A 277,500-nucleotide genomic window follows, 5' to 3' on the forward strand; every position below is an offset into this window, starting at 1 on the left:
AACACCAGCGTGTGTGCGTGTCCACTCCGAGTTCCGGCGCCAAAGTGCACTTTGAGAAAGTACTGCTGCTGCGCCGAGTGTGCCTCGCCTCCCTTCTTAAACTCCCGCTTCCCGAAGCGGCACCAAGCGGCGAAGCTCTCTGAGTTGGTCCAGCAGATCTCCCCGCTGTTCAGGCCGAGGTGCTCGGCGGCGTTCTGCACAACCAGGTCGGAGGGCAGCGGTCGGAAGCGGTAGCGGCTGTTCACTATCCGTCCGTGCCGGCCCTGTCCTATCTCAGTCAGGCTGTCCTTCCGTATCTCCCCCTCATGCAGGTGTATCACCTGGTCGTTGAGCTCGTACACAGCCCAGTGAGGTGCCTGGGAGGTGGATACTAGCTCCACAAGGTCCCCTGGAGAGCACATGGAGAGCAACGTTTTGGCGGAGTACACATTCAAGTCCTGGTTTTCGCGGAGCTTGGAGAAGATGCATTCCTGGGAGCAGAAGGCGGAGTACTCCAGCTCGCTGACCGCCCCGGGGCCCTCCTGGCTGGGGCAAGGGTCCTTGATGTAACCGCCTCCTCCTCCTCCTCCGTCGTCCACCTAGAATCAAATCATCAATCAATCAAATGTATTTTCAATCAAATGTATTTTCAATCAAATGTATTTTCAATCAAATCAATCAATCAAATGTATTTTAGAGAGCCCTTTTTTTACATCAGCAGTCACAAAGAGCAGGCAAATCAAATCAAAGTTTATTTGTCATTTGTGATGGGTCGTTCGCGAATGAACGGCTCTTTTTGAACTGATCTTTTTGGTGAACGTCGGGAACCGAATCACATCGGTGAAAGAGCCGTTCATTTGGCTCCCCCTGATTGGCAGATTGCTATACTGTTTTTTTTGTTGTTGCTCAAAAAAACGTGTTTCTGCAGATACGTTACAAATGATTCTCCTAAGAGGGTGAATCCTCATTGCAGAAAAAATACATAGTGGGGAGAGCTCGTCAATCTGGTCCACGATGATTTTTTCAGTGCGTAAAAAAAAAAGAGTATTTTTTTGCAGGCCATCTAATAATTTGGCCAGGTAAAAATGAATTTAAACATGCATTTCACGATCTGACATAATGGTAGCCTGAGTAGCCCAGGGATACAAAACCCCTCAAGCTACCAACCGGGGTCATTTTGACCCCAGAGGCATTTGTTTTATCATAGGCTAAAGGTAGTTTGTTCAATTCTTCAAATAAATCATTATTTAGACTTTGTATTTCAATATGGACCTTTTACAAATGTAAGTAATTTGGGGTCATTTTGACCCCAACCAAAAACACCTAATTCTCGCCTTTAGTAATTTGATAAATAGGAGCTTTATTTGAACCTAGGTTTCTCTGGAGATGTAATAACAAGTTATCCATATCATCAGAGGGTGGAGGGGAACATGTATCAGTGATTTAGACCAGATAGACTGATTATCTGTAGAGATATCGCTCCCCATGGACTCACCCGAGATTGGACTTTCCCATACCACGTATCGTATGACTGTGTACAAAACCAAAATTACCTTATGTGCATATAAAAATCTGCCAATGGTAAAGATAGTCTGCCACTGGTATAAATACTTGATAGAACTGCAACACAGAACTCAGATACACAGATTGGTGTAGAGGAGAAATATACACGGCCGTGACGATGACAGAAGAGAATTCTCTTGGGAGGTAATGCAGTTGGCATTTGATAGTGAGGTATTCCAGATCGTGAGAACAAAAGGACTTGAGTTGCTGTACGTTACCACAATCACACCATGAGTAGTTAATCATGAAACATACACCACCGCCTTTCTTCTTCCCGGAGAGTTCTTTATTCCTGTCTGCGCGATGTACTGAGAACCCAGCTGGCTGTATGGACGGGGACAGTATATCCGGAGAGAGCCATGATTCCGTGAAACAGAGTATGTTACGGTCCCTGATGTCTCTCTGGAAAGAGATCCTTATAATATAATATATAATATAATATAATATAATAATAATCCTTGCCCTGAGCTCGTCTACTTTATTGTCCATGGACTGAACATTAGTGAGTAAAATACCCAGAAGCGGTGGATGGTATGCAGTGGATGGTATGCAGTGGATGGTATGCAGTGGATGGTATGCAGTGGATGGTATGCAGTGGATGGTATGCACGTCTCCTGAGTCGGACTAGAAGCCCACTCCGTATTCGTCTGCTCTGTCGGAGACGTCTTGGAGCAGCCAATTATTATGGTGAGAGATTATATAATATGGTTTTAAGTACCTCAATGGACCGTAAAGGAAATCACACTACAAACTATCACCCTCATGCACTTAAGGAATTTACTAATATTATAGATAAAGTGCATTCAGAAAGTATTCAGATCCCTTGACTTTTTCCACATTTTGTTACGTTATAACCTTATTCTAAAATGGATAAAATAGTTTTGTTCTACACACAATACCCCATAATGACAAAGAAAACAGTTTTTTCAAAAATATTCAGACCCTTTACTCAGTACTTTGTTGAAGCACCTTTGGCAGCGATTACAGCCTCGAGTCTTCTTGTGTATAACGCTACAAGCTTGGCACACCTGTATTTGGGGAGTTTCTCCCATTCTTCTCTGCAGATCCTCTCAAGCTCTGTCAGGTTGGATGGGGAGCGTTGATGCACAGCTATTTTCAGGTCTCTCCAGAGATGTTCGATCGGGTTCAAATCCGTGCTTTGGCTGTGCCACTCAAGGATATTCAGAGACTTGTCCCTAAGCCACTCTTGCGTTGTCTTGGCTGTGTGCTTAGGGTCGTTGTCCTGTTGGAAGGTAAACCTTCGCCCCAGTCTGAGGTCCTGAGCGCTCTGGAGCAGGTTTTCATCAAGGATCTCTCTGTACTTTGCTCCGTTCATCTTTCCCTCGATCCTGACTAGTCTCCCAGTCCCTGACGCTGAAAAACATCCCCACAGCATGATGCTGTCACCACCATGCTTCACCGTAGGGATGGTACCAGGTTTCCTCCAGACGTGACGCTTGGTATTCAGGCCAAAGAGTTCAATCTTGGTTTCATCAGACCAGAGAATCTTGTTTCTCATGGTCTGAGAGTCATTTAGGTGCCTTTTGGCAAACTCCAAGTGGGCTGTCATGTGCCTTTTACTGAGGAGTGGCTTCCGTCTGGCCACTCTACCATAAAGGCCTGATTGGTGGAGTGCTGCAGAGATGGTTGTTCTTCTGGAAGGTTTTCCCATCTCCACAGAGGAACTCTGGAGCTCTGTCAGAGTGACCATCGGGTTCTTGGTCACCTCCCTGACCAAGGCCCTTCTCCCCCAATTGCTCAGTTTGGCCGGCCGACCAGCTCTAGGAAGAGTCTTGGTGGTTCCAAACTTCTTCCATTTAAGAATGATGGAGGCCACTTTGGTCTTGGGGACCTTCAATGCTGCAGACATTTTGTGGTACCCTTCCCCAGATCTGTGCCTCGACACAATCCTGTCTTGGAGCTCTACGGACAATTCCTTCGACCTCATGGCTTGGTTTTTGCTCTGACATGCACTGTCAACTCAGGGACCTTATATAGACAGGTGTGTGCCTTTCCAAATCATGTCCAATCAATTGAATTTACCACAGGTGAACTCCAATCGAGTTGTAGAAACATCTCAAGGATGATCAATGATAACAGGATGCACCTGAGCTCAATTAGCAAAGGGTCTGAATACTTATGTAAATAAGCTGTAATAAGGTATTTCTGTTTTTTATTTTTAATACATTGATGACAAAATCCATTTTAGAATAAGGCTGTAACGTAACAAAATGTGGAAAAGAGGAAGGTGTCTGAATACTTTCTGAATGCACTGTATATACTGTTATTCCTCCAAGTAAACTACAAGTAACCACCGGTAACTGTGTCTTGCCATCATCTGACTGACGCCTGGAGGCGAACACACCCAAACCGAACCAGCAACCTCAGAATAACACAGTCCTTTAGCCCTCCACTACAGGGTTAATGTTAGAATTGTATATCACTGTATATGGAGGCTTAAATATCCTGACTTAGTGAGATATACATGGCGGAGGCTCAATCAAGCTAGTCGTCTTGTCTACTTTCTTATGTCATTTTAGCTGGCACCAAAAGTAAAAAGAATATTGATAGGGGACAGAATGCGGTCAGACCATCAAATAATTGGTATACACATTACTCTTACAGAATTTCCGCAAGGGCGAGGATATTGGAAATGTAATCAAAGCCTACTGGATGACAAATTGTATTTAACCAAGACAGAATAATTCATAACTGACTTTTCCCTACATAACAGTAGATCCCCTTATTGTATGGGACACTTTTAAATGTGCCTTTAGAGGCCATGCAATTCAATACTCATCTTAAAAACCAAAACAATTTAGGTAAAAAGAGTTCATATTAAAAAAGGAAATAGAAGGTCTAACAGAACAGATAGATAGCAATAAAAACTGTAACACAGTGATTGAGTTCATCAGGAAGTGCATAGAGGATGTTGTTCCCACTGTGATGAATAGGACTTATGCAAAACAAAAACCGTGGATAGATGGCAGCATTCGCGCAAAACTGAATGTGCGAACCAGCGCATTTAACCACGGCAAGGTGACTGGGAACATGGACTAGTAAAAAACTGTCCTACTATACCCTCCGTAAGGCAATCAATCAGGCAAAACGTCAGTACAGAGACAAAGTGGAGTCGCAATTCAACGGCTCAGACACGAGACGTATGTGGCATAGTCTACAGACAATCACAGACTACAAAAGGAAAACCAGCCACATCGCGGACACCGACGCCATGCTCCCGGACAAGCTATACTGTACATCTTCTTTGCACGCTTTGGAGGATAACACGAGTACTGTGAGCTCTCATTCTCCATTGCCGACATGAGTAAGAAATGTTAGCGTGTTAACCCAGCCGGCATCTCTAGCCAAGTCCTCAGAGCATGTGCAGACCAGCTGGCTGGAGTGTTTACGGACATATTCAATCTCTCCCTATCCCAGTCTGTTGTCCCCACTTGCTTCAAGATGTCCACCATTGTTCCTGTACCCAAGAAAGCGAAGGTAACTGAACTAAATGACTATCGCCCCGTAGCACTCACTTCTGTCATCATGAAGGGCTTTGAGAGGCTAGTTAAGGATCATATCACCTCTACCTTACCTGACACCCTAGACCCACTACAATTTGCATACCGCCCCAACAGATCCACAGATTATGCAATCGCCATCGCACTGCACACTGCCCTATCCCATCTGGACAAAAGGAATACCTATGTGAGGATGCTGTTCATCGACTACAGCTCAGACTTCAACACCATAATGCCCTCCAAGCTCATCACTAAGCTCGGGGCCCTGGGTCTGAAACCTGCCCTTTGCAACTGGGTCCTGGACTTCCTGACCAGCCGGCCCCAGGTGGTGAAGGCATGCAACAACACCTCAATGCTGATCCTCAGAACGGGGGCTCCACAAGGGTGTGTGCTCAACCCCCTCCTGTACTCCCTGTTCACCCATGACTACGTGGCCACACACGTCTCAAACTAAATCATCAAATTTTGCAGACGACACAACAGTGGTAAGCCTGATTACCAACCACGACGTGACAGCCTACAGGGAGGAGGTGAGAGCCCTGGCGGAGTGGCGCCAGGAAAATAACCTCTCCCCTCAACGTCAACAAAGCGAAGGAGTTGATCGTGGACAACAGGAGACAGCAGAGAGAGCACGCCCCCATCCATATTGACGGGGCCACAGTGGAGACGGTGGAAAGCTTCAAGTTCCTCGCCGTGCACATCACTGACAACCTGAAATGGTCCATCCACACAGACAGTGTGGTGAAGAGGCTGAAGAAATGTGTCTTGGCCCCTAAGACCCTCATAAACCTTTACAGATGTACCATTGAGAGCATCCTGTCGGGCTGTATCACCGCCTGGTATGGAAACTGCACCGTCCGCAACCGTAGGGCTCTCCAGAGGGTGGTGGTCTGCCCAACGCATCACCAGGGGCAAACTACCCGCCCTCCAGGACACCTACAGCACCCGGTGTCACAGGAAGGCCAAGAAGATCATCAAGGACCTCAGCCACCCGAGCCAAGGCCTGTTCACCCCGCTACCATCTAGAAGGCGGAGACAGTACAGGTGCATCAAAGCTGGGACCGAGAGACTGAAAAACAGCTTCTTTCTCCAGGCCATCGGAAAGTTAAATAGTCACCACTAGCTGGCCTCTGCCCAGTACCCTGCCCTGAACTTTAGTCACTGTTACTAGCCGGCTACCACCCGGTTACTCAACCCTGCACCTTAGAGACTGCTGCCCTATGTACATAGTGATTGAACACTGGCCACTTGAATAAAGTTTAGATACTGTTTTACCCACTTCACATGTATATACTGTATTCTAGTCATGATTCATCCTATATAACTACTTCTGTACACACCTTTTCTATTCATATACTGTCCATACTGTCTATACACACCATTATATACACTGAGTGTACAAAACATTAGGAACACCTTCCTAATATTGAGTTGCACCCCCATTTGCCCTCAGAACAGCCTCAATTCGTTGGGGTATTTACTCTACAAGGTGTCGAAAGTGTTCCACAGGGATGCTGGCCCATGTTGACTCCAATGCGTCCCACAGTTGTATCAAGTTGGCTGGATGTCCTTTGGGTGGTGGACCATTCTTGATACACACAGGAAACTGTTGAGCGTGAAAAACCCAGCAGCGTTGCAGTTCTTGACACAAACCGGTGCGCCTGGCACCTACCACCATACCCCGTTCAAAGGCTCTTAAATATTTTGTCTTGCCCATTCACCCTCTGAATGACACACACACACAACCCATGTCTCAATTGTCTCAAGGTTTAAAAATCCTTCTTTAGGGCCTCCCGAGTGGTGCAACGGTCTAAGGCACTGCATCGCAGGGAGACCCATGAGGCGTCACTACAGACCTGGGTTCGATCCCAGGCTGTGTCACAGCCGGCCGTGACCGGGAGACGACACACAATTGGCCCAGCGTCCTCCGGGTTAGGGAGAGGGTTTGGCCGGCCAGGATTTCCTTGTCCAATCGCATTCTAGCAACTCCTTGTGGCGGGCCGGGTGCCTGCAAGCTGACTTTGGTCGCCAGCTGGACGGTGTTTCCTCCGGCACATTGGTGCGGCTGGCTTCCAGGTTAAGTGAGCAGTGTGTCAAGAAGCAGTGCGGCTTGGCAGGGTCGTGTTTCGGACAATGCATGGCTCTCGACCTTCACCTCTCCCGAGTCCATAGGGGAGTTGCAGCGATGGGACAAGAATGGAGGATGCATGGCTCTCACCAATTGGTGAGAAAAAAATATAAAATAAAAAATACAACCAAATCCTTCTTTAACCTGTCTCCTCCCCTTCATCTACACTGATTGAAGTGGATTTAACAGGTGACGTCAATAAATGATCATAGCTTTCACCAGGTCAGTCTATGTCATGGAAAGAGCAGGTGTTCCTAATGATTTGTCCACTCAGTGTATTCTCTGAAATGGCTCATTCTCATATTTCTACATTTTCTTTTCTTTTCTTTTTATTATTAGCGTGTATTGTTTTGTATCGTTAGATACTACTACACTGTTGGACATTGCAACACAAGCATTTCTCTCCACCCGCAATAACATCTGGAAAATATGTGTACGCAACCAATAACATTTAATTTAATTTGATTTATTGGTGTGTATTCTCTGAAAAGTAGTTATTCTTAAAACATTTTAAAAAAGTATTTGAATCCAGGTTTGTCTGGAGACGTAATATCAAGCTATACATATCCTCAGAGGGTGGTATTACGTCTCCAGACAAACCTGGATTCAAACACTTTTTAAAAATGTTTTAGAATAACTACTTTTCAGAGAATACACACCAATAAATCAAATGAAATAAAATGTTATTTGTTTTGCGTACACATTTTTTGCAGATGTTATTGCGGGTGGAGAGAAATGCTTGTGTTCCTATCTCCAACAGTGTAGTAGTATCTAACGATACAAAACAATACACGCTAATAATAATAAATGATACGGGTCAGGGATTTTGACCAGCTAGACAAATCATCTGGAGATATGGAGCACCTTCTGGTTATAACTGGTTATAACTGGTTATAACTGGTTATAACTAGGTATGACTGTGTGCAAATCTAATTCATCTTAGATATATGCTTAGTTGCAGTCAAAACAGCTCATAAAAGGCTGTCAGTGGTATGAATTATTAGTAGAACTGTAGTACAGAAAGCAGCTACTCTCTGAATGGACACATACTGCTGTTTTGGGGTGTATTCTCAGAAAAATAGTTATTCCAAGGAAAATGTGATATAAATACCAGAATTCCTATGATATCCGCCAATATTATATATGTGCAACTTGTTATGATATTTTGGGTGACATATAATTGGGTTTGAAGTGATTTACAAGATGTGGACATGCTTTTGAAGAATGCCGCCATAGCCCCTACCACCTCTATTGTTTCACTAACAGCGATGCAAATGCTGGCTGTTGGGTAAATAAAGAAAACAAAGCCATATTTTTTGGTCAATGTCTCTCAGGATCCCTTTTTGAAGTGAATTGAGCCTTTTTTTGTCAGTAAAAGTAAGTATATTTCAAATGTTGGTGTACATGCCCCTTTAAATTGGAGTTGTTTTTACCACATGAAAATGACAAAATTATTATTTACTGAAAAATTCTGAAAACTTAATGATACTAATGATGGTCAATTAGCTTATTAGTACTAATGTGGCTTGTACATTGAGAAAAAGCTGCATAAAAAGGAAAAATGCATATTTTCATTTGACAAAATATGCAAATGACCTGTAATTTTGCTAAAATAACAGTCTGTTTTGGTCATTTCAGATAACATGAATCATATGTCTAAGGATGTTTTGATAAGACATACATTGATATTTTACTATGATTGTAGCTTTTTTTCCCAATAGTTTCTTCTCGTGGTAAAATTGACCCCAGTAAGGTAATCAATGTGTTAAAATATGTTGGTAGCTTGAGGGTTAAAGCGATGCCACTTGTTTCCAACGTGGTCCTCGATGGAATACACACAAGACAGACAAAACAAAATATATACAAATAAGTAACATCCACCTCTTCCTCTTCGTCGGAGAAGAAGTAGGCTACGCCGACCCTGAGTTCCTCTTTCTCCACTCCGGACGGATCGCCGGTTGGCAGCTCGCTGTAGCTGAGATGGGTGATACGGTCCAAGTGGTTGCCCATCAATGACGAGGCCCCGGCAGAGGAGAGGCATGGAACACGGTGTCTGGGGTAGGGAGGGGAGGAGAGGAAAGAGAGTAGGGGAGAGAGAGAGAGTGGGGGAGACAGGAGGGAGAGTGGGGAGAGAGAGGAGAAGGGGGAGAGAGAGGGGAGAGTGGAAGGAGAGGGAGAGAGAAGAGGAGAGAGAGGGGAGAGAAGGGGACAGAGATGTGAGTGTGGGGAAAGAACAGACAAAACCCAACACACAATAGGCTCCAGTACACACCTCTGGTCGGCTATTAGCGACACAGAAACACCACAGCAGCATCCAGTAAAATAACTTAACAGTCAACAGCCACGTAGTGAGGTAAATGATCAACACTCTCCAGTTATTGAGCCCAGTTCGCTTGAAAGACGAGAACACAATCAATTATTTAGTCCGTCGCTCTCATCACATGCCTTTAGCTAATAATTTCCTCTGGTGGACTGAATGAGAAAATAGCAGCGCTGGATAGAGGAAGCGAGAGAGAGAGCAGCCAGGAAAAGAGGCAGATAAAAATAAAAGAAAGAGAGAGAGAGAGCAGCCAGGAAAAGAGGCAGATAAAAATAAAAGAAAGAGAGAGAGAGCAGCCAGGAAAAGAGGCAGATAAAAATAAAAGAAAGATAGAGAGAGGGAGGGAGGTGCAATCTCCAGTCTTCCACGGAGAAGAGAAGTGCGCGCCGACAGATTGCTTCAGATGTATCTCTGACCGGTTGGACGCACCGTGGGAAAATAAAGGATCGTTCAGAGCCCATTATGCACCAGGGGAAAAACACCGGAGTAATAGAAGCGGTTACCTGCGCGCGACACAGGGAACGGTTATATATCCTGTCGTTCCATCAGTGCCGCGAGCTGCACGGTCTTCTCTACTCCCTCCCGCTCCCTCTCTTTTCTATTTCTCCGTGCGTTCTCTCTCTCTTCCTCCCCTCTATCCTCCCGCAGCCCTGTGTGCGTTACCTGTGTGTTTTCCGTACCTCGCGTCTTAAAGTAACTCGGAGAGCTCCGCCTTCAGCCGCAACGTCTGCCCTAAGCGCAGCCCATTGGTCTAGGGGCCCTTTACCATCCCCGCTCCGACAATCAGAAAAGGCCAATCCCCACGTCAATCAAGCCAGCCTCCAATAGCTTGGGCGCAGAGCAGCGCGTGGTGATAGGAATTTGTTTAGGGCCCTACACACTTCAGGGAAACTACACAAACACAGCGAGGAGCCCTTCGTTCTATATGCTTTTGTCTGGCAACGTCTCTGGAACGGGCCATATGCGACGCTCCATCGCTCTGTTTGCGTAAAGAGTGTAGCGGCATCTACCGTGGCATGGTGGTGTTGTTGGCGGAATGGAGAACACTAGACAGACAGAGGTGTGATTGTTGTTGTTGTTGTTGTTGTTGTTGTTGTTGTTAGAGGGAGGAGGAAGCCAGACAGAGAGGTAATATATTATACTACTGGCACATCTGCTCCTGCAACGCCCTCTACTGCTCATCCTGTCTCCTTGACCTGCCACCACTCCCCCAGTACTCACTCTCTCTCTCTCTCTCTCTCTCTCTCTCTCTCTCTCTCTCTCTCTCTCTCTCTCTCTCTCTCTCTCTCTCTCTCTCTCTCTCTCTCTCTCTCTCTCTCTCTCTGTGTGTGATTGTGTGGGCGGAGACAGGTGTGCTGGAGTCAGAGCAGATCCCCACCAGCTGCAACCTGTTCCATAATCAAGACCTCTACAAATACTCAGTCCTGCCACTTCCGCACGGCCAGATCGTAATCTCTGCTCAGTCAGTCTCCGGTTCTAGCCGTTTGTTACTATTCAGATCCTGTTATCCTGTTGTGCCTGTTTTCCTCTCCGCTACAGTTCTGCCCGCTCCGACTCTGGTCCCTGTCTCCAGTCCCACGTCTCGTCATCCTGCTACTCTGTCCTGGATTCCCCACTCTACTACTCCCTTGGCTTCCCCTCCGGACCTGCTCACCCTGTCTCAACCCCCCCTCGCTCCAGCCTCAGCCTCCGCACCTGGTTTCCAGCAGTTTCCCCTGACCTGCACTCCATCTTCCCCCTGTGTCTCAATAAATACCTTGGTTACTTCATCCCAGTCTCCTCGTCTGAGTCTGCTCTTGGGTTCCCCTGTTCCACTCCGCGTAACAGTACGATCTGGCCTAAGAGATGAACCCAGCAGACTCTGCTACTCTCCACCAAACCCTCGTCGGCCAAGGCGCCCTGCTCGAGCAACATGACCAAGCCCTGAAGACCCTTCTGGAGCACATCAAGGAGTTTTCACAGAGCCTGTCTGACCTACAGGACAGACCCTCCGACCAGAGCTCACAACCAGTTCCAAGTCCTTCTCCTTCGCTCCGGGAGCCGTTTGTTCCGACTCCCGAGCGTTACGATGGCAACCTCGGAGCTTGCAGAGCCTTTTTGGTACAATGTTCACTATTATTTGAGCAACAGCCCTACTCTTCTGCTAGCGAATAGGCCAAGATTTCCTTTCTGATTGGCAGTCCCCCATCTGCTTCTCCTACTCCAGATTCACGGATGAGATGAAGAATGTCTTCGACCACCTAGCCTGCGGTGAGGATGCCGCTAAACGACTCCTGTCCCTCCGTCAAGGCCCCCATAGTGTTGCTGAGATGGCATGTGAGTTCCGCACCCTCGCCGCTGAGAGCGGCTGGAATGAGGAGACCCTTCAGGGAGCATTCCGGAACGCGCTCACTGAGACCCTCAAGGACGAGTTGGTGTCCAGGGATGAGCCTGATGGACTTGATGAACTCATCTCTCTCGCTATCCGCATTGACAACCGTCTCCGTGAGCGTCGAAGCCAGGCTTTTCCTCTGTCTGCTCTCATCTATTCGGGCGCCGACGAGAGCTTCCTGGACCAAGGTGTCGTTACCCAGTTGGGCATGGACACTGTCCCACTCGATTCACCCCTCGATGTCAACGCTCTCAATGGACAGCTTCTCACCCGTGTCTGTGAGAGAACCGTCCCTGTCATCATGCGTCTCTCTGGAAATCACCAGGGAAAGATCAGTTTCCACATAATCGTCTGTCCTTACTCTCCCCTGATTCTTGGCCATCCATGGTTAAAGCTACACAACCCACATATTGAATGGAAAAGCAACCACTTGGAGTTCATTTTGTCACTCTAATTGTTTACATTCTGCCCTTCCCCCTGCCTTGTCTGTGCCCCAGTTCATTCCAGAACCTCCGGACCTGTCATCAGTTCCTCCCCGAGTATATTGCCCTAGGCTGCCTGTCCATCTGTGAAACAACACATTGAAATACTATTATGGATTCTGGCTGTGTGTAGTGTGTGTGTAGTGTGTGTAGGTGTGTGTGTGTGTTTCCCAAGAATACGGAAAAACACACACACACACTTGATATTTGATGGTGTGTGACATCGACCCTTATCCAGGGCTATAGAAAAAGGGAGGATGGATGGAGGGAGAGAGCAGAGAGAGAGAGAGAGAGAGGAAAGAGAGAGGTGGAGAAAGACAGGTGAAGAGAGAGAACAGAAAGGTTTTGTGGTTCCAGGTGGGGTGGTCAGCTCTCTCTCTCTCTCTCTCTCTCTCTCTCCCCTCTCTCTCTCTCTCTCTCCCTCTCTCTCTCTCTCTCTCTCTCTCTCCCCCTCTCTCTCTCATCTCTCTCCCCCCTCTCTCTCTCTCTCTCTCTGTCTCTCTCTGCCTCCCTCTCTCTCCCCCTCTCTCTCCCCCTCTCTCTCCCCCTCTCTCTCCCCCTCTGCCTCTCTCTCCCCCTCTGCCTCTCTCTCTCTCTCTCCCCCTCTCTCTCCCCCTCTCTCGCTCCCCCTCTCTCGCTCCCCCTCTCTCTCTCTCTCTCTCCCCCTCTCTCTCTCTCTCTCTCTGTCTCTCTCTGCCTCCCTCTCTCTCCCCCTCTCTCTCCCCCTCTCTCTCCCCCTCTGCCTCTCTCTCCCCCTCTGCCTCTCTCTCTCTTCCCCTCTCTCGCTCCCCCTCTCTCGCTCCCCCTCTCTCTCGCTCTCTCTCTCTCTCTCTCTCTCTCTCCATGGTGGTAAATCTATTATATGACGCTGCCTTTTTACTGGTCAAGGTCCCGATGGTGTATGTTTTATACATGCAGGCTTAGCTCTGACAGGTACAGTGAGGGGAAAAAGTATTTGATCCCCTGCTGATTTTGTACGTTTGGGTGAGAACCTCCTTCCCTCAGCCAGGGCATTGAAAATGGGTCGTGGATGGGTATTCCAGCATTACAATGACCCAAAACACACGGCCAAGGCAACATAGGAGTGGCTTAAGAAGAGGCACATTAAGGTCCTGGAGTGGCCTAGCCAGTCTCCAGACCTTAATCCCATAGAAAATCTGTGGAGGGAGCTGAAGGTTCGAGTTGCCAAACATCAGCCTCGAAACCTTAATGACTTGGAGAAGATCTGCAAAGAGGAGTGGGACAAAATCCCTCCTGAGATGTGTGCAAACCTGTTGGCCAACTACAAGAAACGTCTGACCTCTGTGATTGCCAACAAGGGTTTTGCCACCAAGTACTAAGTCATGTTTTGCAGAGGGGTCAAATACTTATATCCCTCATTAAAATGCAAATCAATTTATAACATTTTTGACATCCGTTTTTCTGGATTTTTGTTGTTGTTATTCCGTCTCTCACTGTTAAAATAAACCTACCATTAAAATTATAGACTGACGTCTAGACTGACGTACCAAACCAGATAAACGTACCAAATCAGCAGGGGATCAAATACTTTTTTCCCTCAACGTATAATCTGACACACACACACACAACACATAACAGTGACCCCAGGGTTGAGCTGAGCGCAACTGTAGATCCGAGTCAGTGTTTTTGTGTGTATGTGTGTGTAAAGGACGTCACGCTGCTTGCTTAGCGAGTACCACTTCCTCCTGATTCGGCCCATACCTGGCGTGAACTTGGGACCTCTGCCTCACAAACACACGTGACCGCCCTCCTCAGGCGTCTTAGCCAATCGCGCCACCTCAAAAGGAGTACATTTCATACATCCCCATGTGCTACATTCACCGCTCAAACGTACTCCTAAGAAGTGTCACATCCGTCGACGTTCTGTCCACTTCCTTGGCCATGTTATTGACAGCAGTGGTGTGTCCACGGTTCCTGCTAAGGTTGTGGCCATTACTAATGTAAAGAAAGCAGACCTAATGTTTCCTGATGGCCAGTCTCCGAACCCCAAGAAGATACTGTCGTTCCTGGGGTTAGTGATGTGGTGTCAACTCTTCATCCCAAACTGTTCCACTACTGCTAGGCCTCTCTTCCAGCCGACAACTGGGCCAAAAGGGAACAAGAAGAAGAAAAGAGCGAATGGGAAGAGGCGCGGAAGCTCATACAGGAAGTAGACTGGAACCCTGACTGTGATAGGGCTCTGCGGAGCCTCAAGGACGCTCTATGTTGGCTAATGTTGTCCAGGCCCACAATGACTTCTCAAGACCCTTTGTCCTATCCACTGATGGCTTGGGTGCAGGGCAGGGCCAGTAGCTCCAGGTGAAGACAGAGCCCTATAGCGTTAGTCAGCAAGTCATTGAACAGAGCCCAGAGCAAACTGTCCTGCACGCTGTCTCGAATTCCTAGCTCTAAAGGGGCATTCCTTCACGGCATGGACCGATAACAATCCCCTTACTCACATTCTGACCAAGCCGAAGCTGGATGTCTGTGAACAGCGCTGGGTTGGTTAAGCTGGCTGCTTAGGACTTCGATCTCAAATACGTCCCTGGGTCAAAGAATGTTGTGGCTGACGCACTCAGCAGAGAGCCTTTCGCAGGCATTGGAGGGCGCCTACTCAGTGAGCCATACGAGAATCTGCTCCGTGAGTCAGAAGCTGTTAGGTGGTGAAGTCCAGGATGTGTTTAGGTGTTGGGGCGGCAGATGGCTTAGTGGTTAAGAGCGTTGTGCCAGTAACCGAAAGGTCGCTGGTTCTAATCCCCGAGCCGACTAGGTGAAAAACCTGTCGATGTGCCCTTGAGCAAGGCACTTAACCCTACTTGCTCCTGTAAGTCGCTCTGGATAAGAGCGTCTGCTAAATGACTTAAATGTAAAATGTGTTCACCAGTGCACTCAGGGAGAGAGAGCCTTCACAGCTGCACCTTCAGTGTCCAGCGATGAAGTCTCTGCCGTCCCAACTGGGACGCCGCTGCCAGAGTCCGAGCTATAGCCTTGGCAAGCCATGTCCCAAAGTGTCAATGACATATGCCAGGATGCGTTGCCGTCTATCCCGAAAAGTGACCTCGGAGCCAATCAGCGAGACGACACAGAGTTAGCCGTGTGATCTCCTATGTGGAACGCCGCCGCTGACCATCCAGACGGGAGAGACGCAATGAGCTGCTGAAGCTCTTGAAACAGTGGGATAAGCTAGTGCTGAAGGATGGAATCCTATACAGAGTAAGGACCCAGTCACTAGGAAAAAGAAACACCAGTACATAGTACACCAATCACTGCAAGAGGAAGACCAGCGTGGATGCAGGTCACCAAGGCCAGATGCGTCATGAGTAAAAAACCAGAGCCAGAGGGCCGAGAGTATCAAGACACCGGTGTTGCGTCAGTATCGCTTGGTCTGTATAGACTTCTGGACAGCTGAAGACTCCAAGAACAGACCTGTGGATGTTTTGGTGGTTACAGATCACTTTACCAAGCCCACTCACGCCTTCCAATGTCCAGACCGCAAAGCAGGTAGCCAGGAAGTTGTGGGACAAGTATTTCTGCTCCCTGAGAGAATCCATTATGATCAAGATGCCAACTTTGAAAGTGAGTTGATAGCCGCCGTGCTCAACATCTCGGGCATGAAGAGGTCTTGTACCACCCCATACCACCCTATGGAAAAAAGGCACCGCTAAGCGCTTCAATCGTACTCTGGGGAACATGATCAGAGCACTCCTGCCACAAACGAAGCAGGCATGGCGTCAGATGCTGCACACCTTGACTTTCACGTATAACAGCCCATGAGACCACTGACTTCCCCCCCATTCTAACTGATGTTTGGTAAGAGTCCCTCGTCTGCCTGTTGACGTACTGTTCAAGTCCGCTCTGCGAGAAGATGGCAATGTCTAGTACCTGAAGTATGTGGCGGGCCTGAAGAAAGATCTCCAGGATGCCATGGCCTTTGTTGAAGATGTACAATAGGAGAGTGAAATTCATCGATCCAGGTGACAGAGAGTGAGAGGACGGAGGAAGTTGGCAGACAGATGGGAGGACGTTGTCTACACTGTGGTGGAAAGCAATCCCAAGACCCACACCTTCCAGATCAACGACCCTATCACGGACCATTCCAAAGTAGTTCATCACAACCTGCTGCTGTGTGTGAAACATTCTGCCAATCTTGCGTGGAAGTGAAGATGACAGAGATCATTTCTCCAGTGAGCAGCCTCTGACCTATGAGAGACTAGTGAACAGAACCAGCCGAACACAACACTGGGTTTCTCAAATTCCAGTTACTGAGGGAAGTCTTCTGGTCATGTCAAGACTTGACAGTTCATGCAGCTTTAGTATTCTGATCACAGAGTTCTGATCATGGAATTACGAACACGTCATGCGTCCACACCTACATTTAAATGTCTACCGTGTCCACAGTGTGTCCAGATTCCCTTTTCCACTATATTCCCCTTTGCGCTATATTCAAATGCCAGAATGCATTCTACAAACGGTGGAATAGGCCAACATATGATAATAGCACAACAACAACTGATTAGAGTAGCTAACTACTGTAGCTAACTAGCCAGCGAACCTCTGTAGCAAGCTAGCAAGCAACGGCTAACAACAACTGATTAGAGTAGCTAACTACTGGAGCTAACTAGCCAGCGAACCTCTGTAGCAAGCTAGCAAGCAACGGCTAACAACAACTGATTAGAGTAGCTAACTACTGGAGCTAACTAGCCAGCGAACCTCTGTAGCAAGCTAGCAAGCAACGGCTAACAACAACTGATTAGAGTAGCTAACTACTGGAGCTAACTAGCCAGCGAACCTCTGTAGCAAGCTAGCAAGCAACGGCTAACAACAACTGATTAGAGTAGCTAACTACTGGAGCTAACTAGCCAGCGAACCTCTGTAGCAAGCTAGCAAGCAACGGCTAACAACAACTGATTAGAGTAGCTAACTACTGGAGCTAACTAGCCAGCGAACCTCTGTAGCAAGCTAGCAAGCAACGGCTAAAGGGATTGCAAATGCATAACTCTAGCGAAACAAAAAATCATTTTCCTAAACATTAGCTAGCTGGCTAGCATTTATGAGGCCAGCAAACACGTTCCTCACACGCTCAGAACGTATTTCCTCCAACGTTAATAATGAAAAGGTGCCTCTCGGTCCCAAAACACAAGTTTACTGGAAACTAGTGGGAGGAGTGCTGATGACGCCTGTTTGCGCTTTCGGTAGCCTGACTGCGTCCAGACTGAGGAGAAATCTGCACAGAATGCACGCCCTGACCACCTCCTGAAGTGGTCAGACAGATCTGAACACAAAGCGACTTTTGTGCGTCTAGACCCGTTTTATCAATGCGATCTTCGTATTCTGATCGCAGAAGTCGCGTTAAGTGTCAAGTGTAGACACGACCTCCAGAAGACAGCAAAACCACCCACCTTGGTCCCATGGTAGAAATCTTGACCTCCAGAAGACAGCAAAACCACCCACCTTGGTCCCATGGTAGAAATCTTGACCTCCAGAAGACAGCAAAACCACCCACCTTGGTCCCATGGTAGAAATCTTGACCTCCAGAAGACAGCCAAAACCACCCACCTTGGTCCCATGGTAGAAATCTTGATCACGAACAGGATGGACGTGGAGTGACTGAAGATGACGACAATCCTGAAGAGGGCGTGGCTTGTCCTACAGAAGTCACCAGTGTTGCTTATAGTGGAACGGACTCTGAACATAGCATGTGTAACCGGTGTGAAATGGCTAGCTAGTTAGCGGTGCGCGCTAGTAGCATTTCAATCGGTGACGTCACTCGCTCTGAGACATTGAAGTAGTTGTTTCCCTTTGCTCTGCAAGAGCCGCGGCTTTTGTGGAGCGACGGGTAACGGTGCTTCGAGGGTGACGGTTGTCGATGTGTGCAGAGGGTCCCTGGTTCAAGCCCAGGTAGGGACGGAAGCAACACTGTTACACCAGGATGGGCAACACACAAAGCCTAGATTACACTGAATCCAGATCCTCACATGTAGCTGAATCCTGTCACTTCCATGACAACGCAAACACTGTCAGGTCCAGAGCAGGCCTTCTCATTAAACCTGTGAATAGGCTTATTTACACGATGAGAAATCAGAAGCTTTTGCACGAGAAGACAAAATAACCTTAGAACATAAGTTCACTATTCAGCTTAAGCAACGCTAATTGAGTCAGGTCCTAAGGAACAGAGATAAAATGTGTATGAATTGAATATGAGATGTGTAGACAGACACATTTAATGTCATCATTTACATTTTAGCAGACGCTCTTATCCAGAGCGACTTACAGTTAGTGCATACATTATTATATATTACTTTTGCACCAACACTGTTTTGAGTGATGTTTTTTCTTCATGTGTATTGAATATATTTTGATATTTTTGCAGAATTCAAGAGGGGAGAATGTAGCAGGAGGAGTTTTCACCCGCATGTATTTGTATGAAGTTCGTCAAAATATTATATTCTCAATCTGAAGGGGATGAGTTCCAAGATGTTCTGTCTCTATTCAAGGCTCTTATGCATTGTTGTTATGCCCTCCCCTGGTATTAGCTGGTATTACGCCCTCCCCTGGTATTAGCTGGTATTACGCCCTCCCCTGGTATTAGCTGGTATGTCGTAGCCGGCCGTGACCGGGAGACCCATGGGGCGGCGCACAATTGGCCCAGCGTCGTCCAGGGTAGGGGAGGGAATGGCCGGCAGGGATGTAGCTCAGTTGGTAGAGCATGGCGTTTGCAACGCCAGGGTTGTGGGTTCGATTCCCACCGGGGTATGAAAAATTGTATGAAAAAAAAATAAAAAAAATATATAAAAATAAAAAATAAAATCATGTATGCACACACTAACTGTAAGTCGCTCTGGATAAGAGCGTCTGCTAAATGACTAAAATGTAAATGTAAATGTATTACGCCCTCCCCTGGTATTACGCCCTCCCCTGGTATTAGCTGGTATTACGCCCTCCCCTGGTATTAGCTGGTATTATGCCCTCCCCTGGTATTAGCTGGTATTACGCCCTCTCCTGGTATTAACTGGTATTAGTCTGGTGTCAAATTCACCGTTGCCGCCATATTTGAGTTCCCTTTAATTTATGATCATGAAGATGGTAAGTAGAAAGTTGAGGTCCTTTTTGTGATATCGCATGTCATAATCCTCATACAGTCTAGTCTAACTGTATAAAGTGGATATAGGATATCACATGTCATTATCCTCATACAGTCTAGTCTAACTGTATAAAGTGGATATACAGTTGAAGCCGGAAGTTTACATTCACCTAAGCCAAATACATTTAAACTCAGTTTTTCACAATTCCTGACATTTTAATCCTAGTAAAAATTCCCTGTTTTAGGTCAGTTAGGATCACCACTTTATTTTAAGAATGTGAAATGTCAGAATAATAGTAGAGAGAATGATTTATTTCAGCTTTTATTTCTTTCATCACATTCCCAGTGGGTCAGAAGTTTACATACACTCAATTAGTATTTGGTAGCATTGCCTTTAAATTGTTTAACTTGGGTCAAATGTTTCGGGTAGCCTTCCACAAGCTTCCCACAATAAGTTGGGTGAATTTTGGCCCATTCCTCCTGACAGAGCTGGTGTAACTGAGTCAGGTTTGTAGTCCTCCTTGCTCGCACACGCTTTTTCAGTTCTGCCCACAAATGTTCTATAGGATTGAGGTCATGGCTTTGTGATGGCCACTCCAATACCTTGACTTTGTTGTCCTTAAGCCATTTTGCCACAACTTTGGAAGTATGCTTGGGGTCATTGTCCATTTGGAAGACCCATTTGCGACCAAGCTTTAACTTCCTGACTGATGTCTTGAGATGTTGCTTCAATATAACCATATGATTTTCCTTCCTCAAAATGCCATCTATTTTGTGAAGTGCACCAGTCCCTCCTTCAGCAAAGCACCCCCACAGCATGATGCTGCCACCCCCGTGCTTCACGGTTGGGATGGTGTTCTTCGGCTTGCAAGGTACCCCCTTTTTCCTCCAAACATAATAATGGTCATTATGGCCAAACAGTTCTATTTTTGTTTCATCAGACCAGAGGACATTTCTCAAAAAAGTAAGATCTTTGTCCCCATGTGCAGTTGCAAACCGTAGTCTGGCTTTTTTATGGCGGTTTTGGTTTTACTGTTGATATAGATACTTTTGTACCTGTTTCCTCCAGGATCTTCACAAGGTCCTTTGCTGTTGTTCTGGGATTGATTTGCACTGAGTTTGAAAGTAGGCCTTGAAATACATCCACAGGTACACCTCCAATTGACTCAAATGATGTAAATTAGCCTGTCATAAGCTTCTAAAGCCATGACATCATTTTCTGGAATTTTCCAAGCTGTTTAAAGGCACAGTCAACTTCTGACCCACTGGAATTGTGATACAGTGAATTATAAGTGAAATAATCTGTCTGTAAACAATTGTTGGAATAATTACTTGTGTCATGCACAAAGTAGATGTCCTAACCAACTTGCCAAAACTATAGTTTGTTAACAAGACATTTGTGGAGTGGTTGAAAAATGAGTTTTAATGACTCCAACTTAAGTGTATGTAAACTACCAACTTCAACTGTACATATGAGATGAGTAATGCAAGATATGTAAACATTATTAAAATAATTGGGCCCTACGCCGGCCTGTTATGACTGAATTGGGCCCTACGCCGGCCTGTTATGACTGAATTGGGCCCTACGCCGGCCTGTTATGACTGAATTGGGCCCTACGCTGGGCTATTATGACTGAATTGGGCCCTACGCTGGGCTATTATGACTGAATTGGGCCTTACGCTGGGCTATTATGACTGAATTGGGCCCTACGCCGGCCTGTTATGACTGAATTGGGCCCTACGCTGGGCTATTATGACTGAATTGGGCCCTACGCCGGCCTGTTATGACTGAATTGGGCCCTACGCCTTGTCTGTTATGACTGAATTGGGCCCTACGCTGGGCTATTATGACTGAATTGGGCCCTACGCCAGCCTGTTATGACTGAATTGGGCCCTACGCCGGCCTGTTATGACTGAATTGGGCCCTTGTCTGTGTATTAGATAGTGTGTGACACAACCCTATTTACTTTCATCAACATCACACATGACAATACCAGAAACTCCAGTGTTGTCTTGTCATAACAGATGTGTGTATTCCCCAGCAAACTCATAGTGATAGACAGAAAGAAAATAGCTCTGCATTAATTTTGCTGTTGTTAAAACATCCTTCTCTCTCTCCCTTTCTGTGCTGTAAGGGGTAAATTATCTTACGCTCTCCAACACACACACAGAGAGAGAGAGAGAGAGGGGGGGTGGAAGAGGGGGAATTGAATGATTTATTGGTGGGGAGGTTAGGGGGAATAACATTCATAGCAACGTAACGGATAATGAGTCTCACATGCAGGAAATAGAAATAAACTTGTTTTCTCCAGAATACAAATGATGGTAGAAGAGAAGAGAAGAGAAGAGAAGAGAAGAGAAGAGAAGAGAAGAGAAGAGAAGAGAAGAGGGGAGGAGGGGTGAGGAGGGGTGAGGAGAGGAGAGGAGAGGTGAGGAGGGGTGAGGAGGGGGTGAGGAGGGGTGAGAAGAGAAGAGAAGAGGTGAGGAGAGGTGAGGAGAGGTGAGGGGAGGAGAGGTGAGGGGGAGAGGAGGGGGTGAGGGGGAGAGGAGAGGAGGGGTGAGGAGAGGAGAGGAGGGGTGAGGAGAGGAGGGGTGAGGAGAGGAGAGGAGAGGAGAGGAGAGGAGGGGTGAGGAGAGGAGAGGAGAGGAGAGGGGGGGTGAGGAGAGGCGAGGACAGGAGAGGGGGGTGAGGAGAGGAGAGGACAAGACAGGAGGGGTGAGGAAAGGAAAGGAGAGGAGGGGAGGGAAGAAGAGGGGTGAGAAGGGGGTGAGTGTGTGTGTGTGTGTGTGAGGGAGGGATATCATCTCCTAACCAACAGATTTCTATTTACATTAGGAAATAGGAAGATCGGCTACCTCTCGTGCTTTGCTTATTGTGAGTGAAACACACACTGCCTACAGAAAGGAGACTAAATTAACAGAGATAGAGAGAGAGGTAGAGAGGTAGAGAGAGCGGGGGGCGAGAGAGAGCGAGAGAGAGAGAGAGAGAGAGAGGTAGAAAGAGAGAGAGAGTGGTAGAGAGAGCGGGAGAGAGAGAGGTAGAGAGAGAGAGAGGTAGAGAGAGAGGTAGAGAGAGAGAGAGAGAGAGAGAGAGGGAGAGAGAGAGAGGTAGAGAGAGAGAGAGAGAGAGAGAGAGGTAGAGAGAGAGAGAGCGGGAGAGAGAGGTAGAGAGGTGAGAGAGAGAGAGAGAGAGAGAGAGAGAGGTAGAGAGAGAGGTAGAGAGAGAGGTAGAGAGAGAGAGAGAGAGGTAGAGAGAGAGAGAGAGGTAGAGAGAGAGAGAGAGAGAGGTAGAGAAAGAGGTAGAGAGAGCGGAGAGAGAGAGAGGTGAGGAGAGGTAGAGAGAGGTAGAGAGAGAGGTAGAGAGAGAGAGAGAGAGGGAGAGAGAGAGAGAGAGAGAGAGAGAGAGTAGAGAGAGAGAGAGAGGAGAGAGGGAGAGAGAGGTAGAGAGAGAGGTGGAGAGAGGGAGAGAGAGAGAGAGAGAGAGAGAGGTAGAGAGAGAGGTAGAGAGAGGTAGAGAGAGAGAGTAGAGAGAGAGGTAGAGAGAGAGGTAGAGAGAGAGAGAGGTAGAGAGAGAGGGAGAGAGGTAGAGGGAGAGAGAGAGAGGGAGAGAGAGAGGTAGAGAGAGAGAGAGAGAGGTAGAGAGAGAGTAGAGAGAAGGTAGAGAGAGAGAGAGAGAGAGAGAGAGAGAGAGGTAGAGAGAGAGAGAGGTAGAGAGAGAGAGAGAGGGTAGAGAGAGAGGGTAGAAAGAGAGAGAGAGAGGTGAGAGAGGGAGAGGTAGAGAGAGAGAGAGGTAGAGAGAGAGAGGTGAGAGAGAGGTAGAGAGAGAGGTAGAGAGGTAGAGGTAGAGAGAGAGAGAGAGGTAGAGAGAGAGAGGAGAGAGAGAGAGAGAGAGGTAGAGAGAGACCATCCTCTTATGGCGCAGTGCTATATTAACACACTACCCCTCTGTTAAGAGTGGGGGTGTTAGCGATGGGTGGAAACATGGGTACAGGGCAACCCCAAATGTTTCAGCTGGACTTTCACCTAATCAAAGAAATAGCTCAGCAGGAGAAGCTCTCCCTTGAGAAAGATACCCCCACCCCGAGCGGGTCAGACCAGACCTCTTCATTATATAACCCCACAGACGAGCAACCCCAAGCGGAAAGTCAACCTCCCAGCATAGAGCACTACTCCCTCATTGAAATGAAGGATAAATTCACCCAGCTGGAGGTAAGGCAGGTGGAGCTGGAACAGCAGGTGAACACACTCCAGTCAGAACAGACCCAGACAACAGTCCAGCACAAAAACACCCCCTCAACCAGACCCAGAGAGCTGGAGGTGGAGAGAGACATGTCTGCACTCTGGACTGTGGTGAGAAAACATCAACAGGAGAAAGAGCAGGAGCAGGAGAAGGAGAAGAACAGAGCACTAGAGGAGAGGATCAGAGTGCTGGAGGAGAAGGTGAGAGTGCTGGAGGAGAAGGTGAGAGTGCTGGAGGAGAAGGTGAGAGTGCTGGAAGAGAAGGTGAGAGTGCTGGAGGAAAAGATGAGAGTGCTGGAGGAAAAGATGAGAGTGCTGGAGGAGAAGGTGAGAATGATGACGGGTGACAGAGTGTCTAAACTCTGGTGTCCAAACACCCAGACCTTCTGTCTGAGGACCAACTAGGGTCACCCAGCCACATAATAACACACACAGATACAAACGACCTGAGAACACAGCAGGAAAGGGTGGCCACAGCACTCAAGAGAGTGATTGAAAATACTTATTCTACTTTCCCCAACGCACAAGTGGTTATCTCAACGCTGCTACCATGAAAATACTTCCACCCTGCTACAATACAGCGGGTAAACGCAAGTATTTCCCGTGACTGTGCCTCAAAACCAAATGTCTACCTGGCCCAGCACTCCACCCTGGACTTGAACAGCATTTACGACCAGGTCCACCTATACAAGGCAGCAGTGCCCACCTTCGCCAGGACCCTAAAGGACATCGCCCTCAACCGCAGCCCCAAAACCTCACACAGGAGCAACAGACACCCCGCCCAGACCAGCGAGACACCCCCCCTGACACCCTCAGCACACAGGGGGACAAACACCTACCTGGAGGTGACAGCATTCCCTCCCCCATATGCCCCCTTAGACACAACTACGACAACATAACTAACAAAAACGGGTCACAACTCCTGCAGCTCTGTCGCACGCTGGGTATGTACATAGTCAATGGTAGGCTTCGAGGGGACTCTTATGGTAGGTACGCCTATAGCTCATCTCTAGGCAGTAGTACTGTAGACTACTTTATCACTGACCTCAACCCAGAAACCCAGAGTCTGACACCCCTATCAGACCACAGCAAAATCACACTCTACTTGAACAGAGCAATACTCAATCATGAGGCATCATAGCCAAAGGAACTGAATAATATTAAGATATGCAATAGATGGAAGGAAAGTAGTGTGCAAACATACCAAAAAAATATTAGGCAACAACAAATTCAATCCCTTTTAGACAACTTCCTGGACAGAACCTTTCAATGTAATAGTGAAGGTGTAAACTTGGCAGTAGAAAACCTAAACAGTATATTTGACCTCTAAGCTTCCCTATCAAATAAAAAAATATCAATCAGAAAACCAAAGAAAATTAACAACAATGACAAATGGTTAGATGAAGAATGCAAAAACCTAAGAAAGAAATTGAGAAACCTATCCAACCAAAAACATAGAGACCCAGAAAACCTGAGCCTACGCCTTCACTATGGTGACTCACTAAAACAATACAGAAATACACTATGGAAAAATAAGGAACAGCACGTCAGAAATCAGCTCAATGTAATTGAAGAATCCATTGACTCTAACCACTTCTGGGAAAATTGGAAAACACTAAACAAACAGCAGCACGAAGAGCTATCTATCCAAAACGGAGATGTATGGGTAAACCACTTCTCCAATCTTTTTGGCCCTATAACAAAGAACAAACAGCAAAAATATATACATGATCAAATACATATCTTAGAATCAACTATTAAAGACTACCAGAACCCACTGGATTCTCCAATTACATTGAATGAACTACAGGACAAAATACAAACCCTCCAACCCAAAAAGGCATGTTGTGTTGACGGTATCCTCAATGACATGATAAAATATACAGACCACAAATTCCAATTGGCTATATTTAAACTCTTTAACATCATCCTCATCTCTGGCATCTTCCCCAATGTTTGGAACCAAGGACTGATCACCCCAATCCACAAAAGTGGAGACAAATTTGACCCAATAACTACCGTGGGATATGCGTCAACAGCAACCTTGGGAAAATCCTCTGCATTATCATTAACAGCAGACTCGTACATTTCCTCAGTGAAAACAATGTCCTGAGCAAATGTCAAATTGGCTTTTTACCAAATTACCGTAAAACAGACCACGTATTCACCCTGAACACCCTAATTGACAAACAAACAAAACAAAGGCAAAGTCTTCTCATGCTTTATTGATTTCAAAAAAGCTTTTGAATCAATTTGGCATGAGGGTCTGCTATACAAATTGATGGAAAGTGGTTTTGGAGGAAAAACATACGACATTATAAAATCCAAGTACCATGTACACAAACAACACAAACAATTGGCAAAAAAACACACACATTTCTTTCCACAGGGCCGTGGAGTGAGACAGGGATGCAGTTTAAGCCCCACCCTCTTCAACATATATATCAACGAATTGGCGAGGGCACTAGAACAGTCTGCAGCACCCGGCCTCACCCTACTAGAATCTGAAGTCAAATGTCTTCTGTTTGCTGATGATCTGGTGCTTCTGTCCCCAACCAAGGAGGGCCTACAGCAGCACCTAGATCTTCTGCACAGATTCTGTCAGACCTGGGCCCTGACGGTAAATCTCAGTAAGACAAAAATAATGGTATTCCAAAAAAGGTCCAGTTGCCAGGACCACAAATACAAATTCCATCTAGACACAGTTGCCCTAGAGCACACAAAAAACGATACATACCTCGGCCTAAACATCAGCGTACCAGGTAACTTCCACAAAGCTGTGAATGATCTGAGAGACAAGGCAAGCAGGGCCTTCTATGCCATCAAAAGGAACATCAAATTCAACATACCAATTAGGATCTGGCTAAAAATACTTCAATCAGTTATAGATTTTTAAAAACATTTTAGTCATTTAGCAGACGCTCTTATCCAGAGCAACTTACAGTTAGTGAGTGCATACATTATTTTTTTCATACTGGCCCCCGTGGGAATCGAACCTACAACCCTGGCGTTGCAAACCATGCTCTACCAACTGAGCTACATTGAGAGAGTTTATGGTTGTGAGGTCTGGAGTCCGCTCACCAACCAAGAATGAACTAAATGGGACAAACACCAAATTGAGACTCTGTATGCAGAATTCTGTAAAAATATCCTCTGTGTACAATATAAAACACCAAATAATGCATGCAGAGCAGAATTAGACCGATACCCGCTAATTATCAAAATCCAGAAAAGAGCCGTTAAATTCCACAACCACCTAAAAATAAGTGATTCCCAAACATTCCATAACAAAGCCTGTCTTCTCTTGCCTTCTCTTGAGAGCCAGGTCTGCCTACGGCGGCCTTTCTCAATAGCAAGGCTATATTCACTGAGTCAGTACATAGTCAAAGATTTCCTTAATTTTGGGTCAGTCACAGTTGTCAGGTATTCTGCCACAGTGTACTCTCTGTTTAGGGCCAAATAGCATTCTAGTTTGCTCTGTTTTTTTTGTAAATTCATTCCAATGTGTCAAGTAATCATCTTTTTGTTTTCTCATGATTTGGTTGTGTAGACCTTACAGTGAAATGCTTACTTACAAGCCCAACAATGCAGTTTTAAGAAAAATAAGTGTTGAGTAAAAAATAGATAAGTAAAAAAAATAATATATATATAATAATTATAATTAAAGAGGAGCAGTAATAGTAGCGAATATATTATATATTTCTCTCTCTCCTTTGGCATTTTTCCTATTTTGTTGCCTTACAGCAAACAAGTGCAAGCCCACACCAACAGAACAGCTGCCTACGGTGATGACTATTCAAACCTTGTGAAGACTTACAAAAAACGTTTGACCTGTGTCATTGCCAACAAAGGGTATATAACAAAGTATTGATAAACTTTTGTTATTGACCAAATACTTATGTTCCACCATAATTTGCAAAAAAATTCATTAAAAATCCTACAATGTGATTTTCTGGATTATTTTTTCTCATTTTGTCTGTCATAGTTGACGTGTACCTATGATGAAAATTACAGGCCTCTCTCATCTTTTTAAGTGGGAGAACTTGCACAATGGGTGGCTGACTAAATACATTTTTCCCCCACTGTACGTCCTCACCGTTCTCATGATCATTGCACTGTGAGACTATGGTCTCAGCTGCCTTGAGATCATTGACAAGATCCTCCCGTGTAGTTCTGAGCTGATTCCTCACCGTTCTCAACTCCATGAGGTGAGATCTTGCATGGAGCCCCAGGCCGAGGGAGATTGACAGTTCTTTTGTGTTTCATCCATTTGCGAATAATCACACCAACTGTTTGGCGATGGTCTTGTAGCCCATTCCAGCCTTGTGTAGGTCTACAATCTTGTCCCTGACATCCTTGGAGAGCTCTTTGGTATTGGCCATGGTGGAGAGTTTGGAATCTGAATGATTGATTGCTTCTGTGGACAGGTGTTTTTTATACAGTTAACAAACTGAGATTAGGAGCACTCCCTTTAAGAGTGTGCTCCTAATCTCAGCTCGTTACCTGTATAAAAGACACCTGGGAGCCAGAAATCTTTTTGATTGAGAGGAGGTCAAATACTTATTTCCCTCATTAAAATGCAAATCAATTTATAAAAATTTTGAAATGCGTTTTTTTTCTGGATTTTTGTTGTTGTTATTTTGTCTCTCACTGTTCAAATAAACCTACCATTAAAATTATAGACAGATCATTTCTTTGTCAGTGGGCAAAAGTACAAAATCAGCAGTGGATCAAATACTTTTTTCCCCTCACTGTACATAATATGACATTTGAAATGTCTTTATTGTATATACTGTACACGCGCCCTGGAGTGGCCGGGTCCTCCTGAGCCGCCAGGTGGATGTCTTCGTCCACATCCCAAACGACAGGAGCAACGATGAGAGACGAGGGCAGGATAGGACCCCCCAGATCCTTCCTTTCTCTGGTATGGTGCATCCTGGAGAGTGCGTCAGCTTTCACATCCTGGGATCCTGGACGGTAGGACAGAATGAATTGAAATTGAGTAAGAAATTGGCTTGACGAGAGTTCATCTGTTTCGCTGCCTGTGTGTGCTCCACATTCCGGTGGTCAGTAAGAATCCGGAATGGATGGACTGCACCCTCCAGCCAGGACCACCACCAACTGCTCCCTGTCTCCAACTCCATAGTTCCTCTCTGCAGGGGTAAGCTTTTTTGAGAAAAAGGCACAGGGATACATTTTCTCTGGCTTACCGTGCCGCTGGAAGAGGACCGCACCCACACTCTTCTCCGATGCGTCCACCTCCAGGATGAAAGGGACGAGAGGGATCTGGGTGTTTTAGGATGGGCACTGTGGTGAACCTCTCCTTCAGCCTCTTGAAGGCATCGTCAGCCTCAGGGTTCCAGGTCAGCTTCTGAGGCCCAACCTTAAGGAGAGAGGTGAGCGGGGCGGCTATGGAGCTGAGGGACCAGTTGAAATTGGCGAAGCCCAGGAAGCTCTGTAGGCCCTTCATGATGGTGGGAACTGGCCATGACCTGACAGTGTCCGTCTTCACTCCTTCCATGAACACCCCCTGAGGACTGATCCTGTATCCTAGGAAGGAGGGCCTGTTGGTGGAATTCGCATTTCTCCCCCTTTACCAACAGGCTGTGTTCCCGGAGACAGAGTAGGACAGCTCGGATGTCCCTGACGTGCTCCTCGAACGTAGCCGAGTAGATCAGGATATCTTCAATGTACACCACCACCTGTCTACTCAGCATGTCTCGGAACACTTAATTGACGAAGGACTGGAACGCGAGGGCATGACGCAGTATTCATAGTGGCCTGAGGTAGTGCTGAATGCAGTCTTCTACTCGTCTCCTTCCCGGATTCGGATCAGGTTGTAGGTACTCCTCAGGTCCAACTTGGTAAAGTACCGGGCCCCTCATAGCTGCTCGATGGCCGATGGAACCAGAGGGAGGGGGTACCGGTACTTGGCGGTGACTGCGTTCAGACCCCTGCAGTCAATGCATGGTCTCAGTCCTCCGTCTTTTTTGGCCACGAAGAAGAAGCTGGCGGAGGCAGGAGAGGTGGAACGTCTGATGAACCCCTGTGTCAGGGTCTCCGCCACATACTTCTCAGTCTCCGCCATGGAAAGGGGGTAAATGCGACTCTTCGGGGGGTGTTGTCCCTCCAGCAGGTCAATGGCGCAGTCCCAGGGCCTGTGAGGAGGGAGACACATAGCCTTAAATGAAGAGAAGACATCGGAGAGATCTGCGTACTCACGTGGAATGTTGGGCTTGAGGGCAGACTCCGGACTCTCCACTGACGTGGAACAACAAACCACCAGCAGGCAGGTCTTCCGGCATGAGGTGGACCATGCTGTGATCCTCTTGGTGATCCAATTGATGGTGGGGTTGTGTAGTCTGAGCCAGGGCAATCCCAAGACGATCCGGTGAAGGGGTGACGTGACGATGTGGAATGACGGCTCCTCGTGGTGCTCCGGTAGTGTGGGAATGGTGATGGTGATGGGGAGAGTGACGTCCGTAATGGTGCCTGATCCAAGGGGTTTATTGTCCAGCGAGGTGACGTGTAGCGGAGATGGCAGTGGCACGGTGGGCAACCCCCATTCAGAAACCAGCTCCCTATCTATAAGGTTCCCCGCTGATCCAGAATGTATCATTGCAGTAGAAATGGAAGATAAGGAATAACCAGTCACCGTTATGGGAAATAAAAACAATGGTTTTGTGATAGGAGATGACGTCGCACTCACAGAGCGGCGACGGGAGTCATACCGCCTAGATAGGGAGCCGCCAGGAGATCTGTGGTCCATGGTGGTGTAGGGGGTGCTTTCCACCTCCATGGGTGAGGACTCGGAATCAGGGCGGCTTCCATAGCTTAGATGGGGTGAGCGTCGAAGCTCCGGGAGGTGTTGGGAACGCTGTCTCTCTCGCAACATTTCGTCAAGATCGTCCCGACATGCGAGTTCCATCTTAATGTCCTCCCATAAGCCTCTCCTGAAGGCCGTGCGCAGAGCACGCTCATTCCAGCCGGAAGACGGCGCCACCGTGCGAAAGCTCAGAGCGTACTCGGACGCGGGCCCCTCTCGCTGTTGTAGATGGAGGAGACGCTCACCCCCGTCCTTTCCCTCTGTGGGATGATCAAACACCACCCTGAACCGAGCGAGGAAGGTGGGGTAGGGAAGCGCCGCGGCCTCACCTCCTTCCCAGACTGCCGTGGCCCAATCCAGCGCCTTCTCCTTAAGTAGCGAAATCATTTAGTAGTTTTACCGTCAAAGCGCTCCGGTAGGGCGAGGGTTCCCGCAGAAGTGGGTGATAGCCCGGGGACAGGTGAATTGGAAGCACTCGCCGCTCCCTGAGGTAGAACCGGAGCGCTGGGCAGATTATGCATTTCCTGCATGGCGGCGTTCAACTGGGCAAGCTGCTGCTGGTGGTGGTCGAGGCACTGGGAAACTCCTGCTGCATCCATTTTCGTTTGGTGTGTGATTCTGTGATGAGTACTGAGTATACGAAGAGGCGGGACACAGACGCAGGAATTAACAAGGTCAAGGTTTACTCAAACAATGACAAAGATAATTAACAAAGATAGAGTACATGACACAAAGCCAAACAATCACACACAACATCCTACAGAACAGTCCAGGGCTATATAGGGGTAGTGATGAGATGATGATGAGATGATGAGGTGCAGGTGGGCTGGAGGTGATTAGGGTGCGTTGGGTTTCCATTCCGGTGTTGCCGAGGTGGTGCGCTCAGACCGGTGGCTCAGTAGATCGGCGAATCATTCTAAGGCTGCATGATACGACTCAAATTATGATTTGAAAAAAGTTGGATGAAAGGCATGAGCTCTGCTTAGTTTCTTGCGCAGGCTGTATACACTTCTTCAGTCTCTCATTCACAATTTCACAAGCACTTGATAATGCCTTGAATTTCCCGGCTGCATCCCCTTTGTGTGGCCATAATCCCCATAAAAATCCATGCCTTTTTTGCGGTCAGTGGCCGTTGTGCCCTTGGGCTGAATGTAATAATTATAATTCCCTTCTCCCCCCTGTGTTTACGGACATATTCAATCTCTCCCTTTCCCAGTCTGCTGTCACCACATGCTTCAAGATGGCCACCATTGTTCCTGTACCCATGAAAGCAAAGGTAACTGAACTAAATGACTATCGCCCCGTAGCACTCACTTCTGTCATCATGAAGGGCTTTGAGAGACTAGTCAAGGATCATATCACCTCTACCTTACCTTTCACTCTAGACCCAATTCAATTTGCTTACCGCCCCAATAGATCCACAGACGATGTAATCGCCATCACACTGCACACTGCCCTATTCCATCTGGACAAGAGGAATACCTATGTAAGAATGCTGTTCATTGACCATAGCTCAGCATTCAACACCATAGTACCCTCCAAGCTCATCATTAAGCTTGAGGCCCTGGGTCTGAACCACGCCCTGTGCAACTGGGTCCTGGACTTCCTGACGGGCCGCCCCCAGGTGGTGAAGGTAGGAAACAACATCTCCACTTGGCTGATCCTCAACACTTGGGCCCCACAAGGGTGCGTGCTCAGCTCTCTCCTGTACTTCCTGTTCATCCATGACTGCGTGGCCAAGCACGCCTCCAACTCAATCATCAAGTTTGCAGGCGACACAACAGTAGTAGGCTTGATTACCAACAATGACGAGACAGCCTACAGGGAGGAGGTGAGGGCTCTGGGAGTGTGGTGCCAGGAAAATAACCTCTCACTCAATGTCAACAAAACAAAGGAGATGATCGTGGACTTCAGGAAACAGCAGAGGGTGCACCCCCCCTATCCACATCGACGGGACTGCAGTGGAGAAGGTGGAAAGCTTCAAGTTCCTTGGAGTACACATCACTGAAAAACTGAAATGGTCCACCCACGCAGACAGTGTGGTGAAGAAGGCGCAACAGAGCCTCTTCAACCTCAGGAGGCTGAAGAAATTTGGCTTGGCACCTAAAACCCTCACAAACTTTTACAGATGCACAATTGAGAGCATTCTGTCGGGCTGTATTACCGCTTGGTACAGCAACTGCACCGCCCACAACCGCAGGGCTCTCCAGAGGGTGGTGCAGTCTGCCGAACGCATTACCGGGGGCAAACCACCCGCCCTCCAGGACACCTACAGCACCCGATGTCACAGGAAGGCCAAAAAGATCATCAACCACCCGAGCCACTGCCTGTTCATCCCGCTATCATCCAGAAGGCGAGGTCAGTACAGCTGCATCAAAGCTGGGACCGAGAGAATGAACAACAGCTTCTATTTCAAGACCATCAGACTGTTAAATAGCCATCACTAGCACATTAGAGGCTGCTGCTACCTATTGAAATCACGGGAAATTGAACACTAGTCACTTTAATCATGTTTACATATCTTGCACTACTCATCTCATATGTATATACTGTATTCTATAATATTCTACTGTATCTTAGTCCATGCCGCTCTGTCATTGCTTGTCCATATATGTATATATTCTTAATTCCATTCCTTACTAGTTTTGTGTGTATTGGGTATATGTTGTGAAATTGTTAGATATTACTTGTTAGATATTACTACACTGTCGGAGCTAGAAGCACAAGCATTTCGCTACACCCGCAATAACATCTGCTAAACACGTGTATGTGACAAATAAAATGTGATTTGATTTGATGTAATGCTTTTATTATAAAGGTGCATTTTTATGGTGGAAATTATCTTCTCCAAACTTGAAACTCACGCGCTGCGTATGTATGCCAGTTAGACTCTACACCGGTTGTAAAGTGGATTAATGTGCTTCATTTTAAGAAGTTATTTGGCCACTTTAGTTTTGATACAAACCTTATCAAAACATATAGGCATATGGGCTAGGCTACATGAGGTGTGCGACTATGATTAGAAAAAGTAAAAAAACAAAGGCATTGTTTCTTGCCTTAAGCATCATTCACAAGTGATAATATATAATTCACAAGTGATAGGCTAATATTGTCACCCATCAGACTATTCTTGATTTAATCTTGTCTTTACATATACTAAAAAATATGTGTGTGAAATTTGTTCTGATTTAGAATGGACCATTACATGCACCTGTCTCGAAAAAGGGGCAGCGGGAAAAAACCATGTCATCTACGCACTGAAATAGCGAATGGAGGACGCTTTTCCCGTGGTTTATTTTCATGCCAGCCAGGTAGGCTATACTCCTGTTTCAAAGATAAGCAATGTGCTTAATATTAGGAAAGATGAGAAATAAATATAGTAGGCCTAGCCTATAGAAAGCTGATGAGATCCTCCTCTTTTTAATAGAGGCCATCACTCTGTTTTCTCACGCAATTCCATAGCCTATAGAAATGTTGCACAACATGAGCTCATGGGCTCTCATGAAGTGTTTGATTTTCGAATACATTTGCATTGATGTCAGAGTGATTAGAGGGACAATAGAGTGCTGAGTACCAGGCAGTTAGCAAGTTTGGTAGGCTACTAATGACCATCAGCAGCATCAGAGCTTGGAGTAGCCTAACTACCGTGACTAAATGGTCATGTGGAATTTGACTGCCTTCATGACTCGTGACCGCCGGTGTGGCGGTAATACGGTCACCGCAACAGCCCTAATCATGTCCAGGGGATGTACTTGTACCTAGCCTCCCAGTCCCTGCAACTGAAAAACATCCCCACAGCATGATGCTGCCACCACCATGCTTCACCATAGGGATGGTGCCAGGTTTCTTCCAGACGTGACGCTTGGCATTCTTTTATTTTATTTATTTTTATTTCACCTTTATTTAACCAGGTAAACCAGTTGAGAACAAGTTCTCATTTACAACTGCGACCTGGCCAAGATAAAGCAAAGCAGTGCGATAAAAACAACAACACAGAGTTACATATGGGGTAAAACAAAACAAAGTCAAAAATACAACAGAAATACATATAATATACAGTGTGCAAATTTAGCAAGTTATGGAGGTAAGGCAATAAAATAGGCTATAGTGCAAAATAATTACAATTAGTATTAACACTGGAATGATAGATGTGCAAGAGATGATGTGCAAATAGAGATACTGGGGTACAAATGAGCAAAATAAATAACAATATAGGGAAGAGGTAGTTGGGCGGGCTAATTTCAGATGGGCTGTGTACAGGTGCAGTGATCGGTAAGGTGCTCTGACAACTGATGCTTAAAGTTAGTGAGGGAGATAAGTGTCTCCAGCTTCAGAGATTTTTGCAATTTGTTCCAGTCATTGGCAGCAGAGAACTGGAAGGAATTGCGGCCAAAGGAGGTGTTGGCTTTGGGGATGACCAGTGAGATATACCCGCTGGAGCGCAGACTACGGGTGGGTGTTGCTATGGTGACCAATGAGCTAAGATAAGGCGGGGATTTGCCTAGCAGTGATTTATAGATGGCCTGGAGCCAGTGGGTTTGGCGACGAATATGTAGTGAGGACCAGCCAACAAGAGCGTACAGGTCACAGTGGTGGGTATTATATGGGGCTTTGGAGACAAAACGGATGGCACTGTGATAGACAACATCCAATTTGCTGAGTAGAGTGTTGGAGGCTATTTTGTAAATGACATCGCCGAAGTCAAGGATCGGTAGGATAGTCAGTTTTACGAGGGCATGTTTGGCAGCATGAGTGAAGGAGGCTTTGTTGCGAAATAGGAAACCGATTCTAGATTTAACTTTGGATTGGAGATTCTTAATGTGAGTCTGGAAGGAGAGTTTACAGTCTAACCAGACACCTAGATATTTGTAGTTGTCCACATACTCTAGGTCAGACCCGTCTAGAGTAGTGATTCTAGTCGGGTGGGCGGGTGCAAGCAGCGTTCAGTTGAAGAGCATGCATTTAGTTTTACTAGTGTTTAAGAGCAGTTGGAGGCTACTGAAGGAGTGTTGTATGGAATTGAAGCTCGTTTGGAGGTTTGTTAACACAGTGTCCAATGAACAGGCCACAGGGTTCAATCTTGGTTTCATCAAACCAGAGAATCTTGTTTCTCATGGTCTGAGATTCCTTTAGGTGCCTTTTGGCAAACTCCAAGCGGGCTGTCATGTGCCTTTTACTGAGGAGTGGCTTCCGTCTGGCCACTCTACCATAAAGGCCTGATTGGTGGAGTGCTGCAGAGTTGGTTGTCCTTCTGGAAGGTTCTCCCATCTCCACAGAAGAACTCTGGAGCTCTGTCAGAGTGACCATCAGGTTCTTGGTCACCTCCCTGACCAAGGACCTTCTCCCTCGATTGCTCAGTTTGGCCAGGCGGCCAGCTCCAGGAAGAGTCTTGGTCGTTCCAAATTCTTCCATTTAAGAATGATGGAGGCCACTGTGTTCTTGGGGATCTTCAATGCTGCATAAATGTTTTGGTACCCTTCCCCAGATCTGTGCCTCGACACAATCCTGTCTCGGAGCTCTACGGACAATTCCTTCAACCACGGCTTGGTTTTTGCTCTGACATGCACCAGAGCATATGAGCGGAGTGGAGCGGGAGCGAGCGTGGAGCGTGAGCGGACGGATTTTGAACAGAGCGCAGAGCGGCATTTTTAAAAGGACGGAGCGTCGCCCTATGTCCCGCTCCAATTTCGCTCGCTCACACCACGAGTCTGAAGCATGCTCAAGCCTGACCCAGAATCCATCTGTTTAATTTAATTTGTGTCGTCCATGAATTTGTATTTTATAGAGCGAGAGGAGCAGCAGCAGCAACAAGAGAAAAGGGTTGAGGAATTCAAAAGTTTATTCACTGCACGCAAAGGCCCAACCATAACAAGGGAGAGAAAAAGAGAGCTGGATGTAGCATTTTTTGAAATGATTTTCATGGACTATGAACCGCTGAGTAAAGGAGAACGCGAAGGGATGCAACACTTCGCCAGCGCAGCTCAACCGGGCTACACTCCCCCAAGAAACTATGATAAATCAGTACTTTACTTTGTCAAATTTACATCTGAGATGCCCCATTCACATGCTTCAGCTGGCGATCAAAAACGCCGTTAACAAGCACGACAACATTAATAGGCTGTTAGTGAAAGTCGGGCACCTGGTGAAAAGTGTACGCAAGAGCACAGAGGAAACCGACCAATTAGGTGTCCGCCCCACAAATGCCTGCGCCATTCGATGGAGCAGCCAGCTGCGGATGATTCAGTCGTTCATCCGGTTGTTCCAAAAAGACCCGTTATGTTAAAACAAACTCAAGTCTAATGTTGCTAACATCACCCAGAATCAAGTACGGCAGCTGACGCACCTTGTCAGTGTGCTGACACCACTAGCAGACCTCACAGACAAAATGCAGAAGGAGCTGGGGAACCTGGGGATGATCCTCCCTGCTGTCACAGAAATCAAATCCCTGCTCACCGATTACACTCACGCTGCACTTCCAATGGGCATCGCTGCTTTTGCAGAAACATTGGCAAACAACGTGTCAATTCGTTATGGAATATACTATACTGATTAACATCTCATTTTAGTGTCAGTGTTAGATCCCCGTTTCAAGACAGAATGGATAATCCGAGATGAGTCTGTATGCAACAAATTCGGGGAGATAAAGTAAGGCTGTGAATACATGCAGATTTTGTTCCTTTTTTGGAGTGAGCGGGGGGCGATTTGAGTGGAGCGCGATGCAAACTGCGTTGAGCGCTGAGCGATAATGAGCGGACTGGCCTGATGTGGCTTTGAGCGGGGGGAGCGGAGGGGTGAACAGCTCCGTGAGCGAGGAGCTGAGATTCTCACCGCTCCACTCCGCTCATATGCTCTGACATGCACTGTCAACTGTGGGACCTTGTATAGACAGGTGTGTGCCTTTCCAAATCATGTCCAATCAATTGAATTTACCACAGGTGGACTCCAATCAAGTTGTAGAAACATCTCAAGGATGATCAATGGAAACAGGATGCACCTGAGCTCAATTTCGAGTCTCATAGCAAAGGGTCTGAATACTTATGTAAATAAGGTATTTCTGTTTATTATTTTTAATACATTTGCAAACAATTCTAAAAACCTGTTGTCGCTTTGTCATTATGGGGTATTGCGTGTAGATTGATGAGGAAAAACATTTATTTAATCTATTTTAGAATATGGCTGTAACGTAACAAAATGTGGAAAATGTGAAGGGGTCTGAATACTTTCTAAATGCACTGTAACTAGTATGTTACAACACTTCCTAAAATAAACTTGAAACCCCTTAAACTTCCTTTTCACTTTACTTTTAAATAGATCAAAATACATCTTGTAAAGCAGAGAGAGAGAGAGAGAGAGAGATACAGAGAGAGAGAGAGAGACAGAGAGAGAGACAGAGAGAGAGAGACAGAGAGAGAGAGACAGAGAGAGAGAGAGAGAGAGAGAGAGAGAGAGAGAGAGAGAGAGAGAGAGAGAGAGAGAGAGAGAGAGAGAGAGAGAGAGAGAGAGAGAGAGAGAGAGAGAGAGAATATGAAAAAGAAAGAGAAAAAGAGAGAGAGTTCTGCTTGACTGGGTCATCAGTATTGAAATGACAGACCCTAATCCTCACGCATCAGCGGAGCCGGAATTAACAGAAAGGAGAAAGAAATCTGCTTGTAATTGCATCCTAATGCAATTACAAGCATAATTACATCCTCTTTGTCTTGATGGTCCTCTGTAGCTCAGCTGGTAGAGCACGGCGCTTGTAACGCCAAGGTAGTGGGTTCGATCCCCGGGACCACCCATACACAAAAAAATGTATGCACGCATGACTGTAAGTCGCTTTGGATAAAAGCGTCTGCTAAATGGCATATTATTATTATTATTATTGATAAGCAGCCCTCCTTTCAGACTCGGGTCAAACACATTTAAATGGGCACTGTAGCTACCACAGGAAGAAACTTTACTTTAAATAAAATCAAGCTTTATTTTATTCATCATGAGATGCAATGGGCTTTACAGGAAAACACAAATAAAGAACAATTTACTAACCAGCTCTGCTAGGGCGAGTAAAATGGTCAGAGTGAGGTGTTCTCTCATTTGTGTCTGGAAGTAGCTAGCAAGCTAGCCAACTTTAGCCAATTAGCTTATGTGCTTGACTGCCATTGTGAGGTCAGAACGCTCGGATCAACCCTACTCCTCGGCCAGAGCGTCCAGTGTGCGCTCTGAATGCTCCGAGAACGAAACGCTCTGAATTTAATCAAATCAAGCTTTATTTATACAGCACATTTCAGACATGGAATGCAACCCAATGTGCTTTACAGGAAAACACAAATAAAAAACAATGAAAATTAAAGCTGAAATATTTACAACAAACATAAGATAAATAACAGAATAATGACAAACTGAACAACTAAAAAGCACCCTGAGGAAAAGCAAAGCTAAAAAGGTTTATTTTAAGATCTCTTTTAAATATGTCAACAGTTTCGTCCCCCCTCAGGTTCTCTGGCAGGCTGGGGGCATAGTTACTAACGGCTGCCTCTCCATGCCTCTTGGTCCTGGGCTTTGGGATAGTTAAAAGGCCAGTGCCAGAGGACCTGAGGGACCTACTGGGTTCATAACTTAAAAGCATTTCTGACATGTATTGGGGTGCACAAAACCAATATAAAAAACGTTACATTAATTCTAAAACTCTCGGGCAGCCCAGTGCAGAGACCTTATAACCGGTGTAATGTGTGCTCTCCGTCTGGTCTTGGTCAGTACCCGTGCTGCAGCATTCTGTATGTTTTGCAGTTGACCAATGGCTTTCTTGGGTAGACCAGACAGGAGAGCATTACAGTAGTCAAGCCTGCTTGTAATAAAAGCATGGATGAGTCTTTTAATCGGGGGGCCAAATGTATGACTTAATTTGCCCTTTATTTTAAAAAATTGTCTAACCACCCTATAGGCTGTATATACTGTAGAGTAGATTAGTAGTTTCTTACTTTCTTTAGCACTCCTCCCCCCTCCGTCTACCCCTCTCCTCTCTCCCCTCCCCTCCCCCCTCCTTCTCTCTCTTCCCCCCTGTTACATTTAGCCCCGGTCTTCCTTAAATTCATTCAACGCCATAAACCGTGCGCTAACGCCATAAACCGTGCTGCTGCTAAAAACTCTGGTTCTAAAACGGTGTTTTTACTAAGTGGAGTAACACCAGAATGCTCCTCCTCTTTTAACAGCGGCCATTTTGTGTTTTCCTGTCGCTCTGTGCTCCTCCTCTTTTAACAGCGGCCATTTTGTGTTTTCCTGTCGCTCTGTGCTCCTCCTCTTTTAACAGCGGCCATTTTGTGTTTTCCTGTCGCTCTGTGCTCCTCCTCTTTTAACAGCGGCCATTTTGTGTTTTCCTGTCGCTCTGTGCTCCTCCTCTTTTAACAGCGGCCATTTTGTGTTTTCCTGTCGCTCTGTGCTCCTCCTCTTTTAACAGCGGCCATTGAGTGTTTTCCTGTCGTCCTGTGCACCTCCTCTTTTAACAGCGGCCATTTTGTGTTTTCCTGTCGCCCTGTGCACCTCCTCTTTTAACAGTGGCCATTGAGTGTTTTCTTGCGACTGCATTAAGAATGTTGTACAATGACTGGGCATACATACAGTGCATTCAGGAAGTAATCAGAACCCTTCACTTTTTCCACATTTTGTTACAGCCTTATTCTAAAATTGATATATTTTTTTAAACCTCATAAATCTACACAGAATACCCCATAATGTCAAAGCAAAAACAGGTTTTTAGAAATCTCTGCACAAAAAATTGTTTTATAATAATATTCAGACCCTTTGCTATGAGACTCGAAATTGAGCTCAGGTGCATCCTGTTTCCATTGATCATCCTTGAGATGTATCTACAACTTGATTGGAGTCCACCTGTGATACATTCAATTGATTGGGCATGATTTGGAAAGGCACACACCTGTCTATGTACTGTTAGGTCCCACAGTTGACAGTGCATGTCAGAGCAAAAACCAAGCCATAAGGTCGAAGGAATTGTCCGTAGAGCTCAGAGACAGAATTGTGTCGAGGTACAGATCTGGGGAAGGGTACCAAAAAATGTCTGTAGCATTGAAGGTCCCCAAGAACACAGTGGCCTCCATCATTCTTAAATGGAAGAAGTTTGGAACCACCAAGACTTGGCCAAACTGAGCAATCGGGGGAGAAGGTCCTTGGTCAGGGAGGTGACCAAGAACTCAATGGTCACTCTGACAGAGCTCCAGAGTTCCTCTGTGGAGATGGGAGAACCTTCCAGAAGGACAACCATCTCTGCAGCACTCCACCCATCAGGCCTTTATGATAGAGTGGCCAGACGGAAGCCACTCCTCACTAAAAGGCACATGACAGTCTGCTTGGAGTTTGCCAAAAGGCAGTTAAAGGACACTCAGACTCTGGTCTGATGAAACCACGATTGAACTCTTTGCCCTGAATGCCAAGCGTAACGTCTTGAGGAAACCAGGCACCACTCATCACCTGGCCAATACCATCCCTGTGGTGAAGCATGGTGGTGGCAGCATCATGCTGTGAGGATGTTTTTCTGCAGCAGGGAGACTAGTCAGGATTGAGGGAAAGATGAACAGAGCAAAGTACAGAGATATCCTTGATGAAAACCTGCTCCAGAGCGCTCAGGATCTCAGACTGGGGCGAAGGTTCTCCTTCCAACAGGACAACGACCCTAAGCACACAGCGAAGAAAACGCAGGAGTGGCTTCGGTACAAGTCTCTGAATGTCCTTGAGTGGCCCACCTAGAGGCTGGACTTGAACCCGACCGAACATATCTGGAGAGACCTGAAAATAGCTGTGTAGCAATTCTTTTTTTTTTACTGTTTTTGCTTTGTCGTTATGAGATTATTATTTTTTTAATCAATTTTATAATAAGGCTGTAACGTAACAAAATGTGGAGGAACTGAAGGGGTCTGAATACTTTCCGAATGCACTGTATTTCTCTCCCTCAATTCAAAGGGCTTTATTGGCATGGGAAACGTGTTTACTTTGCTAACGCAATTGAAATAGACAATAAACAAAAGGGAAATAAACAATCAGAAATTGACACTCACACAATTTTTAAAAGAATAAAGACATTTCAAATGTTATATTATTGGCTATGTACAGTGTTGTAACAATGTGCAAATAGTTTGTATTTGTATTTATTAAGGATCCCCATTAGTTCCTGTCAAGGCAGCAGCTACTCTTCCTGGGGTTTATTATGGATCCCCATTAGTTCCTGCCAAGGCAGCAGCTATTCTTCCTGGGGTTTATTATGGATCCCCATTACTTCCTGCCAAGGCAGCAGCTACTCTTCCTGGGGTTTATTATGGATCCCCATTAGTTCCTGCCAAGGCAGCAGCTACTCTTCCTGGGGTTTATTATGGATCCCCATTAGTTCCTGCCAAGGCAGCAGCTACTCTTCCTGGGGTTTATTATGGATCCCCATTAGTTCCTGTCAAGGCAGCAGCTACTCTTCCTGGGGTTTATTATAGATCCCCATTAGTTCCTGTCAAGGCAGCAGCTACTCTTCCTGGGGTTTATTATGGATCCCCATTAGTTCCTGCCAAGGCAGCAGCTACTCTTCCTGGGGTTTATTATGGATCCCCATTAGTTCCTGCCAAGGCAGCAGCTACTCTTCCTGGGGTTTATTAAGGATCCCCATTAGTTCCTGCCAAGGCAGCAGCTACTCTTCCTGGGGTTTATTATGGATCCCCATTAGTTCCTGCCAAGGCAGCAGCTACTCTTCCTGGGGTTTATTATGGATCCCCATTAGTTCCTGCCAAGGCAGCAGCTACTCTTCCTGGGGTTTATTATGGATCCCCATTAGTTCCTGCCAAGGCAGCAGCTACTCTTCCTGGGGTTTATTATGGATCCCCATTAGTTCCTGCCAAGGCAGCAGCTACTCTTCCTGGGGTTTATTAAGGATCCCCATTAGTTCCTGCCAAGGCAGCAGCTACTCTTCCTGGGGTTTATTATGGATCCCCATTAGTTCCTGTCAAGGCAGCAGCTACTCTTCCTGGGGTTTATTATAGATCCCCATTAGTTCCTGTCAAGGCAGCAGCTACTCTTCCTGGGGTTTATTATGGATCCCCATTAGTTCCTGCCAAGGCAGCAGCTACTCTTCCTGGGGTTTATTATGGATCCACATTAGTTCCTGTCAAGGCAGCAGCTACTCTTCCTGGGGTTTATTATGGATCCACATTAGTTCCTGCCAAGGCAGAGGCTACTCTTCCTGGGGTTTATTATGGATCCTCATTAGTTCCTGCCAAGGCAGCGGCTACTCTTCCTGGGGTTTATTATGGATCCTCATTAGACAGCTAGGTGCTTTCAACATGTCAATACCTCTTACACAGACAAGTAGTGATGAAGTCAATCTCTCCTCCACTTTGAGCCAGGAGAGATTGACATGCACATTATTAATGTTAGCTCTCTGTGTACATCCAAGGGCCAGCCGTACTGCCCTGTTTGAGCCAGTTGCAATTTTCTCAAGTCCCTCTTTGTGGCACCTGACCACATGACTGAACAGTAGTCCAGGTGCGACAAAACTAGAGCCTGTAGGGGAGAGAGGCAGGGGGAAGGGGGGGAGAGAGGCAGGGGGAAGGAGAGAGGCAGATGGAGGGGGGAGGAGAGAGGCAGGGGGAAGGGGGGGGAGAGAGGCAGGGGGGAGGAGAGAGGCAGGGGGAAGGGGGGAGAGAGGCAGTGGGAAGGGGGGGGAGAGGCAGGGGGAAGGGGGGGAGAGGCAGGGGGAAGGGGGAGGAGAGAGGCAGAGGGAGGGGGGAGGAGAGAGGCAGGGGGAGGAGGAAGGAGAGAGGCAGGGAGAGGGGGAGGGGGGAGGCAGTCTCTACATGACATCATCAGTCTCTGGGAAAAAACAACATGCAAATAAAGAGGAGGGAGGGAGAGGGAAGGAGAGAGGTCCTGTCAGAAAAGCGCTTAGTCGTGGAGCTCCCTTTCTCCCTCTCCATTCCTCCTTTCACACCCCATTACCCCCCACGGATACACCTGGGCTTCGATGGAGGGGTGGAAGGTGGGGGGGGCAAGGTGTAACCTGCTGTAACCGTTGTGGTGATGGAATGTTGAGATGTGGTTTGGCTCCAATAGACAGCAGACACCGAGGTAGGGAGGGAAGGATGGAGAGAGAGAGAGAGAGAGAGAGAGAGAGAGAGAGAGAGAGAGAGAGAGAGAGAGAGAGAGAGAGAGAGAGAGAGAGAGAGAGAGAGAGAGAGAGAGAGAGAGAGAGAGAGAGAGAGAGAGAGAGAGAGAGAGAGAGAGAGAGAGAGAGAGAGAGAGAGATGGAATACAAAACTCAAGTGATAAACACATCCATCCTCATTACTGTAATAAATCCCTTTCTCTCCCTCCCTATCTCTCTCTCCATCCCGCTCTCTCTGTTCCCTGTTTCTTTCTCCCTCTCCATCCATTCATCCATCCATCCATCCGTCCGTCTCTCTCCCCCTCTCTCTCTCTCTCTCTCTCTCTCTCTCTCTCTCGCAGTGTTCCAGGTTGACATCAGAGCAGTGTTCCAGGTTGACACCAGAGCAGTGTTCCAGGTTGACACCAGAGCAGTGTTCCAGGTTGACACCAGAGCAGTGTTCCAGGTTGACACCAGAGCAGTGTTCCAGGTTGACACCAGAGTGATGATCAGTGCTGAGTGTCAGCTGTCCAGACAGTGTTCCAGGTTGACACCAGAGTGATGATCAGTGCTGAGTGTCAGCTGTCCAGACAGTGTTCCAGGTTGACACCAGAGCAGTGTTCCAGGTTGACACCAGAGCAGTGTTCCAGGTTGACACCAGAGCAGTGGTCCAGGTTGACACCAGAGCAGTGTTCCAGGTTGACACCAGAGCAGTGTTCCAGGTTGACACCAGAGCAGTGTTCCAGGTTGACACCAGAGCAGTGTTCCAGGTTGACACCAGAGTGATGATCAGTGCTGAGTGTCAGCTGTCCAGACAGTGTTCCAGGTTGACACCAGAGCAGTGTTCCAGATTGACACCGGAGCAGTGTTCCAGGTTGACACCGGAGCAGTGTTCCAGGTTGACACCAGAGCAGTGTTCCAGGTTGACGCCAGAGCAGTGTTCCAGGCTGACACCAGAGCAATGTTCCAGGTTGACACCAGAGCAGTGTTCCAGTTTGACACCAGAGCAGTGTTCCAGGCTGACACCAGAGCAGTGTTCCAGGTTGACACCAGAGCAGTGTTCCAGATTGACACCAGAGCAGTGTTCCAGGTTGACACCGGAGCAGTGTTCCAGGTTGACACCGGAGCAGTGTTCCAGGTTGACACCGGAGCAGTGTTCCAGGTTGACACCGGAGCAGTTCCAGGTTGACACCGGAGCAGTGTTCCAGGATGACACCGGAGCAGTGTTCCAGGTTGACACCGGAGCAGTGTTCCAGGTTGACACCGGAGCAGTGTTCCAGGTTGACACCGGAGCAGTTCCAGGTTGACACCGGAGCAGTGTTCCAGGATGACACCGGAGCAGTGTTCCAGGTTGACACCGGAGCAGTGTTCCAGGTTGACACCGGAGCAGTGTTCCAGGTTGACACCGGAGCAGTGTTCCAGGTTGACACCGGAGCAGTTCCAGGTTGACACCGGAGCAGTGTTCCAGTTTGACACCAGAGCAGTGTTCCAGGTTGACACCAGAGCAGTGTTCCAGGTTGACACCAGAGCAGTGTTCCAGGTTGACACCAGAGCAGTGTTCCAGATTGACACCAGAGCAGTGTTCCAGGTTGACACCAGAGCAGTGTTCCAGGTTGACACCAGATCAGTGTTCCAGATTGACACCAGAGCAGTGTTCCAGATTGACACCAGAGCAGTGTTCCAGATTGACACCGGAGCAGTGTTCCAGGTTGACACCGGAGCAGTGTTCCAGATTGACACCGGAGCAGTGTTCCAGGTTGACACCTGAGCAGTGTTCCAGGTTGACACCGGAGCAGGGTTCCAGATTGACACCGGAGCAGTGTTCCAGATTGACACCGGAGCAGTGTTCCAGGTTGACACCGGAGCAGTGTTCCAGGTTGACACCGGAGCAGTGTTCCAGGTTGACACCGGAGCAGTTCCAGGTTGACACCGGAGCAGTGTTCCAGGTTGACACCGGAGCAGTGTTCCAGGTTGACACCGGAGCAGTGTTCCAGGTTGACACCGGAGCAGTGTTCCAGGTTGACACCGGAGCAGTTCCAGGTTGACACCGGAGCAGTGTTCCAGGATGACACCGGAGCAGTGTTCCAGGTTGACACCGGAGCAGTGTTCCAGGTTGACACCGGAGTAGTGTTCCAGGTTGACACCGGAGCAGTGTTCCAGTTTGTTATGGTTTATATATATGTGTATGTACTGTACTGTATATATTTATTATTATCATTTTGTTTCTTTTCTGGATGTTCTTATCATTTCATTTCTAGGGTTGAAGGTTTAAATTAGCGCAAGTTAACGTGTTATGGTACAATACATTTTAATGCTGTAAATGTCTATGTGTCAATGTTATTGCATCTGTCTCTACTCCAATAAACGTTAAAAAAACAACAGAGAAACACTGAAGAATTGGAGCAGTTAGCTGCAGAACGGTGAAAAGCCAAACTGCCAGTAGAAAGGAGCAGCTTGTTGATGGCTACAATAAGCATTTGTCTGCAGTAATCTTGGCCAAAGGCAGTGTAACTAAGAACTAGCTCCAGGGTGCCAATAATGTTGGCAATGCCATTTGTCTTTATTGTCTAAAATACAAATCTAAACTCAAGTTTCCCAAAATAAAATTGGTTATGCAATGTTGAAAATCAAATAATAAGAGTTGGAGAGCAAAAGTTTTTTATTTATTTCAATGTTTCTTTTTAAGAAATAGGTAATTTTTTAAGAAAAGTGCAAGGGTGCCAATATATTTGGCCGGAACTATAATTGACGTGTAAAAAAGTGTTATTTGACGTGTATCCTCTTGATACGCAAAGACCCAAACTGCCTTTGCATAGAATATTGTTAGCTGAGCGAGCAGCAGAGTTGTTATTGAAAGGACATTATCACCAACTCAGTCTGCTCTGAGTCAGTCCGACAGTCAGTCACACACTAACGGTCACTGTAGATGTCTCTGCTATTTGGGCGCCAAACCAAAGCAAATTAATTAGATGAACAAAATGCAGACAGGAGCAAAACTGGACGGACGGACAGACAGAGTGAACACATCAGGCTATCTGCCAGCGACAGGGCTGACTGAGTTAATAAAAACATTGAAATGTAAATGTGATGAGATACAGTCAAAATGACCCTCCACAACAACGTTAACATTACTACCTACAGCGCATTCGGAAAGTATTCAGACCCCTTGACTTTTTCCACATTTTGTTACATTACAGCCTTATTCTAAAATGGATTAAATTAATTTGTTTCCTCAATCTACACACAATACCCCATAATGACAAAGCAAAAACAGGTTTTTAGAAATTTTAGCATATTTATAAAAATTAAAAACAGATACCTTATTTACATAAGTATTCAGACCCTTTACTATGAGACAAAATTGAGCTCAGGTGCATCTTGTTTCGATTGATTATCCTTGAGATGTTTCTACAACTTGATTGGAGTCCACCTGTGGTAAATTCAATTGATTGGACATGATTTGGAAAGGCACACACCTGTCTATATAAGGTCCCACAGTTGACAGTGCATGTCAGAGCAAAAACCAAGCCATGAGGTCGAAGGAATTGTCCGTAGAGCTTTGTGACAGGATTGTGTCGAGGCACAGATCTGGGGAAGGGTAGCAAAACATTTCTGCAGCATTGAAGGTCCCCAAGAACACACACACACATACACACACACACACACACACACACACACGATGCGTGGGCCAATAAGGAAGCATATGGGTCCATCAGTAATGCTTACACTCAGTCATATTTAATTTAATACAATCGCAGATTCAATTTAGATACGTGGGTGATGGCTGTAGGCAGCCCTCAGCCTCTCTAACATAGAGAGACATGACACGTTGGTTAGTTATTCTGAGATCTGATTGACTTCTCGCACGCAAACAAACTGGAGCTTTGTGACACTCCGCAGATGTTGAGCAAACAACCGTTTGATAACACAAAACAGAACGGAACAGAACGGAACAGAACGGAACAGAACGAAACAGAACGAAACAGAACGAAACAGAACGGAACAGAACGAAACAGAACGAAACAGAACGGAACAGAACGGAACAGAACGAAACAGAACGGAACAGAACGAAACAGAACGAAACAGAACGGAACAGAACGGAACAGAACGAAACAGAACGGAACAGAACGAAACAGAACGAAACAGAACGGAACAGAACGGAACAGAACGGAACAGAATGGTCCACTCCAGTACAACACAATACCACTCCAGTTCAGTCCAACACCACTCCACTACAACACCACTCCAGTACTGAACAACACAAAACCAGTACAGTCCAGTCCAGTACAGTACAACACACCACTCCAGTACAACACAACACCACTCCAGTAACGTACAACACTACTCCACTACAGTCAAGTCAAGTACAACACCACTCCACTGCCACACCACACTACTCCACTACAGCACAACACAACACCACTACAGTCAAGTCAAGTACAACACCACTCCACTACCACACCACACAACAACACTCCACTCCAGTACAGTCCAACACCACTTCAGTACAGTACAACACCACTCCAGTACAACACCACTCCAGCATGACACAGTACAACACCACTCCAGTACAACACCACTCCAGCATGACACAGTACAACACCACTACAGTACAACAAAACCATTCCACTGCAGCACAACACCAATCCATTAAAGTACAACAAAACACCACTACAGTACAGTACAACACCACTCCAGTACAACACCACTCCAGCATGACACAGTACAACACCACTCCAGTACAACACCACTCCAGTACAGCACATCACCACTCCACTACAGTGCAACACCACTCCAGTACAACACCACTCCAGCACAGTACAACACCACACCACTCCACTCTACTCCACTCCAGTGCAACACCACTCCAGTTCAGTGCAACACCACTCAAGTACAACACCACTCCAGCACGACACAGTACAACACCAATTCAGTACCGTACAACACCACTCCAGCACGACACAGTACAACCCCACTCCAGTACAGTACAACACCACTCCAGTACAGCTCAACACCACTCCAGTACAGTGCAACACAACACCACTCCAGAGCAGTACAACACCACTCCAGTGCAACAACACCACTCCAGTGCAACAACACCACTCCAGCCTGGTCTGCTTCCCAAATTTCCCTACATAGTGCAGTTCCACAGAGTAGTGTACTATATGGGGAATAGAGTGCTGTACCACACAGTGAAGAGAGGTCATTTACAGCTAGTGAAGAGAGGTCATTTACAGCTCAACAGCTTTTGGAGTTCGCTCTCTGTAAGAGGAACACAGACCTCACTTGCCACTGTGGTTACCATAGGAGACATACATGATTACTGCATTAAATTATGAAATGATTAGAGAGAGAGAGAGAGAGAGAGAGAGAGAGAGAGAGAGAGAGAGAGAGAGAGAGAGAGAGAGAGAGAGAGAGAGAGAGAGAGAGAGAGAGAGAGGAGACAGAGAGAGAGAGAGAGAGAGAGAGAGAGAGAGAGAGAGAGAGAGAGAGAGAGAGAGAGAGAGAGAGAGAGAGAGAGAGAGAGGGAGAGAGAGAGAGAGAGAGAGAGAGAGAGAGAGAGAGAGAGAGAGTGTGTGAGAGAGAGAGGAGAGAGAGAGAGAGAGAGAGAGAGAGAGACACTTTGGGCCAGATGGTTCATTCTCTTCTCCAGTGTTCTATGCCCCACTGACTCAGATGAAAGAAAGAGAGGACGGGAAAAACCTGACGTAAAATCAACATCCATTTTTGGTTGATATTTAATTCAGTTGTCAACAAACGTGAATATTTCTTTCATAAACCATCCCTTGAAATGCTGTAGTCGATTTGTTGTTGAAATCTGTTTAAAATGAGCTTACGTTGACCAGGTTTTACGTTTTCAACCCAAAATTCCCACACAGCCTAAACTGACCTGTATCAAAGTGTGTCTGACCGTGTCATTTCAAATCAAATCAAATCAAATTTTATTGGTCACATGCGCCGAATACAACAAGTGCAGACATTACAGTGAAATGCTTACTTACAGCCCTTAACCAACAGTGCGTTTATTTTAAACAAAAAAGTAAGAATAAAACAAAAAAAAAAAAAAAAAAGTGTTGAGAAAAACAAAGAGCAGAAGTAAAATAAAGTGACAGTAGGGAGGCTATATATACAGGGGGGTAACGGTGCAGAGTCAATGTGCGGGGGCACCGGCTAGTTGAGGTAGTTGAGGTAATATGTACATGTGGGTAGAGTTAAAGTGACTATGCATAAATACTTAACAGAGTAGCAGCAGCGTAAAAAGGATGGGGTGGGGGGGGCAGTGCAAATAGTCCGGGTAGCCATGATTAGCTGTTCAGGAGTCTTATGGCTTGTGGGTAGAAGCTGTTGAGAAGTCTTTTGGACCTAGACTTGGCACTCCGGTACCGCTTGCCGTGCGGTAGCAGAGAGAACAGTCTATGACTAGGGTGGCTGGAGTCTTTGACAATTTTGAGGGCCTTCCTCTGACACCGCCTGGTATAGAGGTCTTGGATGGCAGGGAGCTTTGCCCCAGTGATGTACTGGGCCGTACGCACTACCCTCTGTAGTGCCTTGCGGTCAGAGGCCAAGCAGTTGCCATACCAGGCGGTGATGCAACCAGTCAGGATGCTCTCGATGGTGCAGCTGTAGAATTTTTTGAGGATCTGAGGACCCATGCCAAATCTTTTTAGTCTCCTGAGGGGGAATAGGCTTTGTCGTGCCCTCTTCACGACTGTCTTGGTGTGTTTGGACCATGATAGTTCGTTGGTGATGTGGACACCAAGGAACTTGAAGCTCTCAACCTGTTCCACTACAGCCCCGTCGATGAGAATGGGGGCGTGCTCAGTCCTCTTTTTTTTCCTGTAGTCCACAATCATCTCCTTTGTCTTGGTCACGTTGAGGGAGAGGTTGTTGTCCTGGCACCACACGGCCAGATCTCTGACCTCCTCCCTATAGGCTGTCTCATCGTTGTCGGTGATCAGGCCTACCACTGTTGTGTCGTCGGCAAACTTAATGATGGTGTTGGAGTCGTGCCTGGCCATGCAGTCATGGGTGAACAGAGAGTACAGGAGGGGACTGAGCACGCACCCCTGAGGGGCCCCCGTGTTGAGGATCAGTGTGGCAGATGTGTTGTTACCTACCCTTACCACCTGGGGGCGGCCCGTCAGGAAGTCCAGGATCCAGTTGCAGAGGGAGGTGTTTAGTCCCAGGATCCTTAGCTTAGTGATGAGCTTAGAGGGCACTATGGTGTTGAATGCTGAGCTGTAGTCAATGAATAGCATTCTCACGTAGGTGTTCCTCTTGTCCAGGTGGGAAAGGGCAGTGTGGAGTGCGATAGAGATTGCATCATCTGTGGATCTGTTGGGGCGGTATGCAAATTGGAGTGGGTCTAGGGTTTCTGGGATTATGCTGTTGATGTGAGCCATGACCAGTCTTTCAAAGCACTTCATGGCTACAGACGTCAGTGCCACGGGTCGGTAGTCATTTAGGCAGGTTATCTTAGAGTTCTTGGGCACGGGGACTATGGTGGTCTGCTTGAAACATGTTGGTATTACAGACTCGGTCAGGGACATGTTGAAAATGTCAGTGAAGACACTTGCCAGTTGGTCAGCACATGCTCGGAGTACACGCCCTGGTAATCCGTCTGGCCCAGCGGCCTTGTGAATGTTGACTTGCTTAAAAGTCTTACTCACATCGGCTACGGAGAGCGTGATCACATAGTCGTCCGGAACAGCTGGTGCTCTCATGCATGCTTCAGTGTTGCTTGCCTCGAAGCGAGCATAGAAGTGGTTTAGCTCGTCTGGTAGGCTTGTGTCACTGGGCAGCTCGCGGCTGTGCTTCCCTTTGTAGTCTGTAATAGTTTTCAAGCCCTGCCACATCCGACGAGCGTCAGAGCCAGTGTAGTATGATTCAATCTTAGACCTGTATTGACTCTTTGCCTGTTTGATGGTTCGTCGGAGGTCATAGCGGGATTTCTTATAAGCTTCCGGGTTAGAGTCCCGTTCCTTGAAAGCGGCAGCTCTACCCTTTAGCTCAGTGCGGATGTTGCCTGTAATCCATGGCTTCTGGTTGGGGTATGTACGTACGGTCACTGTGCGTACATACGGTCATTTCGTCTTGACATTAAATGTTCATGTGGACCTGAATAGTGGAGATGTCATTAGTTGTGGTCATGTGGACCTGAATAGTGGAGTGGTCATTAGTTGTGGTCATGTGGACCTGAATAGTGGAGTGGTCATTAGTTGTGGTCATGTGGACCTGAATAGTGGAGTTGTTATTAGTTGTGGTCATGTGGTGTTTTCAAATGTATCAGCTTGAAATGTGTCAGATTCTATGCCAGATTCTGATACATGGTGGCACTGTTTGACACATACTGAAACATATGACAAATTGTGTCTGACAGTTTACATTAGTGTCAGTATTCCCTCCAAGTAACGTCATTGGCTGTTGGTTTAGAAGGGGCGTAGTCTCCGCCGGCGGGAACATCCAATGAAATCAAAATCAAATTAACGGTTGATGATGACAGAGGTATTTTTTTGTATTTAAAAAAATTCAAGCCTCTCCGCAAGCTGTGACTTGATTTCAACAAGAAGACTTTAATGGACTCAACAAAGTCGACAAAGGATTTTAAAATAAAAAACCAAGGAATGTCTGACCATCTAATGTTTGCTGTAAATGTCAATTTATTGCTATTAGCTGAATGAAGAACGCTAGCTAGCCAGCTAACTTTTGGCTAGCTACCGAATTAGCTAGCTGATATATTTAGCTAGCAAATGTCAGCTAACTACCAGGGGTTAATATAAATATTTTTTGTGGAGGGCACACGCTTAATGTTTAAAATGTATTTTAATGTTTAAATGTTTTATTATAATGCATATTACTTCCTTAATTTTTGCTGGACCCCAGGAAGAGTAGCTGCTGCCTTGGCAGGAACTAATGGGGATCCATAATAAATACAAATACAAAATTAATCTCCCAGTGTCTGGTGGAAAGCAGACTGAATCAGGTTTTCCTCTAGGATTTTGCCTGTGCTCAGTCGTTAACGATGATACGCTTACCCATAAGATGCTGCAGCCACCACTATGCTTGAAATTATGGAGAGTGGTACTCAGTAATGTGCCATGTTGCAAACAGGATGCATGTTTTTGGAATATTTGTTTTTATCAGTACAGGCTTCCTTCTTCGTATTGTGGAGTAACTACAATGTTGTTGATCCATCCTCAGTTTTCTCCTATCAGAGCCATTAAACACTAACTGTTTTAAAGTCACCATTGGCCTCATGGTGAAATCCCTGAGCGGTTTTGTTCCTCTACGGCAACTGAGTTAGAGGTAATTGTATGTGTGGGGTACAGAGATGAGGTAGTCATTCATAAATCATGTTAAACACTATTATTGCACACAGAGTGAATTTTGTGAATTTTTATTAGGATCCCCATTAGCTAACGCCATAACGTTAGCTAATCTTCCTGGGGTCCAACACCAATTAATAAGACATTACAAACAATTACAAATGAAGACTTTACAAACATTTAACAAGTAGACAATACAGACAATTAGAATACCTGACAGGTAACACATTTAACATTCAGTTGATGCTTTGTGTGAGTGAGTCCATGCAACTTATTATGTGACTTGTTCGATTCCTACGGGGGGCCAGTATGAAAAAACAAAATGAAAAAGTAATGTATGCACTCACTAACTGTAAGTCGCTCTGGATAAGAGCGTCTGCTAAATGACAACAAAAAAACAACAGTTCAGCCGCGAAGTGGTAGGCCATACAAGCTCACAGAACGGGACCGGCGAGTGATGAAGCGCGTAAAAATCATCTGTCCTCTGTTCCAAACTGCTTGTGGAAGCAACGTCAGCACAATCACTGTTCGTCGGCAGCTTCATGAAATGGGTTCGCCAAGCATCGGCTGGAGTGGTGTAAAGCTCACCGCCATTGGTCTCTGGAGCAGTGGAAACACATTCTCTGGAGTGATTAATCAAGTTTCACCATCGGCAGTCCGACAGACAAATCTGGGTTTGGTGAACGCTACCTACCCGAATACATAGTGCCAACTGTAAAGTTTGGTGGAGGAGGAATAATGGTCTGGGGCTGTTTTTCATGGTTCGGGCTAGGCCCCTTCGTTCCAGTGAAGGGAAATCTTAATGCTACAGCATTCAATTACATTATAGACGATTCTGTGCTTCCAACTTTGTTTGGGGAAGGGTTTTTCTTGTTTCAGCCCCTATGCACAAAGCGAGGTCCATACAGAAATTGTTTGTCGAGATTGGTGTGGAAGAACTTCACTGGCCTGAACTGAGCCCTGACCTCAACCCCATCGAACACCTTTGGGATGAATTGGAACACCGACTGCGAGCCAGGCCTAATCGCCCAACATCAGTGCCCGACCTCACTAATGCTCTTGTGGCTGAATGGAAGCAAGTCCCAACTGCAATGTTCCAACATCTAGTGGAAAGCCTTCCCAGAAGAGTGGAGGCTGTTAAAGCAGCAAAAGGGGGGACCAATTCCAAATTAATGCCCATGATTTTGGAATGAGATGTTCGACGAGCAGGTGTCCACATACACTACATGAATGAAGGAGAATGGATGAGTAAGTCAATGTATGGATGGGTGTAAATGTGTCTGAGAAGAAGGGAGGGTGGGAAAAGATGGGAGGTTGGGAAAGACTTGACTTGGGTGGGTAAGGGTGGACAAGGATGGGAGGGTTTGACAAGCTTGGGCTGGGGGAAGGGGGAAAAGGGGGAGGAAAACTGGGAGTGGGAGGTGGAAAGGGACAAGCTTGGCTTGGGAAAGAGGGAAGGAAGGATTGATCTATACTACAATGTAATTGTGACTTGCAAACCTGCTGAAATAATGAATGAGTTGTGGCCAAATTAGGAGAGATGTCATTGTTTTTCCTTGTTTGTCATTATAGCAAAGATCCAATGGGGTTATTGGAGAGAGTGGAGATGGGGGGCACTTCCATTCACCTCACTTCAGTCTTTCGGTGGATCCACTCTCCCCAAGCAGCCACTATACTTTAATCTAATTCACAAGGTATTACAAACTGACCACAGTATTTAAGTTGCAGTCTTTCTCCAATGTATCTCCAATGGCATAATCCACAGACTTTTGGTACATTAGGAGAGGAGTTGTAGCTTAAAAACCCTAAAATGGCCACAGCGCCTCAAAGTACAAAATAAGTACTTGCTTTATGTTTTTTTGTGTTCTCTGTTAAATGTTTGCTCAGCATGTTCACATGTTCTATATATGTTTTATATATGTAATGTATACAATAACTATGTATTCATACTATGACTCTCCCATATCCATGGGATATCCAACCACCCTCATATGACATGTTTGCTAAAGTGTTTTATCTGGTTTTTCAATTATAGTTGGCACAGACAAGGTTAACTTTGATTCTATACAAGTAAAGGCCAACAAAATCCAACTTATTACATGGAAGGCTTCATGATGGCAAAAACAGCATACGGTTCTTGAACATTTAAAGGGATTGTCAGCAGATGTGGTTTTTCTGCGAGAACTACACTTAAAAAAAGGATAAATGTAATATTTAAGGAGGAGCCGTGTTGGAGAGGCCTATGCTGCTACCTAGTGTAGTAACAGCAGAGGTGCAGGCATCCTGATAAATAAGAATACCACCATTTTAACTTATATCCCAGCACACGGACCAAGAAGGCCGTTTTATAATGTTGAATTGTACCTTACATTGGGGAAAAATACACATTGAATTCATTTTATATCCCCCCAGGGGAAAACCCGGTGTTTTTAACTAGAATTCAAGCTATATTAGATCAAACCCAGACAGAAACTATTATTTTAGCGGGTGACCTAAATCAAGCATTTAGCAAGTTAGACATAGCAATAAAAAAGGAAAATTCAAGGAACCTCCAAAGAGGCTGAAAAATGTCATCTCTACAAATATTTTACAGGACACTTGGAGATTATTATTCCCAACTAAAAAAGACTACTCCTTTTTTTTCTCAAAGTAAGAAAAGCTATTCAAGAATTTACATTTTTATTTTCAAAAATGCACTCAACAATATACTGGGTTCTAAAATCCATGAAATAGTGATATCAGATCATTCTCCTGTATCATGCTTAATTACACCAACAGAAAATACACCTAGTGACAGAATATGAGGAATGAACAAAGCGCATCTTCAAGACCCAAAATGTATTAAATCCGTGAATGAAAAAATAAAGATCTTTACCATTACAAACGTAGATATAGAGTATAGTTAAAAGCCTACCCCCAACATAATTTTGAATGCCATTAAGCCGTACATTAGGGGAATGATAATCTCATACTCTGCAAAAATTTTATCTAAATTAGAAATCAAAATTAAAGAAAAATAAATCACTATTTTAGAAAAAGCCCACAAAAAAAAAGGTAAGGAAAAAAATTCTGAATTTAAGCAGGAATGTTATCTTTAACTTTTGAAGATAGCCAACATCTACAGGTTAAACTCAAATAAAGCATACTATTTAATGGCAAATAAACCTGGTAAACACCTTGCAGCCCTCACAAAACGAATACACACCAAACCAGTTTTAAATAGAAAAGATAAGGATAGTGTCACGATCGTCAGGGAGAGAAGTAGACCAATGCGCAGCGTGTTGAACGAACATGTTTAGACTTTATTTAATAAAGCACGAACAAAACAATAAACGACTCGTAACGTCCAACGGTAACAAATACCGACACGGAACAAAAACCCACAAACACAAAGGGAAAACAGACAGTTTAAATATGGCTCCCAATCAGAGACAACCAGCCAACAGCTGACACTCGTTGCCTCTGATTGGGAGTCACTCAGGCAAAACATAGAAATAGACGAACTAGAACCCCCAACATAGAAACACACCACATAGAACAAACACACCCTGGCTCAACAACTAGAGTCCCATAGCCAGGGTGTGACAGTACCCCCCCCTAAAGGCGCGGACTGCGACCGCGCCTCAAAAGAGCAAAACAGGGGAGGGCTGGGTGGGCATACCTCCTCGGCGGCGGTTCTGGCTCCGGGCTTGACCCCCACTCCTTCTCTAACCCCCCAAAGTACCCCTGGTCCGGTCTGGCCCTGCTGACCAGAGCTGAACTGAACACTGGTGGAGCGGATTGCTCTAGCTCCGGCGTGACGCAGCACCTGACCGGTGCGGACCCGCCACCGGTTGAACAGGCACGGGCCGTGCCGGACTGACGACGCACACCACTGGCTTGGTGTGGGGAGCAGGAGCGGGCCGAGCCGGGCTGACGAAACGCACCACTGACTTGGTGCGGGGAGCAGGAGCGGGCCGAACCGGGCTGACGAAGCGCACCACTGACTTGGTGCGGGGAGCAGGAACAGGCCGTGCCGGGCTGACGACGCGCACCACAGACTTGGTGCGGGGAGCAGAACGGCCGGACAGGGCTGACGAAACGCACCACTGACTTGGTGCGGGGAGCAGGAATGGGCCGGACTGGGCTGGCGACGCGCACCACAGACTTGGTGCGGAGAGCAGGAACGGGCCGGACAGGGCTGACGCAAACGCACCACAGACTTGGTGCGGGGAGCAGGAATGGGCCGGGCCGAGCTGGCAATGCGCACCGTAGACTTGGTGCGAGTGGCAGGAACAGGCCGGACCGTACTGGGAACACACACCACTGGCCCTACGTGGGGATCAGGAACAGGCCGGACCGGACTGGCAACACACGCCAGTACCTCTCGCCGTGCCTCTACATCTTCCACCCCCTCTTCGACCAGTGGCCCCCGTAACCTGGCGGCCTCCTCTGCCAATCCGCTGGGCCGCTCTGCCGCGGTCTCCTGCTGGCCCGTCGTCCACGGCGTTAGCCCCCCCCTAAAAAAATTCTGGGGGTCTCTCTTCCCCGTGGGCCAGGCCTCTATATTTCTCGCCCAACTCTCGCTCTCCTGCTTCCAACTCCAGCCATTCTGCTTCTCCTTTGGCTTGACCCAGTCGAGACTCTTCCTCCACTGTTCCCAAGTCCACCCTCTCTGCTCCTCACTAGGCTTGACCCAGTCGAGGTTGCCACGGAGATCTGCTAGCGATCTCCCTGGTGATGGCTCCTGGACACGCTGCTTGGTCCAGTCTTGGTGGGTTTTTCTGTCACGATCGTCAGGGAGAGAAGTAGACCAATGCGCAGCGTGTTGAACGAACATGTTTAGACTTTATTTAATAAAGCACGAACAAAACAATAAACGACTCGTAACGTCCAACGGTAACAAATACCGACACGGAACAAAAACCCACAAACACAAAGGGAAAACAGACAGTTTAAATATGGCTCCCAATCAGAGACAACCAGCCAACAGCTGACACTCGTTGCCTCTGATTGGGAGTCACTCAGGCAAAACATAGAAATAGACGAACTAGAACCCCCAACATAGAAACACACCACATAGAACAAACACACCCTGGCTCAACAACTAGAGTCCCATAGCCAGGGTGTGACAGATAGAAATGCTTTAATTAGAAACAACAATGCTAGTAGCCCTTTCCTGCAGTCAAATGACCTAGTGGCCTTATGGGTGGAATGTTATTCATATTATTTATAATTGTATAATTAATAACCATTATAAAAAATTTAATAAAACATGAAAATCCGGTGTTTCTATGTCAAACAGTTTTGTTATGTTTCAGTCTTTTGTGAAGTATATTAAGTATAATATCGGAATGCAAACTCAAAATGTAATACATTTCAACTTTGACATGGTACAGTTGTCTTCGTTTTTTAAAGCCCATAACCATGTGTGTGAGGTGTATACTTTTGTTTCAAAGTAGATTTGTTTAAGACTACCAAGAAACATTGTGGGACCCTGATTCAGCCCATTGCAGTAAAAGGTTTTCACCCCCCAAAAAAAAACACCCCAAAATAAATATTAGACACTGTTAAAACATTCACTTGGAGAAAAGCACCAGGGATAGACGACCCATAGAATTTTATTTGATATTTTGGGACAAAGTAGCGCCCACATTTACTCTAATGACAGCACACGTCACTAATTTCAGCTTCCTAGTTCCATGTACATATTACAGTTACATTAAAACCAGGAAAATCTGGAGTCCCCTGAAGATTACAAACCCATAAATGTAATAAATTGCGACAATAAAATAACAACAAAACTCATAAGCAACAGAATGACAAAACTATTACCAGACTTGATACATGTTTTAGTATTATAACACAATATGCTAAAAAACAATAATTTTTTTAGGCTGTTAATGCCGAAAAAAAGTTTGACACCACCTTGAGTGGCCTTTTCTGTTCAAAACGTTGGAAAGCATTCAACTTTCAAGCTGAAATAATACATTTCATAAAAATATTACATAAATATCCTAAAGCAAAAATATCCACAAATAATACATGATCTGATTAAATTGTTTTAGAAAGGGGCACAAGACAGGGATGTCCCCTCTCCCCCCTCCTGTTTGCACTGGCAATTGAACTGCTTGCAGAAATAATTAGACAGGACACAAACGTAACAGGTATCAGTATTGGTAAACATATAAACTAAACTTTTTTGCCGACGATCTCCTGATATACCTGACTAATATTGAAAACTCAATGCCCCCCTTGTTAAATATATATTTTTAAAATACTCTAAAATCTCATGTATAAAATGTACGTGGCAAAAACTGAAATAATGGCAATAGGAAAAATAATAACTCCTGATCTACAGCAATCCATTAAGTGGACCACAAAAAAATATAAAATACTTAAGATGTTTAATAAGGGACAAGAAAATACAAATATATAAAGATAACTTTATCCCATTACTCAACAACATGAAAGCAGATCTAATTAAATGGAATAATCTCCCCATAAATCTTACAGGTAGAATAAACCTCTTTAGAATGTTTTGATATTCTTTTTATACTCCGCCATAACAGACAAATACAATTCATAGAATAAATAGAAACGTTTTACATGCCCAGAAATCTGAGGGTGGTTTTAGAAACCGTAAATGACTTGGTAATAGGAAATACATTCATTTCCATGACAGCTTTATAGAGCAAATTTTGGATTGACCAATGTAGATATTTTCAAATAGATCCAAATTCAAAGTTCTATATCACAGAACTCAGATTTGAAAATGTATTTTTACGTCAGAGCAATCCTGAGGGAATCCTAATTGAGTTTTACGTCAGAGCAATCAGAGGGAATCCTAATTGAGTTTTACGTCAGAGCAATCTGAGGGAATCCTATTTGAGTTTTACGTCAGAGCAATCCTGAGGGAATCCTATTTGAGTCAGAAAATGATATTCATATGATAGTTAAGCTATAGAAAACCTTAGTGAGCCTATCCAACTGACAATCTCTTAGAAGAAAATATAAACTATTGGAACCAAGATTGAAAAAAATAACTGATATTAGCAGGAGATGGAGGGAATGTTGGAACAGAACTAACGAGATTACGGTTAACAAAAATGTACGCTTAGTCCAGTATAAATTGTATATAATTTATTATACAAGAGACAAAATTCACAAATTCCGCAGCACAATGGCAGAGTCATGTCTGAAGTGTAAAACTACTAATGACTCAGTTATTCATGCCTTCTGGGATACTATAAAGTCCGTCAGAAGTATTACGATGTAAATGTACTTTTAATCCATCTGTCTGAATAATTGAAGACATGTCATATGAGGGTGCAGTGAGATACCTGATGGGTATGCACGCACACACACACATGCACGCACACTTGTAACGTACGCTCGCATGAACGCACGTACACACACACACAAACCAGGGCCCTGGTCAAAAGTAGTGCACGGACCAGAGTGGCATTTGGGACGCATCCATAACGCAGTGTAGGAGGAGTGGTTTAGTCTAGCTCTTGCCAGTTCAGGACTTCAGGTTGCCAGATCCTGCTCCTAGCATGTTGCCAGATCCTGCTCCTAGCAGGCAGCCTATTGTCAGGTTGCCAGATCCTGCCCCTAGCATGTTGCCAGATCCTGCTCCTAGTATACAGCCTACTGTCAGGTTGCCAGATCCAGAGAGATCCAGAGAGATCGAGAGAGAGAGATCCAGAGAGATCGAGAGAGAGATCCAGAGAGATCGAGAGAGAGAGCGATCCAGAGAGATCGAGAGAGAGAGATCCAGAGAGATCGAGAGAGAGAGATCCAGAGCGATCGAGAGAGAGAGCGATCCAGAGAGATCCAGATAGAGAGATCCAGAGAGATCCAGAGAGAGAGATCCAGAGAGAGAGATCCAGAGAGAGAGAGAGATCCAGAGAGATCCAGAGAGAGAGATCCATAGAGATCCAGAGAGAGAGATCCATAGAGATCCATAGAGATCCATAGAGATCCAGAGAGATCCAGAGAGAGAGATCCAGAGAGAGAGATCCAGAAAGAGAGAGATCCAGAGAGAGAGATCCAGAGAGAGAGATCCAGAGAGATCGAGAGAGAGAACTTGAACAGCCTCTACCACCAGGTCCAGCTCTACAAGTCCCCACCTTTGCCAGGACCCTGAAGGACGTCACCCTCAACCTCAGCCCCAGCACCTCACACAGGAGCAACAGAGCAACGGACACCCTGCCCAGACCAGCGGGACACCCTACCAGACCAGCGGGACACCCTCCTAGACCAGCGAGACACCCTCCCAGACCAGCGAGACACCCTCCCAGACCAGCGGGACACCCTCCCAGACCAGCGGGACACCCTTCCCAGACCAGCGGGACACCCTCCCAGACCAGCGGGACACCCTCCCAGACCAGCGAGACACCCTCCCAGACCAGCGAGACACCCTCCCAGACCAGCAAGACACCCTCCCAGACCAGCGAGACACCCTGCCCAGACCAGCGAGATACCATCCCAGACCAGCGAGACGCCCTCCCAGACCAGCGAGACACCCTGCCCAGACCAGCGAGACACCCTCCCAGACCAGCGAGACACCCTCCCAGACCAGCGAGACACCCTCCCAGACCAGCGAGACACCCTCCCAGACCAGCGAAACACCCTCCCAGACCAGCGAGATACCATCCCAGACCTGCAAGACGCCCTCCCAGACCAGCGAGACACCCTCCCAGACCAGCGAGACACCCTCCCAGACCAGCGAGACACCCTCCCAGACCAGCGAGACACCCTCCCAGACCAGCGAGATACCCTCCCAGACCTGCAAGACGCCCTCCCAGACCTGCAAGACGCCCTCCCAGACCTGCAAGACACCCTCCCGAAGGACCTGCACCAAGAGAACCCACGCCAAGAGGACAAACACCCATACCACAGCATCACCAGCCACACCACAGCCAGCTGAGACCCCAAACAAACCCTGGCCACACCCTATATAGGCCCCCCCAGATCAGACCTATGCCCCTTCTGCACCCCCCCCTCCCCATGCCCTCCGCCCCTGCAGCACAGACCTCATCATGACAGCAGGACATATGCCCAGGCCGTGAGCAGAGCAACAGGCCCAACCCCCACTAATGCACCCCCCCAAGCCCCATCCTGCGACCTAAGAGGTATGTATCAGATGCTCAACATGCTCTGCTCACACCTACTGTGATGGTCCGGGCCCAAACCACATGAAAACAACACTACACACTATGGAACACAAAGCCTTCACTATCTCATCCTGGAATATACAAGGTCTGAGGTCATCTGCCTTTGGCATAAAGAGCAGGAACCTGGACTTCATCCAAGAAATTGGAAATACAGACATTGTCATCCTACAAGAAACATGGTATAGAGGAGATGGACCCAGCGGTTGCCCTCTAGGTTACAGAGAGCTGGTAGTCCCATCCACCAAACTACCAGGTGTGAAACAGGGAAGGGACTCAGGGGGTATGCTAATTTGGTATAGAGCAGACCTAACCCACTCTATTAAATTAGTTAAAACAGGAACATTTTACATCTGGCTAGAAATTTATAACGAAATTATCTAAACAGAGAAAAATGTCCTCCTGTGTGCTACCTACATCCCCCCAATAGAATCCCCATACTTTAATGAAGACAGCTTCTCCATCCTAGAGGGGAGATTAACCATTTCCAGGTTCAGGGAGATGTACTAGTCTGTCTATTTGACCTTACAAGCAGACAACCGTATATTTGACCTCTCAGGATCCCTATCAAATCAAAACATTTCTAACAGAAAACAAAATAAAATTAACAACAATGACAAATGGTTTGATGAAGAATGCAAAAACCTAAGAAAGAAATTGAGAAACATATCCAACCAAAAACATAGAGACCCAGATAACCTGAGCCTACGCCTTCACTATGGTGAATCACTAAAACAACACAGAAACACACTACGGAAAAATAAGGAACAGCACGTCAGAAATCAGCTCAATATAATTGAAGAATCCATAGAATCTATAGAATCTAACCACTTCTGGGAAAATTGGAAAACACTAAACAAACAACAATATGAAGAGCTATCTATCCAAAACTGAGATGTATGGAAAAACCACTTCTCCAATATTTTTGGCTCTATAACAAAGAACAAACAGCAAAAACATAATGCCAAGAGCGTGCAAAGCTGTCATCAAGGCGAAGGGTGGCTACTTTGAAGAATCTAAAATATGTTGATTTGTTTAACACTTTTTTGGTTACTACATGATTCCATATGTGTTATTTCATAGTTTTGATGTCTTCACTATTATTCTACAATGTAGAAAATAGTAAAAATAAAGAAAAACCCTTGAATGAGTAGGTGTGTCCAAACTTTTGACTGGTGCTGTACATGATCAAATACAAATCTTAGAATCAGCTATTAAAGACTACCAGAACCCACTGGATTCTCCAATTACATTGAATGAACTACAGGACAAAATACAAACCCTCCAACCCAAAAAGGCCTGTGTTGTTGATGGTATCCTCAATGAACTGATAAAATACACAGACCACAAATTCCAATTGGCTATACTTAAACTCTTTAATATCATCCTCAGCTCTGGCATCGTCAACAATATTTGGAACCAAGGACTGATAACCCCAATCCACAAAGGTGGAGACAAATTTGACCCCAATAACTACAGTGGGATATGCGTCAACAGCAACCTTAGAAAGATCCTCTGCATTATCATTAACAGCAGATTTCCTCAGTGAAAACAATGTACTGAGCAAATGTCCAATTTTATTTTTACCAAATTACCGTACGACAGACCACGTATTCACCCTGCACACCCTAATTGACAAACAAACAAACCTAAACAAAGGCAAAGTCTTCTCATGCTTTTGTTGACTTCAAAAAAGCTTTTGACTCAATATGGCATGTGGATCTGCTATACAAATTGATGGAAAGTGGTGTTGGTGGAAAAACATACGACATTATAAAATCAATGTACACAAACAAGTGTGTGGTTACAATTGGCATAAAACACATATTTCTTTCCACAGGGCCGTGGGGTGAGACAGGGATGCAGCTTATGCCCCACCCTCAACAACATATATATCAACGAATTGGCGAGGGCACTAGAACAGTCTGCAGCACCCGGCCTCACCCTATTAGAATCTGAAGTCAAATGTCTTCTGTTTGCTGATGATCTGGTGCTTCTGTCACCAACCAAGGAGGGCCTACAGCAGCACCTAGATCTTCTGCACAGATTCTGTCAGACCTGGGCCCTGACAGTAAATCTCAGTAAGACAAAAAATAATGTTTTTCCATAAAAGGTCCAGTTGCCAGGACCATAAATTCCATCTAGACACCGTTGCCCTAGAGCACACAAAAAACTATACATACCTCGGCCTAAACATCAGCACCACAGCTAACTTCCACAAAGCTGTGAACGATCTGAGAGACAAGGCAAGAAGGGCCTTCTATGCCATCAAAAGGAACATAAAATTCGACATACCAATTAGGATCTGGCTAAAAAAATCAGTTATAGAATCCATTGCCCTTTATGGTTATGAGGTCTGGGGTCCGCTCACCAACCAATAATTCTCAAAATGAGACAAACACCAAATTGAGACTCTGCATGGAGAATTCTGCAACAATATCCTCCTTGTACAATGAAAAACACAAAATAACGCATGCAGAGCAGAATTAGACTGAACCCGCTAATTATCAAAAACCAAAAAAGAGCTGTTAAATTCTACAACCACCTAAAAGGAATTGATTCCCAAATCTTCCATAACAAAGCCATCACCTACAGAGAGATGAACCTGGAAAAGAGTCCCCTAAGCAAGCTGGTCCTGGGGCTCTGTTCACAAACACAAACAGACCCCACAGACACCCAGGACACCAACACAATTAGACTCAACCAAATCATGAGAAAAAAAAAGATAATTACTTGCCACATTGCAAAGAATTAACAAGAAAACAGAGCAAACTAGAATGCTATTTGGTCGTAAACAGAGAGTACACAGTGGCAGAATACCTGACCACTGTGACTGACCCAAACTTAAGGAAAGCTTTGACTATGTACAGACTCAGTGAGCAGAGCCTTGTTATTGAGAAAGACCGCCGTAGGCAGACCTGGCTCTCAAGAGAAGACAGGCTATGTGCACACTGCCCACAAAATGAGGTGGAAACTGAGCTGCACTTCCTAACCTCCTGCCAAATGTATGACCATATTAGAGAAACGTATTTCCCTCAGATTACACAGACCCACAAAGAATTTGAAAAAATTTTTTTTACGTAAACTCCCATATCTATTGGGTGAAATACCGCAGTGTGCAATCACAGCAGCAAAATGTATGACCTGTTTCCACAAGAAAAGGGCAAGCAGTGAAGAACAAACACCATTGTAAATACAACCCATATTTATGTTTATTTATTTTCCCTTTTGTACTTTAACTATTTGCACATTGTTACAACACTGTATATATACATAATATGACATTTTAAATGACTTTATTCTTTTGAAACTTCTGAGTATAATGTTTAATGTTAATATTTATTGTTTATTATCTATTTCACTTGCTTTGGCAATGTTAACACACGTTTCCCATGCCAATAAAGCCCTTAAATTGAATTGATGGATAGAGAATTGTGTTGATGGAGTACCATCACCCTCTAGTGGCCACTATGATGATTGCAGTTCACTCTTCTCTCCAGCAGAGAGCAGCATCGCTCACCTGTTGAATTTCTGAAAGAGGAGTTACTAGCCTGGATGCCAGTCTGTTAGCCTGGGTGCCAGTCTGTTGGCCTGGGTGTCAGTCTGTTAGCCTGGGTGCCAGTCTGTTGGCCTGGGTGTCAGTCTGATGGACTGGGTGTCAGCCTGTTGGCCTGGGTGTCAGTCTGATGGACTGGGTGTCAAACTGTTGGCCTGGGTGTCAGTCTGTTGGTCTGGGTGTCAGTCTGTTAGCCTGGGTGCCAGTCTGTTAGCCTGGGTGTCAGTCTGTTGGCCTGGGTGTCAGTCTGTTGGCCTGGGTGTCAGTCTGATGGACTGGGTGTCAGTCTGATGGACTGGGTGTCAGTCTGTTGGCCTGGGTGTCAGTCTGTTAGTCTGGGTGCCAGTCTGTTAGCCTGGGTGTCAGTCTGTTGGCCTGGGTGTCAGTCTGTTGGCCTGGGTGTCAGTCTGTTGGCATGGGTGTCAGTCTGATGGACTGGGTGTCAGTCTGATGGACTGGGTGTCAGTCTGTTGGCCTGGGTGTCAGTCTGTTAGCCTGGGTGTCAGTCTGTTAGCCTGGGTGTCAGTCTGTTAGCCTGGGTGTCAGTCTGTTAGCCTGGGTGTCAGTCTGTTAGCCTGGGTGTCAGTCTGTTAGCCGGGGTGTCAGTCTGTTGGCCTGGGTGTCAGTCTGTTGGCCTGGGTGTCAGTCTGTTACTGCTCTATTGCCAACTCATTATGGAATTGTCATGCTGGCTTGAAAGGAGGAGGAGAGAGAGGGAGACAGGGAAGGAAGAGGAGGAGGAGTGAGAGAGGACAGGACAGGAGGAGGAGAGAGAGGGAGACAGGGAAGGAAGAGGAGAGGAGAGAGAGAGGACAGGACAGGAGGAGGAGAGAGAGGGAGACAGGGAAGGAAGAGGAGGAGGAGAGAGAGAGGACAGGACAGGAGGAGGAGAGAGAGGGAGACAGGGAAGGAAAAGGAGGAGGAGTGAGAGGGAGAGGACAGGACAGGAGGAGGAGAGAGAGGGAGACAGGGAAGGAAGAGGAGAGGAGAGAGAGAGGACAGGACAGGAGGAGGAGAGAGAGGGAGACAGGGGAAGGAAAAGGAGGAGGAGTGAGAGGGAGAGGACAGGACAGGAGGAGGAGAGAGAGGGAGACAGGGAAGGAAGAGGAGAGGAGAGAGAGAGGACAGGACAGGAGGAGAAGAGAGAGGGAGACAGGGAAGGAAGAGGAGAGGAGAGAGAGAGGACAGGACAGGACAGGAGGAGAGAGAGGGCAAGAGAGTAGAGGAGGAGAGGGAAAGCCTTCTGGGATAAAGAATAATTTACTTTCTGCTATAAAGTCCAAAAGTTATGGGCAGAGTTAGAAGCTGGATGTCAGAGGTTTTACAATGTAAATGAAATGTTTTATCTGTCTATCTGCATATTTCAAGACATGGCATATGAGGGTGCGGTGAGATACCCAATGGGTTGGACAATATTATTTTGGTAACTTATATTGAAGAAGCTATTACTTAAATACTGGAAGTCAAATAATACTCCAACGTTAAGAGAATGGAAGAATCAAATGCTTTATTATTTAAATATTGAAAACAAGACAGAAACAACACAATCTGAAGTCATATGGGGCATGCTTACAAGTATTAGAAACAGCACCAGGTGTGGATACAGTGGGAACATGTAGGTTAAGCAAGTGAGATGTTATTGTTTGTGGAAATGTACAGTTCATTCGGAAAGTATTCAGACCCCTGGACTTTTAACACATTTGGTACGTTACAGCCTTATTCTAAAATCCTCATCAATCTACACTCAATACCCCATTATGACAAAGTGAAAACAGGTTTTCAGAACTTGTTGTAAATGTATTAAAAATAAAACACAGAAATACCTTATTTCCATAAGTATTCAGACCCTTTGCTATGAGACTCGAAATTGAGCTCAGGTGCATCCTGTTTCCATTGATCATCCTTGAGATGTTTCTACAACTTGTGCTAAATTCAATTGATTGGACATGATTTGGAAAGGCACACACCTGTCTATATAAGGTCCCACAGTTGACAGTGCATGTCAGAGCAAAAACCAAGCCTTGAGGTCGAAGGAATTGTCCGTAGAGATCCGAGACAGGATTGTGTCGAGGCACAGATCTGGGAAGGGTACCAACAAATGTCTGCAGCATTGAAGGTCCCCAAGAACACAGTGGCCTCCATCATTCTTAAATGGAAGAAATTTGGAGCTCTGTCAGTGACAATCGGGTTCTTGGTCACCTCCCTGACCAAGGCCCTTCTCCCCCGATTGCTCAGTTTGGCCGGGCGGCCAGCTCAAGTAAGTCTTGGTTGTTCCAGAGTTCCTCTATGGAGATGGGAGAACCTTCCAGAAGGACAACCGTCTCTGCAGCACTCCACCCATCAGGCCTTTATGATGGCCAGATGGAAGCCACTCCTCAGTAAAAGGCACGACAGCCCACTTGGAGTTTGCCAAAAGGCACTTAAAGGACTCTCAGACCATGAGAAACAAGATTCTCTGGTCTGATGAAACCAAGATTGAACTCTTTGGCCTGAAAGCCAAGCATCACGTCTGGAGGAAACCTGTCACCATCCCTTCAGTGAAGCATGGTGGAGGCAGCATCATGCTGTGGGGATGTATTTCAGTGGCAGGGACTGGGAGACTAGTCAGGATCGAGGGAAAGATGAACGGACCAAAGTACAGAGAAATACTTGATGAAAACCTGCTCCAGAGCGCTCAGGATCTCAGACTGGGGCGAAGGTTCACCTTCCGACAGGACAACGACCCTAAGCACAGTGCCATGACAACGCAGGAGTGGCTTCGGGACAAATCTCTGAATGTCCTTGAGTGGCCCAGCCAGAGCCTGGACTTGAACCCGATTGAAAATCTCTGGAGAGACCTGAAAATAGCTGTGCAGCGACGCTCCCCATCCAACCTGACAGAGCTTGAGAGGATCTGCAGAGAAGAATGGGAGAAACTCCCCAAATACAGGTGTGCCATGCTTGTAGGGTCATACCCAAGAAGACTTGAGGCTGTAATCGCTGCCAAAGGTGCTTCAACAAAGTACTGAGTAAAGGGTCTGAATACTTATGTAAATGTGATATGTTTTGTATTTTTAATACGTTTGCAAAACTTTCTACAAACCTATTTTTGCTTTGTCATTATGGGGTATTGTGTGTAGATTGATGAGGGGAGAAAATACGATTTAATCGATTTTAGAATAAGGCTGTAACGTAACAAAATGTAGAAAATGTCAAGTTTTAAAATTTTCCGAATGCACTGTATATGGGTAAACGTTAAGTTGTTTATTGTTGTTGTTATTAAAATAAAAATATAATAACAACATTATATAGTATCCCGTCCTCATGGTTACAGACCCAACAGCATTATATAGTATCCCCTCCTCATGGTTACAGACCCAACAGCATTATATAGTATCCCCTCTTCATGGTTACAGACCCAACAACATTATATAGTATCCCCTCCTCATGGTTACAGACCCAACAACATTATATAGTATCCCCTCCTCATGGTTACAGACCCAACAGCATTATATAGTATCCCCTCTTCATGGTTACAGACCCAACAACATTATATAGTATCCCCCTCCTCATGGTTACAGACCCAACAACATTATATAGTATCCCATCCTCATGGTTACAGACCCAACAACATTATATAGTATCCCCTCCTCATGGTTACAGACCCAACAACATTATATAGTATCCCCTCTTCATGGTTACAGACCCAACAACATTATATAGTATCCCCTCCTCATGGTTACAGACCCAACAACATTATATAGTATCCCATCCTCATGGTTACAGACCCAACAACATTATATAGTATCCCGTCCTCATGGTTACAGACCCAACAACATTATATAGTATCCCCTCTTCATGGTTACAGACCCAACAACATTATAGTATCCCATCCTCATGGTTACAGACCCAACAACATTATATAGTATCCCATCCTCATGGTTACAGACCCAACAACATTATATAGTATCCCGTCCTCATGGTTACAGACCCAACAACATTATATAGTATCCCCTCTTCATGGTTACAGACCCAACAACATTATATAGTATCCCCTCTTCATGGTTACAGACCCAACAACATTATATAGTATCCCCTCCTCATGGTTACAGACCCAACAACATTATATAGTATCCCCTCCTCATGGTTACAGACCCAACAACATTATATAGTATCCCCTCCTCATAGCTACAGACCCAACAACATTATATAGTATCCCCTCCTCATGGTTACAGACCCAACAGCATTATATAGTATCCCATCCTCATGGTTACAGACCCAACAACATTATATAGTATCCCCTCCTCATGGTTACAGACCCAACAACATTATATAGTATCCCCTCCTCATGGTTACAGACCCAACAACATTATATAGTATCCCCTCTTCATGGTTACAGACCCAACAACATTATATAGTATCCCCTCCTCATGGTTACAGACCCAACAACATTATATAGTATCCCCTCTTCATGGTTACAGACCCAACAACATTATATAGTATCCCCTCTTCATGGTTACAGACCCAACAGCATTATATAGTATCCCCTCCTCATGGTTACAGACCCAACAACATTATATAGTATCCCCTCCTCATGGTTACAGACCCAACAGCATTATAGAGTATCCCCTCTTCATGGTTACAGACCCAACAACATTATATAGTATCCTGTCCTCATGGTTACAGACCCAACAACATTATATAGTATCCCCTCCTCATGGTTACAGACCCAACAACATTATATAGTATCCCCTCTTCATGGTTACAGACCCAACAACATTATATAGTATCCCCTCCTCATGGTTACAGACCCAACAACATTATATAGTATCCCCTCCTCATGGTTACAGACCCAACAACATTATATAGTATCCCCTCCTCATGGTTACAGACCCAACAACATTATATAGTATCCCCTCCTCATGGTTACAGACCCAACAGCATTATATAGTATCCCCTCCTCATGGTTACAGACCCAACAGCATTATATAGTATCCCGTCCTCATGGTTACAGACCCAACAGCATTATATAGTATCCCCTCCTCATGGTTACAGACCCAACAACATTATATAGTATCCCTTCCTCATGGTTACAGACCCAACAACATTATATAGTATCCCCTCCTCATGGTTACAGACCCAACAGCATTATATAGTATCCCCTCCTCATGGTTACAGACCCAACAACATTATATAGTATCACCTCCTCATGGTTACAGACCCAACAACATTATATAGTATCCCCTCCTCATGGTTACAGACCCAACAACATTATATAGTATCCCTTCCTCATGGTTACAGACCCAACAACATTATATAGTATCCCCTCCTCATGGTTACAGACCCAACAGCATTATATAGTATCCCCTCCTCATGGTTACAGACCCAACAACATTATATAGTATCCCCTCCTCATGGTTACAGACCCAACAACATTATATAGTATCCCCTCCTCATGGTTACAGACCCAACAGCATTATATAGTATCCCTCCTCATGGTTACAGACCCAACAACATTATATAGTATCCCCTCTTCATGGTTACAGACCCAACAACATTATATAGTAACCCCTCTTCATGGTTACAGACCCAACAACATTATATAGTATCCCCTCCTCATGGTTACAGACCCAACAACATTATATAGTATCCCCTCTTCATGGTTACAGACCCAACAACATTATATAGTATCCCCTCTTCATGGTTACAGACCCAACAACATTATATAGTATCCCCTCCTCATGGTTACAGACCCAACAACATTATATAGTATCCCCTCCTCATGGTTACAGACCCAACAACATTATATAGTATCCCCTCCTCGTGGTTACAGACCCAACAACATTATATAGTATCCCCTCCTCATGGTTACAGACCCAATAACATTATATAGTATCCCCTCCTCATGGTTACAGACCCAACAACATTATATAGTATCCCCTCCTCATGGTTACAGACCCAACAACATTATATAGTATCCCCCTCCTCATGGTTACAGACCCAACAACATTATATAGTATCCCCCTCCTCATGGTTACAGACCCAACAGCATTATATAGTATCCCCTCCTCATGGTTACAGACCCAACAACATTATATAGTATCCCCTCCTCATGGTTACAGACCCAACAACATTATATAGTATCCCCTCCTCATGGTTACAGACCCAACAACATTATATAGTATCCCCTCCTCATGGTTACAGACCCAACAACATTATATAGTATCCCCTCCTCATGGTTACAGACCCAACAGCATTATATAGTATCCCCTCTTCATGGTTACAGACCCAACAACATTATATAGTATCCCGTCCTCATGGTTACAGACCCAACAACATTATATAGTATCCCCTCCTCATGGTTACAGACCCAACAACATTATATAGTATCCCCTCCTCATGGTTACAGACCCAACAACATTATATAGTATCCCCTCCTCATGGTTACAGACCCAACAGCATTTTATAGTATCCCCTCTTCATGGTTACAGACCCAACAACATTATCTAGTATCCCCTCCTCATGGTTACAGACCCAACAACATTATATAGTATCCCCTCTTCATGGTTACAGACCCAACAACATTATATAGTATCCCCTCCTCATGGTTACAGACCCAACAACATTATATAGTATCCCATCCTCATGGTTACAGACCCAACAACATTATATAGTATCCCGTCCTCATGGTTACAGACCCAACAACATTATATAGTATCCCCTCTTCATGGTTACAGACCCAACAACATTATATAGTATCCCATCCTCATGGTTACAGACCCAACAACATTATATAGTATCCCATCCTCATGGTTACAGACCCAACAACATTATATAGTATCCCGTCCTCATGGTTACAGACCCAACAACATTATATAGTATCCCCTCTTCATGGTTACAGACCCAACAACATTATATAGTATCCCCTCTTCATGGTTACAGACCCAACAACATTATATAGTATCCCCTCCTCATGGTTACAGACCCAACAACATTATATAGTATCCCCTCCTCATGGTTACAGACCCAACAACATTATATAGTATCCCCTCCTCATGGTTACAGACCCAACAACATTATATAGTATCCCCTCCTCATGGTTACAGACCCAACAGCATTATATAGTATCCCCTCCTCATGGTTACAGACCCAACAGCATTATATAGTATCCCCTCTTCATGGTTACAGACCCAACAACATTATATAGTATCCCCTCCTCATGGTTACAGACCCAACAACATTATATAGTATCCCCTCCTCATGGTTACAGACCCAACAACATTATATAGTATCCCCTCCTCATGGTTACAGACCCAACAACATTATATAGTATCCCCTCTTCATGGTTACAGACCCAACAACATTATATAGTATCCCCTCCTCATGGTTACAGACCCAACAACATTATATAGTATCCCCTCCTCATGGTTACAGACCCAACAACATTATATACAGTTGAAGTCGTAAGTTTACATACACTTAGGTTGGAGTCATTAAAACTCCTTTTTCAACCACTCCACCTATTTCTTGTTAACAAACTATAGTTTTGGCAAGTCGGTTAGGACATCTACTTTGTGCATGACACAAGTAATTTTTCCAACAATTGTTTATGGACAGATTATTTCACTTATAATTCACTGTATCACAATTCCAGTGGGTCAGAAGTTTACATTCACTAAATTGACTGTGCCTTTAAACAGCTTGGAAAATTCCAGAAAATGATGTCATGGCTTTAGAAGCTTCTGATAGGCTAATTGACATAATTTGAGTCAATTGGAGGTGTACCTGTGGATGTATTTCAAGGCCTACCTTCAAACTCAGTGCCTCTTTGCTTGACATCATGGGAAAATCAAAAGAAATCAGCCAAGATTTCCAAACGCCTGAAGGTACCACGTTCATCTGTACAAACAATAGTACGCAAGTATAAACACCATGGGACCACGCAGCCGTCATACCGCTCAGGAAGGAGACGCATTCTGTCTCCTAGAGATTAACGTACTTTGGTGCGAAAAGTGCAAATCAATCCCAGAACAACAGCAAAGGACCTTGTAAAGATGCTGGAGGAAACAGGTACAAAAGTATCTATATCCACAGTAAAACGAGTCCTACAGTGGGGAAAAAAAGTATTTTGTCAGCCACCAATTGTGCAAGTTCTCCCACTTAAAAAGATGAGAGGCCTGTAATTTTCATCATAGGTACACGTCAACTATGACAGACAAATTGAGGAAAAAACAATCCAGAAAATCACATTGTAGGATTTTTTATGAATTTATTTGCAAATTATGGTGGAAAATAAGTATCTCTAAGGTGCAGGGTAGAGTACCAGGTGGTAGCCGGCTAGAATGGTGACTTAGGTCAGTGGTGTAAAGTACTTAAATAAAAATGCTTTAAAGTACTACTTAAGTAGTTTTTTGTGGTATCTGTACTTTACTTTTTATATTTTTGACAATTTTTACTTTCAATCCTCTACATTCCTAAAGAAAATAATGTACTTTCTACTCCATACATTTTCCCTGACAACCAAAAGTCTTTACATTTTGAATGCTCCACACACTCCACTGGCTTCCAGTTGAAGCTCGCAAGACCATGGTGCTTGCCTACGGAGCTGTGAGGGGAACGGCACCTCCTTACCTTCAGGCTCTGATCAGACCCTACACCCAAACGAGGGCACTACGTTCATCCACCTCTGGCCTGCTAGCCCCCCCTACCTCTACGGAAGCACAGTTCCCGCTCAGCCCAGTCAAGGCTATTCGCTGCTCTGGCACCTCAATGGTGGAACAAGCTCCCCCACGACGCCAGGACAGCGGAGTCACTCACCACCTTCCGGAGACACTTGAAACCCTACCTCTTTAAGGAATACCTGGAATAGTATAACAGTAATCCTTCTACCCCCTCAATTTATGATAAGAGATAATAACACACCTGTGTCACCCCCTCTATGAACTGACCGCCGTCCGATGAACTGATTAACAAAGTAACTGATCAACACAGTAACTGTCAAAAGCAATCCATAGCACTTACAGTACAGTAGAACATATCACAATTCGCAGCTCTTTATGAACTCTTGAAACAAACCAAACACGACAATTTAATTCACACAATAACATTTATTTTGTCGATTCAACTCTCATTTTCACACAGTGTTCATACTCTCAGGGTCTGTGGGAACGTCACGCCCCGGAGGAAAGGTAAGGTGTGTTTCACTCTTGTGATCGCCAACATATGGTCAGCCATCCGGACAACGTCATAAATTGTGATTGAGTCATTTCAAAACTATTTTCATGGTAAGCACCTTTAATTTAAAGATAAATGATAATACAATAATTCAAATAAGGGATCAAATGCTTACTTTTGAGATGTTAGCATGACGGGCTGTATCAAGGTGGGTCGAAGCATTTGACACAGCATTTATCCCAGATACACGCCCCCATTAACATCGACGGTGCTGCAGTGGAGTGGGTCGAGAGTTAAGTTCCTTGGTGTCCACATCACCAACAAACTATCATGGTCCAAACACACCAAGACAGTCGTGAAGAGGGCACAACAACACCTTTTCCCCCTCAGGAGACTGAAAAGATTTGCCATGGGTACTCAGATCCTCAACAAGTTCTACAGCTCCACCATCGAGAGCATCCTGACTGGTTGCATCACCGCCTGGTATGGCAACTGCTCGGCATCTGACCGTAAGGTGCTACAGAGGGTAGTGCGTACGGCCCAGTACATCACTGGGGCCAAGCTTCCTGCCATCCAGGACCTCTATACCAGGCGGTCAGAGGAAGGACTCCAGTCACCCAAGTCATAGACTGTTCTCTCTGCTACCACACGGCAAGCGGTACCGGAGCGCAAAGTCTAGGTCCAAAAGGCTCCTTAACAGCTTCTACCCCCAAGCCATAAGACTGCAGAGCAATTAATCAAATGGCCACCCAGACTATTTACATTGCCGTTTATTATCTATGCAGTTACCTTACCCCTACCTACATGTATAAATTACCTGGACTAACCTGTTCCCCCGCACATTGATTCGGTACCGGTACCCCCTGTATATAGCCTCGTTATTGTTATTTTACTGTGTTACTTTTTATTTTATTTTTGACTTTAGTTTATTTAGTAAATATTTTCTTATCTCTATTTCTTGAACTGCAATGTTGGTTAAGGGCTTGTAAGTCATCATTTCACGGTAAGGTCTACACCTGTTGTATTCGGCGCATGTGACAAATAAAATTAGATTTGAGATGTGTCTGCATGTGTTAATGCATGTGAGATGAGTCTCTGACAAGGCGGTACATTTCTTGGTACGTCCAACTGTGTGTCAGTGTTGATAAGGTCAGTATCGGACCTGGACGCATTTCGATACTCGGATATATGCTGTGTTAGAATGGAAGTCAAAACCTGTCCGATCTTTGTGCAGGGGTTTCCACCCTCACCACCCGGGAGAGAAGCTCTCTGCTTTAGATACATCATATCTACTGTTGCATTAAAGAGACAGAAGGAATGTGTTCTATGAGGTCACATTCTTATGGTTTGAGAGAACAGGAAGTGTATTCTAAGAAATGCCCCGGAACATCAAGTCAACGCACATGTTTAAAGCGCTCTCCCCTCCCCTCCTTTTCGATTGGGTCTCCAAGATTCCTTTGTGTTTGTGTGTGCGTGCACACGTGTATGCACTCCTTTATACAGTGAGGAAAAAAGTATTTAGTCAGCCACCAATTGTGCAAGTTCTCCCACTTAAAAAGATGAGAGAGGCCTGTAATTTTCATCATAGGTACACGTCAACTATGACAGACAAAATGAGAGAAAAAAAATCCAGAAAATCACATTGTAGGATTTTTTATGAATTTATTTGCAAATTATGGTGGAAAATAAGTATTTGGTCAATAACAAAAGTTTCTCAATACTTTGTTATATACCCTTTGTTGGCAATGACACAGGTCAAACGTTTTCTGTAAGTCTTCACAAGGTTTTCACACACTGTTGCTGGTATTTTGGCCCATTCCTCCATGCAGATCTCCTCTAGAGCAGTGATGTTTTGGGGCTGTCACTGGGCAACACGGACTTTCAACTCCCTCCAAAGATTTTCTATGGGGTTGAGATCTGGAGACTGGCTAGGCCACTCCAGGACCTTGAAATGCTTCTTACGAAGCCACTCCTTCGATGCCCGGGCGGTGTGTTTGGGATCATTGTCATGCTGAAAGACCCAGCCACGTTTCATCTTCAATGCCCTTGCTGATGGAAGGAGGATTTCACTCAAAATCTCACGATACATGGCCCCATTCATTCTTTCCTTTACATGGATCAGTCGTCCTGGTCCCTTTGCAGAAAAACAGCCCCAAAGCATGATGTTTCCACCCCCATGCTTCACAGTAGGTATGGTGTTCTTTGGATGCAACTCAGCATTCTTTGTCCTCCAAACACGACGAGTTGAGTTTTTACCAAAAAGTTCTATTTTGGTTTTATCTGACCATATGACATTCTCCCAATCCTCTTCTGGATCATCCAAATGCACTCTAGCAAACTTCAGACGGGCCTGGACATGTACTGGCTTAAGCAGGGGGACACGTCTGGCACTGCAGGATTTGAGTCCCTGGCGGCGTAGTGTGTTACTGATGGTAGGCTTTGTTACTTTGGTCCCAGCTCTCTGCAGGTCATTCACTAGGTCCCCCCGTGTGGTTCTGGGACTTGTGATCATTTTGACCCCACGGGGTGAGATCTTGCGTGGAGCCCCAGATCGAGGGAGATTATCAGTGGTCTTGTATGTCTTCCATTTCCTAATAATTGCTCCCACAGTTGATTTCTTCAAACCAAGCTGCTTACCTATTGCAGATTCAGTCTTCCCAGCCTGGTGCAGGTCTACAATTTTGTTTCTGGTGTCCTTTGACAGCTCTTTGGTCTTGGCCATAGTGGAGTTTGGAGTGTGACTGTTTGAGGTTGTGGACAGGTGTCTTTTATACTGATAACAAGTTCAAACAGGTGCCATTAATACAGGTAACGAGTGGAGGACAGAGGAGCCTCTTAAAGAAGAAGTTACAGGTCTGTGAGAGCCAGAAATCTTGCTTGTTTGTAGGTGACCAAATACTTATTTTCCACCATAATTTGCAAATAAATTCATAAAAAATCCTACAATGTGATTTTCTGGATTTTTTTTCTCTCAATTTGTCTGTCATAGTTGACGTGTACCTATGATGAAAATTACAGGCCTCTCTCATCTTTTTAAGTGGGAGAACTTGCACAATTGGTGGCTGACTAAATACTTGTTTCCCCCACTGTATGTGCGTGTGTGAGAGAAACAATATTAACCCTTGATAACAGATGGAAACATCTCATTTAAAAAGTTTTTATTTGAAATGATTTAAAATACAAATAATATATAGTATTTTTTTTCCCCCCCATTTACAATGACAGTTTTGTAAACCCAGAGTGGCAGATCGTAGTTGTGTTAGGGTCAGGTAGTTATAACTATCCCCGTTAGGAAGTAGCTCCACCTTGCACAGATCTTGGATCAGTTTTCCCTCCCCAATCCTAACCTTCAACAACAAGGAGCACCTTCCCCCATGAGACGTCCCAAATGGCACCTTATTCCCTGTATAGTGCACTATCCCCATAGGGCTCTGGTCAAAAGTAGTGCACTATAGTGAAGCTCCTGCAGTCAGTTTCCACACAGCGGTTGGTTAGACTGACACTCACAGTACAACTGGCACCCTGTGTGTCTGGCATTCAGCTGCTTTCAACCAAGGTACCGTCTGTCTGTGTGTCTGGCATTCAATCAATCAATCAATCAATCAATTTTATTTTATATAGCCCTTCTTACATCAGCTAATATCTCGAAGTGCTGTACAACCAAGGGACTGTCTGTCTGTGTGTCTGTGTGTTGTTAGGAGGTACTGTCTGTGTGTTGTTAGGAGGTACTGTCTGTGTGTCTGTGTGTTGTTAGGAGGTACTGTCTGTGTGTGTCTGTGTGTTGTTAGGAGGTACTGTCTGTGTGTTGTTAGGAGGTACTGTCTGTCTGTGTCTGTGTGTTGTTAGGAGGTACTGTCTGTGTGTGTCTGTGTGTTGTTAGGAGGTACTGTCTGTGTGTGTCTGTGTGTTGTTAGGAGGTACTGTCTGTGTGTCTGTGTGTTGTTAGGAGGTACTGTCTGTGTGTTGTTAGGAGGTACTGTCTGTGTGTCTGTGTGTTGTTAGGAGGTACTGTCTGTGTGTTGTTAGGAGGTACTGTCTGTGTGTGTCTGTGTGTTGTTAGGAGGTACTGTCTGTGTGTGTCTGTGTGTTGTTAGGAGGTACTGTCTGTGTGTCTGTGTGTTGTTAGGAGGTACTGTCTGTGTGTCTGTGTGTTGTTAGGAGGTACTGTCTGTGTGTGTCTGTGTGTTGTTAGGAGGTACTGTCTGTGTGTCTGTGTGTTGTTAGGAGGTACTGTCTGTGTGTGTCTGTGTGTTGTTAGGAGGTACTGTCTGTGTGTGTCTGTGTGTTGTTAGGAGGTACTGTCTGTGTGTGTCTGTGTGTTGTTAGGAGGTACTGTCTGTGTGTGTCTGTGTGTTGTTAGGAGGTACTGTCTGTGTGTGTCTGTGTGTTGTTAGGAGGTACTGTCTGTGTGTCTGTGTGTTGTTAGGAGGTACTGTCTGTGTGTGTCTGTGTGTTGTTAGGAGGTACTGTCTGTGTGTGTCTGTGTGTTGTTAGGAGGTACTGTCTGTGTGTGTCTGTGTGTTGTTAGGAGGTACTGTCTGTGTGTGTTGTTAGGAGGTACTGTCTGTCTGTGTGTTGTTAGGAGGTACTGTCTGTGTGTTGTTAGGAGGTACTGTCTGTCTGTGTGTTGTTAGGAGGTACTGTCTGTCTGTGTGTTGTTAGGAGGTACTGTCTGTGTGTGTCTGTGTGTTGTTAGGAGGTACTGTCTGTGTGTGTCTGTGTGTTGTTAGGAGGTACTGTCTGTGTGTCTGTGTGTTGTTAGGAGGTACTGTCTGTCTGTGTGTTGTTAGGAGGTACTGTCTGTCTGTGTGTTGTTAGGAGGTACTGTCTGTGTGTGTCTGTGTGTTGTTAGGAGGTACTGTCTGTGTGTGTCTGTGTGTGTTGTTAGGAGGTACTGTCTGTGTGTGTCTGTGTGTGTTGTTAGGAGGTACTGTCTGTGTGTGTCTGTGTGTGTTGTTAGGAGGTACTGTCTGTGTGTGTGTTGTTAGGAGGTACTGTCTGTGTGTGTGTTGTTAGGAGGTACTGTCTGTGTATGTGTCTGTGTGTTGTTAGGAGGTACTGTCTGTGTGTGTGTTGTTAGGAGGTACTGTCTGTGTGTGTGTCTGTGTGTTGTTAGGAGGTACTGTCTGTGTGTGTCTGTGTGTGTTGTTAGGAGGTACTGTCTGTGTGTGTCTGTGTGTTGTTAGGAGGTACTGTCTGTGTGTGTGTTGTTAGGAGGTACTGTCTGTGTGTGTGGGTCTGTGTGTTGTTAGGAGGTACTGTCTGTGTGTGTGTTGTTAGGAGGTACTGTCTGTGTGTGTCTGTGTGTTGTTAGGAGGTACTGTCTGTGTGTGTCTGTGTGTTGTTAGGAGGTACTGTCTGTGTCTGTCTGTGTGTTGTTAGGAGGTACTGTCTGTGTGTGTCTGTGTGTTGTTAGGAGGTACTGTCTGTGTGTGTGTGTGTCTGTGTGTTGTTAGGAGGTACTGTCTGTGTGTTGTTAGGAGGTACTGTCTGTGTGTCTGTTGTAATGACAGCATGCAGTCAGATCTGAACCCCTTCTCTCCCAGTTACAGGTAGCGTTCCACTCTAATGTAGAAACAATTATAAGAACAATTATCTACAAGTCTTGATATTTCGCTACCAAAGTAATTTTTCTCTCAACAGAGCTACAAAAGACAGTATATTTTCTGACCACAGAGCAGTTGAGCCCATTTTCATTTAACAGAATAACAGTAAACCAGAAAGACAGACGGCTTTTACATTGTTAAAAAAACATGACAAATGTAATGTCTGATGATTAATGCTGACCGCTGAGTGGCTGAATGTATCCTTCTCTCCCATTCCCCCTCTCCCTGCATCCCTCCCTCTCCCTGCATACCTCCCTCTCCTCTCCCATTCCCCCTCTCCCTGCATCCCTCCCTCTCCTCTCCCATTCCCTCTCCCTGCATCCCTCCCTCTCCTCCTCTCCCTGCATCCCTCCCTCTCCTCTCTCATTCCCCCTCTCCCTGCATCCCTCCCTCTCCTCTCTCATTCCCCCTCTCCCTGCATCCCTCCCTCTCCTCCTCTCCCTGCATCCCTCCCTCTCCTCTCTCATTCCCCCTCTCCCTGCATCCCTCCCTCTCCTCTCTCATTCCCCCTCTCCCTGCATCCCTCCCTCTCCTCTCTCATTCCCCCTCTCCCTGCATCCCTCCCTCTCCTCCTCTCCCTGCATCCCTCCCTCTCCTCTCTCATTCCCCCTCTCCCTGCATCCCTCCCTCTCCTCTCTCATTTCCCCCCTCTCCCTGCATCCCTCCCTCTCCTCTCTCATTCCCCCTCTCCCTGCATCCCTCCCTCTCCTCTCTCATTCCCCCTCTCCCTGCATCCCTCCCTCTCCTCTCTCATTCCCCCTCTCCCTGCATCCCTCCCTCTCCTCTCTCATTCCCCCTCTCCCTGCATCCCTCCCTCTCCTCTCTCATTCCCCCTCTCCCTGCATCCCTCCCTCTCCTCTCTCATTCCCCCTCTCCCTGCATCCCTCCCTCTCCTCCCTCATTCCCCCTCCCCCTGCATCCCTCCCTCTTCTCTCTCATTCCCCCTCTCCCTGCATCCCTCCCTCTCCTCTCTCCCTGCATCCCTCGCTTTCCCTCCCTCTTCTCTCGTTCTCCTCCTTGAAAATGTATTCGGTAGTTATCCTTAATAATATTATAATATATATGACATCCTTAATAATATTATAATATATATATTACATCCTTAATAATATTATAATATATATTTTATCCTTAATAATATTATAATATATATTTTATCCTTAATAATATTATAATATATCTTTCAGAGGGTATAATATTATAGTCAGGGAAATCCCAAATAGATAAGAGTCTAGATGTCCGTCAGCTAGCGCGCTAACACTAAGGCTAGGTGGAAAAAGTTACAAAACTCCCTTAGCTTACTTCACAGAGAACATGCCGAAAAGTTGACCAAACAAAAAGGACAACAGACGAGGTACTACACAATTAGAGCAAGTAGGTATGATTTTCTCTTTCATTTTGAGCCCATGGGAAGAAGGCACCAGAGCCTGCTGTGCTAACGGGTTCCCACTAGATAACACAGCCACAAACTCTGTGACGAGCATGCTGCACATGCCCCATCTGCTTCCTGTGATTGGTGGATTGTAGCTCACCACCACCAACCCTTGGTCTGGAATGTAATTACATGCTAGCATGGCTAGTGGCTAACGTTAGCCAGCTTGAGCTAGCTACTGAGCTAGCATACAAACTCGGTAGTACAGAGTAGATCCTCTATATGACGTTGAGAAACAGTACATTGTGGGTAGTTTAGAAGATATCCAGAAGAAATTTGATAAATATGTAATAACCCCAAAAAACATCTGTTTGTAGTTATAGGTAACCAGATGGTGACTACAACTAAGTTACTAAGACTTTGACCACACTGTGTTGTTACATTGGTGAGTAAAAACTCTTGCTTCCTACCCTTTAACCACAAAGAAAACTGACAAGGCAGACCCAGTGTCAGAAGTTAGTTTAACCTGTACAGTTTAACTGGGGGATTGAGCCTCAAACCAACAGAGAGAGAGAGAGAGAGGGGTGACAGTTTAAAGAGACCGATCCAAAACCGCTGTCAGTCAACAGCGCCACCCTGTGGTGAATTATATAAGAGCAGCCTGCCTGTCAGTCACTAGTTCTATCATGTTCGCCTAATGTCCGTTTTTGACAAACCAAGCAATCTATAGTCTAGAGAATAATTGTAGCATCCAAAACCGCTGTGAAATATATTTTAAATCAACAAAAATATCGAATTTTTTAGCTGTTTAAAGCCATCATACAAAACAAAAAGTAAGACTAAAACAAAAACCAAACTTAAGCACGGGAAGCATAGAAATAGCGCACATAGAACGCATCTACTGCATATCAGACTGGCTTTCAATGGGTACGACAGGTCTATAACTCACATTTCTATTTTGAATCCCACAAAACGTGTATACTACCGTACATACTCTGGTGATGGGGATTTGGAATGAGTTCTTTTGAAAACTGAAATTATGAACAAAAAGAATGTCATGATTTCAATTAGGAGTCCATTTCTTATGTTTATTTTGTTAAGGGAAGTTGTTACACCCCCCCGGAAAAACACAGAACCCAGATCGCAAGTCCTCTACTCCACAATGTGAAAGAACACACACACACACACACACACACAGACACACACACACACAGACACACTCTCTCTTATTCAGACACACACACACACACACACACACACACATCTCTCTTATTCAGACACACACACACACACAGAGACACACTCTCTCTTATTCAGACACACACACACACACACACACACACACACACACACAGACACACTCTCTCTTATTCAGACACACACACACACACACACACAGACACACTCTCTCTTATTCAGACACACACACACACAGACAGACACACTCTCTCTTATTCAGACACACACACACACACACACAGACACACTCTCTCTTATTCAGACACACACAGGGCTGAATATATATTCATAGTTGTCTTCTGATCGTGATCATTCGAGTCAGGACATGACCAAGTCTAGGTCTCTGTAGAAAAGGATGTGTGTGTGTGTGAGAGAGGGGGCGGGGCATAAGGTCCTGGGGTGTCTAATCATTGTCTTCATCCTCTTCTTCACTCTCCTCGATCCCGTCACTGTCCTCCTGTTCCTCGTCCTCCTCCTCCGTCTCTGGGATGTCCCACTGGGGGTGGTTATCCAACACCGCCTTGGCCTCGTGTACCTCCAGCTGTCACACAGTTACAATACAATACACAGTTACGTTACAATACACCGTTACGTTACACCGTTACGTTACAATACACCGTTACGTTACAATACACCGTTACAAGACAATACACCGTTACAAGACAATACACCGTTACGTTACAATACACCATTACAATACACAGTTAAAATACGCACACAGTTAAAATACGATACACAGTTACAAGACAATACACCGTTACGTTACAAGACACAGTTACAAGACAATACACAGTCGGAGACTGCAGAAGGAAATTAGCTGCCGATTTGAATCCTGTCTCCACAGTTTGAAGTCCAATACCAGCATAGCTACTGTAGCAGGTCAACGCTGTTAGTTATTAATAAAACACGGGATTATAATACAGTGCCTTCGGAATTGATTCAGACCCCTTGACTTTTTCCACATTTTGTTACGTTACAGCCTTATTCTAAAATGGATTACATTGTTTTTTCCCCTCATCAATCTACACACACAATACCCCATAATGACCCAAGACCCCATAACGACCCAAGACCCCATAATGACCCAAGACCCCATAATGACAAAGCAAAAACAGGTTCATTATTTTATTTTTTGCAAATAAAGAATATAAAAAGGAAATATCACATTTACAGAAGTATTCAGACCCTTTACTCAGTACTTTGTTGAAGCACCTTTGGCAGCGATTACAGCCTTGAGTCTTCTTGGGTATGACGCTACAAGCTTGGCACACCTGTATTTGGGGAGTTTCTCCCATTCTTCTCTGCAGATCCTCTCAAGCTCTGTCAGGTTGGATGGGGAGCGTCGCCGCACAGCTATTTTCAGGTCTCTCCAGAGATTTTCAATCGGGTTCAAGTCTGCGCTCTGGCTGGGCCACTCAAGGATATTCAGAGATTTGTCCCGAAGCCACTCCTGCATTGTCTTGGCTGTGTATTTAGGGTCGTTGTCCTGTTGGAAGGTGAACCTTCGCCCCAGTCTGAGATCCTGAGCGCTCTGGAGTAGGTTTTCATCAAGGATCTCTCTGTACTTTGCTCCGTTCATCTTTCCCTCGATCCTGACTAGTCTCCCAGTCCCTGCCACTGAAAAACATCCCCACAGCATGATGCTGCCACCACCATGCTTCACCGTAGGGATGGTGCCAGGTTTCCTCCAGACGTGACTCTTGGCATTCAGGCCAAAGCGTTCAATCTTGGTTTCATCAGACCAGAGAATCTTGTTTCTCATGGTCTGAGAGTCCTTTAGGTGCCTTTTGGCAAACTCCAAGCGGGTTGTCATGTGCCTTTTACTGAGGAGTGGCTTCCGTCTGGCCACTCTACCATAAAGGCCTGATTGGTGGAGTGCTGCAGAGCTGGTTGTCCTTCTGGAAGGTTCTTCCATCTCCACAGAGGAATTATGGAGCTCTGTCAGAGTGACCATCAGGTTCTTGGTCACCTCCCTGACCAAGGCCCTTCTCCCCCGATTGCTCAGTTTGGCCGGGCGGCCAGCTCTAGGAAGAGTCTTGGTGGTTCCAAACTTCTTCCATTTAAGAATGATGGAGGCCACTGTGTTCTTAAGGGACCTTCAATGCTGCAGACACTTTTTTGGTACCCTTCCCCAGATCTGTGCCTCGACACAATCCTGTCTCGGAGCTCTACAGACAATTCCTTTGACCTCATGGCTTGGTTTTTGCTCTGACATGCACTGTCAACTGTGGGACCTTATATAGACAGGTGTGTGCCTTTCCAAATCATGTCCAATCAATTGAATTTACCGCAGGTGGACTTCAATCAAGTTGTAGAAACATCTCAAGGATGATCAATGGAAACAGGATGCACCTGAGCTCAATTTTGAGTCTCATAGCAAAGGGTCTGAATACTTATGTAAAAAAGGTATTTGTTTTTTTATTTGTATAAATATGCAAACATTTCTAAAAACCTGTTTTCGCTTTGTCATTATGGGGTATTGTGTGTCGATTGATAAGGATTTTAAATACATTTTAGAATAAGGCTGTAACGTAACAAAATGTGGAAAAAATCAAGGGGTCTGAATACTTTCTGAAGGCACTGTATATATACACACACAGGTGAGTTGTAATGTCTCACCTTGAGTGGTCTGATCTGGTCCAGGCCCAGGTAAGAGTCGGAGCGCAGGATAACAGAGTATTGGTAGTTCCCTGTTTTAGAGGGAGCCGGGAACTTCAGCTCCACCTGTGAGAGCGAGAGAGAGCGTACACTGAGTACACCAAACATTAACAACACCTTCCTAATATTGAGTTGCACCCCCCCCCCCCTTCCTTTTGTCCTCAGAACAGCCTCAATTCGTCGGGGCATGGACCCTACAAGGTGTGGAAAGCGTTCCACAGGGATGCTGGCCCATGTTGACTCCAATGCTTCCCACAGTTGTGTCAAGTTGGCTGGATGTCCTTTGGGTGGTGGACCATTTTTGATACACAGGGGAAACTGTTGAGCGTAAAAAACCCCAGCAGCGTTGCAGTTCTTGACACAAACCAGTGCGCCTGGCACCTACTACCATTCCCCATTCAAAGGCACTTCAATATTTTGTCTTGCCCATTCACCGTCTGAATGACACACATACATAATCCATGTCCCAAGGCTTAAAAATCCTTCTTTAACCGGTCTCCTCCCCTTCATCTACACTGATTGAAGTGGATTTAACAAGTGACATCAATAAGGGATCATAGCTTTCACCTGGATTCACCTGGACAGTCTATCATGGAAAGAGCAGGTGTTGCTAATGTTTTGTATAGTCAGTATGTTTAATACAGATATAAAACGGGTAGTCTGATAGTCCCCTTCAGCTCCCTCTGGGACCAACCAACACTGCTGTTACAACCAACTACACAACATGACATAACTGTTTCCACATTGCTAGCAGCGGCAGGTGGCCTAGCGGTTGGGGCCAGTAACCGAAAGGTTGCTGGTTCGAATCCCCGAGCCAGCAAGGTGGAAAAATCTGCCCTTCTGCCCTTGAGCAAGGCAGTTAACCCCCAACAACAACTGCTCCCGGGCGCCGATGACATCGATTAAGGCAGCCCCCCCGCACCTCTCTGATTCAGAGGGGTTGGGTTAAATGTGGAGCACACATTTCAGTTGAATGCATTCAGTTGTACAACTGACTAGGTATCCCATTTCCCAAATGTAGCGCGTTGGGCCAGTACCCCGAAAGGTCGCTGGTTGGAATCCCGGACCCAACAAAGTGAAAAATGTGTGTCTTTGTGCTCTTGAGCAAGGGGCGTCTCAGCTGACCCCGGCCCCACTCTCTGAGGGAGTCTCAGCTGACCCCGGTCCCACTCTCTGAGGGAGTCTCAGCTGACCCCGGTCCCACTCTCTGAGGGAGTCTCAGCTGACCCCGGTCCCACTCTCTGAGGGAGTCTCAGCTGACCCCGGCCCCACTCTCTGAGGGAGCGTCTCAGCTGACCCCGGTCCCACTCTCTGAGGGAGTCTCAGCTGACCCCGGCCCCACTCTCTGAGGGAGTCTCAGCTGACCCCGGCCCCACTCTCTGAGGGAGCGTCTCAGCTGACCCCGGCCCCACTCTCTGAGGGAGTCTCAGCTGACCCCGGCCCCACTCTCTGAGGGAGCGTCTCAGCTGACCCCGGCCCCACTCTCTGAGGGAGTCTCAGCTGACCCCGGCCCCACTCTCTGAGGGAGTCTCAGCTGACCCCGGTCCCACTCTCTGAGGGAGCGTCTCAGCTGACCCCGGCCCCACTCTCTGAGGGAGTCTCAGCTGACCCCGGCCCCACTCTCTGAGGGAGTCTCAGCTGACCCCGGCCCCACTCTCTGAGGGAGCGTCTCAGCTGACCCCGGCCCCACTCTCTGAGGGAGTCTCAGCTGACCCCGGTCCCACTCTCTGAGGGAGCGTCTCAGCTGACCCCGGTCCCACTCTCTGAGGGAGTCTCAGCTGACCCCGGCCCCACTCTCTGAGGGAGTCTCAGCTGACCCCGGCCCCACTCTCTGAGGGAGTCTCAGCTGACCCCGGCCCCACTCTCTGAGGGAGCGTCTCAGCTGACCCCGGCCCCACTCTCTGAGGGAGTCTCAGCTGACCCCGGCCCCACTGAGGGAATAGACACATTTAAGCACCACCAAAATGATTACTACTACTATTGCTACTACTACTACTACTATTGCTACTACTACTACTACTACTACTACAACAAATGTAAGCACCACCCAAATGATTCATACTACTACTTTTGACAGACACACACACACATACCTGCCCCAGCACTTAGGACGAACACACACAGTCTCACCTCTTCTGTGTCTTTGAGTGTGCAGACGTGGTATGGCATGGAGACTAGAGTCTGGTCCTTGCGGTCAGCAATGTAAAGCCACCACCACTCATGTTTCTCCTCTGGGTAGTACAGGCTGTACACTGGGTGGGTGACCTTGGACTTGGTCTCCAACAGGGCCCTCTCCCTCCGCTGGATACTCTGCTGCAGCGCCTCCCACTCCTGGAGGGGGTTATACATAATCTATACCAGGGCTCTTCAACCCTGTTCCTGGAGAGATACCCTCCTGTAGGTTAACTCCAACCCTGTTCCTGGAGAGCTACCCTCCTGTAGGTTAACTCCAACCCTGTTCCTGGAGAGCTACCCTCCTGTAGGTTTTAACTCCAACCCTGTTCCTGGAGAGCTACCCTCCTGTAGGTTTTAACTCCAACCCTGTTCCTGGAGAGCTAACCTCCTGTAGGTTTTAACTCCAACCCTGTTCCTGGAGAGCTACCCTCCTGTAGGTTAACTCCAACCCTGCTCCTGGAGAGCTACCCTCCTGTAGGTTTTAACTCCAACCCGGTTCCTGGAAAGCTACCCTCCTGTAGGTTTTAACTCCAACCCGGTTCCTGGAAAGCTACCGCCCTGTAGGTTTTAACTCCAACCCGGTTCCTGGAAAGCTACCCTCCTGTAGGTTTTAACTCCAACCCGGTTCCTGGAAAGCTACCGCCCTGTAGGTTTTAACTCCAACCCGGTTCCTGGAAAGCTACCCTCCTGTAGGTTTTAACTCCAACCCTGTTCCTGGAGAGCTACCCTCCTGTAGGTTTTAACTCCAACCCCTGTTCCTGGAGAGCTAACCCTCCTGTAGGTTTTAACTCCAACCCTGTTCCTGGAGAGCTACCCTCCTGTAGGTTTTAACTCCAACCCTGTTCCTGGAGAGCTACCCTCCTGTAGGTTAACTCCAACCCTGTTCCTGGAGAGCTACCCTCCTGTAGGTTTTAACTCCAACCCTGTTCCTGGAGAGCTACCCTCCTGTAGGTTTTAACTCCAACCCTGTTCCTGGAGAGCTACCCTCCTGTAGGTTAACTCCAACCCTGTCCCTGGAGAGCTACCCTCCTGTAGGTTTTAACTCTAACCCTGTTCCTGGAGAGCTACCCTCCTGTAGAATTTAACTTCAACCCTGTTCCTGGAGAGCTACCCTCCTGTAGGTTTTAACTCCAACCCTGTTCCTGGAGAGCTACCCTCCTGTAGGTTTGAACTCCAACCCTGTTCCTGGAGAGCTACCCTCCTGTAGGTTTGAACTCCAACCCCGTTCCTGGAGAGCTACCCTCCTGTAGGTTTGAACTCCAACCCCGTCCCCAGGAACGGTTGGAGAGCCCTGGGCTACACACACAGGTCCATTCTCCTAAACACGTTCTCTATTCTACACAAATCTAAAACCATGGATTGGTAAAAGCTGGGACTCCAGTCCTCGGGGGCCGGAGTGGTGTCACACTTTTCCCCCCATCCCTAGCAACACAGCTGATTTAAACTAATTGCATTCTAGATCATGATTAGTTGACTATTGGAGTCAGGTGTGTTAGCTGGGACAGGGGCAAAGGTGTGACACCTATCAGCCCCCAGGACTGGAGTTACCCATCCACGTGCTACAGGGAGTTTCCAATACCAATCCCTTTCAAATCCATGACTTCAGACTTCAGACTTGGGGAGAAAGGAGAGATTATTTGGGACGTAACCACAGGTGTCTGACCTCCTCGTCGTCCCCGGCGATCTCATCCTGCTCCGTGTCGCTCTGTTTGTCGCTCTCCTCATCTCTCTCGCTCGGAGAATCTTTGTTCCCCTCGCCCTCCTCTGATTCGCTGCCCTTGTCTGACCCGTCCTCCTCATCCTCCTTCGCCACGGCAACCACCTCCTAAACACAAACAGGGATCAATAAAGTTGAACCAAAACAGATGGGTTAGTTTATATACCAGACCTGGGATCAAATACATGCATTTTTAAGTATTTGTTAATACTTTCCTGTGTATTTGGGTATTTTCAAATAATGTGGCCGAATCAACTACTTCTATTTGAAGTGTTTGAAAGTATTTTACATTTTGAAATACCCCTACGACCAAACAGACCTGGGTTCAAATGCATAATGAGTATTTAAATACCTGTGTTTGAAAATACACTGTATTTGAGTATTTTTAAATACATACAAATATATTCCAATACTCAACTACTTTGAAATGTTTTTGAAAGTAATTGAAATACCCTAAATAGTGTTTGAACCCAGGTCCGTTACTCGCATAATACATGGCTCAACCTTCTGTTTTAGCATGAGTGAAAGAAGTAAGACAACTTGTGGTCGAAACATCCTTCTGATTACAGTTATTAATTAAAACAATCCGATTGGATCGACTCTGATTGGCTGCTTACACTTCCTGACGCGCTCCCATTGGCCTGTTTGGCCTTGGCTGCTGGCAGTGGGAGGGGCTTCTTCTTGGTGAGTTTCTTCTTCTTTGACTGCTTGGTTTTCTTGGCTGCTTTGGTTTTGCTCTGCCACACCTTGGCTTTGGTTTTACTGGCGTCTCCCTGCTGCCCGGACACATACAGGTCATCCACAAGTTGGGTTCTCAGTCTTTGCGTGTGCGTTGTCAAATGTGTGTGTGTGTATTGTCAGATTGTGTGTATGTGTATTGTCAGATGTCTGTGTGTGTGTGTGTGTGTATTGTCAGATTGTGTGTATGTGTATTGTCAGATGTGTGTGTGTGTGTGTGTATTGTCAGATGTCTGTGTGTGTGTGTGTGTGTGTGTGTGTGTGTATTGTCAGATTGTGTGTGTGTATTGTCAGATTGTGTGTGTGTGTATTGTCAGATTGTGTGTGTGTGTATTGTCAGATTGTGTGTGTGTATTGTCAGATTGTGTGTGTGTGTATTGTCAGATTGTGTGTGTGTGTATTGTCAGATGGTGTGTGTGTGTATTGTCAGATGGTGTGTGTGTGTGTATTGTCAGATTGTGTGTGTGTGTATTGTCAGATTGTGTGTGTGTGTATTGTCAGATGTGTGTGTGTGTGTGTGTGTATTGTCAGATTGTGTCTGTGTATTGTCAGATGTGTGTGTGTGTATTGTCAGATTGTGTGTGTGTGTGTGTGTGTATTGTCAGATGTCTGTGTGTGTGTGTGTGTGTGTGTGTGTTGTCAGATTGTGTGTGTGTGTATTGTCAGATTGTGTGTATTGTCAGATTGTGTGTGTGTGTATTGTCAGATTGTGTGTGTGTATTGTCAGATTGTGTGTGTGTGTATTGTCAGATTGTGTGTGTGTGTATTGTCAGATGGTGTGTGTGTGTATTGTCAGATGGTGTGTGTGTGTGTATTGTCAGATGTGTGTGTGTGTGTGTGTGTGTGTGTGTGTGTGTATTGTCAGATTGTGTGTGTGTATTGTCAGATTGTGTGTGTGTATTGTCAGATTGTGTGTGTGTGTATTGTCAGATTGTGTGTGTGTGTGTGTGTATTGTCAGATGGTGTGTGTATGTATTGTCAGATGGTGTGTGTGTGTATTGTCAGATGGTGTGTGTGTGTATTGTCAGATGGTGTGTGTGTGTATTGTCAGATTGTGTGTGTGTGTATTGTCAGATGTGTGTGTGTGTATTGTCAGATTGTGTGTGTGTGTATTGTCAGATGGTGTGTGTGTGTATTGTCAGATGTGTGTGTGTGTATTGTCAGATGTGTGTGTGTGTATTGTCAGATGGTGTGTGTATGTATTGTCAGATGGTGTGTGTGTGTATTGTCAGATGTGTGTGTGTGTGTATTGTCAGATTGTGTGTGTGTGTATTGTCAGATGGTGTGTGTTCAGACGTTTCGTACCGCGGCAGCATCCTCTGTACTGGCTTCCTCTCCGACTCCGAGACAAGGTGTCGCATTCTGCTCCTTCTCAAACACCTCCTACACACACACACACACACACACACACACACACACACCCACAGCCACACACACCCCACAGTAGCTAAAGTCACATATGGAATACAGGGGCGACTCATTTGCAATGTTTAATCCTCTACAGTCTAAGCTGAGGGGGGGGGGGCAATATATAATTGTTTTTAGAAGGTCATACCAAGGATCATTTAGCTATTTGATTTGGAATTTTAAGACCCATTGAAGTATACATTTTTTAATAATATTTGTTCAACATTGTTAGCCCATCAGGATTACTATTACATTTAGATATATGTTTTACATGTATTTAACCACTTCTTTTGCCACTAAACAGTCTCTATATACACTTCCATTACTGTTTCCAACTGGTACCGGGGAACCTACAGACGGGTCTTGTGAGTCTCTTCTTTCCGTAGATATTTTGTAAAGAAACCGTTCGGATGCTACAGACCTATTTAGTGAGAAGACCGATTTTTCGGGATGTCTCATGGTCTGACAAACATCGCTCTAGCTCTGTCACCTTTCACCCCAGATGAGGAAGTGTTACATCAGCCGGTGCGGTGGATTGAGATGCATCCGCCAATGAAAAAAAAAAAAAAAAACGATCTCTACCTTTAAACGGATGGATTTTAAACGAGGATTTTTGTATTATGCCAATTAGATTTCAGTGGGGCCACGTAAAATTGACTCTAGGGGTTAAACTAACAAGCATTTCTATTGGTTAATTGCCTGGTATTGTGACTTGAGCTGCATGTATTTAAACGCCCGTTTTTCTGTTTCTTGGCAGCCGCCCACAGGAAATGATGCAGTCTGGAGACACGACGTCTTCGTTTGGTGAGAGCACGACGTCTTCGTTTGGTGAGAGCACGACGTCTTCGTTCGGTGAGAGCACGACGTCTTCGTTCGGTGAGAGCACGACGTCTTCGTTTGGTGAGAGCAGCACGACGTCTTCGTTTGGTGAGAGCACGACGTCTTCGTTTGGTGAGAGCACATGGCTAAAATGGAGCTACTATGATCAAATCAAAAGGCCTGCCTGCTGGACTGTGTCGCTTCCTGTACCCCTTTTTGATTGGTTTGTTATGTGGATTTAAAATAGCATAGTTTGTAAGGCTAATCCTATAACAAATTGTGGAAATGATTTACGGAACTGAAATATGAATGTGAACCCGAGAACCTGCTTGAACTTTGATTTCAACTTGTGGAGAACCATGCCTTAAGGAAACAAACGGTTTGGCCTACACAACTATTACGGCCCCTCTGTGGAATGGGCAGACTCAGGAACACTGTGGTGTCCTCCGTTTTGTCACCAGACTCGTCTGAAGGTAACCCATACAAACGAATGGAAGTATGCAGGTAGTTCTGTGCCAACATAAATAAGGGGTGAAATATGTGTCCAAAAAAACTAAAATATTTCCTGAGATTTCTTAGATATAAGAAAGAGACTTCAAAACCTTCTTCCTTATGATATATTTTTGGACTGTCTTTTTTTTAAAAACATTTATGAATGTGTTATTCAATGTGTCCTTTAGTCGCTCAACCCGGACCTAGTGAAATTCTCCCCCTCCCTTACCGCCATCCTCTTCCTGGTCAGGGTGACCGTAACCGTGACGATGGATCCAGCTGTGATGTTATTGCTGTCTTCATCGTCCAGGACTGGAGAGAGAACAGAAGACAGCAGGTCAGAGCTGAGGCTGGAGTAACAACAACGTAGGCCAGTGGATCCCCATGTGGGGTCCCCTGAAATTTAAAAATGGGGTCCCCTGAGAAAAACTAACCTTACCAAACAAATTAAGAACTTATTCTCTTCAAACACATTTGTTTAGTGTCATCTAAGGACCTGTTACGCTGTTAGATATGGTTTCATGTCAGTATGTGTTGGGACAGCCTGCAGGACCTAACATTGAGTGACTATGAACACAAACTCCAGAGCAGGAGACCTCACCCTGCAGCTTGGTTTCCATGGTGATGTGGGGGAAGCTGGCGAGCACGGCCATAACCTCGTCGTACTTCTCCTCGCCAAGGAAACGGAGCATGCTCCGACGGTCCGAGTCCTTCAGGCTGACCAGGTCCTGCAGGCTCCGCACCTTATACTGGGGAGAGGTTACTATAGTTACCATACCGTAACACACTGTATACCGGTTACCATAGTTACCATACCATAACACATCTTATACTGGAGGGAGGAGGGTATAGGGAGGGGGGGAGAGGAGGGAAGGAGGGGGGGGGAGTGTTAATATGCTATGGCTCCATCTCAATTGGTCTTATTGCAATTCCTCGCATCCTATCTCCTCACATCCTATCTCCTTGCATCCTTCTCAACTGTATTAGAGGACAAGATCCAAGGTCCCTCCCCTCAGATGTTCTCCTCCAATGGGTTTTGACGAGGAATGGAGGAAAGATGAATTGAGAAAGAGCCCTTGAATACAGAACCACGTGGCTGGGCGGTTGGTACCTTCTTGGAGATGCAGTATCGGAGGTGTTCCTCTTCAAAGTGTGGCAGCTGCAGCAGAGGAGACTTGGACTCCTGGAGACCCTGGACTATCATCTGAGTCAGCTTCATACAGTTCTCTATGGACACCAGCCTGGGGGCATGGAACCCTGCACACACACACAGGGGAGTATGCATTTGTTGCCTGCCTGTGTGTGTCAGCTAGGTAAAGTGTGTGTGTGTGTGTGTGTGTGTGTGTGTGTGTGTGTGTACCTCCTCTGCTGTTGGCCATCATGGTGAGTTGACATCCCACGTTGACCATCTCCTGGAGCAGAGCTGGACTCTTCCTCACCACAAACCTCTGGTCTGCAACACACACAGAGAGAGAGTGAGCCACAGAGCGAGAGAGCGCGAGAGCCACAGAGCAAGAGAGCGCGAGAGCCACAGAGCGAGAGAGCGCGAGAGCCACAGAGCCACAGAGCGCGAGAGCCACAGAGCGAGAGAGCCACAGAGCGAGAGAGAGAGCGCGAGAGCCACAGAGCGAGAGAACGCGAGAGCCACAGAGCGAGAGAACGCGAGAGCCACAGAGCGAGAGAGCGCGAGAGCCACAGAGCGAGAGAGAGAGCGCGAGAGCCACAGAGCGAGAGAGAGAGCGCGAGAGCCACAGAGCGAGAGAGAGAGCGCGAGAGCCACAGAGCGAGAGAGCCACAGAGCGAGAGACACAGAGCGAGAGACACAGAGCGAGAGAGAGCGAGACACAGAGCGAGGCACAGAGAGAGAGACACAGAGCGAGAGAGAGACGGACCCACTGGTTGCCCTCTAGGTTACAGAGAGCTGGTAGTCCCATCCACCAATTTCCCAGGTGTGAAACAGGGAAGGGACTCAGGGGGTATGCTAATTTGTTGTAGAGTTCATTCTATTAAATTAATCAAAACATGAACATTTTATATTTGGCTAGAAATTCAAAAATAGATTATCTCAACAGAGAAAAACATCCTCCTGTGTGCTACCTACATCCCCCCACTAGAATCCCCATACTTTAATGAAGACAGCTTCTCCATCCTGGAGGGGGAAATCAATCACTTCCAGACCCAGGGACATGTACTAGTCTGTGGCGACCTAAATGCCAGAACTGGACAAGAACCTGACACCCTCAACACACAGGGGGACAAACACCTACCTGGAGGTGACAGCATTCCCTCCCCCATATGCCCCCCTAGACACAACTACGACAACATAACCAACAAAAACAGGTCACAACTCCTGCAGCTCTGTCGCACGCTGGGTCTGTACATAGTCAATGGCAGGCTTGGAGGGGACTCCTATGGTAGGTACACCTACAGCTCATCTCTAGGCAGTAGTACTGTAGACTACTTTATCACTGACCTCAGAATGTTCAGTCAGCCCACTGACACCCCTATCAGACCACAGCAAAATCACAGTCTACTTGAACAGAGCAATACTCAATCATGAGGCATCAAAGCCAAAGGAACTGAATAATATTAAGAAATGCTATAGATGGAAGGAAAGTAGTGTCGAAACCTACCAAAAAACAATTAGGAAACAACAAATTCAATCCCTTTTAGACAACTTCCTGGACAAAACGTTCCACTGTAATAGTGAAGGTGTAAACTTGGCAGTAGAAAACCTAAACAGTATATTTGACCTCTCAGCTTCCCTATCAAATCTAAACATCTCTAACAGAAAACCTGAGAAAATTAACAACAATGACAAATGGTTTGATGAAGAATGCAAAAACCTAAGAAAGAAATTGAAAAACCTATCCAACCAAAACATAGAGACCCAGAAAACCTGAGCCTACGCCTTCACTATGGTGAATCACTAAAACAATACAGAAATACACTACGGAAAAATAAGGAACAGCACGTCAGAAATCAGCTCAATGTAATTGAAGAACTCATTGACTAACCACTTTTGGGAAAATTGGAAAACACTAAACAAACAACAACACGAAGAGTTATCTATCCAAAACGGAGATGTATGGGTAAACCACTTCTCCAATCGTTTTGGCCCTATAACAAAGAACAAACAGCAAAAACATATCCATGATCAAATACAAATCTTAGAATCAACTATTAAAGACTACCAGAACCCACTGGATTCTCCAAATTACATTGAATGAACTACAGAACAAAATACAAACCCTCCAACCCAAAAAGGCCTGTGGTGTTGATGGTATCCTCAATAAAATTATCAAAGATACAGACCACAAATTCCAATTGGCTATACTTAAACTAACATCATCCTCAGCTCTGGCATCTTCCCCAATATTTAGAACCAAGGACTGATAACCCCAATCCACAAAAGTGGAGACACATTTGACCCCAATAACTACAGTGGGATATGCGTCAACAGCAACCTTGGGAAAATCCTCTGCATTATCATTAATAGCAGACTCGTAGATTTCCTCTGTGAAAACAAGGTACTGAGCAAATGTCAAATTAGCTTTTTACCAAATTACCGTTCGACAGACCACGTATTCACCCTGCACACCCTAATTGACAAACAAACAAACCAAAACAAAGGAAAAGTCTTCTCATGCTTTGTTGATTTCAAAAAAGCTTTTGACTCAATTTGGCATGAGGGTCTGCTATACAAATTGATGGAAAGTGGTGTTGGGGGAAAAACATACGACATTATAAAATCCATGTACACAAACAATAGTGCGGTTAAAATTGGCCCAAAAAACAAATTTATTTCCACAGGGCCGTGGGGTGAGACAGGGATGCAGCTTAAGCCCCACCGTCTTCAACATATACAGTGGGGAAAAAAAGTATTTAGTCAGCCACCAATTGTGCAAGTTCTCCCACTTAAAAAGATGAGGCCTGTAATTTTCATAATAGGTACACGTCAACTATGACAGACAAAATGAGAAAATAAATTACAGAAGATCACATTTTAGGATTTTTTATGAATTTATTTGCAAATTATGGTGGAAAATAAGTATTTGGTCAATAACAAAAGTTTCTCAATACTTTGTTATATACCCTTTGTTGGCAATGACACAGGTCAAATGTTTTCTGTAAGTCTTCACAAGGTTCACACTGTTGCTGGTATTTTGGCCCATTCCTCCATGCAGATCTCCTCTAGAGCAGTGATGTTTTGGGGCTGTCGCTGGGCAACACAGACTTTCAACTCCCTCCAAAGATTTTCTATGGGGTTGAGATCTGGAGACTGGCTAGGCCACTCCAGGACCTTGAAATGCTTCTTATGAAGCCACTCCTTCGTTGCCCGGGCGGTGTGTTTGGGATCATTGTCATGCTGAAAGACCCAGCCACATTTCATCTTCAATGCCCTTGCTGATGGAAGGAGGTTTTCACTCAAAATCTCACGATACATGGCCCCATTCATTCTTTCCTTTACCCGGATCAGTCGTCCTGGTCCCTTTGCAGAAAAACAGCCCCAAAGCATGATGTTTCCACCCCCATGCTTCACAGTAGGTATGGTGTTCTTTGGATGCAACTCAGCATTCTTTGTCCTCCAAACACGACGAGTTGAGTTTTTACCAAAAAGTTCTATTTTGGTTTCATCTGACCATATGACATTCTCCCAATCCTCTTCTGGATCATCCAAATGCACTCTAGCAAACTTCAGACGGTCCTGGACATGTACTGGCTTAAGCAGGGGGACACGTCTTGCACAGCAGGATTTGAGTCCCTGGCGGCGTAGTGTGTTACTGATGGTAGGCTTTGTTACTTTGGTCCCAGCTCTCTGCAGGTCATTCACTAGGGTCCCCCTGTGCGGTTCTGGGATTTTTGCTCACCGTTCTTGTGATCATTTTGACCCCACGGGGTGAGATCTTGCGTGGAGCCCCACATCGAGGGAGATTATCAGTGGTCTTGTATGTCTTCTATTTCCTAATAATTGCTCCCACAGTTGATTTCTTCAAACCAAGCTGCTTACCTATTGCAGATTCAGTCTTCCCAGCCTGGTGCAGGTCTACAATTTTGTTTCTGGTGTCCTTTGACAGCTCTTTGGTCTTGGCCATAGTGGAGTTTGGAGTGTGACTGTTTGGAGGTTGTGGACAGGTGTCTTTTATACTGATAACAAGTTCAAACAGGTGCCATTAATACAGGTAACGAGTGGAGGACAGAGGAGCTTCTTAAAGAAGAAGTTACAGGTCTGTGAGAGCCAGAAATCTTGCTTGTTTGTAGGTGACCAAATACTTATTTTCCACCATAATTTGCAAATAAATTCATAAAAAATCCTACAATGTGATTTTCTGGAGAAAAAAAATCTCAATTTGTCTGTCATAGTTGACGTGTACCTATGATGAACATTACAGGCCTCATCTTTTTAAGTGGGAGAACTTGCACAATTGGTGGCTGACTAAATAATTCCCCCCCCCCACTGTATATCAACGAATTGGCGAGGGCACTAGAACAGTCTGCAGCACCTGGCCTCACCCTACTAGAATCTGAAGTAAAATGTCTACCGTTTGCTGATGATCTGGTGCTTCTGTCACCAACCAAGGAGGGCCTACAGCAGCACCTAGATCTTATGCACAGATTCTGTCAGACCTGGGCCCTGACAGTAAATCTCAGTAAGACAAAAATAATGGTGTTCCAAAAAAGGTCCAGTTGCCAGGACCACAAATACAAATTCCATCTAGACACCGTTGCCTTCGAGCACACAAAAAACGATACATACCTCGGCCTAAACATCAGCGCCACAGGAAACTCTGAACGATCTGAGAGACAAGGCAAGAAGGGCCTTCTATGCCGTCAAAAGGAACATAAAATTTGACATACCAATTAGGATCTGGCTAAAAATACTTCAATCAGTTATAGAACCCATTGCCCTCTATGGTTGTAAGGTCTGAGGTCCACTCACAAACCAAGAATTCACAAAATGGGACAAACACCAAATTGAGACTCCGCATGCAGAATTAGGCTAAAATATATTCAGTGTACAAAGTAAAACACCAAATAATGCATGCAGAGCAGAATTAGGCCGATACCCGCTAATGATGAAAATCCAGAAAAGAGCCGTTAAATTCTACAACCACCTAAAAGGAAGCGATTCCCAAATCTTCCATAACAAAGCCATCACCTACAGAGAGATTAACCTGGAGAAGAGTCCCCTATGTAAGCTGGTTCTGGGGCTCTGTTCACAAACACAAACAGACCCCACAGAGCCCCAGGACAGAAACACAATTAGACCCAACCAAATCATGAGGAAAAAAAAAAGATAATTACTTGGCTCAACAAAGAATTAACAAAAAAAACTGCGCAAACTAGAATGCTATTTGGCCCTAAACAGAGAGTACACAGTGGCAGAATACCTGACCACTGTGACGGACCCAAAACTAAGGAAATATTTTACTATGTACAGACTCAGTGAGAATAGCCTTGCTATTGTGGTCCTCTGTAGCTCAGCTGGTAGAGCACGGCGCTTGTAACGCCAAGGTAGTGGGTTCGATCCCCGGGACCACCCATACACAAAAATGTATGCACGCATGACTGTAAGTCGCTTTGGATAAAAGCGTCTGCTAAATGGCATATTATTATTCTTATTATTATATTATTGAGAAAGGCCGCCGTAGGCAGACCTGGCTCTCAAGAGAAGACAGGCTATGTGCACACTGCCCACAAAATGAGGTGGAAACTGAGCTGCACTTCCTAACCTCCTGCCAAATGTATGACCATATTAGAGACACATATTTCCCTCAGATTACAGCGATCCACAAAGAATTCGAAAACAAACCCAATTTTGATAAACTCCCATATCTATTGGGTGAAATACCACAGTGTGCCATCACAGCAGCAAGATTTGTGACCTGTTGCCACAAGAAAAGGGCAACCAGTGAAGAACAAACACCATTGTAAATACAACCCATATTTATGTTTATTTATTTTCCCTTTTGTACTTTAACTATTTGCACATTGTTACAACACTGTATATAGACATAATATGACATTTGAAATGTCTTTATTCTTTAGGAACTTCTGAGTGTAATGTTTACTGTTAATATTTATTGTTTATTTCACTTTTGTTTACTATCTACTTCACTTGCTTTGGCAATGTTAACATATGTCTTAAACTGAAATTGAATTGAGTGAGAGATATTTTGGCTTCACCTAAATTAAAGCACTTTAAACCCAAGAGCTGAGCCCAGAACGAACCTCTCAGTCAGCTGGTGTTGGACCTAACCAACCAAGCTGACACCAGCACTGCTTCAAAATAAATAATGAAAATAAAACAAAATCATGAAGCAATCAATCAAAGGACTCATATTTACAACAGATCCTTACCAAGTACAGGCTGATTGAACCACCAATTGGCAATAGAAACCAGCAGACATAAAAAGACATGGCTACCCAAAGAGGAGCGTGTATGTGGTCGCTGCACGACAGGGGAGGTAGAAACAGAGATGCACTTTCTCCTTTACTGTGATAAATATTCCTCACAAAGAGATGAATTATTCACAGAAATTACTACATTTATTCAAAATCTTATCTTATTAAACCCAGAGGAAAAACACAAAAAACAGTAATGGGCGAAGGAGTAATGGCTCCTCTTGCAGCCAAATATGGATTTGCCTGCCATAGCCTGAGGGACACTGAATAATAACATCTGCATAGTAAACAGTAACTTACTTATTATTAATATTATTGTTATTATTATTGTGACTATTATTCCAAATAGTAGTGGTATCACTGATGCAGACCTTTGGAACATCTACATTTTATAAAGTCTAATAAATCCATGTAATATAGCCTACACCTTCACAATAAATCCATTATTTATTTTAGACAGGTCTATAGAAGCATGATATGAAGAATATGTAGTATATTTTAGAAAAACAGAATAGCGTACTCTGAGTTGTCCTTATGTTAGGTCCTGATCTATGCCAAATGGCTGTGGGCTACACTAGTTCATTTAGCAGACAAGACTTGCTTAGAATTCCGTGGCATTATTTGATATTATTTTATAGTATGAAGAATAGAATTGAACAAAGCTGAATAAAATAGAAAGGATATTTTCTCCAAACGATTTGAGGAAGTGAGCACATGCGGCTATTCTGTGTTGAGCGGTTAACAAAGAAACAGGTCCTCCTATATGCTACATTTAGAGTTATTAATGTAACTTTAGTTGTTCTACAAACGTTGGGTTATATGTTTAGATTTTTAATACATTCTATGGCTGCATGATGTCGTACCCTCTTCGATGTCTTCTGAGACGTCCATGCGTGACAGGTGAGCCAACACCAGCACCCGGGCCTTAAGACTGTATGGGTAGCAGAATGGAGGTTCCTTCTTCTTCACGTTGATGTTCCCCAACTCACGGATCAGCTAGAGAGAGACAGGGAGAGGTTTAACAGACAGACAGACAGACAGAGACACACAGAGACACATACACACACATTTACATTTTAGTCATTTAGCAGACGCTCTTATCCAGAGCGACTTACAGGAGCAATTAGGGTAAAGTGCCTTGCTCAAGGGCACATCGACAGATTTTTCACCTAGTCGGCTTGGGGATTAGAACCAGCGACCTTTCGGTTACTGGCACAACCATCTTAACCACTAAGCTACCTGCCGCCCCACACACAGACCGAGAGACACAGAGACACATACACCGAGAGACACAGAGACCGACACGCAGACAGACCGATACGCAGACAGACAGACCGACACGCACGCAGACAGACAGACAGACCGGCACGCAGACAGACAGACAGACCGACCGGCACGCAGACAGACAGACAGACAGACCGGCACGCAGACAGAGACAGACAGACAGACCGGCACGCAGACAGACAGACAGACCGACCGGCACGCAGACAGACAGACAGACCGACCGGCACGCAGACAGACAGACAGACCGACCGGCACGCAGACAGACAGACAGACCGACCGGCACGCAGACAGACAGACAGACTGACCGGCACGCAGACAGACAGACAGACAGACCGACCGGCACGCAGACAGACAGACAGACACGCAGACAGACAGACACGCAGACAGACCGACAGACCGACAGACACGCAGACAGACCGATAGACACGCAGACAGACCGACAGACACGCAGACAGACCGACAGACACGCAGACAGACAGACCGACAGACCGACAGACAGGCAGACCGACACGCAGACAGACAGACACGCAGACAGACAGACCGACACGCAGACAGACAGACCGACACGCAGACAGACCGACACGCAGACAGACCGACACGCAGACAGACCGACACGCAGACAGACCGACACGCAGACAGACCGACACGCAGACAGACCGACACGCAGACAGACAGACCGACACGCAGACAGACCGACACGCAGACAGACCGACACGCAGACAGACTGACACGCAGACAGACTGACACGCAGACAGACAGACCGACACGCAGACAGACCGACAGACACGCAGACAGACCGACAGACACGCAGACAGACAGACCGACACGCAGACAGACAGACCGACACGCAGACAGACCGACACGCAGACAGACAGACCGACACGCAGACAGACAGACAGACCGACACGCAGACACAGACAGACAGACCGACACGCAGACAGACCGACACGCAGACAGACCGACACGCGACAGACAGACCGACACGCGCAGACAAAGACCGACACGCGACAGACAGACCGACACGCGCAGACAGACAGACCGACACGCAGACAGACAGACGACACCGACCGACCGCGCAGACAGACAGACCCGACACGCAGACAGACAGACGAGACCGACGACACGCAGACAGACAGACCGACCGACACGCAGACAGACCGACACGCAGACAGACCGACACGCAGACAGACAGACCGACCGACACGCAGACAGACGACCGACACGCAGACAGACCGACCGACACGCAGACAGACCGACACGCAGACAGACAGACCGACACGCAGACAGACAGACCGACACGCAGACAGACAGACCGACACGCAGACAGACAGACCGACAGACGACGCAGACAGACAGACCGACACGCAGACAGACAGACCGACACGCAGACAGACCGACACGCAGACAGACACGCAGACAGACAGACAGGCAGACTGACACGCAGACCGACACGCAGACAGACAGACCGACACGCAGACAGACAGACCGACACGCAGACAGACCGACACGCAGACAGACCGACACGCAGACAGACCGACACGCAGACAGACCGACACGCAGACAGACAGACAGACCGACACGCAGACCGACACGCAGACAGACAGAGTAAATCAGTATGTTACCTGTGGTACTTGGATGTTGTCCGTGGGTCGTATGGTAGCCTCTTTGTTGCTGCGGGGGTCAAACTCGAACGCAGCCGTCAACACCATGGATAAACCTACACACCAAGCGTGAAAAATGCTAATATTAGTACCATTGACTTGAATTGGATTTGTACCACAAATGCTAGAAAGTTAGCATTTGGAAACAGTGGCCAGGTAAACTAAGCCAAAGCGTGGATTTCTGTCATGCCTGGTCCATAGATTGATTACAAGGTAAACTACCCCTTTAAACTGTGGTCAGGTTAGGTAACTCACGTTTCATGTTCATGTTGGGCGTCTTGTACATGAAGTGCATGAAGAGTTGTGTTGTGTTGATGAGTATCTGGTCCCCACTGTAACGGATCGACCGATACCACCACGTACCCTGAGGGGGAGAAGAGAGAGTTGAAGAAAGATTGAGAGAACTAGAGATTAGATCAGACACTAGGGTTGGGAGGTATTCAGACATTCATACCGTTTCTGTACCATTGGTTACAGTTGTTGGGAGGTATCCAGATTTGAATACCGTCATACCGTTTCTGTACCATTGGTTAGTTGTTGGGCGGTATCCAGATTTGAATACCGTCATACCGTTTCTGTACCATTGGTTAGTTGTTGGGCGGTATGCAGATTTGAATACCGTCATACCGTTTCTGTACCATTGGTTAGTTGTTGGGCGGTATCCAGATTTGAATACCGTCATACCGTTTCTGTACCATTGGTTAGTTGTTGGGCGGTATGCAGATTTGAATACCGTCATACCGTTTCTGTACCATTGGTTAGTTGTTGGGCGGTATCCAGATTTGAATACCGTCATACCGTTTCTGTACCATTGGTTAGTTGTTGGGCGGTATGCAGATTTGAATACCGTCATACCGTTTCTGTACCATTGGTCTGTAATATAATAATAATAATAATAAGACTTATTTTTTGGGAGACGCATAAAACAATTTAGGCATCAGGGATCTTGATCCAGGAGGGGGTTGAATGTCTCTGCTGTAACCAAGGAGCTTGATCTCGACAGCTAGCCACTTAGCTAGCAAGTTAGCAACCCCAATGCATAGCTGGAGCCCTGAGCTGGAGATCATTTATTTGACACATCTTAGATTTCTTACAGTTATAAGCAGTGGCGTAGAATGCACCCCCCACGAGGTGGTATCGAAAATCATACCATCAGTATTTAGAAATACACCAATAAACGGTATATTGCCCAAGCCACACACACAGAGATACAGAGCTACTTTGGTAACAGAGGACTCTTACCACAACAACGGGCAGGATGACCATGAAGGCTAGACCATAGACCAGCAATACCTAGAGAGAGAGAGAGAGATCTGTTAACACAGTAATGTATAAAACAACAGGTGGATAAAACATAGCAGTAAAAAAAACATACCAGCATGGAGTTCTTGGAGTCTACGATCCACGCAGGCAGAGCGATGCCAAAACTAGTGGCTGGAGAAGAGGAAAGAGGAGGAGGAAGAGGAAGGAGGAGGAGAAAAAGGAGGAGACATGAAATGTAGATTTTTATTTTTTTTATGGAATGGAACTAGACCAGGGGTTTCAAACTAATTTTGTCCCGGGGGCCGCAGTCGGTCTTCACCGAGGTCCCGGGGGCCACAGTCGGTCTTCACCGAGGTCCCGGGGGCCACAGACGGTCTTCACCGAGGTCCCGGGGGCCACAGTCGGTCTTCACCGAGGTCCCGGGGGCCACAGTCGGTCTTCACCGAGGTCTCGGGGGCCACAGTCGGTCTTCACCGAGGTCTCGGGGGCCACAGTCGGTCTTCAACGAGGTCCCGGGGGCCGCAGTCGGTCTTCACCGAGGTCTCGGGGGCCACAGTCGGTCTTCAACGAGGTCCCGGGGGCCACAGTCGGAGGGTCGCATTGAAAATGGATTATATTTCCTCTCCGTCAAAATTAGCAAAACATTTTCCTCTATCCATCGCTTTAGGAACTGTTGATGCTCCCTGACTGTCTAGCTTTCACTTTGATGACTGTTATCAAGCTGGACAGAGTGAAGAGACTATAAATGACTGTTATCAAGCTGGACAGAGTGAAGAGACTATAAATGACTGTTATCAAGCTGGACACAGTGAAGAGACTATAAATGGCTGTTATCAAGCTGGACAGAGTGAAGAGACTATAAATGGCTGTTATCAAGCTGGACAGAGTGAAGAGACTATAAATGACTGTTATCAAGCTGGACAGAGTGAAGAGACTATAAATGACTGTTATCAAGCTGGACAGAGTGAAGAGACTATAAATGACTGTTATCAAGCTGGACACAATGAAAAGACTATAAATGACTGTTATCAAGCTGGACAGTGAAGAGACTATAAATGACTGTTATCAAGCTGGACAGAGTGAAGAGACTATAAATGACTGTTATCAAGCCGGACACAGTGAAGAGACTATAAATGACTGTTATCAAGCTGGACAGAGTGAAGAGACTATAAATGACTGTTATCAAGCTGGACAGAGTGAAGAGACTATAAATGACTGTTATCAAGCTGGACACAGTGAAGAGACTATAAATGACTGTTATCAAGCTGGACACAGTGAAGAGACTATAAATGACTGTTATCAAGCTGGACACAGTGAAGAGACTATAAATGACTGTTATCAAGCTGGACACAGTGAAGAGACTAAATGTAAGTCCATTATCATTTCTACACAGTTTTGGTTAAAAAAAATATTTATATTACTCAAACCACCCGTGGGCCTAAATTAGAGTCAAGAGGGGCGTGACGCTGCCCGTCTCCTCTTCTGAGGTGGACTCTTGTCCACTGACCTAAAAGCATTGGATTGGTGGAGCATTTTGTTAATACTCTCATTTGCTTTCAAATCAGTGAAGGGAAGTGAACCCTTTGGGAGGAAGGAGAGACACTTGGGACGTAGCATCAATGAAAGTATTAAAACATTGAGAGGTTGAACCCGGGAGGCTGACTAGACGTACCTCTTGGACCATCTGGGTTGCCGTAGGTCTCCCAGTTCTGTCTTGACTCGTCATTGGTCAGCCTGGGGAAAGGGGCGGGAAGAGAGGAAGAAAATTGAAGCAAACATTGTGTGTTTCTCAAAATGCATACTAGCGTGCTCCGAGCACATTGGAGCACGGGAGGGTCAGAGTACGAGTCCAAATCAAAGTATGCGGAACGGAGCACGGAGGGCACTTCTTCGAACGCATACTCCGTTTGTACATATGTTGCCTGACTACAATTTAGTATATATCTGGATATGTTAATAAATACATGCTGTGTTACTTTTGGCATGTTTACCTGCCTACGGACCATAGATTGCAAACCCATAACAAGTCAATAGGGCTAACTGGCTAGCTGCTAGTACTGTTAGCTAGCCAGATAGCCACGAAGAATTGGTAGCTACCCACGACAAATGTACATCTACCTTGAATAACATTAGTTTTAGATCATTTTTGCCTGTTTAACTAGCTGGCTAGCTAGATTATTACGATTCACATATAGCTAGCTGATAATTATGAAGAAAAACGTTTGCTTTGTGTATATCTTGTTTGGTCTCTATTGTTGCCGTTGTCCCGGCTGGAAGACGGTTCAGTGAACGGGGAGATGCAGCGTGAGGTCATACAGTAGCGGGGAGTGCTGGGGAGATGCGGCGTGAGGTCATACAGTAGCGGGGAGTGCTGGGGAGATGCGGCGTGAGGTCATACAGTAGCGGGGAGTGCTGGGGAGATGCGGCGTGAGGTCATACAGTAGCGGGGAGTGCTGGGGAGATGCGGCGTGAGGTCATACAGTAGCGGGGAGTGCTGTATAGTTTTATGCATCCTCCACACTCTCGTCCTCACAACAACTTCCTCAAAAGAACGTGGTGGGAGAATGCGCTCGGAGCATGAGAGTGTCGTGCGGTAGTATGCATATTGAGAAACACCCATTGATTCATATAAAACACTGCTATATTATCTAGTTCTCTCTCAGTCTGACAGACTTACGCGGAGTATGCTTTGGCGATCCTCATGAACAAGTCTTCATCTCCTCCTTTATCAGGATGGAACTTCAGCGACAGCAGACGGTACTGCTTCTTAATCTCTGATACAGATGCTCCCTACACACACACACAGAGTTATACAACTGTTCAATCCATATGGTTTCTCGTGTCTGTGTGTGTGTGTGTGTGTGTGTCTGTGTGTGTGTGTGAGTAAACACTATATTATACACACAAAAGTATATGGACACCCCTTCAATCTGCCAAAGATGCTTCAAGAAAGTACTGAGTAAAGGGTCTGAATACTTATGTAAATCTCTCTCTCTCTCACCTCCTCTCTCTTGGTCTCTCTCCCCCCTCTCTGTCTCTCTCCCTCTCTCTCCCCCCCTCAGTCACTCGCTCTCTCCCCCCTCTCTGTCGGTCTCTCTCTCTAATCTGGGTTTGGCGGATGCCAGGAGAACGCTACTTGCCCCAATGCATAGTGACAACTGTAAAGTCTTGTGGAGGAGGAATAATGGTCTGGGACTGTTGTTCATAGTTTGGCCTAGGCCCCTTAGTTCCAGTGAAGGGAAATCTTAACGCTACATCATACAATTACATTCTAGACGATTCTGTGCTTCCAACTTTGTGGCAACAGTTTGGGGAAGGCCTTTTCCTGTTTCAGCATGACAATGCCCCCGTGCACAAAGTGAGGTCCATACAGAAATGGCTTGTCGAGATCGGTGTGGAAGAACTTGACTGGCATGCACAGAGCCCTGATCTCAACCCCATCGAACACCTTTGGGATGGATTGGAACGCCGACTGCGAGCCAGGCCTAATCGCCCAACATCAGTGCCCGATCTCACTAATGCGCTTGGGGCTGAACGGAAGCAAGTCCCCTCAGCAATGTTCCAACATCTAGTGGAAAGCCTTCCCAGAAGAGTGGAGGCTGTTATAGCAGCAAAGGGGGGACCAACTCCATATTAATGCCCATGATTTAGGAATGAGATGTTTGACGAGCAGGTGTCCACATACCTTTGGTGATGTAGTGTGTGTGTAGTGTGTGTAGTGTGTGTGTAGTGTGTGTGTGTAGTGTGTAGTGTGTGTGTAGTGTGTGTAGTGTGTGCAGTGTGTGTGTAGTGTGTGTGTGTGTAGTGTGTGTGTGTGTTACCTGGTCCAGACTGAGGACTTCATAAGGGTTATACTCCTGATACTCTCTGTCCAGCTTGGACACTTTGTAGGCCAGCAGCAGAAACACAGCCCAGCCAAACAACAGGGCTGCTTTCCTACACACACACAGAGACACACACACACACACACACAGAGAGACACACACACAGAGAGAGACACACACACACACAGAGAGAGAGACACACACACACAGAGAGAGAGAGAGAGAGACACACACACAGAGAGACACACACACACAGAGACACACACACACACACAGATAGACACACACACACAGATAGACACACACACACAGATAGACACACACACACACACACACACACAGAGAGAGAGACACACACATAGAGAGAGAGAGACACACACACTTCTGGTGAGTTCTTTGCTTGAACTGGGGTAGGTAGCCTGAAAACAATTACCAGAAACTGCAGTCTGATGCAGTTAACCTACTAATCTTAGCAATGATCTAGGATTCATTATAGACAGTCACTTCTCCTCCTCTTGAAAATAACTAGCTCGCTAACTAGCTACCTAGCCCTGCTAACTCAGGCTAGCCTAATGGCTTGACTGGACCGTGTCCAACCAGCAACCAAATACGAACACTGGTGGGGTACGCGTTTTTGTAGATTTTTGGGGGAGAACACTGTTTGCATTCTTCAATAGCTAGCTTTTTATCTGACTAGCAGTTTCAGAGCTTGGAGAACTGTCTGCCTCAGCTGCTCTGCTGATAAACCTTACCCTGCCTCGTGGGGAAGCTGATAAACCTTACCCTGCCTCGTGGGGAAGCTGATAAACCTTACCCTGCCTCGTACGGACGCTGATTAACCTTACCCTGCCTCGTGGGGACGCTGATAAACCTTACCCTGCCTCGTGGGGAAGCTGATAAACCTGACCCTGCCTCGTGGGGAAGCTGATAAACCTTACCCTGCCTCGTGGGGAAGCTGATAAACCTTACCCTGCCTCGTGGGGAAGCTGATAAACCTGACCCTGCCTCGTGGGGAAGCTGATAAACCTGACCCTGCCTCGTGGGGAAGCTGATAAACCTGACCCTGCCTCGTGGGGAAGCTGATAAACCTGACCCTGCCTCGTGGGGAAGCTGATAAACCTGACCCTGCCTCGTGGGGAAGCTGATAAACCTTACCCTGCCTCGTGCGGAAGCTGCATACGAACCACAATCACTGACATATGAAATACGACTGACTGTTATCACTATTTTCTTCTTCGCGTTAAATTAGGAAGTGACGTGCAGTCATATTCAAGTCCTGATTGGTCCAGATTACGAAAGGGGTACTGCCCCAAACGGCGCTCTATAATTTCACGCCAAGGTAACTTGTCATCCATTTTGATTGCGGCACAAATGAAAAATGTGGCATTGACTCACCCATGGATTGATGTTTCAGCGTTGTCTCAATAAAGAGTTCGGCGTTCGACTAGCCATGTTCGACAAGTTACAAGCCGAGCAGTAAGTGGTAGCTTACTACCTCGGTAGTAGACATAGCCTGCCCTGGAACGATGAAGCTAACTGAAGCTGGCTAGCTTTAGAAAAGCCTGAGTAGATCTAACTTGCATCGTAGCATTCTCCTTAGGATCACCAAGTTAGCCAGATAACTTTGTTAAACAGACAGAAAAAAAAAAAAGTTTCTGGTTATTAATGGAAGTGACTCACTTTAGTGTGGGTATGATGCTCTGCTGTGACTTCGTCAAGCGGAGCCGGTACCACAGACACCGTCCGTGGACCCTCCGCAGGCTCTTCAGACGCAGCTGCTCTGGGGGTCACAGACACACACAGACGTTAGACAGGGCGTCACAGACACACACACACAGACGTTAGACAGGGCGCCACAGACACACACAGACGTTAGACAGGGCGTCACAGACACACACACACAGACGTTAGACAGGGCGTCACAGACACACACAGACGTTAGACAGGAAGTCACAGACACACACAGACGTTAGACAGGGCGTCACAGACACACACAGACGTTAGACAGGGCGTCACAGACACACACAGACGTTAGACAGGGCGTCACAGACACACACAGACGTTAGACAGGAAGTCACAGACACACACAGACGTTAGACAGGGCGCCACAGACACACAGACAGACGTTAGACAGGGCGTCACACACACAGACACAGACGTTAGACAGGAAGTCACAGACACACACAGACGTTAGACAGGGCGTCACAGACAGACACACACAGACGTTAGACAGGGCGTCACAGACACACACAGACGTTAGACAGGAAGTCACAGACACACACAGACGTTAGACAGGAAGTCACAGACACACACAGACGTTAGACAGGGCGTCACAGACACACACAGACGTTAGACAGGGCGTCACAGACACACACAGACGTTAGACAGGGCGTCACAGACACACACAGACGTTAGACAGGAAGTCACAGACACACACAGACGTTAGACAGGGCGTCACAGACACACACAGACGTTAGACAGGAAGTCACAGACACACACAGACGTTAGACAGGGCGTCACAGACACACACAGACGTTAGACAGGAAGTCACAAACACACACAGACGTTAGACAGGGCGTCACAGACACACACAGACGTTAGACAGGGCGTCACAGACACACACAGACGTTAGACAGGGCGTCACAGACACACACAGACGTTAGACAGGGCGTCACAGACACACACACAGACGTTAGACAGGGCGTCACAGACACACACACAGACGTTAGACAGGGCGTCACAGACAGACACAGACGTTAGACAGGGCGTCACAGACACACACAGACATTAGACAGGGCGTCACACACAGACGTTAGACAGGGTCACAGACACACACAGACGTTAGACAGGGCGTCACAGACACACACAGACGTTAGACAGGGCGCCACAGACACACACAGACGTTAGACAGGGTCACAGACAGACACACACAGACGTTAGACAGGGGGTCACAGACACACACAGACGTTAGACAGGGCGTCACAGACACACACAGACGTTAGACAGGGCGTCACAGACACACACAGACGTTAGACAGGGTCACAGACACACACAGACGTTAGACAGGGCGCCACAGACACACACAGACGTTAGACAGGGCGTCACAGACACACACAGACGTTAGACAGGGTCACAGACAGACACACACAGACGTTAGACAGGGCGTCACAGACACACACAGACGTTAGACAGGGCGTCACAGACACACACAGACGTTAGACAGGAAGTCACAGACACACACAGACGTTAGACAGGGCGTCACAGACACACACAGACGTTAGACAGGGCGTCACAGACACAGACGTTAGACAGGAAGTCACAGACACACACAGACAGACGTTAGACAGGGCGTCACAGACACACACAGACGTTAGACAGGGGGTCACAGACACAGACACAGACGTTAGACAGGAAGTCACAGACACACACAGACAGACGTTAGACAGGGCGTCACAGACACACACAGACGTTAGACAGGGCGTCACAGACACACACAGACGTTAGACAGGGCGTCACAGACAGACGTTAGACAGGAAGTCACAGACACACACAGACAGACGTTAGACAGGGCGTCACAGACACAGACGTTAGACAGGAAGTCACAGACACACACAGACAGACGTTAGACAGGGCGTCACAGACACACACAGACGTTAGACAGGGGGTCACAGACACAGACACAGACGTTAGACAGGAAGTCACAGACACACACAGACAGACGTTAGACAGGGCGTCACAGACACACACAGACGTTAGACAGGGCGTCACAGACACACACAGACGTTAGACAGGAAGTCACAGACACACACAGACGTTAGACAGGAAGTCACAGACACACACAGACGTTAGACAGGGCGTCACAGACACACACAGACGTTAGACAGGGCGTCACAGACACACACAGACGTTAGACAGGGCGTCACAGACACACACAGACGTTAGACAGGGCGTCACAGACACACACAGACGTTAGACAGGGCGTCACAGACATGTGGACGTGTTTAGAGTAAAATACAACCCCAGAGAGAGAAAGCTGACAACCCCAGTGTCATCATAGCGCTTTCAAAGAACATTCAAAGTTCTTGAAATGTTCCGCATTGACTGACCTTCATGTCTTAAAGTAATGATGGACTGTCGTTTCTCTTTGCTTATTTGAGCTGTTCTTGCCATAATATGGACTTGGTCTTTTACCAAATAGGGCTATCTTCTGTATAACACCCCTACCTTGTCACAACACAACTGATTGGCTCAAACGCATTAAGAAGGAAATCAATTCCACAAATTAACTTTTAAGAAGGCACACCTGTTAATTGAAATGCATTCCAGGTGACTACCTCATGAAGCTGGTTGAGAGAATGCCAAGAGTGTGTAAAGCTGTCATCAAGGCAAATGATTTTGATTTGATTCACACTTTTTTGGTTCCTACATGATTCCATATGTGTTATTTCATAGTTTTGATGTCTTCACTATTATTCTACAATGTAAAATAATTGTAAAAATAAAGAAAAACACTTGAATGAGTAGGTGTGTCCAAACTTTTGACTGATAGTGTATTTTATTGATTTATTATTATTTATGCTATATTTTTTCAAGGCTACAAAGAAATACATTGTGAAGCATTAGCGAGTGCTACACACTAGACTGGTAAGGACATAAAGGGCTCAGCATTTAAACAACATTGTTCTATTAAATCATTACAGACAATAAATTGCACATATACAATTGAAGTCGGAAGTTTACATACACTTAGGTTAGATTATTTGAAATCAGCTGTGTAGTGCTAGGGCAAAAAACAAAACGTTCACAGAGTTTGGGTAACCCTGAATCAACCCCTTTGTTATGGCAAGCCTATATACAGTTGAAGTCGGAAGTTTACATACACTTAGGTTGGAGTCAAACAAACTATAGTTTTGGCAAGTCGGTTAGGACATCTCCTTTGTGCGTGACAAAAGTAATTTTCCCAACAATTGTTTACAGACAGATTATTTCACTGTATCACAATTCCAGTGGGTCAGAAGTTTACATTCACTAAGTTGACTGTGCCTTTAAACAGCTTGGAAAATTCCAGAAAATGACTTCATGGCTTCAGAAGCTTCTGATAGGCTAATTGACATAATTTGAGTCAATTGGAGGTGTACCTGTGGATGTATTTCAAGGCCTACCTTCAAACTCAGTGCCTCTTTGCTTGACTTCCTGGGAAAATCAAAATAAATCAGCCAAGACCTCAGAAAAAAATGTGTAGACCTCCACAAGTCTGGTTCATCCTTGGGAGCAATTTCCAAACGCCTGAAGGTACCACGTTCATCTGTACAAACAATAGTACGCAAGTATAAACACCATGGGACCACGCAGCCGTCATACCGCTCAGGAAGGAGATGCGTTCTGTCTCCTAGGGATGAACATAATTTGGTGCAAAAAGTGCAAATCAATCCCAGAACAACAGCAAAGGACCTTGTGAAGATGCTGGAGGAAACAGGTACAAAGGTATCTATATCCACAGTAAAACAAGTCCTATATCGACATAACCTGAAAGGCCGCTCAGCAAGGAAGAAGCCACTGCTCCAAAACCACCATAAAAAAGCCAGACTACGGTTTGCAACTGCATATGGGGACAAAGATCGTACTTTTTGGAGAAATGTCCTCTGGTCTGATGAAACAACAATAGAACTGTTTGGCCATAATGACCATTTGCTTGGTCGCAAATGGGTCTTCCAAATGGACAAGGACCGCAAGCATACTTCCAAAGTTGTGGCAAAAAGGCTTAAGGACAACAAAGTAAAGGTATTGGAGTGGCCATCACAAAGCCCTGACCTCAATCCTATAGAAAATGTGTGGGCAGAACTGAAAAAGCGTGTGCGAGCAAGGAGGCCTACTAACCTGACTCAGTTACACCAGCTCTGTCAGGAGGAATGGGCCAAAATTCACCCAACTTATTGTGGGAAGCTTGTGGAAGGCTCCACGAAACGTTTGACCCAAGTTAAACAATTTAAAGGCAATGCTACCAAATACTAATTGAGTGTATGTAAACTTCTGACCCACTGGGAATGTGATGAAAGAAATAAAAGCTGAAATAAATCACACTCTACTATTATTCTGACATTTCACATTCTTAAAATAAAGTTGTGATCTAACTGACCTAAGACAGGGAATTTTTACTAAGATTAAATGTCAGGAATTGTGGAAAAACTAAGTTTAAATGTATTTGGCTTAGGTGTATGTAAACTTCCGACTTCAACTGTAGCAACATGGTCTAGGAAAAGTCACCAACTCAACAGTGTCTTAGAGTAATGACTGTGTGGTCCTCTGTAGCTCAATTTGTAGAGCACGGCGCTTGTAACGCCAAGGTAGTGGGTTCGATCCCTGGGACCACCCATACACAAAAATGTATGCACGCATGACTGTAAGTCGCTTTGGATAGAAGCGTCTGCTAAATGGCATATTATTATTATTATCCCCACGGCCTCCACAATGGATCAGTCCACTCAGACAGGAGCCAATCAGACAGGTGTCTTGTACACCATGTTGTTGTTTTTTACACTAAAGAAATCTCGATCGACCAACAGCCTGTCGACCAGTCGACTAAATGGGGTCAGCCCTACACGCTTCTATACCAAATCCAACAATTTGGTTTCTTTTGGGAGCTTATCTACTGGACTATTTTGGCTGCCTTGCTGGGGTGCAGACAGACATTTGTTAGTGGGTGGGCCTGCAGAGATTTGGATGGGCCAACATCCTTTGTAATAATAATAATAATACATTATTTGTTTTTGCTTTTGCTCAATCTGATTGGGTGGGCCTGGCAGGGCTTGGGTCTACCCAGCTCGCTCCTAGTAGTAGACTTTAACAATATGGGGATGTCTTCTTTGCACAAACATACAGGTCATCTAGCTAGGTGTACATGGAGTCTCAGTCTGTACGTTCCACTGGTATTTTCAATTCTGACATTAGGTGTAGCCATCGATTAACTAATATAAACTGATATGACTTCCATGTTGTCAAATGGATACAGGGGGGCTAAACTGCTTCCTGGGTAGCAGACTAAACTCCTTGGTGAAGGAAGTTCATAATGAACTTCACCAACCGCATGGAGCCGAGACCAGGCTTTGCTGAGTCTAGCTCCGATTACATCGCCCAAGGTCAATACTTAAAATGTTTACTATGAAACACCCACCTTGTACTTATGTTTGTCCCCTGCAGTTGCATGCCATTCTTTGTTAATGTTAATCAAATACCAACACAGACTGTTTGCTCATTGCTAAGATGGCAACTCAGCGCAAATGTGCATATGCCAATTGAATCTCAACAAGGAAACAGTTGGTGGTGGTAATTGATTACCGTTCATTGAAAAAGTATGGATATCAGCTAACAAAGAAAGGCAAGCAACTACAGAGAACAAACATAGGTCCAAGTTGGGCGTTTAATATATATACATATCTTTTTTTTTATTTTAAGTATTGACCTTTGGCGAATCGATGTAGTCAGAGATTCCACAAAGTCTGGTCTCGGCTCCACACCGTTGGTGAAATTCATCAGAAACTTCCTTCACGGTGGAGTTTAATCCGATACTTCCTGGGTAACGTTAGCATAACAGAGAGCTATTATATAGCTATAATACTAGGGTAAACATGTTTCTTTACCCCCCCCTGTATGAATTCAACCTCACGGCCATATCAAAAACCTTCAAAAGGATTTACTTCTAGTTATCAACCAAGTGACTAAATACAAGTTAGGTAGCTAGCTACTACCACCCACCCCCTAAAGTTGGCTAACGTCACTAGCAGCATATGTAACGCACGTCGTATTTTACAAGACCACGTAAAAGTAACCGTTATCTAGCTAGCTAATGTTAGCTTGCTAGACGGACACTCGTTAGATAGCTAACTGACGCAGCTAGCTGGCTAGTAGGTCACCAACCAAACATTAAACTGAACGAGAGATGCTAGCTAGGTGTTCCTGGCACTGATATTATCAGACTTGTATGGTATCCAACTAAATTTTTAAAAAATAAATAAGTTAGGCAGTCATATTGGTTTAGCTAGCTTGTTAGCTAGCTGTTAGTTATATAAACACGAACGCAGAGAATTGGGCATGTCGCTTCATTGCACCCCTAGCAACGCAGAGTCGGTGCACGTAAACGCTAACTAACGTTAGTTAACTACTTGTTGTTCTGCTGTATTTCAGCCAGCCAGCTAGTTAACGTTAGGTAGTTACCTAACTACTACATGCAAATGTAGTTAGCTAGCAACAGAGTTGGCTGGCAAGGGAAACTCTCTAGCTAGTGGTGGTCAGTCTCGTAACTGGCTAATCAAATTTGTTAGTTAGCAGGCTAGCTAGCTAACTTCACCCATCACACACAGCATAGTAGTATACTTAGCTAACTAACCAACTTTAGCATGCTCGCCAGGTGATGCTAACTCGTCGTATACATCGGGGCCTTACCAGCATTCTGATCTCGGGGCCAGAGGTAATATGTGGCTGGGATGACGATGAGTCCAACGAAGGACGTTAGGAAGTAGAAAAATGTGTTGCCGCTGTCATCGTACTGAAATTGTTGCCCGGCCATTTCGTCGTGGCGCGTCTAGGGTCCCCCTTTTTCTCCACGGCTATGCCTCCCCAGTTAAGCCCAGTATGTATGACTTGACAAACACCACTGATCAGGCACCAGCTAGCATAGGGCCAAAACAGCGCGATGCTGCGAGAAAGCTGGGTACGTGGTTTACGCCTGCGCAGTGGGTTAGCCTCTGGTTCTGTTCTTCTTCTTCTTCTTCTTCTTCTTCTTCTTCTGTGGAACTTGTCCCTATTGTTATGCTTCCACCTAGTGGTTATTATTGGGTATTACTTCCAGCCTTGGACCTGTACTAGGTTAATGTCTAGATGGGATACAGATTTTGTCAAATTTGAAGTCAAAAATATATATTTTTTGTGTATTTTCCCTAACCCTAACCCTAACCCTTTTCCTAACCTTAACCTAATTCTCCTAACCTGCTATGTTAATTCTCCTAACCTGCTGCGTAAATTCTAAACCTGCTTACGAAAACTCCCTTTTGATAAAAGCTGTATACCTTCTAGACCAGGCTTGGGCAACTCCAGTCCTCGGGGGCCTGATTGGTGTCACACTTTTGCCCCATCCCTAGCAAACACAGCCACCGCTCTCTCTGTCCTACCCTCGCCTCCCTCCCTACGGCCTCTCCTTGCCTCCTTTCCTACCTCCTCGCCTCCTCCTCCATCCTCTCCTCCCCTCCTCTCCTCGCCCCCTCCGTCCTCTCCTCGCCTCCTCTCCTCACCTCCTCACCTCCTCTCCTCACCCCCTCTCCCTCCCTCACCTCCTCTCCTCTGTTCTCTCCTCACCTCCTCTCCTCCATCCTTTCCTCGCCTCTGTCCTCGCCTCCTCTCCTCCCTCCCTCTCCCTCCTCTCCTCCATCCTCTCCTCCCTCCTCTCCTCGCCTCCTCTCCTCCCTCCTCTCCTCCTCCTCCCTCCTCACCCCCTCTCCCTCCCTCCTCTCCTCCATCCTCTCCTCCCTCCTCTCCTCCTCCTCCCCTCCTCCTCTCCTCCCTCCTCTCCTCGCCTCCTCTCTTCTGTCCTCTCCTTGCATCCTCTCCTCCATTCTCTCCTCACCTCCTCTCCACCTTCCTCTCCTCACCTCCTCTCCTTTGTCCTCTCCTCGTCTCCTCTCCTTTGCCTCTCCTCACCTCCTCTCCTCACCTCCTCTCCTCCCTCCCCTCCTCGACTGCTTTTGAATAAGGTCAAAGGTAATTGAGGAGAGGTGGCAAGGAGAAGGAAAGTGGAAGGAAATGCTATTGCAAGAAATTAGACGTTTCTTCTCCACTCCACACAGACAAATGGCGTTGACAGAGGAGGAATCCCAAAATATGTGTAAAGTGATCAAAGAAAATGTATAGTCTTGAACAGTGCTTGACTTGGGAGGAGCTCACCGGAACAGAACCTTCACCTCAAATGTTCTACTGCTGAGTTCCTTAACCTCTTATAGAATATTAGCTAAAAAGTATTGTGGAGTTCCCCCACTGGGAAAACACTGGTTGAATCAACATTGTTTCCACATCATTTCAAATAAATGACGATGAACCAGCATGGAATAGATGTTGAATTAACGTCTGTGCCCAGTGTGCCTGCACCTAAATCTAAACAATATCGGCACTTAAAAGTGAATCCCTGGTTGTGAAGACATTTTATAAAGTATAAGTAGTGAATAGTTTTAAATGTTGAGAAAACAACATCTGATTCAAAGGGGATGTGTTTAATTCACTTCCGCACTAGCCGGCAAAAGGATACTCATTAGTATCCTCAGAGAGAGGAGTCAATGGAGGAGTGGAGGACACTTCTCCATTCACCTACTAATGAATTTACACTCTCCTTGACCACACGACCACTGATGAGTCAAGGAGATGACAGACTTTCTTCCCCCAATTGAGAATCTCCCAATGTCTTCACACTAGCAACCTGCATGCCCCGCCCACCTGAGGATCTGTCTTTTTCAGCAATCTATTTCCTGTGTTTGAGGGGTGCAAAATCCACTTGTCACTTAAATCTCGCTGGATTGATTGGTTTCATTTTCTTCCTGCGACTCTTTCATACTCTTGCTTGTGCCTGTCGTTTTTTCCCGTTGAAGGTGCAATATGTAGAAATCTCTCCGTGATTTCCTGGTTGCAAAAATTCGAATAGTTTGCCTAATTTCAGTTAATGTGACAAAACAAGCAATGTGAAATGTATTTTCATTAACGAACAAAGATATTGTATTTTCAGCTGTTTGAAGCTGGTGTACAAAACCTAAAGTAAAAGACACACAAACGAATCTTAAGAATGGGAAGCATAGAAATAACGCACATAGAACAGATCTACTGCTTTTTAGACTTGCTCTCAATGAGAATGACAGATCTATAACTGACATTTTTATGTGATTTTGGTCAGGTCGCCCAAAAAGTGACATATTGCAGCTTGATCCTCTGTAGCTCAATTGGTAGAGCACGGCGCTTGTAACGCCAGGGTAGTGGGTTAGATCCCCGGGGCCACCCCATACGTGAAAATGTATGCACACATGACTGTAAGTCGCTTTGGATAAAAGCGTCTGCTAAATGGCATATTATTATTATTATTATTAAAGTTAAGACCGTGGACATGTTTGTAATGACCTGGAAATGTGCTCAATTGAATTTATTTATGTTGCATCTGTAAGAACGCTAAAACTTCGTCTGGGATTTAACCCGTCGTCTCGACACTTACATCACAAGAAAGAGAAGAAAAATACCGTTATTCAATTTTTTTTGTGGAATTAAAAAAAGTAATCATTTAATACAGTTGAAATGTTTACAAATTACATGTGCTGAAATAAAAGGATCTTCTGAAAATGACCACTGAGATTATAGTGATATGTCTCATCTAAATGTTGTAAAGTCTAGAGGTGTAATCTAGAGGTGTAATCTAGAGGTGTAATCTAGAGGTGTAATCTAGAGGTGTAATCTAGAGGTGTAATCTAGAGCCAAGCCGGTTCATTTTTAATCTGAGGGTGTCCAGGGCTGTGTTCAGTACATTTTTATGTTCTGGAACGTTCAATTGAACTAAAAAAAGGTGCTGTACTGAACGACCAAACGACCAGTTGAAAAAAACGGGGAGGGGTTTTGTTGTGGTTTGGGGAACTGCTGTCAGCATGGCCACTGCTCTTTAAATACGTCACTCATTGCTTCAAGCCACACCTCACCACACCCACCAAACAGGAGCAAACATACCTCAAAGTCTGTTCAAGAACATACAAGAACGTTTTGGAGAAATGTGTCATTCAGTACAAACCGTTCCGCAACGTAGCAAATGTTCAAGTGAACTCTGCTGTTGACATACATGTTGAATTAGAAAGTGTCAACAGTAATTACTGAGGCAGTCTAGCCAGCACAGGTGAGTTCAGGTAGGGTAGACAGAGCACGTGTTTGGTGGGTGCAGCCCTGTTCCACCCCTGTATGTTAATTTATTAATATATGCAAACACACCCCATGTTTCTTTGATGACTGTTGCTACTTTACAAATCAGATGACTGGGAGGAGCCGAGGAGAGAAGGCACCCCTACATCTATGATGTCACTCGGTCGGGCCCTTAATGATGATGTCACAGGTGCACCATGATGTCGTTGAGCGGCTTGCGGGTGAGGTCGGGCACGGTGGCGTCGGGGGCGGGGTAACCAACAGGAAGTAGCATCAGCAGCTTCTCATTGGCCGGCCGACGGAGGAGCAGCCTGAGCTGGGGGCCGCAGTTGAGGGGTGTCGTCGTCACCGTCACCAGACCTGCATTCTGACAGGGGATTGGACAGACTGCGTGTCAGTCAAACACAAGGAGAGACAAGGGTTTGGTCAGAATATCAAACACATACAGAATCCAGAGGTTTATTCAGGGGCTTGAAATGCTCTGATGGTTGCAGATAGAAATGAATGAATGGAGCTGACATGATATCATTTATGTTCTACACGATACATTTCTACTTGAACGTTCTGTAATTCTAACATCCTTCTGAACAGGGGTGCTGTCTGACATTGTATTTAAAATAAAATAAAATATTTAGCGGATGTTATTGCAGGGGTGTAGCGAAATGCTTGTGTTCCCAGCTCCAGCAGTGCAGTAATATCTAACAATACACAACAAAAACACACAAATCTAATAGTAAAATAATGGAATTAAGAAATATATAAACATTAGGACGAGCAATGTCGGAGTGGTATTGACTGTCGTAGTCGGTAGTATAAAAAACTTTTTCCACATTTTGTTACGTTACAGCCTTATTCTAAAATGGATACATTTAAAATAAAATCTTCAGAAATCTACACACATTACCCCATAATGATGAAGCAAAAACAGGTTTTTAGAAATGTTTGCACAGAAAAAAAAACAGAAAAACCTTATTTACATAAGTATTCAGACCCTTTGCTATGAGACTCGAAATTGAGCTCAGGTGCATCCTGTTTCCACTGATCATCCTTGAGATGTTTCTACAACTTGATTGGAGTCCATCTGTGGTACATTCAATTGAATGGACATGATTTGGAAAGGCGAGCGCAAAAACCAAGTCATGAGGTCGAAGGAATTGTCCGTAGAGCTCCGAGAGAGGATTGTGTCGAGGCACAGACCTGGGGAAGGGCCCCCAAAAATGTCTGCAGCATTGAAGGTCCCCAAGAACAAAGTGGCCTCCATCATTCTTAAATGGAAGAAGTTTGGAACCACCAAGACTCTTCCTAGAGCTGGCCGCCCGGCCAAACTGAGCAATCGGGGGAGAAGGGCCTTGGTCAGGGAGGTGACCAAGAAAACAATGGTCACTCTGCAGCACTCCACCAATCAGACCTTTATGGTAGAGTGGCCAGATGGAAGCCACTCCTAACCGGGTGGTAGCCGGCTAGTGGTGGCTATTTAACAGTCTGATGGCCTTGAGATGGAAGCTGTTTTTCAGTCTCTTGGTCCAGGCTTTGATGCACCTGTACTGACCTCGCCTTCTGGATGATAGCGGGGTGAACAGGCAGTGGCTCGGGTGGTTGATGTCCTTGATGATCTTTTTGGCTATCCTGTGACATCGGGTGCTGTAGGTGTCCTGGAGGGCAGGTAGTTTGCCCCTGGTAATGAGTTGGGCAGACGGCACCACCCTCTGGAGAGCCTTGCGGTTGTGGGCGGTGCAGTTGCTGTACCAAGCGGTGATACAGCCCAACAGAATGCTCTCAATTGTGCATCTGTAAAAGTTTGTGAGGGTTTTAGGTGCCAAGCCAAATTTCTTCAGCCTCCTGAGGTTGAAGAGGCTCTGTTGCGCCTTCTTCACCACACTGTCTGCGTTGGTGTACTCCAAGGAACTTGAAGCTTTCCACCTTCTCCACCTTGCCGTTGATGTGGATGGGGGCGTGCTCTCTCTGCTGTCTCCTGAAGTCCACGATCAGCTCCTTCGTTTTGTTGACATTGAGGAAAAGGGTTATTTTTCTGGCACCACTCCATGGCCCTAACCTCCTACCTGTAGGCTGTCTCGTCATTCCTGGTAATCAGGCCTAATACTGTTGTGTCGTCTGCAAACTTGATGATTGAGTTGGAGGCGTGCTTGGCCACGCAGTCATGGGTGAACAGGGAGTACAGGAGGGGGCTGAGCACGCACCCTTGTGGGGCCCCAGTGTTGAGGATCAGCAAAGTGGAGATGTTGTTTCCTACGTTCACCACCTGGGGGCGGCCCATCAGGAAGTCCAGGACCCAGTTGCACAGGGCGGGGTTCAGACCCAGGGCCTCGAGCTTAATGATGAGCTTGGAGGGTGCCATGGTGTTGAAGGCTGAGCTGTAGTCAATTAACAGCATTCTTACATATAGGCATTCCTTACATAGGTATTCCTCCTGATGGGATAGGGCAGTGTGCAGTGCGATGCCAATTGCATCGTCTGTGGATCTATTGGGGCGGTAAGCAGATTGAAGTGGGTCTAGGGTGTCAGGTAAGGTGGAGGTGATATGATCCTTAACTAGCCTCTCAAAGCACTTCATGATGACAGTGAGTGCAACGGGGCGATAGTCATTTAGTTCAGTTACCTTTACTTTCTTCGGTACAGGAACAATGGTGGACATCGTAAAGCAAGTGGGGACAGCAGACTGGGATAGGGAGAGACTGAATATGTCCGTAAACACACCAGCCAGCTGGTCTGCTAGGGATGCCGTCTGGGCCGACAGCCTTGCGAGGGTTAACACGCTTAAATGTCTTACTCACGTCGGCCTCCGAGAACGGGAGCCCACAGTCCTTGGGAGCCGCTCACGTCGGTGGCACTGTGTTATCCTCAAAGCAGGCGAAGAAGGTGTTTAGCTTGTCTGGGAGCAAGACGTCGGTGTCCGCGATGTGGCTGGAGGTCCGGAGGTCAATATATTATAGTTACATAACCTAGTAGATATTTGCATTTGATAACAGTGTGTACAGTGACTTGCAAAAGTATTCACCCTCCTTGGGATTCTCCCTATTTTGTTGCCTTACAACTGGAATTAAAATTGATTTTGGGGGGGTTTGTATCATTTGATTTACACAACATGCCTACCACTTTGAAGATGCAAAATATTCTCCTTCAACTTGGATGGGTTCCGCTGGTGTACAGCAATCATTAAGTCATACCACAGATTCTCAATTGGATTGAGGTCTGGGCTTTGACTAGGCCATTCCAAGACATTTAAATGTTTCCCCTTAAACCACTCGAGTGTTACTTTAGGAGTATGCTTAGGGTCATTGTCCTGCTGGAAGGTGAACCTCCGTCCCAGTCTCAAATCTCTGGAAGACAAACTGGTTTCCCTCAAGAATGTCCCTGTATTTAGCGCCGTCCATCATTCCTTCAATTCTGACCAGTTTCCCAGTCCCTGCCGATGAAAAACATCCCCACAGCATGATGCTGCCACCACCATGCTTCACTATGGGGATGGTGTTCTCGGAGTGATGAGAGGTGTTGGGTTTGCGCCAGACATAGCGTTTTCCTTGATGGCCAAAAAGCTCAACTTTAGTATCATATTACCAGAGTACCTTCTTCCATATGTTTGGGGAGTCTCCCACATGGCTTTTGGTGAACACCAAACGTGTTTGCTCATTTTTTTCTTTAAGCAATGGCTTTTTTCTGGCCACTCTTCCGTAAAGCCCAGCTCTGTGGAGTGTACGGCTTAAAGTGGTCCTATGGACAGATACTCCAATCTCCGCTGTGGAGCTTTGCAGCTCCTTCAGGGTTATCTTTGGTCTCTTTGTTGCCTTTCTGATTAATGCCCTCCTTGCCTGGTCCATGAGTTTTGGTAGGCGGCCCTCTCTTGGCAGGTTTGTTGTGGTGCCATATTCTTTCTATTTTTTAATAATGGATTTAATTGTGCTCCGTGGGATGTTCTAAGTTTCTGATATTTTTTTATAACCCAACCCTGATCTGTACTTCTCCACAACTTTGTCCCTGACCTGTTTGGAGAGCTCCTTGGTCTTCATGGTGCCGCTTGCTTGGTGGTGCCCCTTGCTTAGTGGTGTTGCAGACTCTGGGGCCTTTCAGAACAGGTGTATATATACTGAGATCATGTGACACTTAGATTGCACACAGGTGGACTTTATTTAACTAAGTATGTGACTTCTGAAGGTAATTGGTTGCACCAGATCTTATTTAGGGGCTTCATAGCAAAGGGGGTGAATACATATGCACACACCCCTTTTCCGTTATTAATTTTTTAGAATTTGTTGAAACAAGTAATTTTTTTCATTCCACAATAAAAATCAATTAAAAATTACAGATTGTAATGCAACAAAATAGGAAAAATGCCAAGGGGGATGAATACTTTTGCAAGGCACTGTACGTCTCGTGTCTGTGCTGTTGAATTACGACTCCACTTTGTCTCTGTACTGACGTTTTGCCTGTTTGATTGCCTTACAGAGGGCATAACTGCACTCTTTGTATTCTACCATATTCCCAGTGACCTTGCCGTGGTTAAACGCGGTGGTTCGCGCTTTCAGTTTTGTGAATGCTGTCATCTATCCACGGTTTTTGGTTTGGGTAGGTTTTAATAGTCAGTGTATACGTCAATGTTATTCTCAGAGGCAACCCGGAACATATCCCAGTCCACGTGATCAAAACAATCTTGAAGCATGGATTCTGATTGGTCAGACCAGCGTTGAATAGAACTTAGCACGGGTACTTCCTGTTTGAGTTTCTGCCTATAGGAACGGAGGCGCAGAAGGGAGTTGTGATCTGATTTGCCGAAGGGAGGGCGGGGAGGGCCTTGTAGCCATCCCGGAAGGGAGAGTGACAATGGTCGAGAGTTTTTGAAGCACGAGTACTGCAGGCAATGTGTTGATAGAACTTCGGTAGTGTTTTCCTCAGATTTCCTCAGAAGTCCCCAGCTACATTAAATGCAGCCTCTGGATATGGGGTTTCCAGTTTGCATAAAGTCCAGTGTAGTTCCTTGAGAGCCGTCGTGGTATCAGCTTGAGGGGGAATATACACGGCTGTGACTATAACCGAAGATAATTATCTTGGGAGGTAATACGGTCGACATTTGATTGTGAGGTCTTCTAGGTTAGGTGAACAAAAGGACTTGAGTTCCTGTACGTTACCACAATCACACCATGAGTAGTTAATCACGAAACATACACCTCCACCTTTCTTCTTCCCGGAGAGTTCTTTATTCCTGTCCGCGCGATGTACTGAGAACCAAGCTGGCTGTATGGACGGGGACAGTATATCCGGAGAGAGCCATGATTCCGTGAAACAGAGTATGTTACAGTCCCTGATGTCTCTCTGGAAGGAGATCCTCGCCCTGAGCTCGTCTACTTTATTGTCCAGGGACTGAACATTAGTGAGTAATATACTCGGAAGCGGTGGATGGTGTGCACGCCTCCTGAGTCGGACTAGAAGTCCACTCCGAATACCTCTTCTCCGCCAGCGGCTTCTTAGAGCAGCCTCTGGGATAAGTTCAGTTGCCTTGGGGGTACGAACAAAGGATCCAATTCGGGAAAGTCGTATTTCTGGTCGGAATGCTGGTGAGTTACCGCCGCTCTGATATCCAAACGTTCTTTCCGGCTGTATGTAATAACACAAAAAAAAACTTTTTAGGCTAATAATGTAAGAAATAACACAAAAATAATAATAATAATGTAAAGCTGCTTAGGAGCTGGAAGCAGAGCTGCCATGTCGAGGAGCTGGAAGCAGAGCTGCCATGTCTGTTGCTGAGGAGCTGGAAGCAGAGCTGCCATGTCTGCTGCTTAGGAGCTGGAAGCAGAGCTGCCATGTCTGCTGCTTAGGAGCTGGAAGCAGAGCTGCCATGTCTGCTGTTTAGGAGCTGGAAGCAGAGCTGCCATGTCTGTTGCTTAGGAGCTGGAAGCAGAGCTGCCATGTCTGTTGCTTAGGTGCTGGAAGCAGAGCTGCCATGTCTGTTGCTGAGGAGCTGGAAGCAGAGCTGCCATGTCTGCTGCTGAGGAGCTGGAAGCAGAGCTGCCATGTCTGCTGCTTAGGAGCTGGAAGCAGAGCTGCCATGTCTGCTGCTTAGGTGCTGGAAGCAGAGCTGCCATGTCTGTTGCTGAGGAGCTGGAAGCAGAGCTGCCATGTCTGTTGCTGAGGAGCTGGAAGCAGAGCTGCCATGTCTGTTGCTGAGGAGCTGGAAGCAGAGCTGCCATGTCTGTTGCTGAGGAGCTGGAAGCAGAGCTGCCATGTCTGCTGCTTAGGAGCTGGAAGCAGAGCTGCCATGTCTGCTGCTTAGGAGCTGGAAGCAGAGCTGCCATGTCTGTTGCTGAGGAGCTGGAAGCAGAGCTGCCATGTCTGTTGCTGAGGAGCTGGAAGCAGAGCTGCCATGTCTGTCGGTGCCATCTTCAGATAGAATAGGGAATCATATCAGCTCTATTCATTATATTTCTATCTGCAACGTTCAGCACGTTTCACGTCCCTGAATACACCCCAGAGGTCCAGGGGGGTTCTGACTTGGTGAATGATCTGAATGAGTGTTTGTGTGTGTGTGGTTGTCTTACCTAGCTATCTGAAGATGAATGCACTAACTGCAAGTGGCTCTGGATAAGAGCTAAATGACTAAAATGTAAATGACTTGTGTGTGTGTGTGTGTGTGTGTGTGTGTGTGTGTGTGTGTGTGAATGATCTGACCTGCAACGCGGCCAATAGCAGGCCACAGGAGATGGACACACTGATCTCATTGTAGTAATGAGTCTTCTTCTGTCCTCCATCTACAACGCCGTACGTCTGTTTAAAGACCAACACCAGGTAGGGAGCCTCGTCAAGATACTGCTTCACCCAGTTAGTCCTGGGAGAGAGGGAGGAGAGAGGGGAGAGAGGGGGAGAGATGGAGAGAGGGGAGAGAGGGGGAGAGATGGAGAGAGGGGAGAGAGAGGGAGAGATGGAGAGAGAGGAGAGATGGAGAGAGGGGAGATGGAGAGAGGGGACAGAGAGGGAGAGAGGGGGAGATTTTACATTTACATCATTTAGCAGACGCTCTTATCCAGAGTGACTTACAGTTAGTGAATACATCTTTTTTTATACTGGCCCCCTGTGGGAATCGAACCCACAACCCTGGCGTTGCAAACGCCATGCTCTATCAACTGAGCTACATCCCTGCCGGCCATTCCCTCCCCTACCCTGGACGACGCTGGGCCAATTGTGCGCCGCCCATGAGTCTCCCGGTCGCGGCCGGCTGCGACAGAGCCTGGATTCGAACCAGGATCTAGTGGCACAGTGATGCAGTGCCTTAGACCACTGCGCCACTCAGGAGATGGAGAGAGGGGAGAGAGAGAGAGAGAGAGGGGGAGAGAGGGGGAGATGGAGAGGGAAAGAGAGCGAGAGAGAGAGAGAGAGAGGGAGAAAAATATTATCTGACTTGTGTGCATGTGTGTGCATGTTGTATGTCTGCGTGTGTGTGCGTCTACATAGTGTATATCTACATGGTGTATATCTACATGGTGTATATCTACATGGTGTATATCTACATAGTGTATATCTACATGGTGTATATCTACATGGTGTATATCTACATAGTGTATATCTACATAGTGTATATCTACATGGTGTATATCTACATGGTGTATATCTACATAGTGTATATCTACATGGTGTATATCTACATGGTGTATATCTACATGGTGTATATCTACATAGTGTATATCTACATAGTGTATATCTACATAGTGTATATCTACATGGTGTATATCTACATGGTGTATATCTACATGGTGTATATCTACATGGTGTATATCTACATAGTGTATATCTACATGGTGTATATCTACATAGTGTATATCTACATGGTGTATATCTACATGGTGTATATCTACATGGTGTATATCTACATAGTGTATATCTACATAGTGTATATCTACATAGTGTATATCTACATGGTGTATATCTACATGGTGTATATCTACATGGTGTATATCTACATAGTGTATATCTACATAGTGTATATCTACATGGTGTATATCTACATGGTGTATATCTACATAGTGTATATCTACATGGTGTATATCTACATGGTGTATATCTACATGGTGTATATCTACATGGTGTGTGTACTGTGCTTCCTATCTGACCTGAGCCTCTGCAGGTCACTGACCCACTTGTCCCCCATCCTCTGACGGTAGTTGACCTCCTCCTCCTCCTCCACCACTAGCCTGATCTGGTGCTTCACCTCTGGGTCTGACACCACCACAAACGTCCAGGGCTCTGTGTGGGCTCCACTAGGGGCTGTGCCTGGACAACACAGACAACACATTCATGTATGTGTGTGTGTGTGTGTGTGTGTGTGTGTGTGTGTGTGTGTGTGTGTGTGTGTGTGTGTGTGCATTATGCATGTGTTACCTGCGGTGCGGATGACGTTGTCGATGACCTGTCGTGGAACGGGCTCGGGGCTGATGAAGCGGACGGACCTCCTCTGGTTCATCAGGCTGTAGAAGTCCTGTGACCTCTGAACCATGACCTCTACGGGGTACCGAGAAGCCAGGTAGGGCACGTGGGCCAGCTCCTCCTCCCCACCACTCTCCACCCAATCACCATCATCTAAAACCAGACAGACAGGGGGGAAGACCAATCACCATCATCTAAAACCAGACAGACAGGGGGGAAGACCAATCACCATCATCTAAAACCAGACAGACAGGGGGGAAGACCAATCACCATCATCTAAAAGCAGACAGACAGGGGGGGAAGACCAATCACCATCATCTAAAAGCAGACAGACAGGGGGAAGACCAATCACCATCATCTAAAACCAGACAGACAGGGGGGAAGACCAATCACCATCATCTAAAACCAGACAGACAGGGGGAAGACCAATCACCATCATCTAAAACCAGACAGACAGGGGGAAGACCAATCACCATCATCTAAAACCAGACAGACAGGGGGGAAGACCAATCACCATCATCTAAAAGCAGACAGACAGGGGGGAAGACCAATCACAATCATCTAAAACCAGACAGACAGGGGGAAGACCAATCACCATCATCTAAAACCAGACAGACAGGGGGGAAGACCAATCACCATCATCTAAAACCAGACAGACAGGGGGAAGACCAATCACCATCATCTAAAAGCAGACAGACAGGGGGGAAGACCAATCACAATCATCTAAAACCAGACAGACAGGGGGGGAAGACCAATCACCATCATCTAAAACCAGACAGACAGGGGGGAAGACCAATTGTCTGAATCTACAGAAAACAAGGCTTTTTTTAATTGTAGGCGGTTTTGAACACGGTTTAAAGGCGCAATCTGCTAATTTTAACTTCTAGTCAGATGTGCATATCGTGCACTTATTTGTTGACTGTGGGTTGGGCTTGGTAAGTGTAACCATTTGTATTGCTACTTGGCCGAATGGGTTCATTCATACTACCTTGAGTTGCACTGATATGTTATGTGGTTCCCTGTGGTTAATGATCTGTTCTGTGGTTAATGATCTGTTCTGTGGTTCCCTGTGGTTAATGATCTGTTCTGTGGTTAATGATCTGTTCTGTGGTTCCCTGTGGTTAATGATCTGTTCTGTGGTTAATGATCTGTTCTGTGGTTAATGATCTGTTCTGTGGTTAATTATCTGTTCTGTGGTTAATGATCTGTTCTGTGGTTCCCTGTGGTTAATGATCTGTTCTGTGGTTAATTATCTGTTCTGTGGTTAATGATCTGTTCTGTGATTCCCTGTGGTTAATTATCTGTTCTGTGGTTAATGATCTGTTCTGTGGTTCCCTGTGGTTAATGATCTGTTCTGTGGTTAATGATCTGTTCTGTGGTTCCCTGTGGTTAATTATCTGTTCTGTGGTTAATGATCTGTTCTGTGATTCCCTGTGGTTAATTATCTGTTCTGTGGTTAATGATCTGTTCTGTCATTCCCTGTGGTTACTTATCTGTTCTGTGGTTAATGATCTGTTCTGTGGTTAATGATCTGTTCTGTCATTCCCTGTGGTTACTTATCTGTTCTGTGGTTAATTATCTGTTCTGTGGTTAATGATCTGTTCTGTGGTTCCCTGTGGTTAATGATCTGTTCTGTGGTTAATGATCTGTTCTGTGGTTCCCTGTGGTTAATTATCTGTTCTGTGGTTAATGATCTGTTCTGTGGTTAATGATATGTTCTGTCATTCCCTGTGGTTAATGATCTGTTCTGTGGTTAATGATATGTTCTGTCATTCCCTGTGGTTAATGATCTGTTCTGTGGTTAATGATCTGTTCTGTCGTTCCCTGTGGGTAATGGTCTGTTCTGTGGTTAATGATATGTTCTGTGGTTAATGATCTGTTCTGTGGTTCCCTGTGGTTAATTATCTGTTCTGTGGTTAATGATCTGTTCTGTGGTTAATGATCTGTTCTGTGGTTCCCTGTGGTTAATTATCTGTTCTGTGGTTAATCATCTGTTCTGTGGTTAATTATCTGTTCTGTCATTCCCTGTGGTTTATTATCTGTTCTGTGTTTAATTATTTGTTCTGTGGTTAATGATCTGTTCTGTGGTTAATGATCTGTTCTGTGGTTAATGATCTGTTCTGTCGTTCCCTGTGGTTAATGATCTCTCTCTTTCTCTCTCTCGTCTTGGCAGTTATTTTCTCGCTTTGGGTTCAAAGGTTGAGTAATATACAGACAGAGACTGCAGACTGAGGGGGGATTGACACACACAACATTGTTCTGTGTAATTGCAGTAGTTTTTGATAAAAAATGTCACCGCTCAACTCCATCATAAACCGTGGAGTTGAGTTGGCTAGGCCTAGAGTTAAGGGCTATATGTTGAAACCAGATGACATGATGAACTGTGCACATTAGCCTACATATACAGTTGAAGTCTGAAGTTTACATACACTTAGGTTGGAGTCATTAAAACTCGTTTTTCAACCACTCCACAAATTTCTTGTTAACAAACTAGAGTTTTGGCAAGTCGGTTAGGACATCTACTTTGTGCATGACACAAGTAATTTTTCCAACAATTGTTTACAGACAGATTATTTCACTTATAATTCACTGTATCACAATTCCAGTGGGTCAGAAGTTTACATACACTAAGTTGACTGTGCCTTTCAACAGCTTGGAAAATTCCAGAAAATGATGTCATGGCTTTAGAAGCTTCTGATAGGCTAATTTACATAATTTGAGTCAATTGGAGGTGTACCTGTGGATGTATTTCAAGGCCTACCTTCAAACTTAGTACCTCTTTGCTTGACATCATGGGAAAATCAAAATAAATCAGCCAAGACCTCAGAAAAACAATTGTAGACCTCCACAAGTCTGGTTCATCCTTGGGAGCAATTTCCAAACGCCTGAAGGTACCACGTTCATCTGTACAAACAATAGTACGCAAGTATAAACACCATGGGACCACGCAGCCGTCATACTGCTCAGGAAGGAGACGCGTTCTGTCTCCTAGAGATGAACATAATTTGGTGCAAAAAGTGCAAATCAATCCCAGAACAACAGCAAAGGACCTTGTGAAGATGCTGGAGGAAACAGGTACAAAAGTATCTATATCCACAGTAAAACGAGTCCTATATCGACATAACCTGAAAGGCTGTTCAGCAAGGAAGAAGCCACTGCTCCAAAACCGCCATAAAAAAGCCAGACTACGGTTTGCAACTGCACATGGGGACAAAGATCGTACTTTTTGGAGAAATGTCCTCTGGTCTGATGAAACAAAAATATAACTGTTTGGCCATAATGACCATCGTTATGTTTGGAGGAAAAAGGGGTCGGCTTGCAAGCCGAAGAACACCATCCCAACCGTGAAGTACGGGGGTGGCAGCATCATGCTGTGGGGGTGCTTTGCTGCAGGAGGGACTGGTGCACTTCACAAAATAGATGGCATCATGAGGAAGGAAAATTATGTGGAAGTTAAAGCTTGGTCGCAAATGGGTCTTCCAAATGGACAATGACCCCAAGCATACTTCCAAAGTTGTGGCAAAATGGCTTAAGGACAACAAAGTCAAGGTATTGGAGTGGCCATCACAAAACCCTGACCTCAATCCTATAGAACATGTGTGGGCAGAACTGAAAAAGCGTGTGCGAGCAAGGAGGCCTACAAACCTGACTCAGTTACACCAGCTCTGTCAGGAGGAATGGGCCAAAATTCATCCAACTTATTGTGGGAAGCTTGTGGAAGGCTCCACGAAACGTTTGACCCAAGTTAAACAATTTAAAGGCAACGCTACCAAATACTAATTGAGTGTATGTAAACTTCTGACCCACTGGGAATGTGATGAAAGAAATCAAATCTGAAATAAATCATTCTCTCTACTATTATTCTGACATTTCACATTCTTAAAATAAAGTGGTGATCCTAACTGACCTAAAACAGGGAATTTTTACTAGGATTAAAATGTCAGGAATTGTGAAAAACAGAGTTTCAATTTATTTGGCTAAGGTGTATGTAAACTTCCAACTTCATTTTAGTAATTTAGCAGACACTCTTATCCAGAGCGACTTACAGGAGCAATTAGGGTTAAGCTTTAACTTAAGGGCACATCGACAGATTTTTCACCTAGTCGGCTTGGGGATTAGAACCAGCGACCTTTCGGGTACTGGCACAACGCTCTTACCCACTGAGCTACCTGCCGCCCGACTTTAACTGTAGCAGGTAGCAGCAGGTCTCTCTGTTTCACCCAGCTGACCTAGAGGAGTGCTATGACGCAGAGAAACCAGTCGACTGCACCGGTGGCTTTAGTAGCATGTTATTCATAGGCTACACTACATGCAACCTTTACCACAATGGTCTTCAAAGTCGGGGGTGGCGTCTCCTAGTGGGCTCGCTGGGGGACTGCAGTGAGGTCCACCCCACAAAAAAAAAAACGCTTTTAATTTTTTTTAGGAACAAGTACAGATTATTGTATGGGACACTATACAAACGTTTTTGAGAAAGATAATTTGAAAAATACAATTTTATTGAGTAAATGTATTTATTGGTTTGTTTTCATTTTGATAAGAGATGAACATGTCATGAATTGAAGGTTATTTATTGAAGTAAAAATGTAAATGTACTGATATTAAGGGTGTATTTGGGGTGGGGTCCCCAGAAATTCTGGCAAAAAAAATAGGGTCCAGTCTGAAAAAGTTTAAATACCACTGCTTTACAATAAGGCCCTTTCTCAGTCCGTTATTTTCGGCCAAATAATTTGGATGAAAAAAATAAATACGAACACGTCTTGTTTGTAATGGCATTCACACCAATTGCGAAATATCGTCCTGCCACAATCCGTCAATTTTATTTATTCGGTACAGGTTCGATTGTTGCGTATTTTCGCATGCGAAAATAAACTGTTGACCAATAGAAAATGGTAATTTCCTTTCAAATCCATGAAAGGGAAGTAAAGAAGTGCACGCTTCGGTAGATAGGAGAGATTATTGGGATACCTACCTTCTTCTTTGGTTCTGATCTCTGTGTCGTCCTGCAGATCCTCATCCACCCACGGTCGGACCTCAGCCGCGGGCTTCACTTCCTTCATCTCTTTCTTCTGAAAACTTTTGAAAAGAACAGCTAGGATCACGCATAAAACAGCCACAAACACCGGTGTGAGAGTGGAGAGAAGGGCCATGCTGACTGACGGCAATATTCTGAACAACAACTGATAGAAACAGATAGTCTGCCAGCCAGGCAGGCGTTCCGCTGCTCAATGGATCTCTTTCGTCCCAAAATGGCACCCTATCTCCCTATGTAGTGCACTACTTTGACCTGGGCCCATAGGGATCTGGTCAAAAGTAGTGCACTATGTAGGGAACCACTACTTTGACCTGGGCCCATAGGGATCTGGTCAAAAGTAGTGCACTGTGTAGGGAACAGGGTGTTATTTGGGATACATTCCCTGGTTGCAAAACAGTTCGGAGTCTGGGGGAGTTGAGTTGACTGGGTTAATCATCAAACAATGGCGCACTGAACTACACTGCATGACTCAATAGGCTTTATTTCTAGATTATACATTAGGCATATAACATCTATAAGGCTATAAATATAGGCTACTTTAAAATGTTCGGAGCACCAATCAGTATTTAAGAAAATAGACGTTGATGTTGATATTGTCTACAGCTTACATCTGGGACGATATGAATCCTACACTGTGAAATCAAGTGTTTAGGATTTGAAAACATAACTACTTTTCTGTAACACTTTTTAAAGAACCTGGTGGTAGACGTAGCCCTTGATCGGGACCCTCAGTTCCACCACATTACACAGAAGAGTCATTGGACGAAGGCAGTCTTCTGTACGGGGTTAAGATCTCTGACGCCCGGTGCGAACATTAACGCGCTGCGGTACGGTTTTGGAAGCATAAGGACCTTATATTTCATATAAATGAGAAATAATTTGAAAAGAACGGAAGGTTAAATTGATACACACATTGATAGGGTTAGGGTTAGTGTTCCCACACGGCCACATCTCCACGTTACAGCGCTTGTTTACGGGGAACAGACGGAAGACAAGAGGTGACCACCTGTGCTAATTAGCTAGCTAGCATGGCTCTGAACTCCTGTGTGTAAGCTTAACTCTGGAAGTGTAGTTTAGTAGGATGGAGGCACCATAGCTGTATGGATCTGTAACTTCTACAGTAAGTGTGTATTTTTTATTTGCAGGATTCTTTAGGGAGAAGGCTGAATGTCTTAAACTGTAGGGAGAAGGCAGAATGTCTAAGGACTGTAGAGAGAAGGCTGAATGTCTTAAACTGTAGGGAGAAGGCTGAATGTCTTAAACTGTAGGGAGAAGGCAGAATGTCTTAAACTGTAGGGAGAAGGCTGAATGTCTAAGGACTGTAGAGAGAAGGCTGAATGTCTTAAACTGTAGGGAGAAGGCTGAATGTCTGAGGACTGTAGGGAGAAGGCAGAATGTCTTAAACTGTAGGGAGAAGGCAGAATGTCTGAGGACTGTAGGGAGAAGGCTGAATGTCTTAAACTGTAGGGAGAAGGCAGAATGTCTTAAACTGTAGGGAGAAGGCTGAATGTCTTAAACTGTAGGGAGAAGGCTGAATGTCTGAGGACTGTAGGGAGAAGGCAGAATGTCTTAAACTAGGGAGAAGGCAGAATGTCTTAAACTGTAGGGAGAAGGCTGAATGTCTGAGGACTGTAGAGAGAAGGCAGAATGTCTTAAACTGTAGGGAGAAGGCTGAATGTCTTAAACTGTAGGGAGAAGGCTGAATGTCTGAGGACTGTAGGGAGAAGGCAGAATGTCTTAAACTGTAGGGAGAAGGCAGAATGTCTTAAACTGTAGGGAGAAGGCTGAATGTCTGAGGACTGTAGGGAGAAGGCTGAATGTCTGAGGACTGTAGGGAGAAGGCTGAATGTCTTAAACTGTAGGGAGAAGGCAGAATGTCTTAAACTGTAGGGAGAAGGCTGAATGTCTGAGGACTGTAGGGAGAAGGCTGAATGTCTTAAACTGTAGGGAGAAGGCTGAATGTCTTAAACTGTAGGGAGAAGGCAGAATGTCTTAAACTGTAGGGAGAAGGCTGAATGTCTGAGGACTGTAGGGAGAAGGCAGAATGTCTTAAACTGTAGGGAGAAGGCTGAATGTCTTAAACTGTAGGGAGAAGGCTTAATGTCTTAAACTGTAGGGAGAAGGCTGAATGTCTTAAACTGTAGGGAGAAGGCTGAATGTCTGAGGACTGTAGGGAGAAGGCTGAATGTCTTAAACTGTAGGGAGAAGGCTGAATGTCTGAGGACTGTAGGGAGAAGGCTGAATGTCTGAGGACTGTAGGGAGAAGGCTGAATGTCTTAAACTGTAGGGAGAAGGCTGAATGTCTGAGGACTGTAGGGAGAAGGCTGAATGTCTGAGGACTGTAGGGAGAAGGCTGAATGTCTTAAACTGTAGGGAGAAGGCTGAATGTCTGAGGACTGTAGGGAGAAGGCTGAATGTCTTAAACTGTAGGGAGAAGGCTGAATGTCTGAGGACTGTAGGGAGAAGGCAGAATGTCTTAAACTGTAGGGAGAAGGCAGAATGTCTGAGGACTGTAGGGAGAAGGCTGAATGTCTTAAACTGTAGGGAGAAGGCAGAATGTCTTAAACTGTAGGGAGAAGGCTGAATGTCTTAAACTATAGGGAGAAGGCTGAATGTCTGAGGACTGTAGGGAAAGGGCTGAATGTCTGAGGACTGTAGGGAGAAGTCTTCAGTTTTTTTAATTTTTATAACCTGTTTTTCCTTTAGCATTATGGGGTATTGTGTGTAGATTGATGGGGGGAAAAAAACAATTTAATCAATTTTAGAATAAGACTATAACGTTAAAAAATGTAGGGATTGGAACGCTGACTGCGAGCCAGGCCTAATCGCCCAACATCAGTGCCCGACCTCACTAATGCTCTTGTGGCTGAATGGAAGCAATTCCCAACAGCAATATTCCAACATCTAGTGGAAAGCCTTCCCAGAAGAGTGGAGGCTGTTATAGCAGCAAAGGGGGGACAGACTCCATATTAATGCCCATTTTGGAATGAGATGTTCGACGAGCAGATGTCCACATACTTTTGGTAATGTAGTGTATCTTACCTGTCATATGAATATCCTTTTCTGACTCAAATAGAATTCCCTCAAGATTGCTCTGATATCCACATTTTTGGGATTACAATTCACACACCTACTGAAGCTGTATCGTGTGTTTTATAATTCCTGGAAATATAGAATTCTGTCAGACCAACGTTTCAGACATGTCAAGTTCATTTAATTGTACTTTTTTACCTCTAATCTTTAAAATCTCTCTCTCAACCAGTGAGTTACCCACCATTGGGTCCATCTCCAGGGTTAGAAGGTTCTCCCTTGTGAGGCATATGTGGCCATCTTTAATGATCAATGCATTGTGTGGCCTGGCTCTCATCCAATACATAGTTGATCTAGAGATGAAATACGTGTTTTACGAAACTTCTAGTAAATGAATTAGAAGGAAATCATATAAAACACACATTACTTCCATATTCATGTATTCAAACAATAGTTTTAAGGAACAAAAAGAAGTTATGCAACTGTGTTTCTCCTTCAGAGGATGACCTCCCAGGGTCCTTATTGAACTGCAGGGCTTGACATTCACACTGGCTTTGAGGGATTCCTATGGTGCACTGATGGAAAACGGAGATGGTGTGATTAGAATCAGGGGCGCAACTTTCACTGGGGGGACCAGGGTTGGGGGTACAGGAGGACCAGGGTTGGGAAACACTGCTTTAGACACACTACACTTGGTAGAGTGGTTGAAGCTCTGGAGATATCTTGATATCAAGATAAAAGACATCAGCATACACTCCAATGAAAATAATATATTTGAATGCCAAATGTACTGCTTGAATGTCTTTTCATAGTGAGTGAGCTCAAGGATCAACCTGAAACTTTTGATGCGGAGGTGAACGCTGAGGAATTCTCGGAATCTGTCTTTGGAGAGGGTTGCCAGTGGTTTGATTTTACGTAAGTATAAGCAATCGATTCATACATTGGATTGCACATTAGATTCATACATTGGATCGTACATTAGATTCAAACATTGGGCTGTAACATGCCCAGGAAGCATTAGCATTAGCCTCCCCCGGCTCCTGTCCACACTGTGCCCTTTTCACTATGAACAGCCTCCGTCGCAGGCTAGCACGCCAAGCTAGCACGCCAAGCTAGCACGCCAAGCTAGCCTGAGTCAACAGAACCCTAACATTGGGGCTGGCGTCCCCGATGACTCATCAGAGGCCATGGATATCCCCACGGGTAATCCTGATGGCTAGCGCTAGCTGGGGCGACCAGCTCGATGCCGTTGCCCCGCTGTTAGAGGACTCCAGCAACAACCTCGCGACCTCCCTGCCCTGCTTCCTGATAGGAGACAACAATGACAGCCTCCTTTCGGAATCATCTGATGGAGATGAAGACTCCTTCATCCCCTCAGGCCAGGCCACCAAACCTCCTGCCGGGGAATCCGAAACCGGACACACAGGTTGGGCTCCACCCCCACCAGCTCTCTGTGTGGACCTGCAGGACATGTGCAAATGCCCTGCGGATAAACTGGTGATTCCTTGGCCCAATGCAATAGCAGAGACCACCACGTCCCGCTACGAGGGTAAGAGACTACCCAAAGCCAAACGGGCGGCCAGGCAATTACTACCAGTCTTCCCAGAATGCCTGGAGGAGATTACCCGTACACCTTTCTCCTCCAAGAACCCTGTCCAAGGTGGATCAGTGTTGGACTGCGTTGACATGGAAGGGATTGGGCTTGCCCACATGCCCCCCATTGAACCACTGGTGGCTTCCCATCTACACCCACCTTACCAACCAAGTACGAGCGCTTCCAGTCCTCCGCGACAGAGATGATCTACAGGTGGGTCGCCACAGTGTGGAGGGCTCTCAGCACTGCCTCCATGCTCTCGGCATACCAAGCTGAGGTACAGGAGGAGATAGCGGTCACATCGGAGCCGGGTTTATGGGACAAGATCTGAATTGCCACAGACCTCAACCTGCGTCTACTTAAAACCACCGTCCAGGTGTCAGGAAGAGCGATGGGGCTCATGATATTGCAAGAGAAGGCGCGATGGCTCAATCTATCCACGGTGTCTGATAGTGAGAAGCTGAAGATCCTGGATGATCCAGTAGACCCTAAAGGCCTTTTCCACCGTCAAAATGATTCAGAAACGGTGCGAGGAGAAAAAGAGGGAGGGTGAAGCCCTACAGCTCTGTCTGCCCAGGAAGACACAGACCAGTGCCTACCCTGTGCCTCCCCAGTGCCTCCCCTGTGCCTCCCCCGTGCCTCCCCAGTGCCTCCCCTGTGCCTCACCGCACCTTTTCCCAGGCTGCAACAGGTCGACCCCCGTCAACCTTTAAGATCCCCAGAGGCCCAGCCCCCCAGGTTGTGAGCCCAGGGCAGCAGAGAACCTTGGACCCTAAGGGCCCCTGGTCTAAGAAGCCTCCCTTCCCACCCATGGCACCAAGGAGCCAGCCGGTTCCTAACCCCACCCAGGGGAGGAAGAAGCAGTTGGCCTACCGGTGTCCCCTCCGCCAATCTTGAGCTTGTTCCAGGGTGCAAGTTCCCAGGCACCTCAGTGTTCTTTCCGGCATACCGGGCCCAAGATGGTGGCAACAGAGTACAACCCAAAGAGGAGAAGAGACAATGTTCAGGTGGATGCTCCTACAAGTCCCCCCTCCTGTCTCATAAACACTCCCCAATGTCAGTTCACATAAAACATTTTAACACTAGCGCATCCAGGCTTCAGGCCAAGGCCGCAGTCAGACATGTTGTTTCTCACAAAATCAAAACAAACAGGGTGCCTCCCTATAACGCCACCAAAAGGTGCTATCGCTCCTTCTATGGTGATAGGCCACATAAGCGCTCTCCCGGTGCGGGCCAGCCGAGCATGCGCAGTGCGTCTTTGGGGGAAATTCCCGTCAGCCCTCTCTCGGAGCGGAGAGAGAACTGGCGGGCATGCGCAGGGTCATACTGGGTACAGGGCACTATAGACAGGGGATACAGACTACAATTCGCTGTCACCCCGCCTCATTTCAAGGGATTCATACACACTCAGGTTCAGGGGGAATCAGCGCGTGTCCTCCAGTAAGAAATCACATCGCTAATTGGGATAAGGGCAATAAGAATTGTTCCTTCCCAGCAAAGCCACTGCGGTTTTTACTCTAGATATTTACTGGTTCTAAAAAAGGGGGGGCGGCATACACCCGATCCTAGATCTAAGCGCTTGGAACAGGCACATGAGAAAGTACACGTTCAGAAGGTTGACACACTGCTCTGCTATGTTCTGTGCGCCAAGGAGATTGGTTCGTATCCGTCGACCTGAAGGATGCTTACTTTCACATCTCAATATACCCTCGTCACAGGTTTAACCCTAGATTCGGCATCATTCAAAGCTCGCTTTTCAGTGGAACGTCTAAGAACATTCCAGAATTGCCTAGCACTGTTTCGCAGAGGGAATCTGGTCTCTTTCAAAACATACCTGAGGCTGCTAGGTTTGATGGCATCGGCTTTAGTAGTCATCTCATTAGGACGCCTGAATATGAGAGGGTTTCAACGCTGGGTCTCTCCTCTGGGTCTGAGCCCAGGCTGCTACTGGTGAATGTAGGCTGCTACTGGTGAATGTAGGCTACTACTGGTGAATGTAGGCTACTACTGGTGAATGTAGGCTACTACTGGTGAATGTAGGCTGCTACTGGTGAATGTAGGCTACTACTGGTGAATGTAGGCTACTACTGGTGAATGTAGGCTGCTACTGGTGAATGTAGGCTACTACTGGTGAATGTAGGCTACTACTGGCGAATGTAGGCTACTACTGGTGAATGTAGGCTACTACTGGTGAATGTAGGCTGCTACTGGTGAATGTAGGCTACTACTGGTGAATGTAGGCTACTACTGGTGAATGTAGGCTACTACTGGTGAATGTGAGGCTACTACTGGTGAATGTAGGCTACTACTGGTGAATGTAGGCTGCTACTGGTGAATGTAGGCTACTACTGGTGAATGTAGGCTACTACTGGTGAATGTAGGCTACTACTGGTGAATGTAGGCTGCTACTGGTGAATGTAGGCTACTACTGGTGAATGTAGGCTACTACTGGTGAATGTAGGCTACTACTGGTGAATGTAGGCTACTACTGGTGAATGTAGGCTACTACTGGTGAATGTAGGCTACTACTGGTGAATGTAGGCTGCTACTGGTGAATGTAGGCTACTACTGGTGAATGTAGGCTACTACTGGTGAATGTAGGCTACTACTGGTGAATGTAGGCTGCTACTGGTGAATGTAGGCTACTATTAATATATGTCATGGGGATACTGGAGAGACGTGCCTTGTGCATCTGTGCATCTGAGCCACCCTCCCCTTCTTGGACCGTGGCATCTCTGAGCCACCCTCCCCTTCTTGGACCATGGCACCCCCGCGGCCTCTTCAATGGATTAGTCCACTGAGACAGGTGAAAATCAGACAGCTGTCATGTGTGCCATGAACATGTTTTATCTACACTGAACATAAAGATAAAAGCAACATTTTAAAGTGTTGGTCCCATGTTTCATGAGCTGAAATAAATCATCCCAGAATTTTTCCATACAAACATAAAGCTTATTTCTCTCAAATGCTGTGCATACATTTGTTTACATCCCTGTTAGTGAGCATTTCTTATTTGCCAAGATAATCCATCCACCTGGCAGGTGTGGCATATCTCCCAGTGCCTGGTGGAAAGCAGAATGTACCAGGTTTTCCTCTAAGATTTTGCCTGTGCTTAGTTCCATTCAGTTTCTTTTTTTATCCTGAAAAACTCCCCAGTCTTTAACTATTACAAGCATACCCATAACATTATGTAGCCACCACTATGCTTGAAAATATGGAGAGTTGTACTCAGTAATGTGTTGTATTGGATTTGCCCCAAACATAACACTTTGTATTCAGGACGAAAAGTGAATTGCTTTGCCACATTTTTTGCAGTATTACTTTAGTGCCTTGTTGCAAACAGGATGCACGTTTTGGAATATTTTTATTCTGTACACACTTCCTTCTTTTCACTCTGTCATTTAGGTTAGTATTGTGGTGTAACTAAAATGTTGTTGATCCATCCTCAGTTTTCTCCTATCACAGCCATTAAACTCTGTAACAGTTTTAAAGTCACCATTGGCCTCATGGTGAATTCCATGAGCGGTTTCCTTCCTCTCCGGCAACTGAGTTAGGAAGGACGCCTGTATCTTTTTAGTGACTGGGTGTATTGATACACCATCCAAAGTGTAATTAATTACTTCACCATGCTCAAAGGGATATTCAATGTCTGCTTTTACATTTTTTTTACCAATCTACCAATAGTTGCCCTTCTTTGCGAGGCATTGAAAAACCTCCCTGGTCTTTGTGGTTGCATCTGTGTTTGAAATTCACTGCTCGACTGAGGGACCTCACAGATAATTGTATGTGTGGGGTACAGCACGGGAGATTGGTGGCACCTTTAATTGGGGAGGATTGGTATAAAATACATCAAACACCCAGTCACTACAAAAACTACAGTTTTCAGGTGTTTTCAGCCATTCCATTTGTTCCATTCTGGACATTATTATGAACCTTCCTCCCCTCAGCAGCCTCATGTGGGGTACAGAGATGAGGTAGTCCTTCAAATATCATGTTAAAACAAAAAAATCATGTTAAACACTATTATTGCACACAGAGTGAGTCCATGCAACTTATGTGAGCAAATTATTACTCCTGAACTTATTTAAGCTTGCTATACCAAAAGGGTTGAATACTTATTGACTCAATACATTTCAGCTTTTCATTTGTAATTAATTTGTAAACATTTCAAGGCCAGTGACACAATTTCAATGTAATCAATTTTAAATTCAGGCTTTAACACAAAATGTGGACAAAGTCAAGGGGTGTGAATACTTTCTGAAGGCACTAGGCGTTGCCTGAGTGAGTGTGTTTGAGAGATACACTTTGTAAATGTAAACAAATGTGCTCCCAACATTTGAGAGAAATAAGCTTTTTGTGCGTATTGAACGTTTCTGGGATCTTTTATTTCAGCTCATGAAACATGGGACCAACACTTTACATGTTACGTTTATATTTTTGTTCAGTGTAGATAAAGAACGTTCATGGCACACACGACAGCTGTCTGATTTCCGCCTGTCTATTTGATCTATGTTTTTATTCAGTTAATACAGGTAACGAGTTCAAACAGGTGCAGTTAATACAGGTAATGAGTGGAGAACAGGAGGGCTTCTTAAAGAAAAACTAACAGGTCTGTGAGAGCCGGAATTCTTACTGTTTGGTAGGTGATCAAATACTTATGTCATGCAATAAAATGCAAATTAATTACTTAAAAATCATACAATGTTGATTTTCTGGATTTTTGTTTTAGATTCCGTCTCTCACAGTTGAAGTGTACCTCTGATAAAAATTACAGACCTCTACATGCTTTGTAAGTAGGAAAACCTGCAAAATCGGCAGTGTATCAAATACTTGTTCTCCCCACTGTGTGTGTGTGTGTGTGTGTATATACATATACATATAGGTAGGGATAAGGCAACAGGATGTATAAAACAGTGGTAGTCAACACAGTTATGCAAAAAGGTTCAATGCAGATAGTTTGGGTAGCTATTGGTTTACTATTTAGTAGAAGCTGTTCAGGGTCCTGTTGGTTTCAGACTTTGTGTATCGGTACCGCTTTGCCGTGTAGCAGAGAGAACAGTATGACTTTGGTGGCTGGAGTCTTTGACCATTTTTAGGGCCTTCCTCTGACAAGTCTGGTATAGAGGTCCTGGATGGCAGGGAGCTCGGTCCCAGTGATGTACTGGGCCTTACGCACTACCCTCTGTAGCACCTTTCGGTCGGACGCCGAGCAGTTGCCATACCAGGCGGTGATGCAGCCAGTCAGGATGCTCTCAATGGTGCAGCTGTTGACGTTTTTGAGTATTTGAGGGCCCATGCCGAATATTTTCAGCCTCCTGAGGGGGAAGATGCGTTGCCGTGCCCTCTTCACGACTGTGTTGGTGTGTTTGGACCATGATAATTCCTTAGTGATGTGGACACCAAGGAACTTCAATCTCTCGACCTGCTCCACTACAGCCCTGTCGATGTGGACGAGGGCGTGCTCGGCCCTCCGTTTCCTGTAGTACACGATCAGCTCCTTTGTCTTGCTGACGTTGAGGGAGAGGTTGTCTGACCTCCTCCCTGTAGGCGGTCTCATCGTCTTCGGTGATCAGGCCTACTTCCGTCCTGTCATCGGCAAACTTAATGATGGTGTTGGAGTTGTGTGCGGCTGCGCAGTCGTGGGTGAACAGGGAGTAGAGGAGGGGACTGAGCACGCACCCCTGAGGGGCCCCCGTGTTGAGGGTCAGCTTGATGGATGTGTTGTTACCTACCCTTACCACCTGGGGTCGGCCCGTCAGGAAGTCCAGGGTCCAGCTGCAGAGGGAGGTATTTAATCCAATGGTGCTTAGTTTAGTGATGAGCTTGGAGGGCACAATGGTGTTGAACGCTGAGCTGTAGTCCATGAACAGCATTCTCATGTAGGTGTTCCTTTTGTCAATGTGGGAAAGGGCAGTGTGGAGTGCAATAGAGATTGCATCATCTGTGGATCTGTTGGGGCGGTATGCGAATTGGAGTGGGTCTAGGGTTTCTGGGATAATGGTGTTGATGTGAGCCATTAGCAGCCTTTCCAAGGATGTCATGGCTACTGACCTGAGTGCTACGGGGCGGTAGTCATTTAGGCAGGTTACCTTCGCATTCTTGGGCACAGGGACTATGGTGGTCTGCTTGAAACGTGGGTATTACAGACTCGGTCAGGGAGAGGTTGAAAATGTCAGTGAAGACACTTGCTAGTTGTGCCATGCATGCTCTGAGTACACATCCTGGTAATCCGTCTGGCCCCGCGGCCTTGTGAATGTTGACCTGTTTAAAGGTCTTACTCACATCGGCTATGGAGAGCGTGATCACAGAGCACAGTCGTCCGGAACAGCTTGGGCTCTCATAAATGGTTCAGTGTTGCTAGCATCGAAGCGAGTATAGAAGGTATTTAGCTCGTCTTGCGTCACTGGACAACTCACGGCTGGGTTTCCCTTTGTAATCCGTTATAGTTTGCAAGTCCTGCCACATCCGATGAGCGTCAGAGCAAGTGTAGTAGGATTGTTTGCTTTGCCTGTTTGATGGTTTCTTATTCCCTATATTTATTTCACCAGGTAAGTTGACTGAGAACACATTCTCATTTTACAGCAACAACCTCAGGAATAGTTACAGGGGAGAGGAGGGGGAGGGGGGATGAATGAGCGAATTGGAACCTGGGGATGATGGTGTAAGGACCATATTCGGAATCTAGCCAGGACACCGGGGTTAACACCCCTACTCTTACGGTAAGTGTCATGGGATCTTTTAGTGACCACAGAGAGTCAGGACACCCGAAAGACAGCACCCTACACAGGGCAATGTCCCCAATCACTGCCCTGGGGCATTGAGATAAAAAAATTGACTAGAGGAAAGAGTGCATCCTACTGGCCCTCCAACACCACTTACAGCAGCATCTGGTCTCCCATCCAGGGACCAACCAGGACTGACCCTGCTTAGCTTCAGTGGCAAGCCAGCAGTGTACTATTTTTGATCAGGGCCCATAGTGTGTAATTTGGGATGCTGTGGCCAGAGAGGCCAGGGGTGTAATTCACTGGGAACCAAACGAGGAGGGACCTACCCAAATGTGTCCAATGTTTTACGACGGTGTGCGCCTAATGAATACACCGCTGGTACCATGTGATCATGTCTAGTCCCACTGCATCCTGGGATGGTTTGGACCAATAAATAAAACTTATGTGATCTGCCGTATGCCCTCTCCTGAGTCCTGACTCTGTGGTCTCCAGGCCAGTGTTCATGCGATGTAAACATTATGACGGGATTCAATCAAAGGTGCGTTATTGACAACAAATAGCGCTGTCGACATTGTCCCTTTTAAAGGCAATTACATCAATGTGCACGAAGATCGTATTAACAGTAAACAATGTCTGCTCAAGCGTGAATTACCCTTGTCGACAAAGAGACGATTGAATACCCGCCATAGTGTATCTACGGTTGCTGTTCATATTTCCCAACAGTGACACCACACTACAGAACGCTGTGCTCTCAAGCCCTGTTTATTGGTAAGAGAGGTAGAGGGTCATTATCCATTGTAGGACCAGCAAGGTGTCTGCAGACATCTCCCGTCAGGTGTGACAGTGGCTATGGTCTGGGCGGCCTTGGAGGACGAGAAGAGAGCAGAGGATACAGGTAGATATTATAAACACACACCTTCTTAGGTAGAACCACATCTCTCCTGGAACAGGTAGAACAATAGTGTGCTCCTAATCTCAGCTCGTTACCTGTATAAAAGACACCTGGGAGCCAGAAATCTTTCTGATTGAGAGGGTGTCAAATACTTATTTCCCTCATTAAAATGCAAATCAATTTATAACATTTTTTACATGTGTTTTTCTGGATGTTTTTGTTGTTATTCTGTCTCTCACTGTTCAAATAAACCTACCATTAAAATTATAGACTGATCATGTCTTTCTCAGTGGGCAAACGTACAAAATCAGCAGGGGATCAAATACTTTTTTCCCTCACTGTATAACAGGTAGAACCACATCTGTCCTGGAACGCTTCCATTTATCCTATCATTGGATTCTTAAAAGGCAAAGTAAATCGTAGTGTCTAGTATGTACCTGTCAGGCCTCCATAGGGCAGTCTCCACCTCCACTAGAGGTTCTCTGGGGGTGGAGCTCCGGTGAGTGGTCGGGGCCAGGAGGGGCAGGTCAACTGACCTCAGGTGAGGGTGTGAGGTCATGGGGTCAGTGGGAGGGGCCAGGTGAGGCAGGTTATGCTGGAGGAGCTGATCTACCTGGCTGTGTGTGTACGATACCTGTCGGAGAGAAAGAGGAAGAGGGGACACCTTTACATAGCTAACAGTCACACCTTTACATAGCTAACAGTCACACCTTTACATAGCTAACAGTCACACCTTTACATAGCTAACAGTCACACCTTTACATAGCTAACAGTCACACCTGGGACACACCTTTACATAGCTAACAGTCACACCTGGGACACACCTTTCCATAGCTAACAGTCGCACCTTTACATAGCTAACAGTCACACCTTTACATAGCTAACAGTCACACCTTTACATAGCTAACAGTCACACCTTTACATAGCTAACAGTCACACCTTTACATAGCTAACAGTCACACCTTTACATAGCTAACAGTCACACCTTTACATAGCTAACAGTCACACCTGGGACACACCTTTACATAGCTAACAGTCACGCCTGGGACACACCTTTCCATAGCTAACAGTCGCACCTTTACATAGCTAACAGTCACACCTTTACATAGCTAACAGTCACACCTTTACATAGCTAACAGTCACACCTTTACATAGCTAACAGTCACACCTTTACATAGCTAACAGTCACACCTTTACATAGCTAACAGTCACACCTTTACATAGCTAACAGTCACACCTTTACATAGCTAACAGTCACACCTTTACATAGCTAACAGTCACACCTTTACATAGCTAACAGTCACACCTTTACATAGCTAACAGTCACACCTTTACATAGCTAACAGTCACACCCGGGACACACCTTTACATAGCTAACAGTCACACCTTTACATAGCTAACAGTCACACCTTTACATAGCTAACAGTAACACCTGGGACACACCTTTACATAGCTAACAGTCACACCTGGGACACACCTTTACATAGCTAACAGTCACACCTTTACATAGCTAACAGTCACACCTTTACATAGCTAACAGTCACACCTGGGACACATCTTTACATAGCTAACAGTCACACCTGGGACACACCTTTACATAGCTAACAGTCACACCTGGGACACACCTTTACATAGCTAACAGTCACACCTGGGACACACCTTTACATAGCTAACAGTCACACCTGGGACACACCTTTACATAGCTAACAGTCACACCTGGGACACGCCTTTACATAGCTAACAGTCACACCTGGGACACACCTTTACATAGCTAACAGTCACACCTGGGACACACCTTTACATAGCTAACAGTCACACCTGGGACACACCTTTACATAGCTAACAGTCACACCTGGGACACACCTTTACATAGCTAACAGTCACACCTGGGACACACCTTTACATAGCTAACAGTCACACCTTTACATAGCTAACAGTCACACCTGGGACACACCTTTACATAGCTAACAGTCACACCTGGGACACACCTTTACATAGCTAACAGTCACACCTGGGACACACCTTTACATAGCTAACAGTCACACCTGGGACACACCTTTACATAGCTAACAGTCACACCTGGGACACACCTTTACATAGCTAACAGTCACACCTGGGACACACCTTTACATAGCTAACAGTCACACCTGGGACACACCTTTACATAGCTAACAGTCACACCTGGGACACACCTTTACATAGCTAACAGTCACACCTGGGACACACCTTTACATAGCTAACAGTCACACCTTTACATAGCTAACAGTCAACATGTAATACAGAATCAGGCTCATGCTTTCCTTTATAGTTTCCTTCCCTTTGCTATTTGTCAATAAAGTTTCAGGTCTTCTTTTTGACAGCGTAGGACCGCCCTCTTAATACCTGTCTGACAGCGTAGGACCGCCCTCTTAATACCTGTCTGACAGCGTAGGACCGCCCTCTTAATACCTGTCTGACAGCGTAGGACCGTCCTCTTAATACCTGTCTGACAGCGTAGGACCGTCCTCTTAATACCTGTCTGACAGCGTAGGACTGCCCTCTTAATACCTGTCTGACAGCGTAGGACTGCCCTCTTAATACCTGTCTGACAGCGTAGGACTGCCCTCTTAATACCTGTCTGACAGCGTAGGACTGCCCTCTTAATACCTGTCTGACAGCGTAGGACTGCCCTCTTAATACCTGTCTGACAGCGTAGGACCGTCCTCTTAATACCTGTCTGACAGCGTAGGACTGCCCTCTTAATACCTGTCTGACAGCGTAGGACTGCCCTCTTAATACCTGTCTGACAGCGTAGGACCGCCCTCTTAATACCTGTCTGACAGCGTAGGACCGCCCTCTTAATACCTGTCTTTTCCTTTTATCCTTCATGTGATTGAAGGAACAGCGGGTCCCTCAACGCAGGCGTGGTGACCTGGAAGAAGTGAAACCAATCAACATATTCATGGTTCATAACATATTCAGGAAGAGGTGGAGACCCGCACACTGTAGAATAAAATGATGAAATCCCAAACGGAGGCTTAAATGCTAAATAGAAAATGCAGAAAATAAATGAAAGGTGAAAACAAAACAAACGTTTGGGCCTCAGGCCGTCGTCAGCGGGGAGGTCGGCACCCACACCTGGCTTCTAGGTCAAGGAGAATGAAAGCAAGAAAACACATCAGAAAATCTATGAATCAGCACCTGGTAGAATATAATGTATGATCTAGATTATATACAAAAGCAGACAGAGAAACATCATCATTTATTGCTTCTACATATTACCATGGGAACGTTTCCTCCGAATAAATAAGGGTAAATAGAGTAGGGAGCTAGAGACACCAATAGATGGCGGTATCGAGCACCAATAAGAGGCAATATACCAGTTAAAGAAAAGGCTTCAATAACTTTCTTGCACTGTGATTATTTGGGCACCATGATGTTCTATTAAACATCTTTTATTTTGCATTCAAGCCTCAGTTTTAGATGTATTCCTTTCTTCGACAGTGTGTGGGTCTCCATCTCTTCCTGAATTCTTATTTTGACTCCTACGCACCTGGAACAGACCCTATTCAGTAGTAAGGATCTTAAAAGAGCGCAGACGGCCTCCTATCATTCATAACATATTCAACAATTCAACCATCCAATATATATATATATATATATATATATATATATAACTGACTAATGTATAGAATTTATTACACAAGTTCTACAGCACAACGGTACACACTAGACACTAGTTGTCTACATTTAACATTTACATCATTTAGCAGACGCTCTTATCCAGAGCCACTTACAGTTAGTGAGTGTATAAATTTTTTCATACTGGTCCCCCGTGGGAATCGAACCCACAACCCTGGCGTTGCAAGCGTCACGCTCTACCAACTGAGCTACACGGGACTACAGTGTAAAACTAACAATGACTCAATACCTCATTGCCTTCTGGGAACGCTATGAAGTCCAAAAGTTATAGGCTGAGCTAGAAAGTTGGCTGCCAGAAGTATTACAACGTAAATATACTTTTAATCCGTCTGTCTGCAAATTTCAAGACATGGCATATGGGGGTGTAGTGAGATCCCCCGATGGGTTGGACAATACTTTCTGGTCCGTAGTCTTACCATAAAGTAATGAGGTCTGTAGCATAATGAGGTCTGTAGCATTATGAGATCTGTGGCATAATGAGGTCTGTAGCATAGTGAGGTCTGTAGCATAGTGAGGTCTGTAGCATAATGAGGTCTGTAGCATAATGAGGTCTGTAGCATAATGAGGTCTGTAGCATAATGAGGTCTGTAGCATAATGAGGTCTGTAGCATAGTGAGGTCTGTAGCATAATGAGGTCTGTAGCATAATGAGGTCTGTAGCATAATGAGGTCTGTAGCATAGTGAGGTCTGTAGCATAATGAGGTCTGTAGCATAGTGAGGTCTGTAGCATAATGAGGTCTGTAGCATAGTGAGGTCTGTAGCATAATGAGGTCTGTAGAATAGTGAGGTCTGTAGCATAGTGAGGTCTGTAGCATAATGAGGTCTGTAGCATAGTGAGGTCTGTAGCATAATGAGGTCTGTAGCATAATGAGGTCTGTAGCATAATGAGGTCTGTAGCATAATGAGGTCTGTAGCATAGTGAGGTCTGTAGCATAGTGAGGTCTGTAGCATAATGAGGTCTGTAGCATAATGAGGTCTATAGCATAATGAGGTCTGTAGCCTTACTGTAAAGACCTGAGGTTGGTTGATGTGCAGGTGGAAGGGGTTGTACTCCTGGGGGTCATAGTTCTCCAGAAACACAAAACCCTGGAGAGGAGGACAACACCCTTAGTCATCCTACATTTTCCTAACATATAGTCTGTGTTCAACACGGCTGTCAAATGGTGTTACTGTAGGGTTATCTTGGAGTTACTGTAGGGTTATCTTGGTGTTACTGTAGGGTTATCTTGGTGTTACTGTAGGGTTATCTTGATGTTACTGTAGGGTTATCTTGATGTTACTGTAGGGTTATCTTGGTGTTACTGTAGGGTTATCTTGGTATTACTGTAGGGTTATCTTGGTGTTACTGTAGGGTTATCTTGGTGTTACTGTAGGGTTATCTTGGTGTTACTGTAGTGTTATCTTGGTGTTACTGTAGGGTTATCTTGGTGTTACTGTAGTGTTATCTTGGTGTTACTGTAGGGTTATCTTGGTGTTGCTGTAGTGTTATCTTGGTGTTACTGTAGGGTTATCTTGGTGTTACTGTAGGGTTATCTTGGTGTTACTGTAGGGTTATCTTGGTGTTACTGTAGGGTTATCTTGGTGTTACTGTAGGGTTATCTTGGTGTTACTGTAGGGTTATCTTGGTGGTACTGTAGGGTTATCTTGGTGTTACAGTAGGGTTATCTTGATGTTACTGTAGGGTTATCTTGATGTTACTGTAGGGTTATCTTGGTCTTCACCTGGTTGTAATCTGGTTATCCTCCTCCACCGTGACAGTAGCTTCAGTGACTTCCGTCTCGCTTCCGCATTGTCTCCGTGCTGCTGTGCTGTTTGTTGCTACTTGGCTACCTGCCAAACTATTCACGTTTTACTTTTAATAAACGTTTAATCAATCTCTGTGTTCAACAAATTTACCAACTTTTTAGTTTTGTCCTCACTCATCTTTTTTCGTTAAACTTTTTCACCCCGGACGTTTTATCCCGAGACAGAAGAGTCATTTTCCTGTGCGTTTTAGCTGCCAATTTTACTTTATTTTCCTTTTTTCCATCGCAACTTTTTTCCCTTATTCAACTTTTTCACTCCGGACGCTTTATCTGGACATGGTTCGTCAACATCTTCAACAGCCGAAGCTAAGTAGTAACATTAACATGATGTCTTCTAATTGCAGTCGCTGTACTCATAATATACAGGAGAACGATCGCCTTACGGCGAGAATAGCTGTGCTACAAGCCCAGCTTCAGACGCAATCGTTAGGCAAGGGTAATTTCAGTGTAGGAAAGGAAGAAACAGCGTCTGTGCCACCAGTAAGTACAGACAGTAACGTTAGTATAAATCCCCCCGCACAGTCCCCGCAGCCGGACAACTTTCTCATGGCTTCTGGAGGGAAATACTGTTGGAATGCTCAACCGGTGTCGCTCATTCAGCCGACAGAAACCTTCAACCGGTTTTCCCCATTATGTAGCGAGTCGGAGTCTGAGTCTGAGTCTTCTCTTGTCTCTACTCCTCCCGTTACGGGGTCTGAGACGCCGAAGGCTCCACCATTAGCTCTGACAAATTGAAAACCCTAGTCATTGGCGACTCCATTACCCGCAGTATTAGACTTAAAACGAATCACCCAGCGATCATACACTGTTTACCAGGGGGCAGGGCTACCGACGTTAAGGCTAATCTAAAGATGGTGCTGGCTAAAGCTAAAACTGGCGAGTGTAGAGAGTATAGAGATATTGTTATCCACGTCGGCACCAACGATGTTAGGATGAAACAGTCAGAGGTCACCAAGTGCAACATAGCTTCAGCTTGTAAATCAGCTAGAAAGATGTGTCGGCATCGAGTAATTGTCTCTGGCCCCCTCCCAGTTAGGGGAAGTGACGAGCTCTACAGCAGAGTCTCAGCACTCAATCGCTGGTTGAAAACTGTTTTCTGCCCCTCCCAAAAGATAACATTTGTGGATAATTGGCCCTCTTTCTGGGACTCACCCACAAACAGGACCAAGCCTGACCTGCTGAGGAGTGACGGACTCCATCCTAGCTGGAGGGGTGCTCTCCTCTTATCTACCAACATAGATAGGGCTCTAACTCCTCTAGCCCCACAGTGAAATAGGGTGCAGGCCAGGCAGCAGGCTGTTAGCCAACCTGCCAGCTTAGTGGAGTCTGCCAATAGCATAGTCAGTGTAGTCAGCTCAGCCATACCCATTGAGACTGTGTCTGTGCCTCGACCTAGGTTGGGCAAAACTAAACATGGCGGTGTTCACCCTAGCAATCTTATTAGGATAAAGACCTCCTCCATTCCTGCCATTATTGAAAGAGATCGTGATACCTCACATCTCAAAATAGGGTTACTTAATGTTAGATCCCTCACTTCAAAGGCAGTCATAGTCAATGAACTAATCACTGATCATAATCTTGATGTGATTGGCCTGACTGAAACATGGCTTAAGCCTGATGAATTTGCTGTGTTAAATGAGGCCTCACCTCCTGGTTACACTAGTGACCATATTTCCCGTGCATCCCGCAAAGGCGGAGGTGTTGCTAACATTTACGATAGCAAATTTCAATTTACAAAAAAAAAATGGCGTTTTCATCTTTTGAGCTTCTAGTCATGAAATCTATGCAGCCTACTCAATCACTTTTTATAGCTACTGTTTACAGGCCTCCTGGGCCATATACAGCGTTCCTCTCTGAGTTTCCTGAATTCCTATCAGACCTTGTAGTCATAGCAGATCATATTCTAATTTTTGGTGATTTTAATATTCACATGGAGAAGTCCACAGACCCACTCCAAAAGTCTTTCGGAGCCATCATCGACTCAGTGGGTTTTGTCCAACATGTCTCTGGACCTACTCACTGCCACAGTCATACTCTGGACCTAGTTTTGTCCCATGGAATAAATGTTGTAGATCTTAATGTTTTTCCACAAAATCCTGGACTATCGGACCACCATTTTATTACGTTTGCAATCGCAACAAATAATCTGCTCAGACCCCAACCAAGGAGCATCAAAAGTCGTGCTATAAATTCTCAGACAACACAAAAATTCCTTGATGCCCTTCCAGACTCCTTCTGCCTACCCAAGGACGTCAGAGGACAAAATCAGTTAACCACTTAACTGAGGAACTCAATTTAACCTTGCGCAATACCCTAGATGCAGTTGCACCCCTAAAAACGAAAAAACATTTGTCATAAGAAACTAGCTCCCTGGTATACAGAAAATACCCGAGCTTTGAAGCAAGCTTCCAGGAAATTGGAACGGAAATGGCGCCACACCAAACTGGAAGTCTTCCGACTAGCTTGGAAAGACAGTACCGTGCAGTACCGAAGAGCCCTCACTGCTGCTCGATCATCCTACTTTTCCAACTTAATCGAGGAAAATAAGAATAATCCAAAATTTCTTTTTGATACTGTTGCAAAGCTAACTAAAAAGCAGCATTCCCCAAGAGAGGATGGCTTTCACTTCAGCAGTAATAAATTCATGAACTTCTTTGAGGAAAAGATCATGACCATTAGAAAGCAAATTACGGACTCCTCTTTGAATCTGTGTATTCCTCCAGGGCTTAGCTGTCCTGGATCTGCACAGCTCTGCGAGGGCCTGGGATCGGGAGAGACACTTAAGTGTTTTAGTACTATATCTCTTGACACAATGATGAAAATAATCATGGCCTCTAAACCTTCAAGCTGCATACTGGATCCTATTCCTACTAAACTGCTGAAGGAGCTGCTTCCTGTGCTTGGCCCTCCTATGTTGAACATAATAAACAGCTCTCTATCCACCGGATGTGTACCAAACTCACTAAAAGTGGCAGTGATAAAGCCTCTCTTGAAAAAGCCAAACCTTGACCCGGAAAATATAAAAACTATCGGCCTATATCGAATCTTCCATTCCTCTCAAAAATTTTAGAAAAAGCTGTTGCGCAGCAACTTCACTGCCTTTCTGAAGACAAACAATGTGTACGAAATGCTTCAGTCTGGTTTTAGACCCCATCATAGCACTGAGACTGCACTTGTGAAGGTGGTAAATGACCTTTTAATGGCGTCAGACCGAGGCTCTGCATCTGTCCTCGTGCTACTAGACCTTAGTGCTGCCTTTGACACCATCGATCACCACATTCTTTTGGAGAGACTGGAAACCCAAATTGGTCTACACGGACAAGTTCTGGCCTGGTTTAGATCTTACCTGTCGGAAAGATATCAGTTTGTCTCTGTGAATGGTCTGTCCTCCGACAAATCAACTGTACATTTCGGTGTTCCTCAAGGTTCCGTTTTAGGACCACTATTGTTTTCACTATATATTTTACCTCTTGGGGATGTTATTCGAAAACATAATGTTAACTTTCACTGCTATGCGGATGACACACAGCTGTACATTTCAATGAAACATGGTGAAGCCCCAAAATTGCCCTCGCTAGAAGCCTGTGTTTCAGACATAAGGAAGTGGATGGCTGAAAACTTTTTACTTTTAAACTCGGACAAAACAGAGATGCTTGTTCTAGGTCCCAAGAAACAAAGAGATCTTCTGTTAAATCTGACAATTCATCTTGATGGTTGTAAAGTCGTCTCAAATAAAACTGTGAAGGACCTTGGCGTTACTCTTGACCCTGATCTCTCTTTTGACGAACATATCAAGACTGTTTCAAGGACAGCTTTTTTCCATCTACGTAACATTGCAAAAATCAGAAATTTTCTGTCCAAAAATGATGCAGAAAAATTAATCCATGCATTTGTTACTTCTAGGTTAGACTACTGCAATGCTCTATTTTCCGGCTACCCGGATAAAGCACTAAATAAACTTCAGTTAGTGCTAAATACGGCTGCTAGAATCCTGACTAGAACCAAGAAATTTGATCATATTACTCCAGTGCTAGCTTCCCTACACTGGCTTCCTGTTAAGGCAAGGGCTGATTTCAAGGTTTTACTGTTAACCTATAAAGCATTACATGGGCTTGCTCCTACCTATCTTTCCGAGTTGGTCCTGCCGTACATACCAATACGTACGCTACGGTCACAAGACGCAGGCCTCCTAATTGTCCCTAGAATTTCTAAGCAAACAGCGGGAGGCAGGGCTTTCTCCTATAGATCTCCATTTTTATGGAACAGTCTGCCTACCCATGTGAGAGACGCAGACTCGGTCTCAACCTTTAAGTCTTTACTGAAGACTTATCTCTTCAGTAGGTCATATGATTGAGTGTAGTCTGGCCCAGGAGTGTGAAGGTGAACGGAAAGGCTCTGGAGCAACGAACAGCCCTTGCTGTCTCTGCCGGGCCGGTTCCCCTCTCCACTGGGGTTCTCTGCCTCTAACCCTGTTGCAGGGGCTGAGTCACTGGCTTGCTGGTGCTCTTTCATGCCGTCCCTGGGAGGGGGTGCGTCACTTGAGTGGGGTTGAGTTACTGACGTGATCTTCCTGTCTGGGTTGGCGCCCCCCTTGGTTTGTGCTGTGGTGGAGACCTCTGTGGGCTATACTCGGCCTTGTCTCAGGATTGTAAGTTGGTGGTTGAGGATATCCCTCTAGTGGTGCGGGGGCTGTGCTTTGGCAGAGTGGGTGGGGTTATATCCTTCCTGTTTGGCCCTGTCCGGGGGTTTCTTCGGATGGGGCCACAGTGTCTCCGGACCGCTCCTGTCTCAGCCTCCAGTATTTATGCTGCAGTAGTTTATGTGTCGGGGCTGGGGTTAGTTGGTTATACCTGGAGTACTTCTCCTGTCTTATCCAGTGTCCTGTGTGAATTTAAGTATGCTCTCTCTAATTCTCTCGTTCTCTCTTTCTCTCTGAGAACCTGAGCCCTAGGACCATACGTCAGGACTACCGGGCATGATGACACCTTGCTGTCCCCAGTCCGCCTGGCCTTGCTGCTATTCCAGTTTCAACTGTTCTGCCTGCGGTTACGAAACCCCTACCTGTCCCAGACCTGCTGTTTTCAACTCTTAATGATCGGCTATGAAAAGCCAACTGAGAGACCTGAGCACCTAGGACCATACGCCGGGACTACCGGCCGTGGTGACTCCTTGCTGTCCCCAGTCCGCCTGGCCTTGCTGCTATTCCAGTTTCAACTGTTCTGCCTGCGGTTATGGAACCCCTACCTGTCCCAGACCTGCTGTTTTCAACTCTTAATGATCGGCTATGAAAAGCCAACTGAGATTTATTCCTGATTATTATTTGACCATGCTTGTCACTTATGAACATTTTTGAACATCTTGGCATGGTTCTGTTATAATCTCCACCCGGCACAGCCAGAAGAGGACTGGCCACCCCTCATAGCCTGGTTCCTCTCTAGGTTTCTTCCTAGGTTTTGGCCTTTCTAGGGAGTTTTTCCTAGCCACCGTGCTTCTACACCTGCATTACTAGCTGTTTGGGGTTTTAGGCTGGGTTTCTGTACAGCACTTCGAGATATTAGCTGATGTAAGAAGGGCTATATAAAATAAAATTGATTGATTGATTGATTATCTTGGTGTTACTGTAGGGTTATCTTGGTGTTACTGTAGGGTTATCTTGGTGTTACTGTAGGGTTATCTTGGTGTTACTGTAGAGTTATCTTGGTGTTACTGTAGGGTTATCTTGGTGTTACTGTAGGGTTATCTTGGTGTTACTGTAGGGTTATCTTGGTGTTACTGTAGGGTTATCTTGGTGTTACTGTAGGGTTATCTTGGTGTTACTGTAGGGTTATCTTGGTGTTACTGTAGGGTTATCTTGGTGTTACTGTAGGGTTATCTTGGTGGTACTGTAGGTTATCTTGGTGGTACTGTAGGGTTATCTTGGTGTTACTGTAGGGTTATCTTGGTGTTACTGTAGGGTTATCTTGGTGTTACTGTAGGGTTATCTTGGTGTTACTGTAGGGTTATCTTGGTGTTACTGTAGGGTTACCTTGGTGGTATAGTATAGTATAGTATAGTATAGTATAGTATAGTACAGAGTATTGTACCTTGGAGTTACAGTAGTGTATGTATTGCAGGAACATGCTGCGGATCCTTTCTGCCTCTTCATAGCAGCAATGGGACACTTGCTTCTCCACGCTCCTCTGAATAGGGGTCCACACACGCTCCGTCCAGCGCTTATGGAGCAGCTCTCTCTTACGATGCTCCGCCCTCTCCTGCTGGCACAGGAAACGCTCCAGGTCCTGACAGGAAGAGACAGAGACACAGAATGTTACATTGGAGCAAAACTAGCCTTGACACCACATAAGGATACAGAATGTAATGTACTGCAAAAATACATCATAAACATTATATAATAGATCTATAAGCCTGAACTCTTGCCCAACTGATTCGCCTAATCAAGGGCTTGATGATTAGTTGACAAGTTGATCAGGTGCGCTAGCTCTGGAATAGATCACATGCATAGAACGGCAGGGATTCCCAGAGGAGATGTTGCAGAGAATTGTGGTCACCTTGACAAAGCCATTCTCTGAGAGAGTCGTGCTCACCTTGAGAAAGCCATTCTCTGAGAGAGTCGTGCTCACCTTGACAAAGCCATTCTCTGAGAGAGTTGTGCGCCGGAGAAGATGGCTGCCGTTTTACAGCCCTCTAACCAATTGTACTATTATGTGTGTTTTTCCGCGTTATTTGTAATTTCTTTTGTACATAATGTTTCTGCCATCGTCTCTTATAACCAAAAAGAGCTTCTGGATATCAGGACAGTGATTACTCACCTCGTATTGGACGAAGATTTTTTCTTCAACGAGGCGGCCGCGAAGGATATCCTACAGACACCCGACAAGGCCCAAATCCCCGTCATTCGCATGAGGAAGAGACGGAGATATCGTGGACGTAGGTCGGGGTGCCTTGTAAGGATCCGACGGCGAGCGAGTAAACTGCCTCTTCCATCAAGCCTATTAGCCAATGTTCAATCATTGGAGAATAAATTGGATGACCTAAGATTACGGTTATCCTACTAACGGGACATTAAAAACTGTAATATCTTATGTTTCACAGAGTCGTGGCTGAACGACGACATGGATAACATACAGCTAGCGGGCTATACGCTACATCGGCAGGATAGAACGGCTGACTCTGGTAAGACAAGGGGTGGCGGTCTGTGTATATTTGTAAACAACAGCTGGTGCACAAAATCAAATACTAAGGAAGTCTCAAGGTTTTGCTCGCCTGAGGTAGAGTATCTTATGATAAGCTGTAGACCACACTATTTACCAAGAGAGTTTTCATCTATATTTTTCATAGCTGTCTATTTACCACCACAAACCAATGCTGGCATTAAGATTGCACTGAATGAGCTGTATAAGGCCATAAGTCAACAGGAAAACGCTCATCCAGAGGCAGCGCTCCTAGTGGCCGGGGACTTTAATGCAGGGAAACTTAAATCCGTTCTACCTCATTTCTACCAGCATGTTAAATGTGCAACCAGAGGAAAAAAACCTCTAGACCACGTTTACTCCACACACAGAGACGCATACAAAGCTCTCCCTCGCCCTCCATTTGGCAAATCTGACCATAACTCCATCCTCCTGATTCCTGCTTATAAGCAAAAACTACAGCAGGAAGCACCAGTGACTCGGTTAATAAAAAAGTGGTCAGATGACGCAGATGCTAAGCTACAGGACTGTTTTGCTAGCACAGACTGGAACATGTTCCGGGATTCTTCAGATAGCATTGAGGAGTACACCACATCAGTCACTGGCTTCATCAATAAGTGCATTGATGATGTCATCCCCACAGTGACCGTACGTACATACCCCAACCAGAAGCCATGGATTACAGGCAACATCCGCACTGAGCTAAAGGGTAGAGCTGCCGCTTTCAAGGAGCGGGACTCTAACCCGGACGCTTATAAGAAATCCCGCTATGCCCTCCGACGAACCATCAAACAGGCAAAGAGTCAATACAGGACTAAGATTGAATCGTACTACGCCGGCTCCGACGCTCGTCGGATGTGGCAGGGCTTGAAAACTATTACAGACTACAAAGGGAAGCACAGCCGCGAGCTTCCCAGTGACACAAGCCTACCAGACGAGCTAAACCACTTCTATGCTCGCTTCGAGGCAAGCAACACTGAAGCATGCATGAGAGCACCAGCTGTTCCGGATGACTATGTGATCACGCTCTCCGTAGCCGATGTGAGTAAGACTTTTAAGCAGGTCAACATTCACAAGGCCGCAGGGCCAGACGCATTACCAGGATGTGTACTCCAAGCATGTGCTGACCAACTGGCAAGTGTCTTCACTGACATTTTCAACATGTCCCTGACTGAGTCTGTAATACCAACATGTTTCAAGCAGACCACCATTGTCCCCGTGCCCAAGGACTCTAAGATAACCTGCCTAAATGACAACCGACCAGTAGCACTGATGTCTGTAGCCATGAAGTGCTTTGAAAGGCTGGTCATGACTACATCAACACCATTATCCCAGAAACCCTAGACCCACTCCAATTTGCATACCGCCCCAACAGATCCACAGATGATGCAATCTCTATTGCACCCCACACTGCCCTTTCCCACCTGGACAAGAGGAACACCTACTTGAGAATGCTATTCATTGACTACAGCTCAGCATTCAACACCATAGTGCCCTCAAAGCTCATCACTAAGCTAAGGATCCTGGGACTAAACACCTCCCTCTGCAACTAGATCCTGGACTTCCTGACGGGCCGCCCCCAGGTGGTAAGGGTAGGTAACAACACATCTGCCACACTGATCCTCAACACGGGGGCCCCTCAGGGGTGCGTGCTCAGTCCCCTCCTGTACTCCCTGTTCACTCACAACTGTGTGGCCAAGCACGACTCCAACACCATCATTAAGTTTGCAGACGACACAACAGTGGTAGGCCTGATCCCGACAACGATGAGACAGCCTATAGGGAGGAGGTCAGAGACCTGGCCGTGTGGTGCCAGGATAACAACCTCTCCCTCAACGTCACCAAGACAAAGGAGATAATTGTGGACTACAGGAAAAAAAAAAGAGGACTGAGCACGCCCCCATTCTCATCGACGGGGCTGTAGTGGAACAGGTTGAGAGCTTCAAGTTCCTTGGTGTCCACATCACCAAAGAACTATCATGGTCCAAATACATCAAGACAGTCGTGAAGAGGGCACGACAAAGCCTATTCCCCCTCAGGAGACTGAAAAGATTTGGCATGGGTCCTCAGATCCTCAAAAAATTATACAGCTGCACCATCGAGAGCATCCTGACTGGTTGCATCACCGCCTGGTATGGCAACTGCTTGGCCTCCGACCGCAAGGCACTACAGAGGGTAGTGCGTACGGCCCAGTACATCACTGGGGCCAAGATTCTTGCCATCCAGGACCTCTATACCAGGCGGTGTCAGAGGAAGGCCCTCAAAATTGTCAAAGACTCCAGCCACCCTAGTCATAGACTGTTCTCTCTGCTACCGCACGGCAAGCGGTGCCGGAGTGCCAAGTCTAGGTCCAAAAGACTTCTCAACAGCTTCTACCCCCAAGCCATAAGACTCCTGAATAGCTAATCATGGCTACCCGGACTATGTGCACTGCCCCCCCACCCCATCTTTTTACGCTGCTGCTACTCTGTTAATTATTTATGCATAGTCACTTTAACTCTACCCACATGTACATATTACTTCAACTACCTCAACTAGCCGGTGCCCCCGCACATTGACTCTGCACCGGTACCCCCCTGTATATATAGCCTCCCTACTGTTATTTTATTTTTACTTCTGCTCTTTTTTTGTCAACACATTTTTGTTGTTTTATTCTTCTTTTTTATTAAAAATAAATGCACTGTTGGTTAAGGGCTGTAAGTAAGCATTTCACTGTAATGTCTGCACCTGTTGTATTCGGCGCATGTGGCCAATAAAATTTGATTTGATTTGACAAAGCCATTCTCTGAGAGAGTTGTGCTCACCTTGACAAAGCCATTCTCTGAGAGAGTTGTGCTCACCTTGACAAAGCCATTCTCTGAGAGAGTCGTGCTCACCTTGACAAAGCCATTCTCTGAGAGAGTCGTGCTCACCTTGACGAAGCCATTCTCTGAGAGAGTCGTGCTCACCTTGACGAAGCCATTCTCTGAGAGAGTCGTGCTCACCTTGACGAAGCCATTCTCTGAGAGAGTCGTGCTCACCTTGACGAGGCCATTCTCTGAGAGAGTCGTGCTCACCTTGACGAAGCCATTCTCTGAGAGAGTCGTGCTCACCTTGACGAAGCCATTCTCTGAGAGAGTCGTGCTCACCTTGACAAAGCCATTCTCTGAGAGAGTCGTGCTCACCTTGACAAAGCCATTCTCTGTGTCCAGTAAGGGCTGGGTGATGGCTCTAGCCTCTTGGTTCTCAGATTCTAACTTGACCTGAATGATTGTAGATTAAAAGACAAAAACGTGAAATACATGAGTGTGTGCGCGAGCGTGTGGCCGTGTGTGTGCATGGTGCAGTGCATGGTGCAGTACCTGCAGCCTCCTGAAGGAGGTGTGAGAGAGCCAGTCCACCCACGGCCCTCTGGGAGGTCCAGGAAGCCATGCCTCACTCCTCCTCTTCTCTCTTCCTGCTCCTCTTCGGCCGGTCGTCCATCCTCCGCTGGGTGTCTGGAACAACACAGTAGAACATCAACAACAGCATCAAAACAACAACGAACATCAGAGGTTGACATCACGCTGAACACAAATGGAGGATGAGGACATGGGACATTTTCTACGTCTCAAAAGTCTGTAGAGACATTCCTGAGGCAAGGAGTCAAGGGAAGGAAGGAAGGAAGGAAGGAAGTCACTTCAGGTTGTTAAGATGCAGCCAGACCTGGTTCCAGACTCTAACACAGACATTGTATGAATCCCAAATGGTACCCTAATCCCTACATAGTGCACTACTTTTGACCTGAGCCCTATGGGCCCTAGTGCACTACATAGGGATGGAACAACACACAATGTGTGGGGGTACAGGTTAGTCGAGGTAATTTGTACATGTAGGTAGGGGTACTATGTAAATAGTCCGGGTGGCCATTTGATTAATTGTTCAGCAGTCTTATGGCTTGGGGGTAGAAGCTGTTAAGGAGCCTTTTGGTCCCAGACTTGGCGCTCCGGTACCGCTTGCGGTGCGGTAGCAGAGAGAACAGTCTATGACTAGGGTGACTGGAGTCTTTGACAATTTTTTGGGCCTTCCTCTGACACTGCCTAGTATATAGGTCCTGGATGGCAGGAAGCATGACCCCAGTGATGTACTGGGCCGTACGCACTACCCTCTGTAGCGCCTTACAGTCAGATGCCGAGCAGTTGCCATACCAGGCGGTGATGCAACCGGTCAGGATGCTCTCGATTGTGCAGCTGTATAACTTTTTGAGGATCTGCGGACCCATGCCAAGTCTCCTGAGGGGGAAAAGGTGTTGTCGTGCCCTCTTTACGACTGTCTTGGTGTGTTTGGACCATGTGTGATGAGGTGGTGTTGAAGGAGTCAGGCGCAGGAGGGTAAATCACAGAATAACAGGCTTTAATCCGCAAAATACAGGTTTACGCAGAAATGCGTCAAACATACTCCAGGGCACAAAACAGGCGCACTGGAAAATACAAGGCACACGGGAAAATACTCCCGTCGATACAAAATACACGAGCTCCACCGAGCTTCACTAACCTCCACAATAAACAATCACCCACAAGGACAAGGGGGCAGAGGGAACACTTATACACAGACTAATGAGGGGATTAGAACCAGGTGTGTGTGATAACGAGACAAGACAATTGTGATGATGATTGGGGCGGCAGTGGTTAGTACTCCGGTGACGACGAACGCCGAAGCCTGCCCGAACAAGGAGGGGAGGCAGCCTCGGCCGAAGTCGTGACACCATGATAGTTTGTTGGTGATGAGGACACTAAGGAACTTGAAACTCAAGACCCGCTCCACTACAGTTTGTTATCCTGGCACCACACTGTCAGGTCTCTGACCTCCTCCCTATAGGCTGTCTCATCGTTGTCGGTGATCAGGCCTACCACTGTTGTGTCGTCAGCAAACTTAATGATGGTGTTGGAGTTGTGCTTGGCCACGCAGTCGTGGGTCAACAGGGAGTACAGGACGGGACTAAGCACACATTCTCACATAGGTGTTCCTTTTTTCCAGGTGGGAAAGGGCAGTGTGGAGTGCGATTGAGATTTCGTAATCTCTGGATCTGTTGGGGCGGTATGCGAATTGGAGTGGGTCTAGGGTTTCCGGGATGATGGTGTTGATGTGAGCCATGACCAGCCTTTTGAAGCACTTCATGGCAACCGACGTGAGTGCTACGGGGCAGTAGTCATTTAGGCAGGTTACCTTAGTGCCTTGTGAGAATTTGTTGCATCCCGCTAGAAGGATAGTCTCGAACGGAGATCATCCAGTTTATTCTCCAGTGATTGCACGTTGGCCAATACAACAGATGGTAGAGGCGGGTTACCCACTCGCCAACAAATTCTGCCAAGGCACTAAGGTAACCTGCCTAAATGACTACCGAACTGTAGAACTCACGTCTGTAGCCATGAAGTGCTTTGAAAGGCTGGTAATGGCTCACATCAACACCATTATCCCAGAAACCCTAGACCCACTCCAATTTGCATACCGCCCCAACAGATCCACAGATGATGCAATCTCTATTGCACTCCACACTGCCCTTTCCCACCTGGACAATGTGAGAATGCTATTAATTGACTACAGCTCAGCGTTCAACACCATAGTGACCTCAAAGCTCATCACTAAGATAAGGACCCTGGGACTAAACACCTCCCTCTGCAACTGGATCCTGGACTTCCTGACGGGCCACCCACAGGTGGTAAGGGTAGGTAACAACACATCTGCCACGCTGATCCTCAACACGGGGGCCCCTCAGGGGTGCGTGCTCAGTCCCCTCCTGCACTCCCTGTTCACCCATGACTGCACAGCCAAGCATGACTCCAACACCATCATTAAGTTTGCCGACGACACAACAGTGGTAGGCCTGATCACCGACAACGATGAGACAGCCTAAAGGGAGGAGGTCAGAGACCTGGCCGTGTGGTGCCAGGAAAACACTCTCCCTCTCAACGTGATCAAGACAAACGAGATTATTGTGGACTACAGGAAAAAGAGGACCGAGCACGCCCCCATTCTCATCGACGGGACTGTAGTGGAGCAGGTTGAGAGCTTCAAGTTCCTTGGTATCCACATCACCAACAAACTATCATGGTCCAAACACACCAAGACAGTCGTGAAGAGATCCTCAAAAAGTTCTACAGCTGCACCATTGAGAGCATCCTGACTGGTTGCATCACTGCCTGGTATGGCAACTGCTCGGCCTCCGACCGCAAGGCACTACAGAAGGTAGTGTGTATGGCCCAATACGTCACTGGGGCCAAGCTTCCTGCCATCCAGGACTTCTATACCAGGCGGTGTCAGAGGAAGGCCCCCAAAATTGTCAAAGACTTCAGCCACCCAAGTCATAGACTGTTCTCTCTGCTACCGCACGGCAAGCGGTACCGGAGCGGCAAGTCTAGGTCCAAAAGACTTCTCAACAGCTTCTACCCCCAAGCCATAAGACTCCATAAGACTCCTGAATAGCTAATCATGGCTACCCGGACTATTTGCACTGCCCCCCCACCCCCATCTTTTTACGCTGCTGCTACTCTGTTAATTATTTATGCATAGTCACTTTAACTCTACCCACATGTACATATTACTTCAACTACCTCAACTAGCCGGTGCCCCCCGCACATTGACTCTGCACCGGTACCCCCCTGTATATATAGCCTCCCTACTGTTATTTTATTTTTACTTCTGCTCTTTTTTTCTCAACACATTTTTGTTGTTTTATTCTACTTTTACGCTGCTGCTACTCTCTGTTTATTATCTATGCATAGTCTACCTACATGTACAGTCGTGGTCAAAAGTTGAGAATGACACAAGTATTAGTCTTCACAAAGGACACTGCTTCAGTGTTATGAGATATTTTTGTCAGATGTTACTATGGTATACTGAAGTGTAATTACAATCTTTCCATAAGTGTCAAAGGCTTTTATTGACAATTACATTAAGTTTATGCAAAGAGTCAATATTTGCAGTGTTGACCCTTCTTTTTCAAGACCTCTGCAATCCGCCCTGGCATGCTGTTAATTAACTTCTGGGCCACATCCTGACTGATGGCAGCCCATTCTTGCATAATCAATGCTTGGAGTTTGTCAGAATTTGTGGGGTTTTGTTTGTCCACCCGCCTCTTGAGGATCGACCACAGTTCTCAATGGGATTAAGGTCTGGGGAGTTTCCTGGCCATGGACCCAACATTTTGATGTTTTGTTCCCTGAGCCACTTAGTTATCACTTTTGCCTTATGGCAAGGTGCTCCATCGTGCTGGAAAATGCATTGGTCGTCACCAAACTGTTCTTGGATGGTTGGGAGAAGTTTCTCTCGGAGGATGTATTGCTACCATTCTTTATTCATGGCTGTGTTCTTAGGCAAAAATGTGAGTGAGCCCACTCCCTTGGCTGAGAAGCAACCCCACACATGAATGGTCTCAGGATGCTTTACTGTTGGCATGACACAGGACAGATGGTAGCGCTCACATTGTCTTCTCCGGACAAGGTGTTTTCCGGATTCCCCAAACAATCGGAAAGGGATTCATCAGAGAAAATGACTTTACCCCAGTCCTCAGCAGTCCAATTCCTGTACCTTTTGCAGAATATCAGTCTGTCCCTGATGTTTTTCCTGGAGAGAAGTGGCTTCTTTGCTGCCCTTCTTGACACCAGTCTTCGCCTCACTGTGCGTGCAGATGGACTCACACCTGCCTGCTGCCATTCCTGAGCAAGCTCTGCACTGGCGGTGCCCCGATCCCACAGCTGAATCAACTTTAGGAGACAGTCCTGGCACTTGCTGGACTTTCTTGGGAGCCCTGATGCCTTCTTCACAACAATTGAACCTCTCTCCTTGAAGTTCATGATGATCCGATAAATGGTTGATTTAGGTGCAAACTTACTAGCAGCAATATCCTTGCCTGTGAAGCCCTTTTTGTGCAAAGCAATGCTGACGGCATGTGTTTCCTTGCAGGTAACCATGGTTAATAGAGGAAGAACAATGATTTCAAGCACCACCCTCCTTTAAAAGCTTCCAGTCTGTTATTCTAACTCAATCAGCATGACAGAGTGATCTCCAGCCTTGTCCTCGTCAACACTCTCACCTGTGTTAACGAGAGAATCACTGACATGATGGCAGCTGGTCCTTTTGTGGCAGGGCTAAAATGCAGTGGAAATGTTTTTGGGGGGATTAAGTCAATTTTCATGGCAAAGAGGGACTTTGCAATTAATTGCAATTCATCTGATCACTCTTCATGACATTCTGGAGTATATGCAAATTGCCAGCAGACTGTGAAAATTAATATTTGTGTCATTCTCAAAACTATTGACCACGACTGTACATATTAGCTCAATTAGGAGCCCGTAAAACGGCAGCCATCCCCTCCTGCACCATTATCCCCAGCCCAGCCCAGAGAGACAGATAGTGTCACCTCTACATCCCCAGCCCAGAGAGACAGATAGGGGCTGACTGACTGGGCTGGAGGTGATTACCATCTAAAGGCCTGGTGTTTCTACTGCCTGGGACACCTTACAGAGGAAGAAGAAAGATGAGGTCTCCATGCAGGACGCCAGTGTTCACACACACCTTGGTTGGCAGCGGTACAGCTTCGCCAGCCACTCTGGTTGGCAGCGGTACAGCTTCGCCAGCCACCTAGTTACAGGGACAGATGATGATAAATTATTATTTGGCCACGTTTCACTCTCACTGCACCAGGGAGAGTGTGTGTACGTATGTATATGTGTGTTTGTGTGCGTGTGGCGTGCGTGTGGCGTGCGTGTGGCGTGCCTGCGGTTGTGTGAGAGATACACACTACACAGCGAGTTCCTGTGAGGCCAAGTATCCTTCCTTTAAACCTGTTCCTGTGGTGTCTAGTTTAAAACCTGTTCCTGTGGTGTCTAGTTTAAACCTGTTCATGTGGTGTCTAGTATAAACCTGTTCCTGTGGTGTCTAGTATAAACCTGTTCCTGTGGTGTCTAGTATAATCCTGTTCCTGTGGTGTCTAGTATAAACCCCCTCCATGCCCATCATGAAACGAGAGATGAGAACATCGGAGAATACAGGTGAACAACGTATTTAGAAGTTATCTCTCACCTGTAAAAGCTGCTTGATTTCCGTTTCATATGTTCAAAACCCAAGCCCTCCCTCAGGACTACTATAATGAAGGCTGGTTCAACAACAACCCAAGCCCTCCCTCAGGTCTACTATAATGAAGGCTGGATCAACAACAAGCCCTCCCTCAGGCCTACTATAATGAAGGCTGGTTCAACAACAAGCCCTCCCTCAGGCCTACTATAATGAAGGCTGGATCAACAACAAGCCCTCCCTCAGGCCTACTATAATGAAGGCTGGTTCAACAACAAGCCAAGCCCTCCCTCAGGTCTACTATAATGAAGGCTGGTTCAACAACAAGCCCTCCCTCAGGCCTACTATAATGAAGGCTGGTTCAACAACAACCCAAGCCCTCCCTCAGGCCTACTATAATGAAGGCTGGATCAACAACAAGCCCTCCCTCAGGCCTACTATAATGAAGGCTGGTTCAACAACAAGCCCTCCCTCAGGTCTACTATAATGAAGGCTGGATCAACAACAAGCCCTCCCTCAGGCCTACTATAATGAAGGCTGGATCAACAACCCCAAGCCCTCCCTCAGGTCTACTATAATGAAGGCTGGATCAACAACAAGCCCTCCCTCAGGTCTACTATAATGAAGGCTGGATCAACAACAAGCCCTCCCTCAGGTCTACTATAATGAAGGCTGGATCAACAACAACCCAAGCCCTCCCTCAGGTCTACTATAATGAAGGCTGGTTCAACAACAAGCCCTCCCTCAGGTCTACTATAATGAAGGCTGGTTCAACAACAACCCAAGCCCTCCCTCAGGTCTACTATAATGAAGGCTGGTTCAACAACAAGCCCTCCCTCAGGTCTACTATAATGAAGGCTGGTTCAACAACAACCCAAGCCCTCCCTCAGGTCTACTATAATGAAGGCTGGTTCAACAACAACCCAAGCCCTCCCTCAGGTCTACTATAATGAAGGCTGGTTCAACAACAACCCAAGCCCTCCCTCAGGCCTACTATAATGAAGGCTGGTTCAACAACAACCCAAGCCCTCCCTCAGGCCTACTATAATGAAGGCTGGTTCAACAACAACCCAAGCCCTCCCTCAGGCCTACTATAATGAAGGCTGGATCAACAACAAGCCCTCCCTCAGGCCTACTATAATGAAGGCTGGTTCAACAACAACCCAAGCCCTCCCTCAGGCCTACTATAATGAAGGCTGGATCAACAACAAGCCCTCCCTCAGGCCTACTATAATGAAGGCTGGTTCAACAACAACCCAAGCCCTCCCTCAGGTCTACTATAATGAAGGCTGGTTCAACAACAAGCCCTCCCTCAGGTCTACTATAATGAAGGCTGGATCAACAACAAGCCCTCCCTCAGGTCTACTATAATGAAGGCTGGATCAACAACAAGCCCTCCCTCAGGTCTACTATAATGAAGGCTGGATCAACAACAAGCCCTCCCTCAGGTCTACTATAATGAAGGCTGGATCAACAACAAGCCCTCCCTCAGGCCTACTATAATGAAGGCTGGATCAACAACAAGCCCTCCCTCAGGTCTACTATAATGAAGGATGGATCAACAACAAGCCCTCCCTCAGGCCTACTATAATGAAGGCTGGATCAACAACAAGCCCTCCCTCAGGTCTACTATAATGAAGGCTGGTTCAACAACAACCCAAGCCCTCCCTCAGGTCTACTATAATGAAGGCTGGTTCAACAACAAGCCCTCCCTCAGGTCTACTATAATGAAGGCTGGTTCAACAACAACCCAAGCCCTCCCTCAGGTCTACTATAATGAAGGCTGGTTCAACAACAACCCAAGCCCTCCCTCAGGTCTACTATAATGAAGGCTGGTTCAACAACAACCCAAGCCCTCCCTCAGGTCTACTATAATGAAGGCTGGTTCAACAACAACCCAAGCCCTCCCTCAGGTCTACTATAATGAAGGCTGGTTCAACAACAACCCAAGCCCTCCCTCAGGTCTACTATAATGAAGGCTGGTTCAACAACAACAAAAGCCCTCCCTCAGGTCTACTATAATGAAGACTGGTTCAACAACAACCCAAGCCCTCCCTCAGGTCTACTATAATGAAGGCTGGTTCAACAACAAGCCCTCCCTCAGGCCTACTATAATGAAGGCTGGTTCAACAACAACCCAAGCCCTCCCTCAGGTCTACTATAATGAAGGCTGGTTCAACAACAACCCAAGCCCTCCCTCAGGTCTACTATAATGAAGGCTGGTTCAACAACAACCCAAGCCCTCCCTCAGGTCTACTATAATGAAGGCTGGTTCAACAACAACCCAAGCCCCCCCTCAGGTCTACTATAATGAAGGCTGGTTCAACAACAAGCCCTCCCTCAGGTCTACTATAATGAAGGCTGGTTCAACAACAAGCCCTCCCTCAGGCCTACTATAATGAAGGCTGGTTCAACAACAACCCAAGCCCTCCCTCAGGTCTACTATAATGAAGGCTGGTTCAACAACAACCCAAGCCCTCCCTCAGGTCTACTATAATGAAGGCTGGTTCAACAACAACCCAAGCCCTCCCTCAGGTCTACTATAATGAAGGCTGGTTCAACAACAACCCAAGCCCTCCCTCAGGTCTACTATAATGAAGGCTGGTTCAACAACAACCCAAGCCCTCCCTCAGGTCTACTATAATGAAGGCTGGTTCAACAACAACCCAAGCCCTCCCTCAGGTCTACTATAATGAAGGCTGGTTCAACAACAAGCCCTCCCTCAGGTCTACTATAATGAAGGCTGGTTCAACAACAACCCAAGCCCTCCCTCAGGCCTACTATAATGAAGGCTGGTTCAACAGCAACCCAAGCCCTCCCTCAGGTCTACTATAATGAAGGCTGGTTCAACAACAAGCCCTCCCTCAGGTCTACTATAATGAAGGCTGGTTCAACAACAAGCCCTCCCTCAGGTCTACTATAATGAATGCTGGTTCAACAACAAGCCCTCCCTCAGGCCTACTATAATGAAGGCTGGTTCAACAACAACCCAAGCCCTCCCTCAGGTCTACTATAATGAAGGCTGGTTCAACAACACCAAGCCCTCCCTCAGGCCTACTATAATGAAGGCTGGATCAACAACAACCCAAGCCCTCCCTCAGGCCTACTATAATGAAGGCTGGTTCAACAACAACCCAAGCCCTCCCTCAGGCCTACTATAATGAAGGCTGGTTCAACAACAACCCAAGCCCTCCCTCAGGTCTAATATAATGAAGGCTGGTTCAACAACCCAAGCCCTCCCTCAGGTCTACTATAATGAAGGCTGGTTCAACAACAACCCAAGCCCTCCCTCAGGCCTACTATAATGAAGGCTGGTTCAACAACAACCCAAGCCCTCCCTCAGGTCTACTATAATGAAGGCTGGTTCAACAACAACCCAAGCCCTCCCTCAGGTCTACTATAATGAAGGCTGGTTCAACAACAACCCAAGCCCTCCCTCAGGTCTACTATAATGAAGGCTGGTTCAACAACAACCCAAGCCCTCCCTCAGGTCTACTATAATGAATGCTGGTTCAACAACAACCCAAGCCCTCCCTCAGGTCTACTATAATGAAGGCTGGTTCAACAACAACCCAAGCCCTCCCTCAGGTCTACTATAATGAAGGCTGGTTCAACAACAACCCAAGCCCTCCCTCAGGTCTACTATAATGAAGGCTGGTTCAACAACAACCCAAGCCCTCCCTCAGGTCTACTATAATGAAGGCTGGTTCAACAACAACCCAAACCCTCCCTCAGGTCTACTATAATGAAGGCTGGTTCAACAACAACCCAAACCCTCCCTCAGGTCTACTATAATGAAGGCTGGTTCAACAACCCAAGCCCTCCCTCAGGTCTACTATAATGAAGGCTGGTTCAACAACAACCCAAGCCCTCCCTCAGGTCTACTATAATGAAGGCTGGTTCAACAACAACCCAAGCCCTCCCTCAGGTCTACTATAATGAAGGCTGGTTCAACAACAACCCAAGCCCTCCCTCAGGTCTACTATAATGAAGGCTGGTTCAACAACAACCCAAGCCCTCCCTCAGGTCTACTATAATGAAGGCTGGTTCAACAACAAGCCCTCCCTCAGGTCTACTATAATGAAGGCTGGTTCAACAACAACCCAAGCCCTCCCTCAGGTCTACTATAATGAAGGCTGGTTCAACAACAACCCAAGCCCTCCCTCAGGTCTACTATAATGAAGGCTGGTTCAACAACAACCCAAGCCCTCCCTCAGGTCTACTATAATGAAGGCTGGTTCAACAACAACCCAAGCCCTCCCTCAGGTCTACTATAATGAAGGCTAGTTCAACAACCCAAGCCCTCCCTCAGGTCTACTATAATGAAGGCTGGTTCAACAACAACCCAAGCCCTCCCTCAGGTCTACTATAATGAAGGCTGGTTCAACAACAACCCAAGCCCTCCCTCAGGTCTACTATAATGAAGGCTGGTTCAACAACAAGCCCTCCCTCAGGCCTACTATAATGAAGGCTGGTTCAACAACAAGCCCTCCCTCAGGCCTACTATAATGAAGGCTGGTTCAACAACAACCCAAGCCCTCCCTCAGGTCTACTATAATGAAGGCTGGTTCAACAACCCAAGCCCTCCCTCAGGTCTACTATAATGAAGGCTGGTTCAACAACAACCCAAGCCCTCCCTCAGGTCTACTATGATGAAGGCTGGTTCAACAACAACCCAAGCCCTCCCTCAGGCCTACTATAATGAAGGCTGGTTCAACAACAACCCAAGCCCTCCCTCAGGTCTACTATAATGAAGGCTGGTTCAACAACAACCCAAGCCCTCCCTCAGGTCTACTATAATGAAGGCTGGTTCAACAACAACCCAAGCCCTCCCTCAGGTCTACTATAATGAAGGCTGGTTCAACAACAAGCCCTCCCTCAGGTCTACTATAATGAAGGCTGGTTCAACAACAAGCCCTCCCTCAGGCCTACTATAATGAAGGCTGGATCAACAACAAGCCCTCCCTCAGGTCTACTATAATGAAGGCTGGATCAACAACAAGCCCTCCCTCAGGCCTACTATAATGAAGGCTGGATCAACAACAAGCCCTCCCTCAGGTCTACTATAATGAAGGCTGGATCAACAACAAGCCCTCCCTCAGGTCTACTATAATGAAGGCTGGATCAACAACAAGCCCTCCCTCAGGCCTACTATAATGAAGGCTGGATCAACAACAAGCCCTCCCTCAGGTCTACTATAATGAAGGCTGGATCAACAACAAGCCCTCCCTCAGGCCTACTATAATGAAGGCTGGTTCAACAACAACCCAAGCCCTCCCTCAGGTCTACTATAATGAAGGCTGGTTCAACAACAACCCAAGCCCTCCCTCAGGCCTACTATAATGAAGGCTGGTTCAACAACAACCCAAGCCCTCCCTCAGGTCTACTATAATGAAGGCTGGTTCAACAACAACCCAAGCCCTCCCTCAGGTCTACTATAATGAAGGCTGGTTCAACAACAACCCAAGCCCTCCCTCAGGTCTACTATAATGAAGGCTGGTTCAACAACAACCCAAGCCCTCCCTCAGGTCTACTATAATGAAGGCTGGTTCAACAACAACCCAAGCCCTCCCTCAGGTCTACTATAATGAAGGCTGGTTCAACAACAACCCAAGCCCTCCCTCAGGTCTACTATAATGAAGGCTGGTTCAACAACCCAAGCCCTCCCTCAGGTCTACTATAATGAAGGCTGGTTCAACAACAACCCAAGCCCTCCCTCAGGTCTACTATAATGAAGGCTGGTTCAACAACAACCCAAGCCCTCCCTCAGGTCTACTATAATGAAGGCTGGTTCAACAACAACCCAAGCCCTCCCTCAGGCCTACTATAATGAAGGCTGGTTCAACAACAAGCCCTCCCTCAGGTCTACTATAATGAAGGCTGGATCAACAACAAGCCCTCCCTCAGGTCTACTATAATGAAGGCTGGATCAACAACAAGCCCTCCCTCAGGCCTACTATAATGAAGGCTGGTTCAACAACAAGCCCTCCCTCAGGTCTACTATAATGAAGGCTGGTTCAACAACAAGCCCTCCCTCAGGCCTACTATAATGAAGGCTGGTTCAACAACAACCCAAGCCCTCCCTCAGGTCTACTATAATGAAGGCTGGTTCAACAACAACCCAAGCCCTCCCTCAGGCCTACTATAATGAAGGCTGGTTCAACAACAACCCAAGCCCTCCCTCAGGTCTACTATAATGAAGGCTGGTTCAACAACAACCCAAGCCCTCCCTCAGGTCTACTATAATGAAGGCTGGATCAACAACAAGCCCTCCCTCAGGTCTACTATAATGAAGGCTGGTTCAACAACAAGCCCTCCCTCAGGTCTACTATAATGAAGGCTGGTTCAACAACAAGCCCTCCCTCAGGTCTACTATAATGAAGGCTGGTTCAACAACAACCCAAGCCCTCCCTCAGGCCTACTATAATGAAGGCTGGTTCAACAACAAGCCCTCCCTCAGGTCTACTATAATGAAGGCTGGTTCAACAACAAGCTCTCCCTCAGGCCTACTATAATGAAGGCTGGTTCAACAACAACCCAAGCCCTCCCTCAGGTCTACTATAATGAAGGCTGGTTCAACAACAACCCAAGCCCTCCCTCAGGCCTACTATAATGAAGGCTGGTTCAACAACAAGCCCTCCCTCAGGTCTACTATAATGAAGGCTGGTTCAACAACAACCCAAGCCCTCCCTCAGGCCTACTATAATGAAGGCTGGTTCAACAACAACCCAAGCCCTCCCTCAGGTCTACTATAATGAAGGCTGGTTCAACAACAAGCCCTCCCTCAGGTCTACTATAATGAAGGATGGTTCAACAACAAGCCCTCCCTCAGGTCTACTATAATGAAGGCTGGTTCAACAACAACCCAAGCCCTCCCTCAGGTCTACTATAATGAAGGCTGGTTCAACAACAACCCAAGCCCTCCCTCAGGTCTACTATAATGAAGGCTGGTTCAACAACAAGCCCTCCCTCAGGTAATGAAGGCTGGTTCAACAACAACCCAAGCCCTCCCTCAGGTCTACTATAATGAAGGCTGGTTTTATGGTGACAACGTCCGTGGCGCGCTTGAAATGCAACTCCTGGAGATGTGTGAATGTGATGTGATCTGTAAGATGGTTCTAATTATGTTGATAAAACACAGGCCTGTTTGGGAGCAGTATAACGGTGAGAGGACATGCTCCCTTCCTGTTTATATTGGATCTTTGTCCAGCTACTGTGGAAAGTTTGGATGTGCGTAAAACCCTCTCTAGTCTGCGTAAAACCCTCTATAGTCTGCGTAAAACCCTCTCTAGTCTGCGTAAAACCCTCTCTAGTCTGCGTAAAACCCTCTATAGTCTCCGTAAAACCCTCTACAGTCTGCGTAAAACCCTCTATAGTCTCCGTAAAACCCTCTATAGTCTGCGTAAAACCCTCTATAGTCTGCGTAAAACCCTCTATAGTCTGCGTAAAACCCTCTATAGTCTGCGTAAAACCCTCTATAGTCTGCGTAAAACCCTCTATAGTCTGCGTAAAACCCTCTATAGTCTGCGTAAAACCCTCTATAGTCTGCGTAAAACCCTCTATAGTCTCCGTAAAACCCTCTATAGTCTCCGTAAAACCCTCTATAGTCTCCGTAAAACCCTCTATAGTCTCCGTAAAACCCTCTATAGTCTGCGTAAAACCCTCTATAGTCTCCGTAAAACCCTCTATAGTCTCCGTAAAACCCTCTATAGTCTGCGTAAAACCCTCTATAGTCTCCGTAAAACCCTCTATAGTCTGCGTAAAACCCTCTATAGTCTGCGTAAAACCCTCTATAGTCTGCGTAAAACCCTCTATAGTCTCCGTAAAACCCTCTATAGTCTGCGTAAAACCCTCTATAGTCTCCGTAAAACCCTCTATAGTCTCCGTAAAACCCTCTATAGTCTGCGTAAAACCCTCTATAGTCTCCGTAAAACCCTCTATAGTCTCCGTAAAACCCTCTATAGTCTGCGTAAAACCCTCTATAGTCTGCGTAAAACCCTCTATAGTCTCCGTAAAACCCTCTATAGTCTGCGTAAAACCCTCTATAGTCTCCGTAAAACCCTCTATAGTCTGCGTAAAACCCTCTATAGTCTCCGTAAAACCCTCTATAGTCTCCGTAAAACCCTCTATAGTCTCGTAAAACCCTCTATAGTCTGCGTAAAACCCTCTATAGTCTCAGTAAAACCCTCTATAGTCTCCGTAAAACCCTCTATAGTCTGCGTAAAACCTCTATAGTCTGCGTAAAACCCTCTATAGTCTCCGTAAAACCCTCTATAGTCTGCGTAAAACCCTCTATAGTCTCCGTAAAACCCTCTATAGTCTGCGTAAAACCCTCTATAGTCTGCGTAAAAACCCTCTATAGTCTGCGTAAAACCCTCTATAGTCTGCGTAAAAACCCTCTATAGTCTGCGTAAAACCCTCTCTAGTCTGCGTAAAACCCTCTATAGTCTGCGTAAAACCCTCTATAGTCTGCGTAAAACCCTCTATAGTCTGCGTAAAACCCTCTATAGTCTGCGTAAAACCCTCTATAGTCTGCGTAAAAACCCTCTATAGTCTGCGTAAAACCCTCTATAGTCTGCGTAAAAACCCTCTATAGTCTGCGTAAAACCCTCTCTAGTCTGCGTAAAACCCTCTATAGTCTGCGTAAAACCCTCTACAGTCTGCGTTGTTGTAATATTATATGGCCCACGGGGAGAAAAGATGGCGTCTGTAAGTGTGACTATTTAAAACAAGTTGTTGTTTTGTTTTGTTTAGAATTTGATTAGAATTATTAGTTCTCTTTTTAAGCCTTATCAATAATTCATTTAACCTTGCTTATAGACAATGTTTGGCATGTCCATGCTCAGCCATAATGCAATTGATAGTAGGCCTAGCCCCTATATCAGTGTGAATGCTACTGAAGCCATGCAATTACTTAGGACAATGTGGACTGCAAATGGGTCCAAGTTAAGGTATTTAGCAAAGACAGGTCTACATTTTGTTATTTAGTTTCTGTAAGCCATTTAACAAACTATAACGGACTAACATTGGAATTGGAGTTGATTCCAAGGCAATACACGGAGCATGTTATTGATTGGCCAGTGAGCCTCGACACACCCACAACTTAATTATTCATCAAAACCCAGCCCTTTCACGCCGCACCGATAACCCAGCCCTTTCACGCCAAAACCCAGCCCTTTCACGCCGCACCGATAACCCAGCCCTTTCACGCCAACGCCAGCAAGTGCACCGGTAATTGTGATAGTGATAATAGCTCCAATGTCTCTGACACCCCCCTGAACCTACAGCGCCACCGCCTGCCCTGAACCTACAGCGCTACCGCCTGCCCTGAACCTACAGCGCCACCGCCTGCCCCGAACCTACAGCGCTACCGCCTGCCCTGAACCTACAGCGCCACCGCCTGCCCCGAACCTACAGCGCCACCGCCTGCCCCGAACCTACAGCGCCACCGCCTGCCCTGAACCTACAGCGCTACCTTCTGCCCTGAACCTACAGCGCCACCGCCTGCCCCTGAACCTACAGCGCCACCGCCTGCCCTGAACCTACAGCGCTACCGCCTGCCCCTGAACCTACAGCGCCACCGCCTGCCCTGAACCTACAGCGCCACCGCCTGCCCTGAACCTACAGCGCCACCGCCTGCCCCGAACCTACAGCGCCACCGCCTGCCCTGAACCTACAGCGCCACCGCCTGCCCTGAACCTACAGCGCCACCGCCTGCCCCGAACCTACAGCGCCACCGCCTGCCCCTGAACCTACAGCGCCACCGCCTGCCCCGAACCTACAGCGCCACCGCCTGCCCCGAACCTACAGCGCCACCGCCTGCCCCTGAACCTACAGCGCCACCGCCTGCCCTGAACCTACAGCGCCACCGCCTGCCCTGAACCTACAGCGCTACCGCCTGCCCCGAACCTACAGCGCCACCGCCTGCCCCGAACCTACAGCGCTACCGCCTGCCCCTGAACCTACAGCGCCACCGCCTGCCCCTGAACCTACAGCGCTACCGCCTGCCCTGAACCTACAGCGCCACCGCCTGCCCCGAACCTACAGCGCCACCGCCTGCCCCGAACCCACAGCGCCACCGCCTGCCCCTGAACCTACAGCGCCACCGCCTGCCCTGAACCTACAGCGCTACTGCCTGCCCCGAACCTACAGCGCCACCGCCTGCCCTGAACCTACAGCGCTACCGCCTGCCCCTGAACCTACAGCGCCACCGCCTGCCCTGAACCTACAGCGCCACCGCCTGCCCTGAACCTACAGCGCCACCGCCTGCCCCGAACCTACAGCGCCACCGCCTGCCCTGAACCTACAGCGCCACCGCCTGCCCTGAACCTACAGCGCTACCGCCTGCCCCTGAACCTACAGCGCCACCGCCTGCCCCGAACCTACAGCGCCACCGCCAGCCCTGAACCTACAGCGCCACCGCCTGCCCCTGAACCTACAGCGCCACCGCCTGCCCTGAACCTACAGCGCCACCGCCTGCCCTGAACCTACAGCGCCACCGCCTGCCCTGAACCTACAGCGCCACCGCCTGCCCTGAACCTACAGCGCCACCGCCTGCCCTGAACCTACAGCGCCACCGCCTGCCCTGAACCTACAGCGCCACCGCCTGCCCTGAACCTACTGCGCCACCGCCTGCCCTGAACCTACAGCGCCACCGCCTGCCCCTACAGCGCCACCGCCTGCCCTGAACCTACAGCGCCACCGCCTGCCCTGAACCTACAGCGCCACCGCCTGCCCTGAACCTACAGCGCCACCGCCTGCCCTGAACCTACAGCGCCATCGCCTGCCCTGAACCTACAGCGCCACCGCCTGCCCCGAACCTACAGCGCCACCGCCTGCCCTGAACCTACAGCGCTACCGCCTGCCCTGAACCTACAGCGCCACCGCCTGCCCCTGAACCTACAGCGCCACCGCCTGCCCTTAGATTTACCATCGTTAAAATACCATAGTGTCCCCTTTGGCAGCCATTACAGCTGGGAGTCTTTCTGTGTAAATCTCTAAGAACTTTCCACACCTGGATTGTACAATATTTGCCCATTATTATTTTTTAAACTCTTCAAGCTCTGTCAAGTTGGATGTTGATCATTGCTAGACAGCCATTTTCAAGTCTTGCCGTAGATTTTAAAGCTGATTTAAGTCAAAACTGTAACTCGGCCACTCAGGAACATTCAATGTCGTCTTGGTAAGCAACTCCAGTGTATATTTGGCCTTGTGTTTTAGGTTATTGTCCTGCTGGAAGGTGAATTTCTCTCCCAGTGTCTGTTGGAAAGCAGACTGAACAGGATTTTCCCTGTGCTTAGCTCTATTTCATTTATTTTTATCCTAAAAAAAACTCCCTAGTCCTTGCTGATGACAAGCATACTCATAACATGATGCAGCCACCACCATGCTTGAAAATATGACGAGTGGTACTCAGTGATGTGTTGTGTTGGATTTGCCCCAAGTATAACGCTTTGTATTCTGGACAATTTTTGCAGTATTACAATAGTGGCTTGTTGCAAACAGGATGCATCTTTTCCTTCTGTCCTTTAGTTTAGTATTGTGGAGTAACTACAATGTTGTTGATCGATTTTCAGTTTCCTATTACAGCCATTAAAACGCTGTAACTATTTTAAAGTCACCATTGGCCTCATGGTGAAATCCCTGAGTGGTTTCCTTCCTCTCCGGCAACTGAGTTAGGAAGGACGCCTGTATCTTTGTGGTGACTGGGTGTATTGATACACCATCCAACAGTGTCTGCTTTTTACCAATAGGTGCTTTTCTTTGCGAGATTGGAAAACCTCCCTGGTCTTTGTGGTTGAATCTGTGCTTGTAATTCACTACTAGACTAAGGGACCTTACAGATAATTGTATGTGTGGGGTACAGAGATGGGGTAATCATTCCAAAATCATGTTAACCACTATTATTGTACACAGACTGAGTCAATGCAACTCATTATGTGACTTGGTAAGCAAATTCTTACTCCTGAACTTATTTAGGCTTGCCATAACAAAACGGGTTGAATACTTATTGACTCAAGACATTTCAGCTTTTCATTTTTTATTAATTTGTAAAAATGTCTAAAAACTAATTAATACATTTTCAAATTCAGGCTGTGACACAACAATGTGGAAAAAGTCAAGGGGTCAAACTTTCTGACGGCACTACTTTTGACCAGAGCCTATTCCCCTGAATAGGGTGCCATTTGGGAGTACTGCATGACTGAGAGTACTGTAGCGATCCTTGCTATTTGAGATACGCTACAATTCCCACCAAGTGGGTTAACTCTTGGTGCGATGCGAAGGGTGTTTGCCTTCACAGTTTGCTTCCCTGCCCTGCCGTTAGCAACAGTATATTGCTGTCGTCTCTGCCACTAGACAGGTCCTCGTTGTAAATTAGAACCTGTTCATTATTGACTTACATGTATTAACAACTTTTTTTATGTTACTGTAAGTTGTAATTTCTTCTTCTTCTTCTTCTTAATTCATATTATTAGACAGTAGTTGCCAACATTTCTTTTGGGGGGATTGTTGAAAACGAGATGGTGTATCTCAAGACATTTCATCAAAATGTAAATTATATAAAGAAAGAAAGAAAATAAACACAATAGTCTCACAATAGTCTTACAATAGTCTCACAATAGTCTCACAATAGCCTCACAATAGCCTCACAATAGTCTTACAATAGTCTTACAGTAGTCTCACAATAGTCTCACAATGGTCTCACAATAGTTTCACAATAGTCTCACAATGATCTTACAGTAGTCTTACAATTGTCTCACAATAGTCTTACAATAGTATTACAACAGTATAGCAATAGTCTTACAATAGTCTCACAATAGTCTTATAATACTCTTACAATAGTCTCACAGTAGTCTCACAATAGTCTCACAATAGTCTTACCGTAGATGTGAGGAGACCTAGAGGAGCAGGCGTATGGACCATGATCAGACCGGCTGCACCACTTGTCCTGTTCTTAAGAGGCATGTCTGGGATGAGAACCAAATTAAAATCGGTTTAACATAGTTCACCTGATAGAAAGGCATAGAGATCCTATTCAATCAATCAATCAATCAATTTTATTTTATATAGCCCTTCTTACATCAGCTAATATCTCGAAGTGCTGTACAGAAACCCAGCCTAAAACCCCAAACAGCTAGTAATGCAGGTGTAGAAGCACGGTGGCTAGGAAAAACTCCCTAGAAAGGCCAAAACCTAGGAAGAAACCTAGAGAGGAACCAGGCTATGAGGGGTGGCCAGTCCTCTTCTGGCTGTGCCGGGTGGAGATTATAACAGAACCATGCCAAGATGTTCAAAAATGTTCATAAGTGACAAGCATGGTCAAATAATAATCAGGAATAAATCTCAGTTGGCTTTTCATAGCCGATCATTAAGAGTTGAAAACAGCAGGTCTGGGACAGGTAGGGGTTCCATAACCGCAGGCAGAACAGTTGAAACTGGAATAGCAGCAAGGCCAGGCGGACTGGGGACAGCAAGGAGTCACCACGGCCGGTAGTCCCGACGTATGGTCCTAGGGCTCAGGTCTCTCAGTTGGCTTTTCATAGCCGATCATTAAGAGTTGAAAACAGCAGGTCTGGGACAGGTAGGGGTTTCGTAACCGCAGGCAGAACAGTTGAAACTGGAATAGCAGCAAGGCCAGGCGGACTGGGGACAGCAAGGTGTCAGCATGCCCGGTAGTCCTGACGTATGGTCCTAGGGCTCAGGTTCTCAGAGAGAAAGAGAGAACGAGAGAATTAGAGAGAGCATACTTAAATTCACACAGGACACTGGATAAGACAGGAGAAGTACTCCAGGTATAACCAACTAACCCCAGCCCCCGACACATAAACTACTGCAGCATAAATACTGGAGGCTGAGACAGGAGCGGTCCGGAGACACTGTGGCCCCATCCGAAGAAACCCCGGACAGGGCCAAACAGGAAGGATATAACCCCACCCACTCTGCCAAAGCACAGCCCCCGCACCACCAGAGGGATATCCTCAACCACCAACTTACAATCCTGAGACAAGGCCGAGTATAGCCCACAGAGGTCTCCACCACAGCACAAACCAAGGGGGGGCGCCAACCCAGACAGGAAGATCACGTCAGTAACTCAACCCACTCAAGTGAAGCACCCCTCCTAGGGACGGCATGAAAGAGCACCAGCAAGCCAGTGACTCAGCCCCTGTAACAGGGTTAGAGGCAGAGAACCCCAGTGGAGAGAGGGGAACCGGCCTGGCAGAGACAGCAAGGGCTGTTCGTTGCTCCAGAGCCTTTCCGTTCACCTTCACACTCCTGGGCCAGACTACACTCAATCATATGACCTACTGAAGAGATAAGTCTTCAGTAAAGACTTAAAGGTTGAGACCGAGTCTGCGTCTCTCACATGGGTAGGCAAACTGTTCCATAAAAATGGAGATCTATAGGAGAAAGCCCTGCCTCCCGCTGTTTGCTTAGAAATTCTAGGGACAATTAGGGAGGCCTGCGTCTTGTGACCGTAGCGTACGTATTGGTATGTACGGCAGGACCAACTCGGAAAGATAGGTAGGAGCAAGCCCATGTAACGCTTTATAGGTTAACAGTAAAACCTTGAAATCAGCCCTTGCCTTAACAGGAAGCCAGTGTAGGGAAGCTAGCACTGGAGTAATATGATCAAATTTCTTGGTTCTAGTCAGGATTCTAGCAGCCGTATTTAGCACTAACTGAAGTTTATTTAGTGCTTTATCCGGGTAGCCGGAAAGTAGAGCATTGCAGTAGTCTAACCTAGAAGTAACAAATGCATGGATAAATTTTTCTGCATCATTTTTGGACAGAAAATGTCTGATTTTTGCAATGTTACGTAGATGGAAAAAAGCTGTCCTTGAAACAGTCTTGATATGTTCGTCAAAAGAGAGATCAGGGTCAAGAGTAACGCCGAGGTCCTTCACAGTTTTATTTGAGACGACTTTACAACCATCAAGATGAATTGTCAGATTTAACAGAAGATCTCTTTGTTTCTTGGGACCTAGAACAAGCATCTCTGTTTTGTCCGAGTTTAAAAGTAGAAAGTTTTCAGCCATCCACTTCCTTATGTCTGAAACACAGGCTTCTAGCGAGGGCAATTTTGGGGCTTCACCATGTTTCATTGCAATGTACAGCTGTGTGTCATCCGCATAGCAGTGAAAGTTAACATTATGTTTTCGAATAACATCCCCAAGAGGTAAAATATATAGTGAAAACAATAGTGGTCCTAAAACGGAACCTTGAGGAACACCGAAATGTACAGTTGATTTGTCGGAGGACAGACCATTCACAGAGACAAACTGATATCTTTCCGACAATGGGTCTCAATGGGTATGGCTGAGCTGACTACACTGACTGTGCTATTGGCAGACTCCACTAAGCTGGCAGGTTGGCTAACAGCCTGCTGCCTGGCCTGCACCCTATTTCACTGTGGGGCTAGAGGAGTTAGAGCCCTATCTATGTTGGTAGATAAGATGAGAGCACCCCTCCAGCTAGGATGGAGTCCGTCCCTCATCAGCAGGTCAGGCTTGGTCCTGTTTGTGGGTGAGTCCCAGAAAGAGGGCCAATTATCTACAAATTCTATCTTTTGGGAGGGGCAGAAAACAGTTTTCAACCAGCGATTGAGTGCTGAGACTCTGCTGTAGAGCTCGTCACTCCCCCTAACTGGGAGGGGGCCAGAGACAATTACTCGATGCCGACACATCTTTCTAGCTGATTTACACGCTGAAGCTATGTTGCACTTGGTGACCTCTGACTGTTTCATCCTAACATCGTTGGTGCCGACGTGGATAACAATATCTCTATACTCTCTACACTCGCCAGTTTTAGCTTTAGCCAGCACCATCTTTAGATTAGCCTTAACGTCGGTAGCCCTGCCCCCTGGTAAACAGTGTATGATCGCTGGGTGATTCGTTTTAAGTCTAATACTGCGGGTAATGGAGTCGCCAATGACTAGGGTTTTCAATTTGTCAGAGCTAATGGTGGGAGCCTTCGGCGTCTCAGACCCCGTAACGGGAGGAGTAGAGACAAGAGAAGACTCAGACTCAGACTCCGACTCGCTACATAATGGGGAAAACCGGTTGAAAGTTTCTGTCGGCTGAATGAGCGACACCGGTTGATCATTCCAACAGTATTTCCCTCCAGAAGCCATGAGAAAGTTGTCCGGCTGCGGGGACTGTGCGGGGGATTTATACTAACGTTACTATCTGTACTTACTGGTGGCACAGACGCTGTTTCTTCCTTTCCTACACTGAAATTACCCTTGCCTAACGATTGCGTCTGAAGCTGGGCTTGTAGCACAGCTATTCTCGCCGTAAGGCGATCGTTCTCCTGTATATTATGAGTACAGCGACTGCAATTAGAAGACATCATGTTAATGTTACTACTTAGCTTCGGCTGTTGAAGATGTTGACGAACCATGTCCAGATAAAGCGTCCGGAGTGAAAAAGTTGAATGAGGGAAAAAAGTTGCGATGGAAAAAAGGAAAATAAAGTAAAGTTGGCAGCAAAAACGCACAGGAAAATGACTCTTCTGTCTCGGGATAAAACGTCCGGGGTGAAAAAGTTTAACGAAAAAAGATGAGTGAGGACAAAACTAAAAAGTTGGTAAATTTGTTGAACACAGAGATTGATTAAACGTTTATTAAAAGTAAAACGTGAATAGTTTGGCAGGTAGCCAAGTAGCAGCAAACAGCACAGCAGCACGGAGACAATGCGGAAGCGAGAAACAAGCGCATGCGCGTGTGTGTGTGTGGTTGTGTGTTTGTTTGACCATACCAGTCAGAACATCAATCTCAACGAGATTTCATCCTGCAAAATGTCAAATGAATAAAATAAATCCATTGTAATATTTCATTCTACAGGTATAGACTGTAGAATGGATGGTGTTACAGACATTTTGCTTATGGCTGTAAATATTGAGGCAGCTTATTCTAATGCTTGTCTTATAATAATGCACTAAATCACAGATTTATTTATCACACATGTTGTTACACATCATGAAATACAGCACATTGAGGAACAAATTACAGACCGTGTAGCCTACAAATATAACTCAATAGTCTGAACATGAAATTGGTTTCAATAGGATTTCAATATACAGGCCTTTGTAGCCTATAACCCTACTGAGAGTATTTTGTAATGTAGTTATCTCGGTTTTCATTTCAATCATATTTGTATCCTTCGCTTGATCAATTGCAAAGACATTGACAACTTTGTATTTGTAGTCAACTTCGTTCCAAAGTTATAGGCAGTCGCAGAGAGACAGATAAACAGCTTGATTCTTCTGCATGTTTAGCGGAGATGTTCTGTGTATTAAGTTATAGGCAGTCGCAGAGAGACAGATAAACAGCTTGATTCTTCTGTATGTTTAGCGGAGATGTTCTGTGTATTAAGTTATAGGCAGTCGCAGAGAGACAGATAAACAGCTTGATTCTTCTGTATGTTTAGCGGAGATGTTCTGTGTATTAAGTTATAGGCAGTCGCAGAGAGACAGATAAACAGCTTGATTCTTCTGTATGTTTAGCGGAGATGTTCTGTGTATTAAGTTATAGGCAGTCGCAGAGAGACAGATAAACAGCTTGATTCTTCTGTATGTTTAGCGGAGATGTTCTGTGTATTAAGTTATAGGCAGTCGCAGAGAGACAGATAAACAGCTTGATTCTTCTGTATGTTTAGCGGAGATGTTCTGTGTATTAAGTTATAGGCAGTCGCAGAGAGACAGATAAACAGCTTGATTCTTCTGTATGTTTAGCGGAGATGTTCTGTGTATTAAGTTATAGGCAGTCGCAGAGAGACAGATAAACAGCTTGATTCATCTGTATGTTTAGCGGAGATGTTCTGTGGATTAAGTTATAGGCAGTCGCAGAGAGACAGATAAACAGCTTGATTCTTCTGTATGTTTAGCGGAGATGTTCTGTGTATTAAGTTATAGGGAGTCGCAGAGAGACAGATAAACAGCTTGATTCTTCTGTATGTTTAGCGGAGATGTTCTGTGTATTAAGTTATAGGCAGTCGCAGAGAGACAGATAAACAGCTTGATTCTTCTGTATGTTTAGCGGAGATGTTCTGTGTATTAAGTTATAGGCAGTCGCAGAGAGACAGATAAACAGCTTGATTCTTCTGTATGTTTAGCGGAGGTGTTCTGTGTATTAAGTTATAGGCAGTCGCAGAGAGACAGATAAACAGCTTGATTCTTCTGTATGTTTAGCGGAGATGTTCTGTGTATTAAGTTATAGGCAGTCGCAGAGAGACAGATAAACAGCTTGATTCTTCTGTATGTTTAGCGGAGATGTTCTGTGTATTAAGTTATAGGCAGTCGCAGAGAGACAGATAAACAGCTTGATTCATCTGTATGTTTAGCGGAGATGTTCTGTGGATTAAGTTATAGGCAGTCGCAGAGAGACAGATAAACAGCTTGATTCTTCTGTATGTTTAGCGGAGATGTTCTGTGTATTAAGTTATAGGCAGTCGCAGAGAGACAGATAAACAGCTTGATTCTTCTGTATGTTTAGCGGAGATGTTCTGTGTATTAAGTTATAGGCAGTCGCAGAGAGACAGATAAACAGCTTGATTCTTCTGTATGTTTAGCGGAGATGTTCTGTGTATTAAGTTATAGGCAGTCGCAGAGAGACAGATAAACAGCTTGATTCTTCTGTATGTTTAGCGGAGGTGTTCTGTGTATTAAGTTATAGGCAGTCGCAGAGAGACAGATAAACAGCTTGATTCTTCTGTATGTTTAGCGGAGATGTTCTGTGTATTAAGTTATAGGCAGTCACAGAGAGACAGATAAACAGCTTGATTCTTCTGTATGTTTAGCGGAGATGTTCTGTGTATTAAGTTATAGGCAGTCGCAGAGAGACAGATAAACAGCTTGATTCTTCTGTATGTTTAGCGGAGATGTTCTGTGTATTAAGTTATAGGCAGTCGCAGAGAGACAGATAAACAGCTTGATTCTTCTGTATGTTTAGCGGAGATGTTCTGTGTATTAAGTTATAGGCAGTCGCAGAGAGACAGATAAACAGCTTGATTCTTCTGTATGTTTAGCGGAGATGTTCTGTGTATTAAGTTATAGGCAGTCGCAGAGAGACAGATAAACAGCTTGATTCTTCTGTATGTTTAGCGGAGATGTTCTGTGTATTAAGTTATAGGCAGTCGCAGAGAGACAGATAAACAGCTTGATTCTTCTGTATGTTTAGCGGAGATGTTCTGTGTATTAAGTTATAGGCAGTCGCAGAGAGACAGATAAACAGCTTGATTCTTCTGTATGTTTAGCGGAGATGTTCTGTGTATTAAGTGACACGGAAGGGCAAACAAGCATCTAACAAAGCACTTAGCTTTTCTACGAGTGGTCTGAGGTAGTCTGTATATATAAGGAGCGTTTTCAAGTGCAACTTTACTAACGATGGTTTTTGGGAAACAGATCGGAGATTTAACGATGCTCCTACGAAGGTTCTAACGAGGAACTTAGCCTTAAGATATTTTGGGAAACCGGGCCCAGCTCTGCTTTGCTTTGAATGCTGTGCCCCACGCGCACAGGGCCGTATTAAAAAGCACTGGGGCTTTTGTATTTTGAACATCCTGTGGTTCCATGAAAAAATAAAAAAGTTTTTTGTTATTGTTGTTTTTTGCCCCTCTAATCAGTTATCCAATCAAGGCAGGGGACCCAGTTACCACGGGGACCCCCTACCTCCTCTCCTCACCCCATCTGATGACTAGCAGAGCAGCAGGTTGTCTATACTCATTGACAGTGGACTATACTACATATATAATATATACATACATACATACACATATATAGGGGAGGGAATGGCCGGCAGGGATGTAGAGCATGGCGTTTGCAACGCCAGGGTTGTGGGTTCGATTCCCACGGGGGGCCAGTATGAAAAAATAAAAATAAAGTGTAATGTGAGTCGCTCTGGATAAGAGCGTCTGCTAAATGACTAAAATGTAAAATGTAAATATGCACGCGCGCAAAGGAATTGATGGACAAGTTCCTTCACATTAAGTCAAGTTGTGAGTGCCAATGGGTATGTTCATAAAGTTGAAACGTTAAAACGTGTTTTAAACTTAACTTTGAAACTTGAAGACCGAAACTAAAGAAGCCAAGAAAGGAGATGGATCTACAGAGAGAGAGAAAGAAGAAACAACAGTGAGCAGTGCTCTGGTCTCACAGGAGAAACAAGAAACAGTGAGCAGTGCTCTGGTCTCACAGGAGAAGGAAGAAACAGTGAACAGTGCTCTGGTCTCACAGGAGTTAGAAGAAACTGTGAACAGTGCTGTGAACACAAGAATTTCACTACACCCGCAATAACATCTGCTAAATATGTGTATGTGACCAATAACATTTGATTTGATTCTGGTCTCACAGGAGACACTTGGCCACACTGGGGCCGGTGGGCGCCACACTCATGACAATCAACAATAACCCATCGCTACGGCTGGGTAAGGAAAGGAACAAAAACAAACCCATCGCTACAGCTGGGTAAGGAAAGGAACAAAAACTAAAGAAACGAACCAGGACAAACGTCAGTCAACGTTTGAAGGAAACAGGAATGAAGAACTCCGAAGCAGCTATTGGAGCTGACAAACCATCAACAGAGAAAACATGAATATGATCAATATGCAGGACAAATCCTGAACGGAACAAGGGACTCTTTGGAATGGAACCTTCCCGCTATCATAAGAACTAGATCTAAGACTTTACTGAAAGACAGTGACTAAACACCACTTTGACTAACTGACCTGACGCCCTAGTTCCAGTCTTAACCCACTCTTTTCCCTTTCAGCCAAATAAATTGTATTGTTGTTGTTTTAATAAAATACTCAATTTTAAAAAAAGAACACAGATACACATACTTGCATCCGATTTTATGAAGTTTCAAATGCATGTACATGAAGATCCACAATTCACTCACACGAAGAACACGCTGAACTCAGGTATAACGTATTAAGTGTTATTGTCATTTTCTTTTTGAAATTAGAAATGGTTGTAATTGTTTGCTTCCTGCTTCACAATGATGTGTGTTAGAGACATTTTGGATAAAGGGAAGAAATGTTTGAAAGTATATAGAACTGTATAGAAAAAAATACTTAATATGTATAGAAATGTACGGAAACTGTTGTTATGTTAATTATGTATATTAGAACCCCTTTTATTGTTATTGTGAGACCTTTTGGGTTTACCTGCAGCGTAGCATACAGGGGGGTTATGGGTAAAGATGGAGTTAGAGCATGATTGGAACGAGTACAAGCCTTTTATTTTTATTTATTTTATTATTATTTTAATGTGGGTAGATCAGCTTAATATTGCAGATAGATTGTAACTTCTATCAATGTAATTGTCTGCATCACTTCCAATCCCCCATGTTTTTTTATATATATACTCCCCTTTATTACTTTTCAACCCCGACATCCTTTCCCTACTTGGGGTAAATTAGTGAACAACAATGCTTAGGCCTCTACTTCCAGCCTATACTTACTATCTACACCTTATGGACACAGTCAATTTTACAATAATTATATTTATTTTATTTTTTTATTTTATTTTTGAGTACAAGCCTGTGGTTAGTTAGAAGACGCCTAAGAGAAACAACCCACTTAATTGATCTTGTTTTATTTCAAGCATTTTTTTGTATCTTTTGACATCCTTACCATCTTGGAACCTGTTATAACACAAGGAATATATTGCTTTGTTTTACCCTTCATTAAACTGGAATCTGTTTGACAAACCTGGACCTTTTGTGACTAAGAAATAACATTTGAATTTTGAACAAGAAACAATAACTCAAGTGTCCTCTATATGTCCTCTATGGGGAAATGAGTCCTCTATATGTCCTCTATGGGGAAATGGGGAAATGAGTCCTCTATGGGGAAATGGGGAAATGAGTCCTCTATATGTCCTCTATGGGGAAATGAGTCCTCTATATGTCCTCTATGGGGAAATGAGTCCTCTATATGTCCTCTATGGGGAAATGAGTCCTCTATATGTCCTCTATGGGGAAATGAGTCCTCTATATGTCCTCTATGGGGAAATGAGTCCTCTATATGTCCTCTATGGAGAAATGGGGAAATGAGCCCTCTATATGTCCTCTATGGGGAAATGGAGAAATGAGTCCTCTATATGTCCTCTATGGGGAAATGGGGAAATGAGTCCTCTATATGTCCTCTATGGGGAAATGAGTCCTCTATATGTCCTCTATGGGGAAATGGGGAAATGAGTCCTCTATATGTCCTCTATGGGGAAATGAGTCCTCTATATGTCCTCTATGGGGAAATGAGTCCTCTATATGTCCTCTATGGGGAAATGAGTCCTCTATATGTCCTCTATGGAGAAATGGGGAAATGAGTCCTCTATATGTCCTCTATGGGGAAATGGAGAAATGAGTCCTCTATATGTCCTCTATGGGGAAATGGGGAAATGAGTCCTCTATATGTCCTCTATGGGGAAATGAGTCCTCTATATGTCCTCTATGGGGAAATGGGGAAATGAGTCCTCTATATGTCCTCTATGGGGAAATGAGTCCTCTATATGTCCTCTATGGGGAAATGAGTCCTCTATATGTCCTCTATGGGGAAATGAGTCCTCTATATGTCCTCTATGGAGAAATGGGGAAATGAGTCCTCTATATGTCCTCTATGGGGAAATGGAGAAATGAGTCCTCTATATGTCCTCTATGGGGAAATGAGTCCTCTATATGTCCTCTATGGGGAAATGGGGAAATGAGTCCTCTATATGTCCTCTATGGGGAAATGAGTCCTCTATATGTCCTCTATGGGGAAATGGGGAAATGAGTCCTCTATATGTCCTCTATGGGGAAATGGGGAAATGAGCCCTCTATATGTCCTCTATGGGGAAATGGGGAAATGAGTTGGAACCGTGCCAGTAAAAACATCTAAAGAAGTGGTTACTTTAGAACGTTGGGACATTGTTTGGAACCGCCCACTACAGATAGCCTTGTTTGGCACACTGAACTTTCCCCAAGAATGATAGGCAGAGAATAATGATTTGGCTTAGATATTCCTATTGTATTTTTCAAAGGTTGGATTGCAATTCATCATATATCCACATTGGTTTGTTGAAGAATATAACATATGACCTTAGTTCAACTGTTGTACCCCATCAGAACCCCAAATATAAGCTTGTTTTGCTCCATTATTTGTAAAACGAACCCCTGTATAGCATCCCAGCATGGTTAAACTATAACGTCGATATCATGGACGGACATTCCTTTCATCCAATTCTCTGTCCATGCATTTGAGAGCGGGTTACATTTCTAAAGCCCCAGCACACAGCTGTTTCTCAAAACAGTGGCAGGTTTGTACTTTGTTATTGTTATAACTGTGAATCGGCTATATGATCACCGGTTACCTCACCTGCAGAGTTCACTGGTGTCACGTTCCACGGAGAGGTCGGTAACCCTACACAGGGGTGGAGCGTCCATTTATACAATTGGGCTTCTACACTTTTAAATAGGTATTAGAACTTCAACAAAAAGTGATTATATTAGCAGGCCTAGTAATCCTGTTCAAAATTAGCTAAACTAAAGATTTCGAATTTAGCTAATGTCAGAAAAGTAGGTGGCCTAAAGTTGAAAGGAGATAGAAACGATGCGGGTGTTCTGTAGGCTACTCACGGTCGGATTTAGCACCGATTTGAGCCCTGCTTGCTTTGCAGCACGGGGAGTAGCGCCCGGTCTCCGGTCTCCGGTCTCCGTCTTCTCTGGAGTGTAGCCTAGTGTCCGACCGTAGCACCGATTTGAGCCCTCCCTGTCTCCGGTCTCCGGTCTCTGGAGTGTAGCCTAGTGTCCGACCGTAGCACCGATTTGAGCCCTCCCTGTCTCCGGTCTCCGGTCTCCGGTCTCCTTCTTCTCTGGAGTGTAGCCTAGTGTCCGACCGTTGTCATGGTGACGTCACACAAGCCGAGTAGAATTTCGGAAACATTCTTTTACACAACAGCGTTCTAATGGGCGTGTTGATTTTATGGCACCTTACATGTGATAGTAGCCTCCAATGCCCCCCACCCCCATGATCAATACATGTTTTTATTTTTTATTTTTGTCATTTTAATATGCCATTTAGCAGACGCTTTTATCCAAAGCGACTTACAGTCATGCGTGCATACATTTTTGTGTATGGGTGGTCCCGGGGATCGAACCCACTACCCTGGCGTTACAAGTTGAGCTACAGAGAACCACAACAGTTTAGCAGACGCTCTTATCCAGAGCGACTTACAGGAGCAATTAGGGTTAAGTGCCTTGCTCAAGGGCACATCGACAGATTTTTCACCTAGTCGGCTTGGGGATTAGAACCAGCGACTGGCACAACGCTCTTAACCACTAAGCTAAATGTAATTCACTATCCACAAACAAACACCTGTTGACTTGTATTTGTAAACCAATATTTTTTTTATAAATGCTAAATGAGCAGAATAAGCAGTGAGGTACATCTTTCCATAGTTATAAATAAAAGCATTAGGTTGCGGCAGGTAGCTTAGTGGGTAAGAGCGTTGTGCCAGTAACCGAAAGGTCGCTGGTTCTAATCCCTGAGCCGACTAGGTGAAAAATCTGTCGATGTGCCCTTAAGCAAGGCACTTAACCCTAATTGCTCCTGTAAGTCGCTCTGGATAAGAGCGTCTGCTAAATGACTAAAATGTAAATGTTAAACAATACTTTACTGTTAGAACTGTCGAATCTGCATTTATGGCTCAAATTACATCTCTGGATCTGTTTTCATTTGTTTCCAGAATTATGGCACTATCATTCCATCTTGTTACCGACTACACCGACACATGTTGACTTTGTCCGTCCACACCAGACGCTTTCAGGACAGGCAGGTTGAAATATCAAAAATAACTCTGAACCAGCTATATTAATGTGGGGACAGGTCGAAATACATATGAAACATTCATGGACATTTAGCTAGCTAGCTTGCTGGCAAGAGTGTGCAAGGCGGTATTGAATGTCACTGTCAGTCACCTGAAATTTGTCTCTCGGCCTGTGTGCGCCTACGTTGTAAACTCTCATTCATAGGCTAGGTTGTAGCAACCTCATGATGGGTATAGGGAACATGTGAGTATCATGTAGTAGCCTAAACCTATCACTGTTACATTGAACTGGGTGAATGGAATATGAATGAGAGTCATCCAATATGCTGTAATAGAAATAAGGCCATGCTCATCCCAAAAAAAAAAGGTCTTCCCTCATCTTAAATGGCACTGACCACCACTGCATTCAATACCAGGGTGTAATCATTAGTCCAACAGTTGCAAACGAGAGTTTCTATTGGACAAATTCAGGTATGTTTATCCCCGTTTTGTTTCCGTTTGCTTCCGTTTAAGAAACGTTTTTCAACAGAATCGGCAGAATGAATACACCCCTGATCACGCGTCAACACTGTTCACTTTCATAGCAGCCACGTTGTATTCCTTATCGCATGCTCTCCTAATCTCACCTCTTCCCTTGGTTTGTGGACTTCAATGCATAACACATCAGCTGTATGTGACCAGGCGAAAAAACCTTTCCAAGCCAAACCACTACACACAGCCTACATCGTTGTCACCATATTAGCTAAAGTAAGGTCAGAGTCAGCATATCAAATAGAACTAACGCGTTAGTAAACCCGCTATAATCATGCAGTAAGCAGTTACACCGGCGGGCCCCGGTGGCAATACATTAGTAATACCAAAAGCTTACCTTAAATTGGAAGAGTTCCAGTGTTGTGTTAAAAAGTCATAGCCAGCTAGCTAACATAGCATCCCTCTGTTTGAGCCAGGTGTTTGAGTAGGCTAAACTAGCCAGCTGCATTTGCTAGCTAAGTAAGTGAAACTGAAAGTGAAAACAAAATACTAAATCTCTCTCTCTCTCTCTTTCTCTCTTGCTTCTCCTTCATTTTTGAATAAATTAATTTGTTCAAATCTGTTCAACTGTCTTTCTCTCTCTGAGTCAACCACTCACCACATTTTATACACTGCAGTGCTAGCTAGCTATAGTTTATGCTTTCAGTACTAGATTAATTATCTGATCCTTTAATTGGGTGGACAACATGTCAGTTCATGCTGCTCTGATAGGCTGGAGGATGTCCTCCGGAAGTTGTCATAATTAATGTGTAAGTCTATGGAAGGGGGTGAGAACCATGAGCCTCCTAGGTTTTGTATTGAAGTCAATGTACCCAGAGGAGGACAGACGCTAGCTGTCCTCCGGCTACACCATGGTGTTACCCTACATAGTGCTGTTGAGGCTACTGTAGACCTTCTTTGCAAAATAGTGTGTTTTAATCAATTATTTGGTGACATATTACATTTAGTATAGTTTGATCTAAAAAGGATAACTTTTTCCATGTTTGACCATTTTCATTTTTATGAAATTCACTGAGGAGGATGGTCCTCCTCTTCCTTCTCTGAGGAGCCTCCACTGATGCAGATGCTCGTTGACGTGCACAACACGTTTGGATGAAATGATTGAATAACATTTATTTTGCAATACTTGAGCATGCAATGCCACTAGTTTGGTCAGCATGTTAGTCCCAGTTGGCATAGAGCCCCACATTGGAGGTGTCATAATACCCATAAAACCTAGCGGTCAAACAGGGAAATGGTTCCAATCGTTTTTCCCACCATTAATTTTCTCATGGGCTTACCCTGACGGGACGTTTTGATAACCGTGTAAATCTCTCTCGGACAAGGTGACTTATCAATATATTGGGCCCTATTTACTCTCAGATTCGAAAATGCTAATTAGCATCAAAGTAGACATCATGCAAGACTACAAATCCCTGCAAGCTCCTGCACATCATTTCTAGCAGGCACCCTTGCTAACAAGTCAATTTAAAGACATTTAGCCAATTTATTAATTACTATATTTAACTGACATTAGATAGTTAAGCCAGAGATTCTTTCCTTTGTCTTGATTCAGCAGTCTCGTCCAGATCATCATGGCATCTGTAGTTCTGTATAATAGCCAAATTAGCAGCTAATTAAAATGTCATTTGTTGGGGGTAAATATGGGGGAATATATTGATAAAAGTCACATTGTCCTAGAGAGATTTACACGGTTATCAAAACGTCACGCCAGAGTAAGCCTACATGAAACACAGACCTTATTTTAAGTGTTTCTAAAATCCCCATATGGGAAAAATGAATGGTGGAAAAACTATTGGAGCCATTTCCCTGTTTGACCGCTAGGCTTTATGGGTATTATGACTCTATTAGACAGAACGTCCCAGCCCTGCCCGCCTGTGGGGAAAACAACCTGTGGTTAATTAGGTTATCCAATTGGCTCACAGCAACAACTTGACCTTTTTAAAACGCAATTATCTTGTTGTCTGCTTGTTTTAGTAAATTGTAAAACTACATTTAAGAAAAGTACAACATGGCTAAAGATCACTTTTCTAAATTGCCTGCTCCAGAGCGTTCTCACTACTTAGTAAAACGTAATATTGTAGGGCTTCCCTGAGGACCCTTTTCATGACGGTGCTAGCAGCCATTTGAGTGAGTGCTAGCTAGCTACCGACTGGAACATTAAGCCAAGACCAACAACACTAACAAGGGCAGGGAAGCAAACTGTGAAGGCAAACACCCTAAGCATTGCACCAATACACTTATTTGTTGTTTCAACTTATTATTTGCAGTCACAAAGTTGCATGGCCTTTATCAAGTTATAAAAAATTAAATGTTCAAGTTATACTAACATTCACCAAATTTATTTTGACTTATAAAATATAGTTTAGTTATTTTCACCATTTGTCAGTATAACCTACTGTTCCTAGTTGAATCAATTCCAATTTGAGTTATGTCAACTTAAAATGTAGAGTTATCCTAACTAACACCAAATTATGAGTACTTTGACTCATAAAAGAAAGTCAACTTTACACTTTGTCAGTATAACCTACTATTTATAGTTGAATCAATTTAGGCTTTATTAGAGATACTAGCCTCTATTTTGAAGTGACTTCACACTTCTTGGAAGTTGTTTTAGTCAATGTATATAAAGTCTACTGAACATGACAGTAAACTTGATCATTTAAGTTTGTATAACTTGAAAAAGGACATGCAACTTTGTGACTGGAAATAATAAGTTAAAACAACAATTATAATTTTTTTACAGTGATAGGCTGGTGACTTAGGTTAATCAACAGTAATCAAATAGTATTCTAAGCTGCTAGGACTTCCAGGTCAATTAAAACAATTGTTAGCTTGTAATGACAACACAACAGATCAATCATGTATTCCAGAATAGTTATTGTTAACCCAATGAGTCCCACCGTAACGCCGGTGCGTTTTGGACTTCCATCCCTTTTTAAACATTGTGTATTTGAGCTACAGACTTCTGTACCACTGGATTATACCATTGGATTATTTTTCTTCTGCATCCATAGATACCAACCGTTAGTCTGTGTGATTAACGGGGGCTGAGCTAAAGCTGTGTTTGTGAGACAAGGGCGGATTCCGAAGGGGCTCTGGGCCGGGTCTTTTTACAAACATTTCTGTAGAGTCCAATTGTTTTGAGCTACACATTAAAGCTATCTATAAAAAGCTGAGACTCTCACGAACACGGACATGTAACATGTTTCGCTCTATGATGCTCACAGGCTACACAACAGTCGTTAGACTGTAATGAAGAGCCTGGGAAATCCCAGGACATAGTGTCTATAATACTGTAAGATAGAAGCGCTTCTACATAGAAGATCATGGGAGTGTCTATAATACTGTAAGGGGTTCTTCTACATAGAAGAGCCTTGGAAATCCCAGGACATACAGTGGCTTGCCAAAGTATTCACCCCCCTTGGCATTTTTCCTATTTTGTTGCCTTACAACCTGGAATTAAAATTGCATTAAAAAATTTTTTGGTATCATTTGATTTACACAACATGCCTACCACTTTGAAGATGCAAAATATTTTTTCTTGTGAAACAAACAACAAATAAGACAAAAAAAACATTCTTTTTTTCTTTAAGCAATGTCTTTTTTCTGGCCACTCTTCCGTAAAGCCCAGCTCTGTGGAGTGTACGGCTTAAAGTGGTCCTATGGACAGATACTCCAATCTCCGCTGTGGAGCTTTGCAGCTCCTTCAGGGTTATCTTTGGTCTCTTTGTTGCCTCTATGATTAATGCCCTCTGTCACGACTTCCGCCGAAGCTGCCTCCCCTCCTTGTTCGGGCAGGTTTCGGCGTTCGTCGTCACCGTCTTACTAGCTACTGCCGCTCCCATTCTCATCACTCCATTTGTCATGTCTTGTCAATCACACACACCTGGTGCTCATCCCCTAATTCGTATGTGTATAAGTGTTCCCTCTGCCCCCTTGTCTTTGTGAGTAATTGTTCTATGTGGTAGGAGTAGCTCAGTTGAGATACTCTCTCATTTATTTTGCCAGGGTTGATTTCCCCCTGTGTCATTACATTTATTGTATTTTCTGAGACTGTGTTTGGTCAGGGAGGATTGTTTCCCCTGTACCTGTTTCGATTGCCGTTGTAGGCGCATTGTATGTCTGGAAGGAATAAATCTGCATCCGGTTATTTTACTCCTGCGCCTGACTCCGTCCATCATTCACCACACCCTCCTTGCCTGGTCTGTGAGTTTTGGTGGGCGGCCCTCTCTTGGCAGGTTTGTTGTGGTGCCATATTCTTTCAATTTTTTTATAATGGATTTAATGGTGCTCCGTGGGATGTTCAAAGTTTCTGATATTTTTTTATAACCCAACCCTGATCTGTACTTCTCCACAACTTTGTCCCTGACCTGTTTGGAGAGCTCCTTGGTCTTCATGGTGCCGCTTGCTTGGTGGTGCCCCTTGCTTAGTGGTGTTGCAGAGTCTGGGGCCTTTCAGAACAGGTGTATATATACTGAGATCATGTGACACTTAGATTGCACACAGGTGGACTTTATTTAACTAATTATGTGAATTCTGAAGGTAATTAGTTGCACCAGATCTTATTTAGGGGCTTCATAGCAAAGGGGGTGAATACATACTTTTCTTTTTTTTTGAAACAAGTTATTTTTTTCATTTCACTTCACCAATTTGGACTATTTTGTGTATGTTCATGACATGAAATCCAAATAAAAATCCATTTAAATTACAGGTTGTAATGCAACAAAATAGGAAAAACGCCAAGGGGGATGAATACTTTACAATGCACTATAGTGTCTAAAATACTAAAATAAGGTCACATAGTTGCTATCACAAACTTCACACAATTGTCACTGACTAGTTGGATATTAATTTCCTAGTGAGCAAACAATTTCTCTACTTTAAATAAATTCATTTTATCAGGTTTTTGCTTTGGCGGACCTTATTTATTTATTGACATTTGTCAGTAAAACTCATGAATGCAACTATTTATGTGAAATTATTTTGCATTCTACTTGTAGCCCTGGTTGTCCTGAAAATAAAATGGTTAAACACTTAATTGTGAGGCTAAATAAAAAAAGAAAAATGTTTTCCACCTTTATTTAACCAGGTAAGCCAGTTGAGAACAAGTTCTCATTTACAACTGCGACCTGGCCAAGATAAAGCAAAGCAGTGCGATAAAAACAACAACCCAGAGTTACATATGGGGTAAAACAAAAAAATATAAGGGCTGAACATGCAGAAAAATGAAAGTCAGATAGGGTTAAAGGGTAAATCCACTCAAAAATGATATTTTGGTATTTATTTTCATTGTCGATACAGTCCCAAGATAATTTGCATGTCAGCAGTCAAGTTTTCAAGATATTGGACTTTCAAGAATCTCTCTCTCTCTCTAGCTGCCTCAGCAACGACGCTATGAAGCCATCAAAAATGCGCAGACATTTAGAAAAAAAAGCATCCACATCTGACTATAAAAAAAAATAATAATAATAGTTGACCAACCAAACAATCTGATCCAAGCCCAGAAAAGCAGAGGATGTGTGATCCGTTCACCAGCACTGAAGAGACTCACAGATCGTCACCGGTTCCTGATGACAAACTATTAGAGCTGTCCTGTGACCTGGTCTGAGCCAAACTATTAGAGCTGTCCTGAGACCTGGTCTGAGCCAAACTATTAGAGCTGTCCTGAGACCTGGTCTGAGCCAAACTATTAGAGCTGTCCTGAGACCTGGTCTGAGCCAAACTATTAGAGCTGTCCTGAGACCTGGTCTGAGCCAAACTATTAGAGCTGTCCTGAGACCTGGTCTGAGCCAAACTATTAGAGCTGTCCTGTGACCTGGTCTGAGCCAAACTATTAGAGCTGTCCTGAGACCTGGTCTGAGCCAAACTATTAGAGCTGTCCTGAGACCTGGTCTGAGCCAAACTATTAGAGCTGTCCTGAGACCTGGTCTGAGCCAAACTATTAGAGCTGTCCTGAGACCTGGTCTGAGCCAAACTATTAGAGCTGTCCTGAGACCTGGTCTGAGCCAAACTATTAGAGCTGTCCTGAGACCTGGTCTGAGCCAAACTATTAGAGCTGTCCTGTGACCTGGTCTGAGACCTGTCCTTAGAGCTGTCCTGAGACCTGGTCTGCACACTCGTTTTACTGAGCCTTTCCACATTCTGTCTGTTCAGCAGCGGAGACTCAACAAGACCTCAACTCAGCCAGATTTCATTCTACCTTCTTATGTGAGACCAGCTTCTCCTCTCTTGTTGCAACTAATTGTAAAAACTAAGAATATCGAACAGGAAGCTAAAAAGAAAGCAGTTATGAATAAGTATACCGACATAGAAACTTTGAGTAAAATACTGGAGTCGGACTCGGATCAGGGGAGCGATATGGACAACGACGATTTCGACTAGTTGGTAGGTAAATACTAAGGGCTGGTAAAGGTATCAAGACTAGTTGAAGAGTGTGCAAAGCTGTCATCAAGGCAAAAGGTGGCTATTTGAAAAATCTCAAATGTAAATTATATTTTGATTTGTTTAACACTTTTTTGGTTACCACATGATTCCATATGTGTTATTTCATAGTTTTGATGTCTTCACTATTATTCTACAATATAGAAAATAGTAAAAATAAAGAAAAACCCTGGAATGAGTAGGTGTGTCCAAACTTTTGACTGGTACTGTATATCTGTTGCTTTTATATTGTTTTTGTAAACAGTTCATTTGTATGTGGGACCAATACATTGGATATGCCTAGGCTAAACGTTCAGGCACTTTGGAGAGGATGAAGAAAACACTTGGATATCCCCTGTATGTCCCCTGACACCACCACAATGTTTGAGAGAGGTTGGTGTTGTAGAAATTAAGTTTTTATAGTAAACAATAACTTTTAGGCACATCCAGTGTGCAAAAACAGTGCAATTACCACATTCGGACACTTTGGAGAGGTTGAAAGGACACTTGAATGTACCCTGGATACCCCATAACACCACCACAATGTTTGAGTGAGGTTGATATGGGTAGAAATTGTGTTTCTATACTGAACAAATAGCATTTAGGGATTGCAAATATGTAATAGCACTGGAATTATCTAATTTACAGACATATGCCACTTTGGAGAGGTTTAGGGACACTTGGAAACGTCCCGTGACCACACCTGACACCACTTACTAAAACATCTGCCCATTTCTAGTTGTTAGGTCTATCAATCCCATTTTTTATTCTGATATTGTTCACATGTTGTGGAAGCCATCTGATGTGTTTCCAGCTCTACTCATCAATAATTCACTTATAGCTTGTCAATGAAAGATAAATAAAAAATGGTTATTTTGTGTGTGCTTGATCTTGTGTACTCTGAACTATGTAACTCCTATCTGATGATTTCCTCATCGTCTCCCAGATGTCTTCTTTCTATGTATACCAAGTTTTTGCATGTCAGAATCATGTAATTACACATGAATAGCAGTTAGTTTAGGGTATGTCTATTTACGTGGATACCTACATTTTGCCATTACATTACATTTAAGAGGATGGATAGACAGACAGACAGACAGACAGACAGACAGACAGACAGAAATAAATAAAGGCAGGGGGACAGACAGACCATGAAGGCAGCCAAGTAAATTAATTATTTATTTATTTAAAGTAAACATAATTGAAGTAACATTTTTGTTTTTTATAAAGAAAAAGTGATTGTGAATTATTTTGACCCAAAGCAGTCCCCAGAGGAGAAGACCATGCCATGCTGGTACCTGGCACAAACAGTTTGCAATTCTGTGTTCTAGAAAAGGGTCACCCGGCTGTTAAAGGGTCACCCGGCTGTTAAAGGGTCACCCGGCTGTTAAAGGGTCACCCGGCTGTTAAAGGGTCACCCGGCTGTTAAAGGGTCACCCGGCTGTTAAAGGGTCACCCGGCTGTTAAAGGGTCACCCGGCTGTTAAAGGGTCACCCGGCTGTTAAAGGGTCACCCGGCTGTTTAAGTCAGACTGTCATAGCTGCAAGAGAGAGAAATCAGTGCAACTAAGACAGCTGAGCTGGCCTCCATCCCCCTCTCACTCCTCTACTGGCCTCCATCCCCTCTCACTCCTCCACTGGCCTCCATCCCCCTCTCCTCCACTGGTCCTCCATCCCCCTCTCCTCTACTGACCTCCATCCCCCTCTCCTCCTCCACTGGTCCTCCATCCCCCTCCCTCTCCTCCACTGGCCTCCATCCCCCTCCCTCTCCTCCACTGGCCTCCATCCCCCTCTCCTCCTCCACTGGTCCTCCATCCCCCTCCCTCTCCTCCACTGGCCTCCATCCCCCTCCCTCTCCTCCACTGGCCTCCATCCCCCTCCTCTCCTCCACTGGTCCTCCATCCCCCTCCCTCTCCTCCACTGGCCTCCATCCCCCTCCCTCTCCTCCACTGGCCTCCATCCCCTCCCTCTCCTCCACTGGCCTCCATCCCCCTCCCTCTCCTCCACTGGCCTCCATCCCCCTCCCTCTCCTCTACTGGCCTCCATCCCCCTCCCTCTCCTCTACTGGCCTCCATCCCCCTCTCCTCCACTGGCCTCCATCCCCCTCCCTCTCCTCCACTGGCCTCCATCCCCCTCCCTCTCCTCCACTGGCCTCCATCCCCCTCCCTCTCCTCCACTGGCCTCCATCCCCCTCTCTCTCCTCCACTGGCCTCCATCCCCCTCCCTCTCCTCCACTGACCTCCATCCCCCTCCCTCTCCTCCACTGGTCCTCCATCCCCCTCCCTCTCCTCCACTGGTCCTCCATCCCCCTCCCTCTCCTCCATTGGTCCTCCATCCCCCTCCCTCTCCTCTACTGGCCTCCATCCCCCTCCCTCTCCTCCACTGGCCTCCATCCCCCTCCCTCTCCTCCACTGGCCTCCATCCCCCTCCCTCTCCTCCACTGGCCTCCATCCCCCTCCCTCTCCTCCACTGGCCTCCATCCCCCTCCCTCTCCTCCACTGGCCTCCATCCCCCTCCCTCTCCTCCACTGGCCTCCATGCCCCTCCCTCTCCTCCACTGGCTTCCATCCCCCTCCCTCTCCTCCACTGGCCTCCATCCCCTCCCTCTCCTCCACTGGCCTCCATGCCCCTCCCTCTCCTCCACTGGCCTCCCATCCCCCCCTCTCCTCCACTGACCTCCATCCCCCTCCCTCTCCTCCACTGGCCTCCATCCCCTCCCTCTCCTCCACTGGCCTCCATCCCCCTCCCTCTCCTCCACTGGCCTCCATCCCCCCCTCTCCTCCACTGGCCTCCATCCCCCTCCCTCTCCTCCACTGGCCTCCATCCCCCTCCCTCTCCTCCACTGGCCTCCATGCCCCTCCCTCTCCTCCACTGGCCTCCATCCCCCTCCCTCTCCTCCACTGGCCTCCATCCCCCTCTCCTCCACTGGCCTCCATCCCCCTCCTCCACTGGCCTCCATCCCCCTCTCCTCCACTGGCCTTCATCCCCCTCCCTCTCCTCCACTGGCCTCCATCCCCCTCCCTCTCCTCTACTGGCCTCCATCCCCCTCCCTCTCCTCCACTGGCCTCCATCCCCCTCCCTCTCCTCCACTGGCCTCCATCCCCCTCCCTCTCCTCTACTGGCCTCCATCCCCCTCTCCTCCACTGGCCTCCATCCCCCTCCCTCTCCTCCACTGGCCTCCATCCCCCTCTCCTCCACTGGCCTCCATCCCCCTCCCTCTCCTCAACTGGCCTCCATCCCCCTCCCTCTCCTCTACTGGCCTCCATCCCCCTCCCTCTCCTCTACTGGCCTCCATCCCCTCCCTCTCCTCCACTGGCCTCCATCCCCCTCCCTCTCCACCACTGGCCTCCATCCCCCTCCCTCTCCTCCACTGGCCTCCATCCCCCTCCCTCTCCTCCACTGGCCTCCATCCCCCCTCCCTCTCCTCCACTGGCCTCCATCCCCCTCCCTCTCCTCCACTGGCCTCCATCCCCCTCTCTCCTCCACTGGCCTCCCATCCCCCTCCCTCTCCTCCACTGGCCTCCATCCCTCCCTCTCCTCCACTGGCCTCCATCCCCCTCCTCTCCTCCACTGGCCTCCATGCCCCTCCCTCTCCTCCACTGGCCTCCATCCCCCCTCTCCTCCACTGGCCTCCATCCCCCCTCTCCTCCACTGGCCTCCATCCCCTCCCTCTCCTCCACTGGCCTCCATCCCCCTCCCTCTCCTCCACTGGCCTCCATCCCCCTCCCTCTCCTCCACTGGCCTCCATCCCCTCCCTCTCCTCCACTGGCCTCCATCCCCCTCTCCTCCACTGGCCTCCATCCCCCTCTCCTCTACTGGCCTCCATCCCCCTCCCTCTCCTCCACTGGCCTCCATCCCCCTCTCTCTCTGGTGTGCTAAGAGAATGGTATCATCTCTCTTAAATCTGAGAACGGTCACAATGACATAAGAAACATAGATGCCTTCAAAATAAACGACCACAGGGCATCTCAGAGGAGCTGCATCTTACTGCCTGCATATACCGGCCGATATTTTCACACAGTTAAGATATGTCTATCATGAAACGTGAAAACAACATTCACATATGCCTTTAGTAACAGAATGATGAACCGTATATCAAGTCAGTCATCTCTGTACCGGCCTCCATCTCTATTATCTTCAACAGTTTAAATCTGACTGAGAACAGTCATGATGATACAAGACACGGGTGTAGACCACAAGCATTTCACAGGAACTGGACCTTGCTTCCCCCATAGAACAGCCCTCACAGTTAACACATCTGGATCAAGAAACATTGAAAGACCATTTCCGTCTGCCTTTAGCAATAAGGCATGGCACCAGTAGCTAGATATCGGTCTGTCTCACTGGGGCGGCAGGTGGCTCAGTGGGTAAGAGCGTTGTGCCAGTAACCGAAAGGTCGCTGGTTCTAATCCCCGAGCCGACTAGGTGAAAAATCTGTCGATGTGCTCTTAAGCAAGGCACTTAACCCTAATTGCTCATGTAAGTCGCTCTGGATAAGAGCGTCTGCTAAATGACTAAAATGTAAATGTAAGAAGATGGTCCTCTTGTTTTACAGCTCTCTGCACTACACAAGAAGATTCTCTGAAACACCTCAGTGTCCCAGAACCCCTTTGGATAGTCCATATTCAGAGCATAAACAAGTCCAATCAAAGTGGCAAACGTCTTTGGGATATTGTGAAGGTCGTGCAAGGTCACCTGCTTCTACATCACAAGGGCAACGTCAACAATGTCAGCTGGCAATGGGGCGTCTGCTCCGGAGCCATCTACTGCGACGAGGACACCGATTTTCACTCCACAGCTGCCATTTGAAAATCAGACAGAGAAAAAAACTGAAGGCATTGATTAGATGCATTGTGTTGGATACACACAGTCAACAATCGTTTGAAATCTGTCAGCTCTATGAGAAATTAAACGGAAAAAATTATGAAAATACGTCACAGTCCTGTAAAATATTCTACAATACAAGAGCAATATGAATTTATATTTTTATGTTGTCTTACAAATGTACTGTCTTGTTGCTATTCAGGTTAAAGGGCCTATTTCAGAGACATATTATATTCAAGTTACTGATAAAATGTCTGTTACTGATATACTGTCTGTTACTGATACACTGTCTGTTACTGATACAATGTCTGTTACTGATACAATGTCTGTTACTGTTACAATGTCTGTTACTGATACAATGTCTGTTACTGATACAATGTCTGTTACTGATATACTGTCTGTTACTGATACACTGTCTGTTACTGATATACTGTCTGTTACTGATATACTGTCTGTTACTGTCTGTTACTGATATACTGTCTGTTACTGATACACTGTCTGTTACTGATACAATGTCTGTTACTGATACAATGTCTGTTACTGATATACTGTCTGTTACTGATATACTGTCTGTTACTGATACACTGTCTGTTACTGATACAATGTCTGTTACTGATACAATGTCTGCTACTGATATACTGTCTGTTACTGATATACTGTCTGTTACTGATATACTGTCTGTTACTGTCTGTTACTGATATACTGTCTGTTACTGATATACTGTCTGTTACTGATATACTGTCTGTTACTGATACACTGTCTGTTACTGATACAATGTCTGTTACTGATACAATGTCTGTTACTGATATACTGTCTGTTACTGTCTGTTACTGATATACTGTCTGTTACTGTCTGTTACTGATATACTGTCTGTTACTGATATACTGTCTGTTACTGATATACTGTCTGTTACTGATACACTGTCTGTTACTGATACAATGTCTGTTACTGATATACTGTCTGTTACTGATACACTGTCTGTTACTGATACAATGTCTGTTACGGATACACTGTCTGTTACGGATACACTGTCTGTTACTGATATACTGTCTGTTACTGATATACTGTCTGTTACTGATATACTGTCTGTTACTGATATAATGTCTGTTACTGATACAATGTCTGTTACTGATACACTGTCTGTTACTGATATAATGTCTGTTACTGATACAATGTCTGTTACTGATATACTGTCTGTTACTGATATACTGTCTGTTACTGTCTGTTACTGATATACTGTCTGTTACTGATATACTGTCTGTTACTGATATACTGTCTGTTACTGATACACTGTCTGTTACTGATATACTGTCTGTTACTGATACACTGTCTGTTACTGATATACTGTCTGTTACTGATATACTGTCTGTTACTGCACATGTCAAGCATCATAATGCTACTTGGGGAAGAGGGGAGGCCAACATTAAATATGAGGGAACAGTCTTTGCGATAAGATGACATTCATTTTATTCAAGAATTTACATCTTCAAAAAAAGAAAAAATTGAAATTAAATGTAAAAAAACATTCCAATTCACATGTTGATATCTGATAAGTCAATGCATATATTATATTTAATGATTGGTATAACATAAAAATCTTGTTAAACTAAAACCCACTCAGACAGTGTGTATTGACTCAGTGGTTAGACTGCCATCTAGTGGCCTCCATTGGAAGTGTCTGGAGTCCAAAAATTAACTTCACTGATTCTACTAGATGCTTACAGCAGATCTAGGAGATGATTACAGGTAATGGATCGGTATCACTAATTAACAAATGAATCACTCACTCACTCTAAGTAAGGCCATAAAGGTCTATACAGCTACAGTTGACACAGTGGTCACAGCTTTACAGTCCAGTTGATTATAGTCAGCGTCTGGAGCGACGCTGAGCACTAGAGGCCTCGCCAGCACACTCTACTCTAAGATGCTGTATGAATACAGGCCCAGTGTTGGGTTGGAGACAGAGGATGGGTCCAGTCTGTCCGTCTGGTCTGCAGTCCTCCAGGATTAGAGCCTGGGGTTAGGGACGGTCTGTACCGGCAGTCTACCCGCTGGAGGGAGATACAGAGAGGGTGGGAGACAGAGAGGAGGGGGGGAGACGGGGGAGACAGAGAGGTGGGGTAGACAGAGACACAGTTGAGGGGAGACAGAGGGAGAGGAGGGAGACAGAGAAAGGGGGGAGACAGAGAGAGGGGAGGAGCCAGAGAGAGTGGGGGGAGACAGAGAGAGTGGGGGGGAGAGAGAGAGAGGGGGAGAGAGCGAGGGAGAGGGGGGGGGACAGAGAGAGAAAGGGGGAGACAGAGAGAGAAGTGGGGGGGGAGACAGAGAGAGAGAGAGAGAGAGAGAGAGAGGGGGGGACAGAGAGAGAGAGAGACAGATAGAGAGAGAGAGAGAGGGGGGACAGAGAGAGAGAGAGAGAGAGAGAGACAGAGAGAGAGAGACAGAGACAGAGACAGAGAGAGACAGAGACAAGAGAGAGAGAGAGAGAGAGAGAGAGAGAGGGGGAGAGAGAGAGCGAGTGAGGGGGGGACAGAGACAGAGAGAGAGAGAGAGAGAGGGGGGGGAGAGAGAGAGAGAGAGAGAGAGAGAGAGAGAGAGCGAGGGGGAGAGAGAGAGCGAGTGAGGGGGGAGAAAGAGAGAGGGAAACAGACACAGACAGAGAGAACTCACTGAAACCATTAAATTGTACTGAATTACAGTAACTTTAGCAGAGAGTATGCATACAGTTGACCCGTGTAATCTCCACGTTCTTACCCAGAGTCTCTGCTATTCTCCTGATGGCTGGCTTGTTGGCTCTGAACTCACTCTGCTCAGCTCTGAAACCAGACAACATTAGTAACAGCTACACCCAACGCAGAGCACACAGAAACCACTGAAGTGTACTATATTAAATCATACTACATTGAAGTATACTATATTAAAGTGTATTCTATTGACGCGTACTATATTAAAGCGTACTATATTGAAGTGCACTATATTGAAGTGCACTATATTGACGTGTACTAACGTTCTCAGCCTGGTCACAGCCTCCAGTCTCAGGAGAGCAGACAGGACATTCTTCTGGGTATCAGATGACAGGGCTTCATAAGACTTCAGCTCTCCTGGAGGACAGACGGACATTAGAAAGATGCAGCACGCCTACCGATTGGCGCATCGCTTTAATGCACTGCCCTGCGTCATTACAGCCTGGGTTCGAGCTGTCCCAATGGACGGCTGTAGCCGGAAGTCCCAATGGACGGCTGTGGCCGGAAGTCCCAATGGACGGCTGTGGCCGGAAGTCCCAATGGACGGCTGTGGCCGGAAGTCCCAATGGACGGCTGTGGCCGGAAGTCCCAATGGACGGCGCACATTGGGCCAGCACCTTCATTACAGCCAGGGTTTGGTGCACATTGGGCCAGCACCTTCATTACAGCCTGGGTTTGGTGCACATTGGGCCAGCACCTTCATTACAGCCTGGGTTTGGCGCACATTGGGCCAGCACCTTCATTACAGCCTGGGTTTGGTGCACATTGGGCCAGCACCTTCATTACAGCCTGGGTTTGGCGCACATTGGGCCAGCACCTTCATTACAGCCTGGGTTTGGTGCACATTGGGCCAGCACCTTCATTACAGCCTGGGTTTGGCGCACATTGGGCCAGCACCTTCATTACAGCCTGGGTTTGGTGCACATTGGGCCAGCACCTTCATTACAGCCTGGGTTTGGCGCACATTGGGCCAGCACCTTCATTACAGCCTGGGTTTGGTGCACATTGGGCCAGCACCTTCATTACAGCCTGGGTTTGGTGCACATTGGGCCAGCACCTTCATTACAGCCTGGGTTTGGCGCACATTGGGCCAGCACCTTCATTACAGCCTGGGTTTGGTGCACATTGGGCCAGCACCTTCATTACAGCCTGGGTTTGGCGCACATTGGGCCAGCACCTTCATTACAGCCTGGGTTTGGTGCACATTGGGCCAGCACCTTCATTACAGCCTGGGTTTGGCGCACATTGGGCCAGCACCTTCATTACAGCCTGGGTTTGGTGCACATTGGGCCAGCACCTTCATTACAGCCTGGGTTTGGTGCACATTGGGCCAGCACCTTCATTACAGCCTGGGTTTGGCGCACATTGGGCCAGCACCTTCATTACAGTCTGGGTTTGGTGCACATTGGGCCAGCACCTTCATTACAGCCTGGGTTTGGTGCACATTGGGCCAGCACCTTCATTAAAGCCTGGGTTTGGCACACATTGGGCCAGCACCAGCCGGGGTGGGGGAGGAATGGCGTCTCTTCGCGCTCTAGCGACTCCTTATGGCGGGTCGAGCTCCTGCAAGTTGGCTGAGGAAAGCAGTGAGCTCCCGACGAACATTTATTGTGCTGACGTTGCTTCCAGAGGCAGTTTGGAACTTGGTAGTGAGTGTTGCAACCCAGGACAGATACATTTTTATACGCTACGTGCTTCAGCACTCAGCGGTCCCGTTCTGTGAGCTTGTGTGGCCTACCACTTTGCGGCTGAGCCGTTGTTGCTCCTAGACGTTTCCACTTCACAATAACAGCACTTACAGTTGACCGGGGTCAGATCTAGCAGGGCAGAAATTTGACGAACTGACTTGTTGGAAAGGTGGCATCCTATGACGGTGCCACGTTGAAAGTCACTGAGCTCTTCAGTAACGCCATTCTACTGCTAATGTTTGTCTATGGAGATTGCATGGCTGTGTGCTGGATTTTATACACCTGTCAGCAACGTGTGTGGCTGAAATAGCCAAATTTGAAGGGGTGTCCACATACTTTTGTATATCTCAGAGGTGCTGGACCAAGGTTCAAGGACTGGTGTGTGTTAGGGGACAGGACAGGTGTAGGTTAGGGGACAGGACAGGTGTAGGTTAGGGGACAGGACAGGTGTAGGTTAGGGGACAGGACAGGTGTGGGTTAGGGGACAGGACAGGTGTGGGTTAGGGGACAGGACAGGACAGGTGTGTGTTAGGGGACAGGACAGGTATATGTCAGGGGGCAGGACAGGTGTATGTCAGGGGGCAGGACAGGAAAGGTGTATGTCAGGGGAGAGGAGAGGACAGTTTAGGACAGGTGTCTGTCAGGGGAGAGGACAGGACAGTTTAGGACAGGTGTCTGTCAGTTACCCGATAAGAGGAGCTTGGATGCCAGGCTGCGGACGGCAGGAAACATCTGTCTCTCTGTGAACACCTCAACACCCTCCACACACAGGTGACTGAACACCACCTGAACACAGACACACAGAGACACACACACACAGACACACAGAGACACACACTCTCCCTTTAGTGGAGGGTATTTGAAACTGACTTGAGATGAGGGGTTAAGATTAGACCTGAGTGCACTACCTTTGACCAGGACCCATAGGACTTTCTACCTTTGACCAGGACCCATAGGACTTTCTACCTTTGACCAGGGCCCATAGGACTTTCTACCTTTGACCAGGACCCATAGGACTTTCTACCTTTGACCAGGGCCCATAGGACTTTCTACCTTTGACCAGGGCCCATAGGACTTTCTACCTTTGACCAGGGCCCATAGGACTTTCTACCTTTGACCAGGGCCCATAGGACTTTCTACCTTTGACCAGGGCCCATAGGACTTTATACCTTTGACCAGGGCCCATAGGACTTTCTACCTTTGACCAGGGCCCATAGGACTTTCTACCTTTGACCAGGGCCCATAGGACTTTCTACCTTTGACCAGGGCCCATAGGACTTTCTACCTTTGACCAGGACCCATAGGACTTTCTACCTTTGACCAGGGCCCATAGGACTTTCTACCTTTGACCAGGGCCCATAGGACTTTCTACCTTTGACCAGGACCCATAGGACTTTCTACCTTTGACCAGGACCCATAGGACTTTCTACCTTTGACCAGGGCCCATAGGACTTTCTACCTTTGACCAGGGCCCATAGGACTTTCTACCTTTGACCAGGGCCCATAGGACTTTCTACCTTTGACCAGGGCTCTGTCTGTGTCTCTATACAGGAACACACTCAGTCCTCCTCCTACCTGGTAGGCGTCTACGAAGGGCTGTAGCAGGGCTCGCAGGAATGAGGTAGTACTCTGACCCTCCTCTAGTGATGTCACTTCCTGTTGACTGGTCTGGACTGCTCCACATTTCCTGAGTAACGAACACGCCTCCTCAAAGTCCTTCAGGACACACAGACACACAGACAGAGAGACACAGAGACAGAGAGACACAGAGGCAGACACAGAGGCAGATATAGATCAGTCACAATTTACCCACAATGCATCACAATCCTCTGTTACAGGTGAAGACTTACCTGTGAGGATCTGCCAGTGATGAAGATGAAGTCGTTGGAGAAGAGGTCCAGGAGGAACCTGAAGTAGCTATAGATGTCCTCTGGAGACACAAAGAGACATGGTCAGACAGACAGACAGACGGAACCTGAAGTAGCTATAGGAGAGACAAGGACACAATCAGTGTGTCTAACTCACCTCTCTGTGAGCTGTGTGCTGTGTGTATGGCCAGAGCCAATCAGTGTGTCTAACTCACCTCTCTGTGAGCTGTGTGCTGTGTGTATGGCCAGAGCCAATCAGTGTGTCTAACTCACCTCTCTGTGAGCTGTGTGCTGTGTGTATGGCCAGAGCCAATCAGTGTGTCTAACTCACCTCTCTGTGAGCTGTGTGCTGTGTGTATGGCCAGAGCCAATCAGTGTGTCTAACTCACCTCTCTGTGAGCTGTGTGTGCTGTGTGTATGGCCAGAGCCAATCAGTGTGTCTAACTCACCTCTCTGTGAGCTGTGTGCTGTGTGTATGGCCAGAGCCAATCAGTGTGTCTAACTCACCTCTCTGTGAGCTGTGTGCTGTGTGTATGGCCAGAGCCAATCAGTGTGTCTAACTCACCTCTCTGTGAGCTGTGTGCTGTGTGTATGGCCAGAGCCAATCAGTGTGTCTAACTCACCTCTCTGTGAGCTGTGTGCTGTGTGTATGGCCAGAGCCAATCAGTGTGTCTAACTCACCTCTCTGTGAGCTGTGTGCTGTGTGTATGGCCAGAGCCAATCAGTGTGTCTAACTCACCTCTCTGTGAGCTGTGTGCTGTGTGTATGGCCAGAGCCAATCAGTGTGTCTAACTCACCTCTCTGTGAGCTGTGTGCTGTGTGTATGGCCAGAGCCAATCAGTGTGTCTAACTCACCTCTCTGTGAGCTGTGTGCTGTGTGTATGGCCAGAGCCAATCAGTGTGTCTAACTCACCTCTCTGTGAGCTGTGTGCTGTGTGTATGGCCAGAGCCAGCATGGCTGGACGTATGAACACATGCACCGCCTGGTTCCTGTAGGCCGCAACCATTAGCACCTTCCCCGCCCGCCTGACCACACCCTCCTCTGCTGTGAAAGGCCCAGCCCCCACAGGCCCCTCCTCCTCCTCCAGCAGTGTGACACGGCCCTGGTGACAGCGAATCACAGAGCGGTGCAGGGCCATGCTGGATGACATCACCTGGTTTTCGGATAGCTGCTCTACAGAGGAGAGAAAGACGTCACTGCGTTGAGGACAATTCAAGGTGTGTGTGTGTGTGTGTGTGTGTGTGTGCCCATTAAGTATGATTACAACATAAGATTAGTCTAATTTCTAAGTGTACCATGCTGTACCATCTAAACGGGATAAGAGGAAATACTGAACGTTCGGTTCTGGGTGCTGATCTCGGATCAGTTTAGCCTTTTAGATCATAATGAATAAGATTGTATGGACGGGGGACGGGGGACGGGGGACGGGGTGGGATCTGATCCTAGATCAGTACTCAGACGCTCCGACAGGCTTTGTGGATATGGGACCTGAGCGACCTCCGGTCAGCCTTTCAGTGTCCCTGTATTCCTGAGACAGAGGATCTATTGGAGAGGCTTCGTGGATATGGGACCTGAGCGACCTCCGCTCAGCCTTTCAGTGTCCCTGTCTTACTGAGACAGAGGATCTATTGTTGAGTCCTAAATCCCCCTGATCAGTGTGTTGGAACGGCTCACACCAAACCAACCAACCAAACCAACCAACCAATGGCTGTACACCTACCAGGCCAGTCCAGGCGGGCCCCGAAGCTGATCGCCAGCCCCTTGAGCCACAGTGTCCTCTGGGTGAGCAGCTCCCAGGGCAGACCCTTCTCTGGTTCCTCTCCTGGTAGTAATACTGTGTGAACATCAGCTTTTGTTAATGAGAGTAATGACTGCGGGGGATACAGATCGTCCTGCTCCTCTTCCTCAGCGTGTACCTGGGTGTGTGTTCTGGTGGTCCTGGAGCACCAGGCAAGCCATGAGAGACCAGGGGCTGAGGATGGAGCCCTGTTCCTGGACGCGTATCACCTGCTGGGCCAGCCAGCTCACACACTCCTGGGTCTCTACGCTGGGCCTCTGGGGTAGGTCTCTGAGAGGGGGAGACGGGAGGGGGAGACGGGGGGAGATATGAGCAGAAAGAAAGAGCTGGCTGGTTTCACAATAGAACTACAATATGGTTTTGTTCTGAAGATGTGCTACCAAGATATGCCTGAGATAAGATACAGTAAGACACAGAGACAGACTGACAGACTGACAGAGAGAACGCTGGCTGTGGTCGTGTACCTGGGTAGGAGACAGACTGACAGAGAGAGAGAACGCTGGCTGTGGTCGTGTACCTGGGTAGGAGACAGACTGACAGAGAGAACGCTGGCTGTGGTCGTGTACCTGGGTAGGGAGACAGACTGACAGAGAGAACGCTGGCTGTGGTCGTGTACCTGGGTAGGGAGACAGACTGACAGAGAGAACGCTGGCTGTGGTCGTGTACCTGGGTAGGAGACAGACTGACAGAGAGAGAACGCTGGCTGTGGTCGTGTACCTGGGTAGGAGACAGACTGACAGAGAGAACGCTGGCTGTGGTCGTGTACCTGGGTAGGAGACAGACTGACAGAGAGAACGCTGGCTGTGGTCGTGTACCTGGGTAGGAGACAGACTGACAGAGAGAACGCTGGCTGTGGTCGTGTACCTGGGTAGGAGACAGACTGACAGAGAGAACGCTGGCTGTGGTCGTGTACCTGGGTAGGAGACAGACTGACAGAGAGAGAGAACGCTGGCTGTGGTCGTGTACCTGGGTAGGAGACAGACTGACAGAGAGAACGCTGGCTGTGGTCGTGGTACCTGGGTAGGAGACAGACTGACAGAGAGAGAGAACGCTGGCTGTGGTCGTGTACCTGGGTAGGAGACAGACTGACAGAGAGAACGCTGGCTGTGGTCGTGTACCTGGGTAGGAGACAGACTGACAGAGAGAACGCTGGCTGTGGTCGGGTACCTGGGTAGGAGACAGACTGACGAGAGAGAACGCTGGCTGTGGTCGTGACCTGGGTAGGAGACAGACTGACAGAGAGAACGCTGGCTGTGGTCGTGTACCTGGGTAGGAGACAGACTGACAGAGAGAACGCTGGCTGTGGTCGTGTACCTGGGTAGGAGACAGACTGACAGAGAGAGAACGCTGGCTGTGGTCGTGGTACCTGGGTAGGAGACAGACTGACAGAGAGAGAGAACGCTGGCTGTGGTCGTGTACCTGGGTAGGAGACAGACTGACAGAGAGAGAGAACGCTGGCTGTGGTCGTGTACCTGGGTAGGAGACAGACTGACAGAGAGAGAGAACGCTGGCTGTGGTCGTGTACCTGGGTAGGAGACAGACTGACAGAGAGAACGCTGGCTGTGGTCGTGTACCTGGGTAGGAGACAGACTGACAGAGAGAACGCTGGCTGTGGTCGTGTACCTGGGTAGGAGACAGACTGACAGAGAGAAGACGCTGGCTGTGGTCGTGTACCTGGGTAGGAGACAGACTGACAGAGAGAACGCTGGCTGTGGTCGTGGTACCTGGGTAGGAGACTGACTGACAGAGAGAACGCTGGCTGTGGTCGTGTACCTGGGTAGGAGACAGACTGACAGAGAGAGAACGCTGGCTGTGGTCGTGTACCTGGGTAGGAGACAGACTGACAGAGAGAACGCTGGCTGTGGTCGTGTACCTGGGTAGGAGACAGACTGACAGAGAGAGAGAACGCTGGCTGTGGTCGTGTACCTGGGTAGGAGACAGACTGACAGAGAGAACGCTGGCTGTGGTCGTGTACCTGGGCAGGAGGTTGTATTGGCAGCGGTCCACCCTCCCCTTAGTCAGCTGTCTGACTGATAGAGGCATGCCGAAGGACACGTGCATACTGCCATAGTCTTCCTCCAGTACCCTCCTAGCCTTCAATAAGCCCTATGGGGGAGGGGGGATGGAGAGAGAGAGAGAGAGAGAGAGAGAAGGGGAAGGGGGATGGAGAGAGAGAGAGGGGGGGGGTGGAGAGAGAGAGAGAGAGAGAGAGAGGGGGAAGGGGGATGGAGAGAGAGCGAGAGCGAGAGGGGGGTGGAGAGAGAGAGAGGGGGGAAGGGGGATGGAGAGAGAGAGAGAGAGAGAGGGGAAGGGGGGATGGAGAGAGAGAGGGGGGTGGATAGAAAGGGGGATGGAGAGAGAGAGGGGGGGATGGAGAGAGAGAGGGAGAGAGAGAGGGGGGGATGGAGAGAGAGAGAGAGGGGGATGGAGAGAGGGAGGGGGAGGGAGAGAGAGAGGGAGGGGGAGGGAGGGAGGGAGAGAGAGGGGGAGGGGGAGGGAGAGAGCGGGAGAGGGGGGAGGGAGAGAGAGGATAAAGAGAGTGTGAGGGGAGAGGGAGGGAGAATAAAATAGTTGAAGCGTGGTATCCAGTTAACCCCTTTAAACTTATAGTTGTAATGGTGTGGTTGGGTGGTACCACTCAGTGAATATAGGGGTGTGTTTGGGTGGTACCACTCAGTGAATATAGGGGTGTGTTTGGGTGGTACCACTCAGTGAATATAAAAATATATATATAGTTGGAGGTTATTGGGAAAGGGTGAGGTCAAAAGAGGTACCAGAAGAGGTACCATAGTGAATATAGGGGTGTGTTTGGGTCGTACCACTCTTAGTGAATATGGGGTGTGTGTTTGGGTTGTACCACTCCTAGTGAATATGGGGGGTGTGGTTGGGTCGTACCACTCTTAGTGAATATGGGGGGTGTGGTTGGGTCGTACCATGGTGGTCTCTCTGGGCTTGGGGACCCCTAGTAGTTCATGTGCCAGTAGAGACTCCTCCAGGACCCTGTCATAGCTGATACTGATGGGGACCAGGGTGATGTCATACACCTCCCCTTTAAAGAACGGCTCCAGGACCATGTGCATCATACCTGCAGGGACAGACAGACAGACAGACAGGGGAACAGGACATGTTAATTAGCCACAGACAAGGGGACAGAGACAGACAGACAGACAGACCATGTTAAATAGCCACAGACAAGGGGACAGAGACAGACAGACAGACAGACCATGTTAATTAGCCACAGACAAGGGGACAGAGACAGACAGACAGACAGACCATGTTAATTAGCCACAGACGTGCGAGCACACACCCACATTCACCTAATTTGGGTGTGAGGGACTTGAGTGTCCTGCTCCGAAACCCCTCCACATAGAACTCTACAGGAGCATACCCTGTCTGAGGAGAGAGAACACACTAGTTACAAATAGCCCAAATGATACCCTAGACAGCGCCTTGCAAAAGTATTCATCCCCCTTGGGGTTTTTCCTATTTTGTTGCATTACAACCTGTAATTTAAATGGATTTATATTAGGATGTAATGGACATACATAAAATAGTCCAAACTGCTGAAGTGAAATGAAAAAAATTACTTGTTTCAAAAAATTATACAAACACGTTTGGTGTTCACCAAAAGCCATGTTGGAGACTCCCCAAACATATGGAAGAAGGTACTCTGGTCAGATGACACTAAAATTGAGCTTTTTGGCCATCAAGGAAAACGCTATGTCTGGCGCAAACCCAACACCTCTCATCACCCCGGGAACACCATCCCCACAGTGAAGCATGGTGGTGGCAGCATCATGCTGTGGGGGTGTTTTTCATCAGCAGGGACTGTGAAACTGGTCAGAATTGAAGGAATGATGGATGGCGCTAAATACAGGGAAATTCTTGAGGGAAACCTGTTTCAGTCTTCCAGAGATTTGAGACTGGGACGGAGGTTCACCTTCCAGCAGGACAATGACCCTAAGCATACTGCTAAAGCAACACTTGAGTGGTTTAAGGGGAAACATTTAAATGTCTTTGAATGGCCTAGTCAAAGCCCAGACCTCAATCCAATTGAGAATCTGTGGTTTGACTTAATGATTGCTGTACACCAGCGGAACCCATCCAACTTGAAGGAGCTGGAGCAGTTTTGCCTTGAAGAATGGGCAACAATCCCAGTGGCTAGATGTGCCAAGCTTATAGAGACATACCCCAAGAGACTTGCATCTGTAATTGCTGCAAAAGGTGGCTCTACAAAGTATTGACTTTGGGGGGGGTGAATAGTTATGCACGCTCAAGTTCTGTTTTTTTGGTCTTATTTCTTGTTTGTTTTGCATCTTCAAAGTGGTAGGCATGTTGTGTAAATCAAATGATACAAACCCCCCAAAAATTAATTAATTCCAGGTTGTAAGGCAACAAAATAGGAAAAATGCCAAGGGGGGTGAATACTTTCGCAACCCTTACAGGCACAATATTCCCTTATATAGCGCACTACTTTTGACCAGGTCCCAGTGTACTCACTACCAGGTCCCAGTGTACTCACTACCAGGTCCCAGTGTACTCACTACCAGGTCCCAGTGTACTCACTACCAGGTCCCAGTGTACTCACTACCAGGTCCCAGTGTACTCACTACTAGGTCCCATTGGGCTCTGGTCTAAAGTAGTGCACTATAAAGCTATTTGAGACACACATAATATATACACTGACTATACAAAACATTAAGAACACCTGCTCTTTCCATGACATAGACTGACCAGGTGAATCCAGGTGAAAGCTATGATCCCTTATTGATGTCACTTGTTAAATCCACTTCAATCAGTGTAGATGAAGGGGAGGAGACAGGTTAAAGAAGGATTTTTAAGCCTTGGGACATGGATTATGTATGTGTGCCATTCAGACGGTGAATGGGTAAGACAAAATATTTAAGTGCCTTGGAACGGGGTATGGTAGTAGGTGCCAGGCACACCGTTTTGTGTCAAGAACTGCAACGCTGCAGGGTTTTTCACGCTCAACAGTTTCCCGTGTGTATCAAAAATGGTCCACCACCCAAAGGACAACCAGCCAACTTGACACAACTGTGGGAAGCATTGGAGTCAACATGGGCCAGCATCCCTGTGGAACGCTTTCGACGCCTTGTAGAGTCCATGCCTCAACGAATTGAGGCTGTTCTGAGGACAAAAGGGGCGTGATTCAATATTAGGAAGTTCCTTCTGTTTGATATACTCAGTGTCCATACAGTGGTGTAGTTTGTGGTAATATAAATCTTTATTGTGTGGACACGTACCCTGACAATGTTTTTGACATACTCAGAGAGGACAGCCCAGTACAGCTTGTCAGACCCGATGGCCCTCCTGATGAAGAATGCTCCAGAACGACGCAGGATCTCTCCCACCATCTTCATGTCCATCAGAGCTACAGAGAGACAGACAGACGGACACAGGGAGAGAAAGACAGACAGACAGGTAAGTTAGACAGACAGACAGGTAAGTTAGACAGATATACTGGTAGGTTAGACAGACCGACAGGAACGTTAGACAGGTAAGTTAGACAGACAGGTAAGTTAGACAGACAGACAGACAGGAAAGTTAGACAGACAGACAGGTAAGTTAGACAGACAGACAGACAGGAAAGTTAGACAGACAGACAGGAACGTTAGACAGGTAAGTTAGACAGACAGGTAAGTTAGACAGATAGACAGGTAAGTTAGACAGATAGACAGGTAAGTTAGACAGACAGACAGGTAAGTTAGACAGACAGACAGACAGGTAAGTTAGACAGATAGACAGGTAAGTTAGACAGACAGACAGACAGGTAAGTTAGACATTTGTTATCTGAAGTGTGGCTTGATGGTCGTTCCAGTTTTATAAAGTCGACCAAAACACAGAACAGGATGAATCAATAGATACTTGCGGATTCCAGCAGCTATAACGGGGATGGGCAGGTCATAGGTGAACAGGATGTAGGACAGAACCAGGAAGTCCACATAACTCCTGTGATTGGGCATCAGGATCACTGGAGACTCCTGAATGGCCTGTTGGAGCTGGGGGCGAGACAGAAACGTCACTGTGAACCAATAAACTGAGAGAACAACAGATAATGGGTCCAAATTAGGGGTGTGAACGTTTAAATGACATTGGGATCGTTAACGTTTCAAAAACACCCCTAACTGAAAATGTATTTTGTATATTTCTTTGTATGAAAATCAATGTGCAATTATCACAGAACTACCAATATTATCACAGAACTACCACTAAACAAATACCTAACACAACAATGCTGGAACGCTAGTAAGAGGACATATGCATCTTTACAATGATTTGCCACAGATATAAAAGTGTCCCGCAAGTTATCGTCGTTAACAGTTGGCAGAGTGAGACAGGGACGAGACAGCAGGGAAGTCCTATATGGCAATACTTTGAGAAGTTAAATGAGAAGGTGATGAAATGCAAACTTTCCGAGGTGGAATTGAGCTACAGTGGGCAGTACAGGGAAAATGTACAATGATTGCTCTGCAAGTACATTATAGTCATTTAGCAGACGCTCTTATCCAGAGCGACTTACAGTTAGTGAGTGCATACATTTTTTATTTTTTACATTTACATTTACGTCATTTAGCAGACGCTCTTATCCAGAGCGACTTACAAATAGGTGCATTCACCTTATAGCCAGTGGGATAACCACTTTACAATGTTTTATTTTATTTATTTATTTATTTATTGGGGGGTAAGGGGGGTAGAATGATTACTTTATCCTATCCCAGGTATTCCTTAAAGAGGTGGGGTTTCAAATGTCTCCGGAAGGTGGTGAGTGACTCCGCTGTCCTGGCGTCGTGAGGGAGCTTGTTCCACCATTGGGGTGCCAGAGCAGCGAACAGTTTTGACTGGGCTGAGCGGGAACTGTGCTTCCTTAGAGGTAGGGGGGCTAGCAGGCCAGAGGTGGATGAACGCAATGCCCTCGTTTGGGTGTAGGGACTGATCAGAGCCTGAAGGTACGGAGGTGCCGTTCCCCTCACAGCTCCGTAGGAAAGCACCATGGTCTTGTAGCAGATGCGAGCTTCAACTGGAAGCCAGTTTTATTTTTTCATACTGGAATCGAACCCACAACCCTGGCGTTGCAAACGCCGTGCTCTACCAACTGAGCTACATCCCCTGCCGGCCATTCCCTCCCCTACCCTGGACGACGCTGGGCCAATTGTGCGCCGGCCCGTGGGTCTCCCGGTCGCGGCCGGCTACGACAGAGCCTGGATACAAAGAATGAGCTCTCAAACACGATACGTGGCGTTAACAGAAGACTTGTTGGGACGTCTATGAACACACTGTCTTACATCACTGTAACGAGCATCACATTGATGAGGAGTGGGACAATCCTGTCTCGGAGCTCTACGGACAATTCCTTCGACCTCATGGCTTGGTTTTTGCTCTGACATGCACTGTCAACTGTGGGAACTTATATAGACAGGTGTGTGCCTTTCCAAATCATGTCCAATCAATTGAATTTACCACAGGTGGACTCCAATCAAGTTGTAGAAACATCTCAAGGATGATGAATGGAAACAGGATGCACCTGAGCTCAATTTCGAGTCTCATAGCAAAGGGTCTGAATACTTATGTAAATAAGGTATTTCTGTTTTTTTATTTTTAATACATTTGCAAAAATGTCTAAACCTATTTTTGGCTTCGTCATTATGGGGTATTGTGTGTAGATTGCTGAGGAACTGTTTAAAAAATAGAATAAGGCTGTAATGTAACAAAATGTGTAGAAAGTCAAGGGGTCTGAATACTTTCTGAAGGCACTGTATCTGACCAAATTATAAAAGACAAGAATTATAATTTTGAATTCTGTAAAGTGAGTGTGGAAGACGTAAACAAATTATTGTTGTCTATCAACAATGACAAGCCACCGGGGTCTGACAACTTGGATGGAAAATTACTGAGGATAATAGCGGACGATATTGCCACTCCTATTTGCCATATCTTCAATTTAAGCCTACTAGAAAGTGTGTGCCCTCAGGCCTGGAGGGAAGCAAAAGTTATTCCCCTACTTAAGGATAGTAAAAACCCCTTTACTGCTCAAATAGCCGACCAATCAGCATGTTAGCAACCCTTAGTAAACTTTAGGAAATAATGGTGTTTGACCAGATACAATGCTATTTTACAGTAAAGAAATTAACAACAGACTTTCAGCACGCTTATAGGGAAGGACATTCAACAAGCACAGCACTTACACAAATGACTGATGATTGGCTGAGAGAAATTGATGATCAAAAGATTGTTGGGGCTGTTTTGTTAGACTTAAGTGCGGCTTTTGACATTATCGATCATAGTCTGCTGATTGAAAAACGTATGTGTTATGGCTTTACACCCCCAGCTATATTGTGGATAAAGAGTTACCTGTCTAACAGAACACAGAGGGTGTTCTTTAATGGAAGCCTCTCCAACATAATCCAGGTAGAATCAGGAATTCCCCAGGGCAGCTGTCTAGGCCCCTTACTTTTTGCAATCTTTACTAACACATTTTCCACTGGCTTTGATTAAAGCCAGTGTGTCTATGTATGCGGATGACTCAACACTATACACGTCAGCTACTACAGTGACTGAAATGAGCTGCAGTTAGTTTCAGAATGGGTGGCAAGGAATAAGTTAGTCCTAAATATTTTAAAAACTAAAAGCATTGTAATTGGGACAAATCATTCACTAAACCCTAAACCTCAATTATATATTGTCCATAATAAAGCGCTGCTCTGTCTTCTTAACAACACTATCAACAAGGCAGGTCCTACAGGCCCTAGTTTTGTCGCACCTGGACTACTGTTCAGTCGTGTGGTCAGGTGCCACAAAGAGGGACTTAGGAAAATTGCAATTGGCTCAGAACAGGGCAGCACGGCTGGCCCTTGGATGTACACAGAGAGCAAACATTAATAATATGCATGTCAATCTCTCATGGCTCAAAGTGGAGGAGAGATTGACTTCATCACTACTTGTATTTATGAGAGGTATTGACATGTTGAAAGCACCGAGCTGGCTGTTTAAATGACTAGCACACAGCTCAGACACCCATGCATTCCCCACAAGACATGCCACCAGAGGTCTCTTCACAGTCCCCAAGTCCAGAACAGACTATGGGAGGCGCACAGTACTACATAGAGCCATGACTACATGGAACTCTATTCCAAATCAGGTAACTGATGCAAGCAGTAGAATCAGACTTTAAAAAACAGATAAAAATAGACCTTATGGAACAGCGGGGACTGTGAAGCAACACAAACACAGACACATGCACACACACACACACACACACACACGATAACATACGCTCTATACACACACGTACACATGGATTTTGTGTTGTAGATATGTGGTAATGGAGTAGAGGCCTGAGGGCACACAGTTAATATGTTGCGAAATCTGTTATGAATGTATTGTAATGTTTTTAAAATTGTATAACTGCCTTAATTTTGCCGGACCCCAGCAAGAGTAGCTGCTGCCAAGGCAGCAGCTAATGGGGATCCATAATAAATACAAATACAGTATTCTAGTAGTAGTATTCTAGTAGTAGTAGTAGTAGTAGTATTCTTGTAGTCTAGTAGTATTCTAGTAGTAGTAGTATTAGTAGTAATAGTAGTATTCCAGTAGTAGTATTCTGGTAGTATTATTCTAGTACTATTATTCTAGTATATTTTCTGTAGTATTCTAGTAGTAGTATTCTAGTACTATTCTACTAGTGGTATTTTAGTAGTATTCTAGTAGTAGTAGTAGTAGTAGTAGTAGTAGTCTAATTTTATTATAGTAGTAGTAGTATTCTAGTAGTAGTAGTAGTAGTAGTAGTAGTAGTATTCTAATATTATTATATTAGTAGTAGTATTCTAGTAGTAGTAGTAGTATTCTAGTAATAGTAGTAGTAGTATTCTAATATTATTATAGTAGTAGTAGTAGTAGTAGTAGTAGTAGTAGTAGTAGTAGTAGTAGTAGTAGTAGTAGTAGTAGTAGTAGTAGTAGTAGTATTCTAGTAGTAATAGTAGTAGTAGTAGTAATAGTAGTCTAATATTATAGTAGTAGTAGTAGTAGTAGTATTCCAATATTATTATATTAGTAGTAGTAGTATTCTAGTAGTAGTAGTAGTAGTAGTAGTATTCTAGTAATAGTAGTAGTAGTATTCTAATATTATTATAGTAGTAGTAGTATTCTAGTAGTAGTAGTAGTAGTAGTAGTAGTAGTAGTATTCTAGTAGTAGTAGTAGTACTCAAAGTAGTATTCTAGTAGTAGTAGAATTCTAATATTATTAAAGTAGTAGTAGTATTCTAGTAGTAGTAGTAGTAGTAGTAGTAGTAGTATTCTAATATTATTATATTAGTAGTAGTAGTATTCTAGTAGTAGTAGTATTCTAGTAGTAGTAGTAGTAGTAGTATTCTAATATTATTATAGTAGTAGTAGTAGTATTCTAGTAGTAGTAGTCTAATATTATTATAGTAGTAGTAGTATTCTAGTAGTAGTAGTAGTAGTAGTAGTAGTATTCCAATATTATTATATTAGTAGTAGTAGTATTCTAGTAGTAGTAGTAATATTCTAGTAATAGTAGTAGTAGTATTCTAATATTATTATAGTAGTAGTATTCTAGTAGTAGTAGTAGTAGTAGTAGTAGTATTCTAGTAGTAGTAGCAGTAGTAGTATTCTAGTAGTAGTACTCAAAGTAGTATTCTAGTAGTAGTAGGGGTGTAACGATCCATCTACTACATCGATGTATCGATTTATATTCATATGATCCAACTACATCGATCTGTGCTCGGCGAGTTGGCCTTTTGGACAACATATATCGATCTAACATCGTTTTAAAATGTAATAAATCGATTGTATCGATACTAGGAAATAACCCATTGGATTTAAGCACGTCAGACTTTATATGCAGGGGTGCACATAACTGGTACGCAGATACGCAAGCGCGACAAAAATCAGGAATGCGTAATGCCACTTGTGTTACTACGCGCCCTTTGCGTACTTGACCGATCTTCTCATCTAACCTCACATGACATGTTGCTTGTCAACTACTGTCAGGGATGTCCAAAAAGCAACAGACATTAAGCAGCTTCTTTGGCGTTTCGCCACCTACAAAGAAATGCCAACTGGAGCCAGAGCCGAAGAAAATACTTTTTTCGGAAAAGTGGCTCCAAGATGTGCAGTGGCTTGAAGCTAACGATGAGCGCACTGAAATGTGGTGCAAGATTTGCCGCTCAAATCCACATCTAGCAGACAAAACAGGTGCATTTTATAAAGGCTCAAAGAATTTCAACCATCCTTTATTTGACAAACATGAAAAGAGCAAGGAGCACACGAATGTGGCGCAAGCCATTGCTAAAAGCTAGCCGAGAATAAATGTCCAGTCGCCCACTTGCCAGATGGCGAGACAAGCTGAATGAAGAACAGCGGCAAGCTCTGTTTAATATTTTTCTCTTTCCATACTCCGGCAACATGCTGCGGTTGGAGACTCCCCTTGTGCACATTCTGTGCACCGCACACACACTGGAGAATTGCGCGAAATCAGCTGATCGCAACGTTCCTTACTGTGAGACATTTCATCGCTCTGTGGTCAAGCTGCTGCAGTTTTATTTACAAAAAGGTGGAGCAAAAAAACTGCTGCACTGAATAAAGCTATGTGAAGAAAATGGGATCTCCTTTGTGGAACTGGGTAAGTTTCGTAATACCAGATGGTCTGCATGGAGGCATGAAACACTGTTAAAAATATCAAGACTATTGCCAGCCATTAAAATGCAACTGGTTACCAGGTATTTATTTCAGTCACACTGGTTGAATTTTTGGCTAAAAGGTTACTGAATCGATTTCAAGTCACTGAATCGTTTCGGATTGTATCGTTCTAAATGAACCAATATCGTCCTTGAATCGTATCGACAACCACGAATCGTGATACAAATCGAATCGTTGTTAAAACGAATCGTTACACCCCTAAGTAGTAGTAGTAGTAGTATTCTAATATTATTATAGTAGTAGTATTCTAGTAGTAGTAGTAGTAGTATTCTAGTAATAGTAGTAGTAGTATTCTAATATTATTATAGTAGGTAGTAGTAGTAGTAGTAGTAGTAGTATTCTAGTAGTAGTAGTAGTAGTAGTAGTACTCAAAGTAGTATTCTAGTAGTAGTAGTAGTAGTAGAATTCTAATATTATTAAAGTAGTAGTAGTATTCTAGTAGTAGTAGTATTCTAATATTATTATATTAGTAGTAGTAGTATTCTAGTAGTAGTAGTAGTAGTAGTATTCTAATATTATTATAGTAGTAGTATTCTAGTAGTAGTAGTAGTAGTATTCTAGTAATAGTAGTAGTAGTATTCTAATATTATTATAGTAGTAGTAGTATTCTAGTAGTAGTAGTAGTAGTAGTAGTAGTAGTAGTAGTATTCTAGTAGTAGTAGTAGTAGTAGTACTCAAAGTAGTATTCTAGTAGTAGTAGTAGTAGTAGAATTCTAATATTAAAGTAGTAGTAGTATTCTAGTAGTAGTAGTAGTAGTAGTAGTAGTATTCTAATATTATTATATTAGTAGTATTCTAGTAGTAGTAGTAGTAGTAGTCTAATATTATTATAGTAGTATTCTAGTAGTAGTAGTAGTAGTAGTATTCCAATATTATTATATTAGTAGTATTCTAGTAGTAGTAGTAGTATTCTAGTAATAGTAGTAGTAGTATTCTAATATTATTATAGTAGTAGTATTCTAGTAGTAGTAGTAGTAGTAGTAGTAGTAGTAGTAGTAGTATTCTAGTAGTAGTAGTATTCTAGTAGTAGTAGTAGTAGAATTCTAATATTATTAAAGTAGTAGTAGTATTCTAGTAGTAGTAGTAGTAGTAGTATTCTAATATTATTATATTAGTAGTAGTAGTATTCTAGTAGTAGTAGTAGTAGTAGTAGTATTCTAATATTATTATAGTAGTAGTAGTATTCTAGTAGTAGTAGTAGTAGTAGTAGTAGTAGTAGTAGTAGTAGTAGTATTCTAGTAGTAGTACTCTCAAAGTAGTATTCTAGTAGTAGTAGTAGTAGAATTCTAATATTATTAAAGTAGTAGTAGTATTCTAGTAGTAGTGTTCTAGTAGTATTATAGTAGTATTCTGACCCTGTTGAGTCCGTCCTGGTTGACGTTGATGTGGCTGAAGAGCCTCTTGAATACTTTACTGAGGGTGAACCCCAGCAGTCTGATGAATCCCAGCTGGAGGTTCTGAGACATCTCCTCCAGTATCCCCGAAGCCTCCTCTCTCACCAGATCCACACTCTCACCAGTCTCCATGGCCACCTGCACAGAGAGGTCAGGGGTCAAGTGTCAGAGAGTTAGTAGTCGAGTTCCTGCCCGACTACATTGGTTGTGTCTAGATTAGACTACTGCAATGCTCTACACTCCGGCCAACCGGATAAAGCACTAAATAAACTTCAGTTAGTGCTAAACACGGCTGCTAGAATCTTGACTAGAACCAATATGTTTTATCATATTACTCCAGTGCTAGCCTCTGGCTTCCTGTTAAGACTAGGGCTGATTTCAAGGTTTTACTGCTAACCTACAAAGCATTACATGGGCTTGCTCCTACCTATCTCTCTGATTTGGTCCTGCCGTACATACCTACACGTACGCTACGGTCACAAGACGCAGGCCTCCTTATTGTCCCTAGAATTTCTCTCTGTCTGCGTCTCTCTCTGTCTGTCTCTCCATATGACTCTTATTCATAACCCAAAAAACCAGTATAATAGTTGTAATAACAATATGTCATCATTTGCCATTTGTGAGAAGAGTGAAAATTGATTTATTTTATCTTTGCATTCTAAAATAATTATAGAAATAGGCTTCTACAGTGCCTTCAGAAAGTATTCACACTCCTTGACTTTTTCCACATTTTGTGTTACAGCCTGAATTTAAAATGGATACAAATTATCTTGAGTCAATAAGTATTAAATTCCTTTATTATGAAAAGCTAGGAGTAAATATTTGCTGAACAAGTCACACAATAAGTTGCATGCACTCACTGTGACGTTGAATATCCCTTTGAGCATGGTGAAGTTATTTATTAAAGTTTAGATGGCGTATCAAAACACCCAGTCACTACAAAGATACAGGCATCCTTCCTAACTCAGTTGCCGGAGAGGAAGGAAACCCCTCAGGGATTTCACCAATGGTGACTTTAAAACAGTTACAGAGTTTAATGGTTGTGATAGGAGAAAACTGAGTATGGATCAACAACATTGTAGTTACTCCACAATACTAACATAATTGACAGAGTGAAAAGAAGGAAGCCTGTACAGAATAACAATATTCCAAAACATGCATCCTGTTTGCAATAAGGCACTAAAGTAAACCTGCCAAAAAAATTGCAAAGAAGTGAACTTCATGTCCTGAATACTAAATGTTATGTTTAAAGCAAATCCAACACAACACATCACTGAGTACCACTCTTCATATTTTCAAGCATGGTGGTGGCTGCATCGTGTTATAGGTATGCCTGTCATCTGCAAGGACTAGGGAGTTGTTTTTTTAGGATAAAAATAAATGGAATAGAGTTAAGCGCAGGTAAAATCCTCGTAGGAAAACCTTTCAGACAAATTCCCCTTTCAGCAGGACAATTACCTAACACACAAGGCCAAATATACACTGGAGTTGCTTACCAAGATTTCACTGAATGTTCTTGAGTGGCATAGTTACAGTTTTGACTTAAATCTCCTTGAAAATCTATGGCAAGACTTGAAAATGGCTGTCTAGCAATGATCAAGAACCAACTTGACAAATATTGTACAATCCAGGTGTAGAAAGCTGTTAGACATACCCCAAAAAGACTGTAAATCGATGCCAAAGACGATTCTAACATTTAATGACTCAGTGATACTTATGTAAATGTGATATTTCTATATTTCATTTTTTATACATTGGCAAAAATATCTAAAAACATGTTTTCACTTCGTCATTATGGGATATTGTGTGTAGATGGCTGAGAAAAAAAACATATATTCAATTTTATTTAATCCATTTTGAATTCAGTCGGCAACAACAAAATGTGGAATAAGACAAGGGGTATGAATACTTTCTGAAGGCACTGTATTTCCTATTATTTATTTAATTTCCATGATCTTTGCTAAATAAATTCCTCAAATGTTCTGACTGTGATGGTTTCATACCTGCGAAATAGCCTATAAGTTAGGATAGGCTATCATTCGTCCCATCTCTCATTTAACTGGACCCACTTCACAGTAGTAAATAGATAAGCTATTTCAAGCATTTTGCTCTATGCGATCCGATCCGAAAGCACAGTTTAACGGTAGACCAGACGGTTCACCTTTTCCATGAACGTTTGTAGACTACGTCTGAATATTGTAATGTCAAATTCCTCCAGTAGACAATATTTCATTTATAAACATATCATAACCATTGCAGAATACATTCCTCACCTTTTCTGGCCATGATGAGTTAATATTTAAAAAATGTCCAAGTAGACAATGTTTCAGAATTCGCAGGCAGCGCAGCATATTTAGGTCCGGGAAAAAAGTAAATGCAAAACATTATTGAATTCAAACAATCCGTTTACAGGTCAGCAACAAGTTGCAATTGTTTTTGTATTTCAGAAACAGTCACATAATGTATTTGTATTTACCGACACCTCCAAAAACATTTGATCAAGTTGCTATTTCCAAATACCGTCTTGGCCTAATTCCAATACTTCCAAAGTAAACAGCCAATATGGGTGAATGATGGGTGTTTCAGGCAGAGTTACAATGTTCGCTCACGCGCAGTTTTACAACAGAAACATGCGTATGTATGCTGTGCGGCAAGTTAATAACTCTATATTTTTGTGCGTGCGCAGTCTTTTCAGAAATGGCGCACACAGATATTTAGTGTAAGATTTACGCAGCGGTTATAAATGAGGCCACTGAGCCCATACCTCAGACGTGGCCTGATGACTCCTGTCTGTCCCCGTCCCCAGTCCCCGTCCCCGTCCCCAGTCCCCAGTCCCCGTCCCAGTCCCCAGTCCCCGTCCCCAGTCCCCAGTCCCCGTCCCCGTCCCCAGTCCACCCAGCCGTGCCGCTGATCCAGTCTCTGCTGTTTCTACCTTGTCTCAGACCTACTGTCTCGACCTCTGACCTCCTGAGAGGCTGACCTGTTGTTACAACCACTGTGATTATTATCTGACCCTGCTGGTCATCTATAAAAATGTTCGCACGTCTTGACGAACGATCTGGCCTTAATGGCCATGTACTGTTATAATCTCCACCCGGCACAGCCAGAAGAGGACTGGCCACCCCTCAGAGCCTGGTTCCTCTCTAGGTTTCTTCCTAGGTTTCTGCCTTTCTAGGGAGTTTTTCCAAGCCACCGTGCTTCTACATCTGCATTGCTTGCTGTTTGGGGTTTAAGGCTGGGTTTCTGTATAAGCACTTTGTGACGACTACTGATGTAAAAAGGGCTTTATAAATAAATGTGATTTGATTGGTTGTGTGCCACGTCATAGACTGTGCAGTCGGGCATCAGATTGGCTATATTATATGATGTGGTTAGCTGATATGCTATCCAGGCATTGTAAGACAGGGCAGGAACTCGACCAATGTTCTTGTGATGGATCGACCGGCGGATATGTTGAGCGTACGTCAGGGAACGTTCAGGATTCTCTCTCTCTCTCGCTTGCTCGCACCCACCCGCCCACACACACACCCCCCCCCCACCCCCCCCGTACCTCCTTGGTGACGTATCGTAGGTACTGTGATTCCAGAACCGTCCTGTTGAGGGCGCTAGCGGAGAGAGGAGGGGCTCCCCTGTAGGGGGAGGGGGTAAAGGTCCGCAGGGCATGGCCTAGGTCACTGCTCCGCCTCCTCTCCTCCAGGATGTCCATAAACTCATCCCCCTGCTCCTGCCTGTCGCCAGAGGGATCCTCACACTGCAACAAGGAAACGCCATTCAAAACCATGGAAATGTAATATATTGGCTGATTTGTAATCGTGGTTTCAACCAGAGGAAGACATCTTGATCAGGAAAACATTAGCATGGGAAAGCAGACTCAAGCCATGGTACAGCGACTGTCAACACCTTTCATTGTTGTACATATTAAATTGTGTCATTCCGAACTTTATCCGCATCGTTACATTCCATTTTGTGCGTCTACGTATAACTCTAGGTTCTAGGTATAACTCTAGGGTCTAGGTATAACTCTAGGGTCTAGGTATAACTCTAGGGTCTAGGTATAACTCTAGGGTCTAGGTATAACTCTAGGGTCTAGGTATAACTCTAGGGTCTAGGTATAACTCTAGGTATAACTCTAGGGTCTAGGTATAACTCTAGGGTCTAGGTATAACTCTAGGTATAACTCTAGGGTCTAGGTATAACTCTAGGTATAACTCTAGGGTCTAGGTATAACTCTAAGGTATAACTCTAGGGTCTAGGTATAACTCTAGGTATAACTCTAGGGTCTAGCTTGCTGGTTGGGTAGTTCCTCAAAAACAAGTGAAATTGCAAAAAATAAATCTGGACCCTTCCATAACATGTCATTTACATCAAAATTAGAGGTTTAGTTGTAAGGAATCAAACTTCTCCTTTAAGGTCGCTACATTCTTCAGATATTAGTTATTACTTCAAAAGAAGGAAGGCTTGATCTCCTAAGTGCTTGAACAGGGCCACAGCTGCCTAGTCGATATGATAGCGAGCCGGCCTTGGACTGTGGACATTGAACACTCTGTGGCAACAACAAATAGGCTAGCCTAAACAGGACTTATGTTACAACCAATAGGTGGTGGGCCCAAGCCCAAAATCGTGAAGTTGATCGATCCCCATCGAGGGAGGAGCTGATTTAAAAAAAAATATATATATATATATATATATATATATATATATATATATATGACAGTAAATTATTCTTATGATGACTATAACATTTGTTGGCACCTTCAATTATTGCACATTTTCTCATAAAAAGTATATTACAACACTGTCTGCTAAGACAAATTTGCCGAACTGCTGAACTTGGAACCAATCAGAACTCCCATACATACCCCTGGTGAAGAAGGCAACCAATGGTTGTGAAAACGCGAGCTGCTGTCTGATGAACATATATAGCTAGCTAGCTCCCAGACTGAAATAAGATACATATCTGTTTGAGTGCACTTTAAATATGCAGCATGCAATACGAATCGTCTTGATCACATTACCATTTATCCAACTGATTGAAAGCTAGCCAATGTTGCAGACTAGCCTAGCTAGCTAATGTAAATGTCAATGTGTTTCATTAGCTATATATATATATATATATATATATCTCTGTCAGTGAATTAAAGTTATTAATTATGTTTTGGCATGATTATAGGTCTCATTTCAAGTAACTTGCTGCAGGCTTAAAGAAACGTTATATCATACATATGGCATAGCCTACAGATATAGCAATACAATGCAATACAATCTTCTCTTAAAAAAATAAACAGTTGTACAAAGTGCTCTGCAATAAGAGTTTGATTTCTAAACCAGATGAGTTCTCCAATAGCAGCTGCCCAGTACCATGATGGGCATCATGTTGGATGTATTGGAATAGAAGGCATTGAGACTGATAAAGAGCCTGTAGGATTATAGAAGAAAAAAAAACTGTTGGGAAATGAATGTTTGACTTTCAAATACTAAATGTTTAGTGAATGTGAGTATATTTAGGTGACTTAAATGATTAACTTTCCTACTAAATGTTCTAAAAGTTGGCGGTGCCAAAATCTTGCCAATCCATTCATTATTCTACTAACTATTGTGGAGTGTGTGACATGTTTTCCATAATGTAGTTTCATGCATATACAGCGCCTTCAGAGAGTATTCACACCCCTTGAATTTTTCCACTTCAAATCAAACTATGACTAAGACTAAATCCACAAAGAAGGAGAACAGGCAACTGTGGTCTCAATGTCTAAATAGTGTCGGCAGGGCTTGTTAAAACTGCAGTGGGATGGATCTCCTCACAGGTGAGTGAATCAGCCCATGCACTTGGTTGATCTCTGCTGCACGGAGATCACAAGCTCTTCAACTGGGCGGCGGCGGCGCGATGGAGGGACCAGCCTATACGGAGACTACCTAAGACACTGAAACAGAGTCATTGTAAAGTGTGGGAATAATCTTATGCCAGACTTAACCTCCGTTTAACCTCTTCCTTGTTCATTTCAAAGTCCATATGTTCATGACCCGATTCATATGAATCATATCAAATTATTTTACATTCATATTAACCCCTCCTACAGAATAGGCATTGGCAAGATTGAGTGATGAAATAAATGTCAAAATATTCTGTAAAAAAATAATATTTTGAGTGGCAAAGACTCCAGTGGTCATACATAATTCATAAATAAAATAAATAAATAAATAAATTGGTCATTTAGCAGACGCTCTTATCCAGAGCGACTTACAGGAGCAATTAGGGTTAAGTGCCTTGCTCAAGGGCACATCGACAGATTTTTCACCTAGTCGGCTCGGGGATTAGAACCAGCGACCTTTCGGTTACTATTCATAGATTCACTAAACATCTATTATTATTATTCTGTTTCATTATTCCTGGTAGATACTACTGGTTATGATTGCAGACAGAGCCCAGAGAATGGGATGGTGCAATATTGAATTAGTCATATTTTGATGTCCATGTCACCCCAGAGATATGCCCCATGCTGTAGAGATACACCTAGCAGACAGAAACTTCACTGTTGTAGGCATAATACAGCTAGTGCTATCTTGACTTGTGCTGGCAAACAAATCCATTACATTAGCTACCTAAATGTGAAGTAAACTCAACTGAGGAGTAATAGAGAATGGAGACGTTTAACTTGAAAACGTGCAGGATACCTCTTTCCGGTTTAACGTTTTTTTGTTGTTATACTGTGTTATGCTTGTTCACGTAGCACTACTCACAGGTTGTTTGGTGTACGTTTTTTGGGGGGTTGGTGAGATGAAACTGCCAAAACTCTGAAATGTATTGTTGTACATCAGATTTGCAACAAGATTTGTTCAAGTCTAAAATGTTAGTCCGTAATCGTAACAATGGTGTTTGTATGTTCACAGATGATATTTCACATTTATGGCGGCAGGTAGGTTAGTGGTTAAGCGCGTTGTGCCAGTAACCGAAAGGTCGCTGGTTCTAATCCCCGAGCCGACTAGGTGAAAAATCTGTCGATGTGCTCTTGAGCAAGGCACTTAACCCTAATTGCTCGAAAACATCCGAGTCAGTAAAATGAGCCGAACTTCCACTACTATTGTCAACAGCTGTCTACTTAGATACGGATAACCTGATTGTCAGACGTGATCAGCACACAAAATACCATGGATAGTACACGAGTTTACAGTTTAGTACCCGGCGGCGTTTGCCTGTCCAGCTAGCGGCCATAACAGTCAGTATTTTGAAAAAGATATGCAATAATTGACATTGCCAACAAACGGATATGTTCAGAAGAAATACATATACACAATGTAAAAAATAAAAATAAAATACAAATACAAAAAAACAATACAAAACTCTTCCTCCCTCGACAGACATCGATCATCTCGAAAATGAAAGCAGATAGCTCGCTTGCTATGGCATACAACCTACAAGTAGGCTAACAGTTGTTCAGTTAGCAACAACGACCAACCGACAGAGAAAATGTCAGCATATGTTACAGTAACAATACAATGCCTCAAGGAGAACACTAGTGGCAGGGAAGAAATACATATAATAGGCTATAATAGGCTAGCTATATGGGGATAACGGACAAAGACAGGCTACGGTATTTGTCGCTTCTATTTTAAAGCCAAGCACACATTAGGACGCAGAGGGCCAACGTCAAGACAATTCTAGGCCTACGGTAGACAAAATAACAAACAGCATAGCCTTACCGTTGTCATTGTCCTGGCAGGGCCGTCAGCTCCGTCTCATACTCCGCTCTGCTCGCTGTTTACTTCAGACAAAGCTCACGGTACCGGAAGACTGCCTGGGGCTGGAGCCAATAGGGTCGCGGGATTTCGGGAACGCCTCCCGAAAAATGTCACACTTCTGCAGCGCCCCCCATATAAACTTCAATGAATAATAATAATAATATGCCATTTAGCAGACGCTTTTATCCAAAGCGACTTACAGTCATGTGCGCAAACATTTTTTGCTCTTCAACCTGTTAGTTCATATGCCTTGCAAGTGTGATATTAGGACTAAAGGCCTACACAATAAGTAGACACAGTGGCAGAATAAATTCAACCACACCTTTGTTTAATCACAAAACCGGAGAGCAATCTCTGTCCAGTGAAGTCCTCAAAGCATATTGCATATAACAAACAGTTACATGACCTACAGCATGGTCAGGCAAGTTAATGTTTCCGACATTTTCGGACCACTAAACAACTATTGATTGAGAACCATGGAGAGTTACCACAAGTTGCAAAGAAAACAGGAGCTGCCTCCACTATTCCAGCACCATTTCAACTTCAACATTTCAACATCATCAAGTCACCTATGCTTAGTCTAATACAGTGACAACTTAAAGATACCAAAAACGATGTAATCTAATCAAAGTATGCTAAATATGATGTGGCTGTCCACATCATACACGTGCGCGTGTGCGTGTGTGTGCGTGCACCTTCGTGCAAGTAGAAAACATGTAGACTCACCCTACTGGTAGAGAACCGCCAATACCATCCTCCTCTCTTTCATGTTGACTAAACGGTCTATCATGATGTCATACACTACACGCTTTTATTTGTTGTTGTCCTAAGCAACCTGGCTAAAATGCTTGCTCGCTAGCCTAACTTTCTTTCATGGGCAATGTTAGCTAGTTAACATTAGCCTACTAAGTCTAGCTACATATTGAACTTCCATCCTGTCAGGCCAGAGGCACAATGTATGAATTAATGGTTGGATCAGAATCGCCGTTATAATCATTGGCCAGTATGGAGAATTAACTAAAACCACAAGTCCAAATCCCTATCGCCATCCCTGGCTAATTTATGAAAGGGACAATTTTAGCTAGCTAGCTAGCCACTGGAAGACATCAACACTGTGAGATGCAACAATGAGGTATGCTCTCAATGCCATTTGATAGGAGTGACGCCAAATCCAAACTGGCTTCCTTTGACACTTTTATTGGTGCGTCAGGACCATTCACTGTTGAGCTCACTCAGTTTAGCTCAATGCTGATTGGCTATTATTTTATAATTTTTTTAATCAAGGGAGGCCAACTGCTCGCTGGCTTCCCTTGCATTCAATGCTACGGGAGGCAACAATGTCATAGTCTTTGGGACCAGACAGCATCAGATAGATGGCCTACACATACAGAGACAGAGGGGCGCTGTTTCGCTCACTTGGATGCTTTCGCCGGTGAGATACATTCAGCCTCTTGTGAATTGAAGGAAAATTATGAAACACAGAGAGATTTATTATAGAGTTTTTGTCTTGGTACATTTTTGGGGGAAGTCTGGGTTCCCTTGGCATCCATGAATACACACCACTATAGACTACTGAGTTTCCAAACCAGATATTATGTAGAGGCGTAGTGTAAATGAACAGTCTGCATTTATGCACTGACTAATAATAGATTATAATAGGACTGTCAATGGCACTGCGTCTCCCTACGTATGAAGTGAGGGCCAAAATAGCCTAGTCCCCCCATACATTACATTCCGGACTGTCAGTGAGTGCATGGTTCTATATAAATAGCTATGGTGAATTCAGAAAGACATCATATAAACGGGGACAGCTTAATCCTGACCATCAATTTATTGGTCTGACAAGAGAAAATCTAAACTATTGCTACTAAGCCTTTGCAGAGAAACCACATGATCAAAATCACATCACTTTGTGGGTGTGACATCATACACATGTTAAGGTTATAAAACGGTTATAAATAATGCACATCTGCAAATTCTGATGTAAATGTGCATACGGTGTACTGGTGCATCAAAATGCATTAAAAAAAAGGACAATATTATGTAATTCAGCATTTGTTTTTTTGTTTTACCACAAGTAGGACAGCATGGAGAAGCTAAAGCGGGACCTTATAGGTTTTTCCAATGGAGGAAAGAGATACAGTGTACGTTTGGGACCCCCTGTACTTAGGTTAGGCTGGGCTCTGGTCCTTGTAGTTCTACAGTATATCCTGTTCATGTTTTATTGTAGTCATTTTATTAGTACTGTTATTAGTACTGTTATTTGAGTGAATTCAGAAAAAGTGGGACCTTTTTGCGTTTCCGTCTTCAGATATCTACCCAGCATATTAGCTCAACACATGATACATTTCTGAAATCCTCAGATGTTTCATAATCACACAAAATTTGAATTGAATTGTCATTGGGGCACCATTTGGACATTAATAATGGTGTCCCAGTTCATCGAACCTGCTGTCCCAGGACTCCAAATGCCAACTGAACACATGGTTTTGACTCAGTGTATACAAATGGGTGTGTCATGCCTCCTGTGAATATGATATCAACATTTTGTTTTTTTTGTGTGATTAGAAAACATCTTGAGGATTTCAGAAATGTATCCTGTGTTGGGCTAATATGTTGGATAGATGTCGAAAGAGATTACAGAAGACGGAAATGTGCCTCTTATTCCGAATTCACCCTATAGCCTTTATCTCTGTATGGAAGGTTAACCCAATCAATAGATCACCAATTCATTATATTAATAATAAACATTTACATTTAGATAGTGTCATTAATATCATGAATTTGGTGTAGGCCTACGATTTATAGGGCTAATGAAAGATAGGCTATGTGTGGTCATGAGAGTATACAGTAGATTATTCAGAGAATTCTGTTATCACAATTTCAGAGTCCATCTTTTACACACACACACACACACACACACACACACACACACACACACACACACACACACACACACACACACACACACACACACACACACACACACACATACACAGACACACACACACACACACACACATACACAGACACACACACACATACACGCACATGTTCTTATCATAGTCTACTCCCTGCTCGGGCAGGCTGCATTCCTCAGTTATCGCCGTTCTCACAATATCCTGCAACATATTTCATACTCTAACGGTTTCTCTTCTTCTTCGCTGTCTGGCCCAACTCCCACTCACATTGCCAAACAGCAACACAATGTAATCTCAACTTGCCCTACGCTCACACATTACCAGGCAGTAGATTCTAACACATCTCACACAGTTTCGGAGTGGAATAATTAGTCACTACCAAGAAAGTACTAATCATTCTTAAAACAAGAACATTTCACAACTGTATTTAAGGGTGGAACATTTAGTCATTACTTTTAACCTGTATATATATTTTAATTTCTATATCAATCCACCCTTTGACTAAATTATCCACACTTTAATACAAAATCATTACAATTACTTTTAAACTAGAGATTTAAAGTTCTAGGAAAACATCCAGTCACAGTTCTTCGTTAGATTTTCACTGCAACCTTCATACATTAGAACTAATAAAAGTTTCATCCAGTCTCAAACTATCTGAATCGTCATCGTCCTCCACCAAGCCTGGTGGGTCATATTCTTCATTCCTTAGGTCGGAGTCCGGGATTGGGCCGTATCTCACCATCTGCTGTGATACTGCATTCTCCAACGCCTTGCTCACCAACCCTCGGACACAGGAAATAAGACAACATCCACAAAGAACAAGCATACCCATACAAGCTATAGCTGCACCCACAATAGTTGCAACAATAGCTTTCCATTTTCCAAACATATTATCAAACCAACCAGTCATTGATGTATTCACCCCTGAGTTCTCAGCCCATTCTTCATTTAATGCCGTGAGACCTGCCAGTGCTTTAGTTACTGTACCATCTGGGGCTATATTGTTGGGGATAAACGTACAACAATGACCTCCCACCATCCTGAAAACTCCCGCCCTTCTCTGCTAAAAGCATATCGAGAGCCAACCTATTCTGCCAGGTCATGAGTGAGGTGGCGGATAGTTGGTCTGAGATTCCCTTCACTGCATCCCTTGTCTAATTAACGAACCTTTGTAGATGTAATTCATCCAGTCAACATTTGTATTAATTGTAACCCACCAGAAAAACGTTGTTGTACACCCTTCTCCAATTTGATCTGCAATTCGCATTACTTTGGTGTATAACATTGCTAATCTCCGGGGGTCATGGTGAATTGGGGTTATTTTAATATCAGAACAATTAGGTGAGGTTTGGTTTGATCCCAAATCTATCACACAAGAGAACATGGTCTGAGGCATAGGTGCAGTTAAAAGGGTTGGCCTACCTGTTGAACAGGCATAACAATTAGTTTGACCCAACGCCCTAGCTGTGTAGTTCATCCACCTTACCCAGAAGTTCTCATTTGAAATTCCTTCTACTTCTCCTTGGTTCATTTCCTGTATGAGGAAATCTTCTACCCTTTGTGGTTTAGTGCTATTTAGGATTCCTTCTGAGGGCCTTCCAAGGGGTGTTAGACTAGTTTTTGATACCTCTGGTGATAACATTGGATCTACCTGCTGATCTGTCTCAGAGGTGGAAGATTCATTTCTCTCCTGAAAAATGAACCTCACACATGTATCTGCCCTTGCTCATCAACACAGGCCCAATAGTTCCTTGCTATGTCATCTTGCATAATTGACTTTACCGTTATCACCAGTTCCGTTTTACATTTATCATGGGTTTGTTTCATTCCCCATCGGTGTCCTGCGTCCATTCCATTCTCATAGTATGTTCCCCAGGTATGTTTAAACACCCTTGCCCAAGGACATGAGCGTTCCCCAGTGCAAATGTATTTACCATACCTTCTAGGACCTAACTTTCTTGTACACGCCCCCTTCTTACCAAAGCCCCCAAAACCTCCTAACTCTTCATGGGGGAAGTCGAATGGTATCTTGAAGCCCCCATCTTGTCCTAAACTGACTTTAACTATAAAATAAGCATTCCCCCCAATAGTCTTTCTTGGTTTCAGTATTTCTACGAGATCGAATCAGTGCCTTGGTATTATTTTGTTCATCATTTCCCTGTTTAGGTTGACCTGGATTAATCCATAATATGGTTAACAAGATGATGCAGCTCAGAGTCTCCCAAAATCCCAAAAACCGCCATCCCAAACCTGTCCCTGACCCACCTGCCTGGTACTTCCCCATACCCACACCTCTAGGAACACCCCACAGTGATGAAAGGTCGGGGTAGGGTTTCTTCGTTAACAGAGTTTACCCCCGAACCCTAGTGGTTCAGTTCTTCTCTTTAACTCTGTGTGTGTGTTCAACAGTGTTGGTATATGGGCCTACCTTTTTGCAGTGGGTAACGTGGACCCAAGTGGCTCTCTCAGCTATTCTTATAGCGAAGGCAGTTACCAATAGGACTTGGTATGGTCCCTCCCAGTGTGGCTTCTTTCGATCCTTTTTCCTCAACGATTGGATCCACACCCAGTCTCCAGGTTGTATACTATGAGTCACCTTCTCCTTTAATTCTCCTGTAGGACACAAATTCTTAGACATACGGGTATGGTTAACGAACAATTTTCTCATGTGTTCTGCTAGTGTATTCTCTAGTTCTTTGTCTGCCTGTTCTGGTCCTGCCAACTGTGGCATTCTGTAAGGTCTTCCAAACACTTTCTCAAAGGGGGACAACCCAATTTATCTGGTGTTACCCTAATCGTCATTAATACTGTCGGTAGACATTGTACCCAATTTCTTCCTTTCACTCCGTGATAACTCTATAAAATCAATTTCCAATTGCTGGACTGTCTATCTTGGTGATTATTCTGTGCACAGATTACGCATCTGGAACCCAAAAATATATTTCTTTAGTAATTCGTTATACCATAGGCCACAAAGTGTTTCCTAACCTGCTCTACCATCTAACCTGCTCTACCATCCCCCCTATTGACACATTGCTTTACCCATGTGTCAATATTTCCGCATATCAAAACAGTGACTTTAATACATTTAATAATTTATCCTTATGCCAGACATTATCTCGTAGGATTGCCCCTTTCTTTACAGTATGAAAATGTATGCACTCACCAACTGTAAGTCGCTCCGGATAAGAGCGTCTGCCAAATGGCCAAAATGCAAAATGTAATCAAGAACATAGGAAATATCTGTTTCCCCGTATATTGTTCCTGTCACCCTTCTTAATGTCATATTTCACTCATTTGCCAACATAATCCCTTACTTCGTATAAGTAAGCAGTGATATTTTATTCCAGGCATCTATAAAAAAAATTTTTTGATACGTTGTCTCCTACTGTCCCTTCATTAAATTCACTAAACCTATAAATAACAAGCCCATAACCACCTTCCGGTAATCTGCTGATTTAAACCTGTTGCATTAATTTATTAAAATATAAACCTATTGTTTACTTTGGGGCCCTAGTTCCACTTCCACTGCTGCGTGAGTGTTGTCATAGTGAAACCATTTTAGTGCTACAGTTCTTTCTGTGGTTTTAAATAGTGCTTCCTCATAGATTGAATCTGGACCTGGGTGTTGGTTATACCAGAGAGCACAGTGTAGGTCATTGGGGGACATTTTAGTAGGGCCTGGTACCACATCATCAGCAAGTTCCATTAAGGTTCGGGGAATATTAGTTATTCCCCCCCATAACAAGTCTTGACTATACCAATAACATGGTTCCGCTTCCCCACAGACCACCATATTGTCTCTGACTATGTGTGCTTTCATTCCCCTCTCAGTGGAAATGACGGCCACATTCAACTTAGTCATTACATCACGTCCTAGTAAATTTACCGGACACAGCTTAGATATCCGGATGGGTATGGTTCCCTCTCCTCCTGATTGGTCATGTTTTAGGGTTATTGGGGCTGATAACCTTTCAATAAATTGATGACCAGAGGCAGATCGCACTATGATTTTCTCCCCATCAATCCTCACTCCCTCTGGTTTGTCTGCTGAACAGATTGCTGTCCTGCAAGCCCCTGTATCGCATAGGAATGTAATGTTCTTACCCATTACTGTCAATGTCAAATTAGGTTTCTGTTCCTGTTGAAGTGCCAAGTCAATAGTAGCCAATTCAAACACCTCACAACTTGGATCAATGGGCTCCTCGGTCTCTTCCTCACTAGAATCTACTCCCAGCGGAACTGACAAAAAAACAAAACAGACTGTGATTTCCAGGACACTGCCCCTTTGTTCTGGCCTCACTATCTCCCCGAGAGTTGGCATGACTCAACTCCCTTTAGGTCTCTCTTAATGAGTGTTGCTGTGCCCCAGCCAATCAGGGCCTTTTTAATAGTTCTGCTTATCTCTGGTCTCATTCCACTGAGGAACGCTATCTTTAGTTGCTGATGGTAGGGCGTATCACTCCCCTGTCTCTGGTCTGGCTCGGGTATGCCACTGTTTGCGTTAAACACATATTTAAGCCTCTCTAAGTACTGGCTGACAGTCTCACTATCCTCTTGTTTACACTCATGTGCTTTAGAGAAGTCTGCATGACGATGGTAATGTTCTCTGAGGCTATTACACAATTCAGTTATTTTCCCAACATACTCTCCGTGATCGGCCCATGGCAAAAGTGCCCTCTGGGCATCCCCTGAAACCCACTGCCCTCAAACGGCAGCCCAAACCTTACTATTCCTGTTTTGGGGTGGGTCATTCCTTCTACCGCTCGGGCCACGTCCCTCTGTGTCCATGGCCTGTATACATCTAAGGTTGCTGGGGCTCCCTCAGCCCCTGCCAAAGGATTCGGTAAGGCTATCATTGGGTACCGGCCCCCTCCTACTCTCTCATCTCCTGACTCATACTGACTCCCTCCTGAGCTCAGCTCCTAACTGGACTTTTGTTGTGGGGTTCAAGTCTCCTCAGGGGCCTGGGTCTTCCACCCTTCGGTCCCTTGACCCCCCTATTGTACCCTAGTACTCTAGTTACTTTCTTAGCCTTCCCTTTCCGTCTCTCTCTCTCTCTCTCTCTCTCTAATTTCTGCAATTCCAATTGGGTTTGCTGCTGTTGTTCCAAAAGTTTCTTAAGAACCTCAACTGTATTTTCTGCCTTTCCCTTATCCTCTCCTACTCCCTGTCCTCCCTCAGCTTCCCCTTGGTTCTGGTAAGGGGGTGGAGGCTCCACGGCAGCAGCCTGCGGTGGCACCCTTCCCCCCCACCACAACCACTTCATCGTCTGGATTCTCCCTCCAGGCCTGATCTACCAAGGAGGGATATAATCTGGATCTGGACCGCTCTACTGGGGGAGCTGTGGGTTCTGTCTGGATCTGGACCGCTCTACAGGGGGAGCTGTGGGTTCTGTCTGGATCTGGACCGCTCTACAGGGGGAGCTGTGGGTTCTGTCTGGATCTGGACCGCTCTACAGGGGGAGCTGTGGGTTCTGTCTGGATCTGGACCGCTCTACAGGGGGAGCTGTGGGTTCTGTCTGGATCTGGACCGCTCTACAGGGGGAGCTGTGGGTTCTGTCTGGATCTGGACCGCTCTACAGGGGGAGCTGTGGGTTCTGTCTTTGTACCCTAGTACTCTAGGTACTTTCTTAGCCTTCTCTTTCCGTCTCTCTCTCTAATTTCTGCAATGACCAATTGGGTTGCTGCTGTTGTTCCAAAAATGTCCTTAGAACCTCAACTGTACTATTTCCCTTTGCCTTATCCTCAACCCCCTCCTGTGCTCACTCAGCTTCCCCTTGGTTCTGGCAAGGGGGTGGAAACTCCAAAACGGCAGCCTGCTGTGGCACCCTTCCCTTCCCCTCACCACAACCACCTCATCGTCTGGATTTTTCTTCTCTTTTCTGGCTTCCTGCTCTTTAACTTCCTTTTTCTGTCTCTTCTTCTCCCTCTCTTTCTCCTTGTTTCGTCTTTCTCTCTTTTCAACTCCTGTCTGACTTTCTCTGCCCTTGTCCTGTACTCCTCTACCTTTTGCTCTTCCTCACCTTCGTCTTCCCTTCCTCCTCCAGCCCCTCCTTCCTCATAGGGGGCGACGTTGTTCCCCTGCACTCTCCTTCTCCTCACTACGTACTGCATTACCCAAAAGTAATACGATCCTTCCCTGTAGTATGCGCCTCACACTTACATATTGCTAGCTTTTTTTGGTAATAGTACTGCATCTAGGAGGTCAAGAATCAACTCTGCATGTGTTATTGGTTTACCCGAAGTCGTAACCATTCCTCTATTCTTCCACTGACCAGCAAAGACATGTACAGTATTAAAGGCGTATGCACTATCGGTATAGATAGTTATAACCTTCCCTTTACCCAGTTGGCAAGCTTTTGTTAATGCCACTATCTCTGCCTGCTGGGCAGGGTAGTTTCTTGGCATTGGTTCAGCAGCTAGAACCTCGTTCTCTGTCACCACAGCATAACCAGTTGCATTGGTGCCATCAGGATTCTTCCTAGAAGATCCATCAACAAACATTGTTACTTCACAACATGGTATAGCTAAGTCTGTTAAGTCAGGCCTGGGTAGTACTATTTTTTCAGTTTATTCAATACAGTTATGGGGACTACCATCATTTACAACAGGAACCAATGTTGCAGGATTCAATGTTGTACATCGTTCAATAGTTAGATTTGGCATGTTCAGCAATACTATCATACAAGATAGGTGTCGTGCTGGTGACATGTACGCCATCTTGTGTTCCAATAGCAGAATTGATACTGCATGTGTATTAAGGTTAGATCATGGTATAGTACAATTGAAGCTGAGTCCTGCACTGCATTAGCAGCTGCCACAACTGATGGCAAACAGACAGGCATTGCCTGAGCCACCTCATCAAGTCCTGAAGACAAATATGCAACCGGTTTATTTTTGTCCCCACGTTTTTGTGTCAGTACTGATGTCATATTTCCCTCTCTACAATCCACAGTTTGAGTAAATGGTCTATCATATCTAGGAAACGCCAGCACCGTTGAAGAGGTCAATAATTGCTTAATTTCCTCAAATTGCAAATCAGCCTCGTTATTCCAAATTATTTTATCATGTGCTGCCATAGCTTTTCCATAGATAAGATCACTCAATTTTCCAGTGTGTAACGCATAATGGGGAATCCATGCTCGACAGTAATTAATCATTCCCAAAAAGCTCATCATTTGTTTCTTATTCAGAGGATTAGGAGCTTCTAATATTGCTGTTTTTCTTGAGGAGTTTAGGGTTCTCCCATCCTGCGCTATCGTGTGACCTAGATATATTACCTCTTTCTGCCAGAGTTGTAGTTTCTTTTTACTGACCTTGTGTCCTTGTCCTGCCATAAAGGTTAACAACCTGAGAGTATGCTTTTTACACCCATCCTCTGAGCGGTTTGCTACCAGTATATCATCGACGTTTATCAAAATTTGGCTCCCCTCTTGGGGTTCGAACATTCCCATATTCATACAACTTTCATATCACATTCACACAACACCTGGAATCACCCCTTTCTGTTTATGTAGTCTTGACTAGTCCCCCCAGAATTATCTCATACCGTTACAGAGGAATTTATCCCCTCAAATGTAATCTTGATAATTCCTGACAGTCTCATACAACAGGAATGGGTTCTCCATCCTCTAGCCACCTCTTCTATATAGCAAATAATTCAAAACGGCTTCACACAACACCTGGAATCACCCCTTCCTGTATAGGTAGTCTTGACTAGTCCCCCAGAATGATCTCATACTCTACGGAGGAATTTATCCCCACAATGTAATCTTGACAATTCCTGACCGTCTCATACAACAGGAATGGGTTCTCCTTTTCCTAGTGATCTTAACCGTCCAAATTTACTCAATTATATCCTCTCTTTTACTTTTTGTATTTGTTTAACCCGGATTATTTGTTGAACATTACTGTTCTATAATCTACTACAGGTTCATCCCCTTAGGTATACTTTCAATAGTTCCTTCTATTTCAATACAGGGTAGTTTATTTTGGTAATGGCCTATATTACCGTGAATCGTTACGGACCCACCAACATTTCACTAATGAATAAAGACTACTGACCTTATCCTCGCAGCTGAGATCCAATGTAGGTTGGATTCCGTCACCGTCTCTGTCATTATCATTTTCTGGCCTGTGTTATTGAACCCTTAATGCCAAAGGGCAGGTCTTTCTATTTACGAATGTATCATTCGCCCGTCGATGGTTTTCAGAGTTACCTGGAATGAGAGAGGCAGGTATTGGAATCCGGCTCGAAAGGACCAAGCTGTTAAGATAATTTATTAACAAACTATTTCAGTGTCTCTGTGCATCTCCCAAAAGGTTGTAAGGCTTTTGGATCAAGAAACGGACAGAGCCTCAGTGCAATAGCCAGGTCTTTATTCAGAGAATTCTGTTATCACAATTTTCAGAGTCCATCTTTTATACACACACACACACATGTTCTCATCATAGTCTACTCCCTGCTCGGGCAGGCTGCTTTCCTCAGTTATCGCCGTTCTCACAATATCCTGCAACATGTTTCATACTCTAACGGTTTCTCTTCTTCTTCGCTGTCCGGCCCAACTCCCACTCACATTGCCAAACAGCAACACAATGTAATCTCAACTTGCCCTACGCTCACACATTACCAGGTAGTAGATTCTAACACATCTCACACAGTTTCGGAGTGTAATAATTAGTCACTACCAAGAAAGTACTAATCATACTTAAAACAAGAACATTTCCCACTCTATTTAAGGGTGGAACATTTAGTCATTACTTTTAACCTGTATATATATTTTAATTTCTATATCAATCCACCCTTTGACTAAATTATCCACACTTTAATACAAAATCATTACAATTACTTTAGATTTTAGATTTAGATTACACTAGAGATTTATAGTTCTAGGAAAACATCCAGTCACAGTTCTGAATCGTCGTCGTCCTCCACCAAGCCTGGTGGGTCATATTCTTCATCCCTTAAACTCTATTTAAGGGTGGAACATTTAGTCATTACTTTTAACCTGTATATATATTTTAATTTCTATATCATAGGCTAAGTGATGATGAATACACCGTCAAACATAGGCCTAACAGTGACCAGGTTAAGAAAAAGATCAGAATAAAATACATGAATAATAACAACAACCGGTTAGCCAATGAATCAGAAAGAAATTAACAGGAGAAATCAATCAAATCATGATGCAGACCTTTCAGAGGAAGAATAGCTGCATGGTCCAATTCTACATTGCACAACGTTAACGATCTGAAATGATACTAATTATTTGGTTTCTGAGACTGAATGACAATATTGACTGTTTTGAAATGAGAAAGAAAATAGGTCTTCGTCTGCAGTTGTTATCTGTACTGTATCCGCTATCATTCCTCATGATCGACAATACGTTTTCAACATTAGATTACTAACCTCAATTCCGGCTTCAACTTTGACTCATCTGCCTTGGGCTCTTTGTTTAATTCCAACCCATTTTCCAGCTATCCAAGAGGAAACACCATCAAAAAAGAGGCAGGAGAGGAGGAGCCCTGACGAGATAAAAAAAAAAAAGCCACCTCTTCCCTCCATTCTATTGATAATAAGATGGATGACCTCCGATCGTGGATTTTCTATCAACGGGACTCGTGACTGCAATATTCTCTGCTTTTCTGAAACATGGCTTTTGGACAAGATACCCCCCAAAAAACAAGAGGGGGAGGGGTGTTCCTCTTCACCAACAGTAATTGGTGTGCTGACTCTAGATCAGTGGAAGTCTCCACCCATTGTTCACCCGTCTTGGAATACCTGATGGTCAAATGCCGACCCTTCTACCTCCCGAGGGAGTTTTCATCTGTTATCGCGACTGTTGTATACATTCCACCTCAGGACAACAAAAACAACAAGCTGGCACTTAGCAAACCATACGAGGCTATAAACACATTCACCCGAGAGGCTGCTTTCCTTGTTGCTGGTGATTTGAATTCTGCTTCACTAAGACACGCAATGCCCAACTTCTATCAACACGTCTCCTTCGCCACTAGCGGCGATGGAGTCGTAGACCAATGTTACTCTACCCACAAGTAAGCATAAAAGGCCCTACCTCTTCCCCAATTCGGCAAATCCGATCATGACTCCGTACTCCTGCTTTCTGTCTACAAGCAGAAGCTCAAACAGGAAGTACCTGTGACACGCTCCATTGAGAAATTGTCCTCCGAATTAGAGGTTATGCTACAAGACTGTTTTGCTAGTGCTGACTGGAATATGTTCCGGGACTCCGCCAATAGCATCGACAAGCTTACCACCTCCGTCACTGGCTTCATTAGGAAATGCATCGCCAATGTTGTCCCCACTGTGAAGGTTGGCTGCTTCCCCAATCAAAAGCCCTCGATTAACACTGAGGTTGGCACTAAGCTAAAGGACAGGGATAACACACACGAGGCTATCGCTGCCAACAACGAGGCTATCCCTGCCAACAACGAGGCTATGGCAGCCAACAATGAGGCTAACGCTGCCAACAACAAGGCTATCGCTGCCAACAACGAGGCTATGGCTGCCAACAACGAGGCTATCGCTGCCAACAACGAGGCTATCGCTGCCAACAACGAGGCTATCGCTGCCAACAACGAGGCTATGGCTGCCAACAACGAGGCTATCGCTGCCAACAACGAGGCTATGGCTGCCAACAACGAGGCTATGTCAGCCAACAATGAGGCTACAACTGAGGACAGGAACAGTTACAAGAAACCCCGCTACGACCTCAGCAGAGACATCAAACAAGCAAAGGGGCAATACAGGAATAAGGTGGAATCATACTCGCCGATGCCCGCCGCTTGTGGCAGGGGCTACAGTCCATTACGGATTACAAAGGAAGACCCAGCCGTGATCTGCCCAACGATGCCTCTCTACCAGACGAACTCAATGCATTTTATGCACACTTCGACAAACACATCACTGAGCCGTGCATGAGGGCCCCCTGAGGGGACTGGGTGGTCTCGCTCTCTGAGGCCGACATGAGTAAGGTTTTTAATCAGGTCAACACTTGTAATGCCGCGGGGCTGGACGGTATTCCAGCATGCGTTCTCAGAGCATGCGCAGAACAGCTGGCAGGCATATTCCCAGTCTCAGAGCGTACGCAGAACAGCTGGCAGGCGTTTACATGGTCATTTCCAACCTCTCCTTGTCCCAGTCTGTAATCCCCACGTCTCAAGCGCACCACCATCATTCCTGTTCCCAACAACTCTAAGGCTACCTGACACAATTACTACCGCCCTGTAGAACTCACTTCTGTAATCATGAAGTGCTTTGAAAGGCTGGTTATGGCACACATCAACTCCATCATCCCAGACACCCTAGATCAGTGGTCACCAACCTTTCGCAGTCAAAAAGAAAGCCGAGATCTACCACTCAGATTCTTTTTTTGAAAACATGACTTATAAAATGTAACATTAACCTAATAAAAACTGTTGTGTAGGAATGAGGTTTGTGCAGTAGGCCTAATACATTATCACAGCATATTGGCTATATGCCTGGCCTGTCAATATTGTTATTCTCAGACCATATTATATTTCAAAACTCCAGCTTTAATAACAAAATAAATCAGTTGATGAAGCACTTGCGAGGCACTGTGGAGCATGAATTGAAATAATTAGCTTTTTTATTTTTCCGGACTGATGGTACCGGCATCTGATGGTTATCGTGCTTTTAAGACAACTGGGGAGGTCAAATCATGACATCAGTGATCTTCAAATCATGACATCAGTGATCTTCAAATCATGACATCAGTGATCTTCAAATCATGACATCAGTGATCTTCAGGTTGTAAAGTCAGAGCTTTAGAAGGATGTCAGAGCTTCCGGAATTCCAAGTTGGATGATCGTTCGAAACAATTTTTCCCAGTCGGATCTCATTTTTTATTCCAACTTCCCAATCTTCTTGAACGCACTGAAGCCAGAAGACAGAGATTTCCAAGTTCCCAGTTGTTTTGAACATGGCATTAGTCTCAGCGGAGGGAGAGAGCAGCAGAGGGTCAGCGGGCCGGAAATAGCTCACAGCCGATGGAGTGTTACCCACTTCTTCCTCTCTCAATTCTCAGTCCAGGAAAGTATATTTGAGTTGACTTAATCTTTCTCTGATTTCTCTGGTTCTTTGATCTGATGGCTGTATTGCGAACTCAGTCCGTCGGTCTTGAATGAGCAACAGTGCGCTCTGCAGGGTCCTCTCGGGTGATTCTTCTGTCTGAGTAGGATAAGGCTTCCTAGATCAGTGTTTTGGTTTCCAAGGAGATGGGATCATTCATCCAACGGGAGTGGCCTTACCTTGCGGAACTTGATCTCCTTTCTGTTGAGTAAGTCTTCTAATTTATAAAAAGACTCGGAAGGTGGGCACAGGAGGATCAGAGGAAAAATATAATGTTTCAGGTTATATCAATATGTCATGAGTCCAACAGGTTAATGCAGTGTTAAGACAACGTGTTTAAATGTATTTTGCGCTATTTGGCATTGTGACAAAGAAAGTGTCATATCCTGACTCTCCTTTATTTCTTGAAACCCAGCTCTGGCGCCAAAAGTCTCTGATAAACCCCCAACACATGTGAGTCATAAAAGACGGTCTGCTCTCCTGACCTCCTTAGGCCATTCAGAATCAGAAAGGGAGAACAGTTTATTTGTCTTGTGATAGGCTTGAAAGGGTACACCGTCAAATACGGAACTGTAAATATTGACTTCGAATGTGGTACTCTGTTCTCCGTCACCGACTCCACCCCCCTCGCGGGCTCTCATCACAACAGTTGTGTTACAGCCTGAATTCAAAATACATTAAATATTTAACAAAATAACGCATCTACACACAATACCCCATAATGACAAAGTGAAAACATGTCTTTAGATATTTGAATGAAATACAGAAATATCTAATTTACATAAGTATTCACACTCCTTTGCTATGACACTCCAAATTGAGCTCAGATGTATCCAATTTTCTTTGATCTTTCTTGAGATGTCACTACAACTTGATTGGAGTCCAGCTTTGGCCGATTGTTTGGACATGAGTTAGAAGGAAACACACCTGTCTATATAAGGTCCCACAGTTGACAGTGCATATCAGAGCAGAAACTATACATTGGTCCAAGGAATTGTCCATACATCTCCGAGATATAATTGTGATGAGGCATACAGTGGCTTGCGAAAGTATTCACCCCCCTTGGCATTTTTCCTATTTTGTTGCCTTACAACCTGGAAATAAAATGGATTTTTGGGGGGTTTGTATCATTTGATGTACACAACATGCCTACCACTTTGAAGATGCAAAATATGTTTTCTTGTGAAACAAACAAGAAATAAGACAAAGAAACAGAGAACTTGAGCGTGCATAACTATTCACCCCCCAAAAGTCAATAGTTTGTAGAGCCACCTTTTGCAGCAATTACAGCTGCACGTCTCTTGGGGTATGTCTCTATAAGCTTGGCACATCTAGCCACTGGGATTGTTGTCCATTCTTCAAGGCAAAACTGCTCTAGCTCCTTCAAGTTGGATGGGTTCCGCTGGTGTACAGCAATCTTTAAGTCATACCACAGATTTTCAATTGGATTGAGGTCTGGGCTTTGACTAGGCCATTCCAAGACATTTAAATGTTTCCCCTTAAACCACTCAAGTGTTGCTTTAGCAGTACGCTTAGGGTCATTGTCCTGCTGGAAGGTGAACCTCCGTCCCAGTCTCAAATCTCTGGAAGACTGAAACAGGTTTCCCTCAAGAATTTCCCTGTATTTAGCGCCATCCATCATTCCTTCAATTCTGACCAGTTTCCCAGTCCCTGCCGATGAAAAACATCCCCACAGCATGATGCTGCCGCCACCATGCTTCACTGTGGGGATGGTGTTCTCAGGGTGATGAGAGGTATTGGGTTTGCGCCAGACATAGCGTTTTCCTTGACGGCCAAAAAGCTTCTTCCATATGTGATAGATTAATTTGTATTTTAAGAATAATGACTAAAGGATTTCACCCCAAATACAGTATAAATGTGTGAACGGTGTTAGAGTTATAATGTAGTGTCAACCCACTAACAGAGGGGGAGGAGTTAGAAACTGCTGAGAAAGAATTCCAGGGTGAAGGGGACTGAGGAGCTGTTTAAAGGTGGGCGGAGCAAAGTGCCTTTGTGTGTCAGGGGGTATAAAGGCTGTGTATGTATTTTTTGGCGCCAGAGCTCTCCATGATTAAAAATACAGACCATTCTTGCTGGTTGCGGACCTTTGTTTAATTCATGATTAAACCAGAGAATTTACACCCTCTGGGAATTATTCAGAGCATTAAGTTTGATTAATTAGAGATAGAAATTCTCATGACAATATGTTTGGGGAGTCTCCCACATGGTTTTTGGTGAACACCAAACGTGTTTGCTTATTTTCTTCTTTAAGCAATGGCTTTTTTTCTGGCCTCTCTTCCGTAAAGCCCAGCTCTGTGGAGTGTGTGGCTTAAATGGTCCTATAGACAGATATTCCAATCTCCGCTGTGTGTCATAGGGTGCTGAAGGTGGGTGTGGTGTATGAATCAGGCGCAGGACGCAGAGGCTCAGTCCAAAGGCTTTAGTGCAATATACACACAAAACAAAAGCACAATAAGCCCAAAGGCGAAATCACGGCGCACACAGGCGACAAAATAAACGGCGCACAAAACATGTGCAAAGTACCACTCCAAAGCACAATAAGCCCAAAGGCGAAATCACGGCGCACACAGGCGACAAAATAAACGGCGCACAAAACATGTGCAAAGTACCACTCCAAAACACTGGAGGGAAAATGTAGCTTCAACACGTAACAGAAGCGCAATCACACACAAACACAGACACACACAACGAGAACTAAATAGAACACTAACGAGGACTAACTAGACACAGGTGTACAACATCAAGACCAAACCAAACGAACATGAAACATAGATCGGTGGCAGCTAGTACTCCGGGGACGACGACCGCCGAAGCCTGCCCGAACCAGGAGGAGGAGCAGCCTTGGCCGAAACCGTGACAGTACCCCCCTTGACGCGCGGCTCCAGCCGTGCGCCGACCCCGGCCTCGGGGACGACCAGGAGGACGCGGAGCAGGGCGCGCGGGATGGTCCCGGTGGAACTCCGACAGGAGAGATGGGTCTAGGATGTCCCTCCGCGGCACCCAGCACCGCTCCTCCGGGCCATACCCCTCCCACTCCACGAGATACTGGAGACCCCCCATCCGGCGTCTGGAGTCCAAGATGGACCGAACGGTGTACGCCGGAGCCCCCTCGATGTCCAATGGGGGCGGAGGAGTCTCTCCTATCTCATTGTCCTGGAGTGGACCAGCTACCACCGGCCTGAGAAGAGACACATGGAACGAGGGGTTAATATTCTTATATTCAACAGGTAGATGTAACTTATAACACACCTCGTTCAATCTTCTCAGGACGTTAAAGGGCCCCACAAACCGCCGACCCAGCTTCCGGCAGGGGTAGGTTTCTGGTAGAGAGCCAGACTCGATCTCCGGGTGGAGATCGGCGCTCGCCTTGTGACGACGGACGGCCCGCTGCAGGTGGACGTGGGCAGCGTTCCACGTCTCTTCCGAGCGCCTCATCCAATCATCCACCGCAGGGGCCTCGATCTGGCTCTGCTGCCACGGTGCCAGAACCGGCTGGTAACCTAATACACATTGGAAAGGGGTTAGGTTGGTAGAGGAGTGGCGGAGAGAGTTCTGGGCCATCTCGGCCCAGGGAATGTAACGCGCCCACTCCTCAGGCCGGTCCTGGCAATACGACCTCAGAAACCTACCCACATCCTGGTTGACACGTTCTACCTGCCCGTTACTCTCCGGGTGGTACCCCGAGGTAAGGCTAACCGAGACCCCCAAACGCTCCATAAACGCTCTCCACACCCGGGAGGTAAACTGGGGGCCTCGATCAGACACTATATCCTCGGGGACCCCGTAATGCCGGAAGACGTGGGTAAATAGGGCCTCAGCGGTTTGTAGGGCAGTAGGAAGACCCGACATAGGGAGAAGACGACAGGCCTTAGAGAACCGGTCCACAACGACCAGGATGGTGGTATTCCCCTGAGAGAGGGGAAGGTCTGTTACAAAATCCACCGAGAGGTGGGACCATGGTCGTTGTGGAACGGGTAGGGGCTGTAACTTACCCCTGGGCAGATGTCGGGGCGCCTTACACTGGGCGCACACCGAGCAGGAGGAGACATAAACCCTCACATCCCTAGCCAAAGTGGGCCACCAGTATTTAGTGCTAAGGCAATGCACTGTCCGGCCGATACCCGGATGTCCAGAGGAGGGTGACGTGTGAGCCCAGTAAATGAGTCGATCCCGAATCTCGAGCGGAACGTACTTCCGACCCTCAGGACACTGTGGAGGGCTGGGGTCGGTACGCAACGCTCGCTCAATTTCGGCATCGACCTCCCACACCACCGGTGCCACAAGGAAAGACTCCGGTAGTATGGGAGTGGGCTCAACGGACCTCTCCTCCGTGTCATACCGCCGGGACAGCGCATCTGCCTTACCATTCTGGGACCCAGGGATGTACGTGATTTTAAATATGAACCTGGTGAGAAACATACTCCATCGAGCCTGGCGAGGGTTCAGTCTCCTCGCTGCCCGGATGTATTCCAGGTTCCGATGGTCAGTCAAAATGAGGAAAGGGTGTTGAGCCCCCTCAAGCCAATGCCTCCACACCTTAAGGGCTTGAACTACAGCTAACAGCTCCCTGTCCCCAATGTCATAGTTACGCTCCGCCGGGCTGAGCTTCTTTGAGTAAAAAGCACAGGGGCGGAGTTTAGGTGGCGTGCCGGACCGTTGAGAGAGAACGGCCCCTATACCAGCCTCAGACGCGTCTACCTCAACCTGAAAGGGTAATGCGGGATCCGCATGCGCCAGCACCGGAGCCGACGTAAACAGGTCCTTCAGTCTCCTAAAGGCCCTGTCCGCATCGGCTGACCACTGCAGTCGCACCGGACCCCCTTTCAGAAGGGACGTGATGGGAGCTGCCACCTGTCCAAAACCCCGGATAAACCTCCGGTAGTAATTAGCAAAGCCCAAAAACTGCTGCACCTCTTTTACAGTAGTTGGGGTTTGCCAATTACGCACAGCGGACACACGATCCACCTCCATTCTCACCCCTGACGCGGACAACCGATAACCCAAAAAGGAGACCGACTCCTGGAAAAACAGACATTTCTCTGCCTTGACATATAGGTTGTGCTCCAACAGCCTCCTCAATACACGACGCACCAGAGTTATATGCTCGGCTCGGGTAGACGAGTACACCAGAATGTCATCAATGTACACGACCACCCCTTGTCCCTGCATATCCCGGAAAATGTCATCTACGAAGGATTGGAAGACTGATGGAGCATTCATCAACCCATATGGCATGACGAGATATTCGAAATGACCTGACGTGGTACTAAACGCTGTCTTCCATTCGTCACCCTCCCTAATGCGCACCAAGTTATACGTGCTCCTGAGATCCAGTTTTGTGAAAAAACCGCGCTCCATGCAATGACTCCGTCATGGTCGCAATCAGAGGGAGTGGATAACTGTATTTCACAGTAATCTGATTGAGACCACGGTAATCAATGCACGGGCGCAACCCTCCATCTTTCTTTTTCACAAAAAGAAGCTCGAGGAGGCGGGGAGAAGTGGAGGGCCGAATGTATCCCTGTCTCAAAGATTCGGCTATGTAAGTCTCCATAGCTTTTCTCTCCTCTTGAGACAAAGGATACACATGGCTCCGTGGGAGCGCTGCTCCTGCCTGGAGATCAATCGCACAATCCCCCTGTCTATGAGGAGGCAACTGCGTCGCCCTAGTTTTGCTAAACACGAGAGCTAAATCCCCATATTCAGGCGGAATGTACAGTGCGGGCACTTGGTTTGGACTCTCCACCGAAGTCGCCCCCACGGAAACACCCAGACATCGCCCCTCGCACTGAGCAGACCACCCATCGAGAGCCCTCTGTTGCCACGAAATAGCAGGGTTGTGGGTGCTTAAGCAGGGAATCCCCAGCACCACTGGGTACGCAGGAGAGTCGATCAGATACAGCTGTATAGTCTCCTCATGACCCCCCTGCGCACACATCCGAAGTGGCGCTGTGATTTCCCTGATCAACCCCGACCCCAACGGGCGGCTATCTAAGGCATGAACGGGAAAAGGTTTGTCAACAGGTAGGAGAGGGATCCCTAACTCAAAACAAAACTTCCGATCAACAAAATTCCCAGCTGCGCCTGAATCTACGAGCGCCTTATGCTGGGAATGAGGTGCAACCTGTGGAAAACAAACAGGTATACAAAAGTGCGCAACAGAAAGCTCTGGGTAAGTGGGACGTCTACTCACCTGGGAGGCCCCCCCAGTGCGTGGCCTGTTGTCTTCTCCCCCGGAGAACCCTCAACAGCACCTGGCCGCAGTGTGCCCTCCACGACCGCACTTGGTGCAGGAGACAGGCCCCCTCGGGCTCCTCCTACTCCGTTCTCTAGCGCCGGCACCCCCGAGCTCCATAGGGCTCGGCTCGGAGGCGCCGGAGAGCGGAATGGACGGACTCCCCTCGGGACGTCCACGGGTGGCCAGCAGGGTGTCCAGATGAATGGACATATCGACCAACTGGTCGAAGGTAAGATGGGTATCCCTGCAGGCCAACTCACGTTGAACGTCCTCTCGTAGGCTACATCGAAAATGGTCGATGAGAGCCCGTTCATTCCACCCTGCATCCGCCGCTAGAGTCCGGTACTCTAGAGCGAACGCCTGCGCGCTCCTCCTCCCCTGTCTCAAATGGACTAGACGCTCCCCCGCCGCTTTGCCCTCAGGTGGATGGTCGAACACGGCCTTGAAGCGGCGGGAGAACTCTGCGTAGGTAATGGTGTTGGCGTCCATTCTCCTCCACTCGGCGTTAGCCCACTCCAACGCCTTGCCCGTGAGACAGGAGATGAGGGCGGAAACTCTCTCGTGTCCCGAGGGCACCGGGTGTACAGTGGCCAGGTAGAGCTCCACCTGCAGGAGGAACCCCTGACACCCGGCAGCTGTTCCGTCATACGCCCTCGGGAGCGAGAGCCGAATCCCCCTGGGTTCGAACCTAGGACTGGTGGACCGACCGATGGGGTGGGCAGGGTAGGTGGAGGTGTGGGTACCCGGCTGGCCTCCCATCGGTGCAAGGTGTAGATTACCTCCTGTAGAGCGGTCTCCAGTTGTCTAATCTGGCCATCTTGCCCACGGATATGCTCCTCGAGCGACACAGGCGTCTCTGCCGATCCTGCTGATTCCATTTGGTGTGTGATTCTGTCATAGGGTGCTGAAGGTGGGTGTGGTGTATGAATCAGGCGCAGGACGCAGAGGCTCAGTCCAAAGGCTTTAGTGCAATATACACACAAAACAAAAGCACAATAAGCCCAAAGGCGAAATCACGGCGCACACAGGCGACAAAATAAACGGCGCACAAAACATGTGCAAAGTACCACTCCAAAACACTGGAGGGAAAATGTAGCTTCAACACGTAACAGAAGCGCAATCACACACAAACACAGACACACACAACGAGAACTAAATAGAACACTAACGAGGACTAACTAGACACAGGTGTACAACATCAAGACCAAACCAAACGAACATGAAACATAGATCGGTGGCAGCTAGTACTCCGGGGACGACGACCGCCGAAGCCTGCCCGAACCAGGAGGAGGAGCAGCCTCGGCCGAAACCGTGACACTGTGGAGCTTTGCAGCTCCTTCAGGGGTTGTCTGTGGTCTCTTTGTTGCCTCTGATTAATGCCCTCCTTGCCTGGTCCGTGAGTTTTGGTGGGCGGCCCTCTCTTGGCAGGTTTGTTGTGGTGCCATATTCTTTCCATTTTTTAATAATGGATTTAATGGTGCTCCGTGGGATGTTCAAAGTTTCTGATATTTTTTTTATAACCCAACCCTGATCTATACTTCTCCACAACTTTGTCCCTGACCTGTTTGGAGAGCTCCTTGGTCTTCATGGTGCCGCTTGCTTGGTGGTGCCCCTTGCTTAGTCGTGTTGCAGACTCTGGGGCCTTTCAGAACAGGTGTATATATACTGAGCTCATGTGACAGATCATGTGACACTTAAATTGCACACAGGTGGACTTTATTTAACTAATTATGTGACTTCTGAAGATAATTGGTTGCACCAAATCTTATTTAGGGGCTTCATAGCGAAGGGGGTGAATACATATGCACACACCACTTTTCCGTTATTTATTTTTTAGAATTTTTTGAAATAAGTAATTTTTTTTCATTTCACTTCACCAATTTGGACTATTTTGTGTATGTCCATGACATGAAATCCAAATAAAAATCAATTTAAATTACAGGTTGTAATGCAACAAAATAGGAAAAACGCCAATGGGGATGAATACTTTTGCAAGGCACTGTATATCTGGGGAAGGGTATAAAACAATTTCTAGAGTGTTTAAAGTTTCCAAGAGCACAGTGGTCTCCATCATATGGATCTACCCAGACTCTGCCTAGAGCTGGCCGTCTGACCAAACTGAGCAACCGGGGGAGAAGGACAAAGAACCCAATAACTTGGGAACTACAGAGTTCCTTGGCTGAGATGGGAGAACCTGCCAGAAGGACAATGGTCTCTACAGCACTTCATCAATCTAGATTTTATGATAGAGTGGCCAGACGGAAGCCACTCCTGAGAAAAAGGAACATGGCAGCACGCATGGAGTTTGCAAAAAGGCACGTGAAAGACTCTGAGAGCATAAGGCAAAAGATTATGTGGTCTGATGAGACAAAACATGTACTCTTTGGCCTGAGACTGGGAGACTGGTAAGGATAGAGGGAACAATGAATGGAGCCAAATACAGGAAAATCCTTGATGAGAACATGCTTCAGAGTGCAAACGATCTTAGACTGGGATGAAGATTTACATTCTGATAGGACAATGACCCAAGCATACTACCAAAGCAAAGCTGAAATGGCTTAAGAACAAGAATTTGAAAGTCTTTGAGTGGCCCAGCCTAAACCCACACTTTAATCCCATTGAAAATCTGTGTAAAGACTTGAAGATTGCTGTTTACTGCCGCTCCCCATCTAACTTAACAGCTTGAGAAAAATTGCAAGGAAGAATTGGAGAAAATCCCCAAATCCAGATGTGCAAAGCTGATACAGACATACCCAAGGAGACTCAAAGCTGTAATCGCCACCAAAGGTGCTTCTACAAAGTATTGACTCAGGGGTGAATACTAATGTAAATGTGTCCTTTGCGCTATTTGGCCGTGTGACAAAGAAAGTATCATATCCTGACTCTCCTTTCTTTCTTGAAACCCAAAAGTCTCTGATAACCCCCCCCCAACACGTGAGTCGTAAAAGACGGTCTCACATGTTCCTGTATTTCATTTTCAATAAATTTGCTACAAATTCTAAAAACAAATGTTTTCACATTGTCATTATGGGGTATTGTGTGTAGATGGGTGAGAAACCCCCACAATTTAATATATTTTGAATTCAGGATGTAACACAACAGATTGTGGAATGAGTAAAGGGGTGTGAATACTTTCTGAAGGCGCTGTAGACAGGAACAGCTATGATGGCGTAGCAGTGCGGTCGTGTTTTTTTCTGTGTCCTTGTGTAAATAGCCAGTTTTTTAGTTTTTTGTCTATTTTGTATATATTTCTCAATTTTACTTTTCATTCTTTAACTAAATATACTTTCCTGCAACCCGCCTCACCCAACGTGGAAAGGATTCTATTATTTCTTTATAACTTTCATCAAGAACCTTAAGCTGAAACTAGTGTAGCTGCAACTGAATGGCTACTTGCTATTAGTCACCGTTAGCGTCTTCACCATTGTCCGTGGCCTACACTATCCACCAGCCAGCTCTAGCTCTAGCCTGGACAATTTGTCAGCCAGTCTGCACAGCGTGCTATCGACCCAGAGCATATCGGATTTTCTGCCGGAATCACTGGACCTAGCGCCGGATCATCGCAACCAGCTAGCTGCAACCAAATGGCTGTTGTCGTTGGATGATTACCATTGCCCCTTAGCAAGCACCAGTTAGCCTTGAGCCCACGCAAGCCGGGCCTCTTGCTCGCCAGTGCTGTAGCAGCCCCCGAACTACCTCCGAACTCTCCTATTGCTGTTCACCGGACCTTATGATAACTCAGCTATACAGCTGATGCCTGCTGAACTGTTCTTTTATACGGTACCGCATCCTGTTTATGTTTAGCCTCAGCCCAAACTTTGTCGCCATTACCAGCTGTTGTCTTAGCTCTCTCAAATAACATCTGTGATTGCTTTATGCCTCTCTCCCATGTCAATATGCCTTGCTTATTGCTGTTTCGGTTATTTCTTATTGTACTATTTCACTGTAGAGCCCCCAGCCCAGCTCAACCTGCCTTAGACAGCTCCTTTGTCCCACCCCCCATACACGCGGAGACCGACTCAATCGGTGCCTCCAGTGATGCTATCTCTTTCATCGTTACCCAACGCTTAGGTTTACCTCCACTGTACTCATATCCATCCATATCCTTGTCTGTACATAATGCCCTGAATCTAATCTACAACGGCCGGAAATCTACCCCTTTTTTTCTCTGTACCCAACGCACTAGAAGACCAGTTATTAAAGCCTTTAGCCGTATCCTTATTCTACTCCTCCTCTGTTCCTCTGGTGATGTAGAGGTTAACCCAGGCCCTGTAGCCCCCAGTATCACTCCTACTCCCCAGGCGTTATCATTTGTTGACTTCTGTAACCGTAAAAGCCTTGGTTTCTTGCACGTTAACATCCAAAGCCTCCTCCCTAAGTTTGAGTTATTCACTGCGTTAGCACACTCCGCCAACGCTGATGTTCTAGCAGTGTCTGCATCCTGGCTTAGGATGGCCACCAAAAATGTAACTACAACATTTTCCGTCTCGATAGAACTGCCAAAGGGGGTGGGGTTGCAATCTACTGTAGAGATAGCCTGCAGAGCTCTATCATACTATCCAGGTCTGTGCCCAAACAGTTTGAGCTTCTATTCTAAAAATTCACCTTTCCAGAATAAGTCTCTCACTGTTGCCGCTTGCTACAGACCCCCCTCAGCCCCGAGCTGTGCCCTGGACACCATATGTGAACTGATTACCCCCTATCTATCCTCAGAGTTCGTACGGCTTGGTGACCTAAACTGGGATATGCTTAACACCCCGGCCAATTTACAATCTAAACTAGATGCCCTCAATCTCACACAAATTATCAACGAACCTACCAGGTACAACCCAAAATCTGTAAACGTGGGCACCCTCATAGATATCATCCTGACAAATGTATCCTCTAAATACACCTCCGCTGTCTTCAACCAGGATCTCAGCGATCACTGCCTTATTGCCTGCATCCGTAATGGGTCCGCGGTCAAACGACCACCCCTCATCACTGTCAAACGCTCCCTAAAACACTTCAGCGAGCAGGCCTTTCTAATTGACCTGGCCCGGGTATCCTGGATGGATATTGACCTCATTCCGTCAATAGAGGATGCCTGGTTGTTCTTTAAAAGTGCTTTCCTCTCAATCTTAAATAAGCATGCCCCATTCAAAAAATACAGAACTAAGAACAGATATAGCCCCTGTTTCTCCTCAGACTTGACTGCCCTTGACCAGCACAAAAACATCCTGTGGCGTACTGCATTAGCATCGAATAGCCCCCGCGATATGGACCCCTACAAATCATCTGGGCTAGACAATCTGGACCCTTTCTTTCTAAAATTAGCCGCTGAAATTGTCGCAACCCCTATTACTAGCCTGTTCAACCTCTCTTTCGTAACGTCTGAGATCCCCAGAGATTGGAAAGCTGCCGCGGTCATCCCCCTCTTCAAAGGGGGTGACACTAGATCCAAACTGTTACAGACCTATATCCATCCTGCCCTGCCTTTTTCGAAAGTTTTTGAAAGCCAAGTTAACAAACAGATCACCAACCATTTTGAATCCCACCGTACCTTCTCCGCTATGCAATCCGGTTTCCGAGCTGGTCATGGGTACACCTCAGCCACGCTCAAGGTCCTAAACGATATTATAACCGCGATCGATAAAAGACAGTACTGCGCAGCCATCTTCATCGACCTGGCCAAGGCTTTCGACTCTGTCAACCACCGCATTCTTATTGGCAGACTAAATAGCCTTGGTTTCTCAAATGACTGCCTCGCCTGGTTCACCAACTACTTCTTAGATAGAGTTCAATGTGTCAAATCGGAGGGCCTGTTGTCTGGACCTATGGCAGTCTCTATGGGGGTGCCACAGGGTTCAATTCTTGGGCCGACTCTTTTCTCCGTGAATATCAATGATGTCGCTCTTGCTGCTGGTGACTCTCAGATCCACCTCTACGCAGACGACACCATTTTGTATACATCTGGCCCTTCATTGGACACTGTGTTAACAAACCTCCAAACGAGCTTCAATGCCATACAACACTCCTTCAGTAGCCTCCAACTGCTCTTAAACACTAGTAAAACTAAATGCATGCTCTTCAACCAAACGCTGCTTGCACCCGCCCACCCGACTAGAATCACTACTCTCGGCGGGTCTGACCTAGAGTATGTGGACAACTACAAATACCTAGGTGTCTGGTTAGACTGTAAACTCTCCTTCCAGACTCACATTAAGCATCTCCAATCAAAAGTTAGATCTAGAATCGGCTTCCTATTTCGCAACAAAGCCTCCTTCACTCAAACATGCCAAACATGCCCTCGTAAAACTGACTATCCTACCAATCCTTGATTTCGGCGATGTCATTTACAAAATAGCCTCCAACACTCTACTCAGCAAATTGGATGTAGTCTATCACGGTGCCATCCGTTTTGTCACCAAAGCCCCATATACTACCCACCATTGTGACCTGTACGCTCTTGTTGGCTGGCCCTCACTACATATTCGTCGCCAAACCCACTGGCTCCAGGTCATCTATAAATCACTGCTAGGCAAATCCCCGTCTTATCTGAGCTCACTGGTCACCATAGCAACACCCACCCGTAGTATGCGCTCCAGCAGGTATATCTCACTGGTCATCCCCAAAGCCAACACCCCTTTGGCCGCTATTCCTTCCAGTTCTCTGCTGCCAATGACTGGAACGAACTGCAAAAATCTCTGAAGCTGGAGACTCTTCTCTCCCTCACTAACTTTAGGCATCAGTTGTCAGAGCAGCTTACCGATCACTGCACCTGTACACAGCCCATCTGTAATTAGCCCACCCAACTACATCATCCCCATATTGTTATTTATTTTGCTCATTTGCACCCCAGTATCTCTATTTGCACATCATCTTTTGCACATCTATCATTCCAGTGTTAATACGAAATTGTAACTATTTTGCACTATGGCCTATTTATTGCCTTACCTCCATAATTTACTACATTCGCACACACTGTATATAGATGTTCTGTTGTATTTTTGACCTTATGTTTTGTTTTACCCCATATGTAACTCTGTGTTGTTGTTGTTTTTATCGCACTGCTTTGCTTTATCTTGGCCAGGTCGCAGTTGTAAATGAGAACTTGTTCTCAACTGGCTTACCTGGTTAAATAAAGGTGAAATAAAAATAAATAAAAAATGTGAGAATGACTACAGCTCAGTGTTCAACACCATAGTCCCCTCCAAGCTCGTCACCAACCCTGGGACTGAACACCTCCCTCTGCAGCTGGACCCTGGACTTCCTGACGGGCCGCCCCCAGGTGGTGAGGGTTGGCAACAACACCTCTGCCATGCTGACCCTCAAAATGGGGGCCCCACAGGGGTGTGTGCTTAGTCCTCTCCTGTACTCCCTGTTCACCCTCGATTGCGTGGACACGTATGACTCCAACACCATCATCAAGATTTCTGACGACACGACGGTGGTAGGCCTGATCACCGACGACAATGAGACAGCCTATAGGGAGGAGGTCAGAGACCTGACAGTGTGGTGCCAGGACAACAACCTCTCCCTCAACGTCAGTAAGACCAAGGAGCTGATCGTGGACTAGAAACGGGGAGACAAGCTGTCCACATCGACGGAGCTGCAGTGGAGCGGGTCGAGAGTTTCAAGTTTCTCATGTCCAAATCACTAAACACTTAAAAGGTTTGACACACACGCAAACAGTCATGAAGAAGGCGCGATAGCGCCTCTTCCCCCTCAGGAGGTTGAAAAGATTTGGCACGGGCCCTCAAATCCTCAAAACGTTCTACAGCTGCACCATTGATAGCATCTTGACTGGCTGCATCACTGCTTGGTAAGGCAAATGCAGCGCGCTAGATCACATGGAGATACAAAGGGTAGTGCAGACAGCCCAGTACATCACTGGGGCCGAGCTCCCTGCCATCCAGGACCTCTATACCAGAGCTCCCTGCCATCCAGGACCTCTATACCAGAGCTCCCTGCCATCCAGGACCTCTATATCAGAGCTCCCTGCCATCCAGGACCTCTATATCAGAGCTCCCTGCCATCCAGGACCTCTATACCAGAGCTCCCTGCCATCCAGGACCTCTATATCAGAGCTCACTGCCATCCAGGACCTCTATACCAGAGCTCCCTGCCATCCAGGACCTCTATACCAGAGCTCCCTGTCATCCAGGACCTATATACCAGAGCTCCCTGCCATCCAGGACCTCTTTACCAGAGCTCCCTGCCATCCAGGACCTCTATATCAGAGCTCCCTGCCATCCAGGACCTCTATACCAGAGCTCCCTGCCATCCAGGACCTCTATATCAGAGCTCCCTGCCATCCAGGACCTCTATATCAGAGCTCCCTGCCATCCAGGACCTCTATACCAGAGCTCCCAGCCATCCAGGATCTCTATATCAGAGCTCCCTGCCATCCAGGATCTCTATATCAGAGCTCCCTGCCATCCAGGCAGACCCTGGAACTGACCCTGTATATAGCTACTGACCCTGGAACTGTCCCTGTATATAGCTACTGACCCTGGAACTGACCCTGTATATAGCTACTGACCCTGGAACTGTCCCTGTATATAACTACTGACCCTGGAACTGACCCTGAATATAGCTACTGACCCTGGAACTGACCCTGTATATAGCTACTGACCCTGGAACTGACCCTGTACATACAGTTGAAGTCGGAAGTTTACATTCACCTTAGCCAAATACATTTAAACTCCGTTTTTCACAATCACCACTTTATTTTAAGAATGTGAAATGTCAGAATAATAGTAGAGAGAATGATTTCTTTCATCACATTCCCAGTGGGTCAGAAGTTTACATACACTCAATTTGTATTTGGTAGCATTGCCTTTAAATTGTTTAACTTGGGTCAAACGTTTGGGTAGCCTTCCACAAGCTTCCCACAATAAGTTGGGTGAATTTAGGCCCATTCATCCTGACAGAGCTGGTGTAACTGAGTCAGGTTTGTAGGCCTCCTTGCTCGCACACACTTTTTCAGTTCTGCCCACACATTTTCTATAGGATTGAGGTCAGGGCTTTGTGATGGCCACTCCAATACCTTGACTTTGTTGTCCTTAAGCCATTTTGCCACAACTTTGGAAGTATGCTTGGGGTCATTGTCCATTTGGAAGACCCATTTGCGACCAAGCTTTAACTTCCTGAAAGATGTCTTGAGATGTTGGTTCAATATATCCACATAATTTTCCTTCCTCATGATATCATCTATTTTGTTAAGTGCACCAGTCCCTCCTGCAGCAAAGCACCCCCACAGCATGATGCTGCCACCCCCGTGCTTCACGTTTGGGATGTTGTTCTTCGGCTTGCAAGCGTTCCCCTTTTTCCTCCAAACATAACGATGGTCATTATGGCCAAACAGTTCTATTTTTGTTTCATCAGACCAGAGGACATTTCTCCAAAAAGTACGATCTTTGTCCCAATGTGCTGTTGCAAACCGTAGTCTGTCTTTTTTATGGCCGTTTTGGAGCAGTGGCTTCTTCCTTGCTGAGCGGCCTTTCAGGTTATGTCGATATAGGACTTGTTTTACTGTGGATATAGATACTTTTGTACCTGTTTCCTCCAGCATCTTCACAAGGTCCTTTGCTGTTGTTCTGGGATTGATTTGCACTTTTCGCACCAAAGTATGTTCATCTCTGGGAGACAGAACCGGGTTGGGGTAAGGGGGGGGTAGAAGGATTACTTTATCCTATCCCAGGTATTCCTTACTGAGGTGGGGTTTCAAATATCTCCGGAAGGTGGTGAGTGACTCCCCTGTCCTGGCGTCGTGAGGGAGCTTGTTCCACCATTGGGGTGCCAGAGCAGCGAACAGTTTTGACTGGGCTGAGCGGGAACTGTGCTTCCGCAGAGGTAGGTGGGCTAGCAGGCCAGAGGTGGATGAATGTAGTGCCCTCGTTTGGGTGTAGGGTCTGATCAGAGCCTGAAGGTACGGAGGTGCCGTTCCCCTCACAGCTCCGTAGGCAAGCACCATGGTCTTGTAGCAGATGCGAGCTTCAACTGGAAGCCAGTGGAGTGTGCGGAGGAGCGGGGTGACGTGAGAGAACTTGGGAAGGTTGAACACCAGACGGGCTGCGGCATTCTGGATGAGTTGTAGGGGTTTAATGGCACAGGCAGGGAGGACAGCGAGTTGCAGTAATCCAGACGGGAGATGACAAGTGCCTGGATTAGGACCTGTGCCGCTTCCTGTGTAAGGCAGGGTCGTACTCTCCGAATGTTGTAGAGCATGAACCTACAGGATCGGGTCACCGCCTTGATGTTAGCGGAGAACGACTGCTACTGACCCTGGAACTGTCCCTGTATATAGCTACTGACCCTGTATATAGCTACTGACCCTGGAACTGACCCTGTATATAGCTACTGACCCCGGAACAGTATATAGCTACTGACCCTGGAACTGTCCCTGTATATAGCTACTGACCCTGGAACTGTCCCTGTATATAGCTACTGACCCTGGAACTGACCCTGTATATAGCTACTGACCCTGGAACTGTCCCTGTATATAGCTACTGACCCTGGAACTGACCCTGTATATAGCTACTGACCCTGGAACTGACCCTGTATATAGCTACTGACCCTGGAACTGTCCCTGTATATAGCTACTGACCCTGGAACTGACCCTGTATATAGCTACTGACCCTGGAACTGACCCTGTATATAGCTACTGACCCTGGAACTGACCCTGTATATAGCTATTGACCCTGGAACTGACCCTGTATATAGCTACTGACCCTGGAACTGACCCTATATATAGCTACTGACCCTGGAACTGACCCTGTATATAACTACTGACCCTGGAACTGACCCTGTATATAGCTACTGACCCTGGAACTGACCCCTGTATATAGCTACTGACCCTGGAACTGTCCCTGTATATAGCTACTGACCCTGGAACTGTCCCTGTATATAGCTACTGACCCTGGAACTGTCCCTGTATATAGCTACTGACCCTGGAACTGTCCCTGTATATAGCTACTGACCCTGGAACTGTCCCTGTATATAGCTACTGACCCTGGAACTGACCCTGTATATAGCTACTGACCCTGGAACTGACCCTGTATATAGCTACTGACCCTGGAACTGACCCTGTATATAGCTACTGACCCTGGAACTGACCCTGTATATAGCTACTGACCCTGGAACTGACCCTGTATATAGCTACTGACCCTGGAACTGTATATAGCTACTGACCCTGGAACTGTATATAGCTCAGAGGGCAGACTTGCTGGCCCAAGGATTTGAACCAGTGACCTTTCGGGAAGGGGTGGTGGGGTTGGAAATTAATAAAGGGAAATACAATTTTTAAAAGGATATGTATGTACAGTGAGGGAAAAAAGTATTTGATCCCCTGCTGATTTTGTATGTTTGCCCACTGACAAAGAAATGATCAGTCTATAATTTTAATGGTAGGTTTATTTGAACAGTGAGAGACAGAATAACAACAACAAAATCCAGAAAAAACATGTCAAAAATGTTATAAATTGTTTTGCATTTTAATGAGGGAAATAAGTATTTGACCCCCTCTCAATCAGAAAGATTTCTGGCTCCCAGGTGTCTTTTGTACAGGTAACGAGCTGAGATTAGGAGCACACTCTTAAAGGGAGTGCTCCTAATCTCAGTTTGTTACCTGTATAAAAGACACCTGTCCACAGAAGCAATCAATCAATCAGATTCCAAACTCTCCACCATGGCCAAGACCAAAGAGCTCTCCAAGGATGTCAGGGACAAGATTGTAGACCTACACAAGGCTGGAATGGGCTACAAGACCATCGCCAAGCAGCTTGGTGAGAAGGTGACAACAGTTGGTGCGATTATTCGCAAATGGAAGAAACACAAAAGACCTGTCAATCTCCCTCGGCCTGGGGCTCCATGCAAGATCTCACCTCGTGGAGTTGCAATGATCATGAGAACGGTGAGGAATCAGCCCAGAACTAAACGGGAGGATCTTGACAATGATCTCAAGGTAGCTGGGACCATAGTCACCAAGAAAACAATTGGTAACAAACTACGCCGTGAAGGACTGTACATCTCAATTGTCATTAGAAACCACATTTGTTTAAGCAGTTTTTTTTCTAAAGGCAGTAAATGAGGCTGAATGAACTGTTTCGCTGCCAGACAAGGCTCCGCTGATAGCCAGGTGTAGCGGTGGTAAGGTGTTGGGACTGCTGTTGGGACAGCTTTATGGAGGCCCTAACAGTTTGTGGGCACCGTTTGTCACCGTTATAGTGCAATTAATGTATTGTTTAGTGTTGTGTTGTGGCTTTGCTGGCATGCATCCCACATTTTTTTGGTTTTGTTTCCCCCACCAAGATTGACATGCTAAAATCGCCACTGCTTATGGCGCTGCATACTCCTGATGATTAGTTTTTCAAATCATATAAGCAAAGAATATTTTGCTTTATCTGGGAAGCTAAACCAGACAAGATATAATGAATATGAACTGGGTGGGTTGAGATTATTAAATATAAAAGCACTGAACCTCTCTAAAAGCTTCACTTAAACAAAAGTTTTACTTGAACCCCAAATGGTTCTCAAGTAGATTATTACTAAGAAAATCTCATCCATTGTTTAAAAATGGCCTTTTTGTCTTTGTGCAGATTGCCATGTCTCATGTTAGATTAATTGAAAATGAAACTTTTTTCAAAGTATCTCTCTTTTTCAAACAAGCATTGCAGAGCTGGCTACAATTTCAATTTCATCCCCCTGAAAAGATGGAACAAATATTACAACAAGTATTATGGCTGAACTCAAATGTGCTAGTTGATGAAATATCTGTATTTATGGAAAATATGTTTGAAAAGGGTATTTTGTATAATGTTTAGTCTGAAAACACCATCCAACCTGGAACAGGGTGAGTAATGTTTAGTCTGAAAACACCATCCAACCTGGAACTGGGTGAGTAATGTTAAGTCTGAAAACACCATCCAACCTGGAACTGGGTGAGTAATGTTTAGTCTGAAAACACCATCCAACCTGGAACTGGGTGAGTAATGTTTAGTCTGAAAACACCATCCAACCTGGAACTGGGTGAGTAATGTTTAGTCTGAAGCTACTTTTAAAGCCAAGAAGAAAAATAAATTGCAATAATCTATTCATATTTACATACAACAAAAATAAAGATCTATGTCCACAAAAAACAAGTGCGCGGTTAAAATGGGCAAGAAACACACACATTTCTTTCCACAGGGCCGGGGGGTGAGACAGGGATGTAGCTTAAGCCCTACTCTCTTCAACATATATATACATGAATTGGCAAGGGCACTAGAACAGTCTGCAGCACCCGGCCTCACCCTACTAGAATCTGAAGTCAAATGTCTACTGTTTGCTGATGATCTGGTGCTTCTGTCCCCAACCAAGGAGGGCCTACAGCAGCACCTAGATCTTCTGCACAGATTCTGCCAGACCTGGGCCCTGACAGTAAATCTCAGTAAGACAAAAATAATGGTTTTCCAAAAAAGGTCCAGTTGCCAGGACCACAAATACAAATTCCATCTAGACACACCGTTGCCCTAGAGCACACAAAAAACGATACCTACCTCAGCCTAAACATCAGCGCCATAGGTAACTTCCACAAAGCTGTGAACGATCTGAGAGACAAGGCAAGAAGGGCCTTCTATGCCATCAAAAGGAACATTAAACTTGACATACCAATTAGGATCTGGCTAAAAATACTTCAATCAGTTATCAAATCAAATCAAATCAAATGTATTTATAAAGCCCTTTTTACATCAGCAGATGTCACAAATTGCTGTACAGCATCCCAACCTAAAACCCCAAACAGCAAGCAGAGGTTTTGAGGTGTCACGCCCTGGCTCGGGGGACTCTCGTATGTTGAGCCAGGGTGTTAGTTTCTATGTTTTGTGTTGTAGGTTGTGGGTCTAGTTTTGCTTTTCTATGTTGGCCAGGGTGGCTCCCAATCAGAGACGGCTGTAGCTCGTTGTCTCTGATTGGGAGTCATACTTAGGTAGCCGTTTGGCACTCATTCATTGTGGTTTCTTGTTCTTATTTGGTTTGTGTTCAACCGTAGACATCACGTTATCGTCTGTTGTTTTGATCGTGTGATCATCAAATTAAATAAATATGTTCACCTTCAACGCTGCGCATTGGTCCTCCTCCTTAGACGATCGTGACAGAAGAAACCACCACAACTGGACCAAGCAGCGAGTCGAGGAGCCATCGCCAGGGAAATCCCTAGCAGATCTCCGTGGCAGCCTCGACTGGGTCAAGCCGAGTGAAGAGCAGAGAGAGTGGACTTGGGAACAATGGAGGAGGAGCTTCGACTGGGTCAAGCCCATTGAGGAGCTGAATAGCGGGAGTTGGAGACAGAAGAGCGAGAGTTGGGCAAGAACTATAGAGGCCTGGCCCACGGGGAGGAGAGACCCCCAGAAATTTTTTAGGGGGGGGGGCTCACGACGTCGGGGCAGCAGGAGGCCGCGATAGAGCGGTCCAGCGGGTTGGCAGAGGAGGCCGCCAGGTTACGGGGGCCACTGGTCGAAGAGGGGATGGAAGGTGGAGAGGCACGGCGAGAGGTACTGGGGTGTGTTACCAGTCCGGTCCGGCCCGTTCCAGATCCTGGTGTAGGGCCAGTGGTGTGTGTCCCCAGTACGGTCCGGTCTGTTCCTGCTCCCGCACCAAGTCAGTGGTGCGCTTCGTCAGTCCCGGCTCGGCCCGTTCCTGCTCCCGCACCAAGTCAGTGGTGCGCCCGTCAGCCCGGCTCGGCCCGTTCCTGCTCCCCGCACCAAGTCAGTGGTGCGCCGTCAGCCCGGCTCGGCCCGTTCCTGCTCCCCGCACCAAGTCAGTGGTGCGCCCGTCAGCCCGGCTCGGCCCGTTCCTGCTCCCCGCACCAAGTCAGTGGTGCGCCCGTCAGCCCGGCTCGGCCGTTCCTGCTCCCCGCACCAAGTCAGTGGTGCGCCCGTCAGCCCGGCTCGGCCTGTTCCTGCTCCCGCACCAAGACAGTGGTGCGTTTCGTCAGCCCGGCTCGGCCCGTTCCTGCTCCCCGCACCAAGTCAGTGGTGCGCCCGTCAGCCCGGCTCGGCCCGTTCCTGCTCCCCGCACCAAGTCAGTGGTGCGTTTGCGTCAGCCCGGCTCGAGCGTTCCTGCTCCCCGCACCAAGTCAGTGGTGCGTTTCGTCAGCCCGGCTCGGGCCGTTCCTGCTCCCCGCACCAAGTCAGTGGTGCGCCCCGTCAACCGGCTCGGCCCGTTCCTGCTCCCGCACCAAGTCAGTGGTGCGTTTCGTCAGCCCGGTTTGGCCCGCTCCTGCTCCCCGCACCAAGTCAGGGGTGCGTTTCGTCAGCCCGGCTCGGGCCGTCCCTGCTCCCCACACCAAGCCAGTGGTGTGCGTCGTCAGTCCGGCACAGCCCGTGCCTGTTCCACTGGTGCCTGGTTCGGCACGGGTCAGCTGCTTCACGCCGGAGCTAGAGCAATCCGGCTCCACCAGTGTGCAGTCCAGCTCCGGTCAGCAGGGCCAGACCGGACCAGGGGTACTTTGGGGGTTAGAGAGCGAGTGGGGATCATGCCCGGAGCCGGATCCGCCGCCTAGGCGGAGTGCCCACCCGGTCCCTCCCCTGTTGTGTTTGGTTGGCGCGGTCGGAGTCCGCGCCTTTAGGGGGGGGTACTGTCACGCCCTGGCTCGGGGGACTCTCGTATGTTGAGCCAGGGTGTTAGTTTCTATGTTTTGTGTTGTAGGTTGTGGGTCTAGTTTTGCTTTTCTATGTTGGCTAGGGTGGCTCCCAATCAGAGACGGCTGTAGCTCGTTGTCTCTGATTGGGAGTCATACTTAGGTAGCCGTTTGGCACTCATTCATTGTGGTTTCTTGTTCTTATTTGGTTTGTGTTCAACCGTAGACATCACGTTATCGTCTGTTGTTTTGATCGTGTGATCATCAAATTAAATAAATATGTTCACCTTCAACGCTGCGCATTGGTCCTCCTCCTTAGACGATCGTGACATGAGGTCTGGGGTCCGCTCACCAACAAAGAATTTACTAAATGGGATGTCGTGTATTGAGATTATGACGTTGTTAAATGTTTTTAAGTGGAACTGAAAGAATGTTGATTTTAGTATCAAGAGGGAATGTTTTAGTGTAACGTCACATACAACAGACCGGAAGTGTGTTGCAGACAGGGGATTGGACAGTAGAGGGAGCCACCCACATCTTGGGAGTTTATATATACTGGGGGAAAAACGAAGAAGGTTCAGAAAGCATTCAGATTCATTTGGGACGGCTTCTCCAGACTGCGCAGGTCTGTAACTTATGCTGTAACCTCGTGATATTAATAAAAGCCTCTAAAACACGGTGCAGCCTAAGTGGATTCTTTGATTGACAGCAATACCCACCAGCATTCGACGCGATACCACAAATGGAGGTCCTACCGAGATTCTGATTGCATCGTTCTGGTTCCCTTCCTGAGGCGCGAGGTGACTACTGCCCAAGCCGGCTGTAAAGGTGAGATTACTCACAAGATTCGGGCATTAGTTATTCCGCTGATTGGGGAGAGGGCATTGAAGGTGTACAGATTAAAAGTACTTGGATCGTTGTTGATGTGGGGTGTTGCGGTCGACTAGAGTCTGTTATAATATATTCCATGGGTAAACGGCAGGTAATTGGAAGTTTAGAGCATAAAACGGTAGGAATTAAGTATTGAAGGTGTACAATTAAAACAGATATGCGCATTCATTAGGGCACTGTACCGCTTAAAAGACCCCAAGGGGGCCATTTTAGATAATGGGCCGACAAATCCGCTTACACGATAGAATGTGCAAGACGGTGGGTTTTTTAAAGGAAGAACTCGGTTTGATGGGGTTTATCTGATTGTGATTATGGTTCGACTTTCGTCCGACGGGGTGTTTGATTGGGTCTGATTTCTCGGTGAAATGGTCATTAATCCACGGTAGCAAAAACGGTAGGAGAAATATGTTAAAAAGGAATAAGGGCAGTGCAGGATGTGTATTTGTGTGGTAGGCCGCAGTTAGCTAAAGGCTAAGGCTAATGTTAATGCTAAATGCTGGAGTGTGGGTCATGCTGCATTGTACATAGCGGCTAATGCTAATGCTAAATGCTAATTGTGTTGCGTGCTACATGCTAACGTGTCCTTAGAGGGCCATTGCGATGGATTAAAGCCTCTTAAACTTGTTTGCATTTGGGTGGAATTCAGAGTTCTACGCAAATGTGAGGTCTGTTATGTGTAATTGTCTGACTATAAGGGTAAAATAGAGAACTGAGGTAGAACGCTGGCGTTCTATGGTGTGGCAAGCATGGGGTTAAATGGATGTGCGCATGCGCTTGATTTTACGGCGCTAAAACTACGACATGCGGTTATTTGCTAAAACTACAAAACGGCATTGTGGGTAACGTGTCATATTCTGTGGGGTTACACTGCAGGGGGAGACAGGGAGACACAGACGTGGGAACAAAGAGGAGAGATTTTAACACGAATCTTATAGTTTTAAAGCGGCTGCTGTTTGAACATGAAACTATTTGTTGAGATGTAGTGAATTTATACATTAAATATATGTTGACGGAGTATAATGAATTAAATTAAATGACGGATTAAAATAAAATAAAAATGTTTTTGAGCGATCTATTTAGTTCTGAGTTTAGTCTTAGAGTGAATAATGGGTGAACGAAGGAATGTTGAATATGGTTGAGATAACTCAGTTATTGCATTAACTACTAAAATGTTATTCTGTGTCTTTGTTCTTCTGTCATATGAGAGGAACGATAAGCAAGAGGAGAGAGGAGATACAGGAAGTGCTGACGTGACATCACGTGACGCGGCAGAGGATCAAGTCAAAAAGGGTTTTGAGACTGGTCTGGTTACAAAATATCTGATGGTATGACAATTTCACATAGGCTTGGCAAAAACTGATTCATTAAAAATTGCATTTTGGAGGCTATGTGCATCACTTGGGTTAATTACAGATGTGTTGGGAATTAAGGACTGACATTATTCTGTAAAATTAAGATAAGGGTTTATGGGAATTATAGAGCAAGGGGTTACATGCTTTGTTTTTGGGATTGCTTTGAAGTTGACTAACTTACATTTACTTGCATTTGATGGGTTGTGGTAAGATAGCCACCACTAATTGATAAATTGGTGACATAGGATATAGGAATAAAAATTGGTTTTAATTATTCATGATTTTTAATTGATTTATTTAAAAAAAAAAGAAAAAAAAAAGATTTGGGTTGTTTAGGTTATATTAATAATTAGAGGGGGGAAGCCATAGGCTATACAGTCTAAAATAAAATAATTCACGATAAAGGAATATAAAAGGGTTGTTACAATGGGGAGAAAACGACATCAAGGCTATAAAAGTCATTACACCGGTTGATATAGTACAAAATGGTAATCCTTTAACTAAAGTATTGCTAGGTTATCCGGCAAATGAAACAAAAGTTGCCCTTCATTCTCAAACAAAAACTGATAAAAGATTCCAGCGATAAGATAAACAAAGCTATAGAGATAAGGCTAAGGGAAGTAGAGCTTAGGGATGTTTATCCTCAGCTTCCAGTGATCATCCAGGAGGGTGATTGTTGCATCAGAGATGAAGATGAATAATAGATAGAGGACAAGCAGAAACGACAATGAAAATGAATCCAGAACTCCAGAAGGAAGAAAATGAGATGTCTGAAGAAAAGTAAGAAGATGATGGAAGATGATATTTTGAGGACAGAACTTAGAATATAAGCTTTTGAAGAATCCTGATATGTCAACAGCAAGAAAGAACAGGACGAAGAAACTCTCAGAAAACTCAATCATACAACTGGTGGAGAAGAGAAGCTTTGGTTATGAAGAATCAGAGTGAACCAAATCAACAATCACTGTTACAGCTTCAACTGAACAATATCAAATGCAATTGTACCAGCCAAGGGGGGTACCAGGTGTTCCATATCCACAGACAGTTTCTGGACAGACACAGAATTGGAGAGGAAGAGGACGAGAAGACTTAGAAGAAGGAGGAAGATTTCAGCTACACTTCCAGCAACTTCCAGAAGACTGTTATAATTGTGGACAGATTGGTCACTTTACCTGTGACTGCAACAAGTCAGGAGGAAACAACAGAGAACATTTTTAAGGAAGATACAGGGGCCAGTCAAGATCACCTGTTCTCCAGGTGAACCCTAAGGATTCTAGAGTGCCTAGAAGATACGAAGGGGGGTGTCAGCTGATAGCACCGGTTAGAGAAGAAGAGAAAATATCTAACAATTGAAGTAAAAAGAGGACTATGAGAAGTGATGGTGAATAGTGGGAAAACGGATCTGTGTTCAGCCTAAAAGAGGTTAAACATCTCACTCTGTAAAATTAACTAATTAGGATAGGGATTTGAGGTAGTAAAACAGTTAATTACTCTTAAGGAACCAATGGAGCTATGCTATAGAACTCAAAGAGAAATTAAAATAGACATACTAATATTAGAAGATACTGTTATTGCAGTGTTGGGAAGAGATGCATGGTGTAAATTGAACTGTACAATAGGATGTACACTAAACGGCTGTCTGGTAGAAGATTTTAAAAGTAGGGTTTTTGGGAATCATATTTGCTTCAAAAGATAATATCATAGGAAGGATGATAATCTATTAGACTGCCTATTAGACAATCTGTCTGGAAAATAAAGTTAAAAGGGGTGACTGTTATTCTGGGTTACATTCTTACACCAAGGGATTTCAGGCTAGGCTAAAAGGGGTTTAGTCGTTTGCCAAGTCTGTGTGTAAAGAAGTCAGCAGCAGGTGGGGACTTTCCCATTCACATATTCTAAAATTTGGTGGTAAAGGGATTTTGTGAATAAATCAGTGGAAAAGGTTTTTAAAGGTTAGGAGAAAAGATTAGATTAAAATAAGTTAGGAGAACTAGGTTGAAGGGACTCTAAGACAGTAAGCTAAGTTTCAAAGTTGGTAGTAAGAGAGAGAACAGTGGTGAATGACATTTTAGAGTAGGAAGATCAAGGTAATTATAGGTGTATTTTTTATAATCAAAAGTTTGAAAGTCAGGGATTAGAGATAGGACTGAGAGTTGGGAAAAAGTGACACTAGTGGGGATAGATGGAAGTACAAGCAAAGAGTTCAAAGATTTGGGGAAATTGATTTTCAATATGTCCCAGAAGCAACAGGGAATATTTCAGTGGAATGTGAAGCAGCAGAGACCACCAAGGGCAACTCTGTTACAGGAGAAGCTAGTGATTCAGTTAGACAAAGTAGGCCTAGACCAGTTAGGAGAAAAGTCAGACCAAAACGTTACGAAAACTAGGGATGAAGTAACAACAATAACACCAACACTTCAGTCTATTAAAACAACAGTGGGAAGCAATTTAACTCTTTCAACATTGATAGTTATTAAAGCCATACATATATCGCATTTGATTATAAGGGAAGCAATAGCTCCAGCACCAATTTTAGGGGGAAAATACTTATTAGGGTTAGGATGGGGACGTTCCTCCCCCATGGAGAGATAATTATGGAGAAGAAGTATTGTTATCAGGACCAAGAGTAGAAGCTGTTGCACCTAATCAAAGGAGGTATAGTTTGGAAGAGGGTTATGAGTGACTGTTCACTTATGTTGCGTAATGATAAGAGAAGATTAGGGAGAATATGTGTACTTATCTAGTGCAAGCATTAAAATTTGTTCCGGTTAAGAATGATTGGTTAAAAGGCTATGTAATTCATAAAGTAACGCTTATGATGGAAGATTTGAAGTCTGTTGAAGTTTCCGCAGTCACCGAAGGAGAAGGCAGAACGGCCATGGCAATCTGGGACGCCGTTCTCCAGACACCGCGGGTCTGTAACTTATGCTGTAACCTTGTGATATTAATAAAAGCCTCTAATCATTGTGCAGCATAAGCGGACTCTTTGTTGACAGCAATAATTGCCACCATTCACCCGATACGACAGGGACAAACACCAAATTGAGACTCTGCATGCAGAATTTTGCAAAAATATCCTCTGTGTACAACGAAAAACACCAAATAATGCATGCAGAGCAGAATTAGGCCGATACCCATTAATTATCAAAATCCAGAAAAGAGACGTTAAATTCTGCAATCACCGAAAAGGAAGTGATTCCCAAACCTTCCATAACAAAGACATCACCTACAGCGAGATGAACCTGGAGAAGAGTCCCCTAAGCAAGCTGGTCCTGGGGCTCTGTTCACAAACACAAACAGACCCCAGAGAGCCCCAGGACAGCAACACAATTAGACCCAACAAAATCATGAGAAAACAAAAAGATAATTACTTGACACATTTGAAAGAATTATCTAAAAAACAGATTAAATTAGAATTCGAAAACAAATCCAATTTTGAGAAACTCCCATATCTATTGGGTGAAATACCACAGTGAGCCATCACAGCAGCAAGATTTGTGACCTGTTGCCACAAGAAAAGGGCAACCAGTGAAGAACAAACACCATTGTAAATACAACCCATGTTTATTTATTTTCCCTTTTGTACTTTAACTATTTGCACATTGTTACAACACTGTATATAGACATAATATGACATTTGAAATGTTTTTATTCTTTTGGAACTTTTGTGAGTTTAATGTTTACTGTTAATATTTATTGTTTATTTCACTTTTGTTTACTATCTACTTCACTTGCTTTGGCAATTTAAACATATTTTTCCCATGACAATAAAGCCCTTAAATTGAGAGAGAGGTAGAGGGAGGGAGGCAGGGAGGGAAGGAGAGAGGGAAGGAGAGAGTAGGAGGGAGAGGGAGAGAGAGAGAGAGAGAGAGAGAGAGAGAGAGAGAGAGAGAGAGAGAGAGAGAGAGAGAGAGAGAGAGAGAGAATTATGTTGATGGAGTACCATTACCCTCTAGTGGCCACTATGATGATTGCAGTTCACTCTTCTCTCCAGCAGAGAGCAGCATCGCTCACCTGTTGAATTTCTGAAAGAGGAGTTACTAGCCTGAATGCCAGTCTGTTAGCCTGGGTGCCAGTCTTTTAGCCTGGGTGTCAGTCTGTTAGCCTGGGTGTCAGTCTGTTAGCCTGGGTGCCAGTCTTTTAGCCTGGGTGTCAGTATGTTAGCCTGGGTGTCAGTCTGTTAGCCTGGGTGTCAGTCTGTTAGCCTGGGTGTCAGTCTGTTAGCCTCTGTGTCAGTCTGTTAGCCTGGGTGTCAGTCTGTTAGCCTGGGTGTCAGTCTGTTACTGCTCTTTTGCCAACTCATTATGGAATTGTCATGCTGGCTTGAAAGGAGGAGGAGAGAGAGGGAGACAGGGAAGGAAGAGGAGAGGAGAGAGAGAGGACAGGACAGGAGGAGGAGAGAGAGGGAGACAGGGAAGGAAGAGGAGAGGAGTGAGAGAGGACAGGACAGGAGGAGAAGAGAGAGGGAGACAGGGAAGGAAGAGGAGGGAGTGAGGAGAGAGGACAGGACAGGAGGAGGAGAGAGAGGGAGACAGGGAAGGAAGAGGAGGAGGAGTGAGAGAGAGGACAGGACAGAGGAGGAGAGAGAGGGAGACAGGGAAGGAAGAGGAGGAGGAGTAGAGAGAGAGGACAGGAGGAGAGAGAGAGGGAGACAGGGAAGGAAGAGGAGAGGAGAGAGAGAGGACAGGACAGGAGGAGGAGAGAGAGGGAGACAGGGAAGGAAGAGGAGGAGAGAGAGAGAGGACAGGACAGGAGGAGGAGAGAGAGGGAGACAGGGAAGGAAGAGGAGAGGAGAGAGAGAGGACAGGACAGGAGGAGAAGAGAGAGGGAGACAGGGAAGGAAGAGGAGAGGAGAGAGAGAGGACAGGACAGGAGGAGGAGAGAGAGGGAGACAGGGAAGGAAGAGGAGGAGGAGTGAGAGAGGACAGGACAGGAGGAGGAGAGAGAGGGAGACAGGGAAGGAAGAGGAGGAGGAGTGAGAGAGGACAGGACAGGAGGAGGAG

General features: G+C 45.7%; 5 protein-coding genes across 8 annotated transcripts in view; all 5 read right to left on the reverse strand.

The window, feature by feature from the left end:
- The window catches only part of LOC121563999 (protein LRATD1), a 10,910-nt gene extending 759 nt beyond the window's left edge, over window positions 1–10,151 (reverse strand). Inside the window, exons 1-3 of one of the 2 annotated variants that reach the window (XM_041875593.2) lie at window positions 10,015–10,151; window positions 9,073–9,244; window positions 1–578 (exon numbers count right to left, since the gene is read on the reverse strand). The exon at window positions 1–578 is cut by the window's left edge and continues 759 nt beyond it. In XM_041875593.2, coding sequence (XP_041731527.1) covers window positions 1–578; window positions 9,073–9,201 — 707 coding nt within the window. In that variant the 5' untranslated portion in view covers window positions 9,202–9,244; window positions 10,015–10,151. Of the gene's footprint in view, window positions 579–9,072; window positions 9,245–9,463; window positions 9,743–10,014 lie in introns of those variants that run through there. The other variant, XM_041875594.2, reaches the window with a different exon arrangement.
- A 73,174-nt stretch (window positions 10,152–83,325) lies between these two features.
- Window positions 83,326–117,211, reverse strand: sec63 (SEC63 homolog, protein translocation regulator). 2 transcript variants are annotated; one of them, XM_041870871.2, is made up of 20 exons: window positions 116,913–117,211; window positions 110,154–110,253; window positions 108,471–108,585; window positions 107,327–107,439; window positions 106,322–106,383; window positions 104,762–104,820; window positions 104,629–104,679; window positions 103,642–103,750; window positions 103,348–103,442; window positions 101,305–101,437; window positions 94,395–94,487; window positions 94,146–94,291; window positions 93,636–93,783; window positions 93,264–93,346; window positions 91,622–91,699; window positions 90,196–90,351; window positions 89,525–89,686; window positions 87,817–88,017; window positions 85,648–85,752; window positions 83,326–83,569 (listed from the first exon to the last, which is right to left on the reverse strand). In XM_041870871.2, the coding sequence occupies exons 1-20, from the start codon at window positions 117,034–117,036 to the stop codon at window positions 83,432–83,434; spliced, it is 2,271 nt and encodes a 756-aa protein (XP_041726805.2). In that variant the 5' UTR covers window positions 117,037–117,211; the 3' UTR covers window positions 83,326–83,431. The 2 variants fall into 2 exon arrangements, with proteins under 2 accessions (XP_041726805.2, XP_041726804.2); XM_041870870.2 differs by having other exon boundaries at window positions 90,196–90,354.
- Window positions 117,212–119,734: 2,523 nt separating this feature from the next.
- On the reverse strand, window positions 119,735–134,084 carry iyd (iodotyrosine deiodinase). The gene is made up of 5 exons (XM_041870872.2): window positions 133,801–134,084; window positions 128,784–128,981; window positions 128,516–128,675; window positions 127,080–127,236; window positions 119,735–120,768 (listed from the first exon to the last, which is right to left on the reverse strand). Exons 1-5 carry the CDS (start codon window positions 133,976–133,978, stop codon window positions 120,586–120,588), a joined length of 876 nt encoding a protein of 291 aa, XP_041726806.1. The 5' UTR covers window positions 133,979–134,084; the 3' UTR covers window positions 119,735–120,585.
- An 11,867-nt stretch (window positions 134,085–145,951) lies between these two features.
- Window positions 145,952–191,676, reverse strand: fam228a (family with sequence similarity 228 member A). Its single transcript, XM_045212902.1, has 10 exons — window positions 191,425–191,676; window positions 191,165–191,209; window positions 180,693–180,778; window positions 167,313–167,378; window positions 162,122–162,256; window positions 161,945–162,022; window positions 157,674–157,868; window positions 150,791–150,871; window positions 146,542–146,738; window positions 145,952–146,075 (listed from the first exon to the last, which is right to left on the reverse strand). The coding sequence occupies exons 3-10, from the start codon at window positions 180,774–180,776 to the stop codon at window positions 146,060–146,062; spliced, it is 852 nt and encodes a 283-aa protein (XP_045068837.1). The 5' UTR covers window positions 180,777–180,778; window positions 191,165–191,209; window positions 191,425–191,676; the 3' UTR covers window positions 145,952–146,059.
- A 14,157-nt stretch (window positions 191,677–205,833) lies between these two features.
- Window positions 205,834–233,415, reverse strand: gnpat2 (glyceronephosphate O-acyltransferase 2). Of its 2 annotated transcripts, XM_041870873.2 has the most exons (17): window positions 233,318–233,415; window positions 229,170–229,370; window positions 225,581–225,757; window positions 218,380–218,509; window positions 217,754–217,881; window positions 215,807–215,882; window positions 215,423–215,574; window positions 214,465–214,595; window positions 212,608–212,759; window positions 212,412–212,525; window positions 211,604–211,864; window positions 210,673–210,752; window positions 210,398–210,538; window positions 209,509–209,608; window positions 207,398–207,491; window positions 207,145–207,206; window positions 205,834–206,441 (listed from the first exon to the last, which is right to left on the reverse strand). In XM_041870873.2, the coding sequence occupies exons 1-17, from the start codon at window positions 233,324–233,326 to the stop codon at window positions 206,398–206,400; spliced, it is 2,052 nt and encodes a 683-aa protein (XP_041726807.2). In that variant the 5' UTR covers window positions 233,327–233,415; the 3' UTR covers window positions 205,834–206,397. The 2 variants fall into 2 exon arrangements, with proteins under 2 accessions (XP_041726807.2, XP_045068838.1); XM_045212903.1 differs by lacking the exon at window positions 229,170–229,370 and having other exon boundaries at window positions 233,318–233,403.
- Window positions 233,416–277,500: the final 44,085 nt, after the last annotated feature.

Source organism: Coregonus clupeaformis, unplaced genomic scaffold, assembly GCF_020615455.1.
Source record: "Coregonus clupeaformis isolate EN_2021a unplaced genomic scaffold, ASM2061545v1 scaf0062, whole genome shotgun sequence".
Lineage (NCBI taxonomy): Eukaryota > Metazoa > Chordata > Actinopteri > Salmoniformes > Salmonidae > Coregonus > Coregonus clupeaformis.

What these genes read in the sequence shown, in the direction of transcription:
- sec63 (XM_041870870.2), bottom strand. Translation starts at nt 117,036, where the DNA reads ATGGCCGGGCAACAATTTCAGTACGATGACAGCGGCAACACATTTTTC. An exon ending in AGCATCATACCCACACTAAA is followed by an intron (nt 108,586 to 110,153) that starts GTGAGTCACTTC and finishes GTGTGTGTGTAG; the next exon opens with GAAAGCAGCCCTGTTGTTTG. An exon ending in TCATCCTGCCCGTTGTTGTG is followed by an intron (nt 103,751 to 104,628) that starts GTAAGAGTCCTC and finishes TCTCCCCCTCAG; the next exon opens with GGTACGTGGTGGTATCGGTC.
- gnpat2 (XM_041870873.2), bottom strand. An exon ending in ACCAGGACGGACTCAACAGG is followed by an intron (nt 218,510 to 225,580) that starts GTCAGAATACTA and finishes TCTCGCCCCCAG; the next exon opens with CTCCAACAGGCCATTCAGGA. An exon ending in GAGAATAGCAGAGACTCTGG is followed by an intron (nt 206,442 to 207,144) that starts GTAAGAACGTGG and finishes ATCTCCCTCCAG; the next exon opens with CGGGTAGACTGCCGGTACAG.
- iyd (XM_041870872.2), bottom strand. Translation starts at nt 133,978, where the DNA reads ATGGCCCTTCTCTCCACTCTCACACCGGTGTTTGTGGCTGTTTTATGC. An exon ending in GATCAGAACCAAAGAAGAAG is followed by an intron (nt 128,982 to 133,800) that starts GTAGGTATCCCA and finishes GTCTGGTTTTAG; the next exon opens with ATGATGGTGATTGGGTGGAG. An exon ending in TGCTATTGGCCGCGTTGCAG is followed by an intron (nt 120,769 to 127,079) that starts GTCAGATCATTC and finishes ATCCCCTGTCAG; the next exon opens with AATGCAGGTCTGGTGACGGT.
- fam228a (XM_045212902.1), bottom strand. Translation starts at nt 180,776, where the DNA reads ATGCCTCTTAAGAACAGGACAAGTGGTGCAGCCGGTCTGATCATGGTC. An exon ending in TACACTACTGTAACTCCAAG is followed by an intron (nt 150,872 to 157,673) that starts GTACAATACTCT and finishes CCTCCTCTCCAG; the next exon opens with GGTTTTGTGTTTCTGGAGAA. An exon ending in ACCAACCTCAGGTCTTTACA is followed by an intron (nt 146,739 to 150,790) that starts GTAAGGCTACAG and finishes TCTCTCCGACAG; the next exon opens with GTATCGTACACACACAGCCA.